Source organism: Pteronotus mesoamericanus, unplaced genomic scaffold, assembly GCF_021234165.1.
Source record: "Pteronotus mesoamericanus isolate MK-2021 breed Mesoamerican mustached bat unplaced genomic scaffold, CSHL_Meso_final contig_134, whole genome shotgun sequence".
In the NCBI taxonomy this organism is placed as follows: domain Eukaryota; kingdom Metazoa; phylum Chordata; class Mammalia; order Chiroptera; family Mormoopidae; genus Pteronotus; species Pteronotus mesoamericanus.
In genome coordinates this window covers 197,522-475,276 of record NW_026555061.1, presented here as the reverse complement: position 1 = coordinate 475,276, position 277,755 = coordinate 197,522, and the positions used below count along the sequence as shown (strand labels likewise).

At 61.2% G+C, this 277,755-nt stretch overlaps 6 protein-coding genes across 7 annotated transcripts; 2 read left to right on the top strand and 4 right to left on the bottom strand.

Annotated features, from left to right (window-relative positions):
- Nucleotides 1-11,458: 11,458 nt before the first annotated feature.
- On the bottom strand, nucleotides 11,459-29,279 carry THBS2 (thrombospondin 2). Its single transcript, XM_054594990.1, has 19 exons — nucleotides 28,723-29,279; nucleotides 27,488-27,572; nucleotides 25,341-25,537; nucleotides 24,139-24,279; nucleotides 23,414-23,510; nucleotides 22,054-22,224; nucleotides 21,693-21,869; nucleotides 20,963-21,136; nucleotides 20,351-20,478; nucleotides 20,120-20,275; nucleotides 19,486-19,704; nucleotides 17,559-17,666; nucleotides 16,645-16,804; nucleotides 15,251-15,369; nucleotides 14,315-14,549; nucleotides 13,788-14,015; nucleotides 13,136-13,407; nucleotides 12,609-12,706; nucleotides 11,459-11,606 (listed from the first exon to the last, which is right to left on the bottom strand). Exons 1-19 carry the CDS (start codon nucleotides 29,257-29,259, stop codon nucleotides 11,459-11,461), a joined length of 3,450 nt encoding a protein of 1,149 aa, XP_054450965.1. The 5' UTR covers nucleotides 29,260-29,279.
- A 55,623-nt stretch (nucleotides 29,280-84,902) lies between these two features.
- Nucleotides 84,903-146,317, bottom strand: WDR27 (WD repeat domain 27). Its single transcript, XM_054595192.1, has 27 exons — nucleotides 145,882-146,317; nucleotides 145,474-145,611; nucleotides 144,287-144,453; nucleotides 143,914-144,108; nucleotides 140,147-140,288; nucleotides 138,645-138,769; nucleotides 137,904-138,017; nucleotides 136,802-136,853; nucleotides 135,453-135,523; nucleotides 134,070-134,190; nucleotides 133,147-133,519; nucleotides 131,938-132,041; nucleotides 130,892-130,953; nucleotides 130,486-130,607; nucleotides 129,998-130,080; nucleotides 127,849-127,927; nucleotides 126,911-126,988; nucleotides 125,452-125,549; nucleotides 124,337-124,426; nucleotides 121,468-121,589; nucleotides 120,291-120,424; nucleotides 119,268-119,365; nucleotides 117,936-118,057; nucleotides 113,904-114,001; nucleotides 112,811-112,913; nucleotides 107,979-108,077; nucleotides 84,903-84,953 (listed from the first exon to the last, which is right to left on the bottom strand). Exons 1-27 carry the CDS (start codon nucleotides 146,315-146,317, stop codon nucleotides 84,903-84,905), a joined length of 3,477 nt encoding a protein of 1,158 aa, XP_054451167.1.
- On the top strand, nucleotides 146,225-147,598 carry CUNH6orf120 (chromosome unknown C6orf120 homolog). The gene has a single exon (XM_054595273.1). It carries the CDS (start codon nucleotides 146,316-146,318, stop codon nucleotides 146,865-146,867), a length of 552 nt encoding a protein of 183 aa, XP_054451248.1. The 5' UTR covers nucleotides 146,225-146,315; the 3' UTR covers nucleotides 146,868-147,598.
- A 94-nt stretch (nucleotides 147,599-147,692) lies between these two features.
- Nucleotides 147,693-163,675, bottom strand: PHF10 (PHD finger protein 10). 2 transcript variants are annotated; one of them, XM_054595265.1, is made up of 12 exons: nucleotides 163,543-163,675; nucleotides 160,952-161,058; nucleotides 158,129-158,259; nucleotides 157,513-157,596; nucleotides 156,521-156,654; nucleotides 156,275-156,424; nucleotides 155,658-155,767; nucleotides 154,242-154,395; nucleotides 153,439-153,594; nucleotides 149,271-149,379; nucleotides 148,836-149,024; nucleotides 147,693-147,864 (listed from the first exon to the last, which is right to left on the bottom strand). In XM_054595265.1, the coding sequence occupies exons 1-12, from the start codon at nucleotides 163,627-163,629 to the stop codon at nucleotides 147,779-147,781; spliced, it is 1,497 nt and encodes a 498-aa protein (XP_054451240.1). In that variant the 5' UTR covers nucleotides 163,630-163,675; the 3' UTR covers nucleotides 147,693-147,778. The 2 variants fall into 2 exon arrangements, with proteins under 2 accessions (XP_054451240.1, XP_054451243.1); XM_054595268.1 differs by having other exon boundaries at nucleotides 157,513-157,590.
- Nucleotides 163,676-167,142: 3,467 nt separating this feature from the next.
- On the bottom strand, nucleotides 167,143-177,938 carry DYNLT2 (dynein light chain Tctex-type 2). Its single transcript, XM_054594981.1, has 4 exons — nucleotides 177,831-177,938; nucleotides 171,617-171,823; nucleotides 168,901-169,059; nucleotides 167,143-167,253 (listed from the first exon to the last, which is right to left on the bottom strand). The coding sequence occupies exons 1-4, from the start codon at nucleotides 177,936-177,938 to the stop codon at nucleotides 167,143-167,145; spliced, it is 585 nt and encodes a 194-aa protein (XP_054450956.1).
- A 158-nt stretch (nucleotides 177,939-178,096) lies between these two features.
- ERMARD (ER membrane associated RNA degradation) lies at nucleotides 178,097-208,674 on the top strand. Its single transcript, XM_054595256.1, has 19 exons — nucleotides 178,097-178,123; nucleotides 180,628-180,796; nucleotides 182,082-182,221; nucleotides 183,017-183,118; nucleotides 183,398-183,487; nucleotides 185,249-185,346; nucleotides 185,729-185,865; nucleotides 187,128-187,242; nucleotides 187,926-188,028; nucleotides 190,803-190,832; nucleotides 192,055-192,123; nucleotides 193,349-193,522; nucleotides 194,982-195,065; nucleotides 196,629-196,705; nucleotides 197,347-197,472; nucleotides 197,694-197,912; nucleotides 198,734-198,847; nucleotides 200,412-200,898; nucleotides 208,614-208,674. The coding sequence occupies exons 1-18, from the start codon at nucleotides 178,118-178,120 to the stop codon at nucleotides 200,578-200,580; spliced, it is 2,022 nt and encodes a 673-aa protein (XP_054451231.1). The 5' UTR covers nucleotides 178,097-178,117; the 3' UTR covers nucleotides 200,581-200,898; nucleotides 208,614-208,674.
- The last annotated feature ends 69,081 nt before the right edge of the window (nucleotides 208,675-277,755 follow it).

The following is a 277,755-nucleotide window of genomic DNA, read 5'->3' as shown; positions in this document are numbered from 1 at the left end:
CAAGTTATGCATCGCAGGCCAGCTCACGGCAGGGACGGGGGTCCTGGGTCCCGCAATGGCAACCAGGCGGTGTCCTTGCAGGTGTGACTCCAGGTGCCTCACCTGGGGCCGCTGCTGCTTCGCGGTAACCCCTGCGGCAGTGAATGCTGCGCGTGCCCTCAAGCTCGCTCGCTCGCGACTTGCAAGTCGCCCCTGTGCGCCGGCTCTTTGCGGGACACGGAGGGTGCAGCACCGCAGCTCACGTCCGCCAGCCCAGGTCTCCGAGCAGCCGGGCACCTTAGGAATCGGGGACGGCGGCTGAGTTGGGCCCCTGGGCAGGGGGTCAGTGCACAGGACCCTTCTCTACATGGGGGCGGAGGTCAGGCCAGGGGCTCGCGCGCTGGTGGCCCTTCTGTAACTCAGACCCGGGCACCTCCCCCGAACGGGAGGCCTTGTGCTTGTTTCCGTTGCAGCCCCCAGTGGCGATAAGGTTGGGGCGCACGGCCTCACACGGCCTCACACGGCAGGTCAGTGCCACGCGCACACGGGCGGGCGTGGTCGGTGCCGAGGACGAAGGCACGGGTGCTACGGCGTGGGTCCGTGTCCCGGTGAGACCTCGCCTGTTGTACGTGCGCACATTTCAGCCTGACGTCCCTGACACGCAGCCGAAGCCGGGGGCGGGGGGGGACGGGGGGCGGGGAGACCCGGCGTTTGTTCAGCCCGAAGCCAGGAGCTGAGCCGCCCGCCGAGGCTCCCGTGAGCCCAAGACGGGGGACTAGGCTCCCGTCATGGCAGGGAGCAGTGGCTGTGGGGGCTTCGGGGCGAAAGAGGGAGGGTCTTTCCCAGTGTCCGTCTGACACGGGTGTTATGAGCAACACCTGCGTCTTGCCCTGGTACTTACGTCCTTGTCCCTTGAAATGATCCCAGACCCTCTTCGGTCGCCAGCTGGACGAACAAGCACAGATTCTGTGCAGCTGGCTCAACAGTTGAGCGAATGGATTGCTGGTTTCTGTTACCACTTGGGATGAGAAGGTTTCCTGAGACAGCGATGTCTCCCTCCCTGTGGGATGCTGTGTCCCCCCCACCGCCCCCCGCCCATCTTTGCTCACGCACACCAAGGCCCGCTTTCCCGGACAAGTCAGATCTTTGGCCGCCCCGTCCCCGGTCCACGGGCCCTGGAGCGCAGCCCTGTGTGCGTCGGGGTCCTGCTGGCCTCGTCGGCCCGTGCTGGGCTGGCAGCGACCCCCGTGGGGGGTGTCCCCCGGCCGCCCCGACGGGCCAGCGCTCTGCCACGCCGCCAGACTCAGGAGGGACTCGGGGGGCTTGTGGGGGCCGGTGAGCAGCCCAGACGACCGGCCCCAGGCCCCCGGGCCCCTCGGGCTGATCATTGCGACCGCACGTCCCTGGGAACCTTGGGATGTGGTGTCTGACGAAGCTACTGGGAGTGATTTAAGGTAAATGTTGAAACTTTTCATTGCATAATAAAGTAAAAGCTAGATGTTTTCTCACTAGCCATTAAGAGACCACAAACGATTTGCTGACTTGTTCTGGCAAGACGCGGCACAGCTATTTCTGTCTCGAGCGGCTCCTGAACAATAATCCGGGCCGAGTGCTGTGGCTGCTTCCACTTGAAACCCAAGGAGCACGCAAAACGCCATGAAGAGGCGAGCGCCGCATCGTTACCATTAAAATGTGCAGAACTTGCAGTGCGTTAAGCTACAAAGGAAGCCCAAACTCAAGACACGCTCGAAGTTGTGGCAGCCATAACAGAAGTGGGTCTCGATGAGGAAAAAACAGCAAAACTGAACACTTTCAAATCCTGGCTGCAGAAAAAGCGGGCGGGGCCTCGGAAGACCCCCCCTGTCCACCCCCGCCACCCCCCGCCCAGCAATAGCCAATTCAGCAGGGAGGTGGCGCGGTGCCGGCTGGGGCCGCGGGGATGGCCAGGAGCCTCCCGCCGCAGATGAGAAAGCAGAGTCTCTGGCGTGCAGAGCGACTTAGCTGTGGTCACGCGGGGCCAGGTGGCCGATTTAGAACTCGTGTCTCAAACCTGTGCTGCTTGTTACGAAACGGTGCTTGCCTTTCGCAGAAGTGAACCTTTGTTCATTAAAACAACAGCCCAAGGGTCACAGGATCAGCGTGAGAAACCCTGGCCCCTCGCATGTTTGCTCCACAGTTTCCCAGCGGCTGCCCTTCGCCTTCTCGGGCCTTCACTTGCAGAGCCGGGCGACCCCACCTCCCCGGACCAGCACCCACTTCCCATTACGGCTCAGTGGGAACAAGAGTCCTGGGTCTTCCTTTTGGAATCGAATCATGTCTGAGGTGCGATCACAGTCCGCCTGGAATGGGTTCGAGAGCGACTCCCTTCTCACCGTTTCACTGAAAACTACAGAAGCAGCGGGGGGAGGGGCGTCCAGACCAGGGGCAGGGGCGCCGGCTCTCGCCTCTTGTCGGTTCTGAAACCCCAGGGGCACCTGCTCCGCCCCCCGGCTTCACAGCAAGGTCGGGCCTCCCTGCCCCCAGCCCAGCCCGTAACCCCGGGGCCGCGGGAGGCGGCCTGATGCCCCCACGGGAGGCAGGATGGGCTGGGGGTGACGCCCTGGGTGACGCCGAGGTTGGGAATGTCCTCGGTTGCCCTCCTGAGGCCCCTCAGGCTTTCTCCGCCCGGGACCCAGCCGCCTTCCGCCTCCGGGCGTGGGACGCCCGCTGCCCCCAGCACAGCCCACGGCCGCTCCCTCTGCTTGTCCGCCCGTCTCCTGCCCTCAGAGGCCCCCAGCCCTCCCTTCACGTCGCCCCATTCTCCTGTGTCCTGGGCTTCTTACATTTGCCTCCGGAGGAACCACCCTGCTTCCTCCTTCCTTCTGTGACCGACCCTCCCGAGGACGGGGCCGCCCCCTCCCGGGCCCCTCGGCTCTCGGCCACGGGCTCCGCCCCCGCAGCTCCGAGGGCCCCTCTGCCCCCCTCGCCTTCGCTGGCAAGGCCAAGCCCGGGGCTGGCGCTGCCCCTGCTCCTGCCTCGTCGCAGCCAGAGGCTGGAGGCCTTCGGGACGGTCCCGGGGGGCGCCTGGGAAGGAGGCCGGCGCCGAGGAGAAGACGCGGCACGTGGGGACGTCCTGCGGCAGCAGGAGGGGCCGCGGGGCCCTGGCTCCGATCGCTGGGCCAGCCCCGCTCAGCTCGGCAAAATGCCCCCCGCTGCTTGGCTCCTCAGAACGAGTCAAATCCGCGTGAACCAAACCCTCATCTCTCCCTAAACGCGGGCCACCCAGGCTGCCCGGGCTCAGTGGGGGCGCACGCGCACTGTGACGTCCCCCCTGCCCCGATCCTGGCTGTCGCCTCCCGCAAGCGGCAAGGCCGGGCCTGCTCCGGGAGCCCGAGACCTTCTGCGGACACAGGCTCCGTGCGCCTCGGGTGCCCCGGTGCGCCCTCTGCGCTCCCGGACTGCGAAGCCCTTCGGCCTCAGGAGAAGCAGCAGGCTCGCCGGCGGAGGGACGGCCCGGTGCTCGGGGCGCCTGTGCGGGCAGACGCAGGGCGTCCGGACAGCAGCCCCCGGGTTTCCCCAGGACCGCGGCGGGCGGCACATCGGGTCACGCAGGGCGGGCTCCAGGGCCTGTGGAGGGCTGGCCACGCGGCGGAGGCTGGGCAGCCAGGAAAATCGCACAGATCTGACCCGGGGCCCCGCCTGTCCCCGCAGGCCCTCCAGAAAGGGGGGCGCCAGCAGACCCCCTTGCTCCCCTCCCCCCGAGGGCGCGGCAGGCACTGCGCCTGCGTCCCGCCCCCCGCCATCGTCCAGCCAGAGCCGGGGAGGCACCCGCGTCCCATCTGACAGGCGAGGCAGGCGAGGCCTCGGAGCGGAACCCCTCACGTCCAGCACAGCCGCCTGACGGGTTCAGCGCCGTGTCCGGGCTTGTCCCTTCCCGTGTGAGGACCACCGGGACCGGCAGGAAAGGGACAGAAATAAAGACAAACCAGAGATGGACGAGAGCGACTCGGTCTCCGCGGCCTGTTTTGTCACGTCCGACTCTCAGCCTTGCGGCTTTGCCGACTCGAGACCCACCGTCCTGGGGCCGAGTCCGCGTGTGCGTCTGACCTGCGCATTCACAGGTGTGCAGTTATGGCTGCGTGTTCCCGGGCGTTCCTGGTTCTTGAATTCAGATGAAATTCATGCAGCATAAAATCAACTGTTTCACAGCGCACAACTCAGAGGCGTTTCGTTCACTCACACTGTTGTAAAACCATCGCGCCTCGATCCAGGTTCAAATGTTCTTATCGCCCCAAAGAAAACCCCGCAGCATCGAACGGCCGTCCGCCCCGCAGGCCTGGCCCTGGGCCACCGCCCGCTCGGTGACGGTGACGCTGCAGGTGCGCCGAGGCGGCGACGCCGCTCAGGCCAGTCACTGTTGCCCGCGCGGGGCTTTCATCCCGTGGTGGCTCAATAGCCCCTGACGAGGGGGAGGCCGCGTCTGTTCACCTGCCCGCCTGCAGGGGGCGCCCCCTCGCTTCCGCCGTGACGGGTCAGGTGCTGTGGCTAGGAACGCGTTCTGGCCTGAGCTGCCCTTTCTGCTTCTCTCTGGGGTCACGGGGCGGGGGATTGCTGCGCATACCGCGTCCCCACGGTTAACTTTCCACGTCGGGTGGGACCATCGCATTGTTTCCCCAACAGCTGATCGACCTCGTGTCCCCACCAGCGACGGGTTCCAGTTTCTCCACATTCTTGCTCACACATGTTTGTTCGGTTTTAATTGTAACCATCTGAGTGGCTGCGAAGTGATTCTTCACTGTGGTTTTGACTTGCGTTTCCCTGACGACCAACGACGTTGAGCACATTTTCATGTGCTTATCATCTGTTCGTATGACGTGTCTTTCTGGGAACAATGTCTGTTTAAATCCATTTAAGTCCATTACCCGTTTTTGAAATGGAGTTTTTTGCCTTTTTGTTGTTGGGTTGTCAGAATTCTTTATATATTCTGGACACCAGATCCTTATCAGATACGTGATTTGTAAATATTTCCTCCCATTCAGTAACCTGTCTTTTTGCTGACACATGCACAAATTATTCTTTTATTTTGAGGGAGGCCCACTTATCTAATGTTTCTATTGTTGCTTGTGCTTTTTGGTCATAATTAAGAATCCATTGAAGTGCCATGGCCGGTGTGGCTCAGTGGACTGAGCACCAGCTCGTGAACCAAAGGGCCGCTGGTTTGATTCCCAGTCAGGGCACAGGCCTGGGTTGCAGGCCAGGTCCCCAGTAGCAGGCGCACAAGAGGCAACCACACATGGATGCTTCCCTCCTTCTCTTTCTCCCTCCTTTTGCCTCTCTCTAAAAAAAATAAAGTCTAAAAAAGAAAAAAAATAGGATCCATTTCAAATCCAAGGTCATGAAGATTTGCGCATGTTTTTAGCTGAGTTTCATAGTTTTACTCTCCCATTTAGGTTGCTTATTTTACGTTGATTTGAGTGTAGAGTGCAGTGGGGGTCGACTTTATTCTTGCGCAAGTGGAACCGTTGCTGTAGGTGGTTAACTGGTTATTGGTAAGAGAAGAAGCAAAGGGAGTTGGACACTGAGCTCAGCGGCCCGGGGACCGTGAGCCTGCGTGCTTAGCCGGGAGGCTGCAGCAACCCCAGGCTCAGGCCCCCCCGCAGGGGACCGCGGCCGAGGGGCCGGGATCCCGGGAGCACAGGAACCCCCCCGGGGCCCGGCTGCACAGGTGGCGGAGCTTGCCCGCAGGGGCCAGGCAGTCCTCCTGGAGGGCATGGGGGACCGAAGCCTGAATTTTGTTACTTTGTTGTCCTGGATGCTGTTGAAAATGGAATGGCTTTCTTAATTTCACTCTCCATTCTTCATTGGAGAACAAACACAACGGCTTGTTCTCACACTGATCTGGCCGTCCTCAGCTTTGCTGAATCCCCGTTCTTTTCTGCTCCATTGCGACAAGACTGACGTGTAACATTGCGTAAATTTAAGGGTTACACCCATTTTTTTAATCCCAGAAAGATGGCATTAGAAAAGAGCTTGGCAATCAAAAAGCCCTTGAATGGGCTTTACAATAGTCAGATGTTACAGTCTTTATCAAACCACATGCAACAGCCCCGAAAGATCGCTTGCCACCCGACTGTGGCTCAGGGGCGGCCAGCAGAGCACCCAGCAGGCCCCCCGTCCGTGGACCTGGGACCCGAGCCTCGGCCAGGGCCGCCAGCCCTGTTCGGGGGCTCTCCCGGGCTCCCCGGGGCTGGTGCAGCGGAAACTCCAGAGCCCGGCAGAGCCCAAGGCCGGCCCCCTTCCCGCGGCCAGAGCGGCGGACGCTCCGCCCAAAGTGCGGTCATTCCGACCTGAGGAAAGGCTCTCCGTGGAGCTTGCTCCTTACTCACGGGCTTCGTCTGCGGCTGGCCTGTGTGGGCGTGTGTGTGATGCTAAGTACCATATTGAATGCAAACCATTAAACAGTCCACGGGAAATAGACACAAATAGAGCTACTACCTTTCTTTTTATTATTGAATTTATTGGGGTCACATTGGCTGACTACGCAAGTCTCAAGTACACAGCTGCCTCCTGTCGTCTGTGCCCCCGCCGCGTGCCCGCCGCCCCGGGCCGAGTCTCCTCCGCCTCCGCGGATCCGAGCCCTTCCCTCTGGGCACCGCCACGCCGCCGTCTGTGCCTGTGGGTTTTCACTTGTTTGCTCGTCCTGTTCGTTTGTTTCAGTTTTATATCCCACACACGAGTGAAATCATAATGGTTCTTGACTCTTCTGGCTCATTTCGCTTTAGCAGGAGAGGCCCCCGACCCCTCCCAGTTGTCGCAAATGTCAGTATTTCCCCACTTTTTAGGGCTCAGGCACAGTTGCCTGTGTCTATGCACCGCACATTCTTGTTTAAAATATAATGTGTTCCTGAAACTGTATAAAAAAGAAAAATAATTCCATTTTTTAAGTAGGAAAAATCATGTGTGTTCTGTCCCAAACAAGGCTAACTAAATAATTTTCACGAGTAGGAATGTAGATTCACTGAACAGCCAAACGAACTCACGTGTATGGTAAATAACAGCTTGGAAGTAAAGAAATCGTACATAAAATTAAGGGTCATCAATGTCCATTGTACCAACATTTTCCCTTTTCCTAGAGATTTTTGTTTTTGTTTTTCAAAACCCACCCTTTGGATGCCCAGCTCTCCCCCACTCAGGCGGCCCCTCAGCAAGAAGTGACCGCCCAGAAAACCCCATGGGCATGTGGCAGGCAGAGGGCGCAGCGCCGCGGCCTGGGGACCACGAGGGCGGCGCGTCCCGCCCCGCGCACGGCCTCGCTCCGCGGGGGCCCCGCGTGCCGTCCTCTCAGGGAAGTCACCAGAGGTCGGCGGCCGGGGCGGCGCCAGGGAGCTGGCCCACAGAGACCCTGAGTGTCCCTCCAGGCCACGCTGCTCCGCGGCCCAAAAGCCCCCAGTGACACCCAGACTGACGGGGCGAGACCTGTGTGCGACGCCGAAGCGCAGAGGCCCCGGGAGGGGCCCGCCCACCTGCGGGGGCGGCACCGGCCACACGCAGACCCTGCCGCCGCCCCTGCGCTCCGGCCCCCGGAGGCCTCGGGCTCCGCGGGTGAGAGCCTCCCGCGACTCGCCGCCAGCTCTGGGCCTGACGGCGTGAGAGCCCCGAGGACCAGCTGTCCTGTCGCTTCCGCCGTCGCTGCCCCCGCGTCCCCGCCGCCCCAGCCTGTCCTGGCTCCCGGCCCGTGCGCCGCACGGAAGGTTTTAGCCGCGGGAGCACCGCGCCCAGAGGATGCGGAGAACCCAGCGCATTCCCTGTCCCTGATACCACCACGCGCGGGGCCTCGTTCCGTGTCTGGCCAGACTCAGGGACAGCGAGTCCTGGAAGGCGGTCGCCCTGACACAGCCGCCCGGGGCCCAGGGGCCCAGGGGTCGGAAAATGAGTGTATTTCAACGAATGACCCCCAAAACGCCGAATGTATGGAAAAATGCATCCCGTTTTCATGCCTGACATCTAAGCATCGCTAAGTTACACGTATTTGTTTCATGAGTGAAATGGGCATCAAGCACCGCCCCGCCTCGCCCAGCAGCTGCCCCATCCCCCCAAATCACTCCCCCTACTCCCGTTTCTGACTTTTCAGAGGCTCCTGGCTTGACAGGGGAGCGGGGAGGTCCAGCCCCAGCCGCTCCCCACGCCGGGGCGGAGGGCCCTTCCGCTCCTGTTGCTTCGCTGTCTGACTCGCTCTCTGGTCTCGGCCGCACATGCGCGTTTGTCCCGGACCCCTCTGCCCCGCGCTGCTCTCTCGTTCTCTCAGGTGCCTCCAGAGCCGTCGGGGCTGCGGGGAGACCCCTCGGTCGCCGGTGCCCCCGCGGGCCCCTCCCGGGGATGGAGCGGGTTCCACGCCACGTCACAGCCTGACGTGCGTGCCCCTGCGGCCCCGGTGGGAAGGCGGGCCCCGCGGTGCAGCGGCGGCTGATGAGGGTCCCGCCTGCGGCTACGTTTCTCGGAACCTTTCCCGTGACACTTGCTAACCCTCACGGCTTCGCTCTGGTGCCCTTCGACAGTGGGAGGCGGCGGGAGGGCCCAAAACAGGGGTCGCCCTGAGAGTGGCCGCCGGCGCGCTCACCTCCCGGGACAGGACACGGCCCATCCCCCGCTGGGCTTTCTCCCCCCGCCCTGCGTAGAAATCCTCCTTTTTTTAAAAAAGGGAGAGAGATTCATTTATAGAAAACCTTTTTACAATTTATTCTCTGTTATTAATCTTTAAAGTATAAACACGAAACTCTAGCTAAATGTAGGGTGTCTGTGCCGAAATGTTGACCATGTGAACAAATAAATAAATATTTACAGTCTTTGGCAAAACAGATGGTGTTTCATCACTCTGTACGAGAGATCTGTTTAAAGAAACATAAATAATTTACAGAAACTATGGTACATTCTAAACATTCACATCACCCCGCACCGTGTCCTTCGGCCCAGGTGGCCAACACAGAGCACGCGCACCCACTGGCCTCGCGTGGAACGGCGTCTCCAGCCCTGTTGGCTCGGGGAGATGGGCCCCCACAAAAAGCAAGAAGTGCAGCAGAACAAAAGACATCGACCTCAAAAAAGCAACGAACGTAACTTTATCTAATGAAATGTGAGAGCTCAGACAAAAATTATGGGTTCTCTCTATTTGACACCAAAACAAGATCTCTAATCATCGAATGGAAAGATTTGCCCCCAGACAAGGCTGGCTTCTCTGATGAAACCCCCGCAGAGAGATCACGTGGCAGAAAGCAGAATGCACCACGCCCAGCGACGGGGCGGATGGTGCGCGGGGCCCTAGGGTCAGTGCGGCCGGCCGCCTCGGCCGACAGCAACAGAGCGCCCTCCCTATGGCGGATCGGCCACAGGAAGGAGCGCAGGAGAGAAGTCATCGGCAGGAGCATGTGCATTAAGGTTCCATTGTAAACTCTCGTCGCCATTTATTTCTCCACCTCACTTGGCAGTGTGCTCTATTCCGACAGCATAGATTATACAGCCTGGTGCTTCTGACAGGAAGACCTCTTGCTGGAACCGTCTCTGTATTATTCTACACCTGCTACGTGTCTATTTCTAGAAATCACACTGCATGTGTGGTCCTAGGCAGAGCTAAAATAAGTTATTGTGGAAAGGAACTGTGTTCTCTGTTCTTTCAATAAATATCAGCACAGCACCTATAACTGGAACCTTAATGACACGTGTTACCAAGCTGGGTCAAGGCCGCGTCTCCAGGTTTCAGCGCCCAGACGGGAGCCCGGCACCCACGCACCTGGCCGATGGGCCCCTCCTCTGCACATCTGGTCCCTCGGAAACTTCCGAGAGAGCTGGGGGGTGGGCGCCACTCTCCGTGGGACGGGTGCCCAGAGGTGGCCTCGCCAGGTCCCCGTCTGACCCACGTCCCAGCCGTTTAGCGGGACGTCCCTTCTTGGAGGAAGCCCGTCTCTGCCGAGTGGGGGGCTCTCATGGCATGGGGGATAGGGGCTTCCGCCTGTCCTCGGGGCCACTTTTGAGGCCCCACTGAGCTCACTGGCCTCTCGTGCCTGTGCCCGCACTTGCCCGGCCTCGCCCCTGCAAGCATCGCTTGAGACTCGGGTGGAGCCGTGTTCCCAAGGGACCTCACGAGACGCGTCCCCGCGGAGCTGCTCCAACCCGGGAGCAGGCGGTGGAAGTCGTGGTGACATCGTCCGTTTAAGGCCTGGTGACGCCTCACGCACGACACCCCCTCAGCGCCACATACACGTAAGTACAGAAAGGAACTGCGTTTTATACGTAAACATCATCATTCTTTTGAGACAAACAAGAAGAAACAACGCCGTGTCGTGTCGGCGGTCACTCCACGCACAGTCTCCTGCATCATCGCCGCTCCCATCGCTGGCCGGGCATTCGCCAGGGGTCCCGCTGGAGTGCGTCCTCTGAGGGCCGGGGCCGACGGCAGCAGGGGAAGGGCCGCCCGCGGTGCAGGGCGAGGACGGATGGCGCTGCTAAAGCGAGAGAAGCCAGCGGGCGAGGACGGACGGCGTCGGGGGCCAGCGCCTGCAGCGCACGCGGGAGGCGCAGACGGTCGGGGGTCACACGTCTGCAAGAGACAGCGAGCAGTCTGGGGAGGGGCCGCAGCCTCGCGCAGTTACTTTACCTGCGCCCAAAATCTCATTTTGATTAAAAAAAGACATCATAGCCCCAGCTGCCGTGGCTCAGAGGATCAAGCGCTGGCCTGCGAGCCAAAGGGTCGCTGGTTCGATTCCCGGTCAGGGCACAGGCCTGGGTTGCGCCAGGTCCCCAGCAGGGGGCACACGAGAGGCAACCACACAGGGATGTGTCTCTTCCTCTCTCCCTCCCTCCCTTCCTCTCTGCCTAAATCAATACAGAAAGTCTGTTTTAGAGAAATAACATCACAGTGTGGTTGGATGGGTGCGTGGATGCACACGTACATGCGTGGAAGGAGGGAGGGAGGGACCAACATCCAGAAAGCCCGCCCAGCAGGAGGGAAAGGTGACCACCAGGTGCAGGAGGTGCCTCGAGATCGTGGCGCTCCCTGTACACCTGCACTGGAGCCCGGCTCTCGTGGGCAGGGGTGGCGGAAGGCGCCGCCTCATCTGCACAGGGGGCGGGGCCCAGTCCGCACGCAGGCGGGCTCAGGCCGGAGGGAGCGGGTGCCCTCGGGTGTGCAAGCATTTGACTCCGACGCCCCCGTGAGAGCTGAGTGAGCCCCTCCTTTCTCCCTTCCTGTCACGGGCTGACCATCAGAAGCTCCGTGAGGGGCTGAAGGCGTGGAAGGCCCAGGAAGCCACGGAACAGCGCACCGTGCAGAGGCGCGGCTCCCGAGAGAGACCGCAAAGCGTCTGTCCAACCAAAGGCACCCGCACTCAACCTAAGACAAATGAAACGGAAACAAACCCCCCCAGGACGCGCCGCCGGCTCGCTGTCCGGCTGCGGCGCCCCCCAGGAATGGACGGCAGGGCCCCCGACGCTGCGCTGGACGCGCCTCTCACCCACCTCTGCATTCGTACTTGAGGTCGGAGAAGTAGACCATTTCTTGGGAGAAGACAAACAGGCCCAGCCGCCCACCGGCGTAGGTGTGGTCGTAGATGGGCCCTGAGTCCGCCATGACCTGCTTCCCTTCGTGCACCAAGACCCTGCAGGTGGGAAAAGGAGAAGGAAGAGACCATGGACCCTGGGGAGCACGTTCAGGGGAGGAGGAATCTCGCTGGCCCGCAGGGCCCCCCGTTGCCCCGGCCCCCTCCCCCGAACTCCCGACCCCACAGCCCCCGGGCCGGCGGCTTCGGTGGCCTCTGCCCTTCGGAGCCCAGCAGCCGGGGGGCCAGCAGCCTCCCCCCAGGCCCCTCCCTGTGACAGCGACTCCCCCTCTCCCAGGCCTGCCTGTCAGCCGCGCGCTCTCTGCTATATCCCCTCTAACTGCGAACCCCAGGAAAGCCAGGAGAGGCTCCACCAATGCGCAGGGGTGGGGCGGGCGCCCCACAGCCTCCCTCCTGGGCGGAGGGAGGGAGGGGGCAGTGAGCGGGGAGGCGCCGCGGGAACAGGGCCCCGGCAGCGGGTCACAGGCCCCGCCTGTCCCTGGTTACGGCAAGGCTCCCGCGCGGGGCGTCTGCCGAGACGCCCACTGCACCGTGTGCTTGTCAGCGAGGCCTGGCTTTGCGAGGACGCTCCAGTCCACATCGCCATGTTTTGTGTCACTCAAAACCCGTCACAAGTGCCATCACGTGAGGGGACGGGGTCCTGCGGGACCGACGTCTGTGCACATCACGTGCACACGTGCTTTTTAAACGGAGCCGTTCGTTCACGTGTCAGAGACACACGCGGCTGCTCCCTGAGCGGCGCGCAGGCCAACTCAGCGCCCGCTGGGCACTTAACCGCCCGCCGTCCGTCCCCCATGTCATTCTAGGAGGACAAGTCGATTTTCTCTGTTTTCTTTTCTGTTTTAAATCAAGGACCAGCAGTAGGGGATTCGGGACAGAAAAGAGAAAGGATTTGAAGTGGGAAAAGCCCAGAGCAACCGCAGGATGGAACTCGCGTGGGCTCGTCCTCGCTCCTGTCCGGCCCGGCCGGCCGATGGAAGCGCCGTCTCCGGCGTGAGCACCGCTGGGCAATCGCTGGGGGCCCAGGGGACGTGCGCTCACCGTATGTAGCCCGTCTTCGGCCTGTGGGTCAGGTGCCACCTGTAGGCAGTGTAGTCTTTCCAGCCGATGTGTTTGGGGTCGTGCCACAGGGTCCGAACCTGAGGGGAGAACGCCCGCGTGACGCCGTCGGCGCTGAGTCCTCAGCGCAGGTCCGGACACCGGGCTGACTCCAGCGGTTTGCTCTGCCGACTGACGCCTACGGCTCACGCCCACATGCGAACGGCGAGTGCGGGTAAAGCCCCGACGGGAAGGGGCGCGCGGCGCCAGGGGCAGTCGCCGAGCGGACGCTGGACCCCCTGCTTCCCGAGCTGGGGCCCTGGAGCGATCCCTGTGCTTCCTAAGCCCGATCCCTCGTCTCTAGCAGAGGACAGAGGTATGTGTGATCTGCGCCAGGACCGCCAATCGCGTTCATAGAAGGGCCAGTCCGGCGCATTCAGTCGGGGGAGACCCAACGGCTGTCCCCCGAGCGACAAGGGACAAAACCCTGGGGGAGGATGGGCCGCGCCCGAGCCGCGCCCGAGCCGCACCTGGCCGGCCGTGTTCCCGGTGTGCCACAGCGCGTTCCGCAGGTGCTCGCCGGTGCCCGTGGTGGAGTTGACCACCTTGAGGGACACGCCTGAGTAGCCATAGGCATGTGTGGGCTGGTTCTCCCAGTACGTCTGGGTCACCTGCTTCCACATGACCACGTAGAAGCGGCTGCTGGACTGGTAGCCGAAGACAAAGCCAGCGTAGTCGTCGTCCCGGTCGGTGTTAACGTAGAATGTGCCGCTGAAGTCCACCGACACAAACTCGTCGAAACCTGGGCGCCAGGGCAGCAGCGGCCGTGAGACGCGGACAGCCCAGACCACCCCCGGGGGCCCCGCGGGGCCATGCTCCCCGCCCAGCTTGGGGTCTGTCACTGGGACGCTAACAAAAGGAACGGACTTCGCGTCCAGCCCAGGGAGCTGGGGCACAGGGCCGCTGCCCCGTGCGAGAGTTTGCAACCCAAGTTCATAAAATAACGCAGCAGGTGGCTTCCTGACAGTGACGCTTCCAAGGCTCAGGAGAGGCCGACGAGGCAGGAGGCTTACAGGCCGTGGATGGGCGGGGCCCCCAGGAGGGCCCACGCACCCTCCCCGGGACGCAAAGGGCAGCCGGCCCGGGCCCAGCGGCGGGGGGCATGCGGTTCGGGGGGCTCACCCACAGCGATGCCGGGGTCGGAGTTCGCCGTCTGCACCAGCTCCTTGCCCTGGTGGCGGATGACCCAGGTGGGGTCGATCTGAGTGGTGCCCTTGGGGTCCAAGTGGACCATCTGGAAGTTCCTGAAGTCGGTCTCGCTGATGGCGTGGTTCTCGGGACACACGTCGTCGATGTCCGGGACGCTGTCGTTGTCGAAGTCGTCCTTGCACGCGTCTCCCCGCCCGTCACCTGTCAGCGCGGACAAGCAGGGACACCGGAAAGCGGGGCACGGCTTGCCCCCCGCCCCGTGTCTGAGGACACTGAGCTCGCGATCCCCCGGAAACCCCGGGAGGCGGCGTGTGCTTCGCAGTGAGTGCCTGTCGCCCTGCAGCGCGGAGCCCGCGGCTGCGGTGACGCCCGCCCGTGTTGCCGACCCCCGGGGCCTCGCCGGGCTCTGCGCGAGGCCTGAGGCGGCCGCCCGAACACCGTGTCTGCATTGGAGTGCTTCCCGGAACCGCCCTCGCCCCCCGGCCGGCCCCCCGACCCACCGTCCGCGTCCTCCTGGCCGGCGTTGGGGACGAGCCGGCAGTTGTCCCTGTCGTCCGGCACCCCGTCGCTGTCGTCGTCCGCGTCGCAGGCGTCGCCCTGGCCGTCGCGGTCGTGGTCGGCCTGGTTGGCGTTGGCGATGTAGGGGCAGTTGTCCTGGCTGTTCTGGTGGCCGTCGTCGTCGATGTCCTCGTTGTTGTCACACTGGTCCCCCACGAGGTCGTTGTCCACGTCGGTCTGGGGGGCAGAGCGTGGGGACAGCGGGGCTGAGCCTCGTCCAGGGAGTGGGTGCCGGGCCGGGCCGCCTGGCGGGTCCGGGACACTGTGTGGCCCCCTGTGGGTCCGTGTCTTTCCCGTGGACGCGGGCGGCTCCCCGGGGCCTGCACACAGCGGGGGGCGGGGGCAGGCCTCCCACTCCTGCTCCCTCCCTGCGGGTTCCTGCCCTGAGGGGGGAGGGAGCCGACGACCCGGAATCCCGTCCCTGCGTGACATCATCCCGCGCAAGGCACAGGGCCAAGGCAGGTCACCACTGCGCGTATGGGAAACAACACAACAGCCGACAAATCGCCACACGAGAAGAAACCACCGCACGTACGCGCAACGGCAAACCCACCCTTGCCCACCCGGCGCTGGGTGACCCGCAGCCCCATCCCGTGTCTTCCAAAGGCAGCGCTGGACCGAGTCAGGGACACGCAGAGGTGACTCAGTGGAGACAGTGTCCCCTCGGGCCGGGCGGCAGAGCCTCTGTGCGTCTGGACAGTGGCCCCCGAGATGAAAGGGTCATGTTTGCAGTTTGGCTCAGGAAATGCTTCCAATTAAAATGGCTGAGGAGCCCGTGCCGTCACGTGTGGGCAGCGCCGTGGAAACCCGCGAGGCCGTGTCGGCCGGTGGCTGGCCAGGCCCCGCCCCTCCCACGCGCAGGCCCGCAGCCCGGGTACCTGGTCGGGGTTGTGCACCAGGGGGCAGTTGTCGCAGTGGTCGCCCACGCCGTCGCCGTCTGTGTCTCTCTGGTCGGTGTTGTAGACGTAGGGACAGTTGTCTCGCTCATTGAAGACGTCTGCGGGATTCGAGGGGGAAGGGAAGGCCGCGAGCTTGGCAAAGGCACACCGCGTCCCCGACACGTTAAACAAGTAACCGACAGCGGAGCATCAGCTTAACCGAAATGACCTGGAAACGTGGCACGATGCGAACAGAACCAGATTCATGGAGGAACACGTGTGGGCTTCCCTGTTAACATTCAAATTGCCTCCGTTTTAAATAGAACCAGCTCTCGGCATTTTCTGGACAAGGCCACCGAGCGGGTTGCCGAGTGTCAGCAGGCGGGTCTGAGCCGCTGTGAGGCTCTGGGAAGGTCCCCTCAGAGAGCGTGGCCGGGGCTGGGGCGTGGTCGGCGCACGGCCCTGCGGCCGGCACCCACCGCACATGGGCGGGAAAAGAGCGGCGGTGGGCTCGCGGGGCGTTTGGGGGCACTTACCGTCTCGTTTCAAGAAACCTGGGGCAGGTCACGAACTCCCCTGGGACTCGAGTCATGGAAAGACACGGACCCACAGGGGGCCACACAGCAAACCCCCCAAGCCATGGGTCAGAGGAAAAGGGCAAGGCGGGCGGGGGCTTGGGAAGGAGCAGGGTCAGCCGGGCCCAGGGCTGGCACGGCAGGACCCTGAGGCCGCCGGGCCTGGGGGAGGTGCCCAGAGAGAGGCAGGCCAGACGCTGTCCCGGAGCCAGGACGCCGGTCTGCCACACAAGTTGTCCCAGGGAGCAGGCTGGCAGGGGTAGGCCGCGTGGTGTGCCCGAGGCTGTGGCCCGGCTGTGCGCCTAGGTCGGGGGCTGGTCCCCAGGCACCGGGGCCTCAGGTGCAAGGCCAGCCTAGTGGCATCCAAGGTTCCCATCCCGGGACACCTGGAAGCTGGGGACCTCGCAATGAACGATCAAAGAATGGAAAGAAAAAGGTCCCAGATGCATATGCCCCAAAGAGGCAAAGGCTGGCACCGGACCTGCCTCTGCGCAGTGTAGCAAAGGGAAAGCTGGGCCCTCAGAGCTCTGGACGGCCATGCGTGAGAGCGGACGCCGGGATGGACACCAGGCCAGCACCCAAGGGTCACCGGCTGTCGCGGTCTGCGGGCGGCCCTGCGGTAGGCACCCCTTCACCGCCTGCTCGCCGCTGCACAGGAAAAGGCGGGCCAGCCGCTGGGCTCCGCGACGACGGCCTGGGGAACCGTCTGACCTCGTGCTACTGTGCAGGTGGCGCCAGGCGTACCCAACAAGCACCGGACAACAGTGCCCCTGTGCTTCTCACTGGACCGTAACCGTCTGCCGAAGGAGCCACACTGACCGTCCCCGTCGATGTCCACGGAGCACGCGTCTCCCTCGCCGTTGTGGTCCGTGTCGATCTGGGCAGGGTTGTGCACGTAGGGGCAGTTGTCGCAGCGGTCCCCAACCTCGTCCTTGTCGTGGTCGAACTGGCGCGGGTTGAAGAGGAGCCGGCAATTGTCCTGTCAAAAGAGCAGGGGAGGGCGTGGGACACGGCGCGGGAACACCAGCCACGCTGCTCATCTGCGGATGCCACACGCTCCACACAGACGAGAGTCGCTGACACTGGGCCCAGGGAAGCAGGCCCGGAAGTCCAGCCCAGCGCGCTCCCCATGCCAGGTCACTTTCCAATGACACATGTGCCTGCCCATCAGGGATGTTGGGATTTTCTGCAGCAGCATCAACGCACCACACGCTCCATGGTGAAGACAGGTATGTGCGTGCCCAGCGCGAGCGAGTGAACGAAGGGGTCGATGGCCCAGGGCTTGCCAGGCGCAGGCAAAGCCGGCTGGCCCTGGGCTGGGCACTGATGTCGACTCACTCACCTTTCTAACAGTTTTCTCAGGAAACGGCACTACCTTGATATTGCCATGAAGGCACTTGGGCCACTGTTTCAGGGACAGCCCTACCCGCTGGTAGAAGGGCCAGCACATCCCTTTTGTGCCATGAAGAGCAAACTGATAAAGGGCTCCTCGTAGAGCAGCCACTGCTCCGGCCAGTCCCTTCCACCTGCGAAGGACCAGCGTCCTTCCCGGGCGACTTCAGAGCGACTCAGGCAGGGCACCCAGCACAGCTAGTCATAGTGACTGTTTAGTCCGAGCGCCCATTGCTGACCCCTCTGCTCCTGAACCCCAGACCTGGGGCTCAGATGGCCCTGCCCCCTGCCCTCTGCCCCCTGCCCTCTGCCCCCCTGCCCTCCAACTCCCGCCCTCCGACCTTCTCGTCGCTGACACCGTCATTGTCGTCATCATCATCGCAGGCGTCACCAATGCCGTCCTTGTCAAAATCTTCCTGCCCCGAGTTGGGCAGCAGAGGGCAGTTGTCCTGCGATCAGAGGACGCGTGGTTAGGGATGTGTCCCTGGGAGCCCTGTGCTCAGGAGGGTGGCAGCTACAGCTGTGGGGACGGCGGGGAGGTTGGCGTCGCACGCCCGGCCCCATGGAGTGCGGAGCGAGAAGGCACAAGAGTCCCCTCTCCGGGGCTGCCCAGGAAGCCGTGTCACGGCCCCCGTGGGGACGAGGCAAAGGCGCTGGGCCGGGAGCCCAGGGCCCGGGGAGGCAGCCAAACGCCTGGTGCGAGACCATCGTCTCAGACATGCAGACAAGGACGGAGCCTTTGAAGTCCCCTCTCCTCTCCGTGGCCTTCACCTCGCCCACTAGAAGCCCCAGCTCCCACCGCATCAACCCCCATGAGCCAGGGGCCAGAGCGGGGCCGTGCCCGGCTGCTTGGAGCTCCAGGCTCCAACTCTGAGGCGCTGCCCCAGCTCATCCCGTCCAGGGAGCAGGTCGCTCACAAAACAACGCCACAAACTGTGGTGTAAGTCAGACGATGCCCAGACGCCAGCCTCGCGAAGGACTGGAGACGCCCAGAGCAGATGGCGGGCGGCGAAGCCAGCGTTTCCATTACAGCGACATAAGCCGGCAGTCGCCGAGGGGCCCAGCATGGACCACACGGGCCTGCGTCTCCATGGAGGCCGGGCCCTGGGGCCACCGAGAACCCCAGGTGGTGAGTGTTGAGGGCGAGGGGGCTGCCCGTGGCACCTGTGTGGCTGATGCACGAGGAACCTCGCAGGTCGGGGGCGCGGCTTCCGTTCGCAGCCTTGCTTTGGCACCGATTTACCCTCATAAGATACCCTTATAAAGATATTGTGATGTGCCATTTTTTAAGTGACTAAATTCATGTCTGAAATTCCACAAAAGTGAAAAAAAGTACAGTGTCCTGTGGCATCTCAGTGTCACGGGTCCGTCTATTACTTGTGCCGTGACGCCCAGGCCGCGGCCGACCCTTAACAGAAACATCGCCAACGGTCACTTGCGCAAGTGTCCCCTCCGGGCAGGCCTGCCAGGTTGCACAGCCGAGCTCGCAGGGCGCGGAGGCAGGGTGCGGGGCTGGGGAGAGGGGCACGCCCGGGCACCTCAGAGCCGGCCGCCTGGGCCTCCGTCCACACCTGCTGCTTTTCACCAAGACGGACCAAAGGAGAAAACAGCCATGAAAACGTGACTCACGCTGTGAGAATGAACCAGCATAAATACTATGTAGACGGAGCTACTTAATATTTGCAAGTGATACTTCTTGCACGCTTGTATCGCTCACATTTCTGACACAAATGAACACATATGTGGTCTTAATTTGTTCACTGTTCGTTCACTCTTAAGACACAAGCAGCAGCGCAGGCAGGGCGCTGGGCTGGGGAGGGGACACCTTGCACAGCAGACCCGGCAGCGGTTCCCAAACACGTGCCGCGTCCCGACCCCTGGGGCCTGTAAATGGCCCTCTGTCTGGCACACAAGCGAGCGTCCTCTCGGGGCTGAAGGCGCGCGGGGCCGGGCGCCGGGAGACGGGGAGTCTCTCTGGAGCGTCCAGGCTGACCCTCCCCAGAGCGAGGCCAGGGCATGACAGACACCCTGAGTCCAGGGCAGAGGGGGGCAGCCCGCGCCGCCCTGGGACCACCCGCGGCTGGAAGCCGCTCTGGAGCAAGCGAGTGCCCGCTGACACGGTGACCTCAGACCCCCAGCCCTGGGCTGTGTGAGGCCAAGTCCCTGCGGTGTCCGGCCCCCGCCCACAGTCACTCGCTCCAGCCGCCCCCAGACAGCAAGCGGTCACGTGTCAGAGACGGCACGGACGCCCCGCCCCGGCAGCCTCACCTTGACGCAGTGGTAGGTGGCATTGGTGGCGCAAACCAGGTTCTTGTTGGGCCACCCGTCCAGGTCCGAGTCCTCCCCGCAGATGAGCCCGTCGCCTGCGTAGCCCGTCTGGCACTCGCACTTGTACATGGGGTCGCTGAAGTGGCCCAGGTAGATGCACTCCGCGTGCCGGTGGCAGCTGTGGGTCTTGTCCTTGCAGGGGTTCTCGGGCTCACACACCTAGAAGGGCCACACCCGACGCAGGGCCTGAGGCCACGTGCTCAGGGCTGCGGCACCGCCGGGGGCCCTTCCCAGGAGGGGGCCCTCCCCGGGGCTGCACCCAGGGACTCGGTGCCTGCGGGAGCCTCCTGCCCGCAGCTCAGTGGCTCCACGTGTGCGGCCAGCACGCGTCTGAGCCCCCGCTGACCACATGGAGCTGCAGACTCGCGAGAACCTGAGGCCGGGCCCTCGGGGATCCTGAGCCTGGCGCCTGAGCGTAGCTCCCTGACCAGGTTGGGCGTGACGGCAGACGGACGGTCCCCTCCTGTCTCTGCCCCCAGAACGTTGCCCTGTCCCTCCTGTCTCCCACCTGCCCTTCCCCCAGATGCCAGCGGATGGTTGGAAGCCGGAAGCCCTGCAAAGGGCCGCCGCTCACCTGCTTTCCCGTCTGAGCCGCCTCGAGGCCGACCCCAAAGGGCTGGGTCCCCCTGTAGCGTGGGGGGCAGGGCAGGCAGTGGAACCCGGGATCCGTGTTGACGCAGCGGCTGGCCTTGCTGGCCGTGGAGAAGCAGGCGTCGGCGACCAGCGCGCACTGTGGGGACGGCAGATGTGAGTCCGCCATGCCCGCCAGCCCCGCCGCCGCGACCCCCGCCGGGCGGCCACCCACCTCGTCCAGGTCCTCGCAGTGGGTCCCGTTGCCCAGGAAGCCCACTGGGCAGGCACCGCAGGACCAGGAGCCGTCGGGGAAGCTGCTGCACTCGGTGCCCGGGAAGCAGGGGTTGGACAAGCAGCCATCTGCACGGGGGGGGGGGGCGGAGAGGTCAAGGCCGCGGCCGCCGGGCAGCCGCCCCGAGCTGGGCGCCATGGCGACACAGGAAGGCCCTAGCCGCGCCCCAAGGTCCCACGGTGCCATCAGACTCCACAGGCAGTTGCAGGCAAACCCAGTGGATGGGGAACGTGAGGTACAGAGGGTCTCGGCACACGGGCACCAGAGGCCCCCACCCCCTGCAGAGCTGCCAGCCGCGGGCTGGGCTCGCCGTGGGTCACCGGCCCCGTGCGCACAGCGCTCCACCTGCTGCTCGGGAAAGTGCAGGGGCCGGCATGGTTCATTCCATGAGCCGACAGTGGATCTTTCCTTCTCTGTGGGCTTAGCAGTTTCCACCATTAACGAGGAGGAAAGCCCAAAGGCCACTTCCCAGATGCCCGTGGCTGCAGGGACAGAGCACGGGGTCGGCGCGGCGCCTCGTGGCCCGAGGGCCCGCACCCCGCGGACACGCACCTATGGGGCAACTCCTCTTCTTGCACATCTGCAGCTCCTTGACGTCTCCCACGCAGGCCTTCCCTCCGTGCTGGGGCTCGGGGCTGTTGCAGACGCGCGTCCGCTCCCGGATGCCCCCAGCGCAGCTGACCGAGCAGGCGGACCATGGGGACCAGGGGCTCCAGCGGCCGTCGACTGTGGGGAGAGGGCGGGACAGCATCAGGCGGGGTCCCCATCGTGGCGAGAAAAACTAGCAAGCGGCCCTTTCGTGACCCCAGACTGGCAGGGGTGGGGGGCAGTGTTGGCGGAATCGGCCAAATCTGTGGTTTGCTTCTATGTCTGGGAAGAAAAGTCACCCTGCTTTGGTGTCTAGAGGCTGAGGACTGGCAGCCAGGGGCTGCAGGTGGCATCTGTCACTCACACAAGAGGGTGTGTGACGGCGACATTCACTGTGAATGGTCCCCCTCCCCCATCGGGACAAACGGGTAACAAGTAGTGGAGGCGTCCACCCCGCACGCGCCTGGACGTGGGGACGGCCGTGCCCTGACCCGCTTTATTCAGGGCCACCTGCGGCTCCCCGTTCTGGTCACCCCGCGACGGCCGACTGATGGCAGCTCACACGCACGCGCAGGGCGGGACGCCCTCCACCGCCCAGGCCTGGGGCCCCGGCGGACTGGACGGGGGCGCAGCCCCGCCGGGCCCTGGTCCCCGCTGCCCCACAGCCGCCCGCCCGCCCGCCCGCCCCACTCACTCGGGCAGGGGACGCCCTGGCAGCCTTTCGTCTCGCGGCCACTGCCTTTGCAGCCCTTGCCCCCCATCTGGGGCACCGGCGAGTTGCAGAGGCGAATCCGGGTGATGTTGCCGGGCCCGCAGGTCACGGAGCAGGAGGACCACGGCGACCAGTGGCTCCAGCCGCCGTCCTGCCGGACTAGCGCGGGGGAGACGCAGGGCGTCAGGGTGGCCCGCCGGCTTGGGGCGCGCGCGTCCCCCGGGCCGGCGGGGGGCGGGGACGCGCCGGTGCTGCTGGGCAGAGCTGGCCGCCCCCCGAAAGGGCAGCGGGCAGCCGGCCCCCCCAACCCGAAGGCCCAGGGCAGGGGCGGCCGGACACTCACTGCGGCTGTCGCACCGGCCCAGGCTGCAGGCCCGCGTCTGGATGGACGGCCCTGGGCAGGCGTTGCTGGTGACGTCGCAGGACCGCCCCCTCTGCTGGGTGCCGGGCCCGCAGGTGGCCGAGCACTGGGTCCACTCTGCCCACGGGGACCAGCCCTCCTCGCCGTCCGCTGCTGGGCGGGAAGCACAGGCCCATCAGGCCTCCGCCCGGTGACGAGCCCCGGGGGCACAGGCGCGTGCCCTGGGGCAGGGGTGGCCTCTGACAGAGGACAACGCCCTGGTGGGGGCGCCGGCCCTGCAGGCAAACACCGGGCCCGGCCCGTCCTGGGCCTGACTCGGAGCAGCGGCCGGGGAAGGGGCGTGTGCGGGGCCGGCCTCCGTAGGGACGCGAGGCGACCAGACCCCGCGGACCCTTGGCCTGAGCGCCGGGCTCAGGGCGCCGCGTCACGTCCACACCAGGCTCTGTCGCAGGCGCTAAATTTTTAAAAACTTTTCTGTTGGCTGGCGGATACGTGGTAGTGAAAACTGTCACCTTTTAGTTGGAATTGCAGGACACTAATTTAGGTCCAAATAGTTTACACTGGGACAAGTTAAATGAAAAGGGAATATCCAGCAAAGAAACTTTTCAGGTAAAAATTTAGTCCCTACATAAGAGAAAAGAAGGTGACTTAATGGGAAGCTCGTTCTGGTAAACACGACATACCCGTCCTGACCAGAAATGTGAGGATGGAAAACAGTGACCAACAGGCCAGGACGTTTTGGAGCTGACGGAGCAACAGGACCTGCGGTGTCCACGGCGTGGGGCGGGGCCGGGGGCGGGGCCGGGGGTGGGGCCGGAGGTGCCGGCACCAGGAGGCGGGCTTGGCGGCGGGGGGGCGCCCCCTGGGGAGGTCGGGGCCTCCCGCTGCAGGGACCGGGAACTGAGGGAGCCCGCTCCTCTTGTCCCCACCTAAGGGTCCCTTCCTCAGAGCACGTGTCTATCACTAGGATACAGGTCTTCGGCTTTTCCTTGTTTTATTTTGAATTATCTCTTCTCCAAAAGGCGGCTGCAAGGATTGCCTGTCGCCCCGGCAACACACCCAGAGCTGCCAGCTCACAGGCGCTGCACTCGCGGAGTGAACATCGGGGCTCTGTGCCCGGTGGGTCTGGGGCTCTAGCTCCCAGCAAGAGAGGACCAGCCCTCGCCCCAAACTGGAGGGCTCGCAGACGCTCGCTGGCTCCTGACCAGGGAGCGTGTGGCCAGGCGTGGGACCCCGCGCAGGCGCGGCCTGGCCTCGCCCTCCCTGAGGACACCACCAGGGCCGGGCAGGCGAGAGGGACACCAGCGGGACTCCGCGGCCGCGCCGGCGCGGCGGCACTTACGGGGGAAGCAGGACGGGCAGCAGTCCCCCTCCAGCAGGGAGGGGCTGGCGCAGGTGGCTGGCGGGCAGGAGATCTGGTGGCAGACGGTCTTAAACTTCTGTAAGGAAAGGCACTCATGTGACACTTGCGTGAATACCAGCCTCCGCACCAGGCGGCACTGAAAGCGTCCCCGGCAACCTGTGCCCGCAGACCTGACGGCCGCGAGGGCCCGAGTCGATCCAGTCCTGGGTGCGCAGAGCCGGCCCCCTGCGCCTGTCCCCCGCCCCCCACCTACTCCCCCGCCCCCGGCCTTCCCTGCGGCGGGTGGGCTGAAGGGATGGCAGTGTCTGAGGCCACCAGGACAGCAGTGTCCAAACGATGGGAACTGTGGCGGAGAAGCTGAGTGAGCCTCTGGCCGGGCTGTGGGCAGGGACGGGCCATCCCCAGGTGCCTCTGCGGAGCCCCGCGGCCCCCACAGAGCTGCGTGGACCTAAGCACAGGCCACAGGGACACCTGGCGGCCCCGTCCCCGCTGCCTGTGGCCACCTGCTGACATCGGCCTGACCACTTTCCCCCCCGGGACCTCGGTTTCATTACGCACAAAGCAGCGCGGCCGGCCACAGCCTTATTTGCAGCCGACTCTCCGGGGCGCTGGCTCTCGCCGCCCGCATGCCCCGGTCAGCCGAGGACTGCAGGCCCGGCCGTGCCCCGTGCCAGGAGCGCGTGGGGCTGGGGAAGGCGGCCCACCTTGCAGGTGCACTTGGTGCAGCTGTCGACCACCCAGGTCTCGTTTTCCGCGAAGAAGCGGCCGTCCTGCCAGCAGGCAGACATGTTCCTGGTCTTCGGGGGTCCGCCAATGAGCTCCCAGAGAACCTGGTTGTCGCTGGACTGGAAGACGCGGGCGGAGTCTGAGGGCAGGCGGGGGTGCCCGGCGCTCGGCGCTCAGCCCTTGAGCTCGCACAATGCGGGCGGCGCCCGCCCACAGCTCCGACCACGCAGGCGGGCCCGGCCTGGGGAACAACGGGGTGGACATGCAGCCCGCAAGGGGGCAGGGTGCGAAGTCCCCTCCGCAGGCCGGCTCACAGCCGGGGCCGAGCCAGACGGCGGGCCCCACAGACATCCCTGCCCCACGGCCGCTGCGCTCGCCCGTGGGCTCTGTCTGGCACGCGCGCCCCGCGGGCAGCCTGTGCGTGTCCCGGCCCCCACCTCACCCATGCTCATGGTGGAAGATTCCAGAAGGGGCCTTGGGTGCTCCCCCGTCACTGCCCTGGCCGTGGCCCCTCGCGCCCCTCGCTGCGCTCACTCCCTTGACCTCCCACGGCCCATCCCTCCCGGGCCGTCAGAGCAGGCCCAGGACCCTTTGCTGTGGGCCACTTTGCTGTCTCCGCACAGGACGGGAAGGGCCACACGTTGCTCCCCGCCTCTTCCCTCACGTCCCCTGGGCCCCCCGCTGCCCTCGCGTCCTTGGGCCTGAGCTCGGCGGGCATGTGGACGGCCGCGTGAGACACTGCGTTGCTGCCGGCCACCTGTCTCCACCTGGAGCCTCAAATTCTCAAGCCCTCGGGACGCTTTCCTCTTCCCTGATGCGCAGGGTGCACACCTGGGGGACCCACGCCCTCCGTGCAGGGACGGGCCTGCTTGTCAAGCCTCTGTGGCCCTTCCTCCCCACACGTCAGCCTCTAAGTGAAACTGTCAACCTCTGAACAAATCCAAGTCCTTTGTATTTATTGGGGAGACGAATGTCCCAGGTTGAAAGCCCATTTTGGAGAATATGTGGCCCAGGACTCTGTTTTTTATCCTGACCCCGAGGTGTGTCTGTCCGGCGTCCTGAACTATACTGTGTTCTAGCCGAACGTCCCCGAGGGGCCCGGCCCGGCCCAGGCCCGCGGAGCCTGGCGGTGGACACAGGGGCGGGGGGGACGCCCCGGGCCCGCGCGCCTGACACCCACCACTTTCCTCAGGTTCTCGTGCAGCTGGTTGACGACGACCCGCAGCCCCGACAGCTCGCTGGCCATGCTGCCCAGCTCCTCGCAGGAGCGCTCACACACCCCCGGCCGCGGCTCTGCGCTCCGGCCCGCGAATTCGGTGGTGACCACGGGGCTCAGGTGCAGTGTGTCCGTGTCCTCGCTGATGGCGTTGGCTTCGGCTGAGGGGACACACACAGAGCCGGGTTGGACAGGCCTAGGCCGCACGACGGTGCTCAGGGTCCTCACGCCGCCACCCCCCCCCCCGGGCACCGGGAGCGCCAGGCGGACGTTCGGTCTGCGGGTTTCGCTGGGGGCCGCCCCTCCTGGGACCCTGCTCGGGCTCAGCGCTGCGCCCCCCGCCCGCCTGCTGCACAGCCACGTGCTGGCGGCCTCCGGGCCTGCACAGGCGCCCGGGCCGAGCTCAGCCAGGGCGGCCCGGCCCCCGTGTCCCCTCGCACGGCAGCTTCCTGGTCTCCCACCGCGCACTCTCCACACATCTGAGGGCCCCCGACTCCTCGTCCACCCGCTTGTCCGTCTGACACATGGTTTCCTCTGCCTGCCTTTCTGCATTAAGCGGCTTCTGCGGCCCTTGTGCTGAGTAAGCGGCATCCTCGGGACGTCGCCCCTTGCCCGGGACACGCACATGGTTTCTCTGCTGTGACCCTGCACAGGGCTGGGCAGACCCCGCAGGATCCAGCCCAGGGGACGGTCCTCTCTGCCCAGGAGTCCTCGTCCTGGGCTCCTGTGGCCGGGACCCAAAGGCGGCCCCCGTGGGGCAGAAGCAGGAGCCATCCCTGGGCTCAGCAGGCGAGGCTGCGCCCGGGGTGGGGGTTGGTCGGCCCCTTGGCCGCTGCCCTGTCTTCAGCGCCCGTCCCTCGCACCTCCCATCACGGAGCCACGACTGGCAGACGCTGCAGGGCCGTGGGGACGGCTGTGGCGCGGGGCCCTCCCGCGGCCGCCACCCCGCCGTGCAGCGCACGCCCTGTCCCACGCCCTCCTGGCACCGCCGGCCCCGTTGGTGGCAGCTGCGATATCAGACAGACACTAACGCGCCGTCGGCAGGCGGCCTCTGAGGCCTCGCGCAGGGCTGTGCCTGCCTCAGCACCACCCGCGCCGGAGCGGGGCACAGCGGGCCGCCTCCACCCTCCCTCCCCCGAGGGTCACGGTCTCCCTGTCCCTTTCTGCCACAGCGCGGTGCCTGCTGGGCAGAGCGGGCCGCTTCCAAGCCTGATCAGCTTCATTCAACACCAGCGGCCCCGGCCCAGAGGGATGGGTGCTGCTTGTCACTTTGCTGTCTTAGCTTTTCAGAGTTTTTGCCTTTCTAATGCCTGCGCCCCTAAAAAGACAATGGCTTAATTCACGTTCAGGGGCTCACGGCAGGCGGGGGGGAACCTCATGCACCTCAGCGGCCTATGTGTGGGGTGAGCAGCCGGCACACTCCCGGCTCACACCGGTGTCCACAGGATGCGCTGCAGGGAGAGGCTGGGGGAGCCGCCCTCACAGAGTAAAAGCTCGGGAAGCGCCGGCAGCGGGGGCTGGACAGAAACTCAGTGCGTGGGCCACGGGGCTGGGGCACCGGCGGCAGGGGCCCCGGGGGCGGGCCCTGCGATCTGCGACCGTCGCCCGTCAGAGGGGTCCTCCCGTTAACAGGCCGGGAGCTTCACAGACGTTTTATGTTGCGTTAAGTGCCAGCGACCCATTTTGGGGGGCTTGTAAAGGGACTACTTTGGATTATTAACACTTACTCAAAATTAGTCCTGTCAACGTATGATGTTAGGATGGCGACCTAAGATGACCCGCTAACGTTATTCAAATGCAGGGTCAGGCACAAATAACGCCCCTCCTTTATTACACAGAAATCTTTTATTACAAAATCATAAGCCTGGAATCCCATAACGTAACACCGTCGCGCTCGGGCGCGCCATGGGGCCTCCGAGGCGGGACGTTCCCACGGCCGTCCCTGTCGTGCGGGACGTCCCGTGCCCTCCCAACCACGCTCGACGGCGCTACTTCTGCCGGAAGCTGTTTTTATTTAAATTCTCATCAGCCCCCGTTCACTCGCAGTCACATGCACACGCGCAGCAGAAATCCATCCAAAGCAGCAAACACACTCTTCAAAACACACCTACCTCCCAGGTCTTGCTGACAACCTTTCCTGCTAAGAACGTCTTCCACAGAATTTTCAAACACCAAGTAGATGTTCTGCAGCAGGCCCTGCAGGGGAACCGGGAGAGAGGCGGGGCCGTGAGCAAACCCCGCACGTCCGAGGCTGGGCTCAGAGAGCCAAGCAAGACACATGATGCGAACTGGAGGCAGGAGCGCGTTCTCTGCCGCCACGCGCGGCAGGCGCCTCCCCGCCCGTGCCGCCTGCGGGGCGGCCTGAGGCCGGGCCAGACCATGGCATTGACCTACGGAGCAGGCGCCCCGCGGGGACCGGCGGGGCCTGGGCGGACAGGTAACCGTGCCTCCCGAAACCTTCCGGGCTACTCGTCCCGCACAGGGACCCGATGGTGTTGCGCCTGGCAAAGGTCTCAGAAGCCGAAACCACGGCTGGTACAACCGCGGGTACAACCACGGGCGCGGCGATGGGAGGGGAGTGTCTCCCGCCCCCCGGATGCTCAGCGACCCGTCCCAGTGGGGGCCACGGGGGCTCCCTCAGCCTTCACCCTAACCCTGGCCACCGGAGAGCAGCTCTGGCACGAGTCACGCGTCTGCACGCCTTTCACTGCAATAACTGAGCCTGAACCCACACTCGTTCCCAAAGACGATGCGGGTACCTGGACGGAACAATGCGCTGACCCCAGCCTGGGCCGTACACGCCTGCGGCTTTAAAAAGATTCTCATCCAGAGGATGTTTTAACGAAGATGCACGTGAAACTATCAGCAGCCTTTCCTCAGAAACACAGGGCTGTCCCGGTGTTGCCGCACCCTTTCAGTGACAGGACAGGATTTGGGAGGGAGCGGGGCCAGCCGCCCCGGCGTTGGCAGCAGGCAAACAGACAAGCTCCCCGGTCACCAAGGCCACCTTCCTCCCAAAAAGTCAGGGCCGCCCTGGGAGCCTGCAACAACATGCTCTGCCTACTCCTGGTGCTGCATGTGCTGTGCGCGCGCATGCGTGTATGCATGCGTGTGCCTGAAGAATGCCGGTGTGTGAGTACGCGTGCGTGTGGCGTTTGTGCACGTGCCTGACCGGGCAGCACCGTGCAGTGTGAGTGTGCATGCATGGGTGTGGTGTCCGTGTGTGCACATGGGGCACGCACAGCACACACGTGGCATTTGTGGGTGCAGGCATGTCCGTGCATGTTCTGGACCCCCTGCCGCCGCCTCGCTCAGCCCCGCAGCGCCCCCCCCACCCCGTACGCACCCTGAAATGACTCTCGCGGGCGGAGCCCTTGGCCACGTACATCTTGCTCTTCTCTGTCTTCAGCTGCTCATAGAACGGCTCGTCCAGCATGAAGCTGTCCACCAGGTCGCAGCCCACGTACAGGCTGAAGGTCTCACCGGCTACCTGCACGGTGATGTTCTTCCACTGGGCATCGGCCAGGCCCACATCCTCCAGGGACAGGACGTGCTGGGCGCCGTCCACCCAGTAGGTGAGGTCCAGTGTGTCGGCCGGCCCGTTGGAGACGATCTCGAACTGCCGGTGGGCGGCGCCGGGGCCCTCCAGGGCGAGCAGCGTGCCGCGGGACTTGCGGTCCTGCTTCAGGGCGGCCGACAGGAAGAAGCCCTCCTTCTCCCGCATGAGCTGGGCGATCTGGCCCAGCGACTCCGCGCTCACCGGGGGGATGTAGTCGAACCGCACGAAGCGGTACGCCGGCCTGTGGGGGTCGGGCCCCCGGAACTGCTTGGCCCCGATGGTCTTCCGGTTGATGTTGCTGACGCTGAAAAGGTCGAAGGCCATGTCCTCGTCCTGACCGCCAGCTGCCCAGGGGTGCAGAGGAGGGGTTACGGCAGGCAGGCGCGGGGCCCGCGGGGACGCTCTCACCGAGGGCGGCCGGCACGCCTTCACGTGCCAGACAGTGGACGAGGCCGCTGGGCGTCCTTCCCTTCCCGCCGGCACAGAGCCAGAGCCCTTGCTGCAAATCCACTCTGCCCTCCCCCGACTGCAGCTTGGGGGCGGGGGTGGTGCCCGAAGCAGAGCCAGTGGTCTCCTGCCACTCTGCTCAGCTCAGCTGACCCCTTCCCTGTGAGGCTTCCCCAGGAAGGAGGTGGGCCCCCGTTCCCCCCGGACACTCGCGCCGGCCCTTGGCCGCAGCCAGACCCTGCGCACCCCTTGCAACTCCCAGTCTTGCCCCCCAGACCTGGGCGTCCGTGCACCCCTCGCCCCTGAGTGACCGCCCAGAAAAAATCTGAGAAGAGAAACGCGCCCTCGCCTGTGCCCCTGAAGGGAGCAGCCGGATCTCTCGGGGCGGAAATCAGCGGTAAAGGGCATCGGCCCCGCTTCACTCTGTAGAAAAGCGTCCCCGCGCCTGCCGCACACCCTCCGGGCAAGCACCGGAGACGGCGGCGGGCCTCCACGCCTGCAACGCGGAGTTTCCGGTCGCCATTTGGAAAGAAAAGCTATCAGACCTACCAACATTGTGACAGTTCCAATAATTCAAGATAATTTACAGACCAGCTAGTTTAAACGAAGTCTAACCTGGCTCCTGAGACTCGGTAAACCAAAATGTCGCCATAGCCAGGGCTGCCGAGAGAAGCGTGAGCTGTACTACCTTCAACAGAGCATTCTGGTGATAGGTCCAAAATCCTTTAAGTAATTAAAACCTTTGGCTCAATTTTACTCCTGGAATTTGTGCTCAGGTATAATCGGAAATGCCAGTGAAGATTTAATTTATGAAGGTGTTCCTTGTGGCATCGTTTAGACTAGTAAAAATAAAGTAATAATGTAGGTGGGAATTGGCCAGAAAAATAGAGTTATCTTCTGATAGAGCATTATGCAGTCATTAAAAAGTATGCCCTAAAAGAAGAGAGACAAAGAAAAATATCTATGACGCATTTTTGAGTAGGAAATAAGGTGGAATGAAAAGAAGTTACAGAACACCCGACACTCCGAACGTCGCAAACGCAGGACGTGGAGCAACAGGGCGGGAATGTGCCCACCAAAAAATGTATCTCCAGGTGGAATGGAAAGGTGTTTTTCCTCTAATGCCTGAATGTTCCCCAAACAAATCATTTCTTTTTCTACGGACTCAAGAGTAAACAGGTATTGATCAAAATGAAGTTAACAGGGCTCTGAGAGGCCAGCCCCCAGCCATAAACTGCACGATGTCCACCCCTCGTCCCCGTCGCGACCCTGCCCGCGCCCGCCGGCCCCCACTCACCCTGCGCGCGGCAGGAGGCCCAGAGGGCCGGCAGGACCAGTGTCCAGAGCATACTGCCTTGGCCCGGCCGCGGGCGGGCGGTCAGAGCCTGTCCGTGCCGAGCACACGCAGCCTTCAGGGCAGACAGGAATTCCCGCTGCGTTGTGGCCACTGAAAAGAAGTTTATATTTAAAAGCCAGAAGAAACAGATCCGTGGCAATGAAAAGCTTGACAAGAAATGTGCTCCTCAGTTGCCATTCTTCCAGCGTAGCTAGTGCTGCCGACCAGCTCCGCACGAGTCCCCTGCAAGCGTCCGAGGACCCTGGAGGGTGATACTGTCACCACAGCCAGCATCTCCTGTTTACAGGGTGAGGGGGGACGGGGAGCAGGGAGCAGGGCGGTGGCAGAGGGAAGTGCCCCGCGGGGACTGGGACCGGAGCCCTTGGGGAAGGGCAGCGGGGATGGGGGCGCTGATCCAGGAGGCTGCGGTGTGTAGACGGCCCAGGAAAAAAAAGAGTTGCCCATAAATGAAATAGAGTAAACGTTAACTGCATATTTAGTTAGAAATGAACTTAATTTGGAGAATCCTAATTACAAAAAATAACGCATCCTACTTAGCCTGCTTAGGCTTTCGCTTGCCTGGCGCCTTTCCAACAGGCCTGTTTTTCTGTTCCTGGGGATTTTCAGTTGGCTCAGCAGAGCCCCGGCCAGAAGTCTGGGGACCTGGCCGGCTTGGCGTTAACCCCTGCGGGGCCTCCTTGCGGGTCGGGCTCCCTGGGCCCAGCTCCTCCCTGCTCAGGATCTGAAAGCGCGTCCGAGGCTGGGGCAAGAAAGTCCAGGGAGCCCGCCTCTCCAGGGGCGTCTGCTAAAGCAGCAGAGTGCCCACCGTAGCACGGAGCAGCGCCCCAGGGGGCCAGGAGCCCCCCCAGGGCCCCGGGTCCCTCTGGAGCCCAGGTGCCTGCTTCACGCCACCTGCCCCCAGAGGGGTCTGAGAACTGACCCTTGGCAGCCGCCTGGGGGGCGGGGAGGGGTGCGTCCAGGTGAGCCCAGACCTGAGACCGCAGCGCCCACCCCCTGGCTCTGTGCGGCCTCCCGGCTGTGGCAGGCGCCAAGCCCTTCGCTGCGCCCACCTCAGGGGGCAGCGAGGACCAGATGGAGCCGGTCAGTGCTTAGAGGGCTCGTCCAGTGCAGCATCACACGGGCTCGGTCACGCGCGCTGGGCAGGGCCCCCGTCCAGAAGGCTCCCAGCTGGCTCCCCGTGGGGTGGCCGTGACAGATGATGTCAGCAGGGTTCTTAGGAGGACGGGGTTGGGGGGGGGCGGGGGGCAAGGAAACACTTGGGTCCCGGCTCCCTCGGCGAGCTCCGCAGCTGTGGTCCCCGCAGCCCGGGCCCCCCTGCGCCTGGCACGCCCGCCGGACAGGCTCCTCTGCGCCCTGTGGGCAGCAGGCGAGGCTCAGTCTGGCAAAGACAGCCTCCGCCCAAAACGTGAATTTTCAGTCCCCGCTAGGCTTCAGCTGGGTGAGCGGACTCTGTTCTGGCCACGTCACACCCTTGTGCTTCCTGAGAGAGAAGTGTCTGGCGCCCCTCGCTGCCACGCGCCAAGTGAGCAGGAGGGTCCCGTCCAACTCGGGATCGGCCGCACAGCCTCGCCGCGTCCCGTGTTGTCTGGCTGCAGGGCCCGTCACACGTGTGACCTAATGAATGCCACACGCACACGCCACACCACTCACTCACAGTGCTCAGGGTGCGGGTGTTGCCAAAGGAGATTTTTCCAAAGACTTTTCTGCCACTGAATGTCATTAGAGCGTCTAGAGGTCTTTTAAAATTCTTTTTGTATCAGGCATCACAGCAAAAATAACTTTCTGACAGAGAACTGCCTCCTCCACTGAGCCCCTGGCCAGGAGGGGAGGGAGCCGGCAGTGGTCCTTGCAAATCCTTGCATATGCTAATCCCCCCAGCCCAGCCCTAGCCCAGCCTTCCACATGCTAATCGCCCTCCCTGGGCACTTCCCCTGGACTCACTACTGACGACTGTTATTCCTTTATTATTATTTATTATCATTTATTATTTATTTCCAGCTATCTGTAATGTTTAGCGTCGGAGTCTCTAACCTCTCCGACTAGTTTCTCAAATTCTCAGGAATTTCTTTTCCTAATTCCTTCATCAGGGCTCCCCTGAATAACAAACTTTAATGTGCAAACCTCAGTGGCTGAACTCGTAAGCATCTGCCAGGGTCCCCAGGCAGGGACCTTCGCGGCAGGACACTCCGTGAGTGGGACGCAGGAGCCCGGGGTGGGCTGGCATCCCCTCCGCTCCGGGCACACACGCCCGGCAGGGAGCAGAGCCCTGTGTGGCTGTCACAGGCCCGGGGCGGCCTTCCGTCATAAAGCCACATCCACGTTTCCCTTCTCCCTTCTTAGAAATCAGAAGAGACTGACTTGTCCGAAAATTAAACTACAATGGAACGATTTGGTAGAGTTTAAAAGGAAAATAAAAGTCTTACCAGTCAGCGAGAAAGCTGCGGTGCTGGGCTGGAGTCGGGGGCGGTGAGCCCGGCGTGGGGTGGGCCGGGGGTGCTGAGGGTCCCCTGCAGGCGGGCGGGCGGGCGGGCGGCTGGCGGGCGCACTGGCTGCAGGCAGCGGCCGCAGCTTTATATGCTCCTGTCTCCAGCGCTTAATTCATTCCCTCGAAGGAATGACATAATCCCTCCTCCTCGCTGGAGGACCACAGAGGAGGAGCCAGACGGAGGAAAATCGCTTTTCTTCTCTCAGGAAATAAATGCTATAAATAAAACCGGCAAGAGAAAGAATGCAAGTTCTCCACGGAAACCGTGCCTCTGCTGCCTGAGACGAGGTGGCCGTTCCAACCGGAGCAACAGGCCCAGGGGATACAAGGGGGCAAAGGGTGCACACAGCCGGCCTGCAGCCGACGACGTGACTACGCGGATGAGTTTATTTATCCCGTGCAAAAAACAGTATTTAATCCAAGAACAAGTGGACACGTTTCCGTCCCTGCGGCTGAACGACTGAGGAGCAGGCTGGGGGCACCCACTAGCGTCCAACCCACCCTCCTTTACTCAGTCCGGCCTCTCCCTCTGGGCGCCCTGACCAGACAGGTCCGTGGGCCCCACTGTGAGGGGCACCAGCAGCCGGTAGGCACTTGGCTCCACGGGCAGAGCGGGCAGCCTGGTGTGGCCGCGCAGAAAAATGCTGGGCCCTCAGCAAGGGGCCAGCGGCCAGGCTCCGGCCCTGCCCAGGCCCCCGCGGAGCAGGACCGGGCGGACAGAGGGCGGGCACGCAGGTCAGGGCGCCGGTCAGGGCTGTGTCCGGCGTGTGTGTGGCGCGCCCTCAGCCGGCCTGGGACCGGGCCCTGCGGCCACGCGAGGCCCTGGGCGCCTGTCACTCCCCGCCTCTGGCCCGGGCCCGGCGGCTGCCTGGGCTGGAGGCGCTGCCCCTGCCGGGGAGCGGGGGAGGGCCCTCGTTTCCTGTTCCCCGTCGAAAGCCTTTTTCTACGGGAACCGTCAATGGATGACCTCGTAGAAGGTACCAGGTTCTGGTGACAGAGAAGCTTGACTCAGAGGAAGCGCGTCTTCCCTTCAGTCAGCCAGTCGGTGGTAAAGTCGTCGTTGGAACAAAAAATCTAGACTCTACGTAACTAAGGTGATGTTTCCTCACACTCCAAAGAAGAATGTAAAACCCAGTTTCCCTCCAAGGCTTTGTAGCGGATAACGGTCAGTTTACCGGGTCACCTTAACTTGCTCACAGGTTGGCTGACCCTGTGCCCAGAGGTCTGCCCCCTCTGGGGGCCAGCGAAGGGGCTTGGGCACATTGCCACCTGCCTGTCCTCGGAGCTGCACACGCCGGGCAGAGCTGTGGGTGTTTCAGGAGGACCCAGGCAAGGACAGCAGGGCCATCACCTTCCGCCGAGGAGGCGGAGAAACGGGCGGGAGGGAGCGAGGTGCATGCTCGGAGGAGCGTCTGGCCTCAGGGCTGCCTGGCCAGGCTCCCCAAGAGCCAGGTCTGCCCTGACCTCTTCCAAAGGGGACTGTCGGAAAGGGCTGCTTGAGGCAGCGGAACATGAGCCACCGGGTGGCACCGCATGGGAGGGAGAGTGTCCTGGGCAGAGCAGACACCCCAGAACAGACGCCAGGGATACGGGGTGGGTGCTCGAGGGCAGGGCTGCTTGCTGAGGGGGCTGGAGTCCAGGCCGATGCAGGTCCGTAGGTGAGGGACTCGGAGACGCCCAGGTGAATGGGGCCGGTCCCCCAGCCCTGCTGGGCAGAGCGCAGCTGGCCAGGGAAGACAAGGAAGGGGGATCCTGGCCAACATCCAGGGGTTCAGAGGACGTGTGACAGAAACCACGAAGCAAACCTGGAGGCACGATGGGCCAGACCAGGGATTCCTGTGAAGTCCAGAGGTGTGGGGGACACGTCGGTGTGCGGGGACGGGAAAGTGCGTGTCTAAGGAAGCGGGGAGACAGCCACAGTGCGGCCGCGTGAGGCCGGTGCTATGGGTTCAGTCACCCCCCCAAATCCGTGTCCCCCTGGAACCTGCGAGATGGGAGGGAGTTGACCACGAGCCAAAGCTGCAGCCACCCCGGGAGCCAGAAGAGGCAGGGGCGCCGGTGCCGCTGGCCCCGAGCCCTGGCTGCCCCAGCAACGAGGCGCCTTTCTGCCCGTCCACGCGCCCCTCGTGCCGGCCTCCGCCATGGCAGCTCAGGGGCTCCTGCCGAGGCACCGGCCAGTTCTGGAACTTCCAGCCTCACGGGCACTGTTGCCGAAGTGCTCAGTGCAGTGCCGTGACCCATCCAGCAAGAGATGACGCCGTGCCCTCCGCACCCCCCCACCCCAGTCGTGGAGACGAGCTGGTGCCAGGGAACGGACTGATGTCGAGGACGCAGCGAGGAGGGACGCTGAGACTCTCCCCCCAAGGCTGGTGCGGGACGCCGCCAGCCTGACCACAAGCACGTCCGTCCATGACCAGAGGGGAGGCGCGCAGGCCCGGGCTGTGCCCAGGCTGGGACAGTTACCGCGGGAAAGGGCGACAGCCTGTCAGGTGGCCTCACGACCCGGACACGAGTCTCCGTCAGAGCCAGCAGTCAGCCTGCTGCCCCCCGGCCCCAGCCTGGGCCGGGCCAACCTTTCCAGAGCCTGAAACTGGGCGGGAAACAGAGAGGGAGGAGGAGGAGACACGGCCCGCCCGGCCCGCCCCTGGGGCAGAGGACTGGCTGTGGCCAGCAGGGGACAGAGCCAGAGCCAGGCCGGCCCCCAGCGGGGAGCAGCAGGTCGGGGGCGAGGAGCCAACGCAGGCGGGCGCAAGGGAAGGGGCCGGCTACTGCCAGCGAGTGCGCGTGTTGCTCCTGAGTGACACGGGTGGGCAGTGCGTCGCTGAGGCGTTTGGCGGACGTGGGGGGCCTTCACGACACGCCCCCCATGTGACCCCTGTGCGTCCCACAGGTGCCATTGGGCTGCTGCACCTGTGTCCTGGGACCAGGAGCTGCGGGGCCCGCAGAGCAGCGAGCACCTTCCTGGTCTGGCTCGGACCGTGTGACATGGCGGGGGGGTGGGGGGCGGGGGGGCGTCATCAGGTGTGGGGTGGAGGGCGCCCACGCCGAGACTGGGCGAGACACAGGAGGGGGACAGGACTCACCGTGCAGGAGGCCCCCCACGGAGCGGGGCCAGGGGCCGAGGGCTGCAGGAAGCCAGGCTTCCCAGACGGCTTCCTCCTCCTCTCCCGGGAGGTGAGTAAGCCCAGGGCTTGCGGGCCCCTCCCCTGGGCGGGGGTTTCGGGAACTCGTGGGGCCATAACTAAAAACAGAGGGAAGCAACAGCCTGTGGTCCCTGGGCCAGCGCGTCGGGCTGGTAGGAGCAGGAGAGACATTCCTGAGCAGAGGGGCGCACGAGGACAGAGGCCAGTGGCTGAGGTCAAGGCACGTCCACGCTCGGCGGCGGCTCAGCGCATGCGTGCGCCTGCTCTCTCCACACACACACACACACACACACACAGAGTGGGGCTGGGGAGGGGGGAGGCACCGGCCCCCAGGGCCCCCTAGCGGCAGGTGGGGGCGGGGCAGCCCTCCCCGGGGCCAGGCACGGACACACGGGTGCAGGCACCGGAAGCCTAGGTGCAGCACTGCCTGTGCGCCTCTGGGCTGGCACGCATCCTCGCCTGTGAAATGGGCACGATTATTGGCACAAATCCCTCTTCGGAGCCGGGCCCAGGCGTGTGCCTGCGACACCGGGGGCCCTGCCCCTTCGGCGGGTCCCTCCACGCCTCTGACCACGGCCCCAACCTCTCAGAATCCCCCAGAAATTGTCTCCCCGGAACCCTGGTCCCCGCCACCACCGCAAGGCTGCAGGGCAAGCTCCCTGCCCCGGCTTAACGTCTGTTCCCGACTCTACCGAGCATGGCCAGTGGGCTGTGGTGGGACAGCCCCCAGGACGGCAGGTTCCAGGCCCAAGACTCTTGTCCTACTCAGACCCCAGGAGCTGACCGAGCCTCCTGCCCAGGAAGACCAGGGACTCAGTGTCTCCTCACTGGCAAGTGCCAGCCCCAGCCACCGGGGGGCTCTGCAGGGCCCACGCGCAGCAAGCACTCAGGAGCCCACAGCAGGGAGCGCCCAGCCGCAGCCGGTTTCCCGTCCCTCCCCACGGTGCCTGGAGGTCACTGCACAGGGGTCACCATGGGACAGCCCTGCCGACAGCCCCGGAGACTGACCCCCACTGTCCTGAGTGCGCCCACCCCAGAGCCCCCCATGGCCGGTCCCTGCCCGTCCCCCACCCCCCGCTTCTGCTCCCTCGACCCGTCCACGCGGTGCCTCCGACACCCTCTCAGGGACCTTGATTGCTATCCCTTCTGCCTCAAACACTCGCCCACCAGCTGCTCAGGCGGCTGGTTCCTGAGGACGGGTTTCTCAGGTCTCAGCCCCCAAGTCCCTCCAGATGAGCCACCCCCAGGCCCCTCCCACCCGTCCGTCCCCCACCGTCCCCCACCGTCACCCATCCCTGAGCAGCTGCCTCTCTGGAGTCACCGTGCCTCTGGCCTTCACCTTGCGTTCCCTCCCCTCCCCCTGGACCGTGGTCTCCAGTGAAACAGAAGGTCCGGACACCCAGCACCTGTCGTCCTCACGGCACGGAGCCGAGCGTGGGGGCTGAGCGCCTGAAACTGGCGGGTATCACGAGGGAGCCAGCGTCTGTGTGGACACCCACTCGGGCTGGGAGCCAGGACACGGTCCCCGTGCACTCTCGCAAGGCGCCTGCTGACTGCCAGCAGAAACCCACAAATTAAAGTCTCTGTGGATCCGCTTGGTCAGTCGGGGTCAAGTCAGCGAGCACCAGCAGCCTGGGGCCACGCAGGTCCCTGAGCACGTTCGTTCTGGCTTGAGGCTCAGAATTGGAGGAGTGACAGCTCCGCAGGGTCACCTTGGGGCCCAGTGAAGTCAGACAGCTTGAGAACTAGCTGACACAGTGACAGTCTACTGTGTGCAGGAGCAGAGGGGCAGCTGGGCCTCTTAGAAAACCAGGCGCTGTGGACGCAGGAGAGACTGACCAGCACTTGAGGGTGGGGCCAGACACTCTCAGGGAGGGCGAGGACCAAGCTTGGTTGGGACAGCGCCTCCTGGTGGTCGCTGACAGAAAGCAGGGACGTGGGCTTGGGGCCCGAGTGCAGGTCACACGGACAGGACAGCAGGAAAGCAGAAGACCCCGGGGCGGGGCCCGGGGCGGGACCGGAGCCGCCGCAGCAAAACGGCAGGGTGTTGCCATCTGCCGCATCGGGAACCCAGGATCGCAAAGCTCCGCAGTCCACAGTGACAGCAGAAGTTCCCTCTGGCTCGGACACAGCCCCGCCCCGCCCCTGCTGTGTCCCCAAGTGTCACCCACTAACGGGGACGCATGGGTTCCTGGGAACACTGGGGAATGTGCTGTGTGCCACAGACGACTCAATCAAGAAGCTATAAAAAATTATGGTTTGATTTTTTTTAATCCAAGTTTATGAATTTTGCAACTTCTCGTGACCCCAACACTGACGCTAAATCAAAACACAGCGGGATGGCCCGCACACTCTGCCCGATCTCACAGCCTCAGGGCCCAGACGCCAGCTCACATCAAAGTCTAAGCTCCCACCAGGCCATCACTTGGCATGGCTTACGCTGCTCGTGCTCAAAATAAATTGTTCATGCCGGGTACACAGGGCAAGTCCGAACAACTTCTGCCCCTCTGGTTCTTCATTTCCTGGCCAATAAGCCTCGGGTTCATGGGCTGGAGACGGACTCGGCCAGGCTCAGGACCGGCTGCGACACACAGCCCGCCGGGTGTTCACTAACACGATACATGCAAATCCCCCCATCTAACAGAGATCGTCTGAGGACTGTGTGAAATGATTTATGAGAAACAAGCCACCAGGCTCAACAAGGCTGCAGCGAACGGTGCCAACGGTCCTGGCAGCCCGCGCAGCAACGATGGAGGGACCCGGGATCTCAGGCGAGCGCCGCTGTGCCCGACCGGCACGCGCAGACAGGTGCAGGTGGATGAGGCAGGCCCGCTGCACAGAGCCCCCGACACGCACCTGCAGGGCCCCAGCGGTGTTCTCACAAGACTCGTGATGGCAAAGTGCATGGTGCAGGCCATGAGGAGCGGCTCGCCATCAGATCCGGCCTGGGGCGCATCCTGGCTTGGGGGTGGGGTGAGCGGGGGCCACAGCACAGGAAGCAGAGAAAGAGAGCGGGGAGTTCGGGACGTCTGAGTTAGGAATCGGTTTTCTTCTCCAAATTAGCATTGAAGACCCCTGTCTAGTGCCAGACCCCAGCAAGCCCCTCACCCGGGGCTGGAGGACTCGGTTTGCGCCACCGCTTCCGGGAGGCTTGGGGGGCCCCTCTCGCCAGCGTCACTGAGGTACGCAGGGTGCTAGTATCAGGTGGACGTCCCGAATTCGAACCACCCTGGAGGGTGGAATTTTCAACGATAGGAAAAAACTGCTCCCCTAAAGGTCGCAGTGAATGCTGGTCTCTGGAATCAATACTTTATTTTGTCACTGACTCTTGACGTATGGATCACGGCAGGATGGCCAACATCACTTTTGATCTTGGTAGACCCAAAAAAGTCTAGGACGAAGCAGGTCTGAGCCAGGAGACAGGGAAGCAAAAAGCGTCCCCATGGTTAGAACTCAGACCATCAGCCCCCACCCGCATCCGATGGGGAAGACGGGGTCCTTGCCCGGGCCCCCCATGGCCTCCCACTCTGAGACGCGGCCCTCAACCACCAGGCAGCCAGTCAGGGCTCACGTCCAGCCACTGGCTGAGCTGGGGGTCCCTTCATGCGGAGAAGCCCCCGCCTGGAGTGGGGTTTTCTCTTTCATTCCACGGAATATTTTGGGGGCATTCATTCCACTCTCAACAGCCTCTGACCTCGTTTTCTCTCCTCCCCCAGGAAGATCCAGGTGTGTTCATCGCATGTGCGTGTCCTGTAATAGGGAGCCAGCAGGAGGCGGCGGAGCCCCAGTCTGGGGCACAGAGCACAGGATCCGCAGAGAGGCCGGGAAGGACACACATGTTTCATGGGCCTCAAGCTAGACATTCCATGTCCTTTGTAAACTACGTGTCCTCTGAAACGACAGGGTGCCACAGGGTCTGGGCCTCATGGTGGCCCGACAACGCCGCGGAACCTCCCCGTGTGCTCTCCCGTGTGCTCTCAGGCCCACCGCCCAGCCCGGTGTAGAAGACACGCCACCAGCGTGCGGCTGCCATCTCAGTCCCGGACACCCCCCCCCCCCGCACAGCAGGAGTGGTCTAATATCTGCACAAGCCCTCGGCCCCCCGAGCCACAATGCTGCCGCTGCTACAGGGCTGTGGCTGCAGCAGGGGAGAACAGCCCTGTCCTTCCACGATGCCTCCACGCCACGCACCTGCTTGTCACACAACCTGCACTGGCAACAACAAGCTCTCTCGCTGGCCCAGAAACTTCCCAAGGGCCCTCACAACGTGGTCACCCCATAAAGCGGCGCGGGGAGGCTAAGGGGCAGGAGGCAGGTGTGGCCGTAGGGAGGGGCCCCCGCTGGAGCCACGCCTCCTGCCTCCGCCGCCGTGGGTACACGCAGACTCCACATTGGTCTCCACTGCATGCCAACACGTGTACTAAGTGCCACGAGGGTTATAAACTTGTACCACACGTGTCTTAGCCTTTTGAAATGTGTGACGCGACATGACTTCCGAAACGCCAATCCCTTCTACTGAAAATATCCAGCTTCCCAAGCACCTCTGGATTCCACTTCATAAAACACCCTCCTGACAGTAAACCTCACAGGCTATTTAAAGATATATTTAGAACTCCTTTCAAAGAAAATAGATCTCACAGTAATAGTGTATATTTTTTAAAAATCTAAAAAGTAATGTTTACTCCATTGAAAATGCAACTATCAAACTTGACTAGGAAACCTGGGCCCTGTTCAGCACATGGCTAAAGGGCCACACTCAGCCCGCCAGCCCTGGGGGCCGCATCCCAGACGCTGCCCTGCGGGCACTCTACCTTCATGCCTGTAATTTATAGGAAACCTATGTAGTTTGCATTTGAATGACTTCAATAAAGTTCCTTTTTTATTTCACCCAATTAAGCACTAATAGGTCTGTGTTACCATTGTGTTTTAGAAGCCTTAAGTTGGTAAGATGAAACCCAACATCCAGGATTTGAAGCAAATAACTTGTGCAGAAGAAATGTACAAGAAAAAAACGTTGAATGGTTTGGCTCAAGGGTGTATTAATTAGAATCTCTGGTTTTCAAAAATTTGGATTGTAACAAATGTCTTCATGTGCTATTTCAATTTTTAGTAGCAAATAAATATGTACACAGGGCATCTTACTAAAATTAGAGGTGCAGTTGGGACCTTTTAAAAGCAGACCTTTATTCTTGTTCTTAGTCCTTATTTAATACTTGTTTTTGCTAGCAATGAATAATAATTCTTATTCTCATCACACTCCTGTGGTATAAATCTCTGGAACTCTAAAATTTTGTGATATTTTCCTACTAGGAAGGAACTTGACACATTTCGGTAAGGTTAGAAAACAAGGGCACAGATACTTGCATGTCAGTTTCCTGGAAAAGATATAAAAATGGGGAAGTAGAAGTTTTTGTTGAAGAAAAATGAGTATGATAGTGGTATGTAATACTAAGGGAAGGGGTCAGGTTATTTTCTTTTTTTCATGACCCATCATCCATGCAGATCTGCATTTGTTTGGGATATGAAAGATACACAATTGTACCTCGGTACTCGTTGGCTTCAGAGTTTGTCAAACCCTGTACTTGTTGCATTTTGACAAGAAAAAACTGTTTCAGCACTCGGCACTTGCCAGAGCCTGTGTGAGTCACGATGCTGCCCTGCAAGAGAACGTTTCACCACTTGCTCAGTACTGGCCAGCTTTGGCGCTCATCATGCGTTCCAGAACGAATTAACAAGGGGTACTGACGTACCACTGTCGTGTTTGAAGTGTTTAGTTCATCTAGAAACCCAATTCTTAGATTTTTTTTTTTTTATCCTAAGAGAAAAGCAGCCGGAGACCTGAGGTGAAGAAATGAATACCATATTGATAATGTAGATAGGTAAGAACAATAACCTGTTGGTATTCAGAATGGAACAGAATCAGAAACTGAACAAATCTGGAAGCTTGGTTGCAACAGAACAAGAAGTTGCAAAGAAGTTGGAGTGATGTGTTATAAAGGGATTTTATATATTAACATGTACTGCCAAGTTAGGTCTTCAGTAGTTATTCTACTTAAAAACTACTCAAACCATGATCTACCAGCATGGATAAATGTGGGATAGTTTTGATGTTTTGTTAAACTTGTAAGTTTCCAGTAGCACAGCTATCTTGACTACTTGTTTGTATAAATTAAAATCAACTAGTTTTTGTAAAAAGCCAACTTAAATTTATTGCAATCATGTTAAATTCATAAACTCATGGGATTTAATAATCTTAGAACATGGATGAACAAAGTGCATTGTATATGTCCTTCAGGTGTATTTAAATTTTCTTCATAGAGTGCTAGGCATCTAAGTATTTTATATGCATTACCTCATTAAATCCTCAAAACAAATTTATAACAGCTATTTGAGAGTAAATTTCAAATATAACCTTTATCCCCAAATGCTTGTTTATCTCAGAACATTCTCTTATATAATGAAAGAAGAATCAATTTCAGGAAATTTATAAAGAAATTTTTTTTTGGTTTTGCAAAGAAAAACCCCAAAAATTAAGATTAAAGGCCTTGAGATGAGATGATTTTCCCCGTCATCTCTACAGGATGGCCAACAAGCCTGCTGGTACCATTCTGATAAACAGCTCTGAGATTATTTCCTTCCAAGTTCAAGCTGGCCCATGTGCAGGGTCCGCCATCTCAGCCTTCTAGTTTTGCGAACCTTCCCAGTTCCTGTTCTGCACGTCCGGAATTTGGCTGGAGCTGAAAGCGATGCTGGCAAGAAGCTGAGAAAAGGAATGAGACCTGACTTCTGCTCATGAAAGACAGGAAGGCACAGGACCAGGCCGCAGAGCCTGTCTGCACAAGCTCCTCGGTGCGCTGCTCGACACATGGAGAAGCTGCACATGATCGCACTCTGATTTCGCCATCAGTACGTTTCTCAAGAGCTTTTCCTGGCACCAGCAGGCGGCATCTCAACCCCCCAGGCCCCTGGGCTCCAGCCTGTCCTCTGGCCCCTAACCCAGAAGCACGGGTCATGCTTTGGGGGACATGTTCCTTCCTCTTCTGTCAGGCGTCTCTCTGCCTCCCTCTGGAAGGCCCTGGGATGGCATGGAGGGCCCACAGGGACGCTCCAGGATTGTCTCATCTCAGGACCTTTAATTCCACGTCACCTGCTGCGTAAGGTAACGGTTCCGGGTTCCAGGTGTTAGGACTGGCCTGTCTCTGGGGCTGCCATGTGTCCTACAATGCCTGCTGAAATCATCTGGGAACTGGATTCCTGGGGAGGAAGGACAGGACCTTGGAGGAGCAGGGTCTCCTGGGAGGACAGAGGCCCAGCTGCACTGAGTGGGAGGCACACCTGAGGCACACCCCCCCACCCCCCGCCCTCTGCAAAGTGAGTGTTGACTCTTCCAGGGGCAGAGGCGAGGTGGTGGCCCTGGGGGTGGGCAAGGGGCGGGAATAAGTTCCTGGAGTCTTCTCCAGGGCCACCCCCTCCCCAGCCTCAGCTTTAAGAGAAAGCAGTTTCACGGGAGCCTGAGAAGCAGCTGGAGTTCAAAGTCAGCCCCCTCAGCCTGGGCCTCCCTCCGGCTTCCCAGTGTGTTGCCTGGGACGTTCCCGGCATGGAGAGGGGCCTCTGGCAGGCGGGCCTTCCCTTTCATCCCCTTCCAGGACAGTGACGGCAGTGTCTCTGCATGGCCCCTGCACTGCAGAGGGACACTGCAGCCCTGCCAGCGACCCTGTGCCCCACCTCCCTTTCTCCTAAGGATGCGGGGGCCACTGCTGAACCTGTCTACAACCTGGAGTCAAGTTCAGGAAGCAAATGGTTGGGACACTTCTAAGAAAAAAAGAGTTCTGAGCACTTCGCACTCTCGGGGCCAAAACCTAACCCAGCTCATTAGTATATTTAGGGCGGATCTGAAGGTCACACTCCATGTCTGACCCCCCTAGAGGCAAAGAGCCAGGGCTCTTCTTGTTCCTGAGAGAAAAGCAGAGTAGCAAGTGGGCTGGACCCTCAAGCGCAGATGCCGAAGTGAGACACACCTCCTGGGGACCACCTTCGCATCCCTCTGTTGCCTGCTTTCTGAGGAGAGGACCCATGCAGTGTGGTCCCATGTGCGCCTCAGTCCCAAGATGGGGCCTCTGGAAGTTTCATCACAAGGAAAGTCTGCTTTCTCCAGTGGCACGGTTAGTTTGGACGTTTTGGGGCCAAACGAGGATGTTTTCAGCAAGCAGTCCAGTGGACACTGCTGAATTCTAAAACCACAAGGAGAGTGGACTCGCCACCACGGACCCCACCACGTTGAAGGTGGAGGAGAGGGACCCCTGGGACAGCCACGCCCACACCCGGCACCCCAACGGAGACGGGGTCCCAGGTGTGCTCTCCGCCTCTGGGTCTGGTGGCATCTCCAGCCACTCAGTGTCTCACATGTGGGCTCCTGTCCCCCCTGCAAGCCCCCCGTGCGGACCCTGCACATCCGTCCTCGCCTCTCATTCCTGTCACCTCTGCCACCCCGAACCCTGCTCTCACTGTGGGCTTCCAGATCTACGTTCCCAGCCCTAACACTCTTCTGTGCCTGTGTTCCTGGTCACAAACAAAATGATCCCAACCAGGCATTTCCCGGTGCCTGACTCACCACAGAGGAAAACAAGGAGCCCTACCTGGGATGTCCTGGGGCAGGTGATGGCGGCAGGAACGCCATTTCTCCCCTTGATGGACCTCACGCTGAAGCAAGTTCCAGCCCCGACCCCGCGGCCTGGGTCCCTGGTCCTGCGACCCTGAGAGAACACCTCCTGCCTCACAGAGACGGCGCAGGCGAGCGTGAGGCAAGAGCCCGCCGCCATCTCTAAGCTCTTCCGTGTACGCACACTTAACCCTCACCTACCATGCGAAGCTTGTCATTCAGGTAGAACATCTAAGAAAACTCAAAGTCTGTACTGACTGGTGTGGCTCAGGGGTCAGTAGTTGTCCCGCAAAGCGAAGGTGGCCTGTTCAATTCCCAGTCCGGGCACAAGCTGGGGGGCACTCTTGACCCCGAATCGGGGTGCACACAAGAGGCTGCCAATCTGTTTCCCTCTCTTTCTCCCTCCCTTCTCTTCTCTAAAAAAGTAAATAACATCTTTAAAAATAAAACAAATTCTGAGAGATTAACCCAATTGACCAAATCACACAGCCGGAGAGACAACACTGCGCTGAACCGCAGCCTCTCCGGCTGCAAAGCCCGGACCCCCGACCCGGAAGCGTCACAGCCCCGGGAGGGAGCGAGGCGCCGTGGCGCTGAGGGCCGGGCGGGGGGGGGGGGGGGCAGGCGCCCAGGGTGGGGCTGCCGTGCCCAGCGGTGCTCTGCCCGCCCTGGCGACAGGCGTGCCGTCCTAGAAAAGCGCATCTCATTTAAAACAGCCCGGCTGCCCCCACTCCAGTGGGCCTTCCATGGTTCTTCGCAGGCCAACAGGGGAGCCTCGGCGTGCCGCTCGGGGGCACACCCCCCGCTTTCCTCCGAACCCTGTTCTCCTCCCCGGAGCCCCCTCCCCAGCCGCACCTGTGCGCCTGGCCCCTCCCAGGGAGGAGGCTGTGCCCCCCCCGCGAGGCAGCGCGGGCCCCAGGCCCGGCAGGACCCAAGCGCAGCGAGGGAGGGCGGGGCCCGCAGCCCATTACTGCCCTCGTCTCCGCAGGTCCGCATCTCACATACGCCTCACACCCCACACTCGACCTCTCGACTCCGCGTTCACCTGAAACTCTCAGGCGGGGCCCACAGGACACCGTCTCGCCTCCTCTTTCCCTTCTCAATAAAAAACTACTGGTTTTTCTGGAGACCTGTCAGGTCACTTTATCCATAACATGGCCGCCCTCAGACTGTGTCCGCCACCAGTTGTGACCAAGCCACAGCCGGTGATTTCCGGCACCAGCAGCACAGACGTCCTAGAACTCGCTGCCCTCTGCGTGTTGGGTGACGAGTCCGGGTGGAGTGCAGTTAAGGGGTGCTGAGCCGTTCAGTTAAACCTTCTCGGGGTGTTTAAAAGCGACAGTGGAGTGTCAGCTGGTGGTTGCTGGCACCAACTCACCACCAAGAACCCCAACCTGGCCTGTGGTGACGAACAGGACTTCACTCAATACGCACAGCTCAACCACGATTCAGAGCCGCTGTGGCAACGGCAGGGCTGCGGGGCCACGCTGGGTGCCAGTACTGCACCTCAGCCGCCCTCTGGTTACTCAGCCTCGCTTCTCCCCTTTCGGCAGACAGCGCCACTCACGTCCAGCAGCTCGGCTCGGCCACGAAGACACCGCCCCAACTTTCAAGTTAGAAAGGGAAGTGGCTGAGGGAGCCCGCGCGGAGGTACTTATAGTGCCAGGAGTCCCCGCCCCTGGCGCCTGATTGGCCCATCCTCATGCAAATAAGAACTCCAAATCCTCCAAGCCCGATTGGTCCAAGAGGCACTCTCCTGATTGGTCAGAATGGAGCTGCTTTGATTGGTCAGTGATGATGCTCATGGAGGGAGATATAGTTGCGCATATATTTGGATGAGAAAAGCCCCAATCCTAGCAGCTGAAACAGAACCCCAGGTTCCTGTTTGCGCGCTCAGCCGGCAGGACCCGGCGTAGGCCGGCAGCACCCCGAGTGCATGTTGGGGGGGGGTCCCAGGCGGAAACGACCGCGAGACTCTGCTTTTTCACACTTGAGCCCAGGGAGCCTCCCGAGCCCCCCTTAACCGGCGTCTTTCTCCTCAAAGGTCCCAGGAAAAATACAATGCAGTAAAGAAGATTCCCAGTCGTCAGGAAATCGGGGTAATGCCCGTCTCCCGAGCTCGCGATCCGCCCGCTGGCCCTGCAGCGCCCTCACGCTGGAGGCCGGGCACGCGGAGCAGCGGCCCCAGGTTCTCCCGTCACCACCTCTCCCCCAGCGGCGGGGCCTCTCCCGGGGCCGGTGTTGCTCTGAGGGCTCCCGGCCTGGCTCTCCGGCTTCCTTCGGCCGCTTTACTCCACGGCAATGCCACGGGGTCCGTTGGGGCATCCGTGTCCGGGAGGCGTGTGAAGTGGGGCGGGTGTTGAAAGCAGGAACTCACGGGCTCATCTTGATCGAAAGCCTCCTTGACTTTCTAACCTGTCACCTCCTCGTTTAAAACTGTATTCCCCAAAGCCTGACTACAAGCATCCCATTCTCGGGGCAGGTCGTCTCCGAGGTCCCCCAGCACCGGAGAAACCACGTCGGCCAGGACCGGGAAGCGTGCGGCCGGGGTGCCCGGGGCTGTCAGACTTGAGACTCTTCCGCGGACTGAGCCTGTTCCCAGCGGGGCACCGGGTGCGCTCTGCCCACGGTTGTGACCCCGCACTCACCCAGGGCCGCTCGGGGCCTGTGACCAGCGGTTGCCGGGGAGCCCCAATGCCCACGCGGGGGAAACACGGTCAGATGGCTCTGCTGGTGACTCACTGCCGCCTTTCATCTCGACAGGCAGGGCTTTGTCTGCAGCTGCCGCAAGATGTTCTTCCCATTTCATCAGAGGCTGATAGTTTATAGTCTGAGCTCTTCAACGATAATTGAGACCATCCGGGGCCTCTTGGGACAGCGCCCACGGAGGCCTGGCCGCAGGGTGTTCAGAGGTCCCACACAGCGGCTCCTCCGTATCACTCATCCGGCATCCGAGTTAGACACTTAAACTTTAAAAGGGAAGTTTATTGCCAAACGATTATTAAAAGACGATTAAAGCATTTAAAGTAGTTACTAATAAGGGCGTTTTACAAACATGACTGAATCAGATGGTTTCAATCATTCACTGCAGGACCATAATTAGAGTTAGGTGGACTGGATCCGAATCTCAGAACAGAGTTCACTCTTTGTTCCCATTAATTTTTCACAGTTTAAATCATTTCTTCCTGCATATCAACACCATTTCTATAGCAGGGCTTCCTTCATGAAAACAACAAAAGAGAGAGACTTCCACAATTTCAAAAATGACACAGATAACGATCTGACACAGGTCTGTCTCAGAATCACCTGGGTGAAGAAGTAGCAGGGACTCGGTGAGCTAACTGTTTGTTCCCTTCACTAAGGTTCCCAACACGGCGCTCTGCGTGGCTGTTTAAACCCCGTCTTTCCTAAGCTCAACCCTTTGGCGCCCCTCATAGGAACGGAGCTGGCTGTTTTTAATAAAAGGCGCTGAGGGATCTTCTACGCACTGCAAAACGCTAACGCTTGGAGTTCAGTTGGACAAGTCTGGACAGGCGGGCATGCAGCAATTGTCACGGCAGCCGAGGTCCGGCCCCGCTGGCCCCGCGGGTCGCAGCATGCACCCCCGGCAGCCTTGGTCCCGGGCCAACATTGATGTGCCACTGTTGCTATGGATGGGTGTGTCTTCCCTAGATGTGACCAGAAGCCTAAGGTTTTCCTTGGGCCCATCCGCACTGGCGCAAAGAGATGCACACACGGGAGTTGGCAAACGGGAAGAAAGAGGAGAATTAACATTGAATTGGCTAATCCAGAGACTCCCTGATGGCATGTCAGTGACAGATTCAGTTGGGCAGAATCACAGATGCCAGGGCCAGGGCTTCCCGGGCGGTGCTGGGAGCTGGCCGGTCAGAGGTGACGGGAGGGGGACGGACCATTTCTCCAGCCCTCGCAGCAGCTCGCAGGAGGTCTGACCCCGAGTCCCTCTTTCCTGTCTCGCAGGAAAGTAGCTTGCGGCCATTTCACCTTGGGGCTCAGCAGCTGACACGTAACTTAGGTCCAGATGTTCTCGTCAGCCTGCCGAGGGCTGGACCCTGGGACCATTGGGCAGGTCCTGGCTTCGGTCCCCTGCGGCCTCAGGGCTGCTGATCACCCGGGAAGCCTGGGCCTCCGAGGGGCAGGCACAGGGAGAGGGACATGATTTCTGGAGCCAGGACTTAAAAATAAATTCACTCCAAGTCACCAGGACCCTCGGTTTCAAAGACTCTCCATCGACTGAATTACACAAGTCACCTTTGTTGGTTTTTAATTTTACAACCTCTCCTGATGTAGCATTGGAGTAAAGAGCGAAGAGCCCTGGGCAACTGAGTGAAGGGCGGCATCCGATGGGTTTCAGCATCTTTCCTGTGAAGCCCTCGCAGGGTCCGGACAGTGAGCGTGTGCCTCACCTGCCACCTCCCCCAGGCCCCTGGCCGCTGGCTGCGTCCTCGGGGGCCCGGGGGGGGGGGGGGGGGGGGGGGGCGCTCATCAGCTGTCACTGCGGGTGGCCTGTGTCCCTGAAGCCCAAATGCGCGAAGTCGCCCCCTGTGCACTGTCACGCTTCCCTCACTGGGAGTGGCTGTCCTGAGGGCGACAGGTGGCCGTGTGTCCACCGAGTGGTCCCCTCTGCAAGGACGCTCCACGGCGGGCTTACCCGCCCCCCCCCACCCCGCCGCCCCTGGTAAACTCTGAGCTGCCTCCCGTGTTCGGCTCTTACAGCGGGAGCGGCGGGGAGCCTTTCTGCGCGCGTCTCCGTGAAGGCCCCGGCTGGCCGCCCCGAGCTGCCTGTCCTCTGGCGCGCGGAGCGCCCACTCTCCGTCGAGCTTCTTAAGAAGCTGCGCACTGATTTCCAAACAGGCTGCGCCGCGTCGCATTCCCAGCGTTCGTGGGAGGGTTTGCGCGTGGTGCTCGGCACTCGCCTCGGACGGCCTTTAACGTGACCACGCCACAGGGCGCGGCTGTCTCAGGTGGCTTTCCTTGGCACGTTCCTGGCGTCCAGAGATGCGGGCACTTTTCCATGTGCTCATACATCCTCCGAATATCTTGTGGGGGACAGCGCCAGGCTAGTATTTTGCCCATTTTTAAATGAGCTGTTTGTTTTCTCACTCTGATAGTACTTCGTATGTGTGGATGCGAACCTTTGATCAGATACCTGGTTCTCAGATACAGTGATACCCCATGCGATGCAGGGGTCACGGTCGCCAGCGCCCCATGCCGTGGGAAATCTGAGCGTGACCTTTGAGTCCCCCGGAACTGAACCACTACCAGCCTGCTGCTGTGTGGAAGCCTTACCGATAACATGAACAGTCACTACACACTTTGCGGCTATCGGTATTATATGCTGTGTCCTGACAATAAAGCTGGAGAAAAGGAAAGGGTAAGGAAGAGAAGAGACGTGGACAGCACTCGTTGAAGAGAACCCCCACGGAAGCGGACCCACGCGGCTCAGCCTCTGCCCTTCAGGGGTCGTCTGTGATCCCCCAGGGGCGCCTTGCCATTTCATTCTGTTAACAGTATCCTTGGAAAAGTAGATGGTTTTACACTAATTAGAAATGATAATATTGCCAGATACTGCTTCAATTAAACAAGAGGAGGACTTTGGTAAAAAAGGAAAAACCAGAAAACTGTGAGGAGCTCTCAGAATAAAATATATAATAACGGGAATTCCAGCTTCAGACTGACATACACTTGGAAGTCACTCTCATCAATACAACAAAAATCACAACGAAGTGAAATTTCACCCTTTTTCCTGACCATCGGAGACCCAGGCTCACTGGGAAGAGCCCCCCCGTGACTCAGCAGATGCGGGCGCCCCCGGGATCTCAGGGAGCCTGCGCCGCCCCCGGACGCCCTAGAGCGAGGGTCAGCAGGGGTCCGGGCACGGGCGCCAGAGGGCCCCGTGACTGCGGGTCTTACCTGCAAGAAGTGTCCCATTTCTCATGGCGAAGACCCAGGAAATGGCCCTCGAGTCCCCACCCAGAATGTCCTTCCTTGTTCGATCTCACCAGCCAGGACCCCAGCGCAGCCCGAAAGGAACCCTGTTGGGTGCTTTCAAGATATAACTCACACCCGGTAAAATGCACGAATCCAAAGCACACTTTGCCAGTTGTGAAAAATACACACACGTGTACACACCACAGTGCTATTCAGATACATACACAGTCACGACCCCAGGAAGGGCCCCGTGCCCCCTCCACTCAGCTTCCCCCCAAGAGGAGGCCGCCATCCGCGTTTGTCCCCAGCAGATGACATGTTTGTCCCCACAGCTAACGTGGCCAGAACAGCAGGACGCACGCTCCTCGGTGCCCGGCTTCCTTCTCTCAGCGCGATGCCTTGGAGGCTTGGTGGCCCGCTGCTTTCTGCTGCGAAGCAGCACATTCATTAAATCGATCTCCTGCCTTTTGTGGATTCTCTCAAAATGGCTGCCAGCCTTAGGTCCGTGTCTTTGTCGTCATGAACGACACCACTGGGGATGTTCCTGTGCTTGTCATCTTGTGGGCACGTGTTGTCAGCTGCACTGAGTGTACGTGTGTGAGTTAGTTTAATGTTTTAAGAGCCAGAGAACACTTTTTCAGAGACGTCATGGGTCTTTTTCAGAGACGTCACCCATTTTGCTCTCACAAGCAGCAAGAACTGTGAGCGCGCGTCCCCACATCAGTCCTTGCAGTGGGTGCGCCGCGCGGCGAGGGGACGGGCACGCGCGCCTGTCAGGTGGCAGGTTTCCATATAGTATCTGGTAGGCGCTTCTGTCCATTTTGTTGAGTATTTTGTCTTTTTATCATTGAATTGTGGGAGCTCTTTGTATAGTCTTGACTTACAGATTTCGTCCCAGCTAAATGCATTGTAGGCATTTCGTCCTGTCTAGTCTGGGGCTCTTTCTTGATGGGGTGATTTATGACCAGGAATGTTCAACTTTTGATTTTGATTGAATCCAGTTTATCATTTTCCTGGCTAGTGTTTTCTGTGACCCTCTATGAAATCTTCACTTATGATAAAATTATGGAAACATTTTCTGGAAATTTTATAACTTGAGTTTTCTATTTAGGTCAATGTTCCATTTTCAGTTTATTTTGTGGCATGATACCAAAAAAAAAAAAAAAGGTCCAATTTCATGTTTTTAAATAGATATCAGTTACTTTACTCTCACTTATTGAATAGACCTTTTTTATCCCAGTTAAATTAAGCTGCCTTGGCACCTTTATCAAAGGTAAACTGTATGAGGCTTTACCGGTTTAGGCCATGGTGACAACCATCCTGTAGTCCGAGTGGCTAAGTCACTGTCATTTCTCAATTCTAGATTTTGGGGGGTCCGCGACAGAGCATGTGGGGACCCGGCGCCTGCCCGGGGCCCACCGTGAGCTTCGCAGGTGTCCTCACAGCGCCGTCACCTGGCGGGGTGTCCCTCCTTACAAGGACACTAACCGCATCGGGAGCTCTGTCTTCATGACATATTCGCCCCCAGAGGCCCTGCCTCCAAGTACCATCATGTTGCAGATGGGCCTTAAATATATGAATTGAAGGGAAGAAAAACATTCAACTAATGTCACGTTTATGGACGTCTTTGTCCAGCTTCGGTGTGGGGGTCGTGGTGACATTGCAAAATGAGTGAGGTGATATTTCTTCACTATTTCCTTTAAAAAACCTGAGTACGACTGATGCTATTTCTTTCTCAAATGTTCAGTCACGTTTTCAATAAAACAGTCTTGACCTAGAGTCCTCTTGCCAGGATGATTTTAAATGACACCTTCAATTTATTTAACGGATAAAGAACTATTTAGAATTTTTGTTTATTTTGTGTAATTTTGGCATTATTTTTCAAGAAATTTATCCAGATGATGTTTTCCACTTTTTTAGAATGAAGTTGTTTAAAATATAATTGTATTATACTTTAAAGTCTGTGAGATCTTCAGCAATAACCTCATTTTCATTCCCAATATCCCTGATATTTAAACTTTTTAATTGTCAGGCTAGCGAGGTGTTTGTCAACATCGTGGTTGATTCCAAGGAACCATCTTGTGTCTCTGCTAATTTACTCTCTAGTCGATTTCTGCTCTATGATATTTTTGTATCATTCAGTTAAAAACAGTACAATTCCCCTTGTAATTTTATTTTGACCCATGCGTGACGTGGACATGTGTTGTTTGACCTCAAACAGGACAAGAAAGGGATGGTAACTGCCACATTATTTATGGGTTTGTTTTTATTTTTTTACCGCTGGGAACAATTAGCTGTTTTTTAAACGATTATGGTGAACAAAGGTAGCTAAGCACTTCCCGAGGCCCAGCTGGGGGAGGCGGCGCCCTCGCGGTCCCGCCTCCCACGCCAGGCCAGCCCTGACCTGGCCCCAGCGCTCCAGCGGGGCCCACGCGGGCCAGGCTCCCCGAGCCCATTTCAACTCCCCCACATCCAGATGCAGCCGTTCCTTCAAGAGGCCAACAGTCCTAGTGAGAAGTAATGAGCCAGGACCTCCGTCTGGGCGTTCATGACCACTGACCGCTATTTTTAGGCCATTTAAGTGGAAAAATGACAGGGCTCTTTTTTTAATATAAGATACATCGTGAGTTCACTCCAATGCAGCCAGTCCCATTTATAATTTGGGTTTGTACTAAACCTCTTGCATCGCACATCTGCATTTTCTTTACCCCAGGCCAAGATACTCGGTTCTAAATAATATTGAAAATGACAGAATAAAATGTCATCGCTAAGCTCCCTTACCCCACAGTACCACACCCAAAAGCCTTAGAATAGCAAAGTTAACATGCCTGCCCAACAATATCACTACAACTAAAAGTATTAGCTTTTTAACGCTTTATCAACCTTAAATTGTACTTTGCAGAGGGTGCATGGTAGACTGTTTCAGTCATTTTCATTTGTATAGTTATTTCATGAACTCTGAATAGACATTAAGATTTGTTTCTTTATATATTAGGATTTTTAGACATTAAACTGCAACATTTACTTTCATTTTATGTTTAGTAAATAATTCACGACTCCGAAGTCCGACGCACAAAGTGAGCTACACCAGAAGCGCGGCCCCTGGTTGCAGAAAAAGGACATCGTGACATGCGCGTCACTGTTACATCTCCTTGTGCGGGATGACACTTTGAGAGCTCTCTAGTTCCCTAGAGATACATACGTTTTTGTATTCTTTTTTAAGAAAAAGCGGTATATTATGCACTTCCATGTTGACCCTCGATTTTAACGCGGAAAAGCGAGGCAGTGCAGAATCATAACCCACAGTGCATCGACGCGGGCTCACATCTGCGGGCGGCTCGCTGTGCAGGGGCGGGGGGGCGGTGAGGACAAAGCGCCAAGTCCCTCAGTGACGCTCTGTATCGTCTTGAGTCCGCCCTGTGCCAGCTTTTTTAGACCCTTCATCCCAGTCACGCCTCAGGATGGTCTTCTCCTTGGAACTGTTGTCTCCAATTTAGAAACAACAGCCTGGCTCTTGAGGTGACTTTCTGAAAGTCACGCCCCAGAAGGCGCGTGTCAGTGAGCAAGCCTGGGGGTCTCGCAGCAGCTCACCTTTGCGCCGGGGCCGTGGGACCGCGTGGCGAGCGGCCAGGCCCACCCCCCATGTTGTGGGGTCAGGGCTGAAGGCGACCAGGCTTCCTTCCGGGCCCAGCATTGGCCGCTTGCTGCTGTCATAGCCGATTCGTGATTTTAACCATTTTCCTTACCTTAACCAAAAACGCTGTTTCTCATCTCTTAAAGGAACGCATCACATGTGGCCAATCTCCGAGAAGGAAAATCCCGTTTGAGGTGAGTGCGTATCTGTCCTGTGAGAGCCAGACGCTCAGGCGGGGATCGCAGGACACAAGCCACACCCTGGGGCCGTCTGGGCCCTGTGGGTGCCACCTTGGCACACGGGCCCCTAAATGACCTGTTTCTGGGGGTCATGGGTGGTACTTGGGAAGTATTAGCCAGGACGCTCTGTACAACCTCACTCCCACTGGGGGACCCACCCCTCCGAGCGGGGAGTGGCCCTGAAGGTCAGGGGTCAGAGCCTCATCAAAGAAGCCACCCCCAGGGGACCCTCTGTGTTTACCTGGTGTTGCCATAAATGTCTTCAGATGTTTCAGACTCTTCATCAAGAAAGAAAATATTGAAAGTAGAACTAAAAGCGCTTGCTGCGGCTTCTGTGTGAAGAGTCCCCGTCCAGCAGACCGTGAGGCAGACGCGGGAAGTCGTGGGTCCCCACGAGCACCCCTGAGCATCAGGGAGAACCACGGCCGAGGCCAGAGCAGCAGACAGACCCGCACCACCTGCGGCCCGAGTGACACCGCCCCGTCCTCAAACTAGACTCTCCCTGTGCAAATCCGATCCCCAGTGACAGGTCTCCTTAAAGCCTCAGGCAGAGTTCCCCAACTGTGACCTCAGGACAAAGGGCGCTGTCAGCTTGGAAAGCAACGGCAGGGGTAGGGGGTCCCCCGTGTCTGTGGCACATTCTCGGCATCACGTAGATGCCTTTTATTCAAGCAACGGAGCTCCCGGCGCGGAGCGCACACAGATAATGCTCCCGGCCGCGGCGTCCAGCCCGTGGCCCATGGGCCGCGTGTGGCCCAGGATGGCGGTGAATGTGGCCCAACAGAGAATCATGAATTTACTTAAAACCTTTATTTTTGCCTATCAGTTTTTGTTAGTGTTTGCATGTTTAATGTGGCCCAAGACAACTCTTCTTCCCGAGTGCCCCAGAGACGCCACAAGGTTGGACACCCCTGCTCTAAATGCTAAAGTTCGGAAGACGAATCCATGCCACTCCAGGCAGGGCGCGTGCCAGGTGGCGGGAAAGACACATGGCTGCCTGGGGGACGTTCGCGGGTCAGAGGGGACGCAGGAAGGAGGTCTTGGGGGAGGGGGGCCGGGATGCCAGGGGGCGTGCTCCCTCCCCGAGGCCAGGGGGGTCTCAGGCAGTGAAGCGTTTCACGCTGGACCTGTGCTCCGCTGCAGGTGGTACAGAACTTGTTTCTCTTTAAAAAAAAAAAAAATTGTCCTGTAAAATACTTCAAAAAGCTACATGAATTACAACCAAATTTTTTTTTAAATGCTCCATTAAGCTCAAAGGTATTATACAGGAAATCCCCAGTGTCTGTGGAACCGAATCTCCAGCTTCGCAAGAACAGTTTCACTCACTGGAAACTTTAGGGTCGGTTTCTGCCGACCACTCGGCTGGACGTGGACCCCTCTCGGCCCAGGACGGGGGGTGGGGACACAGCCCTTTGTACAAATGAGAGATGCTGGAAGGCTGAACCTCTCCACTTCCGTGTGGAGAGCACACCATCCCCCCGGGGACACGCCATCCCAGGGCCTCCTGCGCGCCCGGGGCCCCCACCCCAGAGCCCGTCTCCCAGGCTGCCCCCTTCGACGCCGTGCCCCTGGGCGCCGGAGGCGTGCCTGTGCGAACCAGGGACTGGCTTCACTTTCCTTTGCTTACTTTTAATTAATTTTGACTTAAGCGGCCACATTTGGCCATGGCCACCTCCTCGGACAGCAGAGGCGTGGCCCCGGAGAACGACTCTCTCCGAAGGAGCAGGCACGCGGCGTGGGCCCCTTGGATTTCCACTCAGATCAGCTCGCTGTGAACTCGGGACCTAGAATCACAAAGCGTGAGGGAAGCTGCCACCAGCAAGAGCCTGTGGGAAGACACAGCAGTCTGGCCCCTGAGGACTGCAAACGTTGGGATTTTCAGTGAAGAACACAGAAGTGTGTGCAAAAGGATAAAAAGATAAATTAAAAATATAAGGAAGAAACTTGAGACCGTCAAATATTTAATACATCAAACAACAGATTTGGAAAACAACACAGGGGGTCTAAAACACACACATATGCATGTATACCCACAAAAACATACAAGGGGGATTTACAAAAAATTGTGAATTTACTCTTACATGTTTAAACGTCCGTCACTTCAAGGCACTCTCCAACCAATGCAATGTAACTACCCAGCTGTTTTTTCCACTGCTCAGAACAGTGTTTGAACTCATCAATTTTGATGCCTTTTAGGGCTTCTGCTGTTTTTTGTTTCACCTCTTCCCTATCAGCAAAATCTTTCCCTTTGAGGACTTTTTTCATCCAGGGAAACAAGGAAAAAAAAATCACTCAGGGTGAGATTGGGTGAATATGGAGGGTGGGGCCTGGGGGTCATGCCATTTTGGGTCAGAAACTGCTGAGCACTCAGTGTGGTGTGTGGGCAGATGCACTCGTAAATCACCCATCGTGAAATGGGCAGAAGTGTTAAAAGAATCTTCAAAAGAAAAAAATTCAGTGAAGCTGAACCCAGCCTCTCACCACACGACCAGCTGGTGCCCTGGTCCAGATGGGCTCCTAGAGCACCCACCCAGCGGGGAAGCCTGTCCTGCAAAATACTTCAAGAAGCTGGATGAATTACAACCAAACTTTTTTTGTTTGTAATTCAAGGGGCCGCCCTATGGAAGATACTTCCGGGTTTTGGGGGTATCTCCTTGCATGTTTAAATAAAAAATCCTACGGGTTATTTTGAACCACTCTATAAACATTCTTCAAAAACGATTCAGTGGGCAAGAGGATACTTCTGTATTTCCCAGAAGAAAACGGATGGGGCATCTCCAACACTCGTGGGAGCTCAGGATCACAGGTCAGAGAGAAGCTGTGTGGGGCGGCCGCCCTGTGGAGAGTCTCTAAGTTCCAGAGGACAAGCTCAGGCAGCCTCTGCCTCTCTGACAGCATTGCCCTTATTTGCCAAATTTTATGGAGCTTTATTTAAGTCACCAGCCTGTAATCTCCTCAGAGGCTGGGTTAAAAAGGTGTAGTTCTACTACCGTGCTCAGAGCACATGCACCCTCACACACATACATGCAGGCACACACATGTGCAGGCACACATGCAAACATACACACACAACACACACAAGCACACGTGCAACACGAGCAGCACACACATGCACACAATCAGGCAGACATGTACACACAACACACAAGCAGCATACGCGTGCACACACTCACACACCGCAGCGCCGTCCGTCCGCCTAGCACGCCCTGGAGGGGACGGCCAGCCCAAGGCCCGCGCTCCAGCCTAGGCCCGCGGGCGCAGAGCCCAAGCTCACTCGACAAGTGGAGAGCCTGCCGCTGCCGCCACCTGTGGGCTGGGTATGGGCTGGGTTTGGGCTGGAAGTTGTACAAGGCACGAAAGCGCCAGGCCTTTTCCACCCGCACGTTGCATTTTATTCCATTTCAGTTTTACCCAAGAGTGGCTCAGGGATAAAGTATTCAGCATCTCGGTCTAAGCTGGAAACTGGATCCTTGTGGAAATTCTTTTGGGTCGGTTGGCTTTGGCTGACAGCCAGCCTGCACTCTGGTATTTTCCGCCGCTCCGAATTCCATCCGGCGCTGGAGGCCTCGCCAAGCGGTGCGGAGGAGCGGGACCCGGGGCATTTCTGAGTCAAGACGAAAAGAGGGACGAAAGGCTTGCGGTGGACTTTCCGGAGACGGGAAGGGCTCACATGAGAGCCAGCACAGACAACGTGGCCACTCGCATCAGAGCAGTTCTCAACATCAGGGCAGCTGGTTCACCCAGCCCCAAACCCTAAACCCTAAACCCTTCAAGGGGAAACAATAACTGGCAGCTGCTTGCTGCTGTCCTGTTCGTACTTCATTGAGTGAGCAGGTCTCGGGAGGACAGCCGCACGGGTAACTACGTTGTCACCCCTCTGCCCTCTGCCCCTGCCCCTGCCCCGGGGCAGGTCCTGGGACGGTCGCCGAGAACGCAAGGATCTGGCCGGGCTGCTGTTGGGCGTCCGGGCTCCCATCCGGGTGATGCTCCTCCCAGCCCCTGCCCCGGCGCCACTGTGAGGGAACATCAGTTTTCCGGGCTCCTGTGGCGCGGCTGTGCACAGGCGGCCAAGGGGGCGCCTTTGCGCTTCGACTGCCCCCGGAGAAACGCCGCCTGCCCCTCGCTCGGAGCTCCTGCACTGGCAGCAGCTGGAGGTCGCCCGCGCCGGAGGCGCCCATGATCTGGTTTCACCGTCTTCTTTAATGGTCTCCTTTCTGGTGGTTTGTTACTGCCCAGGAGCTCCGAGAATACATTTCTCCATGTTGATAGTGCAGGTTGGCAGTGATTTCTAAATGCCCGAACAGCGTCCGTGGCCAAAGCCCTTCCTGCCCCCGACCTGGGGGTACACTGGGGTCCTGACTTTGATCTCGCAGTTAAAGCCTGGAAGGTGGGAGGAGCCAGGAGGTCAAAGCAGGTCAAGGACAGACCCCTGGCATTTCTTGATGCACACGAGTATTTCCTCAATGAAACCAATTTTCAGAGTGATTTCCAGAAAACACCTTGCTAACACCCCAAACGGCTGCCAGCAGCGTGAAAGGACGGCTGCCGCTGGGGTCCGTGCGGCGGGGCGCCATCCTTGGCGGGCGGCAGGGATGGGGGCCATCCTGGCTGCGGCCCCCGTCCTGCCGGCGGAAGACCAGGACGGTGGCCGCGGGTCCCAGCTGTGCCATCTGTCCGTCGCCTGTGCCCTACGACCCAAGGGCCCCACATCTCGGAGGTGCCGTGGGGGGAGCACGTGGGGCATCACCGCTTCCCAAGGGAAGTCACAGTGCCGGCCCCGAAGTGCTGGGCCCCTCGGTCCCCCTGAGGCACGGACGGATCTGCCACTGAACACGCAGGGCCCGGTGAGCAGCCGCTCCTGGAGGTGAAGGGCCTCAGGGGACATCAGTCGCCCGTGGGGAGGCGGCCGGACAGACAGATGTGCTCGCGTGCGCCGACACCGGCAGCCTTGGGAACCCGGACGCACACACGCGGGCTGCGCCCCATCCCTGGTCCCCCACTCTCCTCCCACCTGGGGGCCCCTGTGGGCCCTGAACAGCAGAGGAGGGGCCAGGCCTGGTCAGAGAGCGGCCGCCACCCCAGGACAGTGGGGATGGCGTCTCGGGCCCCTGGTACGGCCGCTGTGTGCAGTGTGGGACAAGGTTAGGACACGTGGGTGAGAGCGGCCAGAGACCTGGGGGGAGGGGGGTGACGACCGTCACGGAGGGAGGCGAGTCCTGTGTGGGGCCCAGTGCGTGTGGGCCCTGCGGCCTGCGGTGAGGGTGCCATGGAGATCACAAACGTTTGTCGTCTCCGCTAGGGAACAGAGATTAAGGAAATCGTCCCTAATGTCCCCTGTAAACAGCAGAGCTCACGGCTATGGCTCTTCAGCAGGGTTATCCCTCCTGCCATCTTCAAAACCAGCCTTTGGTAGCCCAGATAAGCCATTTCCATATTTGCTAACTCCGGTCCTCCACCCTCTCAACCTCAGGCTATGACCATAAAAGCAGGACATTTTAACGTCCGGGTTTCTGAGCAGTTTGAACCCTGACCCCATGCAGACAGCGAGGACCCAGAACGATGTCTCTGGCATGAGATGAAATGTTCATAATGCAGTGTTTATATGTCTAATTCTTGTAAAACATTCAACCACAGCATTGCTCCCCCCAGCAATGGGCTTAGGAAACCCACGGCGCTTAGGAAACCAGAGCAGTTGAAAGGCCCTGAGAGAGTTACAAATAACCGATTATGCTTAATCTCAAACATCAAAGCCCCGGCTGTGATTCGGCTGATTATCTCCCGTCTGTCGAATTACATGCTGACTGGTGCCTCAGTGTTGGTCCCAAAGACGAGGTTTCCACTGGTAAACCCTCAGGCTGCCTGAGCCCCGCAGCAGGGCTCGCCAGGCCACACCCGGCGCAGCCGGGGCTCGGCGGGAGTTCGGTGGCCGCAGAAAGGGCCGAGCGCGGCTCCTGCTGTGTGCCGAGGGGCGAGTGAGTTTTGAAAACATTTATGATTAATGAGAGAAGCTAGAAACAAAAGGCCACATATAGTATGTTCCCATTTCTGAAATGTCCAAAAGAGGCAAAGTCATAGAGACAGACGACAGGTGGGTGGCCGTCCGGCTGGCGCAGGAAGAGGGAGCCGGTGCTCACCCGGTCCCTTCCAGGCTGATGGAAGTGGAATTGTGAGGCGGTGACGCTGCACAACACTGCGGATGTACTAAAAGCCACTGTTTTGTTCATTTCAAAATGCTTAATGTTATATATTTTGTAAACTTCAGCTCAACAAAATAGGGAAATAAGGACTTGAATTGGAAAGGTCACAAAGCATTGTAAAACATTCAGGAATGGAGGTAAGGGAGCAGGGCGGGGAGCAGAGGAGGAGGCTGTGTCCGGGGCGGGGGCCCCACCCTGGCCGCGGGGCCCTAGGAACCCCGCGGGGCCCTTTTGCTGTGCCTTGTATCATGAGGTCGGCCTGCACACCCGGAGCACAGGGCCAAGGGTCATGTGACAGAGACACACGCACTTTTAAATTGTGTAAACATAAAGACTGAGGTATGGAATCCTCCAAACACAGCACACGGGCCCCCACTTCAGAGGAAACTGTACGAACATGATCCAGAATAATCTCCTCTCCATGTGCATGGGTAATATTTCCAGTGAGAAAAGCAGGTATTTGGTGGAACTGTAATTTATAGAAAATATCACAACAGCTTCTCCACCCAGAGCTCTCCTAGGAGGACAAAATGCTCTCCACGTCTGCGGCTGGCCAGCGACTCGCCCTGATCGCTTGAGGATAAAGCGATTGACTCATTGTGGGTCATCTTCCAATACTTGAGTTGTTCCATGATCGTCACATGGAATAAATTCAAAATTTTAGGATTGAAGAACATTTGAAACTTGTTTGCTGTCCCTAATTATTTGCACGTGTCATACCCGCGATTCGCAGCCACAAGCTGACCGGCTCACAGGGTTTTCTTCTCCACTGAGAACGGGGCACAGGGATGCCAGGCTGGGGCGAGGAGTCAGCCCCAAGTCCTGGGAGCCTGTGAAGTGGGCGCAGGAAATACTGTTTGAAGAACCAGGTCCCAGACCCAAGGAGGACGTGGCTGAAAGGTAAGAAAACCACCACGCCTGCCACGGTCTCCACGAAGGTGCCTCTATTCATGCTTAATAGACGAAGTGGTGAGGAGAGGAAACTGCCTCAAATTCGTGTTGGAAATTCCAGAAGCCTGATGCAGACAGCAAAGCCATCAGCACGCTCATCCGATGACAATGACGACGGCGACGATGGGGATGGTTGGAAGAATCGAGAATGTGCTTCTTCACAAAACGCCTCCATTTGAATAAGCAGGAAAGCGTTCAGAGTGGAGAGAAGAAGTCGTTTTGTAGCTTGGGGAAAGCCCCTTCGCTTCCCAGGGTCCAGCGTCCTGGTTTTCCACGAAAGGGGACAGCAACGCGCCTCGCAACGCTGCGGTGAGAACGAAGGGAGACGGAGCATGTGCGTAACCCCACGTCGGCTCCACGCCGGAGACGCACGGACAGTGTGTGATTCGTGTAAACCTCCCGACAACATGGCGGGCAGCCCCTGGTGCGGGTCGGGTTCCGCAGGCGAGGAAAGCAAGGAAGGGAAGGGACCCGAGCTGCCCACAGTCAGCCCGAGGGCACACGGCAGGCGGGTGGGAGGCTGGGCGTGGGCCTGACCGTTGCGTTCCAGACTCTGTGCCGTCAGCCGCCCCAGGAGCCCCCAGAGAAAACACACATTACATGTGCATATCATGTTAAAGTACACATAAAATGCATGTGTACCTATGAAATTCACTTTCTAATTATAGCGTCCCCAAATGACGGCTTTTATTGTCATTGAGTGAGACCCTCCTTGGAACAAGAGAGGAAGAATGTCAGATTCGGGAGGTCTCATAATTTTTGTCATTGGCGAGCACGCAGTCACAACAACTCATCTGCTATAAACTGGAAAACAAGAGAAAGGTTTGGATTTTATCCTGGGATTAGTGGAGAATTAATCACATAGAGATTTAGGATATGAGAAAAGCAGAGGTTAAAGATGATTTAATCCAGAAGCTGTTTGCATGAGTAAAACCACAGCTGGAAAAAGCACCCTCTGTTTTTTGTTTTTTGGGGTTTTTTTTAAGATTTCATTTATTTATTTTTAGAGAGTGGGAAAGGAGGGCGAAAGAGAGGGAAACATCGATGTGCAGGAGAAGTGTCAATCGGTTGCCTCTCGCACACGCCCCGTGGAGGACCCAGGCCCTGTGCCCTGACCAGGAACCGACCCAGCAACCTTGTTTTGCAGGACGACACCCAACCCACTGAGCCACGCCAGCCAGGGCTCGCCACTGGGCCTTATACACCAGAATCAATCCCAGATGTTTCTCAAGGTGTTTGGAAATCATACCTGGCAACTCTAAAAATTGAAACCTTTGACTACTCAGAAAACTTCGACTTCACATGATGGTGTCGTCACAGAGGCTTCGAAGGCTCCAGCCAAGGACACGGCTCACGAGACCCGCCACGTCCCAGTGGCAGGACGATGACATGCCTGGGACCACTGCCTCCCGCTGCCCCGCCTCAGAAATGGGAGGGGAAAACCTCCCTCCTCACTTACAAGGACATCGTGGACGACGGTACGTGAAGGGCCCTGAGGGAGGGTCTCCAGCGGTCACACTGGAAGTCGCCGGCATCCGTCCCTCAGAAATGGCGATCACTCTCCAGGTCTCGGCCGTCCACACGCACAGCTGCTCCGTCTCATTTGCTTCCTCGGGTGGGTGGGGATCCTCTCCTGAGCATCACGGTAAAAACACCACCTAGGCAACACTTCCAAAGAGCTGACTCCTGTTGGAAACTGGACACGAGGGACCCAGCAAATTAAAAAACGCTGAGGCACAATGGAAAGTGTCCTCTCACCAGCGACCCCAGGATCCTCCCCACACCCTTCGTTCCTCTATAATTAAAGGGCCACATGCTGTTGGCTACGCAGACATTGTAAGGACGGAGTCACACCCGTGTGGGAATCCAGTGCCAAGTCTTCACCGGGCGGCGGCCTGTCCGTCTGCCGCCCAGGGGTGGGCAGGGCAGAGCGGGCGGCCGTGCGGGGCCACCCGATGGCCGCAGAGGCCAAGCGCAGCCCACGTGGGAAAACACCTCTGGGCGAAGTATGGGTTGCTTTTCGCTTTGATTGTGTTATTTTCAGGTGGAACTTCTTCCTCAGGCGAGGAGGGACGGCCACTGGGGGACATTGGCTGGGCTGTTCTGCTTCCCGCTGACACTCGTGTTGAGGGATACCCTGGCTTACAGCCCTGAGCGCCGACCAGTGTCGCTTTCTGCTCCGCTGGTCCCTGGAGGCGACGATCGATCGTGTGCACCGCACTCTCCCTGTGGAGCTCCCTCGCTGCCATTGTCTGTCGCGAACTCACCTCAGCACAACGCGGTCACCTCGGGCGACAGCGAGCGTTCCGAGGCGCAGCCTGTGCCCCGGCCCAGACCCGCCAGCAGACTGGCCGGCCAGGTATCGCTGTGGCCCAGAGGCCCCCCAAGGGGCGGTGGCCTGCTCCCCCGCCTGGCCCCGTGCTGCCGGCTGGCTGCGGGGGTCGCCTCGTGGGCACGGCCAGCTCGCCCTCGGCCCAGGCCCTGAGCTCTGGCACAGACTTGGGTGCTGTCGCCCTTTTCTAGGAGGTGGTCAGGAGACTGGGAAGAAGGGACATGCTTTCCACGTCCTCGCAGCTCCATGACCTGATCGCTCGGAGATGCACAGAACTTGAACCGCCCACAGAGTGATGTGACTTTAGAGTTAATCGGCAACTCTGAGGGATGCTACCTGCTCTTCTGACTAGTTTTCCTGGTGCGGAAGGAAGACAAGGGAGGTGGCCCACAATGAGTCCACGGCGTTGCAGGGCAGGCGGGGTGGCGTCTGCAGCATCCCACTGGTCCGGGGTGGGGGGTTGGGGATCAGGCCACGTCGTCCTCCGGTTTGAAAACACCGAGCAGTGAAAACAAAGGGCCGGGCTTCAGCCCTTGGCAGGACAGGGGGCACTCAGCGGTGCGGGCCTGTGTCCCAGTGCCCCGCAAGCAGAGGGCACTCTGACTGCGGCAGACTCTTCTACACCCTTCTGGAAGCCTCTGGCTGCTGCCTCCCCCTCCACACTCACGTCAGCCTGGAAGCTATGGTCATGGAATGCCCCACCTCGTCAGCCACTGCCGTGGGTCACTCACAGTTAAAAATGACATTTTCAACATCGCTGTTCTCAACTGTGTGCATACACCACACAGCAGCTGCCGCTCCCCCGCCCCATCCCCGGCAGGAGCGAGCCTCAGGCAGCGGGAGCCAGGCCTCCAGATCCGCGGCCGAGTTGCCTCCCACACAGGCCCTGTGGCTGCAGCGGGGGCCTTCGGCATGGCGTAGAGCCGCTGGTCACGCTTTGCCTCCGCCGGGTTTTGTTACCAACTTAATGATTCACTGTTCCGTCGGTGGCTGAGAGGAGTGGTAAAGTCTTCCATTCTGGTCCTTTCTGCTTTGCGCTCCGTCGGCGCTGCTTCACCTCTTGGAGGCCCTGTCAGGGAGCGCCTGCACCTTCGTGGCCGTTTCAACGTCCTGGTGGAGAGAAGGGCATCCTCCATGTGCACGGAAAGGAGACTGCTTCCGCCCACAAAGCCTTCTGGAAAACTCACAGAACAGACCTGACGGCGAGGGCATCAGAATGGGACCCAGCAGGTAATGGGTGAGTTTGGGGGACGATCAGAGAGCAGGTGCCTGTGACACACTCATGGTTTCAGACTGTCACACACGTGCTCAAACCTCCATCACGGGGTCCCTGATCTGTTAGGTGAGATGAGCCAATCACAGCAGCCGACGTCAGGTGGCTGGACCTCTCAGGTGAGAGCAGCCAATCACAGCAGCCCATGTCAGGCGCCTGCTGGGAGTCATTACTTCACTGTCATTTAAACAGCTTATCCCACTGGTAGGAGTTATTTTAGAAGGTGTTATTATTAAAATATGGATCTAAAATTAGCTGAAAAGGCTAATGGTTCATTTCGAAGAGAAACACTTAAAACAAAGCAATTCATAAAGGTCAAGGAAAGAGGCCCCCTCTTTAACGCCTGTGAAGAGTAGTTCACAGCGCAAGGATCAAACATGCCAGATGAAATCGTTTTTAACACAAATGAGAGCAGCTCTGGCAGATGCAAGTCTGCATGGCAGAGGCACGGACCTTCCTTTCCAATTGGCACTGAAAAACTCTTCCTCTCGCACCAACGGCTGGAAAAACTTTCCAGTCCAGGGACCAGAGGCTGTTTAGTGTGTGTCTGCCAGACTGAGGCAGGATCCTTATCATTTTCTGTGTCCAACTTTCAAACTCAAAGCAAAAAAAAGCTTCAAATATCAGAAGCCGTAGGGAGTCGTGGCTTTAAATGCATGAGCAGAGCAGCCTGTCAGCATCGGGGCTTGTCAGTCTCCCGCTCGGCAGGCGCGTACAGACGTGGCCAGCTGTGCCTGCACACACCGTGCCCACGGGGCCGGCCTCCTGATGCGCTCAAAGCGGGGTGCCTGGTGGGGCGGCATGCTGGGACAAGGGCCCAGGCCTCGCGGCTGGGGGACTGCCCTTCAGGCGGCGCTGCCCTTTTTGCAGAGGCTGGAGAAGAGGGAAGTTAGGATTTTTAAAACCTTGAGTCCAAACTCTGCCCCATTATTGTGGGAAATTGGCCCCAGGCTCTTATGAAATTGCAATGGCTGTTTTGTTTATAGCATATTTTTGAGTTTTTGTTTTCTTTTGTTTCCTTGGATGTTTTAACAGGAATCTGGAAGTCAGCCAATCAGGAAACGAATGTCAGCCAGATGCAGTCTTCCACTAGAAGTACTAACTAGTACTCTAAGAGCACTTAAGGGTTTTACCCATTAAAATAACTCTGTGACAAACTGCTTAGTAAAGCACACACTCAGGCCTTCCTCCAGCAAGTCCACAGACGTTCCTTTTACATTTCTGAGAAGCCCTTGACCTCCAGGACCCGGATTCAGGCATCACGCGATTTAAAACAGCTGAGGTTTATTTGGCCGACGTGGCCGCGTCTGTGGGGTGTGGCTGCCCCCGTGTGGGCTGTCTGGGTGGCAGGGCGGCCTGGTGGTGCGGGCGGAGGGGCTCCTCATGCCCGCCCCCCGCGGGACCAGGCTCCGAGGACAACGAGCAAGGCAAACGTCCCTCCTACGTGGGGAACCTCGCCATTAGCACTTCCTCGGCGACGATGGCCACCTGCAGGGCTGCCCTCATGGGAGTGTGGCCGAGTCCCCGCCAGGAAAGGGACAATAGGCCAGAAAGGCTGCTCCAGAGGCTGCAGCCCCCATGGCTGAGGGGAGAGCGAGGGAGCCCAGTGCCGGCAGCTGAGCCTGCAGGGGTGGAGCTGGAGGGTCTCAGCACAGACCAGGTAGACAGAGATGTGGCTGGACACACAGGACCGCAGGACCCCTCAGTCTGCAGCTGCCTTCCTGCCGAACGCCAAGGCCAGGTCTAAAAAATCCCGTTTCAAGAGCAGTCCTTGCAGGAGCGCCAGGGCCAGGAGCTGCGGCTGTTACCCAGGATCCAAGTCACAGCTGCCCCAGGGCTGCAGATTGGCTGCGCTCAGGTGACCATCACGAGACCAGAAGCCCTTGCTCATTCGGATCCCTCCAGCCAACAAGCAAACCCACCCCGCGGCTGAGGATGGCCGGTGCCCTGCTGCTCCAGGCCGTGTCAACGGGGCCTCCCCCAGGCCCCGAGCCCGCCTGGCCCTCCGGTCTAGGCTTGGGCCTCACCTCTCCCAGTGGCCACTGCTGCCCCGAAGGCAGGTCCCGGCGGCTCTGTGTGGCGGCCTCCTGGGCATGTAAAGCCCAAACGGGATGCACAGGAAGCGAGTGTGTGTCCCCGGAGAGACACGAGCGCCTCACGGAGGCCCCCCTCTGCCAGGTGTTCCTGAAGGGCCAGTGGGGCCACTCCTGTGTAGACAACGTTGCGGACACTTGACGGAGAGCCGCCGCTGGCACTTCTACCTACCAGCACGCGCTACAAAGCAGTCCCGACGGTGCTGCCCGGTGCCGGTTTCATCGCTGTTGGCAGAGGAACAGTCATGTGGCTCCGGCATCTTCGCATCTTGTTTATAAGGGAGCACACGGCTCGTGCCGGGTGCTGTGGGGCCAGGCCCCTGCGCCGGCACTGGCCATCTGGCCACGTCTGGAACCTGACGCCAGTTATGCTTGTGGTAGACAGGCACCGACTGCTCAGCGGTAGAGCTCTGAGTTTTCCATTTTGGACATACCCGGTCCCGCAAAATGGTTTAGTGTCTGAGGACCTCAGCCAATTCTCCCAAGAGCAGTTTCTGTTCCAACACATTGAAAACTGCCCAACAAGTTCACCGGGGCTGGGCAATGGGTGTTTTCCATGGCTGTAAAATTCCACATCAGCCCTTCCTTGTTTGTTCACATTATAAGCCCAGGAAGGGGAAATAAATGCCCACGGGTACCCCTCAGTGTGCCCCCAGCACCTGGCATGGTGCCTGAAAAATGTAGGTGCTCAACAGTGTTTAAAAACTACGTGAATATATGAATAACCATTCACAGCTCTGAATTACCTCGTCTATTTGATGAAAATAAGGTCAGTAAACAAATACAACCTTCTGGAAAACACATGCACATACACAGAGCAACTGAGAGCCCAGGTGACAACGGAACATCTGGAGGCCGGCCTGCCTGCCTCTTCGATGTCCTCGAGCCCTATGTGGACGTGAGGTGACCTCAGTCCCCTGCTTTGAGCAGCTGCACCACCAGCCACAGTGGGTTTGCTCAGAGGTGCACTCCTGGCCCAGGCTGAGCAAACCTGGTCACTGTGATGTAAAAAAAAAGTAACAGAGAAGCCACGGTCACATGTCCCCCGTCCCTTGACAGTAAAAATGCAATTCTTATAGGAAGGCAGTCTTTCCAAACTCCAGGCCTTCCGTGGCTGGGACAGAGATCGGAGCTGGAGATGAGGCAGAGGCATCTGCGGAGGCCACTCTGCTTCCCTGGCATCTGCCGTGAGCCTCTGGGTGAGGGGAAGGCATGTTGCAGGGTTTGTTGGCCATTTTTATCTAAAAGATGGGAACGGAACAGTTGGGGGAGGGGTAGACAGGTCGGGGTACCAGCACCAGCAAAGTCAGGGTGGGTTTCGCTGTGGCCAAGGCGCCTGGACCTCTCGCCAGCTCCCGGATGCCAGGGCCCAGGCGCCTGCCAGCCGGGCTCCTGCTGCCCCTGCTCCAAGCACGGAAGCCCGCGGGCAGGTGGGACACGCCGTGCACGCCCTCTGCCCCGAGCCTATCGCCTGGGTCATGCTGCGCGTTGCCGCGGCAGCCCCGCCTGCGCCAGGCCCAGCTCCGCCGCGCGCAAGTCCACTGTGAGCCGTGGGTCCTCCCCTCAGAGCGTGCTGGGCGCTGGCCACAGGTGGCTCCAGCCCCAGGGGCAGCTCCCACATCCTGCACTCAGCAGCCAGCGCCTCTAGGAAGCGGTCTGGACATGGAAGCTCAATGCTAGCTCAATGGGGTTTCTCTTCTAGAAAAGTCATTCTTGGAAAAAAACAGTATTTCTCCGAACTGGCATTTTCCCGTCCCTTTCGTCGTGGACTTAATGTGGAGCTCCCGAACCTCGCCTCCTCGCGGGATCTGCCCCCGTCCCTGCCACAGCCAAGGGGCTGGGCCGCCTCCTCATGCTCGCCAGCCCTGGACATCCCACCGCGACGCCCCTGCACCATCGCCGGTCGGCACTTTAATCAGGTCGATGATCCTTTTCTAATTTGTAGGGTCTTCGTCATGGACACAAGTGCCTGTCCTGCCTGTTTACTTACTTTACATCGTTGTTCGATGAATGGAAGTTCTTAATTTTATGAATCCTATTTTGCTTTTTTATTATTGTAGTGTTATCTGTGTTCCCTGAGATATTTTGGGTTCCTGGAGATCATGAAAATGGTTCCATTTCTAGAAGGTAGTTAGATTTGACTTAACAAAGGCGTGGAACCCGTAGGAGGCAAATGGAGGGAGACATGCTTTTCATGTTAGTTTCATTCTTCCAACTAATTAATCCCCGGGGACAATATTGGTCTGAGAATCATAAACTGAGAGCGCCGAAGTACTGGCACAGAGGACCGGCCGGGGACTCAAAGCCGAGCCCTGGGCACCTGAGAGAGAGCCGGACCGGGCACATGGAGGTCCCCGTGGATGGAAAGTCTCTCCGTGCCTGGTGACTTTTGGAAGAAGGGTTTGTGCAGCTCTTATTTAAAAAAACACATAACCGCAGGACAAAAGTTCAAGTAGTTCCCGCCGCCTGGCAGCAACAGCCGCACCGTGACATTCCAGCACGACAGGTCATTGCCGTCATCCAGCTTCAGAATCCGAACCAAACTTTGCCTGTGACCTTTTTTCCTCTCCAGACCCTGGAGAATGTGCTCTACTAGGATGGCTTTGCTGCAGGAGGAATGCTTTCGATTTCTGCCAAGGGAAATGTGAACAGACAGCTCCTGTCACCGGGAAGCCCCGCGCGGCCACACCCACACCCCAGGGCAGCTCATGCGTGTCCTGCACTGCGTCGAGGCTCTGCCGTGGCAGCTGCCAGGCCCTCTGCCCACAGAACGTGGGGCAGGGGTGGACGGGGCGCCTGACGCTGCTTTGATATCATCTTTTGGGAATTGGGAAGGCGCTTAAAGCCAAAATGGCTTTTTTTTCATTTTTCTTATTTCTCACTAGTAACATTTATCAGAAAAATACTTCAGACAAAGAACCCACCATGACATGAAAGCATCTCTTCAAATATTAAAAACATACATGGTTAATTCATCGCCACATTTTTATATTCCCCAGAAGATTATTTTTTCCCATCGTGTTAAAATTACCACAAAGATGTAATTATGTTTTTCATCTGTCTCTTCCCTGGCGTTGCTTCTCACTGATGTCATCATTTCTAAGGATTAGAATTTTTGTCCCATTCTTTTTTTTCCATTGAACAACCCTGGCTTTAATTCTGACGGTTCTGTCAGTGTTGCCGGTCTGTTTCGAAAGCACTCGCTCTGGAGCTCGACCTAACGGCCTGCAGCGCTGCAGCTCCACGCCCTCCAGTGTCCCCATGCGAGGTCACTCTCAGGCGGCTGCCTGGGAGGGCCCTTGCCCTTCACACACCTGTCGGCTGGGGCCTGGAGTCGGACACGAGGCGGCCCGAGCCTGGAGCCAAGGCCCAGTCGGGAGCTGTTGCCCCACTGGCCGTGTGGAGGGGCGGCCGGCCTCATGGCCCTGCTGAGAGCGAAGGCCCACCTTCCACGCAGTCTGAGACCCACCGGCCTCTGCCACTGGGAGGCAGACACCGATGACGCGTTCACAGACACTTTGGATCCTGAATCTTACAAGACACGCATCAAACCTCCTGGAGAGAAAATGCGCAGATCGCTGGGGAGAGCACTGCAGGGGTCCCCAGTGGGGCCTGCAGGGACCCCAAGCCCAGCCCACAGAACTGGCTGTGGCTGTGTAAGGGCCAACAGTGTGCCAGGGAGGGCCATTTGACCATCACAAATCACACTCACTTGGACTGGTATAAAAAGATGAGACGTTTAAGAATAAAAGGTGACTCATAGCACCGAGGAGCGTGGAGGCCTTCCTGCACGCCACAGCTCCACCCTCCCTCCAGGGCAAGGCCCTGACTGCCAGGACAGACGCCCAACAGGCCCCCCGCGGTCAGAGGCCCACGGCTCACCCTGCCAGCAGCACCCCGTGTGGGGAGGAGGCTGAGCTTCGTCAGCCAGGCCCGTCCGTGACTCAGCTAGGAGCTCCCCGGACGCCTCCGGTCCAACGGCCCAGAGGTCCTCCCCAAAACTCCAGCGCATGGAGGGAGGGGACGGGGTTTCCTGCTGCAGGGGTGCGGGGAGTGTAGAATTGTCTTTTACATTTTTTCTAATCCTTTACAGTTTTCTTTCCCCCAGGCAGTTGGTGTGATTGGTAGGAGAAACATCTAACAACAAACCTATAGGTAAATCATCTAAGACATTAAAAGCAGCCATTCCAGAAACATATCCTCTGTCCTGGACACACGTTTCCACTTCTGCGCTTCACTGTGGCCTGCTCCAACTGACTGGCCGCCAAGCAGCCACGAGAGCCTGGACGCCGCTGGGGAGGGGCAACAGAAGGCCGGCTGACCCGGCTTCCACATTCCAGCCCACGCCACGGCGGCCACGACCCACAGCAGCCAGATCCCAGAGCGTGCCACCAGAGTCTGCAGTCGGAGCAGGAGCAGACGTGTGTCCCCGGATGCGGGGGCAGCCTGGGCTGCACACATGAGAGGCTCCGCCAGCAGCCCCAGTCCCACCTCTGGTGGCCTCGAGTCGGTTCGCAGAAGTGGGAGAGGAGGCGGGAGGCCTAACCATCGGGCCAGGAATGCGGGGGAAAGCCTGTGTCCATCCACGGAGCCCCAGGAGCAGGGCCGGAGCGTCATCTTCTAGCACACGCAGCTTAGAGGCCCGGTCACCTGCCTGGGCACATCCAAGGTGGCCTCTGGCTTCTGCACCTGCCGCTGCCCCCACCTCACCCTGTTTTCCCCCAGGTCTGTGTCTTCTCGCATCTCTGCCCTCCGTGCATTGGCACTTCAATCTGCAAAGTTCTGCAGCCGTGGTGCCTTTGCTGCTGTTTCTGTTGTTTTATTGTGAAGTCATTTCCAATTTACAGAGAACACCATTTCTAAACTTAAACCAAGTACTAACAAGTCGGTCCTAGACACAACAGTTGCCTGTGAGGCGTGGTGGTTACACCAGGCCGGTGGCCGCCACGTAGGGTGGTGCGGACGCAGGACCCTGCCAAGAAGGCTCTGGTGGGCAGCTCGGCTGGGCCTGTCCCTGCTTCCCCGGCCCATCCCCAGGCGGAGAGGCCGTTGCCAGGTAAATATTCACTAGTCAAAGGGATGGCCCTGTGGACTCAGGAGATTCTGTCCAAGGGACCAAGTCAAATGCCTTCACTTTCTGCTCTGTCACCAAAAACCACCTCTTCCTGGGGTGTTTACCCAAGACTTCTTGGCAATTCATTTTCTGAGTCAATCTTCCCACTGTCTTCGCACTGGAGCAGCTTGGCTGGGCAGGCCACAGGCAGGCAGGCCCCTCTCGTTATCTGGTCGCTGTTCTTCTAGCTCCTGGAATTCTCTGTCACAGAGGCCAGGGAGACCTCTGCAACTGCTTTTAGTTAGTTTTCTGTCAGGATGTTATAAAATTTTGGTCTCCTTAAGATTTTTTACTGCAGTATGTTTTGCTGTAAGTATTCTTGTATTAATTTTGGGGAATTTCTCCACTCACACATGGACACAGGCACACGTGGCCCCACACATGCTCACAAGCGTGCGCACCCATGTACACACACAGGCACAGACATACCCTCTGACACGCACCCCACGCCTGTCTGACCGTCTGTCTGCCTGCCTCTCTCGTTCTCCCCGCGAAGCCCCCGCCCCGCCCGCCGCCCTGCCCGCCAGCAGCATGAGCCTGGGGCCACGTCAGCCCCGGGCTTCGCCAGGTTCGCACAGCCTCCCATCAGTCTTGAAAAATAGGGCAATATTAGTTTTAGTTCAAGCTTTTTTTATTTAGCTCCATTTACATTTTGGTATGTTTCTTTGTTTTTAGCAGATATATTTTCTTAAGAATTTAAAGAAGCTTCTGAAAATAATTTTCAACATTTTGGAGAACACTGGGATCACGCTCTCCCTCTGACCTTAAATATATCAGGTGTAAAGGCATTTTACAGTTTTATTTATTATTTTATAATAGGCTCCAAGTAAGTTTTCCTTCCCTCTTTGTTTGTAAACATCTTAAAAAACTCACATCAGCACAGAGCACGTGCGTTTCTGTCTGCTGTGACGATGACTGAGGTCCTTGCTCAAATGTGGCAGGAGGCGGGAGTGCGCTCAGTGACCAGGCCTCTTCGCTGCACATGGCTCCCGGCTCCACTCACGGGACACGCCTGCCATCTTCCCCCAGTTCCCGCCTGAATGTCCCCCCTCAGGACCCAGTGCTTCCCTGTAATTTTTATCAACTATTTCCTTCTTATTTCCTTTAGAAGGACACAAGCAGGTACATGAGCAGTATTTGCTGACTCAAGTAACAAACTTGTGGATGTTTGAGAGAATGGATGGGCCTAGATTTTTAAAAATCTGAATTAAATTGTGAGGCGCTATTGTTTTCCTTTAAAAGGTTCTTAGCCAAATAAGTGGCAGCTACAGAACAAGGCTGCTTTAGGTTATTTTTCTCAGTCAACACAAAATCACATTAGTGCTGTTTCCAGGGGCAAAGGAGCAGGAGGCGGTGCAGCCACTGAGCGCGCACATGCTGGTGAGCGTGGGGCGGCCCTTGTCCCCTCAGCCTGGCCAGCAGCTGCTGTGGCTGTGCGTGAGGCCTCCGTCACCTCCCCAGGCTTCTGGGCTGGATGCAAGGCCAGCGCCTGCTGAATCGTGGCCTGGAAAAATCTGGTCTTGTACTTTTTCCACATGGGCAGCCAAAGGGCTCTCGGCTCCAGCCTCAGGGAGGCCAGCACCTCAACCCTGGCGGTTATAAAATTTGTATCAACTGGAAAATATTCTGCTTCCTTGGACAGTCAAAGTGCAGAGAATGAAGGACGATGCTCTTGTGCTGGGATCTGCACCTGCTAAGTAATCTCTCACAGCAGCGTGAACTTGAGCAGCAAGGTCTACAATTTGACCACATAAAAATACAAATGTGTGTACATTTATTCATATTTTGAGCAAAATATCACCTCATCATTACTGTAATCATAGCGACATCTCTGCATTTCAAGAAGTACAGAAGAAAATAAGTATTTCCCCGACTGAGAAACAGAGGCGGACTGGGCATAGTGAAGAGACTGGGACCGCACGTCACAGCCGCTGCCACCAGCTAGCGGAGAATAGGGCTACCTCCTCCTGGCTCATAGCCCAGAAGCAAAGCCCCAGTGGCCGGTGCTCGGCTAACACAGTCCTTCCGCGGGCAGCTCAGCAGCTCAGTAACCCATCTGAGAGCTGCTAATAAGGTTGGATGATCCTGGCAGGTGATCTGTGAAATCTTGGGCTGAAATACAATTCACATTCTTTTCCATGGCTTTACAACCACACACAGATGTGGCAGGATGGCTAAAAACTGCCCCTAACGTCGTTGCCTCAGCATGCTGTTTTGTGTCACCTCTTGGCCACTGAAAGTACAACTTCACTTCCCAAGAGGCCACACCCATGTGCGCAGAGCCCACGTGGCCTAAGAGTTTGCAACGATGCAACTAGAAACCACAGCCAAAGGGGAGAAGGCCCCGGACGCGGGCTCTGCAGCTGTATCACCGACAGTGCCTCGCAGAGTTGCACACGTTCTCCCCGAACTTCCATGCAGCGCCCAGCTCCCCGCGATCGTTACGCCCGACACAGGACTGACGGAGAACCCGCGCTGGGTGACGGTGGGAGGAGAACGCTACCCCATGCATGCGCTTCTGTGAGAGACGCTTCAAATCCAGGGCTTCTTGTCTAGGGAACTTCCAAGCTAGGTCAGATAGTGAGCAACAGAGCGCTTCGGCATTTACGTTGCCTTCCGCCAATCTCATGGGACTCTTTTCAAGCAATATTTACCTCTATGTCGCAGGTATTTTCGGGACGCAGGCACTGTGGTCCAAGGAGGGTGAGCATGCCACACCAAAGATAACCGGACCCACGAAGTCAGCACTTTGACCTGAACTGAGTTGCAGGCACTCACCAGCTGCTCCAGCTCCACGGGACCCTGGCTTCCGAAGGAGCAGACATTCTGTTCCGGGACCGTGGGCAAGGACTGTGTGCCCACAGAGGAGGACGTTGACTTTCAACATTATTCAACCCTAAGCACGAAGTCTGGTGTCAACATTTTCAAAGATATCCTTCAGGAAGCTTCCTTCCTTTCTTACTCTGTCAAGCAGCTGCACTGTGGTGGGTACAGTTCACTGGGTATCAATGAACCTAAATACGATGTTGAAAACGCAACTGTTGTAGCCAAAACGTTAAGAAAAGAGACATTGGTATCTATAAATCTTCCGTGTCAAAAAACTGGAAAAGAAACCACCCAACCGAAGAAGAGAGAGGGGAAACTGCGGGATGAAGAGCGGAAGTCAAGGCCCAGGACATGTGCCTCGTGTAGCAAGGTGCCGTGTCTGCGGGTTACCCGGGGCCCAGCTGGGGACCGTCCTCACACCCCTCATGCAGGGCACTGGTGAGGTCCTCCTGTCAAACGGCTGACGTGTGAATGGCTTGGCTGTGGACGTGGCGGCTAATCCCGGGATATCTGGTCAAGTCTATTAAGAAAAAGATGAAGGGTTCTGGGTATTGGAAAAATCTGCAATTAAGCACATTTTAGTGGCATTATAAATTATGGCACATTGAAGTTAGGAAACAGAAGCGGTGACGGAAGAACCAAGGAGGAGAGAAGCTGGACAAATCAACAAGGGGAAGCAGTAAAGGCAGAACGTGAGCTGCAAGTGCTGACGGTGCGAGAATTTTGACAAAAGGGCGTTGTCTGCTTCGGTGTGAACGTAGCTGTGAGCGTCTCTCTTGCTGTGTCTGCCCCACTGAGGCCACTTGCTCCTCGTGCGGAACCTGGCATTTCATTTTACTCTTAAACTCTCCATAGGGCCTCTTGAGGGGTACCCACCTGTTCAACAAATCTTGCTGTAGTTAAATTTTCAAAAAGGAGGGAAAATGAACATTGTTACCAATCCTAAGAAACATTCCTCTCTTTCAGCAATTTTGAACTCTCCCAGTGTATGCTAGGCTGATGTAATTTTAGAGTTTTTCAAAATTATGAGTGTTACCTGGCAAGGTCAAACCTTGAAGTCAAAAACAGACCAAGTAACATCACCCACTGGAGTTCCATGTTTCCAAAGGGCTTTGGCTTTGATGATCGATTCCCAAACCCAGTTTGAATACACAAGAATATCAGGGTTTACCAAGCACTTTCACATGCTTATTTAAAGCTATTCAACTATGCAGAGGATAATAAAATATCCTGTGTCACAGGAGAGCCATCCAGCTCCAAGAACGTAGGATGCACCCAAGTCGCTATTAAAACTGAGCACCGCCCACTGCCCTCGCTTCTGGCCCAGAGAGTCTGCCTCAGGGATGTGTGCGAAGGGTTCACATTTAAGGAGATGTAGTATAGATACTGTTTATCAACAAAGATATGAAACATTCTTGGTGCTGGTTCATTCCATTAGCTTATCTACATCTTTCACTTAACATGGCTCTTCTATGTAAATTGAGATGGTTTTTTCTCTTTAATTGTATTGTACAAATAACATCTGGAAAGTAAAATAAAATGGATGAAATTCGGGTATCAGCACTTGAATCGTCCCACACTAACATGGCAATTTTCTTCATGAAGCATTTTAGATTTTGTTCATGAGAAATACTCTGAGAACTCATAGTTTTCTAAAAAACTTAACACCTAAACTTATTGCAGCATTTGGCAAGAAGGGGGACTTCCGGTCAAGATGGAGGCATAGGTAGATACATTTTGCCTCCTCACACAACCAAAAGAACAAATTTAAAAACAAAAAACAACCAGAACTGCCAGAAAATCAAACTGAATTGAAATCTAACAGCCAAGGAGTTGATAGGAGGGGCGGAGACAGACAGCCAGGGCAAAGAGGATGCATGGTGAGGTGGTGGCTGGCAGATGGGCGGTCCCAAATTTGTGTGCGGATAAACAGGAGTAACAGCTGGGGAGCGAGACAGGCCACACAACCCAGGGTTGCAGCCTGGGAAAAGCAAGCCCCAAAACCTCTGGCTTGGAGGGGCCCACGGGGTCATAGAATATACACAAACCCACCCACCTGGGAATTGGCACCAGAAGGGCCCAATTTACTTGTGGGTAGTGGGGGAAGTGACTAAAAGCCAGCCAAGAGCCAAGCAAACAAGCGGCCTTGTTCCCTCTCAGACACCTCCCCCACACACAGCAACACAATGCAGCGACCTGGGTAGTCCTGCCCTGGTGAATACCTAAGGCCCTGCCCCTTCCTACGTAACAGGTGTGCCAAGACAGAGAAATATGGCCCAAATGAAAGAACAGATCAAAACTCCAAACATAGAACTAAGCAATGGAGAGACAGCCGACCTGTCAGATGCACAGTTCAAAACACTGGTAATCAGAATGCTCTTAGAAATGGTTGCGTATGGTCGCAAAATGGAGGAAAAAGTGAAGGCTATGCAAAGTGAGATAAAGAAAAATACACAGGGAACCAACAGTGAAGGGAAGGAAACCAGGACTCAGATCAGCAATTGGCAGCAGAAGAAATAAACATTCAACCAGAACAGAATGAAGAAACAAGAATACAAAAAACTGAGGAGAAGCCTAGGAACCTCTGGAACAACTTTAAACCATCCAACATCCAAATTATAGGAGTGCCAGAAGGAGAAGAGGAAGAGCAAGGAATCAAAAACTTATTTGAAAAAAAATAAAAGCAAACTTCCCCAATTTGGTGTAGGAAATAAGACATACAACTCTAGGAAGCCCAGAATCCCCCAAACAAGTTGGACCCGAGGAGGACAACACCAAGACACATCATAATTAAAATGCCAAAGGTTAAACATAAAGAGAGCATCTTAAAAGCAGCAAGAGAAAAGTGGAGAGTCACCTACAAAGAAGTTCCCATAAGACTATCAGCTGATTTCTCAAAAGAAACCTTGCAGGCAAGAAGGGGCTGGAAAGAAGTGTTCAAAGTCATGGAAGGCAAGAACCTACATCTAAGATGACTCTATCCAGCAAAGCTCTCACTTAGAATGAAAGGGCTGATAGAGTGCTTCCCAGACAAGGTCAAGTTAAGGGAGTTCATCACCACCAAGCCATTATGACATGAAATTATAAAGGGACTTATCTAAAAGGAGATCAAAACTATGAACAGTAAAATGACAACAAATTCACAACTATCAACTGAACCTAAAAACAAAAAACAAAAACTAAGCAAACTACTAGAACAGGAACAGAATCACAGAAACAGAGATCACATGGAAGGTTATGAGAGGGGATGGGGAAGGGGTGAATGGGGGAAAAGGTACAGGGAATAAGCAGCATAAATGATAGGCACAAAATAGATGGGGAAGCTATGAATATTATAGGAAATGGAGAAGCCGAAAAACTTAGATGGATGACCCATCAACGTGACCTCAGGGGTGGGGAATGCTGGGGGGAGAAGGGTGCAGGGCAGAGGGGAATAAAGGGGAGAAAAAAATGGGGCAACTGTAACAGCAACATCAATATACTTAAAAAATAAAAAAACTGAATATTAAAAAAAAAACCACCATAGCAAACTTCATGGATTTATTCCATATCTTTGAAAGAGAAATACTGTTTTATTTATTTCACGGCAGAAAGGAAAGCAATATGGTTTCACTTAGGACGGTCTTTGTTTCCGCGCGCCTCATCCATCTGCCACGTGCACCGGGGCTGACGCTGCGCACAGGGAATGCAGCCCGACGTGCCTGGGCTCGTCCCTCACAGTGCCACGCATGTGGCTCGCCTAGTCTGAGAGCAAAGTGTCCACGTTTTAACAGAAAGTTTAGTGTTCTCTTGTTAAGTTACAGAAAAGGTGCTTTCTGGAAGCAGAAGGTAAAGGGAAGGCAGCAGCAGGAGAGCAGCGCGGCACAGCTCACGAGGGCGGCTCCGTGACAGCTTGGCAGGGTCCTGCTGGAGAGCACGTGGCAAGAGGTCCCAGCCAGACAGTCAAGGACTGAGTCAGCCGAGGGGGCAGCAACCCCTGCGGAGGGTTCGAGTGGGGCCGTTCTCTTTCCTGTGCCTCACACTTCAGAGAGAAAAGGCAATGTGGCTCCATGCTCCCCTGTTAAATGCTTGAGATTGTCCCATTTATCCTGCCTGTGGCCTGTTTTGTTAACCAGATGAGCAATGACTACGTTAGTACCAAGTGACGTGACTTGGGGCTTCTCTCCACAAGCAGCTGCTACTGCACGGTGAGTGGCAGTGGCCCTGCCAGGCCCCCAGTGGTCCCAGCACCGTCCCAGGCTGGTCTCTGACTCCGACCGACTCGCCTCGTTGAGAGGCGACAGCTGTTTGGCGACAGGGGCGGAGCGCGTGGTCTTCCGCGGTGTCCGCGTGCCGCAGGCGGGCTGACGGGCTGGGCGGGAGTGGCCTGCGGGCCTGGTTCCAGGGGCCGGGGCCCGCAGAGCCCATGAAGACCACGTGATGAGACCGTTTCTAAGACGCAGCAGGGATGAGCATTCGCCCAAAGGATGCAGATTTGCTGTTAATGCAATGTCAGCAAATAAACCCCCAAATCCTTTCGGCCATAACAAGAGGTCTCCCCCATCCCTGGGGCATGTTTGTCCCCAGTGCCCCAGATTGGGGACACATCTCTGCTCCCCTTGCCAAGGGTCCCTCTGCCCCTTGGCCCATCCCCACTCTTCTCTTTGAAGCCTTCAATTTTCTTGCCATTAACTTCAAAACCACAGTCAGTCACCTGATTTCTGGTCAGACTCACATGGTTTCTCCTTGATACGAGTTACTTCTTTTCATTCAGTCCTCGTTCCTTGGGGATCCCTGTCTTCTCACCTCACCTGCTGGGAAAAGGTGGGCCTTCGACGGCATCAGCTCACTTGCTGAGCCCCTGTGGAAAATCTCCACCGAATCACACACACGAGACACAGAATCAGAGCTTGGGGTCAGTCAGTGGGAAATACTTTCACAACCGGAGGCCTCGCACCCCAAGGGCCTCATAACCTCCTTGCAGAGGGCCCCATCATCTGCTGGATGTCCCCTGGAGACGCCCCCAGCAGAGCCTGTACTTTGCATCCGCTCTCTGGGACCCCCGGCACGTTCACGGGCCGCCCGGCTCTGCGTCCACAGCCACAGTGCTGGGGTCGGCAGGGGGCGGGGGTGCCTGGCCTCACCTCGGGGGACACACTCGAGACACCTGGAACCGCGGCCCCGACGTGTATCATTTTCCCACGTGCCCATGTCTGTGATGAAAGTCCAGTTCACAGATGAGGCACCATGAGACAAACAGTAACTAATAATGAAATAAAATAATTCTAACAACATACTGTAATAAAAGTTATGTGAATGTGGCCTCTCCCCCTACCCACCAGTAACTTTATATTTTTCAGCCCCAAGCTATTCCTGAACCTGTGTCACCCATTTATTTCAGGGGACCCTCTGGCAGAAGTCGCCACCCAGGCTCCCTGGCACGAGGTGCAGCTGTCGACCGGAGCAGGCTCTCTCCGCGCTGCCCGCCTGCAGCCGCGGCTCTTCTCTCCTGGCTCCGCACGGCCCCTCACAGCGGCCGGACCTCTGCAGCTTGAGATGCGACAGCAGAATTGGCAACACAGGTTTTTCCTTTCTCAAACTGCGTGGACAGAAAATTCGTTCTCACCACAGATCTTGGCGACCTCAGTGTGAGAGCCTTTGTGTCTTTGTTAAATCAAGAGCCTTCACCTTGTCTTTGAAGGATGCACTTCCCAGCCCCTCGGTCCCACCTGCACAGCCACATCACCGCCCTCGAGCCACAGGGCTGCTCAGGGGGAGCAGGAGGGGGACGGGGGCGCAAGCGCCGAGGCCACACAACGGGCCGTCCAACCACCCAGGCGCCTGCTGAGCGCCAGACGGGCTGGGAAGGCCTGCAGCAGGGACGCTGGACAAAGGGACCAGTCATGTCCCAGCGGGATGCCATGAGATTTCATCACACTGTCGAGAATGCCATGCAATTTAAAACATATGAATTGTCTATTTCTGGAATTTTCCATTTAATCCTTTTGGAGCAGCGCTGACCTAGAGTGACTGAAGCCACAGGACGTGAAACTGCAGATGAGGGACAACTGCCACACCACGAAGCTACTCACAGCAGTGAGGTTACAAGTCCCACTGGGGACACGCAGAGGAAACCACCGGGATAAGTCATTTTTAGGGCATGAAACAAAGTTGGCACCAGAGAGGAGACACCAAAGAGGAAAGAAAGGAGGAAAGAGAGACAGGATTTTATATATATCCCTCTCTGGAAATATTTTCCCATTTTAGCAAATCAAAAACAGTGGAATATCAGTAATTTCACATGGTTCAGTCTAATATCAATACCAAGATGCCTGCTAGACACCTAATAAAAAGAACGGGTCACACCAACTGAACTGCCTGCCCCCGCCGGGCCCTGCCCCCGACCCTGGGCTGGCAGAGCTGCAGCAGCTGCTCTTTGGGAGCACCTTTCTGAGGAGAAAAGCCGGAGGCATGAAGCCAGCGCTACTCGTGCCAGCCAGCAGGAATGTGCTCCGCACACTGGTGGGACAGCCGTGCGCAGCGAGCCCAGCCGCACCCGCGCACTCTGACCCGGGGGCTGTTCAGACCACCCCCGAGCAGCAAGGCCTGGGTGGGCCACAGCGACATTCCTGCTCTGTTGTCCGCAAGCACGGGTGTGCCTGGTTTGTGCGAACCCATGACAGATGCCGCACAGAATGAGGCACTGTGATTCCCATTCCCACACCAGGGGAGACCCTGGTCGCCATCTCGTCACCCAGCCTTGGCCGGCTACACGGAGCGGGGTCTCTCCTCGTTCCCGTCCAAGCCGGACCCGAGGAGCACGCTCCATCCCCAGTTGTCCGGCCGCTGCAGGTGGCCGGCGCGATGCAGGGCTGCCAGGGAAACAGTGATGAGCCTCGGGCCCGCGGCCTGGGAACTGGACTCCATCCGCCTCGCACAACCCTCACGGGGCACCAGGAAGATGCCTGGTCAACCTGCTGGTACCGACTCTAAAGTCGTTTGGAAGTCCCTGGTTATGGTTGCACAGTGTCTTCCCACAACCCCCCAGGCCCACCCGGCCTATTTCCCCCAACACCCCCAGCTGCCCTGCCCCCCCAGCCTCTTCAGATGCACCCTGGAGCTTCTTACAGTCACCATGGGCGCCCTCTGTCACTCTGGCCCCCCCTGGGGACCGGGGCGTGCCATCTCCCATGGTCACCCCTGCTTCCTGACCATCGCCTGTCCCGCCCAATTCCCCCGCACCCGGAGGACCACCAGCTTGTGGCCACGCGCACGTCCCAGCTCAGCGCCTCTGCCTGGGTGGACGACGGTCCCGGAACCCCGTGCAGCAGCTCCCTCGCACGCAGACCCAGCGCCAGCAACACCTCGGCCTCCGCTTCCTCCACCCTCAGGGTATGCCTGTCCTCCTCACCCCGCAGCAGGCGTGCCCTGTGCCCCATCGGCCGCGGCCCGTGCCTCCTCCCCCCCCCCCCCCACTTTCCCACCCACTCCTCGGGGGCAGACTTGACAGGCTTTCCTGCACCTCAGCAGCTTCTCCAAATTCGTTTGTCCTGCCTTTCCCCCGATAAAGCTCCGCAGAACTCATGCATGCGGGGCTTTTAAAGACACTGCTTAGCTAACATCGTTTTCATGAAGTGTGTGTTTCTATGATACTATTATTTACATTAACTAAATTTTTTTTTCTTAAAATCATAATTAACATAATTGTGATTTACTTTGGAGAAAATGTATATAAAAATAAAAGCAACATAAAAGTAAAATACACTTTTAAAAATAAATTTTTAGAAAAATAAAAACATAAAGACAATACAGACAGGCACTGACAAGTAACAAGAGAGCGGCCACGAAGCCGGCGTAGTATAAACAGTAGACGTGTGCACTGCTGGCGACGTGTGAACAGTGTGGCCGCAGTGGATGGGGCACGCTGTGGAGGCTCCTCGGAAGTTAGGAGGAGCGCCGGCAGGGTGCGTGGCGATGCCTCACAGGGCCCGCGCACGACAAGGGGGACACAGGCTGACGCAGAGGCTGCTGGGCCTGGCTCGTGGCAGCAGCGTCCCCGAGTGGCCACAGCGAGCAGCACGCGGAGGCCGGTGCGGCAGGTCCGTGTGAGGGAGTGCGGGCTGGCCGTGGAGAGGAAGCCCTGCTCCTGCCCCGACACGACGAGCCCTGCGGATGCCGTGCCGTCGCGGACGAACAGCGCCCGTGCAGTCACGTGCAGTCCCGGGACAGAGCAGGGGAGCCTCTGGGGGGTCAGGACTGTGGGCGGGGGGGCGGGAGAGTGTTGGGGGACAGTGTCGGTGCTGGAGGATGAGGATGCCCTGGGCTGACAGTGGCAACTGTACGAGGCGCGGACAGAGTCACGGGCACCGAACCGCACACTTGAAAATGACTGAGATGGTGGTCACGTGACATGTATTTTACCACAATTAAGAGATCCATTTCAAAGTAAAAATTAAATGATGTGACTGAAGTTAAGGATACTAAGTAAGAGTCTATGGGCTTGTTGGCCCTAAAACTTGTTTTATTTACCTATTTTTAACTTGTTTTAAATAAATTTAACAAAATTACCATGAAATAAATGGGTAAAAACATTTGGATAACTGTAAATCTTAAGAGAAATGAAAATGAGTGAGAATTTCTAAGTTTTGTTTCTGAAACACTTTGCGAGAAAACACGTACAATTCAGGTCAATGTGTGAAGACGCCAATGAGAAACCCAGGAACCCGAGCCTCAGCGGGGAGAGTCTGCTGGCTGCCTCCCGGGACTCGGGGCAGCAGAAGCCCCACCCCCCGGTTTCCCAGGTGGAATGGGTGGCACCAGGTCTCCCCTCAGAAGCCCTAACACAGCAGCTCCCAGGTTGGACACGGGACCTGGAATGGCTGTGGAAGCCTCTGGGCTCTTTGGGGACCCTGGAAAGACTTGGTTTGGGACCTTCAGAGGCAGAGATGTGCAGAGCAGGTTCCTGAGGCAGCTGGGCGTCTGAGGCGCCACCAGCCCTGCCTCGCTGGTCTGGCCGGCACTGCACCAGGGTTTGCCTGCAGGCAGAGGCCGGCTCACCGAGCGAAGCCCCACGTCAGCCGGGCCCATCCCCACCCCAGGGAGAGGCCTCACTGCCACATCCAGGCTGTGCGGTGAGCACCAGTCACTTCTATTGACGAGCACCCTCAGTTCACCGCCTCCCACGCAGAAGGGCTGTGGCAGGGGCCTCGCAGGCCCCAGGCGGGCCCCCGAGTGCTGTCCGAGGCCTGGCCTCCTTGCGTCAGTGGGCCTGGCTGCAGCTGGGCCGGCAGTCACTCGGCTGCGAACAGCTGGAGCTTGCCATCCAGGGTGGCCGTGGCGAGCTGTGGCAGAGACAAATGCGGGGTGAGCCCTTGGCCGCCCTCCGCCTCTGGGGGACTGGTCGGCAGAGCAGCTATCTGTCAGACCCCTGTCAGCTGCTCCTGGGCACCGAGCCGAGCGCCGAGGCACAGCCTCACCTGCCCCAAACTGCACCCCGCCCCTGGGAGCTCCAGCACCAGTCCCGGCAGAGGGCTCCTGGCCAGCTCCAGGGCCCCTGGGGCCCGAGGCCCGCCCCCGGCAGGCCCATCTCTCACCAGCTGCAGGCGGCCTTCCACCCTCCCAGCCCCTCCTGGGCCTGCAGGGCAGGGCAGGCTTCCAGTCCCCTGCCAGCGCTCCAGCTCCAGGAGGAGAGGACCAAGCTCGGGACCAGCGAACTCTGCCAGGGCCCTAGTGCGCATGGAGCTGCAATACCGGGGTTAGGGCCCGATGGAGGATGGGGCGGAGACGCTGCCTGGCCTCCCCGGCCTGCATTTCCTTGGAGCTGTGGGCATCCAACTCCAGGGAGCCTCTGACCTCAGCCAAGACACAGTGCTCAGCGCTGACAGAATCCAGCGCACAAGAAGCAACATGCTCGAGGTGTGACTGTGCCCGGGGCCGAGGGGCCCAGAGCCAGGGTTGTTCCCGGGAGGTGGCCCACGCAGGACGCTAGCCATGCCAGGCGTGGCGGTTACAGAGCTCTGTCCTTGACAAGGCTGAACAGATGGGTCCCAGCCCGCCACCAAGTCTAACAGGGGTTCTGGCTGCCTAGCTCCTATGCTAGCAGTGATACAGCGGCATCAGAGCCGATACAGACACAAAGACAGATGAACCCAGAGACGAGACACAGGCAGACACACGTGGATGCAGAAAGGCAGATGCAGACATGGACCTAGGCATCCCACACTAGAAGCAGCTGCAGAGAATCATCTAGAACTTTTATCGCTCGGTCGTGTTTAAACCCCTCCGCGTTTCCGAAGGGGCGCCATGCACGCAGGTGCCGAGGCCCAGCTCGGCTCCACCCTGGGCTTGGTGTGCGACGCTGGGAGTCAGGGGACGCCTGGCCCCCCCACCTCCGTGTGGGTGAGTCCTGCCAACAAAGGGGCGGCAGTACCCACGGGGGGGGGGCTGGCACATGCCCTGGCGGAGCCAGGCGGCCAGGAAGCGCTCCGCCAGCCGGGAGCCGTGATGGAACCAAGTGCGACAAGCGTGTGCAGATGAACTGGACGTGTGCGGTTTCAGAGAAAGTCACAGCCCCACCGCCTGAGGGCAGCGTGACAGCCACTGCACGCTGCAGAATGGACACTGTTGGGGGAGGAGGGCTGAGTTCTGCTCTCAAAGAAAAGGCTGAAAGAAACAAAGCCAGGTTTCACGCTGGAGCCAGGCAGCGCCCGTCGGCGGCGCGTCCCCGGGTGATGTGATGCCTGCTGGCCTATCACGTTCACACTGAGGAGCCTTTGCTTGGATTCCCCCCGAGGTGGTACCGATGCCTGGCGGTGGGGAGCCAGGTCCTCCCGAGCCGCGTCTCCTGGCCTGCGAAACCCGCCACAGACCTGCTGCCTGCAGCGCCAGGAACCAGTCAGCGCCCTCCTCAGAGCGGGTCTTAACACAAGACAAGCAGTCGGGTGCCGGGGACTGTTTCCAAACTTGGGTACCGTGAAGAAATGGGAAAATCAACTAAGTCGAGGGTAAACGCATTGGCCCCCGTGCACACGATCCCCGTGAGAGTCTGCCCAGGACCCCGACAGCCAACATCAGTGCTTCAGCAACCACGGAGCACACGCCGCTCGTCCCCAGGTGCCTGAGACCACGGACAAAGCCGAGGTGGGGGATGGGCGACCGCAGTGGCATGGGCAGCGGGCCACAGGAAGTCGGGGCAGAGGTTTGAGAGAGGCTTTTCAGAAAAACAGGCGTGTGAAACAAGGCCTTTGGGGCCAGGGGACCAGTGAGGCTGGCACGGGGGAAGGGGACGCTCGGGGACGCTCTGCAGGGAGAGCAGAGGCGGCGCCGCAAGACCCACAGGACCCACGCTCCGGGGAGGGCTGAGCAGACTGGCACTTTGTCGCACGGTCACCAGCACGTACGAGGGGCTGAAGAGCAAACATGGGCCTGGGGGCCCAGCAACGTGGCTCGGTGCCCGGGACGCCCGTACCCTTTCTCTTTAGAAACCACGTGGTGCTAATTCTCCAGTCCACAGTCAGGAAAAACAAAAGCAGCAAAAAATAAATAAATAAAATAGAAGAAAACCACCTGTAGAGCACTCGGGCCGCACTGTTTCCACACTGGCCACGGATCCCTCCGTTTCAGTTCAGACTCTGGTCCAGGTGGGCAAAGAGCTCAGGCGCCTGACATATGGCCGTATGGGCGGCTGCTCCCCAGGAGGGCGTGTGACTGACAGATCAGCTGTGGGGACAGAGGTGACCACTTTCCTAAAATAAAGCAAGGCTGCCCATCACAGTGACTGTTCCATTCCCCCTGAAGCAGGGATGCTCGAGGCCACGGCGGCCAAAGGTGAGCTCCTGGCAGTCACACGCGGAGACTGATGGCCCACTGGTGGCTGCAAGGCTTGTCAGTGCAGATGGTCACGCAGGCGGGAAAACACGGGAGAGGAGCCGGGAGCTGAGGCCGGGCCACTGGGCTGCCGGTTCCCGTTCTTACAGAGGGCAGGGCACACGACGACACCCAGTCCGCGGCTTGTGAGGAGAGCCGTGGGCCCGAGGGCCCTGCAGAGAAGCGGGGACTCCTGCGCTTGATGCCGGTGCCTGAGAAGACACGGGCATCTCAGCCCAAGGTCCGGAGATGACCCCGAAGTCCCACAGGAGAGTCTGCGTCTTAAATCAAGCCAGGCGAATACAAGGGGGTGCAAGTCCAGTAACGAAGGACGAGAAACGTGGGCTCAGCTGGCGCTGCCCCCAGAGCCCCTGGCGGGATGAGGCTCAGGTCACAGGGCCATCGCACACCGCCTGCAAAGAGGTGCTGCAACGGTTAAAAATGGAACACAGAATGAGGCATTGCACTGAGGAGCCAGAAGAATGAGAAGAAAGTGAAACTAGAGGAGGAGTCATCACACAGACGAATTCAGTCGTTAGGTCAAGAGCTGCTGAGCAGCAGCTGAAGAGCCTGGGTGCCCTGGGGGCAGGTGTGAACGTCACCAGGGCCCCGCAAGCTGAAAGGGTAGAAACGTGAGGGGGAGGTTGGATGACCGAGTCCAGCATTGACGTGGTGGTTCCAGGAGAAGAGAACCACCACTTGTGGACTGCGTGGCTTCCATTTCTACGGGTAGTGAGGCTCCAGAGAACATCGGCCTCCTGTTTACCCTGGGCCAGAAACCCCAGAGTGCGCCTGCAGCCCCCAACCCCCTCGCCTGCAAGCTGACGGCTCAGCGGCCAGGAGGCCAAACGTTCCCAGAGACTTGCCCAGGGCTTCTCCCACGGGGTGGGCCTTCCGAGCGGCAGGTCTCAGCAGTTCCACAGCCGTTTTCTCCCCGTTGATGACTGTCCAGAACCCGTCACGCACCCCGTGGCCCCAGCGTGGGGGCGGCAGGAGGCTGCGCAGCACGGGGCCCCGGTACCGCCCCGCTGCATTGGCTCCGCGCCGTCCCCGGCCTCACCTGCCTTGACGTGCACACCCGTAAAGCGGGGAGAGACGCGGCACTGCATCCGAGCACAGGTCTGAGGGCAAAGGCTGCTGACCGGCCACCCCGGAGAGCAGGGTCCGGCGCACCCCGACAGCCACCTCTCTCAAGAAATAACTGTCACCCTCCGTCAGAGAGAGCCAGACGGGCACCTCTGGTCCCGTGAGGTGAACAAGGAAAGCCGCCGCCGGGCTGGGCAGGCGCGCACAGCACAGGACGGGAGCGTTCCAGCACGGGCCAGGCGGCCGAGGGCGGGCACTGTCCAGCTCCCCGGGGCCTGGGCACCACGTGCCTCCAGATCTGACCTCACGCCCCCCACCTGCCATGGTGGCCATGGCCCTGGGGACAGGTTCCCGCATGGGGCGCCTGGCGGAGGGCAGAGCCCCGTGAGCGTGAAGCCCTAGGGGTCGGGAGGTCGCCAGCAAAGCGGCGCCACAGCTGGCGCTGGAACGAGGCCCCCACCCCGGCCCAGAGGCGGCCCGAGGCGCGGCGCCTGTGGTCGGTCCGGTCTGGAAGCCAAGGGGACACCGCTGAATAGGAGGCATCTCAAGGCCCATGTTACTGCTGCGTTTCCCTTCATCGACTCCTCCACAGCTTCCCATAGGCCATGTGGCTTCAGAGGCAGCAGCAACTCAGAGGGGCCTGGGGAGGCTGCAACTTTTGTGCACGGCAGGCCTGAGCCACGCACACCCATCACGCCCACAGAGAAGCCCTGCTTGGAGCACGCGCAGGGGAAACATGGCTCGGGGGTGACACGACCTGGAACGCCCGAGGGCCAGCCCTCCTGCCCGCCCCCCCCAAGCATGCGTGGTGGGGCTGCAAAATCCACAAGGGCTCACTGCAGTGGCACAGAACATACATGTCAACCGGGGGCTGACAGATACCTCATCTCCCAGAGCGCGACATCCGAACCTGTGAGCAGACAGCAGAGGCAGCGGCACACGCCTGCAGCTCCACGGACCCACGCCAGCTGACCCGAAGCTGCTGCAGGCGGTGCCTGGCTAGACGCTGACTGTCTACCTCCCAGGACCCTTGGGGCCCAGGTCTGTCGCTTGCCAGCTCTTTCCTGTGACGTTACTGCTGACCTTTAGCGATTTGACTGAGCCACAGAAGAAGCAGCCGACTGAGGAGCGAGCCCGTACTGGCCCCCGGCTACGCCTTGTGCCAGTGACCCCGCAGCGCTGCTGACCACACAGGCAGCGGCCCCTGTGCTGCAGGCCGGACACTGGCTCACGGGAGCGGCTGCAGCCTGAGGCCCGCAGGGCGAGAGCTGTCCCCTGCAGCCCCGACGCCCATGGGCAGGCAGAGGCTCCGGGCCGCGCCCCCCTCCGGTGTGGGTGTCCGAGCTGGACCCAGGGCTGGGCTGCGTGGAGCCCCTGCTGCAGCCCAGACCCTCTGTGGGTGACACGCTGACAAAGGCAGAGAATCAAAGGTTTACTTTGGAGTAAAAGCCTGAAACTGGTTCCTATTAGAAAATATTCATTTTGTGGCCAAGGAGGCCAAGAGGCAGCACACGCTGCCATGTCCCGCATCAGCTGGACAACCCCCTGGGCCCCAGGTTTCAGGAGAGCAAGGTCCTGACAACAGCTACACGCCTTGTCGGAGCTCAGTGCCCCCCCCCAAGCCACGGCCCCCCTCAAAGGCAGGCCCAGGACGGCCCCCCACCGCACAGCTGGCCCAGAGCCCCTGAGCCAACCAAGCAGGGGGCTGGAGCTCCCTCCAGACGCCCCGGTGAGCAGCCAAGGCTGAGTGCTCCGAACACTTACATTCTGTAATTTCATTACTCCTCAAAGCTCCCTAATCCAGGATAAATATTTCCACTTCATTTAAAGTTGCTGATCCAACATGTGGAAACGTTTTGTGGTTGTTCTCTGGCTTCTCCCCACCAGGCTTCCAGTAACTCAGCGTCACACGCTCCGTCCCCGCGGCCTTGCTGTTGGGGTGGACGTCCCGCGTGACTCAGGCTGACCGACCCAGGATGTGTCCCCCTGGAACGTTCCGTGGGGGGGGGGGGCAGAGGAGGGATGCGGAGCACGGGACTCCGCCAGAATCCGGTGACTGTGTCCTCCCTGTGTCCTCAGTCGTGACTGGAGCCGGCAACCCCTGAATGGGCCGCTCTGCACTCCCGACGCCGTGGGGTGTGGGACAAACGCACAGCAGCAGTGAGGCGCGCTGCGACGCGTGGTGCTCGCTGTTGGGAAGTGTGGCAGGTGAGCGGGGTCGCCAGGCCAAGTAGGCTCAGGCTCCGGGCTCCCGCAGTGGCGTCCGCCTGAAATGGAAGGACCCGCCTGCCCAGTGGTTCCCCCACCGCACCTGCGGCCGCCCTCATCCCGCTGTGCCCGGAGAGCTCGGGGGTGGGCGCCCAAGGAGGCAGGCTGCTGCTGGGTGTGCCCGCCTAGAGCTACGCAACCTCCCTGCAGCAGTGGTTGCCCCCAGAGGTCCTGGCTGTGCAAGGCGAGGAGACAGACAGTGGACAAGAACCCGCACGCCTCCGGTGGCATCTGTCTCTGTGACAGCCCTGCCGGAGAAGGGCGCGTGCCGCATCCTGGAGGGGAGCCGGTCTATTATGCAGCTCTCCTGGGCGCAGGCTCTGCGCCTGCTTCCTCCTGCCACCACGGCAGGTGGTCACAGACTGAATGGCTCAAAACGCCGATTTCTCGCTTCCCAACCCTGCCGGTGAGCGCCCCGAGCAGGTCTCGCCGCACTGCGGCCATGGGGCCGGCGAGGCTGCCACCACGTTGGACTGGCCTCCGTCCTGGGCCCGAGGCCCCTCCTCCAGCTCCAAGACGACGGACAGCACGCCTCCCCCTTGACGCCCCAAACTCCCTCCTGAGGACCTTGCGTCCCTGGGCCACTTGGACGCAGCAAAGCCGTCTGTCCTAAGTCAGGTGATGGGGACCGTCACCCCATCTACCTCAACTGCCCACCACCATGCAGGGGTCACATATTTACAAACATCTGTGGGGTCCTCACCCTGCTCATCCCTGGAGAGGCAGTAGAATGACATGATGCAGGTAAAACCTTCAGTTATTTCTTCTGTAAGTAACACAGAAAGCCCCCTTTGGGCATGTGCTCCCCAAACACCATCTCACCCAGCGCGGCCTCATCAGTGACCCCGGCGCATTGTCGCCGCACGTCCCAGCTCCCTCGGAACGCGGGGCTGAGCCTGGGCTGCCCCACTGGTCTGAAGTCTGCAGCCCCCACCACGTGCCCCCGCGCAGTGCAGGCGCAGCAGGGCAGACGGCTGAGCACGGGCCACACACAGTGGCTTTGAAGGGGGCTCCTGTCTGTCCAGCCAGCTGTCACCTCATCGTGGAAAAACATAAATTCAGACCAAAGCTGTGAAGCCATCTGAGAGTGGACTGACTCCCACGGGTCGCAGGGTCTCATGGGTGACAGAGGGCCAGCCCTCCCCCACGCGGCACACACAGTGCTGGGGAGGAATGCGAATGGGCTGGCTCAGGACGGGGCCTCCCTCGGGGCTCCCGAGACACACCCTCCTGCCTTGCCCATCACCCACTGCTTTGCTACTTGCTCCTTTTCTTGGGCAGATGAGAGGGTTTGACAGGGAGAAGACAGGCTCAGATGTGTTCCCTTCACACTTTGAGGACTTCTCAGCACATGTGGCTTGTTCACATTTTTAATGTCTGCTGTAATTTCCTGGGCCTGCCCACTGTTCCCAGAGCCACATTATATGAAACACCAATTCTCAATTACACTCCAGCCATAACACACTCGATCCCTATCATCTTAAACTTGTGTCCATCCAGTGGATGGGCGGTTCCAGCCACAAGCCATGAGGTGGAAAGCCAGGCTGCCCGCTCCGCGTCCCCGCTGGTGTGGCAAGCAGAGCCTGTGCCACTGCGAAGAAAGGCTCCCTGATACACGGGATGGATGCTGGTTCCCAACGCCAGTGACAGATCACCACATGCCAGGTAGAGAGCAACGGGGTAAAACTTTACAACGTGTCCGAAACCCAACAGATGGCGGAGGACAGAGGGAAAGGACAGGTGGGCGCTGTGACTCAGCACGCGTGCAAAGCGGCAGCATGTAAATGGCGGCCATCGACGCTTTCCACTCTGTTGCTAGGACACCGAGCAGGCGGCATGACGCTCCTTGCTGTTCAGTCTTCCCAGGCCTTTGTGAAAATCGTTTTTGTTTTTTTTGGGGGGGAGCGGGGGCTGCTTTGGCTTCTCTGCAACTCACATCATGGGTCACAGACCTGTCAGAAAAGACAGGGTCAGTGGTGGCACATTGTGTACCCACGGGGCAGCAGCTGTCCCCCAGGTGAGCAGACTTTTCTCTGGAGGCTCATCGGCCTGTGTTGCTCACTGAGTAATTGCAGAGTGTTCTAAAGATGCCGGGAGTTCCAACCAGCTGAAAATCGCGTCCTGCCTGTTGGGTCTTGTTCTTTCCATGAGCTCTCTCTGGAGCGCAAGAGAGGAGCACCAGGACATCCCGTAGGCCCCGCCTGCTGCCACCCGCTTCAGTTTGCGGGGGTGACGGCAGCCCCAGGCGAGCGTGCCCACGGGCACTGACGAGGACCCCCTTCAGAGCGTGAGGTCTCTGGCTCACTTGCCAAGCCTGTGTGTGCACAGGGTCTCGGGGCTTGGCCGGCCTCGCCCCAGCACCGCCCGCAGGGGCTCCGGACCCTCGGCGCGGAGTGCTCTGCGGGCAGCTGCAGTTCAGACCACAGCCCCCTCCTCAGGTTCAAAGGGACTGGACGGGCTATGGAACCTGCGTTCCTCACGGGTCCCCGGGCCCTGCCTCGAGCTGCACTGTTCCACACAGTGCCAGTGCGTCACAACACAGGTGCCTGGGGCCCTGAGCTGTGGGGCTGAGGAATCTCACCCGCCTGCTCTGCCAAGGCTACAGCCAGTGTAGGTAAAACAGGTAGAAATACAGCCTGTGTAGGTCGGCCGGGCGCCTGCAGCCCCCGTTCAGAGTGCGAGTCTCACACAGGTCCCCGCACCTGCGCTGGCAGAGGGGCTGCTCCACGGCCTGCGAGTGGCGGCAGCTCCCCAGACCCCAGCCAGGCAGGCCCGAGGTCGCCCTGGCTGTGCCCTGAGCAGGGTCCGCCCACTAACTGGGCGTTAGGGAAGCTGTGTCTTTCTCACAAAGGCACAAGGACTTGAACGTGCTGTTGTGTGGCACGTCAACACCGCACTTCGGTGCATCCACACACACGGACCAAGTTACTGAATCAGGGCTGACATTCTCATGACACAAAGTAACAGCTGGCTGAACGTTATGTTAAGACATCTAGGATTTTTAGGAGTTAAAACATTATGAGCTCCGAAGATACTATTCTTTCCATTTCAGAGTTGATTTTCCAAATTCTCTTAAGTCTTTGGTTAATTAAGAGTAAGACAAGCACAACACAGACATGTGGCTTCCAAAGCAGCCTTTTCTGTTCATTCCTATCCTTTTTGACCGGATTACTGAAAGGGGGGAGGCGGCAAGGTGGGCGGAGGTGGAGGGTGTGCCCGACAGGGGAAGCACCCCCTCCTCGCGACACCAGCAGGGTCGTGGCCCTGGGCGGTGAGGGGCCAGCCCCTATGCAGCCCACCCCGCTGGTGGCCCCCACTCCCAACGTCCAAGAGTTGAGGGTCTGGAGAAGTGCGGGCGACGTGTGGAAGCTCCCAGACCCCTTTCCTGAGACAGGAATCCCATCCCCATCGTGGGCCGACCAAGCCCATCCGCAGTCTCTGTCCCTTCCCCAGAGCCCGCGCACAACAGCTGCAAGCCACACCTGCTTGGGCCTCTCCTGTTAGCAGGAGCTCCTGGTGCTGCCCGAGTTCCCTGCCACTGGAAAAGCAGGAAGGAGCACGTGACCCGCAAAACTGACACGAAGTTCCACCCCAGTGTCCAGAGGACAGTAATAAGGCACAACTGGTCCTGATCCACGTGCTCCCACGGCGAGGGGGGTGGGGCTGTGACCAGCACAGGGGTGGCACCCTCAGGGTCCCGCTGTGCCTGCCAGCGGCACCTCGGCCACTCTCACCGCATGCACACCCGTTGGGGGGGGGGGGAGGCTCACGTCCTAGCCACAGGCGCGGTGCGCAGCAACCCACAGAGAACCCTGCATGTGACCCTGGGCTCTGCTCAGAGGAGCTCGCAGGACACGCCGCCTTGCCACGCTGCTGCCCCTCACGGCTCAGGGACCACACATACCTGCAGGAGCACGGAACTTAGAGCAGCCCCCCCCCCCCCCAGGGCAGGGTCCCTTCACAGCTCTAGCCTGAGCCCACACAGGCGCTGCAGCCCTTGCCCAACGCCGCCCTGGTGCCTGAGTCATGCCCATCCCAGGCCACGATCAAGTGTCCACGTCTGCCACCGTCAACCTCCTGCCAGCCTCCAGTGGCAGGGAGCCATGTGGACGACTGCGGCAAGGGGACAGGTAGCCCTGCCCATGATGGGCGACGCACACGACAAGGTTGTGGGTTTACCCCGCGTTCCAGGCAGTGGAGCCACTGGCAAGCAGGATGGGGAGCTAGGCAGGGAGGCCGGCCTGCAGCAGCGGCTGTGCGATCCTGCGCCCCAGGGCCGCTTACACGTTCTCTGCCGATGTGCAGTTCCAACCCCTGTGCCAGCAGAAGCGGCTCTGCCCATTCCACACACACGAGATCGTCGGTCAGTTCCCCCTAAACTGAAGGGAGGTGCACAGCTGACGCAACAGGCACCTTTGACTTGCCCCCCGCAAGGGGGCGGCTCAGTGACAGTAGGTTCAATCGAGTCAGTCTTGTACCCAGAGATCCTGTAACTGCTGTTCATTCACTGAAAAACTGTTTTATCTCTTCGATGACCCAGTACTTTGATTTTTGTAACAAAACCCAATTTTAAGTGTAACTGAAATAAATCCATAAATAAGATTTAGCTCCTGTGCTCTGCACAGCACCCTTCGCCGTGGCCCCACGACGGCCGGAGGCAGCGGGCGCTCAATGGCCCCCCCGGGCCCTGGCCTCCGTTTTCTCTGACTAAACTGGCACCACAAAGGCACGGACTGGATCCCGTGACAACTGTCTTCAAGGCTCCGCTGGCGAGGCCTGAAACGACGCTAAGCAGGCCATCACCGCTGTCGGATGTTATTGTTGAATTAACAAAGCAAGTCATTCCATCGCTTTAGTCTTTAAAAATTATGGAATTATTCAGCACTAAATCTTTCCTCCTGTTGGCTGCTGCTTTCCCCTGAGAGAAGAAAAATGCCAAATATCAGGTTCTTCACACCCAATTTTCCACTCTGCATAAAAAACCAATGCAAAACACACAAACACATGGAACTTCCAGGAAGCTTTCCCTGTGAACCACGTGCACTGTCTTCCTGAGCCTAACACACCCATAAGTCACTACTGTCAATGACCACGATCCAATTAATGAGCATGACTAACAACAATGACCACGTGAGGGTGAAGCAAGAGGTGGTCACTCCGGTTACTCTGCCCCAAAAGGCTAAGCGCAGGCGTCACCTGAGGCGTGAGCATCCATTCTCCAATAGGTGAGCATAGGAAAGACAGGAGGTATTTCAAAGCCTACTCACAATTTGACTCCTAGATGACTAAAAACTAAATTTCAATATCTAACAAGTCTCCAAAATAGGGCAATTGTGGAGCCAGAAGGAGCTCCTGATTGTCCTCCATTTGGCCAGTTCATCCTAGAAGAAGCACAGGCCGGTAAAGCAGGAGCCGTGTGGCAACAGCCAGGGGGACCCTCCACAGCCCCCGCTCCGGCTCCATGGGCTGCGCACCCGCCGGATGCAGACAACATGATTTAAAACGTGTTTAAGGGCTGCAAACATGAGCATTTCAACACTGCCAGGCTGCAGGCGCATCTGTTTACTTTCGCCTCCTTAGATGTTACAAGATGAGGGCTGGCGTGGCCCCTAGTTTCACACTGGGAAGAGCACGCTCAGTATTTTGACAAAGAACGCGGACACGTTGTGCCTGGCCGGCGGGCCTGACGCAGTCTTCCCATCTGAAAACAAAATCTGTGAAGAGCAGGACGAAGACACGTAGAAAACAGGGACTCATGGATGCCAAGCTGGGGGGAACCGCCCCAGCTCCAAAAGGCACGGGACTCGGCTGAAAAAGCAAACTCCCCAGAAATCAAGAGCACGTGAAAAACATATGAAGGGTGTGGACTTTCCGCTGCTGCACTGAAGCTACCCCAAACCCTAACAGTTCAGCAAAGCCATCCTCTTGCCTTTTGTGATTTGTGGCTCAGGAGTTGGGTGGACGCTGCTGGTGACTCACTCCTGCCACTGAAAGCTCCACAGGGCCTGTCCAGGGGGCACCTCCACCGCCTTCCAGCAGGGATCGTGGAGGCTCAGGGTCCAGGAGGGAACATTCTTGCCAACTAAGGAAGAGCTGCTGGGACTTTGATGGCTTGGCCTTGGAAATTACACGGTGTCCTTCCTGTCACAGGTCATTGTCAGAAGAGCCCCATGAACACCCAGCTCACAAGGGACAGACACAAGCTCTCATCTCTGGATGAAAAGAGCATCAAAGGGTCTGCAGCCATGCTTAGAAATCCTGGATTCAGAACCCCCTGTGCACCCCCAGAGTCAGGATGTATGCACTCCAGCAGATTCATGTTTGCTCAGAGAAATTCCAGACAACATTCAGGGGTCCAACAGGGCGCCGTTGGCAGCGTGTCACCCTTAGCTAGGTCCTCAGGGGCATCCTGTAGACTGAGGGGCGCGAACGTGCCATCGCCACGCTCTGGGGACCACGTGCTCCGCATCGGGCATCCCGCCGAGCTGCAGAGACCAGTGCCGAGGACGTTCTCACCGCGCTGAGCGCTCCAGGGCAGGAGGGGGCTGGCGGGGCACCGCCAGGACCCCCTCCCAGCGGCTCCTTGCTGCCAGAGCCGTGGGATGTGTGATGGGTGCAGAGGGACAGCTGAAGCCAGGCCACGTAATTAGACTTTTGACAAATCCCAGGTCTAGATTAGACCCATTTCCATTTCAAGACAAATGAAAAAAATCCAAAAGCAACACCTTCACAACAAAAACTCAGCGGGACTCTATCTGTGTGTGTGCACGTATCACACCCACCCAATCAGTCATGAACATAAATTTCTAAAATGCAAAATAAAATATCATACAAAGCCCCTCAAAAGTGATACATTAATGCCAAGTTGGATTTATTCTAAGAATAAAGGCAGGTTTAACATTTTAAAAACATTCTAACCTGCCAAGCTGACAGGAAAATAAAAGAAAAACGTAAGTAATTGCAATAGGTAAGACAGAGAGCATGTGTTAAAGGGAAATTTTCATTTTACAAACAGTGAATTTTAAAAAGTAGTAACTTAAATCTACAGCGAGCACCAACTTCAAGCGGAAACGCTGAGAGCTTCCGGGCGCTGCACTAGGTGGTGTCCAGCCTCCTCCTGGAGGGTGCAGCCCGAGCAGGAAAAGCAGAAGAAAAATGAAGAGTGACAAATTGTGAAGCAAGAAACGGCACTGTCATCATTCACAGATTATGTGTAAAAATAAGTAAAACACTCATTAGTCACAGATTATATGGTTGCATAGAAAAGAATCTAATATAGTCTTTAAATAAGAGTGTAGCAAGATTACCGAGTATGAAACTGATATAGAAACAATTATATTGCTATATGTGAACAAAATACAGAAAATGAAAATTGTAAAAGACACCATTTAGAATAGCACCTGAAATACCAGGTACCTTCAAGAAATTTAACGAGAGACGTGCAAGACATCATACGCAGAAAATTGTAAAAACTGAAACACTGACAGAAAACCTGAATAGACAAAAATGTCAGAGTCATGGATTCCATAAGTCAATACCGTCAAGATGTCTTCCTAAACTACGTATGTAATTTAGTTCCAGCCAAATGTCCCACAGATATTGAAAATTATTTAAAATTCATATAAAAATGAAAATGGCCAGGAATATTCAAGGCAGAACTAGAAACACACACGTCTGTTTAAGGGAGAGAGGAAATGCGTCACAATGGATAACATGTAATCTCAACAAAGCATCTGAGGTTCAGTAAAAACTTGACACATACTCGACCCCACTCCCCAAGTAACTTCCAGGGGGACTCACGAGTCCTGACGTGAATGACACGGCAACGAAGCTCCTACAGACAGAGACGCTGCTGGCGCCATTAATCTGGAACGAGGGGCGACTTTTTAAATGGGACCACTGTGTACAAGAGATCATCGATAGCTTTGTATTTCTCCTGGTGGATTCTACTAGAAACAAAAAACTAATGCACATCATTCTCAGATTTTTCCAGACAACCCAAGAGGAGGAACACATCATAGCTTCTCCTACGAGGCCAGTATCTCCTGAAACAAAAGCCAGACGACGACACCACAGGGAGGGAGATGAGAGACCCACAGCCCGGTAAACACAGACGCGAAGTCCTCAACAAGACGTGGGAGGGTGGGCTGCGGCAACAGGCACGAGCACTATTGCTGGGACCAAGCAGAGTTTGTCCCGCAAGAGCCTTGCTAGTAGCACACACGAAAATCGATTCACGAGCACCCCGATCAGAATAAAAAACACGACTGCCTCCACATATGCAGGGAAAGAAGTGAAAAAGCAGCACACTTTCAAGAGGAAAACGCCCAACAGACCAGGAGCCACGGAGGCCCGACAGTGGCCACTTTTTAAGACCCACGACCAGCACCACACTCAGGGGCAAAGGCCCGGAAGTCCCCCCATGAGCTGGGGTCTGAGACAGGCTCTGAACTGGGAGTTTCTCCGCGACGTTGTCCTGGCCGTTCCCGCCAGAGCAGTTAGACAAGTAAAGGAATAAATACCGTCTAGAATGAAAAAGAAGGAATCAAACTCTATCTATTGGCTTATGATGTGGTTTTAATATTTAAAGTTCCAAGAAGTCCATTAGAAATGATGATTAAAGCTAATAAAATAGTTCATCTGGGTGGCAGGATACCAGATCAGTATATGAAAGTTAGCTTAGCTGCATGTTTACATATTAGCAGTGAATGTCTCAAAATTAAATTGAAAAAAAAAAACCACAATTCAACTTACAGTATCTAAAAAAATAAAATACCCAAAATTTTTACAAAGGTATGACTTTTACAATAAGAAGTACGAACTACTGTTGTAAAAAATAAGATCTAAATAAATAGAAAAACATCCCATATTTATGGAACAGAAACAATACCATTTATAATAGTAACGTTCCCCAAATTGAATTAGATTCAATCCAATCTCTATCAAAACCCCAACTTCTTTTTCAAGCACAAAAACATAATCTCACAGAAATGCAAGAGGCCCTGAAGGGCCTCAACGATCCTGAAGGACATCGGGAGACGCTTCCCAGCTTCAGCACCTACGGCAAAGATGCTGAGCAGGGCAGGAGCCCGGGGGCAGACAGGTGGGCCATGGACGGGAACTGAGGGCCCAGACGCTAAAACTCAAACAAATGGCCACCAGTTTTTCCTAAGGGGACCAATGCTGTTCAATGGAGACAACGAACTGTCCACGGAACATATGGGATGGAACTGCATGTGCACCAGAGAAAATGGACGTGAGCCCCTTAATCAACCATACGGGCTGGACAGAAAGTGTGTTTGGTTTCTTCCATACAATACCTCTAATAGTGCTTAGTTGTCTTTAACTTCCTTCAGAACAATTTTCTTTGATTGTACTGTGACAGCTGTCATATCAGCATGCATTTAAAAAAACATCAAAATTGGTGATTTTTGTGCAGCCATTTTTATATTGTAGAAGAAAATACACAATATTTTTGGCATATTATGCTTTATTATTTCAATAAAGGTAAAAATCCAACTGAAACACACAAAAAAGATTTGTGTCGTGTATGGAGAAGGGGCTGTGACAGATTGAATGTGTCAAAAGTAGTTTGCAAAGTTTTGTGCTGGAGGTTTCTCACTGGGTGACGCTCTACAACCAGGCAGACCAGCTGAAGTCGACAGCAATCAAGTCGAGTCATTAATTGAGAACAATCAACATTATGCCATGTGGGAAATAGCCAATATACTCAAAATTAATGAAGTTACTGGTAAAAATTGTTTAAAATAAAGGTCTTTTATTTTATGGAAAAAACCATATGCACTTTTAGGTCAACATAACATTAATGCAAAATGAATCAAAGACCTAAATATGTAAGCTAAGACTACAAAGTTCTTGTAGGGGTAAATTTTCTTAACTTTGGCTTTAGTAAATGCATCTTTGAATGACTCCCAAACCACAAGCATCCAAAAAAACAGATAAATTGAACTTGATCAAAAGTAAAACTTTTGTGTGTTAAAAAATACCATAAAGTGAAGACAGCCCTCAGAAGGGGGGAAACAGACATCAGTGTATGTCTGGTAAGTGTCTAGTGCTCAGAACATATAAAGATCTATTGAAGTTGAACGAAGTGTCAAAGAGCCCAACTTAAAAATGGACAAAGTATTTGAATAGAATATCTCCCAAAAAAGGGACTTCTCCAAAGAAGACAGGGATATACAGATGGCCAACCAACACATGAAAGTATGTTCAACATCATTAATCGTCGGGGAACTGCTAATCATAACCATGAGATACTTCACAGCCCCGAGAACGGCTATAGTAAAAAACAGAAAATAACAAGTGTTGGCAAATACTGACTATGCAGAGATACTGCAATGGGCCCTTACACATTGCGCATGGAATTTAGGATAATGCAGCCACATATAAAAGTTCGGCAGTTCCTCAGTTAAAAAGAGAATAACCGTATGACTCAGAAATCCACTCCTAGGTATGTATACACACAAGAGATCTGAAGATGTTTTAGACAGAAACTCGTCCACGAATGATTACAGCAGCACCATTCAGCGTAGCCAAGACATGGAAACCACCCCAAAAATTCATCAACAGATGGGTGAAGTGAGTGTGGTCTATCCCGAGGGGCAGCTCTGAGCCGTCAACGGAGGAAGGTACTGACATGAGCTGCAGCACTGACGAACCCCGAGGCCACCGTTGTCAGCGGCAGGCGCCAGGCGCCCTTGGACGCAGATGGACAGGTTCCGCTCACACAGAAGGGTCAGACAGCCAAGGCTGCGGGACGGGGCTTGATTAGAGTCCGCCTGCCGGGGCTGGGGCACGGGGTCTGACTGCCGGGAGGCGGGGGCCTTTCCCGGGGGGTTACGTTTCAGAACAGACAGGGCTCAAGGTTGCACAGTATATGAATACACTCAAGCCACCAGCATTGCTGTTAAAAACGCTGAATTTTAAGTCATGTAAATTATGTGTCAGTGAAAACGTCTACTAGAAATGCATTTCAAAACATTTGCAGAGGAAACCCCAGCTGGGATTTCCTTCCGCAGAATCTCAAGGTAGGTGAGGGCTGGGTGGCAGCATGCTGGCTGCGGACGGGGACCACACATCTCCGGGGGCTTCCCCCTCCTCTTAAGTACACTTGAAAGTTTGCATGATGACTATTTTTGAAAGGATAACTAAGTAAACCTTTATTAAAAGGGCTGCTAAGATGCAGTTATTATAGAGCTACATAATCAAACTGGTGGACTCCAAAGACATGGAAAATGTTAAGAAGCAAAACCCAAGAATGTTACATGAAGGGCCTGGCATATCAAATTATTGAGAGAAAAAAATGGTCCCTAACTGGGGTGTTTGCTCATTCTTCGAGAGAAAAATAAGTGGGTAAAAACCTTATCCAGTACCTCACATACAAACAGAATGCACAAAGATTACATTTCAATAAAATTTAAAATACATTAAAACACATTATGTAAATACAAAACTAGGAAACTATCAATGAATATATAATCTCAGGGGAAGTTCTAATTAATAAAACCTAATAATACAAACAGATCTTAGATTTTTTTAAGTATCAGAAACAAAAATTATTGCTAACATATGGAAAGGGTTGACGCCTTAACTGAAAAGTGTCTCCATGGAAAAAACTTGTGTGTGAATAAATAACACAAAAAAATGAAATACCACTGCTGAAGATAAAAGCCCAGCTCCTCCTCCTGAGGCCCAGCATCTGAAACACTGCGCCCTGGAACCCCACCTCACCCCCTGGTCAGCCACAGAGGCAAACAGGGCGACGCCCCAGGTCCCCCCCGCCCCCCCCCCAGCTCCCGCGCAGCCTGTGATCTGGGTAACAGATGTTGTGACATCAGAATTGTTACTGTTTGATGTAGAGTTTTCTCACACTGTTGGAAGATACACTGATATAAGTTGACCCAATTTTTTTAGAAAAAATTTGGCAGCATTTATCAAAAGCTGTTAAAAAGTGAGGACGTTAACTCAGTACTTACACTTCTAAAAACTATTAGAGGAAATAATCACAGAGGCACAAAAAATGTTCGTACAAGGATGCTCACTGCAGCCTCACGGGACCGGCCTGTGAAGCTCCCTGCACACGACGATGAAATAGCAGAGAAATCATGGTACGCAGCATCAAACCCCATGACATGAGCATTCGGGCTAAAAACAGCGCCCGCAGCAGAATGCTGTTTCCCTGCACACGGTTACACGCCCACATACAGGGACACTCCTGTGCATGGGTCCATGCCTCCAGGAAGACCTGCGAGTCTGTACACATGCTGTGTGCGCACCACAGTGGCCTCTGCGTGTGGAAAGCTAAGGATCAAGAACTAGTGTTTTTCTCCTTTCGCTTACTTGCTTCATGTATGTTCGTATATATTTTCCACTTTTCAAAATGGTGTTTTTTTTCTTTAGACAGTGGGAAAGCATCCAGAAAGAATATCATCTCTGAACTTAAAACATAATCCCACCCGTGTGTTCTCTGTGCATCACCCCCTAAACTCCCCATTCACTGACTGCGTGTTCTACAGCTTGTACTGAGATAGAGACTTTTTTCTGAGAGCCAAGCTGGACTCATTATATCTGAATATGGTCCATTTTTAAGTTCAGCTCCAGCTTTTCTCTGGGGAACCAATGAGAAAAGCAAGCTTTGGACCAGGGTCACTGAAGTGAGTCACCGTTTTTAAGATTCCACTCAGTGACCACAGGCGAAAATGCAGCAGGAGCCGTGTGGCTCCCATGGGGACCATGCCACTGTGGCTGTTCCCTTGTATTACACGGCCGCCCTCTGAACACCGCTCCGCCTTGAACGAAGAGCCAGCTGCCGTGTCTGCAACGCACCGCCCTGCCAGTATCGCGCAATAACTGGGATGATGGCATCCGTGTGAGAACTAACATGCTGCAACTTATTTAAACACAAATTGTTCAAGTTGGGCTTATAAATCACTTACAAAGAAACTGAGCAGAACAAAATTGCAGCAGAACATAATTGCAGCCAACTGCCACATTCCTCCGCCGTGACCACAGTGTGCGGGGCTGGAGGCCCTGCCAGACCATCAGGAACAAATACCTTCCACTTGCCAGAAATTAGGTCAACGGCCATTAAACAGAACACGAACCATCTTCCATGGCCACGACCCCAACGCTGCAGCCCAAACAGCTGCACACGTGCCACTGGCAGCGCAGTGCCTGTCATGGCAATGGGTCCACGTGCTGCCGGGGCCCCCCGGCCTCTCAGCTGGAGCACAGCTGCTGCCCAAGGGGCCCAGGTTCCTGCCTCTCCCTGTCCTCCCTCCCTACCCGTCACTCCCACGTGCTTTGCCACACACATGGCCGGTGGCCTGTGCAGGAAAGGAATGGCCTGGCACAGCCCAGCCCTGAGTCTGGGGCTTCCCTGGCCTGTCCACACGGTGGAGCCGGCTGGGGGGCCAGCATACCTGCCGCCTGCAAACCAAAGCAGAATGGCACGCCCGCTGCCGAAGGCTGGGTTCTGAAAGTGTGCTGAGCCAGAGATCTTTGCTCCTCAGAGAATACATTCACCTTTCTGAGAAATGTTGCAAACCTTTAACTCTTACACACACGACTTCTGAACAAAGGAGCAACGTCCACTTGCACTTTGAAAAGTTGATACTGTGCTCTGACCTCGTGGCCTTACACTCATGACGCTACTTCCTCCAAACCTAACCCTAACGTTCTGGTCTGCGCCTAACATGGCCTGTCATTATTTTGTTCCTTTTTCAGCGCTGGTGGTCCATGTTCTTCACTATGTTCAGTTCCATGGAAACATTTTAATACAGATGAGCCGCTAAAAGTCGCCCAAGGCCGGCTTCCACGCCTGCAGGGCAGCGATGTGTCCCCTGGACAGGCTGGGAGGCCAGGGTGAGCCAGCGAAGAATTCTCCCCCAAGGTGACCGTTACACCGCCGACCGGCCTGGCCTGGCCTGGCCTTGACTCCCCCGGCATCCTCTCCATAGAGTCTCTGCCCAACACTGACGTGAACAGAGAACCGTGCTGTCAGATGGCGAGGCAGGCTCAGCGAGGCGCTTTTGAGTTGCGCTCTGTGTCTCTCTTGCGGTCCTGCTCGGGTTCATCCACGTGGCAAACGTTCCTGTGGACGTTCACATGTTTTCTCCCGATCAAGTGCCTTTTGGAAAATTTCCACACGTTTCAAAACCAGCAGAGAAAGCAGCATTTCCTCCCAAAGGCTGGGACCTGAAAGCTGATTCTTAAAAGCAAAATGTAATTTTTTTTTTGTAAGCTTTATACCAAGGTGAAACTTTACCCTCAATCTATTAGAAAACTGAACTTTAACATTTTAAAGTTCTATATAATATTCTAAATTAGAAACACCAACGTTAATTGATGCCCTTTTCCCAAGAAAACAGAGCGCTGCTCGCCGTGGTATGCTGTCTAACGTTTCAAGGGGGTCGTACGTCTCATCCACTCTAAACCCCCTGCTGGACACTGGCCATCAGCCACACACCCTCTGCCAATCAGACAGGCCATGGGCAGCGGGAAGTTCCCACAGCGAGCAGACGCCACAGGATGGGGGCGGGGTCCCTGGCAGCTGGCTGGGCGCATGTCCCACACAGTGGGGGTTTCCTCTCAGTGAGGAAGGGACTCTTTTTACTCAGAGACTTCACACCCTCCCTGTGAGCAACACAGCGCACAGTGAGCAGCAATTCCACAAAGACCAGAACCCAGCCAGGAAGGCCAGCAACGCAGCCCCGCTGAGAGCACAGGGCAGCGCTGCAACGCAGGGGCCCCGCACGTGGGGAGGCACGGCCGACTTGCTGCAGAAAAATCATCAAATTGTTGAAGACTCAAAATTTCAAGAACCTAGTTCCTTATGCTTTTAACTTAGTATCCTATATTTAGAAATCTAGTAAATTTCAACAATCACATGCAGAGTGGCCTTTGATTTATATTAAACCCATTCATAATGAATTAAAAATCCCTTAGGCAATGAGTTAAATCTGCTAAGTTATTTTAAAATTGTCAAGATTCATTTCAAAATTTATATATTACACTTTCTTGAACACCTTAAATGATAAAGAGCAAAATGCTCCCAAATTTTTAAGTCTCAAAAATTTAGTAAACTTACAAATATGGTGACTCTCAAGTTTTCTTAAAAATTGAAATGCCACTCACAAACTTGGTAAAAGGTTATTTTCCTCGATACATCCCAAGTCTAGTCAATTCATGTGCCAAATAAGAATGAAATATTATAACACAATATACCAAAATCCTTAAAACACTACACCACCTAAATATCAGATTATTCCTAAATTCATGGAAACATACTGATACAGTTGGATTAACGTACTTCCTTTCTCTATTCAAGAATGACCCCTAGGGAACCTTCGTCAGGTCTAAAGTGAGGGGCACTGCGCTAGGGAAGCTAGAACGGGCTCAGAGACAGGTGGGCGGAGCCCAAAATCTCCACAGCAGCAAGACCACTGTTGTGGACTAGACACTTCACGGTCCAGAAATACTTCAGTGAATCACAGCGCGCACACTGAGATGCAAGCTTGCGTATTCTCAATTAATCCTTCTGCCTGACCAGATCGGGAGGTCGCTCTTCCCGGGACAGGCGCTGGCCCTGGAACAGTGACTTCACAGCGGACAGGCTTGGACGGGCACAGCCCGGCAGGGTGGTCTGAGCCGGAGCAACCCTGCTCCGCGCTCCCCATTACACGAGGCCATCACAGGGCCACTTATTTGCATCATGGGTGTTAAGTAGTGTAATCTTGCTCTGGAATTTAGGAATCTACACTGGGTAAATGCTCATAAGTGTCACAAACTTTTATTCAATTTAAAACCCTGGCAAGATAACACTTTTTAGTGTTATTTTAGACTTAGATTATTTTTCCTTGCCAGAGCTTGGCAGCGCCCAACATAATATGGCCAAATTAAAACAGACAGGTTTGAATTTCATCCTCACATGCTTTAGCAAGGTTTTTTTGTAAAAAGTTTGATGAAGGAGGACTTGGGAAAGAATATTGGCTATTTTAAAGTTCCTGGGACGCAACGATACTGCCTTTGTCCTCCTCTTTGTGCAACGGCCTTCCGCAATCAGAGTTTTAATGATGAGAGTGGCCGGCACGCGGCTCACCGCTTGACTCTGCTGAACGGAGCCACCAAACCGACAGCCTAGCAGAAGATAAGATGGGCTCCTGTCCCTTCCACGCTCATTCAAATGTTATCGAACATACTAAAAAGGGGAGCCAATCCTCAAGAGACAAAGCATTCAACAGGACCAGAATCCGAAATGTCAAATATAATGTGTTAATAATCTAACCTGAAGAAAATAGTAGAAAACACTTTAAAAAGTATTTGTATTTATAAGAACCCCCCAACCCCCCCCACCCCCGTTTTTAGTGGCTTCATTGGAGACATCATCCTGCGCAGCACCGTGAGATCAATCCCCACACTGATCCTGTGTCAGATGAATTGCCGGCAAAGCCCAGCTCACATTGCCGCCAGGGTAATTCCAGCCGTATAAGTGGGACCTTCTGAACGGCTCACAGCTCCAAGCCGGCAGCTGAGCGCACACAGAAATGGAAGCAGCGTCTGCTCACCACCTCCACCAGCATCCTAAGGGCTCAGAGCTCAATTCTTCAAGGGGATCTCCCACAATTATTTTCAAACTAGAACTAGTCATGGCCTGTGTTCCCCTGCCTCTGCAGTCCCACCAGGTCCTGGAATAGGGTCAGCGGTCACCCCCGGACCCCCAGCCCCCTGGGGCGAGCTCTGGCACGCCCTCTGCAGAGGCTGACGCCATGGCCCACGCTGCTGGGTTTTTGAAAGCACCATCCTAAGTCAGGCCCTTTCCTTACTTTGTACTTGTCTCCTTGCTTTCGTCCCTCAGTGTCAACTAGCGTTGGTGTTAGTGCTACCTATTCGTCCACAGGTAGTTCCAGTTTCCTGTAGGTTAGCTGAGCAAGTGTTACACCAACACTGGGTGACAAACACGTTCTCTGTAAGAGAAGACACTCAAGGCCTAGCCTAGGTTTGTGTCCCCGCACGCGATGAAGACCTGCACGAACCCTCCCTTTCATACGGCTTCACCCAAAGCCCGACAGACACGACGTCTGACTTGCGGGAACAGAGGGGCCCCTGCCGCCGCTAGAAGGCTGTACCTGAGGGGCGGAGGGACTGAAGGCCACCGCGGTGACAGTGTCCGTGTGTCCTGACAGCCTATGGGAGAAGGTGCTGGAGCCCATCTCGTAGACGTACGCCTGGAAAACACGAGCGGGCGGCGGTCCGCACTTGGGGAGGCAGCAGCCCACCCGCCCAACGCTCGCTCAGTGCCCGTCAAGGGTCCTCGCAGGACAAACAGAACACGTAAGGCACAGAGACAAACTTAAGAATAATACATTTCTCCTCCTTTCCCTCTTAGAATTTTCACATTAAGGAATTTCTACTGCACTCATCGCCCTAAGACTCCCCTACACCGTGAACAAGTATAAACATTCGCTCATGTCTGACCACTGGTTTCAGAAAAAGAACACAGATCTTGTATTCCAGCCTCTCCATTGCTGGTCGCTGGCGCCGACTCACCGCCAGCAGGAGCCCGCGGCTTGGAGAGCGGCCAAGGAGCAGCTTTATCCCGGGCGCAGCAGCCGCTGCGGTGACGACTGCGCCGCCCTCGACCAGCACAACAGCTCCACTCAACAAAGACACCGCCAGCTCCAAAGCGGGATGGAAAAAACCGCGCCGAAGCACGGCTTTTATACATAGGAGCCCCGCCCCTGGTCCCTGATTGGCCCACCCTCATGCAAATGAGGGTTCCAAATCCTCGCAGTTTGATTGGTCCAAATGGCAACCCTGATTGGTCAAAAGAGAGCCACTGGGCTTGGTCAGAACTGCACAGCTCGGATTAGATGGGGAAAGCCTCAGTCCTACCGGCTGAAGCAGGACCCAGGGCTCCTCTCTACGGGCTGCAGGCGCGCAGCTCGGCGCCGCCTGTGCCGAGTGCGGGTCCAGCGCAGCAACAGCTGCCAGGCTTTGCGTTTCGTTCTTTAACTTTTTATCTCAATCCGCCACCAGGAGCCCTTATTAATACGGATTTTCTTTCTTGGGGGTGACAGACCTTACCTGGAAGCCCCAGAGTGAGTGAAGACGTGATAGTGTATGGTCCTTTCCACGAACTGAGAGGACTCCCCATGACCAGCCTTCAATGTGAGCGACCCAGATGTTTTAAGTTTTTAATGTAACTGCAAATAAAACTTCACAGACGCTGGTCCCTAACGGAAGTATTCTATGAAGAGACACACACGCACGCACGCAGCTCCCGCCAGGGCGGCGCGGGCCTGGAGCAGCTGCAAACCCCTCCCCGGCCTGGCCCGCCGCGGGGCCTGCCGGGGGCTCCAGGCCGCTTCCCAGAGCCCGAGCCAGCGCTCGGTTGGGCGTGGCTTGGGGGGGGTCTTCCTCCCGCGCCCACCGACGGCGCTGGGGTGCGGGCCTCGGCTCTGCCCGCGGCTCCCTCTCTGGTCTCACGGAATGTAAACCGAGAGCCGCTTTCGTTGTATGGTCTATTTCATTTCCTCTTCCTTATGTATTTCTTCGGCACTTAAAATGGATTGCATTCTTGTTTCCGCAATTACCTTTTATTAAAATACTTACGTGAAACTCTTCGCGTCAGACCCTGTATGTCTGCTCCCTACTGCACCCAATGCTGAAATTTCCTCATCTATTTCCTTTCCAATTTCCTATCCGGTTTGTCCTAGCATTTATATTCTTACAGAAATCTGGGTTCACAGTTTGTCGTCAGCTCCAAGCAACAGTTTCCATTATTCTCTAAGAGAAAATCAAGGGGTTCGCACTACTTTCTAGGACACGCCCACGGCTCCCGTTTTTGTACCGTTTTGAGACATGACATTTACAGCCTTTCGCTGCCATCGCGGTGCCTTTCCGTTTCGCCTCGGTAGTCGAACTCATCCGCGTGCCCTGGAAGCTTTGGTAAAACTTCTTCAACCGTGCCTTGCTTTTCTAGAGCTTTCTTCATCCAGAATTGAATCAGAGCAATGCTATTCATTCAGTTTGGGCATGTTCAACACAGTGTGTCTGGTTTTATACTTAAAGGGCAACATCTGGATGTAAAAAATTCTTGACAAAGATGCTCTCTTTAGAGTACGTTAGATACGCTCCTCCCAACATTTTCTAACATGAAATAATGGTTTAGAGAAATCGAATGCTTAACTGGTAGCCTTTCCTTTATAAGTGCTTGAAGATTTGAACAAAAAGGTGTTGTGTTTGTGTCGGTGTTATTTTTAATGATTATAGTCAAATAGATTTACTATGTTTTGGTGCTGACCAGTGTGTGTCAATTTTCCCAGGTGACTTTTCAACATTAAGACTGAAGTAACTTCTGAAAAACTATTTTTGAATTACAATTTTAAATGTCACTTCTGCTCTTGCCTCCGGGACTCCACACACGCAGCGCGGACTCCTCCGCCCGCTGCCCTCGTCTCCTTTCTGGCGGGATGGGCTTATCTTCCCTCCACTGCCCTTCCCCCATGTGGGCTCTGTGGGCTCTGCTTTCGACTGTCCTTATTCAAATTTGGCCCTTAGTTTTGAAAACTCTTCTAACGCCTTCCTAATTCATCCGTTTTCATCTCACATATGCCCGTTGTCTAGCAATTTCACTTCTGAGCTCCTGCTTTTCTGCTTCCGCCACTCTGTTAAAGTCTGCGTTTTCTTCAATTAGTTCAGCTCGTTTGCAGCTGTATTGCGAGTCTTCACCCGCCTAGAAAACACATCTTTCTGGCCTGGGCTCATCGCCTGTGAGGCCGTTTTTGGTTCATCCTCACTTTCCTGTGTGATACAAAGGACTGTCACACACAGAGTTCATGTGACTCCGTGGACGAGAAATAGGACATAGATGAGAAAAGGGATGGAGACAGGCAGGCAGGTTGGGGACACACTGGGGAGGGTCTCACACACCACACAGAACTGGCCTGGCTCCTGTCCCACCTCCTGCTGCCGAACCAGCAGGGCGTCTTAAGCAGCAGCAGCGCGATCGCTTCCCAGCCAGCGGTAAAATCTCCCCTGGGGCTGAGGGTGTTTTCCTCGTCTTAGACTTACATCACGATACTTGTGCTCTACGTACGTTGAAACTGTTATTCGGGCGGCGGATCTGGGAGCGGGATGATCTCTGCACGGACGCCGCTGTGGTGGCCGAACGCCCCGGCTGTCGCTGGAGACGCTCCGGGCCCTCAGGTCCGCTGCGCACCCGGGCCTTCCTGCATCAGCTTCACCCCACCTTCCTGCTTCCAATGTCGGGGTGTCTTTATCCTCTTACTTTCAGTTATTACATTTTCCAGACACACTCGGATGTGTTGAGTTAAAAAACAGGGATCAAAAATTTCAAGGAAATGCACAGCTCACCGCTGGCTTACATTTGGCGTCCGAGAGACCAGGCACACACAGGCATCACGCGGTGTCTCGGGCAACACACAGGTGAGTTCAGGCCTTGGAAGCAAATGAAGGTTTTAGATTCTGCCCGGAAACCAGGAAGTTACAATACATAAGAAGATGCTACAAAAGACAGTTTAATTGAATACGTGGGTGATTTAACTTGGCAAGACAGCTTGGGGTACACGGCTGGATACAGAGAAACAATTTAGAGGAAAAACCAAAAATTCCACAACTTTGCTCTTGTTCCTGGTGGTGCTGCTGGCACAGTTTTTGTTCGAAATTCAAAAAGCATAGCAATAATAATAATTTTTAAAAGTGTATCTAAAATGGTGGCAAATAGCTCGTATTGTCAGATAAATGTTATTGTAATGTTTTAGGGCGCTTTAATAAATATGCAAAGTGTGAATGAGCTGCATGGCAACCAAGTTTAGAGGGCACTGTTTTCTTTGAAAACTCCTGCGCTGCCCCCTTCAAGGTGAGCTCAGCTGTCGTCCTAGCAGACGACAGAGATGCCAAAGGGGCACAGCTGGTTATGAACTAGTAAAATTCCAAATAACTTTTCCTACTTAAGAATTCCATGAAATAGTTTTCAATATTCTTAAATTTGATTCTCGCCAGTTAAACCGAGTAAGAAAGATGTTTTTGAAAGTAAATCTAACTCTCAATTAAATTGTAAAGTGGTTATTTCCAAATAAACTTTATGATTTCCTTGAGTTCTTGGAAATCTCTCAATGTCTCTGTTGTTTCTAGAACCCTTGTAGACTCACAGCAAGTTGCATGGGGTCCCCCAAAATGCCCTGTCCAAGTCCCAGGCCCAGTGCCTGCCAGCAGAGCCCAGTTGGAAACGGGGTCTCCCGCAGGCGTTGTGAAGTTGAGGACCCAGGGTGTCCAGGGACCAGGGTCCTTGTAGCAGAAAGGGGAGTGAGACTGGGGACCCACCGGGAGGGCGGCCGTGGGGGGACAGGGCGGAGGCTGCAGGGAGAGCCCCGAGGACGCCAGGACGGACTGCCGGCAGCAGGAGTGGAAGCCAAGGCTGGTCCCCTCAGAGCCCGGGGGGCCCACCCCCGCCCCCCACACCCCAGCCTCGGACCCCGCGCAGGCGGTAGGAGAACGCATCCCTGTCGTAGAAGCTGCCGAGCTCGTGGCCACATGTTACAGCGGCCCTGGGAACAAGCCCCAGGCCTGTTCACGTATGCGAAGGACCAATGGGTACGTAATCAGCGCCTGTTCCAAATCGACCATGATATACGTGTTCTTTCATCTATTCGTGTTACAATCGGTCGTTCAAAGAAAACGCCGCGCGCGTCTGACACTCGGTAGGCAGTCTGTGCAGCGGGAAGCGATGGGCGAGGGCGGAGGGGCAGGTGGCGGTGTTGGAAGTTCCGTGCTTCGCTACTCACGCCCCCAGGGCCTCCCATCCCTCCACGTCATGGCTGCGAAAGCACCACTTGCATGTGAGCGGCTCACCCCGGAGTCTTATCTAACGTGCGCCCACCCCGGCTGTCCCCCCAAGAGTGGTCGGGGGCCCCTGGACCCAGGGACGAGCACCTACGTGTCTGTCCTCAGCACCGCTGGCCACAAACCGCCCGCATGGGCTGAAGGCCACGCCGCACGGGTAGCTGCGGCTCGGGTGGCCTTCAAACCGGCGTTCGCACCTAAGGGGACGGAAAAAAAACACCAGAAGAAACGATGTTTTCATTTTTAACACAAATTGGGATAAAGATACTGACCTGTTGCTTTTCTTCACAAAAACGAACAAACCACTAGGAACAGCTTTAGGTGAGGATATGGAACCCTCGGCAGGAACCCTCAAAAGTGATTAGAGGACTTTCCAGAGTCATTTCCCAGAGGTGACCGCGCTAACGTCCATGGAACATTTTATACACGAAAACCGTGAAGTCATAAACGTATTCTGGAGAGCATTAGAAACATGAAAACTAACCTGTTAAAATCATAAATTATTTAAGTCGATGATTCAAAACCTTTGAGAGGTGCAACTGTCTCAAGACAGGTCAGGCCTGACAGCCAGCTGCTTGCAGAGCGCTAGGTAAGATTCGTTCACTGCGAAAACAGGGAGGCTGCAGGGAACCGCTGCCGACTTTATTGGGAACAATCACCGTCCCCTTTGGGGGCAGCCGGAGCTGTCAGAGGGGCACCTCTGCCAGCACCGGCCAGGATCCTGGGCCCACGGTTGCCGCGGTGCCCTCGGCGGCTCCTCCCGCCACGCGGCCCGGCCCGCAGGCCGGCCACGGAGCGGAGCCTGTTTAGGACCAAACAGCGGACACTCCGCTGGCTGTGCCCTTGTGGGTGCGCGTGCCCCCCCCACACACACACAGAGCAGGGGTGGGGGGACAGCAGGTTTGCAGTTGTCCGTAGGGAACAAGACAAATAATACAATAACTCATAAATAATAATACAAGAATAAGCTGTAAGCCCACTTTTGTCCCCTCGTATGTGCATAGGTAAAAACCCCCGTTCTTGTCATACACAGGGTAGGCTGGGCTGTCGGGCGGGATGGAGTTGCCAGAACAGGGCAGCACCTGACCAGGTGTCCCTGCGGCCTGACAGCGTCCCCGGCCCCGGGCCCCGGCCCCGGCCCCCACGCCGCCCGCCGCCCGCCGCCCGCCCAGCAGGATGGGCCTCACCGCAGGGTCCTCAGGTCCCACAGTCGGATCCCATCACCAATGGCTGTTGTCACAAAAAGATTATGAGCCTGAGGTTGTTGGGTCGCAAATGACGATCCCTATAATATAAGGGACAAAGTCCAGGTGAGTGTTCTAAAGGCCGAATTAGTGGTCCTTACACTACTGCTGTCTAACAACATTGAGTCTAAAATAAGAAATCAGCAGAAACTTTCATTTATAACAATTTCACAATTGGACTCCAAAGACTTCTTTCGCATGGATAATTACTATGGGTACACTCCGACCTTCAGATTCACCGAGGTATTCTTCTCTCTGTGCGAAGCCACAGAACGTTATAAAAATACACATGATGAAAGACCACAAGACTACGATGCTAGTACTCCATCCATAGAGTATTTTCAAAGCACAGGTCACACCAGCGTCACCCAGCTGCTGGCGACCAGGCCTGAGACACCTGTGGCGACGCAGGTGAAAGGCGGCCTGCGTCCCCCGAGCGCCGACCCCGAGAGCTCGCGCCTCTGGCCGGGCCCCCCGCTGGGCCGGCTCCTGGGCTCCAGGCTGCTGTCCCAGGCTGGGCATGGGACTTAACATCCTCACGGGGGAGGACTGAACTGCAATCCCTACAGAGCCATTTGGCTGAGAACTTAACTCTTTCACGGTTGATGACGATTCCTCCTTCCTTCTATGTGGAGACCACCCAAACGGAGGGCGAACGCAATGAAGCCCCTTCACGGGCATTTATGCTTAAAACGCATCCAGGCCCAGAAGCGACTCTCCTTCACAAACCGGAAATAAACGCTTACATGAATTCGACAACACAAACACACTAATGCATATGTCGAGTCCCAGCTCTCGCCAGACAACACCCTACGCACTTTCCTCCTCATCCTCCATCAGGCCTGGGAAGCACCATCTACTTCACGCCCCTTTCCCGGTGAGACGCCGCACACACTCCTGGGATCAGCAGGCCCACCTGTGCCACAGCTGGGACCAGCTGGGATAGCCGGGGACCCCGGAGGTCACACACAAGCAAGCCCACAGAGTCAGCACACGTCCGGAGACCACCTACGAAACGCTGGGCATTGGCAAGCCTCTAAGGGTCAAAGGATGAAACACGGATCTCGTCCAGCTGAGGACAGGCAGGTCGGCGGCGGCCACGCCTCGCACAGGGCGCGTCGCGGAAGGCGGGCAGCGGACGGCTGACGCGGACACACGGGGTCGCAGCCTCCTCGGGGCCCGGTCAGTTCCGATCTCGGCCAGGTTTTTAGGGCTTTGGGATAAACCCCACAAGGATGTAAAGAACAAAACAAGCCAAAGAAAAGCACAATAGGTTTTATATGGAGATGCCGACAGACCCGTTTCCATGAAGAAACATGGTGATGAAAAAAGGTGACGGGATTAACCAAAAACAAACAAATGTACACAAAACACACAGACACAGACCCGCGTGGGGACTGCCGGGCTGTTGGAGGGGGTGGGGGCGGGGCCGGGGGCAGAGGGGAGGATGGGGAGGGACAGAGGCGCGGCCTGGGGGCAGGTGACGTGCGAGCTGGGCACCTGGGACCCGTGCGGTTTGGTGAAGCCACGTCCCCCGTAAGTTCAACTGAAAACACCAGCCCGGGGGTGGTGAGGGAGATCAGGGCCCTGAGGAAGAGCCTCAGCCCGAAACCAAGGGAACAAAGGAGCGCCTTCCGAACCGCTCACAGCACGTTAGAGCCGGCAGCGCGCGCACCAGCGGCCGGCGAGACGCGCGTCCTCGTGCCGCGGCCCCCGTGCGCCCTCTGGCGGGACTGCTCTCACGTGAGAGCGAGGACGCGGAGCGTTTTCAACTAACCCTCATGAGCTGTGTCGCCAAAGACTCCAGGGGACCCTAGGAAAGCTGACGGAACCCTCGGCCACCCCGCATTTCACAGCCGGTGACCGGCAGGCAGCTCGGGCTTTGGGGGAATGACGGGGCCGTTGGAGAACGCACCACACGCTTCCAAACGCCGCTGGTCAGACTCTAACCCTGGAGCCGCCGTGCTGACGAGTCTGCCCAGGACGGGAGCTTCCACCCGACTTCCTGCCCAACACCCGTCTTCCTGTGGCGACAGGCGGCTGTGACGCGCACCCACAAACACCAGCTGAGCGGGTTCCCAGTGCGGACGGCGGCTCTGGGGCCGCAAAGGCGCCGGGCACCCGATGCAGCCGGGTCTGCCAAGCCGACAGGCCCTGCAAGGTCCCCCGTCGAAACATGGCCTGCAGCGGAGAGGGGGGCCAGCCAGGCACAGGGAGACGGGGGGACTGGGCTTCAGGTAGAGAGCGCACAACGCAACAGAGTTGTACCCCTGAAACCTACCCAGTGTCATCAACCAACGTCACCCCAATACATTTACTGAAAAAAGATTGTCCATCGACATCTGATTGAGTTACACTTGAATTTAAAAGAAATCAGAATACCTAACAATAATTTTAAGTCTTTGACTCAATTTTCAAATTCACTTAAAAACACAGAAATATGCAAGGTCTAATAACCAATCTGAACCCCAATCCTGACAGATCTTGCTGAACCGCGGCTCTCAGACTTGGAGCTGAGGACCGGCTCCGGCCACAAGCTGCTGGCGGAGTCCGCACCGTACCACCCGGGACACGGCGTGAAGACGCGGGGTGTCTCCCCCACGGGGCTGAGCTGCCCACCCTGCGCCGCGCCCCTGGAGTCTGCTGTGTCCGCAGCCTCGTAAAGAAGTCACAACATGCTTCAAAGAGATTCCCTCGTTCATGTGAGGACCTACTGCACAGTGTTTAAAATAGTTGTGTTCTGTTTTTATGCAAGATGGTTCTGCACAAATAAAGAAAACAACATAATCTTCTCCTCAGCAACTCTCTCCAAGCTGACATTTTCCATATATAAACCAGAGAACCCTTCCTGTACCATAATGTGGACTGTCCTAATTAATCAGCCTCGGAGGGTCTAACAATGGGGAAAAAGGAGTCAAGGCAGATGCCATCGAAGGCCACCATCTGCGAGGAGGTGACCCCGCCCTGCAGGTGCCGGGTCACCGCAGCCGCCATCCCAGAGCCCCCCCAGCCGGGGCGGTGCCCACGCCCACCCCCGCCCCCACCTGCCTGCTCAGCTGCCTGGGCTGACAGCTCACCGGGGCCTGGACCTGGACCGCCAGGCCTGTGCCAGCTGGGGATCCCACCCTGCCCGCCGTACCGGAGGAGGCCCCCGCGGGCCCAGCCCCCAGCGCCCGCTCATGGCGGGGAGTGGGCAGTGCGGACGCAGCACCCAGAACCGGCTCTGTCTTTCCCTCTCTCCCTGATCTCCAGCAGGAGCATAGAGCAGGCCGGCAATGGTGCCCTCAAGCCTGGCTAACTGTCTCTTCACCAATAAGCAAGACTTCACTTTAAAACCAACGCCCTGGAATGGTAACATGCTCTCAGAAGGCATCACAAAGCAAATCCTTAACCTGGAACGCCATTCCAAATACATCAAAACTCAACAGCAGCTGTAGTCCAAAGACAAATTTGTTCCCAAGTTTCTGGAACACTCTTTTAAGTAACAAAACACCTTTGAACTAAACTGTGAGACAGTGAGTTCACCTAAACATGCATCTCTATCAATCCTGAGCCGTGACCCTCTGCCGTGGGTGTTTTTAAACCATCTCTCTGCCAACACGGAGGAGCTGCGCCCCACACGTGGACGCTGGTGCAGGGCGGAGGCCGCTCCGCGGCCCGAGACCCCACGTGGCCGTAACCCAGGCCATGGCGCTGGGACAGCCAGGCTCTCGGTGAGATTTCAGTGAGAACCTGCTGCCGGAGAAGCCGAAGAGCGGCCCTTAATGTAACCCAAGGCCAATTACGTTAAAGACCCAAATTAACGTCCAACGGGAAAATTCTGATGTCAAACAGCAAGACTAGGAATAACGTAATTATCAATAAAAATTCGCATTCAGTTCAGTGGCAAACTTACAAAATTGCATCACACACCTGTATCGGTTAAACACTATATACGTAACATTGCACAAAAGTCGCACGGCATGAAAAACTCACCTTATTTTGACAGATCTGGTGGGCGGGCCGCGCATGGGCCCCCGTGACCACGGCCGCGCTGCGGCCCGCGCTGAGGTCGAACACTTCCAGTGTCCTGTCCCGGCCGGCAGCCAGCACGAGGTCTGTGGGGCGCGTCAGGGAAAGCTCTCCGGCCGCTCGCTCGGTGAGAAAGCCCCACCCTGGGGACCGTGGGTGGCAATTATGGCCTTTGAGGTTCCACAGACGCTGCTCCCCCCACCCCCTCACCGCCGGCCCCGTGTTCCCAGGCACGGATGGAGGTTGGGGGCTGCTGAGGACAATGGGAGACCCCGGGGTGAGCATCTCGCAGTGAAGTCCAAGAAGCTGAGCGAGGCTCAAGGTGAGCAGGGGACAGCACAGCAGGCGGACGCGCGGCGCAGGAGACGGGTCTGAGGCGAACCCAGGCAGCAGAGTCTGTGGGCGCCGGGGTCGCAGGGCCCAGGCTGCGTGAGCGAAGAGGGGACACGTCCCCAAAGGGTGCAGCAAACTGCAGGGATCTGGGGTACGAGGGCAGCTTACGGACTCCGGGTCAGGTCACCCCAGAACTACCCAACTGCTCGTGTTCAGCCCCGAAGGCTGAAAAGTACACATGATAAAAAAATATACATATATGAAAACACTAAGCAGCACGCATTGCAGAGCAAGCCCTGGGCCTGAGAAGAAGCCACCGCTGCACCGAACAGGCCGCCCTGCACGGCCTCGAGGACTGGGGGGCACACTCCGGCCGGGCGGCCGTTCCGTTTTGTGTTTAGCAAAGGTTCTGGAATAAAATCAACACACACCTGACAGAATATACTAGAACCTTCTAACGCCTTACGCCAGTCCTTATGAAATTTCAATTACAGAACTCTTCAGAAGAACGTAGATCGGGCCTTTGAATAAATTGAAACGTTATAAAATAAAGTCCTGAAGGTTATGACTTTTGCCTCAGTAAATTTAAATCAAGGCTTTTTAATTAAAAGGGATGCTGTTAGCCGTAAAAACTGAACACATTACAGTTTTGGGCTCTGTTTGATTTTCTGTTGAACGGCCACCGCTCTGCGCCCCGCCAGCCTCCACAGGGGGCGGCGGAGGTGCCGGCCTGGCCCAAAGGCGGGGTCCCGAGAGCAGCAGGCCCCGTAGCACGCGCTGGGTTACCACGGGCGCTTCCCGATGCCGCAGGGCGGAGAGAGCAGGGTGGGTGCTCTGCTGCCTCGGTTTCTTTTCTCTGGGGCACTCCCCATTGCTGAGACAAAGGTGGGGCGCTCTTCGGCACTGATGAATGGAGCCCGCGCAGCCCCAGAGCGGAGCCCGGGGCTCAGGGAGAAAGGATACGGGAGTAAAACTCGTTGACGGCGCACAGGCTAGTGATCTCCGAAGCGCCGGCCGTGGAGAGCCTGCAGGCGGTGCTGCACCAGCTGCTCTGCTTGTACCTGGGAAGAAGGCGAGGGCAGTCAGCGTCTGTCCGCTGCACCTGCAGAACATTCGCGTCAGAAACGGTTTCCCCCAGGCCGCCTACTAATCACGTTTTGTAATCCTGAGCCAAGGCCTTGCTTCCACCTTGCTTTACAAAGCGTCACGAAAAAACTCCCCTATATGCAGCCAAAAACAACTCGCTGCTGTCTCTGAGAAAGCACGCTTTTCTCCTAATTCCAAAGTCATCATGTATACGTAAGGAGACATGCAATCGGTAACAAAGGGGTTTTTTAATAGGAAAACCTTGTTTGGCCTGAAGGGTTTGCAGGTAGGAGCTCCGCTGCGGTGCAGGGGGCGAAGGTGCGGAGGGGGCGGGGAGGGGACGGGACACCAGTTTCCGTCGCTTTTCCGTCGGTCGCAGCTACATCCATGTCAACCCCAGCACAAGCGTGGACCAGGGCGGGGTGGCCGGCAGCGCTGGTCCTGGCGGGGGGGGGCCGTGGGCCCCGCATGGAGGGTCGGCCACAGCCAGCGGAAGAGCTGGCGGCAGGGCCCCTGCGGCAAAACGCCACAGAAAGGGCAGGCGCAGACCGAGGCCGCCCGCCCGCCGCCGCCTGGGGGGCGCCTGCATGGGCGTCCATCCTGCACCCGGAGCCTGAGGGTTTCAGACGTTTGTGGCCGTGTCCAGCCGAGGCCGGAACCATAGGGTGAAGGTCCAAGTGACCCCCAGGCCTGGGGACGCCGCGCCCAGCACTGCCCAGGGAGCGCGTCCGGGACGCGGGCACGGCTAAGGGCAGGCGTGGGCGGGCACGACCCCTGCCGGCCCAGCTCTCTCCACCCCTCGGCCTCATGGGGCTTTGCTACGCTGCCACGTGCAACTCACGGAGGAAGCACAGGTCCCTCAACCACAGACGACAAGGCTCGGGAGGACAGGCCACGGACCTTTTGATCTCGTCCTTGCGCGTGTCCACGTGGTACTTGAGCAGCAGCAGCTCGGGGCCCGACGAGAGCAGCAGGAAGGAGTCGAGGTAGTAGAACTGGGCGGCGCGCACGGGCCCGGCGACCACGTCCTTGCCCTGCAGGGCACACGGCACCGTCCCCGTCACGCGGCCCCCGCCGGCGCCGCGGACACACGCCCGCTCCAGACGGGGAGCACCACCCGAGCAGCGAGCCCCCGTTCCCCCCAGGGGTGCTGGTGGCCGCTGCTCCCCCGAGTCTTCCACATGAGGTCACGGGGCCACCCTTCTGTCACGAGCGTGCGGAGGTCTGGCCATGGCAAACTTTAAAAGGGAAGACACTTACAACTTGGCAGCGGAGATACTCACTCTGCAGGATTTTGTTAAAGCCAAAATCCTGAATGGGCTTTAAGCAGCGGGCGCAATGCGTTGGTGCTCACCCCGCCCAGCCCGCGCGGGGCTTGAATGCCCTGCACCAGCGTCCCCTCCAAAGTGGCTGCCCCCGGCCCCAGCCCCCACCCGGCCCCTCCTGTGTTAGCTCCCCTGGCCTCCGACCCTTTGTACGGCCAGGCGCGCGCGCGCGCGCTCTCTCTCTCTCTCTCTCTCTCACACACACGCGCGCGCGCGCACACACACACACACACACACACACACACACACGAGGCCTCTGAGAGCTGGGGGCTCGCGGGCTCGCGAGGTGACAGGTCAGGGCTCAGGCCCGTTACCCGCTCCGCCCCCAACCTCCCCCCTCTCCCGCCCCATCTGCTCCCCAACAGCCTCCTCTAACGCCCTGGAACAAGTAGTTTTCTTCCCAAGGGGCGTGTGCTCTGCGTGCTATGCCCTGGGCCGCCATCACCAGCGCTAATATGTAGCTTTGTCCCAGCATTTTCATGTTAGGTTTTGCCATTTTGAGACCATAGCAAACGTGAGGCACATCGAACTGTGTACGTGTGTGTGTGTTACGCATGTGGGCCCATCACACGTGTGTGCACATCCACATGTGCACTGGGGAACGCTCCCGTCGCTGGGCTCCAGTGCGTCGAAGCGCAGGCCGGCCTGTCCCTGCCCCTGGCCTCCCGCCAAGGAGCGCGCTCAGCCCGCGCGGCGGGGACCACCCGACAGCTGCCCGGGCACCGGCGGGTCGGCGGGTCGGTGGGAATTACCAGACACAAGGCGGGCTCCCTCCTGCGCACGGACCACAGCCTCAGCGTCCCGTCCTGGGAGGCAGACAGCAGCCGCCGGCCATCGAGGCTCCAGCCCAGGGCGCTCACGGCCCCGTCGTGACCTGGCGGAGGACAGGAGGGAGGGAGGGCCCTGGGTCGCGGCCATCGCGGTGCCCGCGGAGCCAAACCCACGTTGGCGATAACTTCACTGTAAGTCTTCATGTGGTTTCTGAAGAATATGTTTCCAAAATTCATGTTTTTAAAAATACGAAATTCAAAATTGTGTGTGTATCTGAAAGCATGTCTTAAGAGAATCGTGCAAAAAGCAGAAGCCTGTAAAACGCGTAGGAGGCCGGGGCTCCCGAGCGCACGCTTTCAAGGGCTGTTCTGGCGGTGACGGGCCTGCCAAGGGGCTTCGCTGAGCGTGTGCGCGCGTGGCCGGGCTGCCGCGAAGGGGCCGACGGGCTCCCCCCGTGCCGGCCAGCCTCGCGGCGCCCGGACCCGCAAGCTCACGGCATTGCCCCGTGGGACTCGCTTGCCCGCCCGGCTTGTCTCACAGGCCCTGGGCCGCCCCACACACACAGGGACGCGGGGGGCGGGGCCCCGAGGGGCGGAGGGGAGCCAGGCTTCACCGCCACTGCCGGCCTCTTCCCGCCCATCGGCCGGGAGGGCTCCAGGGCCAGCAGCCTGTCCCTCGGACACAGGGCCCTGACTTCACGGCCACCGCGGCAGCCCGTGCTGTCTGAGGACACCAGGCGACCGGAAGGTCGTGACAAGCAAACACGCGGACACGGGCCTGGCTGCCGTGCCTGCAGCCTCCCCGCCTGTCACACGGGAACATGCTGCGGCCTGACGCGGGGAAACGCGCCGCCTCCCGACCACGCGTGTCAGGGAGCCAGGCCCTCGGTGGGATCTCAGTGAGAACCTGCTGCCGCGGAAGCCGAAGAGCGGCCCTTGAAGCACCCCAAGGCCGGTTACTCCGGGAGGAGGGCGGCAGCCCCGGAGCTGCCCTGCGAGGCCCGGCTGCCATCCGACAGGCTTTGCTGCCCTCTGGTGGGCACCTCTGGGAGTGTCGCCACCGCCGCTGCTTAGCTGGCAAGGGGGGCGTGGCCTTGCACCGGACAGTGCGTCTGAGGCTCTGCGACCACTGCGGGGGCCTGGGGGCCCCGGGGGCCCCGGCGCTGCTGCCCGCGGGGCCCAGGGAAGCGATGCCCCCGCCGGGACCCACACGCACTGACATGCCAGCGGAGCGCGCGGTGGTTTCCTGGCTCGCTGGTCGGGCCTCTCTGACCCGCTCCCCGCCGGGCAAAGAGCTGGCGAGGCCGCGGGCCCTGGGGACGCAGACGGGAGGCCGCCCCGCGGACGGCTCCATTCCTCCAGGTCCGCTGTGGCCCAGGCGGCCCTCCCTCGTCTTCCCCGACCTCTGCCTGCTGACAAGCGATCAGCCCCAGAAACTGGGTGCAGGGGACCCCATGCCCGGCCCTGAGTGCCCTCTGCCCCGGGCCAGCGTCCGGGGCGATGGCCCAGGGACAAGTGCGGGAGGGGACGGGCTGAGCCTCACGGTCAGGAAGTGACACGCCCCGAGCCGAATGTCCTCTTCTCATGAGAATTCGTTTTCCTGTAATTCCATGATCTTTCATGAAATTTTAATAGACGTGCCCCGGCCTTTGTCCCCATGGGGGCCCGGCCCTGCTGCAGACAGGTGGGGGCTGTTGCCAGCCGCCCAGCCTCGGGGGGCTGGGCACTCCGGGGGGGGACTCGATTCTGCGTCTAGTTTTCACCACAGTCGAAACGCCCAGAAGGCGCTTCTCGCCGACTGTGACAGGCAGCAGCGGCGGCCTCCGGCGTCTGGGGACCGAGACGCCAGCCCAGCCTGTCTCCAAGGCTGAGGCTCCTGCGTGCCACTCGCCGCAGCAGAGGGGCGCGAGGGCGCTCCCCGAAACAGAGGCCGAGCCCTTGCTCTAATGAGGGGTGTAGACATCTCCGCGCTCCCCGGATCCAGCAGAAGCCCTTTCCCGACTACGAGACACCCCAGGAAACGCCCCGAGAATGCAGTTGCCGCCCATACCAGCTGCCAGGCGAGGGAAGGACGCGCACGCGGGGTCCCCCGGGTGCCCACAGCACCGGCTCTGAGCGGGGGTACTGGGCGCTGTCTGCGGACACCTGGCAAGGGCGGCACCGGGCCGCCCTTCCGGGGACGTCCCCCTGGATGGGGTGCCGCAGGCCGGGGACACCTGTCCCACACGGGCGCCTGGGGACACGCCAGGGGCGCCTGTCCCCGCAGGGGCAGCCCCGCGCCGACCTGGCCCACGGCCCTCCGCCCCTCGCCCGCCGCCACCTCTCCAGGCCACGCACGTGGACGAGCCCGAGGCCCTGGGGGTTCCCGTGGGCTGCTGCTGGTGTCACAGCGCCCACCACGCAGGACCAGGGCGGCAGCACCGGGGGCCGAAGGCGGGGGGCCGGCGCGGGCCGGACGGTGCCCCGCGAGCATCAGAGGTCGTCACGGCAGCAGCCTGGACAGGGCTGCCCCATCTCCAACCTACCAACTAAATGGCGAGGTGCCCTGCTGCGCTTACAGAAGTGGCTCGGGCAAGCCCCACCGCCCCCGCAGCCCGGCGGCTGCGTGTCTCCGGTCCAACCGTGGCCCCGGCCCGCAGCTCTGGGCTCCGCGGGCGCCCCGCCCGGGCGGCAGGGCTCCGTGGAGCTCCAGTTGTTAAATCTCCCCGTTTTGTCCCCCAGCTCAAGCCTTGGTTCCGCTCTGTGCTTGTCTCAGAGGAAGCAAACTGGTCTTCAGCCATTAACAACCGGGGCCAGGATGGGACCCACCCGCAAGTTCACAGTCGCTAAAACGGAGGCGCGTGTGCTTTACCTGAGAAAACGGCAGGGGTCCCAGCAAGGTCGGCATCGAAGGCCAGCAACAAGTGGTCGGCCAGGCCGCAGGCCAGGCGCCGTCCGTCCCCTGCCCGAGGGAAGCGAGAGCCGCCCTTGCAGAACCGCCACTCACAGGAGGCAGGCCTGCAGGGCCGCGGAACCCGGGGCGCGGCCTGACGCCCCCCAGGGAGCGACAAGAAGGCCACGAGAAGTGGCCCCAGTGCCCCCGGCCGCCCCGCCCCGCCCCGCCCCGCACCCAGGGCCCCGCACCCAGGGCCCCGCGCCTTCCTCCCGGAGCCTGCAGCCCGGCTCCCGCCAGCAGGCTTTTCAGTGGCGCGTTTGGCTGAGCGGTTCTGTCTAAATGTCATCCTGAGACAAGGCAGAAGCGGACCTTCAAACTTGAGGACCTGCCATGGGTAACCACACGCTGAGTAGCAAGCGTATCAAACATCACAGAGACACTTAGTTTACTGATAAGGCTACTGATCTAATTTCCAAAAATTATTTTAAAACACCTTTGGTTGGAATTATGTGAAAAGCAAAGGGCGTTCAGCACAGCTCTACGTGTCAACCTCCGGGAATCCACCCCGAATCCTTGGGTCCCGGCGGCCACGCCCTCAGGGGCCGTGCCCCAGGCCTTCTGTCCACCCGGCCGGCGAGGGCAGGAGCCTGGGCCACAGCGTTCGCTCCAAACAGAGCTCAGGCTGTAGAGCTGCCCCTGCACTTCCCCCCCCTTCACGGGGACAAGCGTGGGCGGCCCGCAGCGTAGCCTGTGTGCTGTCCTTCCCCCGCCCCGGGACAGGTGCCCGGTGTCCAGGGGAGGGTGGCGTCTGCCCAGCCGGCTCTTGCTCCTGAGTGCCCTCCTGCCAGGCCGCCCGCACGTGTGAGGAGGAGGAGGTGGGGCAGTGGACGCAGGGACAGGGACCTGGGAGGCTGCGCCCTGAGCCCAGGTGGCGTGGCCCGGGCCCACCCCCGCCCCGCCCCCCACCCCCTGTGGCCCGCAAGGGCAGTGGCTCCTGCTCTCCATCCACGCAGGCCCTGCCCCGCAGCCCCCCGGACCGAGGGCTGGTACAGTCTAGCGACCGCGCGCCCCCTCAGCCCCGGACACCGTACCTGAGAACTGGACGCAGAGCACAGCCGCTGGGCCCTGGGCTGCCGCGAGCTGCCGGCGCAGGGCGGTGGGCGCGGGAGTCTCCCAGGGGCGCCCCTCGCTTGGAGGGAGGCAGCAAAAAACAGAGACCAAGAGAGGGTCCCGGTCAGGCTGCCCACGCACGTCGACGCTGCGGGGCTCCCCCGCCCACGTGTGCGGTTTCAGCCGCCAGCCTTGGAAATAGGCTTGGAGTCCTTGGGGCCCAAAATGCAGGCATTTCCCGTGGAAAATATCAAGAACGTATCGCATTTACTGTAAACTGATGAACGCCTGATGGCTCGGGGAGGGGCCCCAGGGAAGCCGCGTTTTACTTCCCGGTCAGGCTCTTTGGGGGCGGCGACTCAACACTAATCACTGACAGGAGGGGCAAGCGGCTTCCTTTCACCATGGAAACGGCCCCATTCCCGGGGGGTGAGGGTGGGGGAGGGCGCGAGGGCAGCACGGCTGGCGACGTCCCCCCCCGAGTCTCCCCGCGCGCTCGGTGGGGACGCAGCCTGTGGCGCAGCCTCACGCCGGTGGCCAGGCCGCACCCCGGGGCCAGCCCGGCTGGGGCCCCCGGCGCCCTCCCCTGCTCAGGGTCCCAGACCCGCACAGAGCCGCAGCCCGACACCCGCCTCACACAGTGTCATCACGGGTCCCAGAAACAAGCGACGGCCAGAGCGTGGCAGGAGGCCCAAAAGGGACGGCAGCCGCGGTCGGGAACTGCCCGTGCTTATCTACACGTGTGCACACACCCACCCACCCACCTGTGTACATGCTTATCACATGGACTCTTACCACGTGTCCATAAACATCGGCACATGTGTGCAAACGTATCTACACGCATATCTGCACTTATCCAACCATGCCTACACACATATCTACACACGTGCCACGTGCCGGCATCCTTAGCCACGCACACATCCACACTTATGCTCGCACGTGTCCACACACGTGTCCACACAGCCACACGCGCGCCTGTGTGCTCATCCAGGAACATAGCCCCACGGGCCTCCCCACGCGGGGCCGCCCCTCCAGCCTCAGGCTCCGGCGTCCGCGGGCGGAAAGGGGGCTCAGGGGCCGACGCGATGCACCCGTGACCTCCATCCACAAGGTGTGGGACGAGCCGCCCCACGCGGCCCTGCTGTGGGTCGACGGCCGGCACGGCAGGGCCGGCCCCCTCAGCACGGGTGTGGAGGGGCTGGTACCCTGCAGACCAGGGCCGGGTCTCCCCAGGGCCGGCGCCCCGTTCAGGGACTCGGACGCGAAGTGACAGAGTTAAGTGCAGCTGAAGGATGTTCACACGTGTGTGTGCGCACGCACATCCCTGTACACAGACACATGCGGGGCCTTAGGCCCGTCTGAAACAAGTCAGTGGCCGATTCACAGGGTTTCTCTGGGTCGTTCCGCGCTCGCTCTGGAAGCGCACGTGCGGCTCCGTACCATGGGCGCCTGTTCCCGCATTTGGAAGGTCTTTTCCAGTCGCTCTTGACCGTGGTCTTCGGTGAAAACATGGTGGTGCTGTGGAAAAACCGCCACGTCGCTCAGACACTGCGAGCCCTGAGCTCCCTCGGGGCACAGTGAACAAGCACATGAAGCACCTAGGCCACCAGCACCCCCAGCTGGTGACAGGCCGGGCCTCCCGGCCATCTGTCTACACCGGCCGCGCCCGGCACTGGGGGGGAGCAGCGTCTGGGTGTTGAAGTCCCGGGAATAATCCCCTGCCGCTTATTCACAGGTGACGCGCCGGCGCTGCGGCCAGCGGTCCAGCCAAAGCGCAGGAGCGAGGCCGGAGGGGCTGGTACCCTGTGCAAGCCCCACCCGTGGCCCCTGGTGGCGCCTGGGGCAGGAGGGGGGGCAGGAGGCCAGGGGACACTCGGGGGGCCCAGGGGGCCCACCCCCTGGCACGGGGCCCCACAGGGCTTCCTGGCCACAGCCGACTGGGGCTGTGGGAAGAGCAGGCGAGGCATCAGGGCTTGGGGCAGCGGGGCAGCGGGGCAGCGTGTTGCTTCTGGGGACCGCGGGGCCGCTGAAGAGCCGGGGACCCGCCAGCGGCCGTGCCCGCAGGTCTCCGGTAGTGCACTGCGCCCGGCCCCCGCCGCAGCCCGTGCTGCGCCCCCCGCGCTGGTCTGGGGTGACGTGCACCTCGCACGGTCCCTGCCGGAGGGCGGACCGCAGGCCAGGACCCAGGACGCTCTCAGCAAACACTGGCAGCCGCCGCCGCTCTGGGACGGGAACCCTCTGGGGCCAGACCCCCCCTCCTACCTGCCGGCCCCGTCTGCCTCCTGCCCCTTCGGGGGCCCGCAGGGCACACTCCGGGCACTTGACCCCTGCCACCAGGCGTCCCTGCTGCCACGGGAGCGCCGAGCCCGAGTACTCACTGTGGGGCGGCCGCGTACCCCGACGACCTGACGGAGCTGTGGAAAACCAGGGGCTGGTCCCTCACGACGCGTCGGGTGGCTGCAGGGACACGGGCGTGGGGGAGGAGCAGGCCTGTCACAGCGACGCCCTCCGCACCCGAGGCAGGACTGAGCCCCTCACACACAGGAAATGGGCCACAGAGGGTTCGGCCCGGCGCCCGGCCAGCCGCCCCCAGCACACAAGGGCCGGCCGGGGCCGTGGAAGCGTGAGGGGACAGCATCGAACGCTCTCCCTTGCCTCTTAAATCACACGGAAGCACGACGTGTTCACTGCGGTCCGCGGTGCCCGCCGTGGGGGCCCGGGCGGCAACGGCGCGGCCACGCACAATGCCGGTTCACGCGACAGCCTGTCCCGGGACCCTCGCAGCGGCCCGCGCAGGGACATGCGCCTGGGGAAGCGACAGGCGACCCTCCACCAGGGGGACAGCAGGTGACTTCGCCGGCCCAAGCCGCCTTTGGCGCTTTCCTCACGTGACAGAGAGACCTGTGAGCTGAGCCGCCAGGACGCCACGCCCACGCCACCAGCGGCGAGACTCCCGGCCCGGCCCCTGGCTCAGCGCGGGCCCGTCCCGCCCCGCCGGCCGACGGTCTCTCGCCAGCCTCAGACGCGCTTTCAGGCAAAGCACGATCTGCCGGAAGTATTTATTCTACGTACTTGCCATTCAATATGGACGTTCTGTGCAACGTCCTAAAACAACTGCAGGAGAGCAGATGATTGCATCCTACAGAGTAACCCTGAAAAAGCTCTGTTTTAAAAACTAAAGCGAAGGAACGTGGTTGTTCCAAATTGCATTCTCAGCAAATGCCACATGGATGTCGACGTGGCCCAGACCCCCGGGCAGGGCACCCCCAACAAGCACCACGGGGTCGGGCGAAGGGCATCCCTTCCCCGAGAAACACCCGGAAAGCCCCGGAACAAGGGCCAGGGACAGCGACGGCTGCGCTGCACCAGCTTGGCCACGGGGCGGGGGGGGCGGGGGCGTCTCCAAACAAAGGTTCGTGGGCACGAGGCTGCACAGATGCTCACAAAGCTCCGCGCACGAAGCCGAGTCCTCCCCACACGGGTTCCCGTGGCGTCTGCGACCCTGTGTGGCGGGGGGCTCAGCACGCCTGCCACTCAGCCGTCTACTCTCGTTTCCCACACAAAGGTTTGCCAAGCACCCCAACCGTTACGAGGTCAGAGCTTCAGAAGGCTGGCATCTGGCCGCAGAGAGGGCGGGGACACGGATACATGCGATGCGTGACACGACAGCATGCGTGCTGTGACATGACAGGTGTGATGTGGGACGTGACAGGGTGCGGCATGGCCTCCGGAGGGACGTGGCGTGACAAGGCGTGGTGTGATGTGAGGTGCTGGCACAGATGGCGTGGCGTGGCGTGACGTGGCGTGACGTGGCGTGGCGTGATGTGGCGTGACGTGAGAGGGGGCGGGGAACAAAGGCCAGGAGCACCGTTGCTGTTTCCCCGCCAGGTCAGCACGAGGCTTCACAAGACGGACCGGTACTTCAGGGCGGTCACCGGAGGGAATAAAGACGTGACTGTCAATGAGCCCGACACCGAAGCCGAGACCATCTTAAAACACAAATTGATCTTTGAAAGCATTTCTTTGTAAAAAGCAACATGCAGATCCGTGTGCATGTTCCCTAGACCAAACAGTGAGAAGACATGTTTGAGAACAACGTCTCTGCGTCCCAGCTCGTCCCAGACACCAAGGGCGGCCGTCAGTCCGGACGCAGGGTGCCGTGACTGGGGAGGGTCGTTCGTGTGCCGAGAAGCGCGTCGGCACATGTGCTGTGATGGGACGGGACGCCATTGGGATTCGCTTTGAATCCTTCAGCCAAGAGAAGGAGAAAACGCATCCCCGTGATAAAGCGCCGCCGAGCGCCCCCCACGGGCCTCCCCTGTGCCGGCCGCTGGAGAGGCCGCCCTGGGCGCCCTTGAACGTCGCCGAGTTCCTGCGAGTCACACCCAGTCCAGGAGAAGAAACATCGCGCACTGGACAAGGGCCCTGGACGAAGGCGGACCCAAAAGCAACAGGGTGACGCTAAGGCCGCTGGGGGCTGGGCTGAGCTACCCCTGCGTTTCTGTCCCTCAGGGAACATGCACTGACCGGCGTGCACGTGGCTGGCCGGCTTCGGCGGTTTTGCCTCGATGGTTCCGCAATACAGAGGAGAGGCCGGTGAGACGCCGGAGCTAAAATACAAACGGGGAGCTGAACCAGGGCGCCCACTTACCTGTCAGAGCTGTTCCAGCAAAACACACACCGCTACGTAGATGTGAACACACAGTATTTAGAGAACGACTACCCAGCCTACTCTTACCTTTCCCGGAAATAAATCTGCATTTCAATAAAAGCGCTGTTTTATAATCTACATTCTATCCTGAAACAGCAGTGTTTCACATTAAAATAAACTGAGCCACCAGTTTTAAACAAGGTGGACACCAGCAGAAAGTGCTTCCAAACAAGGTGGGTATAGTTGCGAGCTCACGAAACTTTAAATCCTGCCGACTGATACAGGGACACAGGCAGCCCCGCCCCCCCGGGCGGACCCCTCCGTTACCCCCCCCCCCCGGCGGAACCCCCGGGGGTGCACCCACCTGGGCAGCACTGAGAGATGCGTCCCCAGGCGGGGGCGTGGCTGAGACCTCAGGAGAGCGTCCAGGTCGACCTGCAGCAGCGTGATCTCACTCCCAAACAAAGAGGCGAGCACACAGAAGGCCTGCGGAGGCCGGAGGGGCCAGGCAACTGAGACAGGACGGCGGCCGCGCGGGGCCGACTGCCGCGTGCACGAGCTGCGCAGCGCGAGCCTGCGCCCGTCAGGCCGGAGCCGGGCCCGAAGCGAGGGCTGCGTGCGCCGCACGGGGGTCTTCACGCCCGCCTCGCAAAGGCCTCGCCTGCCCAGCCCGCCCCCGCTCGGGCGGGAGAAACGAGCACAGTTCACACAGACAGACGGACGGACAGATGCACCCACAGACTCCACGGTGGTGAGTGGGGAGGATTGACCTTATCATCGCTGCTCATCACAGCACACGATCCAGCCACTTTAATGGTGAGGTTCCGAAAGTCTTAATTTTCAGGAAAAAGAAATGAAGAACCAAAGTTTGGGGGTCAGGGAGGGAGCTGACCACTCGGTGACACGTTTCTCCACTGTGATCCTGATGCTGCGGGGCAGGGCGGGGCGGGCCGCCAGCGCAGCTCCACACGCACATGCACACACATGCACACGCAAACGCACACAGCGCCCAGAGAACGCAGACCTGCACCTAAGTGGCACCAGCACCGCGGGGGAGGGGTGGCTGAAGGGGGCAGGAGGAGGGGCAGAGTTCAAGGGCGGTGCCTGAAGGAGGACACCAAGGGAGGAGGGGCCTCCCGTGAGGGGTTGTGGGCCTGGCCCACAGTAACCAACCGCCTCGTCCCCAGCCCCAAGTCCCCAAGGCAACAGAGGCCGGTCTTTGGGGAGCTGGAAGGGGCCGGCCCGGAATCCCTGCGTGGGGCGGGCACTGTGCTGGGCAGGGCGGGGATGGGGGAAGCCCTAGGAGGCCACTGGAGGTCGGACTGCCGGGTGGGGGGTGTGTCCTGATCCCTCCCTTGCTTCTGGCAGGAACAGCTGGGCCGAAGGTGGGGGCAGATCGGGGCGGGGCGGGAGGGGGTGTCCACCCAGCTGGCGCAGGCCCAGCCTGACCCGCCTGTGAGGCTGTGCGAGCACAGGATGCGCTGACCTCCTGGGGAGGAGCCTCGGGACAGGCAGGCAGGCAGGCAGGTGGGAGCCTGAGGGCAGGGCGCCCCCGGCAGGCCTGGCCCCAGGGAGAGGGCACTGCGGGCCTGGGGAGCCGGGGGCAGCAGCCAGCGGCCCCGGCGGCGCCCTCTGTGTGTCCCTGGGCCCCCAGGACCGCGGCCCCGCCCGAGGGAAGCCGCCCCGCGCCGCCCGTCCGGCCCTCAAGCCTGAGCGACAGCCTCCCTACCCTGAAGCCGCCCCCACCCCGCAGCAGTCAACAAAATGCCAACGTCACGCAACCGCATCCCGAAGGCTGCCTGACGCTGGGCCTCACCCTTGAAGTGCAAGGCAGCCTCCAGCTCAAAGCTGGCCAAGTTCAGCACGAATAAGCCAGCAGAGCTTCCAACCCACAAGCAGCTGGTGCTCTCAGGAGACAGGCTGTTTGTAAAAGAGAGAAACATCACGCTCGCCTCATTTGAAGCTTCAGTTCCTCAGGGTCCCTGAGCCTCACCTTAACTCTCCGTGCGTGCGGAGCGTAACAACGGAGACCCAAGGAGGGTCTGTGCGCAGAGGCAGGTGGCTGGCTCCTGTCACCCGCGACCTATACTCCCCCCACTAGGCTGCTTCAAAGTGGCCTGGGCTCTCCCAGGAGTCCACTCTCTAGCAACCAACAAGTAACTAACTCAACAGGCCACAACCTGGTCCCAACTCAACTTGGATCTGCGTCACTTCTATTTCTTCTGAGGTCACCAGAGGCTGGTGCCGCGTCCTCTGCGGGACCACGTGCGGCCGGGGTCCCTGGGCGGGGCTCTGTGTCACCGCGGCCACTGGCGGGCGGCCCCACATGTGGCAGACCAGCTCGCCCAGCGCGGCAGGGCGTGGGGGCCACACATGCCGCTCGGCCGCCGCCGCCGCTTCTCTTCCCGCTCACGAACCAGCGCCGCGCCCTGGGCCTGGGCCGGGGCCCTGCCCGCCGCCCTCCTGCCCCTCAGGACCCGGACGAGGCGTGGGAGCCCTGCCTCTCCGCCGCTCCTGCTCGTGTCCTCGCCCCTTCACCGGACCACAGGCCACCGGGTGAGTCGGACGGACGGACGTCGGACCCACGAGGCCGTGCGCGCCCTCCCGGCCACCCCCATTCTGCTCTGAGAGGCGGGCGCGCACGGGCCCAGATCCTGCCGTTGGTCGGCTCAGCCACGGCCACGCGACTGCCCCGCCCCAGCCTCTGCCCACGACGCAGACCAGGCCGGCGCCCCTGCAGGGACGGGGCCACGTGCTCAACGTGTAACCCGGGGCGGGAGGGTGCAGGCGGGGGAGGTTCCCCCTTCACCCTACGCTCCGCCTAGATTGCATGAGCAAAATTATAATACTCCCATTTCTCTTATTAAGTGAATTTAAAATAATCGATCAAGTTTACCAACTTTAAGACTTAAAACACGCCATCCTAAGAACACTTCAGGTTATTATTACTCTTCATCATTCCAAGAAATGAACCTCACTTCAGAGGCTTCCTTCCCGCAGCCCTGGTGGAGCGCGGCCTACTTACAGCCCTCGGTCAGGCCCGCGGGCGCGTGCCCGGTCGCAGCGGGCCAGGCCCAGCACGGGGAGCGTCACGTCGACCTCGTCCCCTCTCCCCGGCGCATCTGCGGAGGGAAGCTCACTGTCCTCAGGAACAGAGTCGCCGGCGACCCGGCAGGCGACACGACACCCGCCAGGTGCCGCGCGAAACGTGTGTCCCTGTGTCCGAGCAGGCCCACGAGGGACACGCAGCTTCCTCGCCACGAGGAGCGAGGTGGGGGAGGCGTGGCCCTGGAAGGCCACGAGGGCGGACGGGGCCACGTGCAGGCCCCAGAGGGGCGGGCGGGACACGGCCCCCGTGGGTGTCCCCGGTGGGCGCGGATGCGAGAAACAACGGACGCCTGAGGGCCCAGGCCCAACGCTCGGGGGGGATGGGCACGCTGGGCGAAGGCGGTTTCTGACCTGCTTTAAAAAGAAACGGCTGAAAGCCATCGGCAAACACCACACACACACACACACACACACACACACACACACACAGATGAACTAAAAGAAGAACAGTGATGATAGACTTGAAGGTCAGCAAAGACACATTTTCCGTACAACGAAAACTGACGGACTGCAGTCGCCTGTCAGAGGTTCATCAGCTGGGTTAGAAGGTGAGTTGGGAGCAGCTGCCCCCCACCCATGACAGCAGGGCGGACACTGGGGCGAGCACCCGGAGGGCGGGGGCAGGGCCGCGGGGGCGCGGGGGCAGGGAGCGCCGCAGCCTGCTCAGCACGGAGAAGCCGCAGGAGGCCGGCTGGCGGCGCCCCGGACCCCCAGCGCCGTGGCAGCCACCCCCGCACACAGGAGGGGCGCTGCCCCCCACCCTCCCTGCCTCCTGCCCCGCACCCCAGGCGGGGCCCTGGGCCGGCTGCGCCGAGGGCCTGCGGGTCGTGGCCACGTTACCTGGCCGGCCGCTCGGCCGGGGCCCAACCGTCCTGGCGCAGAAACTCTCGGCCTCCTTCCTCAGGTCGATGCGCGTCACACACCGATAATGGTGGCTTTCCACCAAACTGAAGACACAGAGCTGGACCAAAGGTGGGGACAAAAGGCAGAAAAAGCCGATGAGCAAGGGAGCTGGGAGCAGGCAGGCCAGGAGGCCGGTCCCGCGGGGCCTGCGGAGTCCCCGAGCCTCTGCCCTGGGGCCGGGCCCCAGACGGCGAGCGTCCTCTGCGGACAGGACGGGGGCCCTCAGGGGGGGACCACCCCGTTCCCAGGTCCCGCCTCCGAGAGCCTGGAGCTCGGCGCGCGGCCCGAGGGCCTGCCCCACCCCCGACACACCACACCAGCACAGCCCACCGCCCACATCATCCAAGAGGAAGACACATCTCCCTCATGAAAGCCTCGCTGTGACGCTGCCGTCCACGCAAGGCAACAGGTGTGGCTTCTCGTCTGGCCCCGGCACAGAGCCCGCAACCCCTTGCGGCCTCTTGTGAGGTTCACGTGACCTGAGGGGGGCTGGCTCTCCGGGGCACGTCCGGCCCACCCCCAACCTCCTGGGCGGGCGAGGGGCCAGAGCCAGTGCTCAGTCACCAAAGCTAATGATTTAGTTAATCAATGGCACGCACGTGGTGAAGCCTCCAGGAAATCCCGAAACTGCGGGGTCCCCACAGCTCCCCGGCGGGCGAGCACCCCTTACTGGAGGCCGACGTGCCCACCTGCACGGGACAGTGGCGTCCGCGTGGGGGACCCCAGCTCTGCCCCGTGCACCTCCGCGCTGGCAGTTGTTCTAGAGCAAATGGCAGCTGCGAGGGCGTGTTTCTGTGTCCCGTGAGCGCTCCAGCAGGTCAGCCAAAGCCGAGGAGGCCTGGGGACCCTCTGGGCCACACCCGTGCGGGCAAAAGTGGGGGGAACCTGGGGACCAGGGACCTGTGACGGGCCCTGGAGTGGGGGACGGCCGTGGGGGACGGGCCCCCCACCCACGGGGCCTGACCTTGCCCAGTCTGAGCTAAACCGTGAGGCGCCCAGCTGGTGTCGCTGGGACCTCTTGGTGTGGAACCGGCCGCCTGCCGTCCGGCGACCGGCGTGCCGGGAGTAAGTGTCGCCAGGGGAGGCCTGGGCCCCTCCTGACGGGACACTGTCCCCAAATGCTACCGACGCCGGCAGGGAGAATGGGACCGTGCTTGGGGAAGCAACCCTGAACTGCTCTCCCAAAAACCTAAGTTTGAAAAAGACCACCTGTCCCCAAATCTCTCTGAACGGACGAGGCCGACAGCAGGGCGGCGTGAGAGGCTCTGGGCCGGCGGTGGACGCGGGGTCGCCCGGGCTGGGGCGGGGGGTGGCGCTCACCTGGCCCTCGGCGCACCCGGCAACCAGCAGCCGGCTCCCTGGGTCCACAGCGAGGCTCAGGAGCGGGGAGGCTGCGGAGGGGACAGGCCCACGCTCGGCCTCCAAGGCGCTGGCAGAGCGTGAGCGGGGGCTCCGTTCCGCTGACCCCTCTCGGTCACGTTCCCACTGCCCTCGGGTAAGGTCTTCCCAGGAAGCGGAAGCCGAGCGAGTACAGCCGGGGGGTCTCTGCGAGCGCGTGGCGGGCGGGGCCCCGGTGGCCGGGGCCCCGGTGGCCGGGGTCCTGGTGAATCCCGCCCGTCTGCCCGGCACCCCTCAAACCGCCCCCACCCCGACTCCCGGCAGCGCCATAACCCAGGGCGAGAGCGGCGCGTCTGGGGGCACCGCGCCCCCGACACAGCGGCCCTGGGGGGCCCGGAGGGCAAAGCCGTGTGTCAGGGGCGAGAAGGGCCGCTGGATGGGTGGCTTTTTTAACCTGCTGCCTCCAATGCTTAAGACATATTCTGAATCTAAACTGTCAGGAATTTAGAAGGAGAGTTAAGATAAATGGATACTCAAAAACACTCCCTGTTCTAAAAATCTATAAATGACAAAATCGTTTGTAATTGTTTTCTCAACAATCAAATAATTCCACATTGTTCCAGAAAGATAATTGCAACATTGTTCCAAGAAACGTCCTTTGTCCCTGAGACTGGTAACACTCAAGACATTGTGGTATCGGACGCTTCAGGCAGCTCAGTAGCCTCAGGAAGGACTCTCGCTCCACCCCGTGACAGGCACCTGGACGTTCCCAAAGCTGTTTCCAGGGTTCGCCCCCCAAGGCGGCGGCCACCTTGTCCTAAGCCAGAGCATGAGCCCACTGGGAGCGGGGGCTGCGGAACACCAGTCGCCGAAGGTGCCTAGGGCCCTGCCGGGAGGTCCCGCTGGCCCCGGGCAGACCCTCGCGCACACCCCTGCACAGCCTCCCGGCCCCGCATGGGACCGTGCACAGAGGTCCGTCGTGACAAGGGGCACACTGTGAGGAGAGCAGGCAGCGACCCAGGAGCAATGCCGGGCCGGACAAACGCCTCGTGCCCGAGCAGCGGAGGCACGGTCAGCCTGCCCCCACCCCCGGCCGCGCCCTGGCCCACGGGCGGGCCGGGCGGCCCTGCCAGCACAGCGCTGGGCTGCACCACGGGGCCGCAAGGGGGGTGGTGCTGCCCCTGCGCCTCCGGTCTCGCATGCCCACGCTTCCAGGTGAAAACCGCGGGAGTCAGCTGGGCGTGAGGCAGCTGTTTCTATGAGCCACTCGTGCGCCCAGGGGCCCTGGGGGCTCGGAAGTGCACCGAGGGGACGTGACGGGGGTCACTCACCCGTGAGCACTGGCGAGCTGTGCACCGGGCATCCCGCGCGGCAGTCCCAGACCTTTGGACAGACACAGGCTCCTTTAGCAGGGGCCACGCCTCCCCCGTTACTGTTTGCTACAGCTTGAGCTCACACTTCTAACCAATTACCAATCATTCTAGGTAAACGGTTTTCCAAAAGAAAAACAGGTATTAAAATAAGTATATATAATAAAATCGTGCAAACACAATAAAAGGTGTCAGGAAAAAACCACATTTCCAGAAATAAGCACCTGTGGGTGCGGAGGACCCGCGACGAGGCACGGGAGCCCCCAGCCCTCCGTCTGTGTGAGGCGGGGGGCGAAGCCGGCCGCCTGCTCGCGACCTCACGCCACCTGCACGCGGCACGCCCGGCCGCCCTCCTGCGAGGGCGCGCTCCGCGCCTTCCGACACCCGCTCCTCCCTCTCCTGTGGCGGCCGCCTGTGGTGAGGGGCATCACCCACCTACTTCCATCATTTCCAGGCGGGAAAGTGAGGCGCCGGGGGCAGTGGGCCCGCGGGCGGACCCGGCCGCGGCCCAGACCTGCCCCAGCCAGCGGCGCCGGCACAGCCTGCAGGCGACCGCGGGGGCCCGGGCCCTGCCCTCCCCGCCCTGAGCAGCCCGGTGCTAAGTCCCCTCCAATTTCCTCCCCGCACACCGCACAGCGTCCCCCTTCCTGGCAGGGGCGCCGGCCGAGCTTGCACTTGAGCCTTCTCTGCCCCCAAGCCCCGCTGGTCCCGGAAGGGGGCTCTTCCAGTCGGGCCCCTCAGAACTGTGCCGGTACGTGGGCGTTTCCCTCTCCACGGCCCTGGGATCGGGGAGAGGGCCCCAGCGGCCCGAGCCCCCGTGGGGCTGTGGGGCTGTGGGGCTGTGGGGCTGAGGGGCAGGGCCGTCTGCGAGGTGCTGCGAGCCCCGCCCCAGCTTCCCACGCCTGAGCCCCAGCGAAAGCACCAGGCCAACGGTCGGGACGGCCCCGCCTCCAGGATGCGGCAGAGAGGAAGTCACAGACTCGGCGGCGACCAAACACGGGAGGCCCGCACGGCTGTGTCACAAGCCCGATTAAGCCCGTCCTGTCCGCAGGCTGCCCCTCACCTTAAAGCACCTGTCCTCCGACACAGAGACGAGGACGTGCGGCTGCCAGGCACAGAACTCAGCGGCGGTCACGGGGCCCAGGTGTCCCCGCAGCTGGGCCCGCACGGACTGGGTCTGGGGTGGGGAGGCCGGCGGGCCGACAGCCGCTGTTACTGGGAGGCGCCACGCATCTCGTGGAAAGCGGCTTCCCCTCAGACACACTGCACACAGCTCCCTCCTCCCACCTCGACACCCTCCGCAGGTGAACCCGGGGGTTTACACCCAGCAGAGCAGCCAGGAAACTCTCCGCAGGCAGATTCACGCCCCCGGGCCACCTGTCCCCACAGGACGCCCCGAGCCGGCCCCGAGTCCACGGGGCGGGGGGCCGCGTCCCGCTGCCTGACGCCCGCGGTGCTCTCGCGGGGCCCGGAAGGCCGCTTCACGGTCCAACACGCGACGTCGTCGCAGGACGTTACGGGGGCAGCAGCCTCTGATAATGGAGCTGACCGACGAGACCCCACGCGGAGGGTCTCGGCGCGGCCACTGACGTGGAGGCCGGCAGGGGATGAGTGGTCTCACGTCCGCCCTGACACGGGGTTTCACGGCCAGGCTCCCGGTTCACACACGGGCGGCTCCCGTTGCGGAGAGAGACGTGCGTTCACTCACCCCCGCAGCACGTTCCCAGGAACCCGCCCGATCGGGAACGGGCCGCCGGCGAGGCCCCAGCAGCCTCGCGCCGGCCCTCGCCCAGGGGACTCTCACCTCGACGTCCAGCAGGAGAACGTGGCTGCCCGCGCAGACCGCAGCCACCCCGTCGTCCGGTCGGTAGCGCACACACAGCACCTTTCCCGGGGGGGTGCCCAGCACGACACCGCGTGGCTCCATCCCTGGGGGGTGCGGGCGGCGGGTCGGTTATGGGGGGCGTGGGCACCTCGGAGGGACAGCGGGCCTCCCTAGGGCTCCAGCTCTTTGAGGGCAGTAGAAACACTGGACACAACGTCCTTCTGGGAAGGCGGGGAACTGCTCACAACAGCCGGGACAGGCCCGTTGCATGCGGGCCCCCCGCCCCGTCAGCCCCAGTGTGGGGGTGAGGGGACCAGCCAGCGCTAACGCGCCGTCAGCAGGGACCCCGGTGCCCCGGAGCCCCGGCCAGGCCTAGGGCTCGCTGCCTCTGCCGCCTGCCGACCCCGGGGCAGGTCCCCCACGGCAAAGTCCACACAGAGCTCCCCAGGCGGACGTGGGGATGGACAGCAGGCGCACGGCCCCTGCCCGAGGGGGCTGCCCGCTCCCAAAGGCCGTGGCAGGGGCGGCCGCAGGCACGCGGGCACTGGGCGCATGTGTTCCCACATGCGCACCACACGAATGCGCACCGTGTAGGGCGTGTGCTGCCTACACGCGCCCCACGTGCACATCTCTGCATGTACACCCATGTGAGCACACATAGCATGTCACTATGTGTGTGCTGTGTGTGTATCATGTGAACATGCATGGATGTGCTACATGTGTGTGCACTGTGTGCCCATGTGCATGGTTCTGTATCGATGCACTAAATGTACACTCCATGTGTTGTGTCATGTGCACGTGTATAGCGTGTGTGCGCAGTGCGGGTGCTGTGTGTTCACGTGTGTTGTATGAGTGCATGCGTGTACGTGTGTTCACACACGACCTGTGCAGTGTGCATGTGTGTTCACACGTGCCGGCGCTGTGCGGACACAGAGTGGAGCGACCACACTATGAATGACACAGGGTGGGTTAGACGGGCCATCGCCTAAAATCACATGAAAGTCGTGCTGTGAACTGTCACCCTGTAGCGTGGCCCCCTCTGCGGGTGACGGCCCCCGGACGAAACCCTGGCGCCACCGCCCTCCCGCCACACGGCTCGCTCCCGGCTCCTCAGACCCCGCCAGGCTCGCGGCGCCCGGCCCGGCCCCGCCCCGCGCCACGCCCCCTCTGCCTCCCACAGCCCCCCCCCTTCCCCTCGCGCCCAGCCCCCCACCCCCCGCGGGCCCGCATGTGCCACCCCAGGCTGAACCCCTCCGCCCGTCTCTGTGAGGACAGAGTATTTCAGCTGCCGGCCTGTGTTCGGAGTCCCACAGACGTCACGGGTTTCACAGGAAGGGAACGCGGGAGAATGAGCCCAGGGAGCGCGGGCCCCGCGGCCCGCGGGCGTGGCTCCCCCACGGGCTCCCCTACGGCACCGAGTCCGTCTCAGGGTAGGCGGCTCCCTTCGCGCGGCTTTCCAATGCGCTTCCACCGGCCTTTACCCTGGAGCACTTGCTCGCGGCACTTGTCCAGGCTCCAGGTCACCACGCGGTCCTGTGAGGCCGAGCAGACCTGCAGGGGGCGCCCCACGTTCCCAAACGCCGCGGCAGTGACCGGCTCACGGTGTCCTCCCAGCGTCAGAAGCTAAAAACCCACACAAATACCGCAGATCAGCGGTCACAGACAAAATAAAAGAATGTAACAACACAACCGAGAGCCTAAGAAATTAAATGGGTTGAGCTCTCCCACTGTATCGATTTCACTTACCCACTTACTAAAATTCCTGTGCTCCACTAAATGGGCCTCTCAGGTCAAGCATTTCACTGTCATTCAGCATCACGAACGACAGCAGCAAAGGGGTCAGCGCCCGCAGCCCCCGCGCACCCCGTGTGGTAACCAGGCGGCGCCCGCGGCACCCACTGCGGCCGCGCGGGCCTGTGGCTAAGGCAGGCCAGGGGGACCCGGCGGAGGAGGGGGTGCTCGGGGCGGGCCCGGCGGCGGGACAAGGTGAGCCAGGTCACCCGGCCAGCCTGCGGGAGTCCGCACGGCGCCCTAGGGAGCCCTAGGGAGCGGAGGGCAGCGGAAAGAGGGAAGGGAGCGGGGGCCAGGCTTCTGCTCCAGAGACGGAGCATTGCCGCAGGCGTGGGAGGGAGACCGCGCGGGGCACAGGGGAGACCCAACACTCCTGGCGGGCGCAGCGCAGGCCGGAACTGAGCCGCGGAGACTCGGACAGTGGACACGGCGGGGGTGGGGGAGAGGGCGACAGCGAGACACTCGGTGTCATGGCTGAGAGGCTGGCGGCGGCAGCGGCACCGGGAAGGAAGGAGGCCCAGCAGGAGGACAGGACAGAGCCAGGCAGACGGGCCTGCCCCGGGGTCGCCGTGGACACCCCGAGACAGCAGGCGGGCTGAGTCAAGGGCCGGCGCCCAGCGCAGCCCCGGGGAGCACCCCTGCGCCCGCGGGAGGCCGGTTCTGGGCAGCGAGCTCCGGCTGAGAGTCACAGGAGAAACGACACAGGATGGGCGTGGACATACTCGGGGGCCCAGCAAGTGACCAAGGCCATGGAGAAGAGAGACTACAGAGAGGAGGCGGACGGAGCGCGGGGGCTTGCCTCCGCACCCATCCAAGGCCCTGGATCTGGAACCCCGACTCCTCCAAAGGCTGGCAAGGACGGACCCCCCTCCCCCGCCCATGGCCACTGGGAGCGCAGCCTGCGCGGCCGCGTGGGAAGGCCGCTGGCCGGTTTCCGATGCAGCCACACACACACTCACCGCAGGACCCAGCAGGCACACTCCTCAGGGTCTACCCGAAGGAGCTGAACATCTATGTCCACACAAACGCTTGCACACCGACGTGTAAAGCCGCTGGGTTCAGAAATGCCAAACCCTGAAAGCAACGAGGTTTTCCCCACCGGACAAACGGACACGCTGTGTGCGTCGGAACAAGGAACGTTAGTCAGCACAGCAAAGAAACGAACTATCAAGCCACAGAAAGACATAAAGGAACCTCCCGTGCATACAGCTGAGAGAGAGAAGCCACTCTGGAAAGAGGCCGTGTTGCAAGGCTCTAAGCACGCAGCATCCTGGAAAAGGCAGGACCGCGGAGACAGCGGAGATCGGCGGCTGCCGGGCCGTCGGGCGCGCACGGGCGGCCGCGCAGAGCACAGGGGAGTTTTATGGCAGTGGAAACGCTCTGCGTGGTGCTGTGGCAGGGGACACAGGACAGCACGCCATCATCCCAGCCACCACGAGGGGACGAAGGCAGCCGTGAACACTGGGGGTGACGACGCGTCGGCGGGGGTCCCGTTCTGCGCCCGACGGCCCCTCGGGTGGGGGATGTGCAGAAGGGGGGCTGACTGAGTCCGTGTGCGGCGAGGGGCGCGTGGGAATCTCGGTGCCTTGTTCTCGGGTTTGCCGTGAACCTAACGCTGCTCTCAGAAAATAGAATCCAAAAATATGGTAAAAACTGGGCAAAAAGAAGAGCAGAGCCACAATTTCAAAGCCGGGTATAAAGAATGTCACTTCACAATATCAACGAGTCCATTTCATCAAGAGGACACAAAAACACTGAACGCTTGCACGCTTAGTGATAGAGCTTCAAAACACACGGAATAACGCCAGGGCAAGAGGGAAAGACAAAGTCGCGCGTAGTCCTCGATTCAGTCGCACTTGTATTTCCATATGCGTCTCTCAGTCACGGACAGAACAAGAGGGCGTAAAACCAGCCAGACGCCCAGGGTTTGGAGAGCCGCATAAACCCATCCAACCTGATGTTAATGAAACCAAAGACGTCTGGAGCACCTGTACTCACAATGGAGTAGGAAGAGCCTACGTGTCCTCCGGCAGAGAAATCAACAAGCAAACCGTAGCACACCCGTGCAGTGGCGTTTCACTCAGTGACGGAGAGAAGAGACTATCGACACACGCAGCAATATAAACGTCTCAGAATAATTATTCTGTGTGAAAGAAGCCAGACAAAAAGAGTAAATACTGTCTGACTCCACTCATGTAAACTCTAGAAAATGCTAACTAATCCAAAAGCTTTTATTTAGAATACATTTTAAAAAGTCCTTCAAATTAATACGAAAAATAGACTCTAATAGAAAATGGCCAATAAATGCACACAAAGGTGTGAAATGCCAGGAGTCAGCAGGAAACTAAACCGCGACTCAGTAGCACTACACCCACCGGAAGGGCTGTAACTAAAAGGCCGGAGCGTGGGTCTGGCTGTGGATAGGCTGGGACTCCAAGACGCTCTCGGCGCGCAGACCGGCGCCCCCTTTGGAAGCCCCTCAGCATCAGCTACCAGGCTGAACACAGGATTCCCGACGGCTCCGCAGGCACACACACAGCACACGGGAGAGCACGTGTGTAGCCACCAAACCTGGGATCAAAGCCAACGCCCAGCCGCAGCCGGTGGGTCAGCGCAGCCACCGCCTGCGACAGAACATAACGCGGAGGAGTCTGGGCAGCACAGCGGCGCCCGTCCGGGAGGAGAGGCGCGGACACCGGCTGACAGGTAGCGGCCGCCCGGCGGCGCCCGCTCTGCTAGCACCGCCACAGAGCACACGGAGGCCCTGGGGCACGGTGTCCTGCGTGTTTAACAGCTCACTGCAAACGTGAGGCAGGTCAGGCCGAAGACCTGAACGTACATCTCTTAACTCGGGAGAAACATCAAAATACATGTTTCCCTTTATCAGTGAAGAAGGGAAACAGCTGCTACTTTTAGCAACGTGACTGCCAGGGGGACTGGGAGCGAAAGGAAAAGGCCCAAGCACAGCAGCGGGGGCCCCACGGAGCTCGCTCCCTCGCCACCGCCAAGCCCCCGGGGCCCGCCGCGAAGGCGAGGGTGAGTCAAATGCCAAAACATGGGGCTAGAATTTACTTGTTCATTTTGTGAAATGAAACCTGTTTTTATTAAGAGTAGTCCAATAGTTGGTCACGACCATTCTAAAACGTTAATGTCTTTAAAACGGCATTTAATGGAAAAGATTCTGCAATAAACATGGGAAACTTCCTTAAATGTGTTAATATTAAAAACCTACAAAATTTCAACGTGTCCTGACTGGGTTAGGATGAAACTATTCTCGCTCACGTCCTTCCTGAAGCACTTCTTCAGTGAAGTGGTCCAGGACCGTCCGTTTCACAGAAACACTTAACAGAAAGCTTTCCTTGTGGGCGTATTTTCCCCTCGGCTGTCAGCCCACTCCACAGAGGGCGGCGCCCCACACGGCGGCGCGGGGGCTCTCGGGGTCCCTGGGGCTGCGCACCTGGCCCGCAGGGTCAGCGCTGCTCCACACGCAGAGGCCGCAGCGGCCGGGCGCGGGGAAGGCGCAGAGGGGCGCGCGGCAGGCCAGCGGCACGGGCGCGGTGTGGGGCCAGGACTCGGCCAGGCGCTCCTCGGTGACGACGCCGGCCTCGCAGCCGTGCCTCGCAGGGAAGGTCTGTGGTCCTTCCATCTCCACCTGGAAGCACAGCCCACGACGACGGCCATGAGGCTGCGCCAAGCCAACCCGCGTGAGTCACGCAAGTGGGGCTGCTAATGGGGGCTCACACGCAGGGCACTGTCCCCTCCCCTCCCCGCTCCAGGGGAAGGAAAGGCCCCTCCAGGACTGTGCCAGGAGCAGCTCAACCTGCCCGCACTTGCGGAGTCGCCATCCCCACGGGGAATCGGGGCGCCTGGAGCCGAAGTGGGGGGTCTGTGCTGCCTGGGGCCACCCCAGCTGCGAGCCCTCCCAAGGCCACATCGCCTGGGCGGCGACGGTCAGGCCCTCGCCCGGGCTCACGGCTCACTCCAGGTGCCGCGGGCCCTGGGCACGACACAGGAATCTGGGTGGTCGAGGTGGGCGGGGCGGCGCTCGCCCAGCGGTCAGTGAAGTAGGAAACCGAGGCTGGGGGCCCAGGCTGGAGAAACAAAAACAAAACACACAGTGTTGAGCATGTGACAGCACATTCTTCTCCAGGTTGCCAACTTGGTCTTACTCTTTTTTTTTCACAGCTACCAAGATGCAGCTGTGAGCTTCATGTTAAAAATTTTTTAAAAAGGGGTTAGGGCAGCAAAGCTCCCAAGATTTGCTTTACAGACTCTGCGATTTAAAGTGGGCGGGTCTGTCATGGGCTGGGCGACCAGCCCCAGGGCGGACCTGCAGTCACGCGGCCCCGCCCTGAGCATCTGGAGACCGGACAATACACACGTGAAATTGTGCTTAACTATTGTCTTGTTTCTTTACCATAAACTGCCTCTATCACTTCTATAATGCCTATAGAGTTTAGCACAATAACTTAAAAACAATAGTACATTTCTGTCCCGATTTACAGTTTGCAGACCACCTCCGTAGATACGAACATGCAGAATTGTCAGCATCAATAAACATGGTACAGCCTTTCACTCTTACAATACGTCTTCAAAGTTGCTTCTTTTCCCGCTTTACGGGCCCTGAGGCGGCGCCCACCCACGGGGTTCGGCGGCGAGTTCTGGGCGGGCCGCAGGCACGGAGCTGCCGGCGCCCCGGCTCCGCCACCCGGCACCCCCGGCGGGAGCGCTACGGCAAGACTCGAAAGGGCGGCGGGCGACCCCAGCGTGAGCTCCCGGCGCCGCCGGAGGAGGAAGGTGCTCCCACCGCCCGGTCCGTTCCCCTGTGTCACCTTCTCCCGACGGCAGGCAAGTAAGACCGAGGCAAATACCAGCCGCAGGCTGTCACGCCACCGTCACACGCCCCACAAGAGGCCGCGAGCTTGCCAAGTCCGCGCTCAGCCCCGCGCGCGTCCCCTCCCCGCAGATATTGGGGTTTGCGCTCCGCCGGGGCACTCCCACGCGATCCCGTCGGTACCAACGCCGACTGAGGCGATGAACCTGCGCCGAACCCGGCAGCACATCGCCTCCAGCAGGGGCCCCGGACGTCGGTTCCGTGTGGACGCAATAGACGTAGATACAACCCCGCTGCAGGACGCTTTTGGACCACTGGACACTGTTCGCGAGAGGAACAGAGACCGGTAACGGGCCCAGAGAACGGCCCGTCGGCGCGCCCGTCGCTCGCTCACTCGGAGGCCCATCCGGCCCTGCGCAGAGCTCGCGGCGGCGGCGCTCAGTCGAGGGAGGCGAGCGCAGCACGGGGTCCTTCGCCCCACCTGTCTCTCACTTGGAGAGCCCGAGACCGAAGCTGAGTTCAGGTGAGCCCGCCGAGAGCGTCTGGCTTGCGCCCCGCCCCTCTCCGTCGTCTTGGTTACAACCCACGCACCGCTGGCGCCACGCCCCTCTTTGTTCACGCGAGAGAGGGGCTCGTCACTTCCGGGGATTCCTCCCTTCTGATCCCTCCCCTTCTTTCCGGTCCGTCTCATTTCCTGGCGCCGCCGCACTTCCGGCTCCTCCGGAGCTGCGTCGGGCCGCGGGTCCCGTGGGAAGTGGTGCTGCGTCCCGCGCAGGAGGCCGGCGCTGCCGTCCAGCTGCCGCGCGCTCGCGCCGCCCTCCCCGAGCCCGTCCCGGGCCAAGCCGCCGCCTGAGCTCGGCCGGCTCCTCCGGCCGCCCGCGACCGCCCGCGACCGCCCGCTGCCGAGGCTCCGACGGGCGGCCGGACGCCCCCGATGTGGCCGCGCTGCCCCGAGCGCGCTCAGCGCGTCTGGTGGCTTCTCTGCGGAGCGAGCGGGTGAGGCCTCCGCGCCGGCGCCGCCGGCCATGGCCGCCGCCTGGAAGGGCGCCCTCCTGCTGCTCCTGGCGGCGCGGGCGGCGTCCTGGGGCGGTGCCTCGGAGGACGAGGACGAGGACGTCCCGGCGGAGTGGGTCTTGCTGCACGTCGTCCCGGGCCAGGTGGGCGCTGGCAACTACAGCTACCTGCGTCTCAACCACGAGGGCAGGATCGTGCTGGCGATGCGCAGCGTGCGGGGCGACGCCGACCTTTACGTGTCCGACCGCACGCTGCACCCGAGCTTCGACGACTACGAGCTGCAGGCCGCCACCTGCGGTCGCGACGTAGTGGCGGTGCCCGCGCACTTCCAGCGCCCGGTGGGCATCGGCGTGTACGGGCACCCGTCGCACCGCGACAGCGAGTTCGAGATGAAGGTGTACCTGGACACCACGGCGCCTCTCGGCGACGGCGCCACCCCCGGCGGCGCGGGGGCCGGCGCCCCGCACGCGTACGACCCCGAGGGCGCGCCCCAGGAGGAGGAGTCCCTGCTCTGGACGGTTCTCATCGGCCTTTTGAAACTGGTCCTTGAAATCCTTTTCTGACGGTCGGAGCGCGCCTGGATGCTGACCGTGGACCTGTGTGGGTGGCGGCCGTGCGCCGTGAACCGGCTCCTCGCACCTGGCGGGAAGCGCGCGCTTTTTCTAGTTGGGATGGGAAACAAAGCCATACAGTCGTTACCTCAGTGACCCCGGAGGAGGAGCAGCAGCAGCAGCCGGTTCGAGATCCGTTTTCCTTCAAAGATTAAAATTCCTGTAAAAGGAGTCCGCACAATAAAGTGTTCGAACTCCGTTCTGATTAGCTTGTCAGGTGCCGAGAAAGGACGACTGCGGTGACTTAGGTTTGTAGGAAAGGAATCAGAATTGAGCACCCTCGCTGCAGGTGCACAGATCGGACTGAAAGGTGGACGACGCTGTGTTACTCGTTAGCGATGCTGAAGGCAGCGACCGCAAGCCTGGGGAGCGGTGCTGGTTCCGCACCCGCGGGACCGGACCTCGGCCCCGCGCACCCGTCCACGGGTTGGGGGGGGGGCCGCTCCCGGGCGCCTGTGCCCGCTGAGGACGGCTGTCAACCTGGCCGCTCCGCGTCGTCACGCGTATTTTATCACCTCGAGCTGCCTAGGAAGAGCCTTCCGTTACTAAATTAGTGATGGCCCCCGGGGTGGGCCAGAAACAATCGAAATTAGGAAAATAATGGGATAATTACTTCAAATGAAGTTGTCTAATAGAAGCCAAAGTACAGAGAAATAAAAACCTTTTGGAAGATGAACTATTTTCTCTATCTGAAATTGGTTCCAAGAGTAAGAGTAACTTGTAACAAAAATCAACTTGCAGATGCTAAGCACATAGTTAATTTCAAAAAATCGTTTATTGGCATAAAAATGAGAATTGTAAATAAATTGGCACCAGGTAATTCACTTAAATGCGTATTACAATATTGGGGTCATGAAACTATTTTATCCCTCTTTGCTGGTTTTCCCCCTTCTGCCCACTTTCCTGGGCGTGGGGGGGGCTCGCTGACAACAGTCACAAATCCAGCGACCTAGGAGAAAAATTGTTAGTTAATACACGGTGAAACTCACTCAGGACTGAATTTCAAGCCCACTTAGCTCTCCTTCCTCAGCTGTCACTAGTGAAACCCTGCGGATTAGTGGTGGGAGGGGCAATACCAAGACCCTGGACGGACCGAGAGAACGGTAACCAGGAGGTCATCCGAGTGATTGACGCCACGTGGCACCCGGGTGGGGGCGGGGCGGAGCCGCTGTGCGGGGACCCGGCCCTTCCGAACATCAGAGTCCTTCCTGAAACCCAGACACTGCCGCGCTCACAAGGTTCAGTGACACAAATCGTCATAAAACCTGTTCCGAGTTGGGCCTGTTCGCAGCCCTTCCCTCCGCCGCCCCCAGGCAGCTGGGCCCCGGCACCCGGCTGTCCCCAGGGGCCCTCGCCCGGCGGGGCAGGGGCCGTCCCGCGCCCGCGCGCGGTCTGGGTTCCTGCGGAGCTTCAGGTAACGGGTTCCGCTGCTGACTTGTTAAGTGATTCCCAGGAAACTTAAGTTCTAGACATTATTTGATGAAGTGTCACACAGTGTTAACTGTGCAGGTAAGTGCCGAAATTAACACAATTCGTGTGTAACTTTTCGGTCCAGCCACTGGTTGGTTCTTCCAAGCTGTGTTCACTCTAAAGCCCCCTGGAGCTGTCAGGCTGCCTCAGTGGACGGAAGTCTGGTTTAGTACGTACAAAGGCACAGCACTCGTTTTGTTAAGCTTCTGTGTTGATGGCATAAAAGCAAGACCAGGTTGATGCTACACTTTAGCTACTTTAGTAGAAACACAGGCTCATTGTATACGTTGAGCTCCATTTCCGCTCAGGCTCGGCCCTGGCCTGGCCCTCGTCCTGCAGTTGGGGGTGCAGGCAACGGCGGACGGGCGGTCGCCGTGCCGGGGCCCTGCGGTACCTACGCGGCCTCCAGGGCATCGGGAGGCGGCCCCCCCTCCCCTCGGCGGTGTTTACCTGACGGGATAGCACTGAGGCCCACACAGAACGTGTGGTAGCCCCTGTCACACACATCACAGAACATCATCTCCTCTTCGTGGTGGGGCTGTCCACAGACAATGCACGTCTTACACTCCATGCATTGCCAGGGGTAGGTCTTAATCATAGAAACAAGCTCCATGGTCATGTCCAGGCAAGAAGGGTGGCCTAAACCAAAACCAGCGTTAGTAGGATTCACCATTTCACACGGGAACTTTCAACTTAACACGGCCTAAGGACACCTGGTGACTTCTCAGGAATGGCTACAATGCTGAACTGCCCCGGAGAAGAAGAGCTGAAGGCAGTGCCTAGCCCTGAGCCACACCTTTCTGCCTGCCCTGTGGTGACCGGGGAGTCCCGGCGCCGGCCGGCCGGCCGCCAGGCCGCGAGCCCGCGAGCCCGCCCGGTACTTACCGCTGTTGCCGCACTGGGAGCAGTGTATGAGCGCCTCCGCCTTGCCTCGCCTGTTGGACTCCTTACCCTTCAGACAGATTCCACAGAGGGCACTGGGAGGGGCCCTGGGCTGGAAGGGTAGAAGAGGGCTGTGAATTCGTGCCAGGGGCCCTCGCTGCGGGCGCCTAAGGAGCTCTGTCACTGTTCTGCCCCATCTTTGCGCTCGGGAACCGGCTAACGAGGACCTCTTTGGAAGATGTAATTCGGTTCTGCTTCCTACATACGATGGCCAACCACACCTCAGATTTCATTTTAAAATCCTGTCCGCGGGGACCCCATGTCCCGAGCGGGGTGCGCATCCTGCACACGGCTCGTGCGTGACAGCCGTGTGGCGGGGGCGGGGCCCAGCGGGTGCCAGAGCGCCCGGCGTGGTGAGCAGACTCCGACGAGGCGCATCGTAAAGGACGCCCGTTTTAAGCAGCTTATATACTGGTTTGGCTTCAACGCCGGTATTTTCCGGAGCCGCGAAACTAGCTCTACAAGATCTAAGTCACAAGATCACGGTTTCAACGTGTTTAATGGAAAGACGGCTCGTGCGGACGCTGCGATGTGCGTGAGTGTGTGCGGGAAACCGAGTCGGGAGGCCACTCGCTCCGTGCCCCTTCGGGGAGGAGCCTGTGCGGGAAGAAGGCGTTCAGTACGAGATGCTAAACAAAGGTTTCAGACCAAAAAACCTGTCACTTAAAAAAGATATGGACACCCTCGTACTTTGAGTACCATTCCTTTTTCATACTAAAAACAGCCCAATCACATGAGACTATTTGGGCTTTAAAAAAAATTGGGAACACGTGGGCGAGAAAAAGCAGACGAGGCCGCTGCGCCTGCCCTCGCCAGGGGGTGGCCAGGGGGTGACGGGGGGGAGGGGCGGGCAGCGCGGCCGCCTCCGAGCCCGTGGGCGCTCCACGCACAGGGCGGCGCCGCCGAGCACCACGGAAGCGCGGGCCCGCGTGAGGCGGGGCCGGGGCCCGCACGAGTCGACGAGAGGAAAACCCCTCGCGCAGAGCCGCCCGGCGCCCCCTCAGCCCAGCCTCGCCAGGGACGCCCTCTGCCCCCTTCCTGAGTCCCTGAACCACCGCCGGCGTCAACCTGGCCCACTGCTGCCTCCACGACCTGTCGGCCTCAACAATTTGTTCTTAATTCCTTGAGCACTTTTACTTCTTAAATTGTCTTTCTTTGCAAAAGATGACAGAGGCATTCAAAAATAATTTTTGGCTCATTTATTTTAAAAAGTCAACCTTATACATAAATATAATAAAAACAGTAACTCTAAACAATCACAAATATCTCTACAAAATAATAAATATCATGGAAGTCGAGCATACATAGAAAGCGTCACGTGAACTAACCTACAGCTCCTGCGTGTGCATCTGTACACCCTGCTCCCCCGCAACAGGCCCGCGCCCCGCGCTCCAGCCTTCCGGCCCCGAGCGCCGTCACCGCCACGCGCAGGCAGGAGGTCCTCGCGGCCTCCTCCGCCTCAGCAACCATCGCTAGAAGTGCACTTCTGGGGTCTGAGCTCTCGTTCGGTTACACTAGGTCTGCAGCTGCCGTGATTCGCAGCAAAAAGCTACCCTTCCGTCCACCAAAATGAGAAGCATCTTTTGGTTACGTTACCTGTGCCACTTGTAAAAGGTATTTATTTAATACTTGTCGTTTAAAAGCTAGATACTGGCACGCTACGTGCTCTTACATCTCCCACTAACATCAAGGTAACCACACGAGATTACATGCTAAGAAGAGCCCCTCACAAGAGAGCCTGTACAAAAGTCAAAGGAATAAAACACAACCCTGGTCATTCACATTCTAGATCAATTCAAGGTCCACAGTCATTGAAATACACGCGGACACCTGTGATGAAAGGGACAGAGGGATTCTAGGGTTGACGTCTAAGCTTGGAAGCCTGTGTTGTTAAACCACTAACAACTTTCCTTACCCAACACTCTTCATCTTGACGAACGTGGAGAGGGCGGAAGGGCGGGGAGGCGGAGCGAGTGCGCACGCACGTCCGGCACCTGCCAGGGCTCCGGATAGAAACGCTTCGCTCCTTCACGCGCCCCGCGCTCCGAAAGGAGCTGCGCGGTCCACCCCCCACACCAGGGCCTGGTGCTGTGGGCAGCGGCCGCAGGCTGGGCTGCAAGCCTCGGTGTGTTGGGGACTTGGGGGAGGGGGACGGGAAATGCGTGCGGAGCCCCTGGAGACCCAGGGACAGAGCCCTGGGCGCGCCTGACGGAGACAGTCAAGTCCCCTCCGACCACGACCACGTCACAGTCTCGCTGCCGCTGGGAGCGTAAAACGCTCACCCCCACCGTTCTCAGCATCTCAGGTCAAAGCTTCACGACACTCACTGTCCTGCTTAAAAACCAGCCACAGGTCAGCGGCTCGCACGGTAGCATGAAACACAGCACAGATCTTAGAAGGCCTGAAAACTGACAGTCACACGCTCACTTCAGGTTAATGTAACCTAAATGCTGTCCTGCATGTCAAGGGCAAGCAGAGGGAGTCTTATGAAGCAAGACATCAGATACCTCACCACCTCTCTGACCTCCCGTATGTTAAAACGTCTGTACCTACGACCTTTCAGCTTGAAGCTTGCTGACATTGAGGCACATCATGGCTTATTAATACTTTTCAGAGGTTAGCTTGTAATAAGCACATTCACATCCGTGTGTTAAGTCTAAATACCGGCCGTCCCCAACTGTGGAAAACGGACCGTCCTCCGTGCAGGCGCTCCCGGCAGGGCCTGCGATCTCTTCCGCCGGCAGCAGGCCAGCGGCGGGGCAGCGCCCCCAACGCCGGCCCCCACCGGAACCCCGACCTCCACAGCCTCGCCTGCCCCCGGCAACAGCCTCGGCCTGTGCTCAGCCAGCGCACCGCCGTGCCACGTCGGGCGGCAGCCCACGGCACAACACACGCCCGGCGAGCTCTCCGAATGCAGTCTTTGGAGTTCATTTGCTTTTAATTATTAAGCGTGAACTTAAATCTTTAGTTTAAAAGTTAAGTAAGCTATATATGTGAAAACAGATACGAAAGTCACGAGCGCAGCCTGTGAACACCCCGGAAGCCAACCAACGCTGCTGAACGAAGCTTCGCTGTTCCCCAGAGGCGGAGGGGCGGCGAGTGCGCGGGCTGGCCACGTAAAGGCATTTCTACTTCAGTGTGCAGTGCGCCGCGCGGCCTTCTTGCTTCAGGGACATACGGGGACACAGGCTGTTAGAGGGACGCGGTGGCAGCCCCCGGCACCGGCCCTTCTCCACCCTCGTCCCAACTCCGTCACCTGCCAGGTGTCAGCTGTCCTGCTCAGCGAAACCTCCTCACCACCTCGCTCCTAGACATGCCTTCAGAACACTTGCGTCGCCACCATAAAAAGCACATTCCGACACGTTCCGGACCCAAACGCTGTCTATTTTACTATCACCACCCAAAACATAAAACTAGGCAGCCACCTGCACCTCGCGAGCGACACGTCCGAGCCTCCTAACCCGCGGGGCGGAGGGGCCGACCGGGAGGCCAGCACACGGCCTCGCTGTGGGAGTGGCCAGGACAGACCCCGCTCGGGTGTCGGCACCCCGTCGCCCGCGGGGCAGCGGGAGCCCGGCCGGGGGCTGAGCGTCGGCCGCACAGCCTGGCCGTGGGCCTCGGGGGTGCTGCTATCCCTATCAGACTTGGCTCGTTTGGCAAGCAGACCGCACCACCCGAGGGCAACCCCAGGTCTTCCTCAGCAAAGGCTCCGCAACCACACGGCCTGACCTGCGAGCACACCCAGCACACAGTTCGCACCGCGGCGCGTCCCAGGTGTCCGACACCCACGGCCCTCACTGCTCGGAGCCCGAGTATAAAGTTCTGCCTGCAAAGTAAGTTTTAAAACCCATACTTGCCTGATTATTATCTAAAAGGAAAAAAAAGCCCTCTTAAAAAATGTGCACATACAGGAAACAGAAACTGAACCACAGCCACAGTGAGAGAGCCACCAGGAGACAGGCCAGCGGGAGGAAGCTGACAGAGGGCAGAGGCCAGAGGGGCGGCAGAGGCGCGGCAGGCGGGGGCTCCGCGACTCGGAGCCTTGAAGGTAAACGTGTCAGGGAGAGAGCTGGTCAGGAAGGAAGCTGAGTCAGGGGCTTTTTTCTTCTACCTTGTACCCAGGAACTGACTTGGACAGTACAGAGCGTTTGGCAGCATCCTTCCTGGGAGTGGCGGCCTTGTCCTTGGGCCTCGGTCTCCCCTGGAGCGGCTCCTCCTGGCCGTCGGGAAGGCCTTCGCCCTCGGACACATTGCCCGAGGAGCTGTCCTGCAGTCAAAGGCACAAGCGTTTGCTGGAATTCACACAGGCTTGAGTCTCAGTGGTGAAAACTAGAGAAAATGCTCAGAGAATCATTCATGTTCCGTCAACTTAAAAACAGAAAGATAACACAGAACACGAGGAGCAGCTTCACGTGGAGACTGCAATAAGTGACGGCAGAGGCCGGCCCGAGCCGGACGGAACCAGGGCCTGGTGCTGCCAGGGGCCCGCCCGCGTCCCACCCCACCCACGCCGGGCCCCCTGCCGGGCCGCTGCCCGGTCACCCAGGAAAACCCAACAGCACCACATGTGGTCAGCAACTTCAACACTGTCCTGGGGAAGCCGAGAGCCACTGCTTCAGCAACGGGAACCCCCGCAACGCGGCCCCCAAACCGAGCGCGCCCAGCGTCAGGCCGTGTACTCGCGCCGGCTCCCCGGCCGAGGCTGCTTGTGAGGACGCCCAGGGCACCTTCCGGCACAGGCGCGCACAGCGCCTCTGTGGCACCACACAGAACGAGCAGCTTTTCTCAATGAAAGCTTTCGGGAAATCATCTGCGATTCTCCTTCTTCAGAAAGAGAATGGCGACACAGGTGGACCTTAACGTCCCGGGAAAGCAGGGAGCAAAGCGCCCGGGAAAGGAGGCGAGGGTTCCCACCGAGGTGCCTTTGTTCCTCCTCCTCTCCTCTCCTCGGCCGTCGTCAGCTTCCTCGGAGTCGCCGTCGCTGTCGAGGGCGGGCAGCTCGGGGTCCAGCGGGGGCTCGTAAAGCGCCGTGTTCAAGGGCAGGTAGCGCAGTTCGTCTGGCGAGTACCTGCAGTTCAGAGGAACGTTCAGCTTTCCCTTCTTACTGAATGCGAGTGACTCAGCTGTGAGCTACGCAAACAGCCTCAACCTTCTTGCTTCGCCCCGCGCACTCGTGGGACGTGACCAGAGGCAGTAAGTGCCCCTTCCTTCTGAAGATTGAGGAAGCACAAGCCTTCAGTACAAAGCCTCGACATCTGTTCACCAGACTGGAAGTGTACACTTTTGATTCTCAACTATCAAAAGATATTGTCTCTCTCCTTTACCCTCAACTGAAAAAAATAAACAAACTGAAACTGTCGAAAGATGAGGGTGGCAGCACAGCAGGAAGGCGCCCTGCAGACGCCGCCACGCCCACGCCCGGCCGCGCCCGGCGAGCCCTCACCGCTGCCCACACCACACGGGGACGGCGCGGGGGCGGGTCACCCGGCGGCACACGCGAGCCACGGCAGCGCCCAGCACTCGATGTCAGGTGAAAAAGAACCTTCCGGAGCAAGCTGCAGAAGCTGATCCGCGAAGCACAGTCGGGGTGCGCCGGCGTGCGTCCCCACCGACCTGCGGCTCCTGGGGCGACAACTCCGCACCCCAAACCACGGGCTCAGCACACTGGGCCCTCGCTTTTAATGATTTGCTGACCCCAAAATTTAAGCAATTAAAACCTGTTGGCCCATGACTTAAATTGGACTTTCCAACAGGTCACCCCACACCCCATTTCCCACGGTGGCCAGAAGGCAACTTCCTGGTCCCGCAGGATGTCAAGTTCACAGCTGCAGGGGAAGCCGAAGCTCCGGCCCCAGGGCCCTGCGAGGGCCAAGGGCAGAGCCGCCCAGGCTGGGGCGGGAGAGGCGGCGGCAGGCCTGGCCTTTCCGCAGGCCCCCCGGGGCGGACGCAGCCTCTGCTCCCCTGCTGGGTCAGCGTGGGGACAGAGCGGAGCCCACGGGTCCGGGGCTGCAGCCGCCACACCAGGCTGTGGCCGGGACCACACCCTGGGGCACGAGAGGCCGGAGGCGCTGGCACTTGCCCGCGGACACACAAAGGCTACGCAGGGAGGTGGGCGGCCGCGGCACGGCCAGCAGGGCTCCATCAGAGAACCCGAGATGTCCACGTCCCGGCTGAAGGGCGCCTTCACCGGACCCCCAGGGGCAGAGGGCCTGGTACACGCCGCAGGCCAGGGACGGGGCAACGGGCAGAACTGAGGCCGCTCAGGGGCCCCCACGCAGGGCGCTCCCTCGGCCACGGCCGACAGGAAGGGCCGATCAAACGGCCGCCTACCTCTTGTAATACTCCTGGAACTGCCCGGGGATGAGGGCCACGGGGTAGGAGCCGACCTTGGTCCGCTCCGTCGGCAGCGCCTTGTACTTCCCTCGAGGCACCTGGACGACCTGGGGTGCATGCAGAGAACACAGGCTGACCCCGTGCCAGGGGCCCCGGCTTCAGGGCAGTCAATCTCACTGCACGGCCCCCCGCCCCTGCTCAAAAGAACTAAAACCAGAAGAGACGGCAGGAGCTGCCACTTAAGGGAACAGCCGCGTCTCTCATCCCACAGGTGGGCTTTGCCCCGCTCTCTCGGCGCCGGCCGCCCTGAGAAGGCCTGTGCTCCCGCGCCCCGGCCACTGGGACCGCGGCCGGGGCCGAGCCCCTGCAGTCCAGCCTCCCCGTCTGCGACACGGGCGCGGCCAGTCTGAGCCGCACTCAGCCCCGGTCTCATCCCGCAGATCGGACAGCACGAGGCCGAGCGCCCACGCACACACCCACGCGCGCGCACGGGGGACCTGCGCGTCACCAGGCCGTCCTCAACGTGCTCTCTTAGGTGCTGGGGAGCAAAGGGCCCGTGGCCGGAACCCACAGGCCGCCGGCCGGTGCGGGGCGGAGGGAGGCGGCGCCCCTACGTGAGTCTGCAAGTCGAAGTACGCTCTCCTCTCCTCCATGCGTTCCCGGTTCAAGTTGCTGTTAAACTCGGCGGCTTTTTTGGCAGCTTTCTTGATGTACTCAGGCACTTTGCTGGCTTCAACTTTCTGCGTATTCTGCTGCTGCATTTGCTGAAATAAAAATGCCACAGTTGGAAGTCACAGACAGCTTTACAAATGTCATTCTCCCCAAACCAAATACAAGGCGCTGGTCGCCTCGACACCTACAGAATACTCCTTATAGTGATCCGTAATCCGCTGACGCTCTTTCTCTTGCAGAATAACCGAATATTCAGCATGTTTGGCCGGATATTCTTTAATCATTAAATCAATCACTTCATCACTGCGCAATGCTGTTAAACCTATTTTAGACCAAAAAAAAAAAAAAAAAGTAAAGAAAACCAACTAGGGCTAAATAATGAAAAATACTTTTTAAAATTTGCTTGTCCTTCAAACTACTCTGCCTATTTTCTATCAATAAAAACAAAATGCTTTTATACATTTGAAAGTCATTTTAAAAATTCATAATATAAAGTCAAACACTCAAAAAAATAAATGATCAAAGATGCAAAAGGCAAAAAAAATCAATCAAATGTTTCTAAGACTCTATGTACTGTAAGATTCTATGCACATAAGCGCACATTCTTTTATTAGAAACAATTGATAATGCATTCTAACTGGTGGCAACAACATAGAATAGCAGATTAAAAAACAAAGACGTTTCAATATATTACAGTTCTTCTCTTCAAATCTGATAAACTGAACTTCACCAAAAACGTCAGCACAGAAACCCAAGTCACATGGGCTATTTCTAAAACTCACAGCATCAGGGAGTAACGGCCACTGAGGTGCATGCCCGTGTTTCGTGTTAGAATGTGGCCAGGCTGCAATAAAATACTTGTGAAAGGAAAGCTAAAAATAAAACACGGAGGTAACTATTCAGAACTAAAAACTGAGCAAAACCTGCCTTTAAAGAGATAACGATCAGTACTTTTGAAAAGTACTATACAAATTCTGCACACGGACACGCACACTGACAGTTCCATGAACAAAATTATTAGAAAATGGCATTGTCATATAATGTATCATTCTGTTTTGTATGTGAACAGTAATTAAAAGTACAATAAGTCAATCCATTTCATTAGTTTTGCAGAAGATACTCATCCCCTAGCACCTCATAAAGACCCAGCTTCAAAGTCCCCGTGAAAAGCGCTCATTACCCAGAGTGCACTGAGTTTCTGTAATGACATTCAACTCCCTCAGGTAGAGCTTCTCCTTGTGAGACAAATCTCGTCGTTCTAAATCTCCAAAGAGAAAAACACAAAGGACTATTAAAAGGGGTCGTTTGCATGTTTAACATTATGCGTTTGTAAGACTTTTAAAAGCTCAAATAACTTAAAAAATGATTAAAAAGTTAACATCTTCAAGGATTCCAACAAGTACGTCATATTACATATTCCAAGTATTATGAAAGAGAACATACAAAAAACATTACAAATTCAAGGAACAAAGTTAAAATGAAACTGAAAATAGGGTAATTCCAAGCAAGACAGTAACAGCACAACAACGTGAGGGCAGCCCGTGGCTCGCGTTGCTGTGAGGCAGTTTTTCTACGCGTTTTCCCAGGAGATTTATCCGCCCCGTTTGGCTTTTAAATCAGTTTCTAAGGCCAAAGCCGCAGCGGACATGGACGGAGGCGACGGACGGCAGGAGCACAGGCCGGTCGGCACCAGGAGGGTCACCTGCCGACTGTCCGCACTCAGACGTTCACACGGCGACAGACGACTACTGGTTCGAAGTGAGATTTCATCTGTTCCATAAACTAAGACTCAGTACCTGGATACTTCCGTTTAAAGGAGGTCACCCCCAGATACTCGCTGACTTGTTCCTGGAGCATGTAGTATTCTCCGGTCTCATCGGGGGGCCATTTGTACTCTATCAAGTTTTCTGCCGGGTAGTAGCTGAAACTAGACACCGAAGCGTGTTAGGCCTCACATGTGGCTTCTCTTGAAGGGTAAGCATTTTTATTTTTAAGGATTCTGATAAACTGTTTTGCTTATTTAAATCCTCAGTCAGTCTCAAATGACTTTGCAACACAAAGAAGTTCCCAGTAACGGGGGGACAGTGGGGGACACCTGTAACTAAACAACAAAAACAGAAAAAGAGAGAAGTCGCCAGGATCTCACGGGCCATCGAGGGACAACGCGGGGCGGGCCCTAGGAAAGGGGACAGTCAGCTGGAAGCTCCAACACACAGGACGCGGGGACGCCACTCTCCACGCAGCGCAGAGGACCCGGGCTCACACGGGCACTGCTCAGAGCTCAAGGGGCCTGGACGGCCGGCCCCGAGCCGCGACACCGGCTCTGAGTCCCGTCTCGGGGGCCTGGCCCCGGCAGCTTTTCATCCACCCACCGTGTCAAGGGACGCGCGAGAGCCGAGGATGCAGAACCAAGACGCCCGTCTCTTGGCGGACTGCGCGTCCGCCGTGACCCCTCGTGCCCCCCGACTCCCCACACCCCGAAACGGGCCTGAGCCGGGCGGACGGCGGCAGAGCCCAGCCGCCCCGCGCCAGCCCTGCGCGCAGACCGCAGGTTTCTGGGCCAGGCCGATTCGACCTCTGAGTGTCAGCGACGGGAACAGAGGCAGGGCCGGGACACTGTCTTACGCGCCCGCCCGAGGAAAAGCAACGAGCAGAACAACCGGTTCCCTCAGAGACGGTGCTGGGAAAGGGATACTCAAATGCAAAACCATGAAACTGGGCCCTCACCTCATACCACAGACAAAAATTAATTAAAAAATACACCAAAAACCTCAGTAGAAGAACCAAAACTAGCAAACTCCTCGAAGTAAACACAGGACATAAATCTCATGACCTCAGATGTGGTCATGGATTTTAAATGACACCAAAAACACAAGCAACAAAAAGGAAGCAGAGAATGAGGAATTCAGCAAAACGTAAACACCTGTGCGAGGAAGGACGCAGTCAGGAGAACCAAGCGACAGCCCCCAGCAGGAGAGGAAAGGTTTGCAAAGCCCGTATCTCCTAAGAGATTACTATCCAGACTCTATTTTTTAGAAACTCCTACAACTCAAAAACAAACAAAAACCAAAAGAAAACAAGCAACCCAACTTAAACATGGGCCAAAATCTCGAAGAGCTGTTTCTTGGAAGGAGACACACGAACGGCCACGAAGCGCATGGAGAGACGCTCAGCGCTGTCGGCCCCTCGGGGGCTCAGGCCGAACCCGGCGAGTCGCCACCGCCCGTCTCTCAGAGCAGCTATTAGCAAACCAAAAACCGAAAGGCAGAACCCAACAGAACCAAACTCTGCCCTGGGAAAGACGCCGCCGAGGCGGGTTCCCGGTGGCTCCCTGGGCTCACAGTTTTAGCCCTTTCCGCCTGGGGGGCCGGGGGCATCCGGCGCGCGGGGCGCAGCCTGCACCGAGCCACCCGCCTGCGCGGGGTCCTGCTGGCTGAGCCCCGAGAGAGGAGCCTGGGGCCCCCCGATCCAGTCACAGCTGCCCAGCTGTGTCCCCGACCGATCAAGCCTCCGAACCAACCCAACTGGCAGGGCTTGGAGTCCTCGGTCACAGGAGGAGGACAGAGGAATCAGGGACCAGGAGCAGGGACTTCTGACTGTGCAAGCAGCGCCCTCTGGCTGGGGGAATGCGCTTTCCCTCTTCACCTAAGACTGGAGCCTGTTTCCCGGAGTGGAGCTGAAACAGGACGGCGTCTCCCCAGAGCCAAGTGCAGGGAAGCGAGAGGGGCCTGGCCCCGGGCCTCCGGGCAGCGGAGCCGCCTTCACAGCCAAGCTCGTTGCCCTGCCACGTGTCCTTCTTCACTGAACGCCAAACGGGGTTCCTGCTGGTCAACTGATACCAACGACCTTCAGCTGGCAAACTAAGAAGGGTGAGAAATGGAAAACTTTGTACACTCCTGGAGGGACTATAAAATGGTGCGTCTACCGTGGAAAAGATAAAATTACCACGCAGCCCGATGACCCCCCTCCTCAGTACGTCCCCGAAGGAACACGCCCAGGAGCTTCCAATAGACCTGCACGTGCCAACGTTCACGGCCGCCTCAGTCACAACACCCAGAGGGGGGAACAAGCCAGGTGGGCATCCGCAGATGAACAGATACGCCGAACGTGGCGTATCCACACAACAGGGTGTAACTCTGCGCTAAGGGAAAGTAAAATTACACTGCGTACTGCTACATGCGTGAGCTCTGAAGAAATAAACCAGGTGAGCTGTGAACAGGCTGAACAAATACTGCGACATTCTACTCATGTGCCTGAAGCGGGCACCTTGCTGATGACCGGGGCCGGGGCTCTGGTTCCGGAGGTGGAAGAGTTTGGGAAACGGACGGTGCTGCTGGGTACGCAACCCCACGGATGCAACGGACGCCTGTGAACGCCACACTCAAAATCAGATAAAATGGTGGATTTATGTGTACTCTACCAAAGTTAAAAACCAAACACTGAGTTGCACTGGGAGCACAAGTAACTTTGGTATCACACCGTAAAACATGACAAAGAACATGACAAAAAGGCAGTTGTTTCATAACTGCCTTTGCCTGGGTTGAGGGGGAGGGAGCAGAGCTACCGCAGAGGAGAGCAGCAGCCCACGGGGAACATCGGGAAGCAAAGGGCGCCGGTACCTGAGGTCCTGGCTCGACGTCTCGCAGCTCCGGGAGCTGTCCCCAGAGCCCATGCGCCTCCTTTTGGACGGCTGGGTCCCATCATTGGAATTATCTTCGTTATCATCCTATACGTTTAAAAAATTAAAGAATTAAGAGAATAATAAGGAAAGAAGGTATCTTCCCAGACTTGTTAAAAGGGTCAACATAAAGACTTCCTAAGGACAACTGATGATACAAATGGTCTTTTACTTTATTTTTAGAGAGAGGGAAAGAGACAGAGAGGGAAGCCTCCACGTGTGGTTGACTCGCGCCCCCTGCTGGGGACCTGGCTGCAGCCCAGGCCTGCGCCCTGGCTGGGAATCAAACCTGCGACTCTTTGCTTTACAGGCTGGTGTTCCATCCACTGAGCCATACCAGCCAGGGCTGGTTATACACATGTTAACTTCCTATTATAATTTTAAAAAAGGGCCAAGAATGAGACATGGGCAAAACCTGGAAAAAACTAAAAACTCATTTTCAATACAATTAAAATTTAAAAAAACCCTATCCATTAACCTATAAATCTAAATCTAATTTTACTTTCTTAACAACTAAGGTTACAACCGAGGTTAAATGCCTTCTAGTTTAAACAAACACATGAAATTCCTGTAACACTCTTAAAGCAAACCCTCCTACCTCAGCAAAAAATATATATATATATATAGATCATTTAACTTAAAGGAGAAGCTTATGAAAAATTTTAAGTGACATTATCCATTGTGACAATAATATCACGGATGTCAGTTGGACCGTTACACTAAGAAAATAAATGAAGGATCAATCCCAAATGAATGTTAGGAAATATATTTATTCACATACTAGCCGAGGCTTGATGAGTCGGCCTAAAAGATATTTCTTAAAAAAAGAAAAAATCAAGGTAATGCAACCTCCTAAGACTACTGTTTTGTTAAATACCGTCGTCCCCTTGCTACACGTTAGAAGAAAAAAATCCCGCAGGAGACCGGAGAGGCACCGCGCTGCTGCGGCGCCGCCCGAGGGCCACCGCCGGGCTGGCCGGCCAGGATCGCCCCGTTCACCCGCGGGAGTCCCTTAAAAACAAGGTCTAACAAATGCTCCGGGGCCCGTCGAAAGTCAGCTAATAGGGTCCAGCTAGAAACAGAGAGTCTCCAAGGCTCAGCCGCTAGGAATTCACTCAGATTCTTTCCCAAACAGTAAATGCACGGCCCGGCTCCTTTTCAGTTCCTATAAAGCAAGCATCCGGGGAAAGAGCCCCGAACACTCCCACCAGGTAGGTGACGGGGAGCGGCCTCACTGTTCTTCGAAAATTTACACTTAACAATGTCACAACTCAAACATTTCGTTTTCAATACTTTAGGCAGAACTTTTAAGCAATCAAGTACTTTTTTTCCCTATTTTACTTGTTTCTGAGACTTCAAGGATTTTTGCCAATTTTGTTTACATGTCCAGTGACTAAACAATGGAGACAAAGTGACACAAGTTAAAAATGCAACGTCTCCAAGACGCTGAAACCGCAGTGCCATGCGCCGCGCTCTGAATCCGCTATTACAGATCCGAGGCATCCGCGCTGGACGTCAGGGGGCATCGGCCGATACGTCAGCGGCTCCCCAACCTCCCCCGACGTACCGATGAAACACACTCAACTCAAACCGCTTGCCCACCACCGCGGCACCGACCCAGCGTCCGCGGCCTAAGGCCGCCACGTGTCTGCCGGACCCGGGTCCGCGGCCCCCACCTCCGGGGGCAGGGTCTGGGCGGCCGACGCGCCCTCTGCCTGCGCGTGCGCACCGCGCGCGGCCCGGGTCACGCCCCGCGGCCCCCGGCAGCGCGCCCAGCAGCCGGCCAGCAGCCGCTCGCGGGGCCGGGCGCCTTGGAGACCTTCAGAAACGGGTCCCACGCGCAGCTCGGGGCGCCCCCGCCCCCGGGGGCCTCCTGGTTCCACGGCAACAAGACCCGCCCCCACGGTCCCCGCCGGCACCCGACTTCCGGGGAGAGCGAAGCCGACGCGCGCCGGTGCCTGTCCCGCCGCCGGCCCGCGTCGGCAACGCTTCCTTGGGTTTGAGTCCCGACACGCCCACCGCCCGTCACGGCTGCTCACCCTCGTTTTCTCCACGCACCTCTGACCCCGAGAACACTGCCCCGTCTCCCTCCCGAACACCACACAGACTACAGCACTGAGCAGCGTCCCGAACTCGCCTGGCCGCTGCGTGCGAATTTAGGGACGCAGCTCCTCGGCCGACCCGGTCTCTCCGCGCCTGTGCACGAGGCTCGGGGAGAGCGCTGACCCCGGCACGCAAGACCTCCGAGCGGGCGCGACGGACCCGCGGGCTCGCCCGGCCGCCGGCGCGTTCCACAGCCGCTGCGTCCGCGGCCTCCGGAAGTGAGCTCCAGAGCCGCTCGGACGCACGCGGCGCCGGAAAGCGGGGGCCCGCGACGCGTCGGGTCTGCGGGTCGCACCCGGCGGCCGGCGGGCGGCAGGTGGCGGGGCCCAGGGTCCCCTCCGTCTACTCCCGCCCCCCGCACCGGCCGCTCGCCCCGAGCGCGGCCCCGCCCGGACTCCCGCCCGCCGCCGTTGGCCGTCTCCTCCTCACCTTCGGGGACTGAGCTCCAGGGGTGGCCGGGTCGCTGTCGCACGGCCGCGGGGACAGCGCCGTCCCGGGGCCGGCCGCCGCCGCCATCAGCCCGAGCGCCCCGCGCCGCCGCCTCCGCCGCCGCCGTCGCCTCGTCCCGGCCGCCGCCGCCGCCGCCGCCACCGCCGCGCGGGCCGCCCGCCGCCCCGGCCCCGCCCCCTCCGCCCGCCCGCCGCCCGGGGGCCGGCCCCTCCCGCCGCGCGCCCCGCGGGCCGCCAGCGCCGCCGCCGCCACCGCCATGGCCGCCGCCAGCGCCGCGCGCCGCCCGCCGGGCCGGCTCCGCTGCCGCTCGGCCCCGCTGGGCCCCCGCTCCCCGCGCCGCCGCTCCGGCCGCCCAGCAGCCGCTCCGCCCTCGGCTGCCGCCGCCCGCCGCTCCCGCAGCCCGCGCTCCTGCGCCGCGCACACCCCGCCGCCAGCCGCGCTCCCCGCGACGCGCCGCCCCACCTCCCGCCGCGCCCCCCGCCCGGCCCCGCCCCCGGCCCGCGCCCCCGGCCCGGCCCAGCCGCACGTCAGCCCCGGGGTCCCCTCCCCTCCCTCCCCCGCCCTCCCTCCCCTCCCCCGCGCTCCCCTCCCCTCCCCCGCCCTCCCCCTGGCGCGGGCCCAGGAGGCTCCCGCCGCGGTCTTCCTGGCCCCGGCCTCACGGCCGCCCCCTGCCCGCCTTTGTTCTCCGCTGGCGCGCCGGTCTGCAGCCCCCGAGCCACCTGCCCTGCGATGTGGACTCGCCACGTCCACCGCAGCGGGTGCGCAAATCGTAAAGCGTAAAGGCGCTGAAATTCCGCCTGCATCGGAGAGTATGTGCTGAGCTGCATGTAGTTCTTGCAGCAGCCGGGACGGAAGACAGCCTGCCCGCGGGGCTGGACGGAGAGACAGCAGCCGCGGGGCTGCCGGCGGCTCCCTAACGCGGCTCCGACGGGGGCACTGCAACAGCCGCAGGACTTTGGGGGCCACGGTGATGTTTGGGTTCTGGCTCCACGTTCACACCAGCCTTGACAATCACTTGACCTCTTTCCTCATCTGTAAAATGGGGAGAAATGCTGAATCTTCAGGATTCTTTTAGAGGGCACCGTGGGCCCATCAAATGCATCCAGAGAACGGGAGCTGTTTCCTGGGAACTGGGTTTATTACCAGTCTAACCTTTTAGGCCGCACTTAGTCACTTCTGGGACTTCATTTAAAAAAAAACAACCAAAACCCTCAGGCACTGAACCTTAAGCCGGGGACAGCAGTGACGAGGCGGAGTCAGGAGCTTCTTCAGGCTGACCCCACGGCACACACTTTACGATGTTAGAATGTAGGTGACTGGGGACAGGAGAGAATGTTCCTGCATTTAGAGGTCGGTATGGCTTCCCTTTCATTATTTTTGCTTACACTCTGTAGAAAAGGGGTTATTTCGGCCCGTGGCGTGATTGCGAACAGCGCCTCGGCCGCCGGCTGGCCCTCTCGCGACCTCCCACTCGTGTCAGGGCCAAAGCGGCATCACCAACGACTGAAGATTCAGGCAGACCAACCCCCACTTCCCTCCCAAGAACCTGTCAACTGAAGGTCATTGGTGTCCATTCAGCACCGCAGGACCCCAATTCGGAGCACAGTGCAAAGGGCCCAGTTACGAGGCCTGCTGCCTAGGGTGGCTCGGCAGCGCCACCTGCCGACGGTGCAGCGGCCCCACTGTGAAACGCGCGGCCTCGGGAAGCTCAGGCATCGACCCAGGGGTCCAGCCCTGGCCAGGAAAGCGCTGTCTCCCGTGGAAAGACGGTGCCCCGCACAAGAGGGGTGCGGGCTTATAAAAACAAGTCTCCCGGGAGCCCCGATTGGTCTGTCCTCATGCAAATAAGGACTCTGAGTCCTGGCTGCCGGATGGTTTGTAATTACTAATCTTTTCTACAGCAAGGTAGCCACTGCTAACTGTTTTGAAGATTCGTGAAGCTACAACTATCACATGTCTGCTGTGCTGGATGGAATTCTCAGTCCTGGATCATCCAGGCCACTGTCACACGGACGTGGAAGAAAACTCACCTCTACCTTCCCCTCGTCCTGTTTCTAGGTTATTCCGCCAATGGGTATTTTCGCTGTGCATTAGGTCTGACGTGGCGTCCCGAGTTCTGAGTGCACACATACCTCCCTTGTTGCGCTGGGTAGATCTATCGTGCTTTGTAGGTAGTGTTTTCATCAGCATCGAAGCCACACCCTCCACTGGCAAAAAGAAGGCTCCCATGATGGCCAGCAATTTTTAGCAATAAAGTATTTTTTAATTAAGGTAAGCACATTGTTTGTTTGTTTTGACAGCATGCTGTTGCACACTTGATAGACCACAGGGCAAGTGTGACTCTTGCATGCACTGGGAAACCAAAACCTCACGCGCCTGCCTCGTTGCGACTGACCCGGAGCCAGACCCGCCGCGTCTCCGGGTCTGCCTGCGCAGTGCGCGCGGCTGGGAGGCGGCCGGTTCCGACAAAGGCGTCCCTGGGCAATTGGGTTGCGCGCACATCTGCACGCCCACACCCACGGAAAGGCCGCCACCCCCTTGGCCACGTGCTGCAGCCGCTGCTCCCAGTCCAGAGCCTGCAGGGCGTGGCCGACCCAGCCTATGGGCCCCTGTCCTGCTGCGGGCCTGTGTCACGGGGTGACAGGGGCCTGGGCCCCCGGTACTCCTGTGGGACCCCCGTTGCAGCACTGCTTCGCCACGCACAGCTGTGACTGCGAAAGCCGCGTGGGTTGCAGAAGCCCCGTCGGGGGGCCCGCTCCCCTGCCGAGCCCAGCCCTGGCCTTGCTGCTGCAAGAACACCGGGCTCTCCACGTGGCCACGTGCTCAGGGAGGCTGGGCTCTGCCTCCGCCCCGGCACCTGGGGGGCCAGTCTCGCCACGGAACGGGACCGGATCCTGTCACATATGCAGACGGATGCGGGAGTCTGGGGGGTGAGCACGAAGGCAAGGGAACCCGGGTCCTGGTCCAGAGCCTGTGAAACATGGCCTCCTCTTCCTTAGAAAACAATCACAGGAGGTTACGGACCTGGCATCTAAGGAGAGCCTGGCAGACTCACCAACAGAAGGACCACACGTTTGTGAGCGTTTTGACTGGGGAGTGGGGCTTAGTTAGGGAAGGTTTACATATTTTTGCATTTCTCTTTAAAACTCTCTAAAGAATGCCTGCGAGGTATGACGGCACCACTCAAAAGACGTGTGCCCGCGGACACTGTCCAAAATCTACCCTAACGTTGACCTGGCGTGACACCGCAGGGCGGCCACGACGAGGCTGCGCCGTGGTTTCCTGCAGCCGGTTCTGATTTTCCTAAGTCTGACGACGGCAGCTCTCCCGTCCTCTACTCCACTCTAAGCGTTCATGTATCCATCTAGGGACATGCCTTTGCTATTTCCAGGTTATAGAGTATTAATAAATATGATAACTGAAGTACAAAGGTAAAAATGCAGCTTTTATTTGTTAAAAGAATACATTTAAGACACTTTAATTGGGGAGAAAAACATGACTCATCAAAACTGCTGAGACTCACAAATCTATAAATTCCACGTCTGTGAGAAGTGGGGACGTGAACGTTGTTCAAACGAGTCATTCACAATAAAGAGCAAACACCAAGGCCAAGGCCACGTAGGTCTCTGTCTCATGTTTCGCTGCCACCCAGCTGTCCCACGCGACATCCCAGATCCACTGGCTGGCGACCTGGAGACATTTTTAAACATTAACTTCAGATTAAAGGTGTTAAGATGTGATTTTTAAAGCCTACACATTTGATTTTTTTTTTTTTAAAGATGCATCAGCACATTGGAAAGTTACAGCTAGTGAGCACTGTGTCCTGAGGGGCTTCCCAGCGATGCCCCAGGCCGGCCTCTCTCTGGCCACCGCCGGCGGCCATCTGCGGGGAGAGCCGCCCCACCCCAAGCCGGCCACAGGCGCCGCCCGGCTCTGCTGCTGTCCGCCCCCCAGCGAGCGCCTCCCCCGCCCTTGAAGGAGTTTCAGCTGAGCCACTGGGACCTCCTCTGGGAGGAAACGCGCTGCCCGGCACCTTGGCACCGCAGCGCGAACATCCTGATCCCCGCACGAGGCCTGGCCACGCCACTGTCCTGCGGGGCACTGGACGCGGCCACAGCGCGCGCCTGGCCACCCGCCTGGGTGCCCGCTGCCACGGGACCCGCTCGTGCACAGGAACGCGGCGGCGGGCACCTTCCGGGCCGGTCCCGGGAGGCCCTCTGCCCGCGCCTTCCTGAGGCGCTGGGAGGAGGCCCCACGTGCAGGGGGCCCTTGCTCCCCGGGGGTGGCGGCCCCCCTGTGGGCCCAGGCCCTGCCAGCCACCAGCACCACCCGTCAGACGTGGGGCCCAGGCCCCAGGGCCTGCGGAACCTCCAGGCAGCTGCCAGCCCCCGGGCGAGTCCAACGGAAAGACCAGGCTTGTCCGCGGTGGGGGACGGCCTCCCGGCCAGCGTGTCTGTGCGCCCCGGTCCCGGGGCGCGGCCGGGCTCTCCTCCGCATCCGGTGCCCAGGTCCTCCCGGCCCCAGTCCCCAGGGGACCCCGTGAGCGTCTGGGCCTCTGCTCGCCGCCGACCTTGGCGGCCCCCGCTGCACACTGGCGGCCCCACAGGAGCCTCCTGGCCCCCGAGGCCCTCAGCCCCCTCACCCCCGCCCCCCCGCCCCCCCGGGCGCCGCCAGGGCCTGCAGGGCCGTGCGCCCCGGGGGCAGCCTCGGGGCCTGGGCGGGGCCGGGCCCAGCCGACAGCTCAGGGCCCTGCCGGCCCGCGGGGCTGCATCCGTGTCTGTCAGGAACGCCGGACTCTGCTAACGGTGGGAACACCGTCAGCCCCTCAGTCCCTCCGGCAGGCGGGCTTCACCGCCCGGCCCCTGCCCGCGCCCGGCTGTCCCACTGCCGCGCCCCTGGGTTCTCCCCAACTCCAGGCCGCGGCGCGCCCCCCTTGACGGGAGTGAAGACTCCGGGAGTCAGGCCGTGCCGCGGGATTCATGCCTTCATTCCTTCACCGATGGCTCACACCCCCTCATGCCTCAAATGCACTGACCGGGCAGTGAATCACTAAGTGGCATTAAGTGGTCAGATCAGGCGTGACTGAGAAACAGGCTATCTGTACAACTTAATAAGCTATTAGGACGAAATTGTCATTTCTAGGTATTTTTCCAGTGATTTACAGCAAAAGCCCATAAATGCAGCCCAGTGGCCGTGTCACTGCGGGGCCCCCAGGTGCTGCCACGTGGGGCCATCACCGCCGGCACCTCGAGGCTGAGAGACGCCCACGTCACCCGAGAGGACAGACCCTACGGCTCGAAGCAACGGCGGCGGGGGGGGGGGTTGGCGGGTACTTACATTTATTGCCTGACCAGTCTTTTGAATAAATAATACCTTTATAATGAACTTATAGCGCTGGTACCCAAACTCTTTGATCGCTAACAATATGCAGTCCGCTAACTGAAGCGACAGCCGAGAGAACACTTTATCGTCATATTTCACATCTTTAAGACATTCCTTTAAAAAATGTGAAAAGTTAAAAAAATTAATTCTAACCAAATATTTTCTGAAGATTCAAGTAAAAAACACATGTCTAAGTAATACATGTAACTTTTTAACCAAATAATATAAATGCACGTATGCTTTACAATTTCTTTCAGTAACAATTTTGACGAAAACTTAGTGTGGTTTTTAATTATGTCCAATTACTCTCCACTAAGCTGTGAGTTCCCCTCACGGGATCACGCTATCGAACGGCCAAGGGCTCCTCAGGCCCGAGCGGCACCAGCTTCTTGCGCCGTCCCGCCGGCCAGGCCCACCTCTGCCTAACCTCCCCCCACGGCCTCCAGAAGGCCCAGGAAATCAGTCTCTCATCACAGTTGCTGACGACCGACGTGCAGCCGGGAGGCCGGTGGGGGCCAAGGAGCACGCAGACCCGGACCACCCAGCGGGGTGGGGGGGGGGGGGCACATGCCGCTGAATGACTGACTGGTGCCCGAGATAAATTAGCCAGTGTTCCGGGTGCTGAGCGGTAACAGGTGGGCTCCTGGCCGATCCTATGGGCATGTAAAACCAAAGAGCGAGCCCCGCTGGTTGGGTGCCCTTCTGGAACACTTCCGGGTCTAAAGCTGGGTCTACAGGCATTTCTTTCCCTCAGGCACTTGGCTGTGCATCTCTTTTGGACAATTCCCAACAGCCCCTCTCTCTTCTGAATCTGCCTAACATGTTTTATCTACCTAAGGGCTCTGTAAAAGTTTTCTGAAATATTGATTTTAGAGAGGGCGGGAAACATCAATGTGAGAGAGGAATGTCAATTAATCGGTTGCTCCCCACCCGCCCGCCAACGGGGCACTGAGCCCGCAACCCGGGCGCACGCCCTGGCCGGGCGTCAGAGCCCCCCCTTCCGCACAGGGGCTGACGCGCCCACTGAGCCGCGCTGGCCAGGACCCTCAGGGCTCCTTTCCACGTAAATGACGGCACCGCCTGGGGGAAGACACCCACAATCTCCATCAAGATGATCTATTTCTGTGTCTAGAAGGGCGTTCGGGGACCCCGGCCTCACTGAGCCCCCGGCCACCCACCCGCACACCCCGCGAGCCGCCCCCAGCCCCGTCCTGGAAGCCTCTAGGTTGCCGTGTAACTACGACGTGAAACCCTGCTGCAGCCCGTGAGTCGGAACTCGGGCCGCATGGCGGGGCTGAGGGGCCACACCGAACTGCACCCTCTCACACCCCGCACGCTCGCAGTTAGTTTAGATCAGGGAAGAAGGTACGCGGTGAGTGTTTTGTTGGATTGCATTGAGTCGAATTTCTTCACTTCCTGACGCCGTGAGCTGTAACACCTTCACCAAACGTGGCCTGACAGCCACTCGTTCCGTGTAGACGCATCTGTGTGTGTGATCGTGAGGGGAACCTGGAGGGCGAGTCGCCTAACTGCTGTTCCGTGTTCGTAAAAGCCCATTCCCTTGAAGAATTAAAGGGGCAGGCACCACCGGTGCACGCTGAACTGAGGCCGGGCTTTCTTCCCAGCGGCCCGCCCGCACCAGCGGGTCCGGCAGGAGCGCACCCTGCCGCCCCGAGGGGGTCTTCACACAAGGGCCACTTGGCGGGGCGGCCAGGCTGGGGGCCTGCTGGCGGGCGTCTGGGTGCCAGAAGCCGCGCACACGGGGCCCCACCTGGAGACCAAAGAGGCAAAGGGCATTCAGAAAGCCGGTGCCTCAAGCAAACTTCCTGTTACAAAAAAATCTGTAGTTCGATCCTTTGTCAGGAAGACGGTGAAGAGAATCCTTTCCATCTGAACAATGTAGCCTCCAGGCCCCCAAACTAGTGCGACCAGCGCTGGGGCCAACATCAGGGTGACACCGAGACGCACTTTGAAGGAGCCTGGAATCCAGGTCTGAGGTCGGATGGGTGTCGTACGTGAGCCCCACCCCCCAGTCAGTGTGAGGGAGGAAACCCCCCCACGGCCAGGCTGCGGCCGGTTCAGCGCAGTCAGGGCCCGGTTCTCCCTCCCTCCCTCTCTCACACACACACACACACACACACAGACACACACACACGTTCAGTGTGTCCTTTGTTACTCATGTCTCCAGTTACAGGAGAAACATGGAACCAGGCGGGTAAATACTTTATGGGTAACTAGGAGCCAAATGAAATAATAAAAACCTACTGCATTTAATGTAGCTCATGGCCTCCATGTGGAAATTACTGGCTACGAAGTACTCTCATACTTTTGGAGAAGGGCTATAAAAAACCAACCAGGGCCCCGGCTGGGGGGCTCCGTGGACGGAGCGCCGCCTGCGAAGCAAAGGGTCGCCGGTTCCATTCCCGGTCGGGGCCCAGGCCTGGGCGCGGGCCAGGGCCTCCACGGAGGGCGTGGGAGAGGCCGCCACACCGGGGTGTTTCTCTCCCTCTCTTTCCCTCCCTTCCCCTCTCTCTAAAGATAAATAAAATCTTTTTTAAAGAAGTTATTAAAACAGGGAAATGGACAGGACAGCCACACTGCCGTCCACCCGAGGGCAGTTCACCCGCCCCCAAAGCGGAGACACTGCTTTCACACGGGCCTGGCCACCTGCCTTTAGTATCTGCTGGACTTTGGTTTCCACCGAGTGGGCCCGGAACTTCACCGGCGGCTCCATCCGGTAGGTGTTGGCGAACCTCAGCCGGGCCAGGGTGCTCTTCCACTCCTTCCCCAAGTCGGCCGCCGAGTCGTCCAGTGGGGGCTCCACGTACTGGACCTCGTGCAACGAATCTCGCAGTCTCTCCCTCAAAATCTGTGCATACTGGGAGACACAGGTGAGGCGGGTGATTTTTTTTAATTGTAAAATGAAATTTTAGACGTAAGAGCCTGGGTGGAACGGGACAGGCTGACATGACGCTTGGAAGTCCATTATTACACCGTGTGACGACGTGGTTGTTAAGTCCTAGACTGACTGACTCACCCCTTGCTGTCAACTTGGTAAAGAAAAAGGAATACCTCGCTATCATATGTTATCACACACAAATTAACACGCATATAACTGAGACTATCCACAGAAGATGCAAACGAGCTAGGAGACTGTCCCCCAGAGGGGGCACCCGGGCGGCTACGAGACACGCAAGGTGTGCAAGGACCACCTTCCGTGTTCTGTGCCCTGAGGTTACGAAAATATTTATTCTTCATCGTCTCATTTTACTTTTATCTTTGAATAAATAATACAATCATTTCAGCAACACTTTCATAAGCCTGAAGCTGAAAAGGTAAGCGTACTGTCTGGTAGGTACACGCTTCTCTGCCTTTTGGCACCCGCACGTCTTCTGGGACAGTCGGCACCCGCTGAGGAAGCATCTGCTCAGAGCCTGAGGCGGCCCAGACCGACACCCTGGGCACTGAAGCGCAGTGGAGCCTCGCCACAACGCCAGGCGTCCACCGTGGGCCTGGCCCCCGCCCCGATCCAGGACGCCCCGTTCCCGGAGTTGCGTGCGGGGGGAGGAGGGCTGCGGGCAGCAGAGGAGTGTTCGGGGGTGAATAACCTCATTGGAACAGTGGTGACAGCTAAAAAATAAAGGCGCGTGACTTGACAGACACCAGCCGAGGGGCAGGCTCAGAGCCCTCAGCGGAGCCCACCCTGATGTAGGACCCAGGGAAACTCGAAAAGGGACAGGGACTAGGAAGGGCAAGACCTCACAGCAAGAACTGACGAGCCCGAGAAGAGGTGAGGTCCCAGCGTCCGACGCGAGGCCAACCTGATGGGGCCGGAGAGGTCGGAGAGGTCACCAAGGAGCGGACCCGCAGGGCTGCTGTGGAGCACGGAACGGGGAGGAGCTTGGATTTTGTTCTCAGAACAATAGGAAGCCATGCGGAGGATTAAGCAAATGAATGCGGTTGTAAATTCCAGCTTCCAAAGATCATGCTGGCTGCTGTGTGGCGGAAAGACTGAAGGGCGATCTGGGCCAGAGGGTAGTAACTTTATACTACTTTCTGCAAATGATGTTAACTAGAAGTAACTTCATAACCTTGTAATAGTTCTTCTAACTAGGAATATGCTTTACCTCTGAACTTATATAATAATGCTTTATTTCCAAGTAATTATGTTAACACTACTCTCTTTCAACTTATTTTGATGCTCGCTTTAATTTAAATATACATTTTATGTTTTTAGGAGTTGTTTTGATGTAGAACCACTGTTGTACCAGCTGTTAAAACTTTATTAATTTTAATGTTTATTACCTCTTGATTTTTCTAAATAAATACTTCCACATTTTGGGTTAGCCAAGTCTGTTACGTTTTTCCCCGTAAAATAAAGACACATTTTTCATTTTCACCAATAACTTTATTGATTTGGGTATTTTGAGTATGTGGCTATCCCCTGCTATTGGTTTCCAGTGGGTAGAGGCCAGTGGTGCTGCTAACCATCTTCCAAGGAATAAGACATCCTCACAGCAAAGGATTTGGCCAAAATGTCAATAGTACCAAGACACTTCACAAACCACTTCGGACACATTCGATCAGTCACAGCACCTTCCCTGCGCACTGCACAAATCTTTTGTTGTGTTTGTTTTGTTTTCACCTTTCTTGAAATAATAAAGCATAATATGCCAAAAGCATTGCATATCTTCTTTCATCTTCAATATTAAAATAGCTACACAAAAATTCACCATTTTTGAGGGGTTTTTTAATGCACACTGATACAACAGCTGTCACAATACATCCTAATTGTTTCAAATGAAGTTGAAGACAACTAAGAGCCACTAGAGCCATTGTGGGGGGGGGGGGCCCAAACATATGGTCATCCTTAGTTGCAGTATTTCCTTCTCATCTTTTTAACATTTATTGGGTCTGTAGTGCCCCCTCCTTCCTGCTTCGTATTAATAAGCTATCTCTATTTTTCCCTGAGTAGCCCGGCTTGAGCAAGAGCTGACCAGCTTTTCGTTTTTCAGTATTTGAGGCATTGCTGGCTAGATACGGTCTTTGCCGATTCTCCTCTTGCCCCCTTTTCCCTCCCTTCCTCCCTCAACACCCTCCATTCTTTTAAAGTAACCTATGAAAATGCATACGCCACTCGTAGCTCGTGGCCCAGATGAGAACAGGCTGTGTCGGATCTGACCCACAAGTTATGTCTGTCAACATCTGGGCAGGAAGTCTATCAACTTCATTTTTTCCACAATATCGTGGGTTTCATTTGCTCTAATGTTTTTGTTTAGTATTAATTTCCACTTGTTTTCATTACCTCCCTTTTGCTTACTTTGTTTTCTCATTATCAGCTGATGGTTTAAATATTGATTTAAAATCTAATATAGGTATTTAAAGCAATAAATTTCCTCATGTATTGCTTTAGCTACACCCTACAATTTTTCATGTTTTTCATTTTCATTCAAACCTTTTTTTTTCCCTTCTTTTACCCATGGGTTAAGAGTGTATCATTTAGTTTTCAGATGATTTATGATTTTCCATATATCTTTCTGATACTGATTTCTAATTTATGTTGTAACGAGAATGTTCTTTATATTATCTGAATTCATTTAAAAGTCATTGGAACTTGTCTTATGTCCCAAGACATCTTAGTAATATTTCCTGTGTACTTTCAAAGAACATTTATTCAACTGCAGTTGCATGGAGTATTCTACAGCAGTCCCATAGTTGTAGTTGTGTTATAGTACTATCCGTCTTTTATATTCTTAGTTGTTTTTTTTTTTTGTTTGCTTGTTCTATTGATTGAGAAACATCTGTTGGAGTTTACAACTGTAATCATGGATGTCTGTGCAAGAAATACGTGAACTTTTGCTTTCTGTATTTCAAAGCTCTAATCTTAGGTGCATAAACATTTAAGATTATGTCCTTCTAATGAGCTGACCTTAGATAATAAAATGATCCTTTTCTCTCTCATATTCTTTATTTAGAAATGTACCTTCTCTGATATTAACTTAGGCATTCCAGCTTTCTTTTGATCAGTGTTCACATGGTATACCTTTCTTCATCCTTTTCATTCCTTAACCTATTTGTGCCTTTAAAGTGTTTCTTGCAGACAGTATAGTTTCATCTTGCTTTTATAACTAGCCCAACAACCTCCAAATTTTAATTTAGCTGTTTATATTTAATATGGTTAACATGATTTCTGTAATTCAGTATGTTTCCTATTTGTCCCATCTGCTTGTTTCCTGTACTTTCTATGCTTTCTTTTGAATTAAGTATTTTTAACAATTCTATTCTGTCACTTGCTAAACCACTAGCTTTATACTTTCCTGGTGGTGGTTTTAGGGCTAACTGTGTATTTTTAATTTATCACAGTCCACCTTCAAGTCACATTACACAACAATGTACTCCCTCCCTCTCCTCCCACCTCATAGGCCTATGTGCTATAAAACCATTATGTTATTACTTTGGATTTAATGTTATCTCTAATAAATTTAAAAATAAGGAAAATCTATACAGCTATGAACATTCCCCACTCCTAGTGCTCTCTGTCTACATTTACATCTCATATCAAATCCCTTTTGTTTAAAGCACTTCCTCTGACATTTCTGAGTATAGGTCTGTTGATGAATTATTTTTCATGTCTGAAAAACCTTATCATTTTGTCTGTTTTTGAAAGATATTCTCCATAAGCATGGAATTCTAGGTTGGTATACTTAAAAGATTTTATTTATTTTCAGAGAGAGGGGGAGGGAGAAAAAGAGAAACATTGAACAGTCACCTCTGATACACAGGGACCAAATCCAAAACCCAGGCCTGTGCCCTGACCAGGAAGTGGCAACCTTTCACTTAGCAGGATGACACCCAAACAATAGAGCCACATTGGTCAGATCTGGGGGCGTTTTTCACCTATAAATGTACTTTATGAAGCATCTTCAGAAATTCAAAGATAACTCAAGTGTCTTCTGCCTTGCATTTTCTTCTAATGGGAATTCTTGTCATTTCATCTTTGCTCTTCTGTACTTAAAATGTTTTCTATTTGCTTTTGAAGTTTTGAATCACTGATTTTAAGCAGATTGTTTTTCTTTTGCTAGTTCAATGAGCTTCTTGGATTTGTGGGGTTATAGTTTTCATCAAGTTTGGCAATTTCTCATCTGCTAATTCTTCAAATATTTTTTGTCTTTCTTCACTTGGGGACTCAAAATATTAAATAAAATTTGTGCCTGAAACTTTCCTTTATCTTATTGATATACCCTAATTTTTTTTCCAGTTTTATCATTGCTGTTTCTAGATTTGCTAATCTTTCGTCCATGTTGTCAAATCTGCCGTTAATTCCTTTGTTATGTTACATCTCTGACTTAATTTTTTATCCATAGCAGTTTGATTTGGATTTAACATGCTCAATCTTTTCTCTACCGGCTTGTACAGGTTATATAATGTTTTACAATTATGCACGTGCTTTAATTTAATAAAACTAAGTTAATACAGTAACTTTTATAATAACTACTTTAGTGTCCTTTTATAACAGTTCTCTCTTTTATCTTGTCTGGGTGCATTTACTGATTGCTTCTTGTCCTTATTTTGGATTGTATTTTCCTGCTTTTTGGTAGGTCTGCTAATACTTAGCTGTGACACCAGACACTGATTTTACCTTATTTGCTTCATATTTTGCTATTCCTCTAAGTATTCTTGAACTTTCATGTAGAATGTAGTAGCTTGCAAAGTCTCATCCTCTTGAGGCTTGTTTTTCAGCCTTGACAGGCCAGACCAGGAAAACCTAAGTTCCCTGCTCTTTCACCCCGACTCCCGAGACGACACACTCGTAGTAGTTAGTCGATCGCTTTTTTGCATCTACTAAAACCACCCAAGTTCAATCATTTAACCCATTGTATGGCACTTGCTTGCATTAAGCCTAATTATAATCCTAGAACAAAGCTGAGCTTGGTTCTGCCATTAATGTATTTTTAACTGCTACTCGCTAGTAAGTGAGGTTCTCAAACGTATGCACGAAAGTGAGACTAAGTTTTCAATTTCTGGCAATCTGTTTAAGGTTTTGGAATCTCTGGTTGCAAGCTGTAGGAACTGATTTCTTGTCAAGCAAAAACTTAAGTGGAAACACAGTCCACGGAACGAAAGGGGAGGCTGAAGGGCCAGACAGGCGCAGGAGGCACTTCAGTGTCGCCGTATTTTGAATTCTTCCCCATCACCCCCTGGAACCGCCCCGGGCCGGTCACCTCTGCAGCCTCGCTTTGGTCTCAGCGGCATGACATGAAGGCCAGTGGCAGGCCGTCCCGCTAGAACGCCATCCGGCGGGGGCCCAGCGACCTCCACAAACGGAAACTGAGGTGCTGCTACGGGGGAAAAGGTTGCAGGACGCATAACACCGAGATTCGTATACGGATGAAACTGCGTGGGCCACTCCTGCCCATGCTCGGGACGCGGGAATCGCCAGCTGCCCGCCGGTGAGAAACGACCCGTCGGTGCGCTCACTGTCCTGGAGTAAAACCAAGCGGCGTTTCCCATCCGTTTCGGACACGTTCTTCTACGGCGGCGTCTACCGTTGTCTTTCAAATGAGGGCATCTCCTTGTTCGCCCGGTGCCCCGAGCGGCTTCCTCCTTGGACGCAGCGCGCCTCGCGGCTGCCGCACAACGGCCTCCGGTCGGGGGGGCACGCCCGGTGCACCGACGGCGCGAGCTTCTGGGCACAACGCCGCCCTCTCCGGGATCGGGAAACGTGCGGGCTGGGGAGCCTGGGGCCCGGAGGGACGCTTTCGTTCGGTCCGGGAACTGCCCAGTCTGAGCTACGGAGCCGCAGCCCCGCCGCCCCGGCGCGGGCGTCCGCTCCCCACCGGGGACTCCTGCCTCCCGGCCGCGCAGCCCGCCGCCCGCGCACTCACGGACTCCTTCTCGAACATGCTAGGCCTTCTCTCTTTCCGAGGCGCCGTCGCGGGCTGCGGAGGAACCGGGTTGGAGGGAGCCCTCCCGCTTCGGCTGCGCTTCTCCATCCCGCCCTCCTCGGCGACACTCCCAGCAACTCGTCACCACCGCCCACAAACGACGCTGCCTCCTCCCGCGAGAGCGCAAGGCTCGCGCCTGCGCATCGCAAGCCGGAAGCGCGGTCCGGAGTGGGCGGGCGCGTGTGCGTGCGTCATCTCGCGGCGCCGGCGGTTCGGAGCCGGAAGTCATGGAGGTAGAGCGTGTGGGGGTTGTCCACCCGCGTCCCCTTTGCGCGCTTCTGGTGGGTGGGCCCCGGCGGGGCGCGCGGCAGGGACCGCCCAGATCCCAGACGTTGGCGACGCCCCCGGGGAGCCGCGACGGAGGCGGGTGGGTCACGCCCGCCCTTCATCGGCCACCGGCGCAACGGTGGGCGCGCGCCCTAACTCCAAAGGGCAGCCCCCGCCAACCTGTCGCGGCCCCGGGTCGACTCCCCCTCGGTTCCCCGATATAAGGGCCGCGCGGGGGCCCGGCGCGCGGACGCGGGCACACCTTGGTCTTTACTGGAGCCTGAAGCTGTTTGCCGGGAGCCGGGTCGGGCAGGCGGGCGATTCCGATCGCCTGGTGCTTAACTCCTACCGCGGCCATCTGCGTTGTACCCCAAGCAACGTGGGCAGCCCTGCGCCGTGGAAAGGCCTCTGCGGGTCACACTTGCACAATAAAGTCATCTTTCACCTTTTTAGGGCGTGTGGACACGAAGTAACTAAATCCTAAGTGCCTCGTTGAGTGGCTGTAGAAGGGGCTCTGGGTCGCCTCGCAATGAGGATGATACTCATTCCCTTCCTCACGCAGCAACACCTCAGATTCCGATCACTAGCCTCAGCTGTAGTTGCCATTGAGCCCTGCGTGCCCGAGGCTCTTCAAGTGTTGTCTGTACTGCTGGAAGGGAGAATAGTTTGCACCACTTTGCCGTTAAAACTGAGGCTGAGATACTTTAGGTAACTTTTTCAAGACAAGAGGTACAAAGATTCTGAGAACGAACTCAAATTTAAGCCCGTGTGATCCGAAATGGTTTGCAACGCCCCGTGCTGCCCTGGGCGAGACTCCGAGGTCCCGAAGGAGACCCGGGTGAAGCGCACCCGCGGACGTGCGGGGCAGGCGTGCTTGTAACGGGTGCCCAGGACGGGATTAGTCACGACGGGCAGTTTCCGTATTGCAGCCCCTAGTATATGTTGATTGGCGGTCGGATTCTGTTATTTGACAGCGAGGTCTTTACCAGTCCACGCCAGCGTGAGCAGAGGAGTTAGGCTAAAAGCCGATGTCTGGAACCGAGTGTCTGTTGGTGGGGGTCAGGGCGGAGGAGCTCCGAGCAGGACGGGCCGGTTGTTCCATCCCGTGCGAGGGGCCATGCTGCTGGGGAACAAAGTTGTGTAAGACCTGGTTTCTCTGCACTGAGACCTTGTGGTTTGGTTGAGGCGGAGGGCACCTGCGTTGATAGAGATTCAACAGCCAGAAAAAGAACGCTTCTTACAACTCGGGTGGCCGGGAGAGGCCCATGGGCTGTGCGTCGAAACGGGAAAGCTGCCTGCAGCCTGCGCTCCACAGCCGCAGCTCATTCCCTCAGAGTCCGGACGCCTTTTAAAAATGCAAGGGGTCCCTTTAATGTGAACTTGACCGTAGGGCATCGTGTTTCTGCATCTGCCCGGAGACGAGCCACACTCGTGTGCGGACCGGGAGAAGTTAAAAAGCTTCTGGGAGGATGAGAAGAGATCCCCCAAAGCGCCCTTCCCCCAGCACCGGGAGCCACGGGAAGGGGGTGGGGTTTCAACTTAGAGCTGAAACCCGGTCTCAGAGGAGGAGGTGGTGCTGCTCAGCCACCTGGAGGCAACTCTTGCGGGGGCGCTCGGGATTCACTGGTGGGGTGGGGGGCGACGTGGGCTCACAAGGGCTGGGAGCGTGCGGACCACTCAGCGGCTGACGAGGGGTGACACGCAGAGGCCAGAAAGCGGACCGGAAGCCCCCATCCCCCGGCCGCCTGCAGTGCTCTGCGGAGTCAGAGGGGACCCGAGCGATTCACACGGGTGTCCTAGGCAGCTCCGTAGCTGCTGGGCCTGCGGGCGCTGGCGGACGACCAGCCTGGAGGGCAGCGAAGCTTCCAGAGAATGGCGGGGTGGCGGGGGTACTGCGCAGGCGCAGGCGGGAGCTTTAGCAGGTCCCCGCCGGCCCAGGAGCCACCGCGAGAACCGACCAGTGTTGGGGCCAGCGCCGCTCCGCCTGACGCCGCAGAAGGAGGCCCGGGTGACCTGGTGTCCTGCGGGATGAGCGTGAGGGGCCTTCACGGAGGAGCGGTGTGGGTTGCTGCTTTCTCCAATTTGGTTCATTTTGCTTGATTTCCTGCTTTTCCATTCCCCATTTTTAAAAATTGCTCATTTCGATAACTTTGGGATGGAAAGGAATGCCGAAGGGAATGATGCACCATCCACAAAACAGAGCCTTTGTGAACTCATGCTGAACGGATGTTATGATTCATAACACTTAAATCTGTAAACGTTATTTGAAAATATTTACATAAATTACCTTTAATCACTATTTAATCAGAATGTTTTAACCACACAGCTCTCGTAACGTCCACAGAGTGGTAACAAGAGCTCTGCCTGATGACCTTCGGCTCTTACGATAGCATGTTCTCGTGTTAAGCGGGTAGTCAGCACTCTTCCGTGTTCAGTCCTGTGAAACAGTAACGCTTACCGTCTGTTTCAGGTCGTGCTGGAGGATTCTGTCACCACCTGTCTCTCCCCCTCCGTGTACGACCTAATCTGCAAGCTCGGGTTTGAATGCACGGAGAGCTGCGACGTCGAGAGCATTGTCACCGGGGACGGGGAGGTGCTCTGGGGGACAATCGCAGAGTGCGTGGTCCCCGCAGGGTCAGGTATGCCCCCTCCGCACCCCGGCCGCCGCCCGCGCTTGCCCTGTAAACGGCCTGACCTGCGGAACGTCCCTTGTGGCGGCTACACTCGTCTGGTTAGAGGATGTCGTTAAACTGGCGTAACTTGGGAGGGAAAAGGAAATGGGTGAAAAGAGAGGGAACGAGGCTGCAGGAGCCCAGAAGGCGCAGGGTCGCCGGGCTGAGGGGGCCACGCGTGGGAGTGAGAGGTCAGAGGGCGGCAGGGGGCAGGGACCACAATCCCAGCTCCAGGCCGGCCGGCCCGGGGGAAAGGGTAGAAAATACAAGCCATGAATAGGGTGCAAAATGACCAGTGACATACTACGCAGTCATTTTAAATGCCTTCCACTGGTTTTTGCACATTCTGTGGAGCAGGGAGTTCACCTGGAAGTTTAACAATAGATGTAAAAAATAGTTACAACAATAGTTTAGCAGTAGTCAGAAGTAGTTATAAACGCCTGTGCTCTGGCCGGCGGGCCTGCCGCGGGGGGGTTTACGGGGCGGGCACACTTACGGGCAGGACAGGTGTGCGCAGGGCTTCTGCTTGTCAAGGTGTCCGAAAGCGCCGGGGTGGGGGAGGGGAGGGAGGGCGGCGCGCGCCCGAGCCGGGCGGCAGGGACCCCTGGGGAGGCGTGGGACCGCGCAAGGGAGTGTGTGCGGCGCCGAAGAAGGGTGAGGGCCCCTCGCCAGTGCCAGCCTCCTGGGCCGCATCGCTAGGAGGGAAGATGGGGGCCGCGTGCCTGCGTTTGCTTTTGTGTGTGTAGCCGTTTCCAGATACACACAGGATCCCGTAACAGCAGCTGCTCCAGGAAGGGACTCACCCTCGTGTATTTTTTTATCGTGAACCATGTGAATATCCAGCCCCAAACTTATTAAAAATTCCTATGATAACTGTGTTCTAAAATAACTAAGGTCATTGGAAACCTCATAGTCTAATCATGTTAAGTGAAATTCAGGTTAAAATACTACATGTACAGTATGAACCTCATTTTGTATAAACATATACAGGCAAAGAAATTGAAGAAAATATTCTTTTTCTTGTTTGAACCTTTCTGTATTTCCCAAACTCTCTACTGATAGCGTATTTTTCTTTTGTAATCAGGTAAGCGCTTATTTCCAGCGTAAGTGTGTCTTTCCTGTAAGCCCAGCTGCAAACCGGTATCTTGGTCTCGTGGAGATCCTGCAGTCGGAGCGCTTTCTCTTGGACGGCTCGGACGTCTTCCTGCCCGTGCTGCGGGCTGGGGCGCTAACCTGCTGCCTTGTCCCCAAGCCCAGGGCCTGGATTTCCGGGAAAGCGTGCGGCTGCTGGGGCCCGTGTGCGAGGCCGCGCACTCACACCTGTCGTCCCTGACCGAGGCGCAGTTTGCAGCGCGGTTCGCGCCCTGGCTGCAGTGGACACGCTCCCCGGAGGTTCGCCTTCGCAGTTCCTCTTAGAAACCCTTGTCAGGTGCTCGTTTTAAAGGGGCTCCTTGGGGGGCTCCTCCGACCCTGCAGAAGCCCGAGGCCTGTGAGGGCAACACGGGGCTGTCCTGTGGGGTCCCCAGGCCGCAGCTGAGAGGCACGGCCTTGGGCCGCAGGCGCATTGGGGATGCAGCGTCGGGGTGGGGGGCTCGATCTGTGGGTGCCGGCTCCGGCACTGAGTGCTGTGGACAGAGAGACGGGGGGCCCGGAGCCTGGAGGGGAGGTGGCCCTGGTCACCGCGAAGGGGACGCGTGCAGGGCCCACACCCTGTTTGGGTGGGTGGGCAGGCGGGCGTTCCGCTGGGCACGTTAAATGCCACGGGAGAGCACAGAGCCTGACGAGCCCGCCCAAGGCGCTTCGCGCTGCTCCTTCAGCCCGGCAGGCCCGTGGCCCCGCGTGACCGCCCGTGTGCGCGGCAGGCCGCCCCGCCCTCTGTCTCTTCCTAAGAACGAATCAGAACGGGAAATGCAGTTTAGGGCAAGATATTTGACTCTTCAATTTACAGTTATGCCACTTAACTGTAAACACTTAAAAAAAAGAACTTCCAAAGAACTCCTTAGCCAGGAGATTTTCATTATGTAAGTGTTGTTATATTTACGTAGAAAATGTTTACCTTTAGCAAGAAAGTCATTAGAATATGACACACAAAATCTTTAGAGGATTGAATTTTATGGATAGCCTGTTACTTTGGGAAACGTTTCTCATTCAGCCAATGAAGTCTAACACGTATCTCATTCTACACAGTTGTTCCCAGAACTGCTGGGTGCCCTGCGGAGGCTGGAGGCTGCGGCCGCTTCTCTGAGCCTGATGAAGCTGACGTCCTGCCTGGAGCGGGCCCTGGGGGACGTAAGTGCGAGAGCTCTTCGCTGCCGGGCCATTCAAGCGCCTGGATGACAGTCAGACTGTTCCATAGGTGCCTCAGAGTCCCTGGTTTTAATTATCATTCTCCTGTAAAACGCAACTGCTTGGTACAGATACTTAGTATTTTTTGAATTGTTAGGAAGTCGGTGCCCTGGTGTCTCGTCTCCTCCCCCCGTTTGTGCGTGTGCCTTATGAGACGTTTCTCCTGGGCGTCGCTTGGCTTACTGTGATGAGACTGTTACGCGATTTTTGTTTGACTTCCAGGTGTTTTTGCTGGTCGGGAAAGAGTGCCCCTTCCTTTTAAGAGACCTGCTTGCGTCCGAGGAGCTTGCTGAGGTCTTTGGGACGCCCGTGGTAAGCCCGCTCGCCCGTGGCCCATAGGGTGGGCACAGCACGGGGCAGCCAAGGTAGCTGCCCTCCGTTCCTCAAAGGCGGATGCTGGTTAAAGGGGGAAGGAATTGTACAGGTGTCTTCAGCGTATTTTTCCCTCACCTCTCCTTTGACAATCGCTGCTCTCGAAGCCAGAAGACACGCTCTCTCCTATCCTGAGTCTTAGTGGTGTGATGGCCTTGGGGGCCAGTCATGTGAGCAACTTTAAGCCCCTTGCTTCCATGAATTACGTGTAATAATGATAACCCTGACTTATTCTAGAATAAAGTTTTAACTCTTCAAAGGAGACAGAACATTCTTGTTCTAAGTACCAGTACTTTTCACACAAGCTTCTGCCCTTTGCAGTTCTACAGACTGAGGGTGGGCAACGTGTAGCAGTCGGTCAGAAAAGCGAGGACCGTGCAGAGCCGTGTGCTGTGCCGGAGCCTCGTGGTGGCACGTGGTCCGCGCTGCGCGGGCGGAGGTCGGGCAGCAGGAAGGGGCAGGGCCGGGGCGGCGGAGAAGCCGCACCAGCGCCCGGGGAGGGGGCTGCTCAGCCAGAAAGAGGCTTGCGGCGACTCCATGTGGGCGCGGCCCACGTTGCCTGTGGCTTCAGTGACGCCTTCCTGGCCTTACGGCGGTCCCTCACCTGCTGCCGCCTTGCGGGCGGCGTTTCTGTGCCTTGGTTGGTTTCTCTGTGCGGAAGGTGCGCCGTGACTGCGGGTGAGGCAGAAATGCCTCGTTACACCGATTTCCCCGTTGTTCTGACCTGTCCTTTGTTCTCTGCCTGCGTGCTGAGCCTTCGGTCCACCTGCAGCGGCTTCTACCCGCAGGTGACATGTTTCTGCCTGCGCAGGTGGTATGAACAGTCAAATAAACTTAAAACCAGTGACGTTAAGTCACTTCTGTTACCATAGTCATTACCGATCAATACCACAGGGTTAAGGCTGCGCGTGCGAGGAGCCCTGGAGTGGCCCGGGCGCTGCTGCGAAGGCATCTGGCGGAGCCGCAGCCTCCTCGCCACCTGGCGCCCTCGCTGCGGCTGCGGCTGCGGCTGCTCCCCGGGCGGGTGGGGGGAGAGGGCCCCCGCCGCCCCGACCCCTCGCGGGTGTGTGCAGGTGGCCCGCCGCCCCCGCTGAATCTCTGCAGGCGTGGCCGCTCTCCCTGGCCTGGCCTGGCCTGTGTCCTCCGAGTCCGGGACCCCGTCCGCTTTCTGAGTCTCTTCTGAAGGACGTGCTGCACACCCGTCCCTTAAGCAGGGTCCTCGTCATGGTGTGTTGTCACTTGACAGGGCGACGTGACCCGGGAGCGTCGGGCGGGAAGGAGGGGCCCAGGCAGAGCCTCCGTGGCTGCGCCTCCCCGATGGGCCCTCCCTGCCCTGCCACACGGGTACCCGCGGCCCCCGGTGGGGCTGCTGTGCGGCCGGCGGCCGGTGCCCTTTCGTGGAGACGTGGGGCTCGCTGGGTGCCCGGCGCCACCTGGGACAGCCCTCGCCTGCCCTTGGGGTCGCCGCTCATGTCCTGCCGTGTGCCCAGCGGGAGTCGGGGCGCCTCTGAGGACGCAGGAGACGCGCCTCGGCTGCCCGGCCCAGGGAGGTGGTGCGTGGCCCCCACGATGACGGGGACAGTGGCGGCGGCGCCCCGGGCTGCTCCTGGTCCCGTCCCTCCTGAGGGAGAAGGGGGGCGTCTTGTTTGCTCAGTGGTGGAACAGGGGCACGGCTGACCGACCCCCCGCTGCCCCGCACAGATGAACGTGCTGAGGGTCTTCGTGGGCTCCCCGAGCGGCCTCAACCTGCGCAACGCCCTGTGGCACGGGTTCGCGTCGCCGCCGGAAGTGCCTCCGAAGTAGGTTGCCGGGGAGCCCTTCCCGCTCTGACGGCCTGTCTCTGCTTTCACGGCCAAGACGCGCACATCGTGGGGGGTGGGGGTTGGAGGGTTGGAGGCTGGACCCGGAGGACGGAACCGAGGGCTGACGTGGGCGTTTGGAGTGGAGCCGCCGCAGCCCCCTGAGGGCGCCCCGTGGCTGAGCCGGGGGCGTGGCCACGTGCCGGCCGCCCGGTTGGGGGCGACGCCAGGGTTTCGGCACCTGGGCGCCTAGAGGCTGTTTCTCCCACTACTGTGGCCCCACTTCCCTTGGCTTCCTTAGTTGTGAGCTTCTCTTAAACGTGAAGCTTTTTGTACATGTGACTGTCCATTTGCTTAGCAGAGCTCTGGCATTTTGCACCAGGTACTGTTCGATGATGGTGCTGCTGACCGCTGGGCTGGGTCAGCTACTGAAGACCTACCTTCAGCAGAGCGGACGCACGGTGGCCCCTCGGCCCCTCCTCACTCTTGCAGAGACAGAGGATTTGCTTGTCTTCCCTGGCAAGTACCGCAGTTGACACTGTCCCCCAAGTGCCTCTCCAGACACGTCGAGGAGCCGTGGGTGGCGCCCAGACCGGAACCCTTCGGGCGGGTGGCCCTTGCCCCCTTCCTGCCGTGGCCCGGGCTGTCGGGGGCGTCTCTGGATCGGTGTCCGTGATGGAGAAAGGTCGTCCCTCAGAGGATCGACACCTGTGGCTTCAGACCATTTCACCATGTACTTTCTCTTTGCCATTTACTCTTGTGCTTTGTTCTGGCAGTTTGTGCCAAACTGTCTCCTGCACGTTCTCTTCCTTTTCCACGAAAGGCGGCCCACCGAGCCGTGCGGGCGGGCGGCCCAGAGCTGGGACGGAGCGGGTCCACTCTGCGTTCGCCCCGAGCCCGCTTTCTCGCTCTGGCAGCCAAGGCGTAAGGGCTGCGTCTGCCAGCGAGACTGGGGCGGGGCAGCACGGCTCCTGCGCCCTCGCAGCCCAGCCTTTCGTGCCCCGGACCCTCGCGGTGGTCTGGACGGCCAGCGACATCTTCTTAAGGCTTCCTTATTCCTATTTATTCACTTTTTTAAGGTTGTATTATTTCTAGACAGAGAGGAAGCGAGGGAAAGGGAGAGACACATCCATCTGTGGCTGCCTCTCGTGCGCCCCATGCTGGGGACCTGGCCCGCAACCCAGGCCTGTGCCCTGACTGGGGATCGAACTGGTGACCCCTTTGGGTCACCGGCCAGCGCTCAGTCCACTGAGCCACACCAGCCAGGGCTATTTTTAAGACTTTTTAAAAGAGGGGTTTTAAGTATGTAACAAAATTGAGAGAGAGGTACAGAGATCTCCTGAAGGTACAGCCTCCCATTTTTAATATCCCCCGCAGATTGGGACATCTGTCGCCAAGGACAGACCTACTTCAACATGTCGTAAGCACCCAAAGTTTATCGCTCACCTTGGCATTCGCTCTTGGTTCCCGCACCTTCTGAAAATCTAGTTCCTTGGTCAGCATGGTCATCTGGTCAACCTCGAGCTCCTCTGCAGGATGTCCCAGCCGAGGCCACTGAGCAGGCGTGGCTGTCCACGCCTGCTGTCCACGCCTGCTGCCCTCAGAAGCAGCTGCGGCCCCTTGGCGGTGGCCGATCCCGGGCGGCCTTCCTCGCCCTTGGACGGCGCGGGCGGCCCGGGCTCCGGCTCACCTCCGTGGGGGGGCCCATCGACCCCACTCCCCAGGGGCATTCAGTCCTTTGGGGTGATTGAGGTTTGTGCTTAAAAACTGCTGTTTTGCAGATGTTACCGATGAGGTGCTTTCCATATTGGAAGACTTGATGAAGAAATCCACTTTCATATTAAGAATCCTGTTGCCGTACTGGGAAGTGGCATTAAGCAAGTTCAAGGCCCACAGGTACGGAAGGGCAGGGGCACGGGCGGGCGCCGAACGCTGGGGCCAGGCCCTCCTCAGACCCTCTGCCTCCGGGCCCCTGCGGCGAGAGAGTGCGATGTCGGCCTCTCTCTGGTCCAGGAGGGCGGGCGGGGAGCTGGGCTGCTCGTGAAAAAGACGCCTCCGTCTGACCAGTGAAAAGGCCTGGGGATTGTGTGTTGCGTGTCATGGCACAGGTCGTAGAGATTGTTACTTTTTAGAATCAACTTCTAAAACATTGCGAGTTTGTCTGTGTCCCGTGTTAGCGCATCGGAAACCAAGCGGAAGTCAGGCCTGCCTGCCTGGTCCCTGGAGAGCAAGCCGGCGCATCACTCGGGCGGCCGCGGCCTTTGACCATTGCGTTCCGTTTGCTGACGTGCCACGCACAGGCCCAGACGACCCACTGAAGTCCTGAGCGGGAGGGTTTTTTACATGAACTAAGTGGATTTCGATGATATTTTTCCCTACTGAGGCACTAAAAAAGGCCTGTCATACATTAAAATGCGGGGAAGTTTTACAGTTGCTAGTGTAGAGAGAGATTCTGACGCTCTTCCTGTCTTGTGGTAGCGAGGGCACCGCCCCTCCTTGCCCGGGACACGTGGCGGCCGTGTCTGCGGCGCGGCCAGCGCGCACAGCGGCCGTGACGCTGATGGCCTTCCCCTTCCCAGGTTTGCCGACTGTGCCATGTTGGTACTGACGCAGCTGGAGGCCAGCCTTCGGAACGTGTTTGTGACAGTTAACAAGTGTCCAGAAAGACTGCTGACGGCCGAGGTACGCGGGCTCTTCCGGCAGGTGTGCGGCGCTGTTTGCTGTGGCCGTCGTGGCGGTCTCTGGGCCTATGCAAACGCTCCTAATGTCCTAGGGGTGTGTGTGCATCAAATGCACTTTTTGGCTAAGAGCTCTCATGTTTTTTGGCTTCCTTTTGTAATGACTTTATAGGATTTATGTTTATTTTATTCATATTTCCAAGTCATCTTTTCCACTCAGCGATGTCATAAAACTAGTAACCTTGTGTTTTCTCTCTGTAGCTGTAATTCCTGGCATATCATTGTAACCCCACAAGGTGGTCCGTGGTCTGTTGCATGTCCCCTCTTTAAGGACACCACTTCCTTTTGGCCAAAACTTGGCCAAAACCCAGCAGCCGGTAGCTTGGAGATGTTCCTGGGTCCCTATCACAGAAACCGCTGCTGAGAAGAGGAGGACGGTGTATTATAGGATGAACAGTAGCATCTGCCATGGACGGGCCTTCTTTTCTCATTTCTTTCACTCGTTCATCTTCCTCTTCTTACCCATTTATTGTGCCATTCCTTGAAATCCTGTCCTGAGTCCCGTCCTCTCTCTGTGTTTGCTCCTTGGGAGACCTCACACAGTCCCATGCCTAATGCTGCCACCTCAGTGGGAACAGAAATTAGAAAACACCTGGACCCTGGTGAAAATTGAAGCCCCAAGTATCAAGGGTTGTTGGTGCAGCCAAAGCTGCTGAGAGGACAGTTCGTAGCCCGAAGTGCCGGTGCCTCCAGGCTGGACTCTCAGGGCTCTCCGCCCCCTGCTTTGCCGAGTATCTTCATGTGGGTTTTCCCCAGCACCTCAAACTTATTTTATTTCAAACAGGCATGTTTGTCCTCCCACAAATCCCCTGCTGTCCTTGTCTTCCCAGCCGCTCTGGCCCCAAACTTCGGTGCTTTCCTGTGCCTTTGCCTGCACGTCACTCTCCGTAGCCGGCCACTCAGTCTCCCGCGCTGCCGGTCTGCGCTGCCCACAAGGTGCTTTGTGCCTTTTCTCTTTGACACAGAAGCCTCACCTGGCTTCTCCTCAGCTCACCTGTAGGCAATTATTAGTTCATCCCCCATCCAGCCTTGACAGTGCCCTTCCTTCTCTAGCCTGTTCTCACACTGCCACCAATTGCCTTCCAAACTCACGAATATTCCTGTCTTCTGTAATGGCACCCCAGCGCCTGGTGCGCGAGGGTTACACCTTTTGCAGAGCATGTGAGGATTTCAGCATCCAGCGCAGCCTCCCCCCTTGTTTGCCCCTAACTCCGTCACTGTAATTCAGCTCCTCACTAGTTCTGGACGGGCGAGGCTCTCTCGTCGGTTACCCACCGTCCAGCTTGACCCTGCAGACCGTGGCTGGGACCTCCCAGGGCGTTGTCCGCGCACGTTAACCGCGGCGGTCTCTCTGTTCTCTTTCTGCATTATCCTGACGCAGCTCCGCAGGGCGTTTCGTGCAGGTCCCTGGTGCGGGTTCCTTGAGGGGGGGGGCGTGCACGCCTGTCCCCAGGTGCCAGCACCCAGTGCCTTTCATGTAGGCTTTTCCGAACAGTGTGGCGAAGCTCCTGGCAGAAAGAGCCAGCGCCCTGGTTGGCACAGCTCGCGCCGTAGTGCCCCCGGGTGTGACGTCAGGTGGGGGACCCGCCTCTGCACAGCTGCGTGGTGTAAATAAATTGGGTTATTTGTCATTCGCACAAATAATAGCATGACTGTTTCCACAGGCCATGTAACTTACCAAGGAATATCGTAATTTTACAGCCAGGCTTTTATCTATGATGAGCTTAGCATCAATTTATTTGTACAGCAACATGTGAAAATACTTCGTAAAACTTTAAAGTGCTATGCAAGCACTCTTGTTATTTACTGAGACCTCGCCATGGCAGGAGGTCTCTTTGAGATCAATGGGAGGCGTGAAGGTGGTAAGACTTCCTAACTTTTAAGGAGGTCATGTAGGGGGGTGAGAGAGAAGACATTCTTACCACTCATATAACAGAAGAGAGAAGTCAGTGCATGTGGCTTGTGCAGATAAATGAAAGGTCCAGCTTTTGCAAGGCTGTTCGAGGGATGTCTTGTGGGCAGTCGGACATTTAGAATAGGCCCCAGAAAAAATTTGGGGGCCAGCAACACAGGTTTGGGAGCTGAAGGTAGACTCCAGAGTCACCTGCACAGTAGTAAGTGTTGAACAGTTCATAACGTTTAGTTGAAAATACGGTAGTGAGGATTAATAAGTAAGAATACTTCTTGACAGCTGGTTCTCACAAAATGCGGATTTCATCATGCGACGTGTAAGATCTCCCCAGTCCCCGCAGCCTTTGGAGCTGGTCACGCTCAGGCCCTGTCGTGCAGAGAGGCCCGGGGTCTGGAGGGCGGAGCTGGGATTGGAGTTCCTTGCACCCAAGCCCGTGTGTAAACTCTTTACTGGTTATGCCACCAAGTGTGGAAAACAGGCTGTTTGTTGGAGACAACATTCCATTGTTCTTGCTTCATGCAAATAGCAGTGTCAGCAGGACACCCTGTCTGAGTGGGTGGCGGTCTGCGAAGTCACAGAACCGTGGCTGCGAGGGGCCCCCTGTGGGAGTTCTCACGGGGCAGTTCGCCGCGTTTTCACGTCTCTGTGCAGCCTGTGTCTGCTCCAGGCATCTTCCCAGCTACGTGAAGGTGTTTCCAAAAGAAGTTTTCCTATTTGTTGCTGTGTCGTAGAATTCTTCCTGCTTTAAACAGTGTCACTCTGCTTGTATTTTGCTTTAATTATTTTTTTTCTTTCCTTTCCTGAAGTCCACAGCTCTTTACACGACCTTTGATGACGTAAGTAAACTTCTAAGTTATAAAGTATCTTGAAACAAACACAAATACAAAGTTAAAGATTAGCCATAATTCACATGCTTGTAGGGAAATGTGGACAGTCATATAAACCAAAATAACTTCAGCGTCGAATATGGTTTCCAGGCTAATGGAGACCCAGTGGTAGTGGCCAAGTGTCTAAAGTTACAGAAAGTTACAGAGAGGCCGAAGCTGGAAGTGACCAGGAGACGCTAACAGCACGTGTTGTGACTATTTAGAGACTTGCACGTTGGATTGAGGGTTAACACGTACTCGCTTTGCACATGAAATACACATCAGCTCCGGTTGGGAGTATGCAGTCCACGCTGATGCGTTTCATCTGCGCGTTGCGGGGTGGGATTCTGACGGTGACGTTACCGTGGAAAGACCTGTCGCCGCTGGTAGAGCAGAAAGGCTCTTGTCTGCGGCATCCAGGACAGTGATTCTCAGGTGCGTCGGCGTGAGCCTGCACGAGGAAGCAAAGGGAAGCCCTCGTGTCGGGGTGCGGGCCTCCCGGTCCCTCTGCCTGTCGACAGCTGTTAGTTCCTCAGTACAGAGGTGGCAGGGGACTAAGGAATGTGCGTGTCGACCTGTGTGTGTCCTGTGGATCCGTGGTGCGCTGTTACTGCCTACATACCTGGGGCTCTGGGGACTGGGTTCGACGGTGCAGCCCGGCCTGTGTGGGGTCAGGGACAGAGGGCTGGATGGGCGCCTGGGTGCCACAGTCCAGGCGAGGGGTGTGGCCCAGAGTAACTGTGGTGGATACCAAGCACACGTACACACACAAACATACAGGCACACGCACTGATACACACATACACATATAAGCACAGGTGTGTGCATGCACATGCAAGCACACATAAATGCACGTATACATATAAACGTGTACAGATACGTGCGCCACCATTCACACATACAAGTACAGGCACAAGTGTGCACAAACATGCATGTGTACATATAAACACGTGTAATTTACATATACGCACACACACAAACACAAGCGTACCCATAACCACACATCAGTGCACAGAGACGCACCCTCACCATTAGGGACGTACGTGCTTCAGGCCACTGGACAGGTGAAGAGAGCGCCTGACCTGGGGCGGGGGAGGGGTGGGGCTGCCTGTCCGTCGGCCCTCATTTCCTGCGATTGGCATGGGGCTCACCTAACAGTTCCCAAGTCCGCAACGTCTTTTTGGTGCTTCAGATGTTGGCGAAGCACTTGAGCGACGGCACAGTCAATCGGCTTCCCCTGCTCCTTGGAGAGCCTGCGATGGTAAGTGCCAGGCGGGCTCGCTCTGCTCGCCCCGTCTCTGCGTGTGGTTGGCAGGCCCTGCGTGGCAGTGACTCCGGCCTGGGCTGGGTGCAGAGAGGGCTGTGGAGCCGTCCGCGCTGCCCGCGCCATGTCGGTGTGCGTGGCGCTCAGGCGGGTTGGGGGGCTCTACTGGCTCTGGGAGGTCAGCGATGGGCACATGAGACCCACAGCTTGCGTGTTAGGTGGAAAGGGAGTCAGTGAAGGGTTAGAGCCGCTTTCTCTTTACCGCTTCTTTACCGCTTCGTTTTATGGAGGTGTTGCGGCAACTGCTTTGGGCTGTAATTGGGAGTTCAGTCCTTCTAACCAGGACTTGGCGGCGGAGGTGCTGCTGTGCGGCGTAGACCCGCCGCTGGCTGGGCCCCGTTCCCGCCGCTGGGGATTAGGGGCGGAGCTCATCTGTCAGGGCTCTGCTCCCTCTTGGGTCTGGCACCTTCGTCCTCGGGACCTTGCCTGGGTCAGCGGCTCTCTGCCCCTTCCCCTCTGACCTGTGGGCAGGCCCGGGACATGGGCTGTTCAGAGAGAAGCAGCTGCCTTCATCCTGCCTTCATCGGGCCTCGGAGATGAAAGGAGGGCACGGGGGCGGGGGGGAGCGGGGTGTGAGGAGATGCCAGGCTGTGCCTGCGCAGGAGCCCGCGGGGCTCTTCCTGCTGCTGCCGCGAGACTGAGCGCCCCTCTGTGCAGGAAGTGCCGATAGGAGCAGGGCACCTCTGCTAGGCCTGTAGCTCAGGTGGCTGGAGCATCGTCCCCAAGTTGCAGTTCGGTCCTGGTGAGGGTCATGCAAGGGTCGACCAGCGAGTGCGCGGGCGGGTTCAGTGACAGATTGGTGCCCCTTCTCTCTTGCTCTCCTCTCTCCCCTCTCTCCCCTTCTTCCTCCTCACCCCCTTCCTCTCTCATATCAATCAGTAAAACTTTAAGAAAACAAAGGCTGCGTTTCACTCAGCCCTGGACCCACCCACGCAGCTGTGTGTTAGCGTTCAGACGGCCGGCCGCTCGGCCCCCCTTTCAGCCTGGCCCCAGGCCCCGGGGAGGGGGTGGGGCTCCCGGGTGGGGGCTCCCTGCGGCCCTGGGCCCCAACCCCCGCCCCCGCGGCCGGCCTCCTGGTCCAGGCCCTGCGCCGCGCGGGGCCGGCTCCTCCTCGCCCTCCGCGGAGGCCGCTCACGGAGGGCTCCCTGCCACCTTCCGGAAGGAGTTTCTCTGGGATTTCCTGAACCACCAGGAGGGCCCTCGCCTCCGAGACCGCCTGAGCCACGGGGAGGTGAGCCTGGCCGGCTTCCCGAGGGCCGTCGCGGGCCAGCTGCTGGCCTTCGCCCTGGTGCTGCTGCTGCGGTTCGCCGACGCAGAGGTCGTGGCCGAGTTGCAGGTAACGTGCGGGGGGGAGACAGCGCTGTCATTCCGCGAGGGAAGAGCGGGGTCCCCTGTGCAGTGTGGCCGACCTTCCGCGCCTCCCCGAGGACCGAGGGCCGCGCACACGCGGGCTCGTAACCGATCCCTGTGACGCAGTCCGCTCTAAAACAATGTGACCCGCTTCCTGAGAGCGCGTTTGCGTGGGGACTTGCAAACTGAAAGAACCAAAGAGTATAAAACAGGATCAACTAGATATAATGGAAATTTTTACAGCTGTTTTTATACTGGTAGGGTGCCGTACTTGTATCTATAAGTAAACTAATTTCTTAAGTAATTTAGATTACAATGCGTTACTGGTATTTTAATCTTTTTTCAGACTATACATGAAATAAGTATCGTTAAAGCTGTTTAGCAGCTCAAACAAGATAGAAAAAGTTAGTGTCCCGAGCGGACGTCACAGGGACTCAGTTTAAAGTCCAGAGGAGCGAGCGCCTGCCCGGCTCGTGCAGGAGAGCGGATGCTGTGCTCCCTGACCAGGACCCGCACCGGCCCCCCGCCCTGGTCCCCCACATCCCACCCCGCCCCCCGTCTGCGACTGGACGAAGGGGTCCCAGCCTGTGGCGCCCACCCCCGCCCCGCCGCTCCAAGCTGCCCGCCGCTCCGACCCGCCCTGGACACCTGCGCCGTCTGGGCCTGCCCGCCCGCTCGGTTCTCAGCGCAGCGGGCAGAGGGGCCTCGGTTTCCCCCCGGCTCGCAAGTCCCCGGGCATTGCCCGGAGCGGAGCCTGTGCCCCGCCCTCTCGGGCCATCGCCGCCCTCCCCCTGTGGGTCTAGGCCGCCCCCCGCAAATGGAGCCCCCCGCCCCGGGCGCCCTTCCGCGTCTCCAGTGCCCGCCTGGAGACGCCCATGCCGTGCGGTCTCAGGAGCTGGAGCGACCGGGCGTCTGGCCACTTTGGCCATCGGCTCTGCTGCGGGGCCGCTCCCTGGCTCCTGCATCTCTCCCAGCCATTTGGTCAGCTGACCTGGACTTTCCATTGCCGTGACGTCGGCTGCACAGAGTGACGTTTGTCCTCTTTTGTCAGTGTTTGTGCTTAGCAATTATGTGTTCAGAGCTACGTAATTCTTTTAGTTGCATTGATTTTTTAATATTTAACTGTTTTCAGGAGAATCTGTTAAATTTTCCAAATGTTCACAACCTTTTTTTCTTGCTTCCACTTGTGTCGTGTTGTGGACAAGAGGCGTGCTGGCATTTTCTTCATTTTTCTCCAGCTTCACTCACAATCGTGTGACTGGTTACAATGTTGCTGCTGCCTCCGGCCTTCTCTAAGCCACAGCTTCGCGTGGCTCCGCCAAGCGGAGTCCCGTGAAGGGAACGATGAGAAGTCAGACTCCTACGTGACTGAAAAAGCTCAGTGGAAGGAAAGTAGGAGCCTGACCAGAGGTCGCAGGCGTTTATGTCTGTCTCTTCCACACCAGGAGAAGGCAGCCGTGAAGGCGCTGGTCTGTCGCGCGGCGGGCTACAGCGCCCGCTTCCACCCCGCCGCCCTGCTCAGGAAACAGGTAAAACCCAGGCGCGCTGCGCGTGGCTACGCAGCAGCAGGGCGCGTGCACGTCCCCGTGCTGCAGGGCTGCAGGGCGGGGGCTGGGGGGGCCGCGCCAGGGCTCCAGCGGCTCGTCAGGGCGGGTCAGGGGTCTGCCGATCTGAGGTGTGTCCCTCGGGTGCGTGGTCTCCTGAGCTGGCCCAGGTGAACGGCCTCGCGTGCTGGCTCAGGTGTGTGGCGGTGGCCCCGTTGCCCCAGGCTCTGAGCCTCGGGCTCTGGCGCAGCAGGTAAAGTGTGATGGCTCGCGTTTCGTCAGGTGTCGCCTATACGGAGCGAGTGGCACTTGGAAACTGCCCTGCGGGCTGTTCTTGTTGTCCTTAACCCAGGACCCGTCAGTGTTTGCTTGTCAGTGATGGAAAATGTTGAATTTCTTTACCAGCCTTTGCTAACTTACAAGGGAAACAAGCCAACAGAAAACCATTATGCGCTCCTGCAGGTCGCTCAGCTTGGCAGCCAGCTCAGCGCTGTGTTGTGCGTGGCGCGGGCGCAGGCCGGGCAGGTGGCCCTGGGGAGGGGCCTGCGCAGCGCGCCGAGGGGTCAGCACGGAGCCCGGGCCTGCGGAGCCCGGCCTGGTGGCCACAGACACACGGAGACTCCAGGGAGAAGGGCCCCTCCCCGGCGGGGGCGGGGACGAGGGCGCCCGTGTTGCTCGCCGCCTGGGGGAGTCTGAGCCCCCGGGAGGGCAGTCGCCACCCGGGGAGACACCGGCGCCTGCTGAGGGCACCCAGGCCCAGAGAGGCCGCGGGGGAGAGGGCCCCGGCCCCAGGGAGGAGAGTTGGGGAGTGGGGGCCGGGGGCCCAGGAGGGAGGCTCTGCCCCTCCCCCGCCGGGCTCTGTGGCTGCGGCTGCTGCTTCCTCTCGCATGAGAGCATTTCAAACCGTCCTCTTCCTCCCGCTGTCCCTGCTGCTGCTGCTGCTGCCGCTGCCGCTGCCGCCTGGTACTTGTTCTTTATTTAGCAGATGCTCTTGCATCCTCTTCACTTTAAGGCGATGGCTCAGGTGCTTACGGTGCATCACAAGGTGCCCGCATTCAGTGGTGCCAGCAGCAGCCCCTTAACATGCCTGCCTGGGGCAGGTCCGCCATTGGGGACCGGCTGCGCGGCTGCCGCCCCATCTGATAGGAGGACCCGGTGCCGGGTGCGTGGCCTGGGCCGCCGGCCGCGGCCTCCGTGGCTTCACCTGGGAGAGGACCCCCACTCCATGGCTCGGCCTGGGGAGCCCCCGGCAGCCCGGCTGCCCCTGGAGGCTCCTGGTGGCTGGCCGCCCACTACGTCCAACCCTGACTGGGGGGCGGGACCCAGGCCGCAGAGGCGCAGGCAGAACTTCAGACGGGCTGCCCAGCCGCCCCATGTGACCGCCCGGCCCTTCGTGCCTGGTCATAGCAGGTGGTTCCCAACTGCAAGGCCTGGCACTGCTTTACCGACACGTTTCCAGGAAGAGAGCGCAACGCCTGTAATGATTTAAGTGCCTTTTCTAGCATTGTATCGCAAATCCTTTGAAAGCACATGGACCTTCCCCCTCAGGTGCTGAGCTGTGAGAAGTGTGTCCGGAGTTGGCCTCTGCTGCCTTTGCCCGAAGGAGCCGGAGGGGAGGCCACCAGGTGAGCCCCATCCAGCGGTGACCGCAGGCCCTGCGGCTGCCGGCGGGTGTCACGAGGCCCCTGGCGGGGAAACACCCGCAGGGACAGCGAGGCCGGGTGACAGAGGGGCGAGGGGGAGACCGGGAACGTCCGCAGGGGGCGTGTGGGGGGCCACATGGGGCGCCTGGCTCCCCGGAGAGGCGTGGGGACAGAGAGAGAGACTCAGGGTCGTGGGGGCGGCCGACAGCCACAGGTCCCCGCGGTCAGCAAAGCGCGTCGCTTTCAGCCACCACACGGGTTTTCACTGCTGCCTCCGCGGTGGCCTCTCGGTTCACGTTCGGGATCCTGCGTTGCAGATCGAGGGCTCTGCCCCCGAGCCCAGTCACACGGGTCCAGGCTCCGCAGAAGCGAGGCTGCCGGGGTGCGGTTGTAGGAGAATGATGTGGCTGTACTAGCTTATGGCTGTAACTTGAGCGTTCCTCCTAAGATGCCACATGGCGTGCTTGAGCGTGATAGTGTTGTTACAGAATCACATGCTTATGATTTTGGAATAAATTGAAATAAAAAAAGGAGCGTGATTTGTGGTGGACCCTGTGTTATTTTGCACGGGTGCTAATTGGGCATCTTTGTTATTGTGTATATTTAAATACTTTGTTTCTCAGATTGGAAGATAATTCTGAAATAGAGGCCTGCGACTCTTTAATTATGAAAATCACGCGTGAACTCTATCGCCATGTACCTGAGAATCATCGTGTTTTTGATGACTTGGACAACGTTCCTGTTGAGAAGTAAGTTCGATCCTGAGAACCGTTCAAACGTTGGCTCGGCCAGCCGGGGTCACACACGTGGCCACTCTCTCTGCCGTGTGCCCGGGGACATGCCCGTGTTTCCCGGTCAAACCAGTGATGGGGAACGGGCTGCAAGGGGGCCACGCTCCCCGGGACCCAGGCCCGCGGGGCTGGCGGGGGGTGGGGCTCGCGTGCCTCCAGGACTGTGCTCTGACCCGCAGGCGGCCCCGGCTGCTCCCCGAGCTCTGCAGCCTCCGCGTGCCCACCCTGTTCTGCCCGCGCGCCGTCCTGGAGGTGCTGTCCCTGCTCAGGAACGTCAGCGCCCGCTGCGCCCGCGTGGCCCTGCAGGTGGCCGCCACCCTGGAGCACAGGCAGCAGCAGTGGGCGGCGAGGACGCTGCGCTCCCGGCAGAGGGGGAACTTCCTGCGCATGCTGAGCAGGTGCGGGCGCGCTGCACTGGGGGTGGGGGCACCGGGCAGGGGCCGCGAGGGACGCAAGGCGGGTCCTTTCAGGGGAACACTTCTTCCTAGGGAAGGTTCCGGACACGTTTTAACAGAGCCGTCATTTCGGCGCGTGGGATGTGGGGCCTTCCGACCTGAACAGCTAAGCTGTCGTTGTCGGAGGTGCTGCCTCCGCAGGAGATCAGTTTGGGACAAATGCCTCTCGCTTGGAATTGAGTGGTCCCTGTAAAGTTGCCCATTCCTGGGCTGCGGCTGAGAACGTATACCAGGTTCACGTTCACACTCTGACCAGCCGTTTGCACGATGGCGCTCGCTTCCTTACATGTGGCCCCTACCCGCACGGTTTCTTACATCTCCATCCGTCTTAGGGGGCAACGGCGTCTCACTTTCGTTAGAATTTCTCTGAGCCCCAGGGCGTGGAACGCATTTCACGCTGCAGCCGTTTCTCTCCCTGTGAGTGTTTACCGACTGCCGGGTTGTAAGGAAGACACCGACACGCAGACAGGAAGGGGCCCACGGGAGGGTCCGTCCGGGCCCCGGAAGGCGGCGCCAGCCGCTGGGGGCAGGGCCCTGGCCCGGACTGGGACGAGGCGCGGCCACCCCGAGGGGGACGTGAGGGGCAGGGCCCGGCCGCAGCGGCTGGGCGTCCCGGTGCCGTTCCCGCCACGGCGCTCGGTGGACAGGGAGGGCTCTTTGGAAGAGTTTGGATTTCAGGACTCGTGAAAGGGGCTGAAACGTTGTTCTATGAAACTGGAAAATGCCTTATTTAACAAAGGGTGACGTACTCCGTCCACTTTCAGTGTCAAGCTTCTGTCCCCTGTGCTCTCCCTGCTCCTGCTGCTGATCACACTGGAGCTGCTGAACGTCCACGCGGTTCACGGGAAGACCGCGCACGGGTACCGGCAGTACCTGAAGTAAGTGGGTGTTAGTAAGAAGGAAAACTGTGTTGGTAACTGGAAGTCAGTTCTACTCCTGCTGGTCACTCTCTGGCGACTTTCCTGCCCCCGCCGCTGCGGCCCAGTGGGCAGAAGCAGCGCCGCGTAGCCGCGGGGCCCGGGCGCGGGCACGGGCAGGAGGCTGCCAGCCGGGGCTTCTCACGCCGCGGTGCCCCCCTGCCCCCTCCCTCTCTCTGAAGCCCTGAGAGTGTCCCGGGCGAGCATTAAAGGAGCAGCCCCCGGCCTGCTTGGCCTGCCCGTTTCCCCCGGGTCCCTAGGAGCCGGTGAACCGTTACGGGCCTCGCTCATGTCGTCTCGTCAGAAAATCACGGTGACCGGCCTCAGCTCGGCTGCGGGCAATCCCGGCAGCACCCAGAGACCTCCCCTGGGGGGCGGGGGCCGATGCTGCGGCCGCTGCAAGCACCGTGGAGCTCCGCTCTGGGGGCCTGAGAGCAGAGGGCGCTGCCGCCTGACGCGCTTCACAGGCGCAGCGGCGACCCCGCGCGACGTGGCCGCAGTGCCTGTCCTGGGCACTCGGCCGCGGCCGCGGGGCAGCTCGCTCCTTGCTCCCCGGAGGCCTCGTGCTCGCTGGCTTGAAGCTTTGCGGGGAGCAGGCCGCTCAGGACATGATTAACGTGAAGGTGGGCACGTGGCGCTGGCGCCTGCCGCGGGAAGGCGGACGCAGAGGAGGGCGCGGCGGCCGGGGCCAACCGCCGGCCGTGGTTTCCTGCCCGGCCAGGGGCTCCCCACCTCCACGTCGCCACGCTCTGAGCTGGGGGCCATCCTGTGCGCGGGAGGGTGGCGGACAGCACCCCAGCTGCTCCCCGCTCGGTGCCGGTGGTGCCCCGAGGGACAGGCAGAATGGCTTGGGTGACGCCCGCTGACGCCTGGGCTGAAAGCCACTCTCCGGCGGGAGCCGCTCCCTTGACCAAAATGGCCCGTGGGCCGTCGTTGCACTGTCCTTTTAACTCGTCAGTTAGAAAATGTTCAAAACGCTGAGAAGGTGGGGTAGTTTTAGACTGTTGGGGAAACTGAGGGCTCAGAACATGTAGGTTCCTGTCACTCAGAACCCGCCGGGAACCGTCAGTCCGTGTCTCTAAGTAAACAGCTCGTGAGACCGACAGCGGGCTCCACGTGCAGGGTCCCCAGGACGCGGGGACCCGCCTTCCCGGAGGGGGGCTGCCGCGAGGCGCACGCAGACGGCGGGGCACCCGCCAGCTCTCTCCGTGCGTGGGGGGCTCGCCTGCTCCCGTCCTGCAGGGAGCGTGTTCACCACATGTTTTCACCCAGGCAGCAGAAGACCCTTTCGGAAATTAAGGTCTAGCGTGACAGACGTCCTGTCCGGATTCGACGGCGCGTCTGCGACAGCGCTGAGCGTGTGAAACCCCTGGATTCCGCCGGCGTCTCCATGACGACGGCATCTCTGCGCTGTGCGCTTTCATGTGATCCGTGTCTGTTTCCAATTTGTGGATACACATAAAGAGGAAACATGAGAATCGTCATTACGTTGTCAGTGGAATAAAGAAATTACATTTTTGAACAGGTTCTTGAAGTCGGTCCTGCAGTACACGGAGAACCTGGAGGTGCACAGTAGCCACCGGAAGAACCAGTGGGACAAGGCGGTCACACTCACGCACGCGGCCCTGCAGAAGATCTGCAGCTTCAGCGAGAAGAAACAGATGTTGATTCATTTAGCCACGAAGTCCCAGTAAAGGGTCCCGGGAAAGCACCGGCCTGGGTCCCGTCCGGGCGGGGCCTCGGCGCTGCGCCCGCGGAGGTGCAGAGGCGGGCAGTTCCCGGGACACTCGGTCCCTGCGGGACGCCGCGTCCCCCTCGGTCCGCGCACCAGGCGACGCTTTTGAGCTCGTCGCCCCTGGACAACGTGAGGCCTGGCCTCTTTCACTGCCAAGGCACTGACCGGTCCCTCGCAGCCGCTGCGTGGGAAGTGACTGTGAGCGCCTCGCGCGCCTTTCTTCCCCCTTAGCTCCCGTCGACGGTCGCACCTGAACTGGGGTGGTGCGTGTAAGATGGTATTTTTGCTACGTCTTCTGTATCTATTGCCTTTTTTCTCAGAAGAGACTCTTTCTGGCTGCGCTGAGCGCATGGGGGTGTTTCAAGCCGACAGAAAGGCCTTGCTGTTCAGCTCGGGGGGGGGGGGCCGGGGGCAGGGGGTGTGAGGGGCTTCGCTGTGAGGGGCTTCCTGCTGGTCACTCCTGAAGGGCTGCTGCTGGGGGGCGTGTCCCAGTCCCTTTGAGCTCATTGACAGTGCGGAGCCCGCGTGGGCCACGGGCCTGCCGCCCCCGTGCGCACAAGGAGGCACCGCGCCCCACAGCCTGCAGGGCAGGCCCGCCGTGGCCTCTCTCGGGGGCCCTGTCTAGCCCGTCCTGCTGGAGACGCGGGAAGCGGGAGACCAGCCAGGGGGCTGAGCGCATGGGCCGGGCGCCTCCCTCAGCTCAGAAAGACGCGGGCAACACCCAGAGAGACGCCTTCCAGCGCGTGCATCGGCTGTGAACGCGGGCCGGCCGCCGGCTCACCCCCTGCCCATCGGCTCGCGCTGCCCCCAGAGGACGGGGAGCCGTGGGACCGGCAGGGGTGGACGCCTGCTGGGCAAGCCCACCCAGCCACTGGGAGGGGGGAGGTTCTAGAAACGGCGAGCCAGGCAACGGGGGTCTCTCCGGGCTTCAGCACAGATTGCAAAGGCAGGACGGCTGCAGCCGGAAGGGGAGGGCGACCTGGGGCAGCATGGGCCTTGTTGGGCTTTGCTGGGCGGAGCACGCAGTGGGGGGCGGGCGGGAGACGGAGCAGCCAGGCCCAGAGCGGTGCCCTTTTGCTCGGCTTGGAGCCCAGGTCCTCACGGCCTGAGTTCCGGTGAGTGTCCAGGTTGGCAGCGCCCTGACTGGGTGAAGGCCAGACGCCAGGAAGGGCCAGGCCCTGGCGCACGGTCCAGTCCCCACCCCGCCGCGCAGGGAGGACAGGCCCTTTGGGTTCGCGGCGTCCCCGGCTGGGCCCGCGTGCGCTTTGAGGCCGCGAGACCGGGCATCTGCGGCACCTCTGCCCCCGAGGCCTGGCCGCGGGGCGGGGGGAGGGCTGCTGAGGGCTAGGCAGAGAAGGTCGCGAGGTCCCCGCGGTGGCACTGAGAGGACCCGGGGCTCCGCCGGAGAAGCGCAGTCAGGGTTGTCCCTGCGCCCCCCCGCCACCCGCCCCCGCCCCCCGGCTGGGCGTTCGGGTGTCTTCCGGCGGCACCCAGGAGAGGGCGCGCGGCTGTGGCCGCCCGGGGCGCGGGCTCGAGGAGCTGCGGGCGAGGCCGGCCCCCGGGCGTGCGCTTCCTCCGGCCGGCCGCGCGGGGGCGCCCTCTGGCAAGGCACCGGCCGAACAGGCTCGACCAGGACACGCGCGGTTCGGGGACACAGGCTGTTCCCGCTCCGCTGCCAGTGGAGGGACCTCGCTGGAAGTGAAGGCTGGCCGATGACCAGTTCATTTACTGACTAGAGATGAGAACTGCCCGCAGCTTTGCGCGGCTGGGGGGAGGGCCGTCCGGGGAGCGCCCCGTGGAGGCCCCGCCCGCGGACCCCCACCCTGTGCTGCGAAGGCCGGCTCAGAGCGCGGGGCGCGGGGCGCCTGCCGCGGACAGAGTCGCAAGCGACGCGCGTGGCGGGGGTCGGCAGGGGCGCTTTGCTGTGGGAGGAGTCTTCGGCCACCTGCCCCCGCACCAACTGCAGCGGCGACGTCTGGCCGGTGCGACCGCGAACCCGCGCGCGGCGCTGGGGAGCCTGAGCTGGAGGAGCTGGTCCTCGGCCACCGCGAGAGATTCTTATTAAACGGAGTCGCTCTGTGCCGCTCAGGCCGCGCCCCTCGGCCGGTGCCACTGACCCAGCAGGGACCCGCAGGGAAAGTGGCATTCGCGCGAGCCAGTTTGGGGCTGTGGCGGCCGGCGCCACAAAATCTCACCTTCAGTAAGTTGAACCCGCGGGGTGAACCAGTGGCTCTGGATCCGCGGCCGCGGCCTCTCAGCCTCACAATTGTCCCACTGGCGTCTCACTTTGTAGGCCGGTCATTCCCACATCTATCGTCTCAAAAACTTGGCCAGCGCCAGCCCCTCAAGGAGGCGGCACTGCCCACCCGTTTGACGGGCCAAGAGGGCGGATTGGAGACAAGGCCCCTGCCGGCCCCAGCGTCACGCGGCGCGGGGTGCCCCTCAAGCACAGCCGGGCGCCTGCCGCGGTCCTGGGGGAGGGGGACCTGGGCCCAGAGGCGCCATTGTCGCCTCCGAGCGGCCGCTGGAGTCCGCCCTCTCGTGCTTGAGAGACACAGAGGGACTCGGGGCGCTCCCCCCGCCCGCCTGCCCACCCGCAGCGCGCGCTGGACCCAGCCGGCAAGCCCCTCCGTTCCTGAGACCCCCCCACCGAGAGAGGCTGCCGGCCACGCCCGCTCCTGGGGCTCTGACGGCCGGGCAGCGAGCGGGTGTGCGGCCCGGTCAGGCCCTGGCGGCCCGCGCCTTGCTGGGGTCGGCTCCTCACGTTTCCCGTCCCGCCTTTTCTTCCCAATACTAGGTAATAATTCTGTTTTCTCTGGCTCGGACGAAAGTTATACGATCAGTAGATGTGATTAATCAGGAAGTAAGTATTTCACTCTGGGGTGGAGGCTGAAGAATCCCAGATCCCGGGGAGTCTTCCGGGAGGACAGACACTGCAGAGTAGCCAGAGGGACAGAGGGCAGTGACGGTCAGTGAGCCGGATGGACAGAGGCCAGCGCGGGACTGGGCGGGGGGTCGCCCCGAGGTGCCCGGGAGCCACCACGGCGCCTCCTGGCTCCCTTTCCCTCGACCGGGACCGGGCACCCGGTGTCATCGCGGGTCAGGCCTTGAGGATCTGCTTCTGAGAAGAGGGAGGGGGGCAGAGCCCCAGAAGAACAAGCCGGAGGGAGGGAGGGGGTCCTGGGGGCGGGAGGAAGGCTGAGGCCTGGGGAGGCCTGTGGGCTCTGGCAATGGGAAGGGCACGCTGAGCGAGAGGGCACGGGGCCACGGACTGTCCTCCCACACCCCCGCCCCAGGGACCGAAGGGGAAGGCCAGAGGGCGGACGGCTGCGGAGGAGCAGCGAGTGCAGGCGGAGGTGGGGCCCGGGGCCCAGCCGGGAGAGACGGGTCTGTGAGCGTGGCGGCCGCTGAGCTGGGCGAGGGCCCCATCGGCAGGAAGGAGTGGGAAGACGGGCACGGGAAGCAGGCACACTGACAAAACTGGACAAGCGTCGATTTTCAGGGAGTAAAGGGACCAGAGTGGGGGGCGAGGGCGGGACCAGGCCGGGGTCAGCGGCAGGAGCGAGCTCAGCCAGGACGTGGGCCGTCCTGCGCCACGCAGGGAGCCCCCTGTCCCCGCTCACGAGGCGGGACCCGCCCTCTGGGGGTGACGGTCCCATCCTGTCTCTAAGGAGGATGGCGCTCAACCCCCCGCAGGCGGGCAGGTGCCGGCACTGCCTCCTCAGGGCTCTGCGGGCTCAGGAGCAGGGCAGCCCGTTTGCTCTGTCGAACTTGTCCGGGCGAACAGGAAGGTGTAAGTCGCCGACAGCAAGACAGGGACCTGCGGGGCGGAGGCAGATGGTGGCACCATCGCCGCCTTTAAACTTTGGCTGCATCCAGGTGGCCACAGGAGCACCCCGCCAGGCGCCTGCATCTCTGTTCCCACGTCTGGGGGCCCCACCACCTGCCCTCCCCCGCTCTGCTGCCCCGAGGGCCCCTATGCAGGCTCCGCCCCGCTTTTGGCCCCGTCTGAAGGGCGAGGGCGACCCCGCAGCCTCTGGGCCCCGGGGCCTGGTGTCTCCAGCTGACCCTGCTCTTGGGCATCGCCTGACAAGGCCACAGCCGTCAGCACCAAGCCCTCCCTCCCGAGACGAACTTCCGTTCTGATGGCCCTTGTGTTTCCACGTAGCAACGTCGTGGCTTCTGCTGCCACAAGGTTTTCTGAAGGTTCCCCCGCCCTGCCCGCCTCCAGGGGTTCCAGGTGGACGCTGTGCCGTCCAGAGCCCGGGCGGCAGCAGGGGACTCCTCCACCCCCTTCCCCCAGGTGCCTCCCATGCGGCCCTTGGAACTCGCCCCACCCCCACCTGTTCTAGAATGTACCTGAGGTCAGGCCCGGTCTCCTGACAGATGCGGCGGAAGTCGCCAGGGCCTGGCTGTGTCCGCTCAGACATAGGCCACATGCTTGTGGGGGTGGGGAGCACTCACCCTCAGGATCACCCGCCGTGCACCTGGCTGGGGTCCCCACTGTCCCCTGGGCCCAGGTGCCCCTGCAGCAGGCGAGAGGGACAGCACAGTCCCCTGTGTGCGTTGGGGGCGCTGGGACCACAGGGCCCCACTGAAGGCTGGGGGGACGAGAGGCGGAGCCTGGCGGGCAGCCCGGGGCCAGGCTGGCTTCCAGAGGAGGGGCCGCGGGCCCGACGCGGTCTCTGTCGGCACCGTGCCCGGTCCCCACAGTTTGGCTCCCTCTGCCCTGGTCCCCGCGCCAGCCCCCGGCCCCAGCCCCAGCCCCAGCCCCAGCCCCACGAGGCGGCTACCCTCCAGGGCGCCCGGCCCCCGTCTGAGGGCAGTGCTCACACAGGCTGTGCGGCCGCGAGGCCCCTGAGCCGGTGCTGAGGCGGGCGGGTCGGCGTGGGCACCGAGGATCCAAGGGGGGGATGTGGCAGCTCAGCCTTTGGGGGCGAACACATTTCCAAGCCCTCGGGCTTAGCCACTCTGTTCCTGGCTGGCCACACGCTGGTTCCAGCGAAGGACCGGGCGGGCTGCTCGCGTCCGGATCGAAGCGGCTCTGCTGAAGGGCCAGGCACCGACCGTGGGGGGCATAAACTCCCCCTGGGCAGGACTCTGCTGCCCCACCCCCCGGCCCTGGCAGGAAGCTGGTTGGTCAGAGTCCGCGTGCCCGGGGGCCTGTCCATCACCGCGCTCCCCGCCAGCCGGGCCTGGGCTGGCAGCTGGGAGGCCCGGCTCCCGCCACCGGCTGGCTCCAGCGTCGGTGCCCTGGGGACGGGTGGTTCAGTGGGTTTAAACTCTGCAACATGTATCCAGACGCTGGGCTGGGGAACCAGCTGGTGAGGTGCTTTTGCTGAGTCCACCGTCGGTCGGTAAGGCAACAGGAGAAGGAGTGAGCAGGGCACCCCGGCGGACGGATGGGCGCTTTGTGGGGCTGCAAAGGTAACCTCGCGTGGTGGCAACGAAGCAGGAACCTTTACATGGATTTTGTGTCCTGTCCTCGTGTTGCTGCTCTGAGCATGTGGCAGCGTCCTCCTCAGCCGGAAACGATTTCTCACTGATTCCTCCGTGCTCCTCACGCACTGAGACGGCGAGCGCTGGCAGGTTCCCTGTGAACCCTCCCCTTCCTGAGAGAACGAACAAAGGCGGGCGTGTACGCACCTCCGTCGCCCCTGGCTGTGGCGCAGCAGCGTGCCCACGGGTGCCCGGAGCGCTTTTCCGTCTCTTAAAGCTGCGCGTCGGCCCACCGTGCGGGGGTTTCAGACCCTCTTTAGGCGGTGCCGCGCTGAAAGCCCTGGTGTGTCGGTTTGCGCACGCCCTCAACCCAGCTCCCAGGACTGAAAGTGCTCAAGAGGCCTGTGCCTTTGTCATCTCATGGCTGTTTCCGAATTGTTCTCCCAATGGCTGTAAAATGATTCACCTGTTGTGCAAAAGTGCCTCTACCTCCATTCTCACCAACAGGCATAAAAACTCAGGCGTTTGCCTCTGTAGCGGGTTTTCTGTTACTCACAAGGTCGAGCATTTCTTTGCATTTTCTCTTCATTGGATTCTCTGGTTCAAGAGCCTGCCCACTTGTCCACTCAGTGGCTGCTCTAGGCCTTTTTGTTGATTTCCGGGGGCTCTGTACATTTTGAGGGTGCAGGTTACAATAGTGAAATGTGTATTTTCTTACTGTCTTGGTTTATAAATACACTGATGACTGGTGTTTTGCGCAGAAGTTTTGCTGTTACGTGGTTTAACCTCTAAATCCCTCCACGGCACTTGGGTCTTCAGTTTTGATTAGAAGAGTCTTCCCCTGACTACAAAGTTATAAAGGGATGCTTTCCGCCAGCCCCGTTAGGGTTTTATTTTAACGCTGAAATGACTGGCTGGCGCGTGTCCCGATGCGCAGGGCGGCTGAGGGTGCGGCTTCTCCCTTTCACTGCTTCTGCTGGTCTGAGATGCGCCTTGTTCTGCGCGGATCCCTTGCGACGCCTGTTTCTGCCTGTCCTTCAGAGCGTCCGTCCGGGAGCCGCCGCGACTGCACCGTGGTCACGACGGCCACACGGTTTGGGGCTGGGGGGCCGCCGCCCTCTGGCGGCTCCGTCGTCGCGGGGCGGTCTGTCTGTCCTTGTTGGCTGTCTTTTCTCTCTGAACCTCGGAGTCAGGCTGTTAGTCCTCGCCCCGTGATAAAAACTAAAACAAAGATGCAGAAGAACCCGGATTTTTATTATTTTTACTGAGATTGCGTTAACTCACGAGTTGGAGAAATTAGCATTCTAGATAGTGAATCTTCCTAATGAATGACAGAGTGCGCTTCCCCTTATACTGGTTTTGTGTACCAACTTTTGAGGGCATTTAAAAAGGCTCCTCCCACAGACCTTCACTTCAGTTCATCCCTAAATACTTCATCTTTGTTTTTGGCCCATTAAACGGGGGCAGTTTCTTCCATGATATTTTCTAAAGCTATTAGTTTCTCTATATTAATTTCATACCCTGATCTTACTCAATTCTTTATCGAAGGCTTTTTATTCAATTGTTTATAGGTTTTCACTTGTAACTGTCTATAGGGCTATATGTTACCATGTTAAGAAAATATTTCTCTAATCTTATTTTATTGACGTTTATGATGCTGAATTTTATCTTGCTCAGCTTCCATAAAAATGACTCTTTTATTAAACCCTTGGACCTGCTGAAAGATAGGACAAATCACAGGCACCCAAAGCAGCTTCAGACCAGTGATCTAAAGCCCCGCAGTGATCGGCCCCGTGGCCGTCGGTTCAGAGCCAGGGCTCCCGGGGCCCCGCCTCGGCAGCACCCCGAGCTCACTCAGCAACGTCGCCGCAGCAGGACGGAGAGCTCGCGCCGGCCCTTATTAAACGCCTCCGTTTCGCCCTCTGCATGTGGAGGATAACACATGTATTTCCAAGTGCAGAAAGCGGCGCACAGTATGCCGCGTTCCGTCCTTCCGGAACAAAGCCACCCCTATGGCCGCGGGCGGAGTCGGGTCGCAGGCTGGCGGACAGAAGAGGCAAAAATCGTCAGTAAATTTAAATGGGCGCAGCGCCCGCTTTTTAGAGCCTCCTGAAAATAAAATAAGAAATAAACAATTAGGCAAGTAGGTAGGCCGTCCACCTCCGCAGACGCCCGTGTCAGGGACGGCCGGCCGCCCGTTTCCATGGCGACGGCAGAGGGCGCGAGGCGGGCAGAGGAGCCGCCGAGCCCCTCTGGGTCTCTGAAGGCCGTCCCCGCAGCCGCCCTGTCGCCTCTCAGTCCCGCAGACTCACAGGGGGATTGGGTGGCAATGGGAGCTCTGCCTCCGAGGCAGAGGGGCGCGCGCCCCCGGGGGCCGCAGTCCGCGGGCTTTCCGCACTGCGCTTCTCTCCCGGGCCTCCGTGGGGCGCCCGGAGCCCACGCTGCGTCCCGGCCGGACTGGCACCCAGGGCCTCGCCGCGTGCGCCGTGGGTGGGGGTCCTTTGAACGGCCTGCAGGCACTGACACCTGGGTCCTCTGTTGTCTCCTCTGCAGAGAAGTGAGCGGCCATAAACGCCTCACCTTGAAGTGGGGGGGCGGGGGCGTCACCGCACCGAGGGCTGAGAACGGAAGGCTTTCCCTCCCCGCGAGCTGCCGAGCCCCAAGCAGCTGGACAGGGCGCCCCCACCGGTGGTTTGAAGGGGCGAAGTCTCGCAGGGCCCGGGGCTCGGCCCGAGGTCCGCAGCAGGCACGCGGTGCTCACGGGTCCCTTTAGTCCCCAGACACACGGCTGAGCCTGCGACAGACAGAAACGGTACGTCGCCGCCCGGACTGTCCTGGGACTCCGGCTCCCGTGACGACCAGGTCCGCTCGCAGGCCGGGGCTCAGGCGTCGTGCTTGGCCCGGCCGCTTCGAGGACGCTGGGACGAGAATGCACGCGGCCCAGGCCCGGCCCCAGCGGCTCGCCCGGGCGAGGTGACGGGCGTGCGGGGCAGACAGCCCCGTCTGTGCACGGGCACGGGCGGCGCCCCTGGCGGCACGTGGGAGTGGGGCTGTGGCCGCGTGTGAAGACGGGGTTTGGAAACATTCACGGCCAACAGAGACCCGTCGCCCCGGCAGACCCGGACCAGCGGGGTCTCTGTCCGCGGCCCAGGGCCCGCGCCGGCCTGTTCGCGCTGGGACGGAGACGTCCGGCTGAGGACCACGGTCCCCACCGCCCTGCCCCGCCCCGCCCCGCCCGGAAGCCCGCGACCACGGCCCCAGCAGCCCCAGCGGCGCTTCCCCCGGAGAACAGGTGGCCCCTTGGAAAGGTTAGCGCCTCCTGAAGCCACAAGACAAACGACCTGACTCTGGTGTGTGACGACAGCTTCTGCTTTGCTCGCTGTGCACAGCGTCCCCCGCCGCGGCCACGCCTCTCGCCCGGCGCCCCCGCTGCGTGGCCCGGAATCGGCGCACGGCGCACACCTGTCCGGCCCCCTATGGCCCGCCCCCCGCCTGCCGCGGCGCAGTCCGTCCTGGCTCCGCGTCCTCGGGCTCCGGCTCGCCTCGCGGGGGCCTGGGTTCCTGCCACGTCTTGCAACGGGTGCAGTGGGCAGCCCGAGAGCCAGCGCGTCTGCTTGTCCCTGCAGGGGGACGTCCTCGGCGTCCTGCTTCTGTCCTTCAGCCTCGGGGCCGGGCTCCGCTGCCCTGACCCTGGGGCCTGAGCCCCCGGAGACCCGGCCCCGAGCCTGCACTGCCGTCGCCCCGGCACCGTGGATGGGCCTCCACTCTAATCACCAGGCTCCTCCAGAGAGGGGCCCCCGGCGCACCCAGCGAGGACAAGTGGGCACAGATGGGGTCGCCGCCCCCCACTTCAGGGCTGTTTCTCGGTCATTTGGCATCGCTGTCTCAGCCGTGGGTAAGACAGAGACAAGCAGCCGCTCGCGGGCCCAGGACAGGCGGTGAGTATGTGCGGGGGGTGGGGTGGGGGGGCACTCACGAGGGTCTGCGGGTGGGCAGCGGCCGGAGGGGGTCACCCTGGGACCCCAGGACCGTCGCCCACAAGGGGCTGGGCCTCTCCATCCACAGGCTGGTTTGGGCGCAGCACACTGGCTGCCGCGGCTCTTCCCGCCTGCGTCCGGGGCAGAAGCCTCAGTGCAGGCCCGGATGGAGGGCCTGGGCGGCTCTGGGAGCCCCGGGGCGGCAGCCCTCTCACACTCAGACCCGCGGCGCCCGCCTGCGTCCGCTGCCGCTGGGACAGGGCGCGCCTGGCCGGTCGGAACATGGCTGCTGGCCCGAGATGTGCTTTGAGGCTGGCGCTTCCACGAGTAAAATTCTGAGCCCCGGGCGACCCTCGGTCACCTGTGGGCTACGCCCTCAGCGCTGCTCGTCCTTGGCTGAGCCCCTGCCAAGGCCACCGCCCGCCCGTGGGGCCCCCTCGGGGTGTGCTGTCCCCGAGAACGTGGCTGAGAGGACGTCCGTCCCTCCTGCAGCAGCTGGTCCCTCATCTTCCGCTGGCGACTGTCTCCTGGGCACATGCTGTCCGTGGGCACTGCCACTGGTCCCTGCGTCTGCATCTGTGTGACGTTTCCACGCCACCCGGTCCCCAGGGCCCAGCACCAGCCACCCATAGGACGTGACTGAGCGGTCGGCGGTCGTCTCGGGAGCGAACCCTGCGCCGAGCCTGGGGCAGGGAGGGGCTCGTTCTGTGCCGACCCCACGTCACACCGTGTACTGCGGGCACTGGTGTGACCAGGAGCAAGTCCACCGTGTCACAAAATGCATGCCCCGGTGGCCCTCACGCTGTGGTGACGTGGTCTCTGTGGTCAGGGAGCATCCGGGGACCCAGGCTTCCCTGTCTCCCGGCCCCACCAGCCTCCGGGTCAGGGGCCCGGTCGCCCATGGTGCCGCCTGTGTGGGCCACGCGGCCTCCATCCCGTCGTGGCCGGAGCAGGTGCCGACGGGAGCAGCCAACGGCACGTTGCTTTCAACAAAACCCTGTCCCGGGGTCAGGCGGCCACGCCGACCCCGCCCCGGCCTGGCGTCTCCCAGGTGGGCCCGTGCGTGGGCCCGGAGGGCACAGAGGGCGGCCCCTCCCCACCCTCAGGTCCAGGGTGAGGACGGCACGTGGAGGCCGGGGCGGCGGGGGCCGCCGGTTCCCCGCTCGACTGTGCCCTGTGGGACGGGGCCGCAGTGGCCCCCAGCCGTCTCTGCCACGGGGTCCTGGTGTTTATCTGACAGGAGGAGCCAGGCCCAGGGGCCCCTGAGGCTGTTCAGGCTCCGCGTCTCACACCCAGAACGGGCCACGTCGGCCCTGAGGTCCGCGGCCCAAGTCCACACTCTCTCCGTCGAATAGGGTTCGCGTCCTGCCCCCAACGAGCCGCAGGACCCTCCGCACGTCACGTCCTCTCTGCGGGCATAGTTTCTATGTCTAGAAACGCAGATTCTAACTTTTTTCTTCATCCTGAAAAATCAGGGAACGCCTGGCAGGAAGGCAGACGTGGGGTCAGTCACCCCCTGATCCCACTCCCGGTGACAGGCTGTGTCCCGGGACCTCCGCCCGCCCCCCGGGTCCTCACCCACAGAATGGGGTGCGAGGGCAGCGGCCCTTCACCTCACACCACGGCGATGACGTCATGTGGACGTGGCTGAGCCCTGACTGGGCTGGTGGGACCGGGGTGAGGACGAGGAAAGCAAAGTGATCGAGATGAAAGAGTGGGCGGATCTGGGTCCGTGTACACGACAGAAGGGCTTCAGGAGCCGACAGGACCCGAGGGCAGAGGCCAGGGACCTGCCCCTGAAAGTCCGCTCTTGGCCGGAAGGGCCGCGTTGCAGTGACCGCCGGCCTGGCCAGGTGAGGGCTGCGGACCCCCGAGTCCTGGCGGGCAGGGCCGGAGTGGACATCCCAGGACAGACACACGGCCTGGCCCAAGTGTAATTCAAGTGCAAACATCTTTTAGAACCAGATGAACTTTGTGCTGGAATAAAAAAATTCCCCTAGGTTTTTCAGCTGCGGTGTTCTTGGTAAGTCTGTCCTCCATCTTTGCTTGGTTTTGTTGTCTTTCTCGCGGGCCGGCCCCGCTGGCATTGGGGCCCGGTGGGCGCTCTCACTGGGGATGTGGAGCTGCCGGCCGGTCCCCTCAGCCGCATCGCAGCCGCCTGGGGGGCCGCCGGCAGCCCCTCCCCCAGGAGCGGAGCGCGCTCCTCGGCCGCAGCGGGGCCGTGTCTGCGGGGCCGTGGCCCGCACATGCCTCGCACTTCGCTCCGTCGCATGTGGACAAACCGGCGGCCGTGGGAGCGCGGGCCCATGTCCTGCAAGCCTGGCAGCACCGCTCCCAGCAGCCCGTGCGCCCTCGCGCCCCTGCCGGGCTTCGGGAATCCTCGCAACGTATTCAGACTCTAAAGGCCGTGTTTGTTACAACTGCCTGCGGTCAGTGATCCTCGACGCCACGGTGGTGACGGCTTTGGGGCGTCACCCGCCTTTCCCGTTCATTCATGTGAACCGGCGCAGGTCGAGCATGTGCCCCCTGCCCCGCCACCCGCCTCCCTCCCTCCCCTCGGGCCTCCCTGGCCCCCGAGACCCAGCGAGGTGACGTCAGGCCCGTTCACAGGAACCCGGCAACCGCCTCTGAGCGCTCAAGCGGGGAAAGAGTCGCAGGCCTCTCGCGGGGACCCACGCGCCGGAAGCCATGCGCCCGGCGACGCAGGCCGGCTGACAGCCGGGGCGCCTCGTCCGGGGAGCCCGCTGCGCACACAGAGGACGAGTCCTTGAGGGACGGCAGAAGCGCTTCCCCTGGGAGCACACGGGGGACGCGCGGGTGAAACGGCCGAGCGCTGATGTGCCGGAAGTTTCCGCGGCCGGGACGGAGGGTCACGCCGGCCGCCACGTCCCCGTACACCAGAGCCCGACCCAGGGCCACGCCCTCCTCCCCGCCGTCCCGAGGGGGCCGAGCGCAGCGAGGGGGCCGCAGGAGACGTGCGCGGGGCGGGCGGAGGCGGGGCGGCCGTGCGGCTCCGGGAGGGAAGCCGTGTGCGCGCGGCCAGTGCGAGGCGGGGAGCGCGTCGCCCAGGAGACCTAGACCCCCGATGGGGGCCCCTCCTGGGCACGCACCCTGGGTCATGCACAGCCCTGAACACGCACTCTGCGTGGACTCGGTCGCGTGTGCACCCCGATCGTGGACGTCCCTCCTCACAGACCCTCCTGAGTGTGCACCCCACTGAGAAGGGATGTCCTGCAGGGTGAACCCCGCTGACCAGGCCCTGCCCACGGACCCCTGAGCTCGGTGCCCACACAACAGTCACCCTAGTAAACACTCTTGGATGTAAAAAAACCTTCGTAAACTTAAAAACTAAAGTTGCAGAAAAGGGGCATGTTTTACTGTATACGAATTTTTATAAAGCACACACAAATTGGAGAAAATCTACTTTTCTAAGCTAAAAACATAGGCTCAGACTAACTCTCAGGCCTGTGCTAAGTGACCTGAGGCACGTCCCCCCCGTCCCCGCGCACCCCCCGCCCTGCACTGGGGACGCCTGCAGCCGCCCCGGCACCGGAAGCGTCACAGACGCCTGCCGGGCACCAGGTGCGGGGTCTCGGATTTTGGCCATTTCTGCCGGTCACTGACCAAGTGTTTCTTTTGTCATTTTAAGAGCTTTCCCCTTAAAGTTTCCCAGGGTATGTGGATGGAAGAACAGCAGCCCCGAAGAGGCCCCCTTCTGCCCCAGACCCTGCGGACGGGTCGGTTTACCTGCAAAGGGGGCGCAACGCAGACAGGGTTGACACCCACATCGGCTGGTCCTGGGCAGGGAGACGACCCTGGATTCCCCGGGTGGCCCCGTGTGATCTTGAGGGTCCTCACATGAGGGGGTGGCAGAAGTGGGGGTCAGAGCGATGCCACGTGACACAGAGCCACCGACCGGCCCCCGCTGGCTTTGGAGGCAGTGGGAGGGGCCCTGAGCCAAGGGCTGCAGGCGGGACGGACAGACAGACAGGACTTTGCCCCAAAGCTCCCGTGGACACGGCCCCGCTCACACGGAGATTTTCGCTCCGTGGCGCCATTGGGATTTCTGACACGAGGCAGCGACACGAACAGTGGCCGAGGGGTGAGCACCACACCCGCAGGCTCTGGGCCCAGCCTCTCCACCCGCGACCTCCGCCAGCAGCTCCGGAGCCCCTCCCGTGGGCGGGGACGCCAGGCCCCGGCCCGTCCAGAGACAGGGTGGTCGCGCCCCCGCCCGCACCCGGCAGCCCCGCCTCCCGCACACCTGGGCAGCCCCCGCGGGGAGCTGAAGCCAACGGCCCGGGGGCGGGGGCAGCCTCCTGGGTCCCGGGTCGTCCGCAGCCGGTTTGCTCGCGCACTGGCCGGGCCCACAGCGGAGGCAGCCGCGCCGTCCCCACGAGGCTGACCCACCCCAGAAAGACTCCCCGCTGCGCTGATGGCTGTGCCGGGCGGGCCCCCGAGGGCGGCTCCCCGACCCGTGCAGGTCACGGCCCTCACACTCCTGGGTCTCGCCTGAGACCCCGGCCCCTGCCGGCCCCTGTGTCTGTGCCTCTGGCCTGACACTGGCCGAGGAAGCAACCAGAGCCCCCCACCCCCCGGGGGCCGGTCCCATGCGGCCTGACTCCCGCAGCGGGGGGAGGGGGAACTGCCCCACCTGCGTGCAGCTTGCGCATGCGTCGCAGGCTGTGTGTGCTCGGCCCGCAGGAGCCCGCCCCGCGGGGCTGCCACAGGGCCCGTGGCCCCAGACATGGGAGCGGAAACGGTGGGGACCCTGTGGGCGGGGGCGGCGCACCCCACCCCAGGGGAGCAAGTGTCTGAGATCGCTGAGATTAAAAGGGGCACAGACAGACTCGTGCAGCGGCCAGACCCATCCGACGCGCCCCGCCTGGCCCCCCCCACCTCCAGGGCGACGGGCACCCCCGGGCCTGCATCCCCTCGCGCATGCTGTGCCTCGGGCCCGGGGAGGGGCCGCGGCCGGGACGTTGGAGGAGGCGGCCGGGCGGGGCGCGGGGCCCGCGAGTGAGGAGGCAGGACCGGAGAGCCCGGCCCAGGGTGCCGAGCCGCATGGGGGGCAGATGCGGCAGGGGCAGGGGGCCCCCTCCTCGGACCTTTGTCCGAAACTCCCCCAAGCACCGGGGGACACGCAGCGAGGTCAGCCACCCAGACCAGCCCCACCCCGCTCGCCTGGGTGGGGGGTGCACCTTAGAACTAATTCCAGAGGACGTGCGGGTACGTGTTCCATTCGCAGGTGGCTGCTGTTTTACATTGTGTCACCTGAACAGGCGGCCGATGGGCGGGTCCGCGTGTGCAGCCCCTGCGGCCCAGTAAGGCCTTTCCCGTGACCCGGGCCCTGATCACCTGCCACGAGCCTGGGCGCACAGCCGTGCGGAGAAGGGAAAGCAGACACCAAGACGAGGAAACTGGAGGGCGGAAGCGACGGCCGGCCACGCGGCACCAGCGGCAGCTCGGGGTGGTCCCGCAGCCACCGCGGCCCAGCCTGCTCCCCTGCTCAGCGCCCGCTCTGCGGAGGGGCCCCCTGGCTTTCCTAGAGGGCCACGTGGACCCTCCAGGTCCTTCACGGTTCGGGGGGTGGGGGGGAGGCGGCAGAGAGCCACGCAGCTCGGCACTGTCTCACCGGGGAACCGCACGCCCCACACGCCGCACCCCCCGGCAGGACACCGCACGGGACTGCACCGCCCCCTACAGCCCCGATCCCGGCCCCAGCCCCGCGGCGCCCGCCCAGCTGGAGGAGGAAACAAACGTTTGTTTGGACAGTTTACATCCGCTGCTCCATGCTGCTTCAGACCGGATAAAGGGGAGCTCTGCGTAATATACACAGGAACTCCTGTTACTGGCGCAATCTTAAAATATTTACACCACATGCAAACAATGCTGAGGAATCCCCGCAAGCCATATATTGACTTCATAAACACGGGGCCACTTTGCAGCGTTTGTCTCGGTCGCACATGACAAGTTCATGACCACGGCGGAGCAGAGCCCAGGCCGGGGCTGCAGGAGCGAGGCTGCTCTGTACACAACGCGCTGCTGGCCGGCTGTGCGCCGGCCGGGGTGGGCCGCCGTCTCGGACCCACCGAGGCGCAGACTTCGGGGGCCGAGGGCCCCCCGCAGCTGGACGCACCCTCCCCCCCCCCGCCCACCTCGCACGGGCACGAGCTCAGCCGGCTCTGCAACCCCAGCAGCCGGGGGGGAGGCCCCAGGGCCCCCAGGGGGCCACCATCTCCCGCTGCCCAGCAGGGCCCTCCTGGCTGTCCCGCTTCCCGCAGGCTCTGGCCCCTCCCCCGACGGCCCCCGGGGCCCCCAGAGCCGCTCTCCTCTCGGGTCCGGTCCCGGTGGTTAAGTGTGAAAAGAAGCAAACGAAGCTCAGCTTCTTCCCACAAAAGGGTCTGGGCATCCCTGAAGTCGCAGTTTGTTTTACTATCATTTACCTCTGGGAATGAGAAAACAGACCCCAGTAAGCCCAGGGGAAACAAACTCCCTCCAAGTCTCCATCACAACGTCCAGGGAGGGGGTCTGGTCTGCGCTGTGCGCCCCGGGGAGGGGATTCTGGGCAGCAGTGTCCGGCGACTTGGCCAGTCCTCAGGGCGGGCCGGCCCGCGCCGGCGCCAGCAGGCTCTGGAGGAAGGTGAGCCGCGTGGCGAACTGTCTCGGCGGGTGACCGAGGGTGGGAGGCGGCAGGCCCGTCTCTGGCCCTGCTCACTGAGCTCGGGGACCCTGGCCAGAGGGGCACCCAGCCCCCCGTCATTCCCTGAGGTCGCTGCAGCCGGGAACCGACGCCGGAGGAGCACACGCCTGACCACGTCTCCGGCCATGCCTCGCATGTCTGCCCCCCGCCACGCAGCGCGGAGGCCTCATGGAGGAGGCCAGCACTGGCCCGACGGGACCCTTTGCGCCGCGGAAATCGGCCGACACCGTAAATCAAGGCTCTCCCCTCATGTGAAGAGCAGGTTGTTGAACATTTACTGGTTCATCTCTGCACCCAGCCATCCATCTCACCGACCAGCGAGCCATTTCCCCGTCCGGCCATCCATTTAACCCGGCAGCAGGGCCCGGCACGTCCGTCGGAGGCCCCCGGGGGCCGGGCGCTGACCGGCAGGCACAGGCGCTGACAGCCGACCCCAGCTTGACTCTCTGGGTTTCTCCTCCTTTTACCTACAGCTGCCTCATTCGCACCAAAACTGACACACATTCTCAGCGATTTTTCTCTGTGGAATTGTTTCAAAGCCGTCAACTTACCTTTCGTGAACATGATTCCCGTTATTTTCTTTCACGTTTTCCATCAGACGGGGCCTCGCTAATTAGACTTTGCAGTCACATCCGCACGCGTCCCCCGCCTCGTGCCCCCGACTTTCCTCCAAGGCCTGAAAGCTGGCGGCGAGGGCGCGGGGGGCGGCAGCCGCTGCACTTCTGTCCCCAACTTCACAGAGTTTCCTGTCGTCCCGGGGGCCCCCCACACCGAGGGGACCGACCAGGGGACCCACGTGGGCCCGGGAGACGGGACGCGTCCCTGAGGGGGCTTGCCCGGCGTCCCGGCTGCCCGGCCCGCGGCCCCCGCGGCCCCCGCGGCCCCCGCGGCGCGGCTGAACGCTGCGGAAGGAGAGCGGCCAACACGCTGGGAAGTCAGACGCTCCCGCCCTCCCTCGCGTGTGCTGTGAATGCGCAGGGAGAAGGAAAACGTGTCAGGTCATGGCGATCACGCGATGACGGCTGAGAACACGCCCCAGACGACGCGAGGCCGTCGCTGCGCCGCACGTTTCGGGGACGGCTGAGGGGCTGTCAGTGTCCGCGTCACCCAAAGCTAAAGGCCCACGAGACTCACAAACCCTGACGTGTCCGCGAAGCTACGGGTCAAAAAGATCAAGACATTCATGTCACTTACGTTCTGCTGGCATCAATGATCTACTTAGGATCCAAACGTAACTGTATTTACAAAGTCCAAGTTTGAATAAACCTTAAAAAATAAACATAAAGAAATTTTACACACTTTGTTTCACAGTATGCACTTCTTCTAAATATTCAAAATGACATAGAAGAAATGCAATTCAGTTCATTATATTTAGTATCCAATTTTGATTCAACTTTAAATAAAGCTACATTTTAAAGTTAGTTTTTAATTTAACTAGATTACATACTTGATGAAAATAAAACTCCGTGGCCTCCGAGCCGTCCGTGCAGCAGCCAAGGCAGGCGGGGCGCCGCGCCCAGGACGACTCAGCCCCGTCCGCTGTCCCTTTGCCCCGAAGCAGCTCACTTTCCGCCCAAGTGAGCTGCGTGTCATGGACAACGCTCCCAGGCAGAGCTGGACAGAGGGCGTCCGGGGACGCCGGCCGGGCGGCGCCTGGCAACTGCCCTGCTGCCGGGACGGTCCCCTCCCCGGGCATCGCGGCCCGTGTCCCCGCCAGGCCCTGGGCCTGTTCCCTGCGCCCGAGGGTCTGCAGCGAGAGGCCGAGCGGCGCCTGGCGGCGTCGCGCCGGAGCCCCCGCGCTCCCTGTGTGGCAGGGAGGTGGCTCCGGAGTGTCGGGGGCCAGGGGGGCGGCTCTGGCCCGGGCTGTCGCCTCCACGCGGCCAGGGGGAGGCCAGCACCCAGCTCTCGCCTCCGGTTCACTGATGGGAGCGTCGTCCTCAGAAATAGTCTCCAATGATTGGTAACCTACGAATGCCGCTTGGTGCTTCCATCCCCAGATTGTGGGGACAGGTCTCATTAGTTCAACAACCACTTACCGCCTGCCTTGCGTGTGCCCGGCTCTGGGATGAGGAGACAAGTGAGAAAAGGCCCCCGAGCCCAGCACACGAGCACGTTGTGGGTCACCGGGCCGGAGAAAGGGCCAGGTCAGGGCTGGGGCGCCCCCTGGCAGGGGGGCGGCGGGACTGCCCCGCGGCCCCGGCCTGGCTCCGTGCGGGTGTGGAGCGCGGCCGCCTGCAGGAGGGACCCGCGAGCCCGCGGCCGCCACGCACCCCCGAGGCCGGGGGCAGGGGGTGTTCCTGGGGGCACAGGCGTCTGCGTGGAGGGACGGCTCAGCACAGCCCGGTGGCAGCCGCGGGGAGGCGCGGGGGCAGAGCCGGGAGGCCGCTCCGCCTGTGGGGTCCAGGTGCCGAAATGCGAGCACTTCTGGAAGCTCTGCGCTCGCTGATGTTGTTGCGGGCGTGTGAGGCGTAGGCCCCCGTTCCGAAAGGACATGCTTAGGAAGCCACACGGTTTGCTGGGTTCGGTGAGTGATCTATTTTACAGAGCTTACCAGTACGTCCGCCTGCCGGCAGTAAATCCTTCCCTGGCTGAGGCCGGGGAGGACGCCGCGCGGGGGCCGCCGCGCAGCCCCCGTGTGGCACGGGCCGTGTGAAACGCCTCCGTCCGGCTAAGCAGAAACAGATGTTTGAACAGCAGAGCGAGCAGCAGCCGTTCTTCAAACAGCAGATTAAAACATCTGTCAGGGCCGCCCGGAGGGAGGGCCGGGCCCGCAGCTGGGCCTGCCGGTCACAGGGCTTCCCGGGGCTGGAGGGCGGACGGGGGGCAGGGGCACGAGGTGCCCTACCCTCTCGGTTACTCGCGGCTTCTCGTCAGGATTCGCAGTGTCCTGTCCCGCGTCCGGCCGGCCTGTCCCGCGTCCCGCCGGCCTTCCTCGGGACTGCCTCGAGCAAGGTCTTTTCCTCTCCTCAGGGCCTGGACAGAGGGCCCCCCGTCTGGTCTCTGTGTCCCTGGCCTTGTGCGGGCCCTGGGCCCCTTCTCCTCCAGGACCTCTGCTCAGCACTGTGACCGGGCATGTCTGGGGGCCGCTTGGGCCGGTCCCCAGGCAGGTGACCTTGGCATCGCACAAGGCGCCGACCTGTCAGAGCCACAGGCTCCCTGCTGTGACCGGAGTGACGGACGGATCCGGGGGTTCGTGCGGGTCAGGGTGCCCGGGGGACACCCCGGTGTGGGCGCCACCGAGCAGCGGCGGGATCCGGAAGTTGTGGGCTCTGAAAATCATTTTCCACAGCTACACAGCCCCTGGCCCGGCTACATGGGCGGCCGAGAAAGGCGGTCACACCGAGCAGAGGCGCCCACTGGTGGCCTGGGGGCTCTGCCCGCATCCCCGGGGCCCCCCGGGGGACCCGCCCCAGGGCGTGTGAGCTCGTGGACGCTCCTGAACTGCCCGTGGGAGGCAGAACCCCGGGGGCCGGGGCCCGTCAGCGCGACAGCACAGCCGCTGCTGGAAGCGGTTCCGCGCGGCGTTCCCGTCTAAACCTGCCCCCCTCCAAAACGGGACGTGACCTGCGGGGCCTGACCCAACCCCTCCCACCCGCCAGAGCAGAGCCCCTCTGGCCAGGAGTGGCGGCCGTGCCGGGGCATGGCAGCGTGTGCTGGCGGCGGGAAGGAGAGCGAGACCCTCAGCCCCACCCAGGCGAGGACGTGAGTCCTGCCAGCGGCAGGGAGCCCTGTGGGCCTGGGCCCCCGCGGGCAGCAGGGGTCCCACCCGGCAGAGCCCGGCTGCCCCTGCCGCGCGGGGCCGCTGGTCCACGTTGCTGAGTGTGTGGTCATTTGAGTGCCCAGCAGCAGCTTGTGCCAGAAGGGCTGGGACCGGGCCCACCTGGGCCTCTGTCTTCGCTCGTTGGCGCCCCGCCCCCGGTGGGAGAGGAAGGCCTGCCCGGCACACGGGACCAGGGCTGTGGGGACCGGGGCTGTGGGGACCGGGGCTGTGGGGACCGGTGTTGAGTCCGGGGACCGCGCCCCTCGGCCGGAGGGCTCTCCGCCAGCGACCTGCTGAACGAGGACAGGGTGGGGCGGCGAGCCCTGGGCCCACACTCCATTCCTCAGCAGAAACACCCGAAAACGTATGTGTGTGTGTTCGCAGCCTGGGCCAGTTTGCAATTTATCTTGGTTTTCACCCAAACGGGCTGCGGACCAAGACAAACACGCTTTGATGTAATCAGCGAGTGACTCAGGCTGCGTGCGCGGTGGACCCCGTGCTGAGGAAGCAGGCGACTGGCCTTGACCGGGCGCTGACGCAACGCGGGAGCCTGCCCCGTGGGCGGCTGTGGGGGGCCGGCTCCGAGGGGAGCCGTGGGCTCGGCCAGGCCCAGGCCGGCCTCTGTCTGTGACTGCGTCGCCCTCGGCGATGCCTCTGTGGACCCGTTATTTGTCACACAGACGGGACTCTCCAACTCCCTCGCTCTCGCTTTCCGACACGTCCGTGCGGGGAGGAAGGGCTCCCAGGCCCGCGGCGGCACCGGGGCAGCCAGGACGGAGGCTGGTGGCGCGCGCGCTGCAGAGGCGACGGGGTCTGTGCCCGTCCACCTGGGGCCCAGGCTTAAGGGAGGGAAACGCACAGTGCACGTCACATAACATGATTCTGCCTTTCACCCCGGCATGCAGACACCCTGCATGTGCCATTGCATGCACACGCTGGCACGTCTACACGTGGAGTGGCGTGCGGTTCCTCGGAACAAAGGGAAGTCAGGGGTGGGGCGGGCGTCGGGGGAGGGCGCAGGGCGCGGCTGAGACGAGGCCGTGGCCCTGCTGCCCGACCCCGTGCGAGTGCGCGGAGGCGGTGTCACCGCCACCGGCACTGCCGCGGGCCCGGGGCCGGCGGGTTTCCTTTCTCTTCATACCTGAGAGATGGGTCAGACGTTCCGAGCAAACACCACAGCTCAGAATGCCTCCCGGCGATGAGAGCGAGGCCCGAGGGGGAGCGGCGGCCGCAGCTCGCGGGGTTTGCCGGCCGGTCCCGGCGGTGTCCCCACGGCCACCCAGGGGCCGCGGCGGAGCCCACGCAAGGGGGCAGCGTGACCCCCGCCGCGGGCTCAGCGTCACGGGCAGGCGGCGGGCGCGCCCGAGGCTGGTGCCGTTTGCCGTCAGCTGAAACATCTCCGGAAGTTCGGAGGGAACGTGCGACGGGGGCCGTCACGTCCCCTCTTTCCTCTGGGTGACGGGACGCCCTCCTTCCGCGGGCAGCGCACCCGCCGGCCTCCCGGCCTGGCCCTGGACCGGTGCTGCCGCCTCCGCCCGCCCGCGCACCGGGGAGGGCTTAGCTCGCTGCCTCGTGTCGGCCCGAAAGGCCGCGGTGACCGCCCCCTGTACCCAGCGCGAGGTTGCGGCTGTGCCTGTCGGGTCCCTGTGGACATCGCAAGTCCTTACAGTCTCGTTTCCTGTATGCCATGCCCTTGTCAGCACTGAAACGACCTCTGAGCCCCTGGCAACGGGAGCTGCAATTGGCCTCGATGGCAACCAGGAAGGGCACCGTCTGGTCCGGTCGGGCACCAGTGCCGCCGGCGTCTCCGGGGCCACAGACCCCACTCGGGCCATCTCCCCGGCGCTGGCTCAGGGCGCGGCCTCGCGGCTGCCCCTCGCGGGGTCCCCGCTCAGCAAGGAGGGGCACTGGGATGGAGGCGGTGCCCGGCGCTGTTCCTCGCCCCCCGGCCGAGGGCGGGCTCATCGAGCCAGGGCCGGGCCTCCCGCCCCCTCGCCCCGCAGCGCGGAGCTGCTGCTCGCTGTTCCGACCTGAATTGCATCATTTCCTGGTGGAAGAAGAGAATGGATTTGGAATTTTAAAGTGGCAAGTTTGGCTTTGGTAATTAAACACTGACTACAAGGTAAACATTGGTTGTTACGGCTGGAATTCCCCGATTACCAAGATGAGAGCCCTGCCAAGAAGATACATTTAAAGATCGTGCACATTGTCACGTGTCCGTAAGAGGCAGAAGAGGAAGGTTCTGAGAGAAAGACGTGCGAGTCGCTGGGGCGGGGGCGGGGGCGGGGGCGGGGGCGGCCCAGCGGAGTGGGGTCAGCGGTGTGGAGGCCGTGGAGGCCGTGCAGCCGCCGCCGTGCCTTGCCCGTCACTGTTTCCCGCCCGTCTTGTCCGAGCTGGCCTCTGTCATCATGACCTTTGTCCTGGCCGGCGGGCCCCACCTCGGGGACCGCTGGAGAGCCGCCCCCGCCACCCAAGCGCTCGAAAACCGTGAAGCCAAGGGTCATGTGCAGAGGCTGCTTTCGCGCGTCCAGGCCCTCGAATCAGCTGCCTGCCGCGCGGCCTGGGCGGGTCGTCCCCACGCCCGGTGGACGGTCACCTACTCGCCACAGTGAGCTGCCCTGTGCCCCAGGTGGCAGCCCGCGGCGTGGGGACGCGCCTCCCTCGTCTTCACGCCCATCGCCTGCCAGGGTGCCCGGCTGCGGTGCCGCCTGAGCGACTCGGCCGATCGCTCGGGTCTCCCTTGTCTCACTGGCGGGCGAGGAGGTCTCTCACCCGGGGCACGGGCATCGGCCCTGGGCTTCCGGGTCAGGGAGCACGCGCAGGGCGTGGGTGCGCGTGTGACCTGCGTGGCTGCCGCCCCCACACGTGCAGACGTGGCGACGCGGAACATGATTCCACCCCCCTCACTGTCCCAGCAGGAAGGTGCCAGGTGGGGACAGCGAAGGGAAAAGGCAGAGGGCCACAGCCGCCCCCACCCCCGCCCCCGGGGAGAGGGCCGCGCGAGGTCAGGGGCGGGCCTTTGGGCCAGAGCCTCGGACTTCCTGGGTCGCTCTCCAGCCGGCCCTCTCCGGGCGGCGTCGGATTTACACCCCGTGCAAGGCCCCCTCTTCTGGGACCCGTCTCTCAGTCTCCGAGGAAGTGGGACCGAGGGCCAGAAAGCACCGGAAGGACCCCGGACGTGGGGACGCACCAGCCACGGTCCACGGTGCCCCGCCGTCTGCTGAGCAGGCCCTGGAGGGGCCGTCAGCGTCCCCAGACGGAGCAGCCCCCTCGGAGGGCCGGCCCGCAGGGCCTTCCACGGTGCCCTCGTCACACCCTAAAGACAGGACGTCGCGTTAACCAGGCCCAGGCAGCGGCCCTTCCCAGCATTCGCAGGCGTCGGTTGCGCCGGGAACCGTGCGATCCAGTTCAGCGACACCCCAGTTAAAAATGACGAGTGAATGAGGACAAAAAGGCAGGCCATTTACCCCTCAGCACCTGCAGCCCTGGTGGTGGAGAGCGAAAGCAGCCTGCGCGTCCCTCAGCCACCGGCTCCGGCCCCGGGCGGGGAGGGATCGGGCTCCCGGGGCCCCGTGAGGGAGCAAGCTGGGCCTCCCCGAGGCGCCGGCAGAGCGCCTGGCGCGCCAGGCACCGTGGGGAGGCTGCGCCCGTGGGCCGCCGGCGGCGGGACTGGCAGGCAGGGGCGTGGCCCCGGGACCCGGTGCCGCTGCCGCGTCTGCGCCTGTTCCGCAGGGGCCGCCGAAACCCGCGGGTGCGGAGCTGTGTGTGCAGCGCACCCTCTCAGGGCGCGTGCCGGGCGCGGGCCACGGCCCCCGTCGCAGAGGGAAACCGAGGCTGAGAGCGCCCCGGCCCCAAGCCAGCGTCACACTCAGCAGGTGCAGAGGCAGGTCCGAGGGAGGCGGCCGGCCCCGGGGCTCCCGCCTGCAGGAGCTCTGGGGAGGAGGCAGCCGGCGGGGCCGCGGGGTGAGCGGGGGCTGCGGCAGGAAGGGGCGGGGAGGCCGCGGGTGGGAGGCTCACACCGGGCCCAGGAAGTTTATTTTACAGCTAATTTTTACACGTTTGTTTAATCTGTGACCAGGGGTCGTTGGTCAGGCCGCCGCTCCTGTCCTGCCGCCCCGTTCCCAGCCTCGGCCGCCGGGGACGGGGGAACAAAGCCCTTCCAGGGCTCAGCGAACAGGAAGCGCTCCCAGGACACAGGCGGCCGGTCACCCGGCGGAGTCAGGCCCAGGAAATTACTCTGGGCCTCGCGGTGGCCACCCTTGGTCCCGGCCCCGCGAGGGGCCACATGCCCCTGGGAGTCGATTCTGGTCAGTTACTGGGGGGCGGGGTGTCAAACGTTTCCATCACGTAACATCTTAATTCCTCTGAAAACACCCGTGCTTATCTTCCAGTCTCTCGAGAGGCGCGCGCACCCTCTGTGTCCTGCGGGGCCGCAGGGCGGGTCGCGCGCAGACCGCACGTCCCGCGGGGGGCCCTCCGGCTTCGCTGTCATCGGGGGGGGGGGGGCCACGCCTGGTTGACAATCTTTTTACACTTTTTAAAATTTAGGGGTTTTTTATTGTTCAAGTACAGCTGCCCCCATTGTCCTGCCACCGCCCCCCCCCCCCCCCCGGCGTCCTTGTCCTTGTCCTTTGACGCCCCCTCCCCCCCCCGGGCCCCCCGTCGCTGTCAGTTTGTTCCTCACGCCCGTGTCTCTGGTTCCTTTTTGATTGGTAGTGTGTTTTGCTGATTAGGTTCCGTTTATCGGTGAGGCCACAGGCATTTGTCGTCGGCCCCCTGGCGCAGTTCCCTCAGCACAATGCTCTCCGGCTCCGTCCACGCTGCCGCGAAGGGGAGCAGCTCCTTCTTTCTTTCTGCTGCGTAACCTTCCATCGTGTAAACGGAGCCGTTTTTGATCCGCTCATTGACGGATGGGCACTTAGGCTGCTTCCAGCCCTTGGCTATTGTAAATAGCGCCATGAGCATTGGGGTGCAGAGGTTCTTTTGAGTCGCTGTTTCAGGATTCTTAGGGTAGAATCCCCGCGGGCACACGTGGAGAGCGCAGGCCACCCGCCGCCAAAGTCAGGGGCGCCCACAAGGACGGACGGTCACGGGGGGATGGACGGTCCGCCTTGATGGCCGGCCCCGCACGCAGCCGGGCCGCGGCAACGCGCCGGAGGAGCCCTTGGCTGGAGACCAGGACTGGAGAGGAAGCCTCTGCCGCCTGCGTGCGCGGCCGGCGCTGAGCTGCGTGTCCCAAAGCCCGCGGGCCAACGCCCGGAGCCCCAGGGCAAGGGCGGCGGGAGACGGGGCCTCAGGGTGGGTGTGGGTTTGTGCCTCGGTCCCGTCAGGCAGAATCCCACGGGTGAGGTCTCAGGAACAGCCGGAATTACTATCTTGTCGCGGAGGCCACGCAGGCGGAGGCACAGTCGCCCTCCGCGTGGCGGAACGCGGGGCCTCCCGGGAGGCGGTCGGGACCGCGAAGAGCCACGCGACGCGCCTGCGGCTGTGCGCGCGCGCGCACGTGCATCCGTGTGCGCGCGCGGTCACGCGCGTGCGCGGCCGCGGCTCCCAGACCTGCGGCCTCCGTTCTTCGCTTCCGCGAAGCTGGGAGCGCGCCCCGCGGTCCTCGTCGCGACAAACAGCCCCGCGGCTTCGGGAGGTGCGGGCAGTGCGCTCGGGTGCGGCGGGTGCGGGCGGGGTCGGCCGCGGGAGCACAGCAGGGCGGCCGCTTCCTCGCGGCCCCACCGGGTAATCGGGCGGTGCCCTGCAGCCACCAGCCGGGCGATCCCAGGTGTTTGTCTTGGCCGCCGCTGTCGTAGCTGCCGCTGCGCCTCTGGCCCGGCCAGTCCCGGCCGCGGAAGGCGCTGGAAGGCGCGGTCGCCTGGCAACCGGCACCGCTGCGCTACACAGACGCGGGGCGGCTCGGGCGGGAAGGGAAGCTCATTTCCTGCTGAAGGGAAGTCCGCTGGGCACGGCGACCCAGCGGCGACCTCAGAAAGGGCTGTTGTCATCATCCCGAATCCTGACGGGTGTGGCCCCGTGTTAGGTCGGCGATTCTGTCCGAGCCTCAGCGCGTGGATTATTAAGTGCATCCGGTCACACGGAGTCTGGCACGGTGACCCCTAGACACAGGGTCCGTATCGTAAACATCTGATAGTCTGAACTCCAGAAGGGACGTTTCAAAGGCGACGTGTCCTTGGTCCTGAAGCGCAGTGACACAGAGGGGCTTCTGTGAGGCCGCGGTTTTGTGGGTGACACCTGGAGGGGCTGCCGAGCTCCCGGGCGTGTGGGGCGGAGGCGCAGTCCCCGGCTCCAGCCGCGCGGCGTCCGGGCTCCCCTCCGCTGAGCTGCTGCTCTGTTGGTGGGGACAGAGCCCATCGGCACCCGCGAGGCGGAGGGGCCGGGCTCGGGGGCCCCGCAGGCCTGGGCTCCGAGCAGAGGGGCGGAGCAGGGGTGCGTCCATGGCCTTGCTGGGCCGACGGGTCTCCGGCCTGCGCCTTGTGCCTCTGGGGCCGCCACCACCTTCCGGGCAGTGGGCGGCAGGTGCCCCGGCTGCTCCGCGGGCACCTCCCTGGCCAGCCCCTCCCGCGGGCGGTGGGTCTGCTGGAGGACGCAGGCAGGGAGTTTATGGGGCGGGAAGGGAGGACAGGATGTGAGGCTTCCTGAGCCACCGGCCAGGTGGTCCCCTTCCTGGACCCCGGCCCTCCCAGACCAGCGTCTGTGCGCCCGAGCCCGGGGAAGGGCCCGGCACCGCTGCTTTCCGGATCCGCGCGGCTCAGCCGCCGAGGAAGGGGCAGCCTGGGCACGCGGACAGCGTGCACCCGGAGCCAGAAGCTGTCCGGCCCTTGGGCTCGGCCGCACCTCCTGTGGATCGAGCCCACTGCGCCCCCCTTCCCCTCGAAGGGAGCCCCGCACGGTGGGCAGCCCGGGGCCTCCTGCCGCCCCCTCGGCCACACTGATCGCCCCACGGAGGGCCCTGCAAGTCTGCCTTGCCCTTGCCTGTCCTCAGGGATGGAGCAGCTCCCGGGCCTGGGCACGGGTGACGGCCCCCCAGAGACGGGGACAGAGGGGAGGGAAGGGCTGAGCAGGAGGTAGCAGCCTCTTTATAGCCCCAGGCGGACACGCTGACCAGCTCGGGCGTCGGTCACTCAGGAGGGGCAAGCTTCCTGGGGGCCCTTGTGGGAACGGGGCGCCTGCCTCATGTGCGCTGGGCGGAACGCAGGCGGGATGCGGGAGCGGGCGGGGGGGCGGCTGCAGCCTGCTGGCCGCCAGCCGGGCTGAGCAGAGGCGAACGAGGGGGTGCCGCCCGCCCCGTCGCGTCCTGCAGGTTTGTCCTCGTTGGTCCGGCACCCGCGGCCCCTGACACTCGGCCCTGAGAACACGCCCGGCTCCCCTCGCGGCCCTGGCCCGTGTGGCAGCCACAGGCCTTGGGCCATAGGACGCATCCTAGACGAGTGTCCCCTGCGGGGGGGGGGGCCTGCGCCCAGGCTCTGTCTTCATTCATTCTCCACGTTATACAGATGGGGAAACCGAGGCAGGAGTAAGCTGTCTCCAGGCCACACCTCCCTCCCAGCCGTGCTTGGTGGGAAGGGGCCCCCGTCACCCAGCAGCCGGTGCGGAGCGGGGACCGCCCTTCCGGGGGCCCCCATGCCCCAAGCCGCATCAGCTCCTTCTAGTGACCCCGCTCCCCACTCACAGGAATGAGGGACCCGCCCAGACGTGCCTCCCAGGACCAGGAAGCGCGGCCCGAGGCTGGGGCTCTGCAGACCCTGAGGCAGGCCCTACGGGCGCCTCTGCTCTAGGCAGGCACTTGAGGCTCAGGGACGCCCGCGGCGCCCACGCGGGGCAGGCAGGGGTGGAGGCAGGGCGGTGGGCCCCCAGGCCCAGGGAAGGCCAGGGCTGGGCCCCGACCGACCGCCGGGGCGCCCGCGGGCTCTCCCCAGGGAGCCTCCTCCAGAAGGGGCGCCCATGACAAGCAGGGAGCTCTCCAGGGACGTGCAAAGCGCTGGGCGGCCAGCGGGCAGCTCTGGGCGCCCCCGGCCGGGGAGCCGGTGGGTGAGCGGCCGCGCACCAGCCACCAGGAGGCACGGTCCCTGCCGCGGGTTTGACCCTCCGAGGTGGCGGTGATTTTTCTAGAATAGGTCGCAGGGGAAGTGAGAACCGTGCAAGTCCACACGGCGGGCCTGGGAAGTCCCTGGCGTGGCACGCAGTAGGTCTGCGCGTGCCTCCGGTGTCCACGAGGCAGCGCGATGCTCTCACGTCACATCCTCTCTGCGCCCTGGTGAGGTCGCACGTGGGTCACACGGGGGCAGGCGGGTGACGCCGGGGCTGCAGCCACGCGCAGTCCACTCGGTGCCGCCTGCCCCACGGGCGCAGCCAGTGCGCAGCCCCGGCGTCACCCGCCTGGCCCCCGCCTCTCAGGGCTTGCAGGGCTGTGGCCGCAGCGCCCCAAAAGGTCGGCTCCCCGCTCGGCGGGTCTGATGCTCCTGTGGGAGGAACAGAAGATGGAGGCGGGCGCCCCGGGCCCGCACGGCCACCCCGCCGCTCCCCGGGGACAGCCGGGCGGCCGCCTGCGCCGACCCGGGGCCGGTCGCCAGCTCTGGTCCGCGGCTGTGTGGGCGGCCGGGGGCGAGCCCGCGGCCCTTCGCAGCGTCAGGCCCAGCAGGGCCCGGACATCGTGTCCCCCCTTGAAAGGCACCGGGTGGGCCGGGCTGGGAGACAGGTGCCCCGGCCGGCCCAGCGCTGGGGTCTCTCCCGAGCCAACGCGGCGGGGGGGTGGGGGGGCTCTGAGCGCCCTCCTGGGAAGGCCCGGGGAGCAGGGCGCGGCCTCAGGGACAACAGAAAACAGGCGTGCGGTGAGCCCAGGGGCGGCCTCTCCCCGTGCCGGCCGCCGCCCAAGAGAATGGCTGCCCCTTCCTGAGCGTCAGCAGCGGCCAGGCCAGCGTCCTGCGGTGCATTGCTCTGATCTCAGAACAAAGGTTCTTCCGAGGAGGCCCCTGCCCCCCCAGCCCAGAGCCCCGCCCGGGTCTTCAGGGTGGTCTGGGGTCCCGGGGCAGCTGCTCTGACCCGACCTGGACCCCCTTACAACTGTGTCCTCTGCCCAGAGACTCGCGTGTCCCTGAGACCGGGCTCCGGCTCCCGGGACGTGGACGCCTTCCTCGTGTTCCTTTTGCGGGGGGCCTGCCCAGCGCCCACATTTCTGTGCAGGCCCAGGGCCCCTGTACGCTGCCCATCTCAGCTGGTGCCCCAGCCACAGGCCTGCTCAGCGGTCACAGCCCCGAGGGTTTTGCCGGACGGTCCGAGGAGGCCGCTTCCATCTGGAGCGGAGCGAGGGGCCCCGGGCGGCCACACCGCCTCGTCACTGCCGCCCTCACACCTGGGCCCGTATCGGACCCCGGGGCCCCCGCTGCCGACTCAGGACGCATGTGCGCGGGGGACGGGATGACCTGGCCCGGGAGTGTGGGCTGGACGAGGGGAGTCTCCAGACCAGTGCCCACGGGGTCCAGTTCCAAACCCGTCGCTGTGACGCGGACTTTCCCAGTCCAGGAGAGTGACGCCCATCCCAGCGAAGAAGGGAAGCCGGCGGCCCCGCGGGACCCCAGGCCCCCTCCCGAGCTTCACGGGTGGGACCCCCGTAACTGGGGCACCTTCATGCTGCACCTTCAGGCACGGACACTGTAACCGCGCCGCGGCTCGGGCGGCTCCCAGGGGCCGTGAGCTCCTCTGCCTCCCCCCAGGAGGATGCACACGGGTGTCCCGCCGTTGCTGGGAGACAGGTGCCCGCCCGTCCCACGCGCCCCAGGGTCCCGGCGCTCTGGCCTGCGCTGCAGGGCCCCCACGGAGTGCGCACACGGAGCGGTCAGGGGCGGCGGAGGCTGGAGCCCAGGGCCTCAGAGGCTCCAGGGAGGCGGCTGGGCCTCCGTCGTTCCCCGGCAGTGGCTGGGCCGACTCGGCATGACACCAGGGTCCTCAGGGTGTCGCCCGCGCGTCTGTGTCCACAGTTGTGACGGACGAGGCCCGCCCCGCCGAGGGTCACCCCTGCTAATCACTTCTGCAATGACCCCGCCTCCCAATAGGGCCACAGGTGGAGGGACTGGCAGCTGGGGCTTCAGCACTGAACTTGGGAGGACGCCGTGGGGCCCAACACCGGGCCGGAGCGGACCAGCGGCTGAGCCCCGGCCGCCGGCCCATCCCGGCTGCGCTGGGCTGGCTGCCCCCCGTCCTGGGGCTGCCGTCTGGAGAGCCGGCCGCTGTCCCGGGCCGGTCCTCGGAGCAGGGCCTTGGTGGGAGGTTGGCTGCAGATGGCTTTTCCAGACCCGTCACCTGAGCTGTTTTTCCAGAGGAAACCCGAGGAAAGGCGAGGGGGCGGGGTCAGGGCCCGGGAGGAAGCGGGAGGAAGGTGGGGCCGTGGGGCGTGACCTGCCACCGCCCTGAGAGGCAGGGGCCCAGCCGGGAGAAGCAGGGAGTCTGCAAATCACAGCTTGCGATGACAAGGAGGGCCTCGCAGATGTCAGCACCCGAGCCCCGAGAGGAAGCGGGGAGGCCGGCCGCAGGGCGGAGGCCCGTTTACAGCCCAGCGCCGTCCCGGCCGGCTTGGCACAGAGCGGCCGCGGCGTCCAGGGCTCTGGGCAGTGTGCCGGGGGGGCAGGGGGTGCACCTCGGGGCGAGATGCGAAGAACAGCACCCAGAGTGTCTGCCAGCCGCCTTCCCACGCGGGGGTCACTGCCCGGAGTCGGGGAGCACGAGAGAGGCGGACGGGGTCCGGGGTCGGAGAGGAGGGTGCCGGGCCGTGGGGGACGCTCGTGGGCTTCCTAGCAGCTGAGGTGAAATCGCCTTGATCTATCTTCCTTTCAGGAGACCACGCACGCGCTTGGGGATCGGCGGCACCCTCCGGTCCTGGGGGGGCGGGGCGCCCGCTGGGCAGGCTCCCCACGGCGGCCGCCCACGCGCCCTCTGTGGGTCGGACACTGGCCCACCCTGCGCTTTTCCTGTTGCGCCCAGGAGGCAGGGAGCGGCACAGAGAAGGAACAAAGTCCCTCGAAACTTCCAGGCCTCGTGGGCGGAGCCAGACGCTGTGCCGGGCCGGAGCGCACCTTGGGCCCAGGTGTGGACTGGTCCTCTGCTGGGAGGCAGGCTGTCTCCCATGGCAGCGGCTCTGGCCGGGTCGGGGCGTTGCTGCGATTTCACAGCCACAGCCTCCAGAAGAGCCCCCGGTGCTTGTCACGGACTGCGCTCACGGGAGGCTGGTGGCCCTGCAGTCGTCACCGCGCGTCCGCAGGAAAAGGTGTCAGCCCGGCCGGGAGGCGCTGCGGGTCCCGCGCCCGTCATGAGGGTCCAGGGCGTCTGCACGTGAGGCCGGGACAGGAGGCGGTGGGAGGTCCTGGCACGTTGCTGTCCGGTTGCCCCGCTCTGTGGTCTGGTCTCCCCGTCGCTGTGACTGTGAAATCTCTCCGCCCTCCGCTGCCCCCAACGGCGTGTGGTGGGTGACCCCCCAGGACCACCTGCTGCAGCCGAGAGGGCTCAGCTGCTCCTTAAAGGGACAGTGAGCCACGTCCTGGTCCGGCTGTTTCCAGCTTCAAAGCCAACGTGAAAAAAGATCTTAATTTACATTTTTAATTGAGATCTGACATATAAAATAATGTTAGTTCCAGACGTACAACCTAGTTTAATTTGCATTTTAAATTACATTTACATTTTACATTTTAAAGTACTCACCCTTCCCGACTTCAGCTCCCTACAGAGCTGCAGCCCCAAGCACCAGCGTGAGGCGCCACAGCTAAAACTGTAAAACCCACCGGAGGAAACATGGGGGTACGTCTTCATGACCCTGGATTAAGAAATAAAGTATTCGAAGAGACACCCAAGGAATGAGCAGCAAAAGGAAAAAATGCATAAATGATGCTTCACTCAAATGAAAAACCTCTTTATTCCTAAGGATGCTGTCCAGATAGTGAAAAGTAAACCTAGAAAACGGGGAAAACATTTGCATATTTGTCTCATATGGAACTTATATGGAGAATATATGAATTCTTGTAATTATCTCATAAAAGACAAAAACCCTAATTACAAAATGGGTAAGGAAGGTAAATGATTCTCTCTCCGAAGAAGGCATGCAGATGGCCGTCCGCACAGGGGGAGAGAGCCGCTCCCCGTCCTGGGCCGGGCCCGCGGGGACGTGCGACCGGACCGAACGCGGTCCCCGCCCACAAGCCGGGGGCAAGCGCTGGCAGCAGGCGGAGCGGCCGGACCCTCGGGCACTGCCGGTGGGGACACAAACGGGGCGGCCACCTTGGAAAACAGGCCGCGCCTTAGACGTTGGCCGAGCAGCCACCCCGGAGCCAGCCTTCTGCTCCGGGGCGGCCGCCCAGGGAAAGAGAGGTGTCCTTGGACACAGAGACGCGCACGGGGAGCCTGGCCGCGCGGCCTTCACAGCGGCCCCGGGCCGGCACCGCCCAGACAACCCCGGACAGAGGTGCTCCCTCTGACCGGCTTCCGCTCGAGCTGCCCCCGGGCCTGCGCGGCCGTTCACACCGTCCGCTTTCAGCAACGGCCCTGCTCAGGCCGTCCCGCCCGCACCCCCCACCCCACTGATCGCCGGGAGGGTCCCACCAAGGTCCGCGTCCCCCAGCTCCCCGGGACGCCGATCGCCCGGCGGCGAGAGTCCCACGAGCCCAGGTCAGCCCGGCCCCCTCGCCCGTGCGTCCTTGGGCGCTTTCCGTCCGCGGTCCCCACCGGCCCCTGAGCTGTGATCTCCACCGTCGCTGTCGTCCCTGTGGCCCGGCCTTGCGGTGCCCCGAGTCGCAGGGGGCTGGTCCTTGAACGCCGCCAGCCGTCGGTCGGCTGGAAACGGAGCGGGTGTCATAGCGGCCGCGCGCTCGGTGGCATTCTGCGAGAAGGCCCGAGGCGCCGACGCCCGCCACCGCCGCGGTGGACCTCGACTACGCTGAGAGCCAGGTCAGAAAGGGCGTGTCCCCCTGGGAGGCGGCGTTCAGAAGGGGCGGACGTGTGGGGACAGTGGGCGGCGGGCGGGCAGTGGGCGCTCGTGGGAGCAGGGCTTCTTTCCAGAGGCGATGAAAATGCTCAATTAGGTTCTGGCAGCTGCACGCTTTTTATGCAAAAGCCACCAAACAGTGCATTTTAAGTGGGTGAATTTTATGGCATGTAAATTATATCTCCATAAAGCTGTTAAAAAGCTCACTGCGTAGTACTTGTTAAATTCAAAAATGTTTATAGACAGGAATTTTTACAACTGTTTTTAAGAGAACCCAAGTGTTTCACCAAATGTTGACATGTGTTTTTTGAAGCAGGAGGCGCTGGAGGCAGGCAGTGCTGGCTGGAGGTGTCAGACAGGGGCGGGGGGCGGGGCCACGCGACCTGCTCACAGTGGGGACCGGAGCCCCCAGGGACCAGGCTTGGGGGTCCCCCGGGACCCCAGCAGTGGCGAAGGGCAGCCCGGCCCCCAGAGGAGCTGCTCCCGCTGCACGGGCTCGCGCACAGCTGTGGGGCGGCCGAGGGCTCCCCGCGGCGCTCTCCGGGGCGAGGTGGGCTGCAGTGGGCTCCGGACAAGGGCGGGTTCGAGGGGCGCAAGCGGGGCCGGGCGGGGCTGGGCTCTGCTGCCCTGAGGGCCCCCGGGGGCCGGGGCCACGTTTCGCGGTGGCTGGGGCTCCGAGAAGCGCCAGGGGCCGCTCCCAGGGCTCGGGGCGCACGGCTTGGGGCCCGCGTTTCGGAGAGATTTTTCCCGAAACCCAGGGACGGTGGACCGGCTCCTGCCCCGCTCACCCGCCCGCCAACTTTGCAGCTTCTCGCCAAGTCCGCGCCGCCTGGTCCAGGGGCAGGGCCGACGCTGCGGCCGCTCTTGCGGGCGGTGCTGCTGAACCCCAGCTCGGCGTCGGATGGGCACTGGGAGCCGGCCCGGCCGGTTTCCTGCTCTGAGACCCGGGGCAGAGAAGCGCGTGTGTCCCAACTGGAGAAAATCCAACCACCTGCGCGGGCACCCGGGCTCCCCTGGGCCGCGGCCTGGGAGGTCACACCCACCGGGCTGCGTGACGCTTCCCGCCGGCCCCTTCGCCGACAGGCTCCTGAGACCACGGTGGGCCGTCTCCTTCCGCTCCCGGGGGCAGCGGGAGGAATTGCCAGTCCCGGGGGGCGTCTCCCGGCAGGTCCTGCGCCGGCCCGGCCTGGGTGCCTTCCCCCCACAGGGCGTCCTAAGTGCGGGGTCCAGCCCCAGGTCGCCCCCTGCGCCCCGGAGGAACATCCCTCCGCTGAAGGGGGCCCGGAAGACTCAGCCCCTCTGGGTGGACGGTCCTCAGAAATAGCCCTTCCGGTCTCCAGCTCACCCGGGACGGGCGCTTCCCACTGAAGGGGAGGCTCCGGCGCGGGGTCTCTAAGGATGAACAGACGGGCGCCTGTGAAGGCAGGCGGGGGCCCCCCGCCCGGGAGAGCGGTGCCGTTGCGGACAGTTCAGCAGCTCGCCTTCCAGTCCTGGGCCTCTGTCTGGCCACAACTTCATGGGGGATGGTGACCCTTCCCACCCGCCCTGCCCCCACCCCCACCCCAGCTCTGCAGGGATTCAGAGCCCGCCCCCCACCGCCCCTCCTGCCTCCTCCCCTCACAGCGCCCGGGCGGCGCTGGTCACACACGAGCCAGCGGGGCTGGACCCCTCCGTCCCTCGCCGTCCCTCGCTGTCCCCTGGCAGCGGGAGGCATAGGCCCCTCGGCAGCCTCAGCGGCAAAGCCCGTTAGGCCCGCCCGCCGGGGCGAGGAGGCGGCCCAGCACCTCGGGAAAGGCCGTTCTGTGAGCGCTGGGGACGCGGAGCAGCAGCTGGGCCAGCCTGGCCGCGCGCCGCCGAGAAAGGGAAGCTGGGCCGGCTGGGTGTCCCCGAGTGCCACCGGCCAGGGCCACGCGCCCCTCTCCCGGCGACCGGTGACACACGCCAGGACTTGCAGGGAGTGACACGTGACTGGCCCGGACGCCCCGTCGCTGACCAGCCTCTGCCTTGAGGGAGAATCCCAGGCCCCCAGCCGCCCCTCAGCCAGTCGCCTGAGGCTGGTGGTGGGCTCTGCGCGGGGCGCCCACAAAGCACAGCTGAAACAGGGGCTGCGGACAAAGGGGCCCACGCGCAGCGGCCCCACGGGGCGAGGCTGCGAGCCCTGGGGCTCCCGGCGCCGGGAACATCTGCCAAGTGGGGGGAGTGTCCAAGCAGCTTAATTGGACGCGTCTTGTGTGTGTCCTGAAGACTATTAATGGAGTTCAATTAAAAGGAATTCAATTTAAATCAATTTGGCAAAAATTTATTGAGTGCCCACTCCAAATCCGATTCTGAAAGGCCTGAGACAAACGGCTCTTTGAGGGAGGGTTGCGCTTCTGCATCCCAGGCGGTCGGTGTGGTGGGAAGAGTCATAGGACCCTGTTATCATTCACCCAAATAATCAGAATTAATTTAGGATCTGATGGCAAAGAGAGCAGGCTGGTGGGCAGGAGACACGGAGGAATAATTAGCCATGACGAGAATCGCAGATACAGTCCATTTGTGCTGGGTTTTTAAAAAAGAAGAAGGGGTAACAGCTTTCTCTAGGGGCTTGGGAACCGCGAACTGTCGGCTAGACGCTGCCTGCTCCCCGAGTCCCCGCGGCGGCACCCGTGTGCCGGGCGCTTTCTCCCGAGGGGACGCGGCTTTCGGTGACCGGGGAGCAGGGCCGAGGGGCCGGTGACGGCGGGGCCTCGACCTCCCTTAGGGGAAGGGCTGGGGGAGCGATGGGGGCCCCTCACGTGTGACCTTGTGGATGTGCGTGCCCCCCGCTTTTCTGACATTTGTGTTAAAAAATAAGTTTGAATAAAAAGTGTCCCCGTTGTCCAGGTTGTTAAATCCTCGTGTCCCCCTGCAACTTGGAACCCCAGGCAGTGGGGGGCGGGCACTCAGGGTGTCTCCCGTCCGGCAGGTGAAGGGGCGGCTGGGTGTCCACAAGGGCGACCGACTTGGGGGAGCCGGGGGCCTTGCGCGCTCGCTCACGCCGCAGGGCCACCGTGCGGCCTCGGGGCGTCCTCGGTGTTGGTTCCGGACTGGGCGTCCGCTGCGGGGCCGGCGTAGCCCTGCTGGGCGTGCACGGGCCGGTCCTCGCTGAGGGTGCAGGCCCTGGGCCCCGGGCCCCGGCCAGGTTTTGCTCCCTGTTGTGTGGCAGCGACTCCCACGGGGCTGGACCGCCCTGCTCGGTCTCCGCCGACCACGGGCAGGACGGTGGCTCTGCCCGGCGGTGACTCCCGGCCAGGCCTGCCACCCCGCTCAGCCCTGGGCCCCGCCCCCGCCCGTCAGCCGATCGCCCCCCGCCCCGCCCCCCGAGAGCGGACATTGGCGCAGGAGCGGAGTCCGGCGGCCGGCTTGCCGGAGGGCACGGCGCCGTGGCCCCTCTGAGGCCTGGGTGCAGCCACGGCGGCTCTGCCGGGCCCTGCCCCTGTCCCGTCTGCCCCTGTCCCGTCTGCCCCTGGTCCCCAGATGCACATGGGTCTAAAGAGGCAAATTCGATGGCTTTGTAGGTGCCGGATGAGGCAACAGTAGGTCACAGGGGGGAGCGAGCGGAACACAGAGTTTATTCTGTTGTTATTTACTCCTTGCTGTGTCATGGTCCACGAAGACGGTTGGAAACCCCCTTCTGCCCGCCTGTGGGAACAGGAGTTGGTCCCCCAGTATCTTGTTGGAAAGACGGACGACCGGGGCGGGGGCCGTGCGCACGGGGAGGTGAGGTGGCACGAGGGACGGCCCGGCCGCGGACCTGCCCGTGGGCAGAGCCCTGCCGACGGACGGGGCAGCGCTGCCCCGGAACCGAGTCGCCGCCTGCCTGCCTCTCTGCCTGCCGCCGTCGCTGCTTCTTCGCGGGGCCCCTTTGCGTCCCCCGGGATTCCCTGCCCTCTTGCTGCTGGGCTGCCGTGGGTGGAGGGGCCGCGAGGTCGCGTGCCGCGCCCCTCAGAAGCCGCGAGCGCCGCAGAGGCTCGGTCCCGCAGCCCCGCGCGCAGCCGTGGCCCTCGGGGGCCCGTAGGAGGCTGTCCCCCGCGCCACCCACGAGCAGCGTCCAGTCTGTCGCCACCGCAGGATCCCGTCGCCTGTCCATCCTGCGACCTCCGCCAGCCCGACACCTCCCCTTTCCCTTGGGCGACTCCAGCTGTTTCTGCTGCCGGTAAAAGCCGGTAGGAGAGGCGGACGAGGAGCCCAGGGTGCGGGGAGGCCCGGGCAGGGTCGGGAGGGCGGGCGCGGGGGCGGGGGACTTGGCCGGCCTCGGAGCTGGGCGGCACCGCGGGGCCCGAGCGGGCGCGGGGCCGTGCGGTCCACGGGGAGAGGCCCGCAGAGCCCGGAAAACAGCAGATGGCGCTGGGATTGCTTGACCGGGTCCCGGCCAGGGCTTGCGCGTTTCCTGTGTCCGTTCCAGGTCCGCCTCTGCTCCCCTGCCCACACGGACCGACCCTGGCCCTCGGGAAGCTCTCTTCACAAACTCCGCTCCCCTCGGCCGGGGGCGCCCGCTGCCCATGTGGCGGGGCCTCCCCGCCCAGGACCTGCTCTCCCCTCGTCCGCCTTTGTCCGCTCAGCCTCTTGGCCCTCTCAGCCCCCTCCGCTGTCTCTGTGCCCGCGTCACCGTCCTTCCTGAGCCTCCTCGGGCAGGGCTGTGGGCACAGGGCTGCTCCCACCGCGGGCACAGGCTGAGGACCCGAGGCGGGGGCACCAGGTGGGACCCGTGGGAACGGACGGGGGGATCCCAGGCCGCACACCTCAGCGGGGAGCCTGAGACCGGCCTTCCCTGCACGTCCAGAGAGTGCGGGGGAGGGAGTCCCCCTTACCCCCCTCCACGGTGTCCCTGGCAGAGGTGTTGCCCCGGAGGTGGAGCCAGAGCTCCTGTTTCTCAGCCTGGTGGGGGCAGGGGACGGGGGCCCGGTGTCTGCTGTTTCGGGACGCCCGGGGCGGCGGCTGCGGTTTTGCAGGAACCAGGCCCTGGGCTGGCGTCGGTCAGGGCGGGAGGGCGCCTTCGGGGCGGGCGATGAAGGGCGGCTGGTGGGAATGGGCTCCCGGGACCTGCACCCACCTGCCCTGATTCCAGCTGCGTTGCTGGGGGTTTGTGTTTGGCTCCCTGGGAGCTGTGCGTCTGCACCCGCGGGACCTGCTACCCGGCCGTCGGACGGCGGGCTCGGGGCCCCAGCTCCCCGCTGCCCAGACACGGCGGCCAGGCCCTTGGAGGGCCGCTGGAGGCCACCTTCCCCAGGAAGGGGACCCAGGTCGCTGGACCCTCGGCCTCGAGGGCAGCCCCGCTTGGCTGTTCTTGATGTTTTTGCCCTTTGTCCGATGTGACAACAGATCCTGCGATTCCCGGACACTCCGCTGGGCTTTGTCTCGCTGCCTTCGCCCCCCCCGCCCGCCGCCCCGTGCAAGCGTGAACAGCGTCTCGTGCTGAGGGCCCGTCCAGCACGGCCCCTCCTCCGTGGGAACCTGCCTTCTCTCCAATTAGGGAGGTTTTGTTGTTCGAGGCCATCTGCCTGCTCCTGGGGGCGGCAGCGTGTGATTAATGGGCCGCTCACTCTGGGCCCTCACGCCCCTCGTCCCCAGGGTCCCGGGGGCTCCCAGGGGCTGCGGGGACATGTGGCCTGGCAGCCCCGGGGCCCCTCCGCCTGGGGCCCTGCTGCCCCCCTCCTGTCCGGGGGCTCCCCGTCGGCGCCCCCAGCATGATGCCAGGCCGCCAGCGCGTGCCCGCCCTGAGAGTCCGGCGCTGGCACCGTCAGGAGGCCCCTTGCCTGGCTCGGTCGGGACCACTGCGGCGCCAGCCCCTCGCGCCGACCCGGGGCAGCCTCGGCGGGGGGGCCGGCACGCGCCTCGGCTGGTGAGCGGCTTCCACTCTGCTGGGGGGGGGCCTTCGGCAGGGTCGCCCCTCCAGCTCCCGGCACCTGGCGGCGCTGCACTGGGAGCTGCCACCTCGCTCGGCCGCCGGGCGGGACCGTGGGGCCAGGCACGGGGAGGGCGGTGGCTGCCGACAGGGAGGCGCCTCCTCAGAGGCGTGGCCTGGTTTTCCCTGGACGGCCGAGTCCTGGACGAGGGCTGGAAGGCGGCCCAGGAGACCGCGCACGGCAGCAGCGCCTCTCGAGCCGGGGCCGGCGCCCCGGACACCCTGAGGCCGGGCCGGTGCACAGGGGGCTGCCCCGAGGACACCGCCGGTGAGCGTGCCCAGCCGGCCGCGCCCCGGAGACTGGCCCCCGAGGGCGGTGCCCAGCCGCTGTGGGCGTCCCCGACTTGGACTGTCGTGCGGGGTCCCCGTCGGGACACAGGGCGCGGGGAAGGGGCGTGGCCTCTGGCGGCGGGTCTGAGCCCTGCTCCCGGCCGCTGCCCCCGGGAGGGCCCTCCGGTTCCCCGGCTGCCTGGGGCTGGTCACCTGCGAGGGCGGCCCGGCCAGGAGCCAAGGCCCCAGCGAAGTGCTCGTCACCGCCCGATCCCCCAGCGCGCGGGGCAACGCCCGCCCAGGGCTGCTTGGACAGGACACACGCGGGACGGGTGGGCGGGGGCCGTGTCCGCAGGGCGGGCCCTGTGACGCCTCCCGGCCATGTGGGCCCCCCACGGAGGCCCAGGCAGCTGCTGGGGACGGTGCCACAGCCCGGGGCCGCCCCCTTTGTCTCAGCCTGGGTGGCCAGCGCGCTGCAGGGCCTGCCGGCGAGCGGCCGGGACGAGCCGAGGGCGGAGCCCTCGTCTGCAGAGCCCGGGGCAGCTCCCAGCTCCACCCGGGGCCCGGGCGCCGTGTGCCGGCCGCTGCCTGCCGCGGGCCCTGCGAGCGGAGGGGGTGCCCACGGCATCACGGGATCCCTCACGCCAGCGCCGTGTTTCCCGCGCCAGGACGCCGGCTGTGACCGGGGGGCCGGGGAGGTCTCGGGCGTGGCGAGGTCAGGACAGGCCGCTGCGGCCCCTCCAGACGTCACCGGGGTCACCACACACGTCACCACGGGCCGGTGTCCTTAGGAGTGTGCTCAGGACAGAAAGCGGGGAGCTGAGGCGCAGGCAGCCCAGGGGCTGGGGCTCCGGACTGGCTGCTGAGCCTGGGGTCGCCGAGCTGCCCCCGCGGGAACCCGATGCCCAACAGGCTGTCCTTGTCTGTAGGGGCCCAGCCACCGCCCCACCCCCGGGTCCCCGGGCCAGGGAGGAGCCGCCACCCTGGCCGGCGCCCTCCCCGCACGAAGGTTTGTGCCCTTCCTCCCAGAGGGGCCCTGGCTCCCCCCGGCCCCAGGCCGACTCCAGGGCCGTGGGGCTGGCCACTCCCGCACCGGGCTCCTTGCCCCTGCTGCGCCTGGGCCCCTCCTGCCCACAAACTGCCCTGCGAGGCTGCTCGGCGGGGGCCTGGGCTCTCCCCCGGGGTCCCCCAGCTCCCGGCCGACCCTCAGGCTCTGACCCACCTCCGCACGACCGGAAGCCGTTGCTGTGCCGCAAAGCTGCCCAGGGCCCCGACCCACGGCCACAGGGCCACAGCTTCCGCTCCGTCCAGGAGCTTCCGGCCCCGGGCGGAGTCACCCCCTCCCGCCACCCTGCCCCATCCCCAGAGGGGACCTGGTCTCACTGTCCTGGGGTTGTGATCAGTGTGTCCCCGGGGACAGATGTAGAAGACCCTGTGCCGACGTTTCAGGCGCTGGTCCCCAACGTGCCGCCCCGGCAATGACGTGGCCGGGGCGGGCAGGCGGGGAGCTGGCTGCCCCTCTTGCCGAGGTCCAGGACCCTCCCTGCTCCTTCCGGCAATTTCTCTCTGCAGGGCAGCCTCCCTCTGTCGTCGAGAAGCTCCCGCCGTCCCCTCACTGACCCGGGATCTCCCCTCCCGCTCCTGGGCGCCCAGAGCCGGGAGCCGGGTCCTGAGCCCCGTCTGCCTCCCGGGCTGCGATCGGAGCCGGGACAATGGGACGATGGCAGGGGACAGAGCCCTCCTTCCCGCCGCCTGCGCGCCTCGCGTGCCAGGTGCTACGCTCCCTCCATGTCCCTGTAAAGGGGCAGCACCCGTGACACTGAGACACAGGACACTGTCCCCTCCTGTCCCCTCTGCCCCCTCTGGCTGAGGCCTGGGGGTGTCCACCAGTCGCAGGACGGGGCTGCGGCGGCGCGGCCTCTCCCCCGAGCGGCTGGGCCGTCCGCGGTCCCGCGCCGCTCCCCGTGCCCCGGCCTGGCCTCCGCGCCCGCCCGCCCTCCACCTGCCCGGAGCTACTGTCTCTCTGATTAGCAGCTGCGGAGACATGGTTGGCGACGCCCAGAGCAACTCGGGGGCCAGCGTGACCCTCAGGCCGCCCGCGCCCTCCTTCCTGTCCCTGCGGCGCAGGCCCCGCCCGGGGGCGCGGCCCGGAGCCGGGTTTCTGAGAGGCAGGGTTCGGGGACGGGCGCCCCCGTGTGGGACCAGCGGGCTCCCTGGCGGGCAGGGCTCAGGGCCGCGCGGGGCCGCGTGGAGAAAGGGCGCGCACCCGCGGGGTGGGGCGGGGCGGGGCGGGGCGTCCGTCCGTCGGCCGCGGAGTTGCCGACCAGTCCCCTGTGGGGCCTCGTCCCCGCGTCCCTCCCGAGACAGGTCCGCAGCAGCCTGGGCGCTTCCGGTGGCTGTTCGTGCCTGTTATTGTCAGTGCGCTTTTCATTCGCCTTAGTTTTGCCTCCTTGACTGGGTCATAATTTCATCTACTTTAACTTCGATTTTAATCTCATTTAAATTTTATTTTTATTTCGGCCTAATTTAATTGCAATCTACTGTAATGTTTCACCGTAACCTAACGTAGCCCGGCGATGCCCGGGTACAGGATGAGGCAGTGAAGCCACGGGGAGCGTCACGTCGTGCCTGAGGAAGGCCCGCGCTTGGCGCTCGCCCCGCCTCACCCAGGGCGGCCCCGCCTGGGCCCCGCGGCCGCGTCCCCGGCTGTGCCTCCCATGCGTTGGCCGTCCCTTCGCTCTGTCCCCCTCCCTGCGCCCACCGCTACCGCCCGGGGGCCGCGCCCTCTGTCGCAAGCGCCCTCCGCGCAGGGGCCGGCGTGGCCGCGGCATCGCACAGGCTCGCCCGGCCGTTGGGCCCAACGCCCCGTCCTGACAGGGTGGCGATGCAGAGAGGCCACGGCAGCGCGGGGCCCAGACGCCCTCCCTGCATCCGCCCCGAGGACAGGCTGCGGGGCCACGTCCCCCAGTTTCTGTCCTGGGATCTGCTTCCCGGTGAAGGGCGACGTGGCCCCAGGTGCCAGGAGGCCGCCCTGCAGGGAGGTCGCCCGGCCGTCCAGCCTGCAGCCCGCGGAGGGGGCTGCCCCCCACCTTGAAAGGGTGTTTTAAGAAGAAAAATAAAAACCTGGGTGTCTTTGCCTTCTGGAAAGAAATCGATGTTTTTAATTAGGAGACAATAAGAGAACACACTTTGGAGAAGAAATAGAAACACTCGCGCCTCCTGCGGGCGATGGAGGTTGGGCAACCGCAGACAGGCCCGCCTGAGGCCCTGTGCGAGGGGGCCCCGCCGTCTGGACGCCGCCCTCGGGCCGGAGAGGGGCCCTGCTCCGTGGCCGGGACTGCTCCGGGCCGCTGAGGCCGTCTCAGGCGGGCGAAGGGCAGGGAGCCCAGCGAGACGTCGTGACCAGGCCGTGCGTGTCCGGGAAGGCGGCCTCGCCAGGGACTTGGGTGGCCCTGGGCCGGGGCGGCCCGGTGTCCAGCCCAGTGGACACAGGCCCAGCAGCACAGGGGCAGGAGAGTGTCCCGCCGGCTTGTCCCTCCAGCCAACGTCCCTGGGCCATCGGCACCGGGCCGATCGGTCCTGCTCGCCCCCTCAACACGCAGCAGGAACGCGCTCCTGGGGACGACAGTGGGCGGCTCGTGTGACTGTCACCCACAGCTGACGTGTGGGGCTGGGGCAAGGAAGGAGCAGAGAGGGGCTCCGGGGCGGGGGGCAGCGAGAACGTGGCCGGAGCAGGCAGGGGCGGCCTCCCCACGGCCATGCCTGCCCCCAGGCCCCCGGCCGTGGCTGCTCCACAAAAGTCAGGCCGGGCTGGCTCCCCGGCCTGGCCCCCCACTTGGGGACGTTCTGTGTTTGGTCCGAGCAGAATCGACCGGCGTCGCGTGGGCAGACCTGAGACTTGAGGGAGGAAGGGAGGCAGGCGGATGGACAGACGGACAGACGTCCGGACCTCCTCTGGGGCCCGTCCTGCTGACACTGCTGGGCCTGCTGTTTCCAGGTGGCGTTCGCGGCTGCCTTTGCTTTCATCGCCTGTGTGGTTTCCAGGGCAATAGGCCTGACCGAGTGCTGAGTGGGGCGACAGAATGTTCCGGAGCGAAGCACGGAGGCCGCGCCTGGGCCAGGCCCCCGGCCCCGGCTCCCCCGCCTCCCCCCTCAGGCCGCACCCCCTGGGGCCGGGCGGCCAGGGGCCCCGCTCTGCCCGGGAGGCGGGGAGGGGCCGGCTGCCAGCGGCGAGCGGTGGCCGCCGCTGTGGAAGCCGTCAGCACTGAGCGCAGGGGGAGGGGCTGGGGCAGGACCCCCCCCCCCCGGGAAGACAAACGAACACCCATGTGTTGTCATCACTCAAAGGGCCCCCGGCGCCCTGGCGGGAGCGAGGACACGGTGCCTGACCGCCAGGGAACACGACACCCGTAAGAGGCTGTCGCAAGCGGTGGCTGCGTCCAGGAGGGATTTAGATCAAAGGCCTGCAGCTGTGAGGGGCGGAGGGCGAGCCCTGGGAGCCGCGGGCTGGGCCGCGGCAGCTGAGCTGGGGTCCGGCCCCCGGGCCCCGCCCGCCGGACGGCGTCGAGCAAACCCTGGGCGTCCCCACAGCTGGCGAGGTCTCCCCCTCCCGTGGGGGACGGAGCCTGCGCGCTCACGGGGGCGGAGGGGGGCCCGCCTGGGGTCGGGCAGAGCCCTGTCCAGGGAGCGTCCGGGCCGGAGGGCATAAGTCACCTCCTTCACGGCTCGGTTCCGGCCTCTGTGAAATCGGCTAATGGAGGAGTATCGAGTGACCGCCTCTGTCCCCAGCGGGCCGGGCCCGGGGCAGCGGGGGCCACCCAGGGCGGGACCCGGGGCAGCGGGGGCCCCGGCTGAAGCCGTCGCAGCACCGCAGGTCCAAGCGCGACCCCGGCCCCTCCGGCTCTGACTCCGCGGCGAGGCCCGCGTCTCACCACCTCCCCGTGCCCGTCCGCAGCGGGTCGTAAGGGTCACGTGAGAGCGCGTGTCCAGGTGAAGCGCGGACAGGCACCCGGCCGCGGGGGCCTGGCGGAGGGGCAGCCGAGGTGCCCGTCCCGGCAGGGCCGGCGGCGGCTGGGGGCTCGCGTGGGCCGGGGCGGGCCACTGGGCGGGGGCCTCATGTGCCCCAGTGTGGGGGCGCTTGCGGCCATCAGACACCAGCCCCGGGTGGGAAGGAGCCCTCGGGGGCCAGGCTTGGGAAGAACGTGGGGTCTGTCGGCTGGAGGGCGTGGGCGGGGCTCCAGGCAGGGTTCCCTCTGCGTCTGGGTTCAGGGGTCCCCAGGCCGGAGGGGGAGCCCGCCTTGGCCTGGGGTCTCCTGCAGGCCCACGGGGCCGGCCAGGGCCATAGGGAGACCTGGGCCTGGTGGTGCCAGGGCAAGGCCACAGGACCCCAGGGCCTGGGAGACCGGAGGCTGCACGAAGGCCCTGCCGGGCGGGTCTCAGCCCCATCGCGGACACGGAGCCGGGGGCCTGGGGGGGGTCAGCCTCGCTGGGCAGGGTCCGCTGGCCTCCTCCCTGGGACCCCTTCCGGGCGAGGGCTGCTGCCAGGGGAGGCGGCCCCCGCCCCGTCTCGGGCAGCCTGGCAGGGGACACGGCCAGGAGTTGGGGCTTTGGGTCTGGTTCGGACGTTAAAATTGAAAAACAAAGGGCGGCCGGCCAGTCGCGCACCTGCGGGGGCCGGCAGAGGGGAGCTCGCAGGAGACCCGGGGACTCCAGGGCAGCTCTGGGCGCACAGAGGGGCCGGCCTGGCCGCGTCCGTCCCCACGGAGACTGCAGGTTCTCTCGTTTGACTTCTTTGAAATAAAGTATCGGATTCCTCCCGCCCGTGCCTCCGTTTCTCAGACCCGGGCGCCTGGCGTCACACTCAGGCCACCTGGGAATCACCGTCCGTGGGAGTGACTTCTGAGCAGACCCCAAGGAAAGTCCCCACGGCAAGCGCCCCTCCCGGCCCCTGCAGCAGGGAGTGCAGGGCACCAGACACAGACGCCCCGAGGCCGAAACCGAAGGGCCGAGGGCGCGGTGCCGGCGACCGCGGCAGGTGCGGAGCACCCCGTCCGGAGGCTCGGAGGCGCCGTCCTCCCCCAGGGCCTCCCGCGCGGCCTGGCCCCACTGTGTCCTGGCAGCCCCGCCCCTGGTGCGGTCCGAGCCCCGTCTGCCCGCGCTGACCCGCCGCCCGGCCCTGCGCCCTTCACAGGAAGCCCGCGGTCCTGGCCTCTCCTTCCCGCACATCTCAGCCGTTGCTGCCTCTTCAGAGCCCACCTTCGCCTGCGTCTGGAGGGCCCGGCAGGGTAGGGGGAGCTCGGGGACCCCCACCTGGCGGCTGGAGTCCTCGTCCCCTGGGCGCTACAGGACCTCAGGGAGCGACCCCGCGCTGTCACGGCCACGTGGGCAGAGGACTCGAGCCTGCGGTCACTGCGAGGCCGCGATGAGCCTGTGCGTCTTCCTGAAGCAGGTCCTGACCTTCGCCCTGCCTGGGCCCCGGCAGAGGGGGGCGCCCTTAGGTGACTCTTATCCAAGGAATCGCCCTGCCCTGCTCTGGCCGGCCAGGGCGGGAGGGGTGGGTGCCGGCGCGGGGCTGCGCACCGGGCCCCGCTGAGGGGAGGCAGGTCTGCTGCGGAAGCTGAGGCCCGGCCGGCCTGCTCCCCGGTGGCCCCGGGGCCAACAGGCCCTGCCGACCGGGGAGGGAGGGTGGAAGCCCCCGGCTGGGAGGCGGATCCCTGCCGCACCCGCGTGTGACACGGGCGACGCCCCCCTCCACCCCCGCCCGCCCCAGCGCCTCCCGGCAGCCGGACGATCCATTCAGAGCCGTCCCCGCCTCTGCCCCGATTCCGAGCCAGCGCCAGGTGGCTGCGCTGCACAGGGCCGCTCACACGCGTGTGCGGAGGGCTGCCCGTGACGGCCACACCGGGCTCCCGCGGGCCCAGCGGAAACCCCGGGACACTCAGGGCAGGCGTCCGGCTACATGGCCCGGTCGGCTTCGGGGAGCGCGGCGCACGCGGGGCGCCCGGCGGCCGCGGCTCTGGCTCAGCTCCGCCCCCGCTGCCGGAGCCCCGCCCCTAACCCCGCGTGACGTCAGCCCCGCCCCGCTGCTCAGGCTCTGGCTCCGTCTTCCCACGGCCCCGCGGCCGCCGGGCCGCCCCTGGTGTGGGTCCTGCCGGGTGCCGCGGCTCCCGCTGGCTGACACCGCCTGCAAGTAATTTCCCTCGAGGGGTGTGCTAGGGGCTGTTAACCTCTATTTGTGTTGTAGGATTAAAAGCAGATGAAACATCATTGATCCATCGGGATGCTCTTTGGGGGTTACAGACAACAGGATTTGAAAGACCCTTTTAAACGTTTTTCCACTGAAGCTCCAGATGGGAGTTGAAGACGTGTTGACGGGACCCTGTGTAAATCAAAAGGAGCAACAACAAAAACAAAGCGACGACAACACAGAAACACACGAGGGGTGTGGGTCCCGCTGTGCGTCCGGCGAGCTCCGACGGGGGGGACCCGGGCCCCCCACCGGCGGGGGCCGGCGCAGCCTCCCTCGGGCGCCGCTCCGTGGACGCCCTGCGCACGAGGCAGCCATCACAACCCCAGGGGCGGCCTTTCTAAAAGTAGAAAAATCCACCCTAAAACTCGTGGGGAGCCCGGGGACCCCAAAGAGCCTAAGAGTGAAGAACAAGCGGAGGCCGCGCTCTGAGGGGCTTTGCTGCCAATGGCAAAGCCATGCGATCTGAACCGTGCGGTGTGGCCGGAACGACAGACGTGCAGACTCGGGGGCGGGAACAGAGGACCCCAGAGCGCACCCCGAGCCCGGGGTCGAGCGGCCCGACAGGGCGCCAAGGCCGTGCGGCGGGGCAGGGCGGCTGCTGTGCCAGCAGGTGCTGTGCCCCAAACGGTTGACGTCTAGAATACACAAAGGACTTGTATCGCCCACCAATAACAAAAAAAAACCTTGATTCTTAAAAGAACAAAAAATCCTGAATACAAATTTCTCCAAAAGCACGATACACATCTCCCACAAGCTCTTGAAGAGGCGCTCCACCTCCCGAACGCCCAGAACTGCAAGTCAAGAGCCCAGGGAGGCCCCGCCTCCCACCGGGCCGGGGGCGCGACACCGGACAACAGGCGTGGGCAGGCGCGGGCAGCAGGGGTGCGGGCAGGGGAGGCGCAGGCGGGAGCCAGGTCCTGCAGGACACCCCTCGTCACTGTGGATGAACTCGGGGGGAAACGGTCTGTCTTATTTGTATAAAATTCTTTTTACAATATTCACTTGGTGATGCGTTCACTTGTTGATCGAATGCTTTCTTGGGGCTCATTTCTGGCTGGACGCTTGTCCCGGGTTGGGTGCACAGGACGCGGCCGGCGGCGTTGTTCCTTCCTCGGCAGGAGGACGGACGGCTGGCACCCGGCGGAAGAAACAGGCCGCGGACTCGCCCAGCAGGAAGCGCACGGGTGGGGGACCCGGCTGGAACCGCAGACGCGGATCCCTGGCCTAAGGGCAAGGTGTAGAGGGGAGACGGGGCTCGATGCCACGCCCGTTTCCACGGCCGCTGGGCGTGTTTCCAAAGCCCTAGAAACAGCCCATTCTCAGGCTCCCGACGGGGTCGCGTCCCCGAGACCTGGCTCAGCTGCTGAGCCCGCCTCCAGGCCGCCACCTGCCCGCCGGGCCGGGGCGTTCTGATGTGCACCTATGAGCTGACGGGTCGGTGCTGTATTTTCTTTATTTATTAAACTGAGATTAAAATGGGGACGTGGGACACAAGGCTGAGGCTGTCCCCTGGGTAAGCCCGGGGGGCCCAGCAGGAAAACCGCCGCCCTGTTCTCCCGGCCTCTGGGCGGGGGTTTAGGAACCAGTTTTACACGTGGGACCCGCAGGTGGTCACGACCAAGCCCGTGCGCTGGGTGCTTTAATGAGCTGGGGCCCCGTCGGGACGGCCTCCCGGGACCCTCCAGGTTGACGTCTCTAACAGCCCCGCCCCCGCTCCGCCCCCATGGGGAGGGCCTCCGTGGAACCCTTGGAAACCGCCCGGACACCAGCAGGACAGAGGGCCGCCGCCTCGGGCTGCCCCGCATCCGCATCCGCATCCGGGTCCGGCGGGCGGTGCGTCTCTCCGTTTTGTTCGGGGCAGATGCTGCAGGGCTTTGCTCTCACCGGTAACTAAGCCGCAAGAGTTTACGCTCAGACTAGATGTGGTTTGTGACTGTTCTCCCCGGTCGCCGCGGACTTGTCCCCAAAGGTGGCTGGATCCCAGCAGACGCCGGACTCCCTCGGGCCCCAGGGACTCTGCCCCCTGAATGAGCCTGTGTCACCCCGTCCTGCTCACTGGGTTCAGCCTGTTAGGCTTCTGCACACAATGGAGTCTGTTTTCCCTCACTCAGCCTTTTTTTAAAGGCTTTATTTACTTTTAGAGAGGGGAAGAGAGGGAGAAAGAGAGGGAGAGAAACACCAATATGTGTGGTTGACTTGCAAGTGCCCCCCACTGGGGACCTGGCCCCAACCCAGGCCTGCACCCTGACTAGGAATCAAACCCGCAACCCTTGGGTTCACAGGCCCGCGCTCAGCCCACTGAGCCACATCAGCTGGGGCTGTTTTCCCTCAGCCTTTTATCTCCTCGTGTGTGTGCGAGCCGCGCACCTGAGCCTGCTGATAGGAAAATGCTGACTCGCGCGCACGGTGGAGCTGCCCGAGACAGGGACCTGCGCAGAGAGGACCGGCGTCCGGTGAACACGAGAGCACGGCAGGTCACGGAGACCCCGGGGACCCTGGAACCCCGGGCAGCAGGAGGGCGTCAGGCGGGCGGCGGGCTGGGCAGCAGGGCAACTGTGCGCCCGATCTCGGGCGAGAAGGCCCGGCAGCGAGGTGAGCCTCGGGGAAGGCTCCTGTCTAGAGAGGAGCGCGGCCGGCGTGTGTAAGGCACAGCGAGCGGCTCACAGCCTTCCGTCTGCTCCAAGCAAAGCACGTGCCACTCTGTCCTCAGCCCGGGTTCAGGCCCGTCGGACCACACGGAAAGCAGGCCAGCCATCCTTGGACGTCCGTGTCCAGAGGCCTCGCGGCGGAGTGTGCCCAGGTCGCCCTCGTGGGGCCCCGAGGGAGCTGAGGGGTGTGAGGGCTGAGCCCTGCGCGCGCCGTGGCGGAGGGTGCCCCCCGGGAGGATGGCTGGTCCGCACTCCCAGGTCGTGGGAAGGCCAAGGGCTCCGTGAGCTGAGTCGGGAAGGCTTTCCAGAGAAGAGCCACAGCTGGCCTGTCAGCAGGGAGACGGCATCTGACCTCCCGAGGCTGCATATAATGGACGTTCCTGCATTTACTGGGTTTCTGGTAAAATGAAACAGAATTCTGGAATCCTGCGCGTCAGCCTGGGCCGCGGCCGCCACCCTCCCGGGGGCGGGGCCTCCTCAGAGAGCCCGCGGGGCCACCGGCGTTTGGGTTTAAACCGGCCTCAGCTCAGCCTCTGTGGTTGCCGCTTGATCTCTGAACTTTGTACTAGATACCGAATTAAAGTTTTAAAAATTAAACCTGTTCATGCGCTGAATTCAGGCTATAAGAAAAAATTCTTTTACCCCAGATTCATGGGCCACTTTCTTTGAGATGAAAATGGAGCAAATTAAGGAAATCTTGAATGACTTGAATCTTGAATATTTAAAGAACAGGTAAAAATCAGAGTGTAACACTGTTTGAGGCTTGCAAACACTCAGTTACAATAGAAGGTGCCCATTTTTTTCAGTGACATTTCAAAAGTCTATAAGCAAAAATACTTCTGCACCACATATATTTATTTTCCTTGTAATCTGCATCCTATGTCCACAAAATGGGCAAGCGAATACTCAGGAGGATGTAAACATCCTCAGACCGGGAGTGTTGTTCTTATTCAGACGGACCCTCAGCTCCCAGAAGGAGCCCGGGCACCCACCATCGCTCAGCACGTGCCAGCGTGGAACACGCCCAGCCCCGCGCGGCCAGGCCCGCGCCCGCATGCGCCGGACGCCCGGCTTCCCCTTCACGTCTCCGTGGCTGAGGAATCCGACCTGCTCGGCTCACCCTGGGTAGGTTTTTATGAAAGGTAAGCGGCTCTTTCTAAAGCCCGCTCTCACCCAGCAGTGGCTGGGACGCCGTCTGGGACGCCTTCCGCGTGGGAATGTCCCCCCGCGCAGCGGGATGGGGCGGCCCCGCCCACCGGCGCCGGCAGGAGCGTGGCGCGTGGCGGCGCTGGTCGAGCAGCTTCCTCCGTGGGCCTGCGTCCGTTCGCTGCCTAGCGTTTCAGCGCTCGCACGTGCAGCCTTCGCATCAAGAGGCTGTTCGATCGAAAGGGAGCAAAAGGCAGGAACTGGCGAGCAGGCCCCTGGCGCCTGAGGCCCCTGTGCTGCCCGGGCCGGTTTCCCACGTTTTCTCTTTGGGAACTTAGATCCCGCCCCCGACACGCGCGCGCACGCCTGTGCCCCAGCCTGGCCGTCAGTGCCCACCCAGGCGGCACCTCCGCGGACGCCTGGAGGCCTTCCTGCCGGGCCGGGCGGAGGCTGGGCCCCGCCCCTCCGAAGGCCAGTTCCCTGGGGGGGTCCAGGCCACCTCCTCTGTCCCTGCGCCCCATCGAGCCGCCTGAACGCCCCACCGTGGCCCCTTGGAGCCCCTTGTCCACTGTTCTGTGACGCGGCTGGGCCCTGGAGGGCGGGGCGGCCGGAGGGGCAGCGGGCGGAAGGAATGAGGGGGGAGAAGAGGGGGCGGGAGCCCTCGGGCAGCTCAGCACCGAGGGGGACAGACAGACGCCCGACTTGGGGTGAGCAGGTCCCAGCCGACCCGTCACGGACCGAGGACGCGTGACGGAAGCGATGGCGGCAGCCGAGGGCAGGCAGGGCCTCTCGGGGAAGGACGGGACCCCTGGCTGGTTCGTGACGGCTCCCAGGTGCCCGCTGAGGACGGCGGGCCACCGGCCCGGCCTGCCCACGTCCCGGGAGGGGGCGTCCTGCCCGCCCGCTCCAGGGCCCCTCCGGACCTGCTCCCGCCAGGAAGGCCCGGCCAGCGGCGGGGGTCACGGGGCCGCGGCAAGGGCCGCGGGCTGCGCCGGAGGCTGCCGTGCAGAGGAAGCTGCTCCCTGCCCCACGAGTTCCTCCCTGAAGAGCCGTCCTGATTTGCTGCTGGCAGGGAGACAAGCAACACACAGGCACTGCCAACCGGGAAGAGTGCAGGGCGAGTCGCGGTGCCCGGGCGCGACCTCGAGGTGGAGAGGAAGGAGGTGAGGGTTTGCGTGTCCTTGACGGCGAACGCCGCGGCGGAAGCTCTGTCCGCCTGACCGGGAGCGGGAAGGCCGAGCCCGGCGGCCCTCGCCACGGAGGGTGCCAGCAGGGGAGGGCCTGAAGGGCCCGCCCCGCCCGAGGTTGAGCCCGCAGCGGCCCGGGCCACCCCTGCTGGGACGTCAGCCGTGTGCACGGGGACAGGGCTGGCGTGTCCGATGGCCCGCGCAGGTCGGGGAGCACTTCCTGGAGCACAGCCTGCCTGGGCCCCAGATGACGCTGTGACAGCCGACGGGGCCACGTGGCGAGCCCTCCCCGGGCCAGGAAGGACATTGTGCTTCTCAGCCACCGGGTGTGAAGGGGGTGCAGGGGGGCAGAGTCCCCTCCGGGGTCAGCAGGAGGCAGCAGGGCTCCCCCCTCAGGCAACGTGGAAATGGGCAGCCCCCACCCCCCGCCTCAGGGCCGAGCGCAAGGGTCCGGGGAGGCCAGCGGCAGGGAGGGTCCGGCAGGCGTCGGGGGCTTGAGCCTGTCCCCAGGCTCCCATCACAGGCTCCCCGTGGGTCAGGTGTGGCCGGGGCCTCGCGATTGTGCCCCGGAACCACAGGGGCAAGGGTGGGGGTGCAGAGGAGGGACACGGGCCCGTGGGAGCCCCCCCCACAGCGACAGGCTTTCAGATCCAGCGGCCGGCAGAAGCAGCGCCATCGAGCGTGGCTGTGGGGTATGTGAATGCCTCACACGAGACCGACAGCAACTTGAGCAGGCCACCCAGTATGTCCTACGGCGTCCCTGAGCGCGAGAGCGTCACGTTCCAGAACGACGCGCTTATGATTTTGTAATAAGAGTTTGTCATAAACAAGGGCGTCGTCTGTGCTGGGCCCTGTCTCAGGGTGACCGTCACATTGGAGAGCTGCAGGCAAAGCCCCACGAGGGGCCGGGCACCGGCAGGGGGAGAGGCCCCGTCCCCCCCCCGCCCCGAAGCGCGGGTGGCGTCCGGACATACGGAGAGGACCTGCAGGCCCTGCTTTCAGACACACAGGACGCCGGTTAAAAGCCACCCCAATGCAGGCTGACAGGAAGCGCAGCGAGCGGGCTGCGGCGAGCCGCCCCCGAGGCCCTGGCGCGTGCCCTCCCCAGGGGCTCTGCTGTGGGCCGGCTTCTCGTCTGTGAAACGGGACGCTGGCAGGGCCGGGGGCCGCAGGCTTGCCGCACCCGCAAGAGCGGCAGTGAGGACGCTGCGCGGCGCACGGCGAACGCGCACTGCGAGCTGGTGACAGGAAAATGCTTGTCCTGTAAAGACAGCGGTGGGCGCGCGGCGCCCCAGGAAGGAGGCCTTTCCGTCACCGTGAGGTCGCAGCCAGCCGCTGGGCAAGCTGCCCGAGGCCGCTGTGCCGTGGGCGGGCAGCGAAGCCTGCTGCCAAGCGTGGCCGCTGGAGAGCCCAGAGCTGCCGAGAGCAGAGGCCCTCATTCCGTGAAATGGCATGAGGCCCCTGGCTCTGCGCCTTCCGGAAACCCCCTCGGAGACCCAGCGCCCTCACTGCCCCCCTCCCCGCCCCGTCGCTTGGCTCTCGAGCGGCACAGCATGGGTGTCGCTGGCCCGCAACACGCGACTCACCGGCAGGCCTCTCGGTTCCCTGGAAGACCAGGCAGCCGCAGAGAGACATCACCACCCCCACCCTCCCGCTGCCCCGAGCCCTCCCGGTGGCTCAGGTGTTGCTTTGGGCGCAGGGAACCCAGACCCGGGCGAGCGTCGCTTCCCCAAGGGCCTCGCGGGCCTGCGTGCAGCAGGGCCTGGAAAATGCCCCGCCCTGACCCGTTCACAGGTCCTGGGCGCGGCGCCGCGGACACGGGTCCCGCCGGAGACGCCGGGGCGTCGTGCGAGCACGGTGAGAGGAGGGCACGGGCCCACGGAGCCCCTGCCCTCGGCCCGGGAACGCTTGTCACAGGGCGGGCGGCACGGGCCCCGGCCGCTGGCGGGCCACCCCACGCGGGAAGGAGGTCCGTCTGCCGGGAGCTCAGCCTTCAAACAGCAAACAGCGGCACGGCCAGGTGTCACGGGTGCAGACTCGGGGACGGCGAACCCGGGACAGGCCGCCTGCGGGCCACAGGGCCGGGGCTTCGACGCGCCGCCCGGATGCTGCGGTTCCTCGCAGCAACGCGGGCGAGGGGGCAGCACCGCCCGCGAGGGTGTTCACCAAGCTCCTGGTGGGGCCCCTCTGAGCCAGCGCCGACCCACCCGCCCCTGTGCCCGCGAATCTGTCCGTATAGCCACCCGTCCGTCCCCTCATCCACCCGTCCGTCCCTGTGTCTGCCCGTCCATCTTTGTGTCCATCTGTCCAGCCAGCACACAGCAGGGAGCGCTTCCCTGAGCCACCGCGCCCGCGTCGGCCGGCTCTGACAGGGGTGTCCAGGCCCCACGGTGCCCGGAGGAGTTTTTCTGGATCAGATGCAGCTCGGATGCCCCCGGAGGGGCATCGGGAAGGACCTTCGGGGGACCCCTGCAGGTGGCTCCGAGGCTCAGAAGTGAGAGTTGGCCGCGGCTTGGCTGCCGTCTGGGAGCTGAGCCCCGCCCGCCGCCCCCCTCCCGCTCGGCCGGGTCCCTGCACCCCTCTACTGCGTCCGAGGGTAGAGGCGAATGTCACGGTGGTCACGGGGCGGCTGCCAGGGACTTGTCCAGAGGCCTCACATCCAGCCCCCGTGCAAACGGCAGCCACCTGCACACAACGCAGAGGTTGGGCCCGGAAACCTTCCGGAACATCCGGCGGCAGCCGCTCTGGTCACCAGGCGCCAGGAACAGCGCAGCACACAGTGTGGAGCAGACACCGCGTGCACGCTGGCCGCTGCGGACGGACCAGGCAGGCCGATGCCCCACAGGGTCCTCGCCTGGCTGAGCGGCCACGCGGAGGGCAGACCCCAGCGGCTCCTCCCTCTGGGGCCCCTTCCCGTTGCATTTCACCAAATGGCATCAGCTCAGTCCATCAGGAAGCCTGGCGTGAGGTGGGGACGCACAGCAGGACACGCAGGGGTGGGCGCGCTCCGCCAGCTTCGCCCGCGTGGGGAAGCTCCCGGGGACAGCGGCCTTCGCTGCAGAGGCTCGGCCCTCGAGCCCAGCATGGGTCTCATCCGGGCGGGCGTTTCTCCTGCTACGTCAGAGCCACGCGGCCGCGTGGCGAGGAGACCACACCCGGAGCTCCCGTTCTTACCTTGACGGGGTGCAGCCTCCGGGCGGCCCGGGCTCCCCGGGCTCCCGGGTCAGCCCAGCCAGCGGGGCTCCTGGGACCTGGGTCGGCTCTGCCCGGACCTGCGAAGCCAGCTGGGCACCGGCCGCAGGCTCATGGCCGGACTCCACCCAGGGGCTCGCTGGCACAGCCCGGGGCTGTCCACTTGAGGGGCAGGGGGTCCCTGGGCAGGGCCAGCCCCTCCCAGACGCCGCCCTCGCCCCACCCTCCCCCCGCCCCTCCCCAGGCTCTGCAGCGGCTGCGGGCGACGCAGCTGCCACCTCCACCTCCCCTGAGGCTGAGCATTTAACTCAAAGTCAACAATTCACCGACGCGTCCCGACTTGAGGTCCGCAGGCTCAGCGGGCAGAGCTCGCAGCCGCTCCTGCGCCACGTGGGCCAGGCACGAGCCAGAGGCGGGCGTGTGGGGCCGGCGGGTGTTTAGAAACACAGGGCGGGTTCCCTTGCGGCACGCAGGCCTGTTGGGAACCAGAGCGTGGCTTGCGTTCCTGAGGCCCAGCAGACGGACGGCGCATGCAGGCCGCGAGGGGGGCAACCTTGTGGGGGAGGGCATGGCGGGGGGCTCCGTCCACACGGTCGGCCCCCAGCTCACCTACCAATGGGACGTGGCAGGCCTGGCCCCCGCAGATGGCGCTGGGGGCTGGGGGCCGCGTCCAATGTTCCTGTGGTTTGGCTTTGCCGCCTGCTGGGCGGACTCTCCAGGGCGGGGCGTGGGTGGGGGCAGCCGGGAGGCCCCACTGAGGGCCCAGCCAGGATGGCAGACCCGGGTGGCGGCCCCGCCCCACCCCAGCGCTGTCAAGAATGGTCAGGGCCCGGGTCCTCCCCTAACCTGCCCGGGCTCCAGGCCCCGCTCCCCCTGGCGCACAGGCCGCCTCTCCCGGGGTCACCTCGGCCTCTGGTGGGAGCAGGGATGAGGGGCATGTCCTCCCCAGGTGAGGCGGACCACGGCGCCGAGGGCCGTGCACCGGCGACACCCGGGCGGCACGCCTCATGCTGTCTTTCACGACTTACCCACTGCGGGGGCAGGAAGAGTTGGCCTGCTGTGCGCCCGGCTCACCCTGCGGCGGCGTCGCGGAGTCGTGATCAGGAGAGGCGGCTGTCCGTCGCCCGTGTGGTGTTGGATAAGCTCTGAGCCCCGTCCCTTCCGCTGTCTGATGGGGACAAAAACAACTCGGTTCCCTAGGACGTGGGCACAAATGGCCAGGGGCTGGGCATGGAGCTGCCTGCGGCCCGTGAGCAGGGTTGTAGGCAGGACGTCCCTGCTCAGTTAGCCCAGAGCCGCCTGCTGCGTGGTGACCCCACCGCCCACCTTGGAGAAGCTCAGGCGCAGCGGCAGCGGCACCGAGCCCTGGCCCAGGTTCAGCCCCTGACCAGCAGCTCTTTCTTGGGCAGAGCACGAGTCACATGTGGGGCCATGGGTCATGTGTGGAACACAGTTCATATGTGGGAGCATGGTTCATGTGTGGGACCACAGGCCACGTGAGTGCCGGTGCAGGAGGGTGAGCCCAGGGTCTGCAACGTTTTAAACTAAGCACAGTTTCAGTCCCTGCTTGACCTCAGTTGTCTGTGCAGAGTCCCGTGTGCACAGCCGAATGTCAAGGACCCCAGGCTCCCCATAGGACCCGGGCCGACATGGAGTCCCGGGTCCTATGTCTGAACCAGGGCTCCCGGACCAGTGGGTGGGAGGCGCGCAGAGTTTCTGCAGGGGCGGGAGCTCCTGGCACCGCGGCAGCGCCGCCCACCGCCTTGCGAGGCCGCCCGCCTGGAGCCCTGGTCCGAGGGGCGGAGACCGGCCCAGGCAGAGAGCCGGCCGCCGGGCCTGCAGGGCGGCGGGTCTGGGACCCTCCCAGAGGCTCAGGGAGCTGAAAGCCCAGGGCAGGGACCAGGCTCCGAGAGCCTTGACGTCCTCCAAACGGAGGACAGTGGCCGCTGTGCACCTGTGCCCTCATGGGAGGGTGCACGCATGTGCAGACAGGGCAACTGCCCGGGTCAGCAGGTCCATCGGTGACTATGCCGCCCCCACGAAGAGGGTGTGCGTGTGGCGCACGCTGGAGGCAGGGGCTGCTCTGCGAGGAGGGCGCCACGCCCACGGGGCCTCCCGGCCCCCACAAGGCTGCGCGCGGCCCGCGGCCCCCGCTGCCGTTCCTCCCGGCAACACCAGGCTTCACGGCCCCTCCCGGGGCTGCCCTGCACGAGGCCGCGTGGACCAGCTCCCTCCAGCTCTGTGCGTTCGGCAGTGGTAGGACTGGGCTTCAGCTGCTCTGACTTTCGTCCTTTCAGGCGGCACCCAGCCCCGGCAGGGGGGCAGGGAGGCGGGGACGCCGCCCACACCCAGCGGCTGGGCTTCCCGGAGGGTCTGCGTCCCAGCGAGAGGCCGGTCCCCCGTCTGGCACCCTCTAGGAGCTGCTGCAGCACCCTGGGCGACAGGCTCGGGACAGCCGGCTGCTGGGGGCCTCGGCTGGGGCCCGCACGCCGAGTCACCCCCGCGGCCGCTCGCCAGGCCCCGCCGCCTGTTCGGGCGCTGAGCATGGGCGGGAGGCGGCGCCTGCCTCGCAGCTGCAGGCACGTGTGCGCCTTTACACGTCAGCGCACGGGATTGTGCACAGCAGAAACGTGTGCACCGGGACTTACAGACTCGCCCCCGAGCCCCCGTGCCTCGGAGCGCTCTCCTGGCCCATGTCCCGCGTCCCTCCGCGCCCCTCCCCCTGCCGCAGCGCCTGTGCCGCATGCCACGCCGGGCCCTGGCGTTAGGGACGACCCTCAAGGTGGACGCCCGCGGCAGACACAGCGGTGTGTCTTACCTCTCGACACTCGAGGAAACTGAGGCTCAGAGACAGCGCGGCCCAGGCCCCGAGACCGGAGCCGGGGTGGCGCCCGGCTGCCCCGTGAACTGGGGCCCTTGCTGCCTGAGCCTGTCCTTCCACTGTGCTCTGGGGACACAGAGGGACACAGAGACGGCGACCGAGGGGCGGCCCCCCGCCCCCCTTGCCTGCCCTCGGCGCCCCGGCTCCCTCCCGCACAGGCACCAGAAGCCGCCCCATCTCTGCCCGCCAGCCGCCCACACAGGCAGCGGCTCCTCCTCAGGGAACCCGGGCCTCGCGCGTGCGGCCCTGACAGGGGCTGGGCTGCAGACCTGCCCCTGTGCGTCCCCAGGGCCCCTCCCAGAGGCTCTGGCCTGGCTGTGTGTGTGCCACGCGGCGCCACGAGCCTGGCCCCTCACGGCCGCAACCTGCCCGCCCGCGGCCTTGCCCTCCGCCCTGAGCCGCGTGCGCCACGCTGCTGGGGCTGCCGCCGCGCCCGCCCACACCCGCCCGGGCCCCCACAGCCGGCCCCGCTCTCCGAGCCCCGGGTCTGGGGCCGCCCCCGACACACACGGGCACGCGCCACACATGCCCACACACCGCTGTCTGCACCCGCGTTGCCGTGTGTGCGTGCATGTTCGCACAGGCATGTGCTGTGCGTCGTGTGTGCGCACACTCCCACACTCACGGGTGCACACATGTGCACACCCACGCCGCCACGCCGCCTGGAGGGGCAGGAGGCTGAGGGCGAGGGTCTCCTGCAGCGGACGTGGGACCTGCGGCCGAGGGCCGTGTGCGGCGACACCTGCCCCGGCCCCCGGTCTGAGCACCGACCCCGCTCAGTGCCGCCTGCGCTGGCGCTCAGCTCGCCGCCTGCATCTCCGTTTGCAGGGAGGACCCTAGGGCCGCCCTCTGTATCCCGGGACGCGAGCCCCCCGGCCCTCCCAGAGGCCTAGCCCGCCTTCTCCTTCCCCCAGCACGGCCCCCCCACCGCGGCCGGGGGGCCGGGGGGCCGGGGCTGGAGCCGGAGCGAGGCCCCCTCTGAGCTCCTGGCACCTCTGACAGACGATTGCCGGGAACTTACCAGCCCGTTTTCTAGCTCATTTTGTGATGTGGCAACAGCCCCACATCAGGCAGCCTGGCCATCCCAGTAAATATTTACAGAGCGCGGCTGCTGGGTGCGGTCTCTGTGCAGCTGGTCCTGGGGGGCCGTGGGAGCCGGGGCCCGGCCTCATGCTCGCTGCCGAGGCACCAGGACGCCCCTCCCCCAGCCCAGCCGCGGCTCCAGGCTCAGAGGCTCGGCCTCAGGGGGGTGTGCCGGGACCCCCCATCCGCTCTCTCTAAACAACCAAGGCCTTGCCGCCGAGCAGCAAGCAACCCCTTTCTTTCCGAGCCCCGATGGTAAACTGAGGTGTGCCCCCACCACCGGGCCTCCTGCCACACAGACCACCAGCCTCAGCTCCCGGGTTCTGAACCCAGTTTGCTTTCCCATCGCTAAGGAAGCTCCCACCGCGGGCGCCCGAGACACGCCCAGAGGTCCTGCGGCCCGCGTGCCCGCGTGGCCTCCCTGAGCCCATGTCGGAGTCGGGAGCCCAGGGCACGAGGTCCTGGGGCTCCTGGGGAGGTGTAGGACAGACGCAGCCGTAAGCAGGGTCACCCGTGAGGGCGACGGCCTCTGTGTCACCAAGGGAGAGGCCACCCGTTGCCCCGGGCGCCGGGCGTGGGGGCGGCCGAGGCCCGTGTGTCGGTCCTGCCACACCCGCCGCCGAGGCCCGAGGGTCACGGCCCCTGCGTCCGGGGCTGGAGGGAGACCAGACGCGTGAGGACGCTGAGGGAGCCCGCCGGGGTGGGCCCTCGGACGGGCCTGCTCCCTCCGCCTCCCGTCTGGGGGCGGTCGGCGTTGGACAAACACGCCCAGGGGCAGCCGACGACCCGGAAGCGCCTGCCCCGGGGGCGTCCTGGGCTCCCTGGGCCACGGGCCTTGCTGCTCGCTGCTGCCGGTGTCCGCGCCCAAACCTCGCGGCCCTCCTCCCATTCGAATACGGTTCCCTGGGATTTATTACAAAATTCCATCGGCTGCGAGTGGTAGCTCAAAACAAGTCATGGGTAACAAATGATCTCTTTAAATTTATCTATCGTTAAAGAATGCAGCATAAAGTTCATTTAAACATGACCTTTACTCAGATTCACAGAGTCCCTCATTCAGCAAAGCCGTGTAAAGCTCGCTCTGCTTTTCAGTAATAATGTGGGAAAAACCCGCGACGGGTCACCGACCCTGATCGCGGGCTGTGTCTCCCGTGGGGCTGGGCGAGCGCTCAGCACAGAGCGAGGCAGGTGCCCCGGGCGCCAACTTCCACCAGCGGCCTCGGCCGGGCGCCTGGGGCACTCGGTCAACGGCGGGAGTTCTTGCTGGACCTCGAGCTCCTTCCGCCCGCCCCCGTGACAGGGCCTGACCAGGACACCTGCCCGGGGCGGAGGGCGGAGGGCGGAGGGCGGAGGGCGGAGGGCGGAGGGCGGGCTGGCGCTGGGGCTGCGCACTGGTCTCCGGACGCCCTGGCCCCGTGGGAGGACCTCGGCCTGGGGCTCACGGCTTTCGCTCTGGCCCCCCCTCGGCCCGTCCCCCGCTGAGAATCGTTGCAGTTTGAGAATCCCCTTGTTGCCGGACTGTGTGAAGGTTTCCAGGAACATAGCTTTCCAGCAAATAAGACGTTTTGGAAAGTCTTGTTTATTTTCGCTAAATATCTCAAATAAAACATTCCATTCCAAAAACATGACCCAGAGTTTGGCACCTTCGGGCCTGCATGAAACAGCTGGTGCTCTGCCGTGGCCACCGAGATGCTGCTTCCTGCCCGTCGGTCCCTGCCAGGGGCCGTGGGGGCGGCGGCGTCCCTGTGTGAACTGAGGGGCGCGGACAGCGTCTGACCTGGCATCTGACGGACGACCCCCAGGCCGCCCCCGTCCTGCGGCGGCCGCACTGCTGGGGACGGCCCTGGGCAGCCAGCCACGCGGCCTGTCTGTGACGGAGCGCCGGCCACAGGGAGGCACCGTCGCCGACCCCCGGCCCCGTCCCATCAGCCCCGGCAGGCACACGAGCCAGCCAGACAGGCTTGCCCCAGCGCCACAGTCTGGGGGTCCCCGTGCAGAGGGAGCCCCGGTGGCAGGTTCTGGGGGGCACAGAGCAGGTCTGAGAAGGGTCTGGAAGCCGGACGGAAGGCGGGCTTCGTGCTGGGTGCAGGAGGAGGCTGCGGTCGCTCTGGCCGCGGCCCGGGGGCGGTTGGACAAGGCGGGAGAGGTGCCTCGCTCGGCACACGTGGCGGGGGTCGCATGGCGGGGCGCGGCCGTGCACGCTCGCCAAGCACAGAGGACAAAGCGTGGTCCCTGCACTGGGCCAAGGCCGGGGCTGAGGACGCAGCAGACTGGGCAGTCGCCGCTTCGGGAACGGGCCACCAAGGACCCTTGTTCGCGGTTGTCCCCGCACAGGGCGAGAGCCGAAGGAGTGCCATTCGGCCTGGGTGGCCCTGTCTGAGCACCTGGGCGCCCGGTGCCGCCCGACCTGTGAGGGACAGTGCCCGCCTGCCCCTCTGCTCGCTCCGCTGCCCGCGGGGTGGCCTCCCACGCGCCTCCACGCTCCCGCTCACCGCGCGCAGGTCACCGCCTTGACGTCGGCCACGTTTCAGTTCCTCAGGGAATTGAAGACCTGGCCGCTGACGCGGCACTCGCCGCCTTGGGAGTTCGTCCCCGGAGCCCAGCGCCGCCACCGCTGCCTTGGCGCCGTCCTGACCCCTGACCCCCGGACACATGAGGACAAAAATCTTCCCTTTTCAGAGTCTGTGAGTTTTAGGCTTTACCACTTGGTAGAAATAAAATATTAGCAATTTCTTCCAAAGAAGAAAACTTACTGGAAATTCATAAAAAGACTCTGTCCCATCGAGCAAAGAGGAAAAAGGACTCGTGGACGTGGACACAGTGTGGTCATCGCAGGGGGCGGGGGAACAAGGAGGATAAATGGTTGTGGAAAAAAGACAATAACAATTTTATAAAAGATTGGGTTTGGCGCAATCTAATTCACTGTGTGCAGGACAGTATCTCAGCATCTTAGTGAGAAACAGCTATGAACTGGGCCGCCCGGCCTCCCTCAAAGGCTCCTGTGGGCTCCCTGGCGTGCGTCCCCCAGAGCGTGTGCGATGAAGTTCTGACGCCCCAAGGCGACGTAGCCGGCGGAGTGTCTGGAAGGGGACGAGGTCGTGAGGTGGAGCCCCCGTGAACGGGTCAGCGCTCCTGTAGAAAAGACCCCGTGGAGCCCCCCCGGTCCCGCCAACACAGAGGCCACGTCGGCCGGCACCTTGCCCTTGCCCTTCTGGCCTCCGGGCGGTGAGGTGTGAGTCCCCGCGTTCGCGAAGCCCCGGCGGGCGGCGTGTGGCTGCGGCGGCCCCAGTGGGCTGGGGCGCAGGGGCCGGCCCGACGGTCGCTCTGTCCCCGCTGCGGGGTAGGGGGGCAGTGCTGCCACCTCCCTCGTGAGGCGCGCGCCGTGTCCTCTGCGGGCATCCGCCAGGTCAGCCGGCTCTTCGGAAGGCACCGCGGAACAGACACGCCCAGGCGCCCACGGCGGAGCGGGCCCGCAGCGTCCCTCGGCCCGCGGCCGCCACGCTGAGGCGGCCAGAGCCCCCGGGCTCCCCCGGGGCGACACTCCGGCCCGCTGGCCCGGCGTGGCAGACCTCCAGGGCCGCCCAGGCCCCGCCCCCTGCACTGTTCACCTCCCGGCCACACCTGCCACCCGCGCGTGTCTCAACAGCCCTGCCTCTGAGGAGCGTCTCTGGCTTGTGCAACCGCACACGCTCGGCCCCAGGCGGACTTGTCAGACCGTGGGCGCTGTTGGCAGCGGCGCAGAAACGGGCGGGGGTGGGGGGGTGGCCCTGCCGGAGGGGCCGCTGCGGGCGGAGGTCCCGCAGCGTCCGGCTCTGGAGCCCCTGGTCTCGGCCCCTGCGGACCTGGCCGCGCCAGCCTGCTTTGTGCCTGAAGGCTCCGCTCGGGCCCGACGGGCCCCCTTCCCGGGTGCCAAGAACACGCTGGATGGGAGGGAAGGGAGCCGGCCCAGACTTGCCGCGAAGGGGCAGGAGCGTGGGCTCCCGGGGACCAACTCCAGGGCCTGCGTCTCCCCTGCGGAGGCGCACGCGACGGGCCGCTGTCAGAGCCCGCACGGTGGTGCGCAGCCTGCGAGCTGCTGAGCGCTGTCCCTGGAGTCCAAGGCGCTCGAGAAACGCGGGCGGTTCTTTCGGCAGAAGACGGCAATGCATCCCAGCGCTGCCCTCCTCGGGGGACGGGGGCGCTTCTCCCTCCGGCCCCAGGCCCAGGGCCCAGGTCTCACCCCGCCCGTGAGGCCGTCCGTGCCGGAGCCCCGTGAGCTGGGGCGGCACCGCGTGGCCAGGGCTTGAGGTGAAGCTGAGGGAAGGTCCTAGGAGCCTCTTGCCAGGGGAATTCAGGTACGAGAGCTCGTTGCACAACAGGTTAGAAAATACCTCTGACACCCCCAGGCATGCGTCCCTGCCTGGCAGGCAGACAAGGCACCAAGCGAAAACCCGGGCACTGAACCACGCCCCAGGGAGCCCACGTCCCAGGGACCCCACAGCTGCCTCTCCTCTCTCTCCCTGAACAGTAAGGAGAGTGAGAGGGAGAGCAAGTTAACAGGCATTTCGAAGGATCAAAACCTTGAAAGACGAGGACTCTGTTCCCGTGTCCCCCAGCCCCCCTCCCAAGGTCAGTTCGGGTCGCCGGAGCGAACGCTGCTGGCCGTGGGGCCGCAGCAGCAGGAACGTACTGCCTTCCAGTCCCGGGGGCTGGCCTCTGAGGTCCAGGTGTCATCGGGGCCGGTCAGTCCCAAGGCCACGCCCCTCGGCCAGCAGAGCCCCCCCGCCCCCCCCCCCGCCGTCCCGCGCCTCCCCGCGGCCGTCCCTCTGGTGTGTCTGTGTCCTGAGCCGCCACGGTGCAGGGCCGCCCCAGGAACCACACGTGACCACGCCGGCGCTCTGAGACCCGTCGGCGGACGCAGCCCCTCCCAAGCCCCTGGGCATCGGGACGCGGGTGGGCCCCTGGGGGGCGCAGTCAGCCCGGAGCTTCCTTCTCCGGCCCCTGAGGGGGCGCCGTCCAGGGACAGGGACCCGGGGGCAAGACGTCGCGCAGGCGGGACCCGAGTCGCACAGAACAAATGCACACGGTGGCCTCCCGAGGGTGGCCCGTGGCCGACGCCGTGGCCGACGCCGTGGCAGGAGCAGGGTCCACGAGGGCCCGGGGCTGTGTCCTTCCCATGGCACCTGCAGGGTCCGGGCCGAGCCTCGGGGCAGCACCTGCAGGACAAGGGACCGCCCGGACCACTCCCGCCCAGCTGGTCGTTTCCCTCGGGGCCACCTGGGGAGGCTGTGGAGGCGGTGGCTGGATGGGAGATGGAACTCGGGCCTCGGGGGACCCCAGAGTCAGAGGGTGAGGGAGACGGGGAGGGCGCCTGACCAGTCGGGCGGCCTGGACCACGGGCGGGGGTGGGGGGCCGAGCAGCGAGCCCGCAGGCGCCGGTCGAATGTGCTTGGGGATCGATGGCGACACAGGTGCCCGGACCCGAGGGGACGCCGCCCTGCGTGGGAGGACCGAGGCGCTGCCTGCCGGGGCCGCGTCCCCTCCGGGGGCCCAGGACACCAGGACAGAGGCTGCCGTCCCCGGAGCGGGCGGGGCCGTGCAGGGGACTCTGGGAAGGGCCGGGAAACACTCTGCGGGGACAGTCGAGGGCGGGAGGCCCACACGCACGGGCACAGACAGCCCTGAACGACGGGAAGCCGTGGCCGGTTCCCGCTCGGGATCTTGCAAAAGTTTCTGTTTATGTGTCTGACTCGGTGTGAGGTGGAAATGCAGCCTGCGTGTGTCCCTCCGCGTCCCCGCCCCTCGCGGCTCCCATCCCGGTTTCCTGACAAAGTCGTTGCTGAGTTGAAAGGAAGGGGGTGGGGGGAGGAAAAAAAACAGAAAAGGAGGAAGCAGCAGTTCTGCTGAGTTTGCTTAAAACTATGTGACATGACTCAGGGGGAAAACCCGAGGCGGAAGATGCTGACGAACGTCAGGCCAGTCACGGCGGCCGCCGGCAGCGCCCCGGGGCCGGGGAGGGGGCCGCGCGGGGCCGGGCGCTCAGGCCTCCCGGCCTCCCGGCTGCGGCTGTCGCTCTCACAAACGCACGCACGCGTCTGCTGGGGGGGAGCCGAGACGCGGATCAGCGGGAGGGGGGCTGCGGGCGCTGCCTGGCCCTCCCCTGCCGCATCCGCGGGGGCCTCCCCGCACTCCAGGCGCCGGCCCGTCTCCCTGTCCTCTGTCCGTCTGCCTCCGACGCAGGCACCGTCTCGCCCCTGCCGGCCAACAGAGGCGGGACTTCAAAGCCTGAAACGCGACATCGGGGGCGGGTTCTCGGCCACAGCGGCAGCCCGGCGCGGGCCAGGGCTCCCCGCTCAAGGGCCACGCACGGCCCGCTGGGCACCGTCGCGGCCCCACCGGCGGGAGGGGCTGCAACGCCGAGAGGGGGCGTGGCTGCCGGGGACCCCCAGGTTAGGCGGAGGGGCTGGCCCTGGGACCCTGCCTCCGGGGTCCCGCAATCTGCTCAGCTGCCTTCACAACGTCACTGATTCTAGTATTTCAGAGCAGCGTGCTTGGTGTATTTAAACATTTTTTCCTCGTTTCACAATTTTCCCTATTATACAGTACATTGCAATGAACATCTTATAGCCAAACTTTTGTTTATAAACGTAACCATTTCCTCACACCCCGTGCGACCCCCAGTCCTGGCAGCAAACCCGCCAGACGCAAGGGTTGTGCACCTCCGAGGGCTGGGGCAGGCGCCGGGGCAGGTGCCGGGGCAGGGGCAGGCGCTGGCGCGACGCTTCCCAGGGGCCCCTCTGCTGCCGAGCTGGGGCTGCCGCCCTTAGTGGGAAAGTGGCTGAGCGCTGTGCCCTCTGCGGCAGACGCCCGTCCACCCTGCGGGCGGCCCCCGCGCGGCCTGCCCGGAGACAGCCCGACGGCCTCAGCGTGTCTGCCAGGGGCCGCCCCTGCGACTCCACACCTTCTCGTCACCGCGGCGGCAGCGGGACCTCCTGTCTCTTGGTCCCAGCCGTGGAGGCCTCGTGCAGCTGGTGGCGGCTGGGAGGCAGCCTGGCAGTGGCTTCGCGGGACTCTGATGGGCTCTGCCTCGGGGGTGGGTGCGCGCGTGGCCCCCGGGCGCCGCGGGCTGGGTGCATGGCCAGCCGGGCCGGTGCCTGCCGGGCCGCGCACTGCGGGGGGCCAGCTGCCGGGTGAGCTGCGGGACTCCGGCGCCGGCGTCTTCACACGCGGAGCCCCTCACCTGGCGCGAGGCCAGCGCGCAGGGTGGGCACCTCTGCAACGCGGGGAGGCTGCCTCAGCCCGGCCAAGGCGGCGTGGCAACCCCCTTAGAACACGGGGAGCTAAGCAAAGGCCAGCGGGGCTGTGGGCCCCACGAGGCAGGGCCTGGGGGGAGGCAAGGGGCTCCCCCTCCCACTCGCCCCACCCCGCCACGGAGACCGCCCACCGCCCGCTCCCGCCCTGAAGACGGAACAGTGAGGCCTTCCGCCCGGGGGTGGCAGCCGGGGCCGCACGGCCCACGGAAACGTCGGGAGCCGTTGTGTCTCTCTCCGGGAGCCCCACGCGGGCCCGGGGGCTGCTCAGCTCTGCTCGGGCTCTGGGCCCCGGCAGCCAGGACAGCGGAAACCAGGGGCCCCGACCGAGCGGCAGGGTCACAGGGCTGCGCAGGTGGCAGCGTCCGACGCGGGGAACCGCATGTCTGTGGGGCTCGGCTCCCCTCCCCGCGGAGGGGGCTGCGCTGTGCACGGGGTGGGGGGGGCGCCAGGAGAGCGACCCAGGACCTGGTGCCCCAAAGTGCCTCCTCCGAGACACCGGCGACGTGTTTCCTCACGACAGGAGCGCACAGAGCCTGGCAGGTGGCTCTGGGAGGGCCGCCCGGCGACCCTCGGGCAGGCCCATCCCCGCGGCCCTGGGCGCTGACTCACGGGTCTCTCATTTCCAAGCCCAAAGGCGGCAGCGGCGGGCGGGGCCGCAGGCACATCGCTGGCTGTCACCTGCCGCGGGCGCCTTCCAGGGCCTCTGCGGACGCGTCGGGGCGTCAGTTCGCTGGGGGCATCGCTTGTCCCTGAGACCACACGGGGCGCACCAGGGAGGGCCCGGGGTCTCGGAAGGGAAGCGACGTGCGGGCCTCAGATGCTGAGGGCGCGGTGGTACGGGCTGGGGGCGCTTTCCCGGGCCCCGGGGAGCAGGCTGGCCCTGGGGAACCCCCACGGCCCCCGCCCTCCCACCCCATGGAGAAGGGAAGCCGGGAGTCCCGCGGCTGCGGACCCTGGGTGGGGACCGGGCTCTGGATGGTGGATGTCAGCGTTGGCTTTGTGCATCTGGAAGGATTTAGGGTTGCAGCTGGCTGGCCGGGCTGCGTGTCTGTTCACAGACCTCATTTCATCTGAGCGCATGACTCCAGCCAGCGTCCGGGAGGGCGGAGCTGGGCTCCCCGCCGGCCTTGCTTAACCGAACCAAGGTGCTCCTGACGTCGACCAGGGTTTCCCAAGCCCGCCCGATTCCTGGAACTGTCCGGCTGAAACAAAGGCATCCGGCCACCCTGCAGGCTCCGCGTGGGCCTGCCACGCGGACCTGCCAGCCCCGAGGGGCCAGCGGGGACGGCCCCCAGCACCACACCCCGCAGGCCCCATCCGCGCCCACCATGAGCCCCTGGGACCCACTCACCAAACCAAACCTGCGCTGCCCCGGGCCCGAGCTGCCTGGGCACCTCCCCCCAACGGGCTCGCGGGCTCGCGGTGCCCACGCCGCTCGGAGCAGCCCCATCCCCGAGGTCTGGGTGTGGCTTCTCCGGCAGCGGCCCCCTCGCCAGAAGCCCCCGTGCATGTGGATTTGGGCACACGGTGAGCTCAGGCCTTAACTCCTCTCTGCCCCACCCGGGAACGTACACGTCTGGGAGGCCAGACCCGCCGCGCGGCCCCATCCGCTCTGCGCTGGGCTCGCAACCCTCAGAGGGAAGCCGCCCCCCCGGGCCCTCGGTGGGCAGCTGGCCGCGCTCAGACAGGGCTGCCCGCCCATCGGCCTCTGCACGAGCTGGGCTGCAAACAGGAGGACGGGGGAGCAGCAAGGCGAAGGACCTCCTGTCTGCTGCCCGCGGCCTCTTCCTTCGAGAACAGCCCGTTCTTAAAAAGCTACCGAGGCCTGGTCGGTGCCCCTGGGGGCCCCTGGGTGAACGCAGGACCGTCCTTCTGGGTCAGGGCCACCGCCCTGCGGGGCGCACGGCCGTGGGACAGGCTCCGGGGGTGCCGAGGTGCCCCTCCTGCCGTCAGAGCTGCGCACCGGGACGCCCGCCCTCTGTGGGGACCCTCGGGGCCCTCCCTGGGCGGCCGGTGGATGAGCAGGCGTGGCCCACACCCCGGGGGGCGAGGCGGCCGCACGCTTACTCGGGGTGTGTTCCGGCCCTGAAAGCAGGCCACCTGGGGGGAAGGCGGAAGGTCTTCCCACGGCTTCCGTCACAGGCCACAGGCGGCCCCACGAGAGCGCGTGGGCCGGCGGCGCAGGCGCTGTGTTCTGAGAAGCAGCCAGAACCAAGGGAATGGAGCCCCAGGCAGCCTGTGGTCCGTCCGATCGGGGAGCGGGGAGCAGGCGTGCCTGCGGGAGGGAGCCCCGCGGGCCGGCTGCACCCACCCTCCACCGTCGTGCCCCCTGGGACCCCGCCCACCCCGGGGTGCAGGGCCGCTACCCAGAGGCTGGGCGCCTGGGGGCGGTTCCTGTTTCTACTTCCCTCACCCTGCACCCGCACGGAGCCGTCGGGACGCCCGGTGCTCGGCACACGCTGCTCCTTCACAGCCCTGTTGTTGGGGGCGGGACGCGGGGTCAGACGCCGGCGGGTCACAGTCACAGAGCCCCTGACGGCGGCCCGGGCCGAGCGCCGTCCCGTGCCGATCGCGGGGGACCGGCCCGCAGCTTTTCCTCTGTGCCGCCCGGGACGGGGTCCGTGCCCAGGACGTGTCCCGGGGAGACGCTGGTGGTGTTTGTGCTGCGGCCCCAGGAGCGGGGCGGCGGGAGGCGCCGTGAGCTGGGGGCGGGGGGCTGCAGCCGTGGCCCCGCTCATCCAACCGGGGCGTCTGCCCTGAAAGGCCACCCGGCAACGGGGCGCCCGCGGAGGCAGCCGCCGTGCAGGACGTGTTTGGACTGGGAGGGGCTGACCCACCGGGCGCCTCTGGTGTCTGGGCGGGAACCTCCTGGGTCTGGGGGCGGCCGGCGCCCTCCGGGGCCCCCCGAGCCTGCCTGTGTCTCCGGGCTCTGCCTCCTGGGGGCGGCGGGGAGTCCGGCCAGCGCCGTGGGGGCAGGAGCACAGGCCCCCAACGCTGCCCCTTTGTATGGGGGCCGCTGGAAAACCAGTTTTTCTTTACCAGAAACAATGGGCTTGCAAATCAATCAGTCTCTGTAATTGCTCCCAGGAGTTTCTATTTTTCAAGGACTAGAAACAAAAGTAGCACTTATTTCTCGTCTACCCTGGTCCCCTTTGGGTCTTTGTTGCCCAGCGTCTTTCCTTTCTTGTCTTGTTTCTTCTCTACCCTGATGCAGGCGCCCTCTAACCGCCTGCCTGCACCCCCACGGTCTCCGACCGTGTGCCCCTCTCTGGCGGTGGAGGCCCAGCACCGACTCAGAGGTCCCCTCGCGGTCAGCGGCCTGTCCTGCTCTCCGCAAGGGTTGGCCACTGCAGGGCAGGAGGGGAGGTCGGGGCGCAAAGGCTTGTCCTGCACCGGCCACCCCACCAGGGCCGCCTGCTGAAGCCCCCAGAGGGTGGAGCCACAGCCGCAACCTTCGCGGGCCCACTGCTGACCGTTAGCAGGGGAAAGGCATCGCAAGGGGAGCCCCGCCGCCCTCTCTGCTGGCTCCTGGAGTGGGGGCCCCCGCCAGGCGAGTGGCGCCCCGGCCGGCGGCCGCCTCTGGCGCTGCAGCTCACCCGCAGGGCCGTTTCCTCTCCGCGGGACCCTCACAGGGGCGCTCAGCTGCGCCGGCAACTCCGGTCCGAAGTGGATGAAGCCGGGAACCCGGGTCCCGGGCCTTTCGCTGCCGGTTCACTCGGAAGGAGCCGGAACCCTGCCCCGCGACAGCAGCCGGGCCGGGGGCTGGAGACCCACCTCGGGAGCAGCGCGCTGGCTGCGTGGGAGATCCAAGTCGCACACGAGCACCCAGCCTGGCTGGTGTGAAAAGCCCCACTTCCGCCCCTCGGCTCCCTCGCGAGGCTGCTTTCTCCAGGAGGGCGACTCTTATTAGAGCAAAACCCAGAAGCCACCGGCGGTGCTCAGCCCTGCCAGACGGGGGGCTCGCGTCGCGGAAAACGCCGACCTTGAACGCTACGTCCGCACGGCTGCCGGGCTGGCACTTTCGCCGGAACCGCGATGCTTTGTCTGGGTTGGTTATGAGGCTGGCGGGACCCACGTCCCGTGTGAGGCAAACGCTCTCCAAATGTCACATGTTCCATGAACGTGTCCAGTTCACGGACTTTCTACTTTCCTTTTTTTAACCTCTGTTCTGATTTCACTCTTTGAAATAATTTCACGTCTGTTAAATATGGTAACATTGGGGGCTTGTTTTTTATGCCTTTGTATTTATTTATTTCTGTAGTAACTCATTTTTGTCGTGGGTTACGGGCGCGTCAGCCGACAGGAGACCGAAACGTTCGGTCACAGGCCAGTGTCTCGGGACGCGGGGCTGCGGGCTGGGGACTGGGGGCTGGAGGAGGCCCGGGGGGCCTGGGGCGCTTCAGAGGTGTGGGGACGTGCAGTGGGTGGGCGCCAGTTGGGGCCTGGGGGAGCAGCGCCAGGTCGCTGTGCTGTCTGTGGGGCAGGGTGCGCCCTCCTCGCCCTCCTTCATGAGCCCGAGCGGGGACGGACCCTCTGGCCAAGGAGAGGCTGGGGGCCGCTGTCCCTATTCTGTGGAGGGGCCCAGCAGCCACACCGCAGGTGGCAGGTCCCACCACGTAGAACATCCAAGGTGCTGCTGCCCAGTCCCCTGGGGCTCCCTGGAGGGCGGCCTGGTCCTGGACACGGCCCGCCCCTGGGGGAAGGGCCCCCCCCCCGAGGCTCTGCTCCAGGAGCCGCCCCGCAGCTGGGCGCGCGAGGGCCAGGGCGGCGGGGGCCCCGTGGCTGAGGCCGCCTTCCCCGCACAGCGGTCGGCGCCCAGGGCGGGGGCGACGGGCACACTCACGGAGAGGAGAGGGCGGGGACCCTCGGGGGACGGATTCCAGCACCTGCTCATCCGCGGCCCCAGCTCGGCCGCGCTGCCTGCACCGGGGCCCCGCTGGGGCCGAGCTGGCCTGGCCCTGCGGCCTCGAGGCAGGACGCGCACCGCAGCCGTCGCCCGCGGAAGCCGGGGAAGGCTGTTGGCCGAGCGCAGCGCGGTCCCGGGCGGGCGTGTCTTCTGGGGAGTCGCCTGTGCGAGAATGAGGGGCGGCCTCACTGCACAGATGGCCCTTTGTCCCGCTGACACCTGCCATCTGCTTGTTTGTCTACGTGACGCTGGAGGGGCGGGGGGCTCCCAATCTGCTGCTGGGCCCCCACCCACAGCAACCTCCTGACCCCGGGCCAGGCAGGGCCACAGCGTGTGCTCGTCCAACACAGGGGACTGTCCCGTCCCCACGTCCCAGCCTCTCCCCTGGGCTGGGGCCCGGAGCTCCATACGCTCACTGCCACACGCCTCGCTCGGCGCCCGCGCAGTAGGTCCCTCCAATAACTGTCAAACAGAAGAATCGAGGAACAACGCAATAGCGTCTCCTGTCTTTTGACGAAGCCACTTTTTACCCCAGAATAGAGACACTGGGACGAAGGCGTCGCTTGGATCTTCCGTCCCGGCGCCTCTCGAGGCTGCTGTGCGCAGCCTGGGTGACCCACCTTCCTCCCCCGGCCGAGGCTCCAGGCCAGGCCATTGTGGCAGCACAGCCGCAAATTAATCTTCCCAGTGGCTGGAAATAGAGTTACTTCAATAAAATGTTTACGAGGCCACTGGTGGGTACGACTATGTCATTAATCTCATTTGTATTTTTCAATTGTTTCCAACTGTCTTTATACTAATTCCTTGTATTGATCAAAGACCTAGAGGGTGCATTTCACCAGAAAGAGAGAAAAAGCACAGTCTCCGCCCCACCCACGGGCGATGGCAGAAAGGCGGCTTGTTCTCCGGGGCAGAGGCGGCCCGTCTGCTCACAGGGGCCGGGGGGAACCAGGCTTCAGCCCGCGGCCCAGGGGACAGACGCGGCACGGGGCGCACCAGGTGGTGTGGGCGGCTCCGCCGCCCTGGCCACAAAGACGCGCTGGCGCAGCGTCTCCTACGCCGCCGGCTTGGTCCACGCAAATTCGGAGCGTCTGGCGCAGACACGAGGCCTCTGACGCAAGACGTGGCGTGAGACGCAGAGACGTAGCGTCTGGAAGGCCGGAAGGAGCTCCGCGGCCTCGAGCCGCCCCGTGAGCCACCGCGCAGGCGGGGCTCTGCCGGCGCCGCCGGGAAAACTCCGCCGCGGAGCCAGCCCCTGGCTGGGAAGACAGGACAGGAATGCGGGGAAATTAGGGGCCCCACTGGGGACTCAGACCAGTGCCCGCGGGGCGGGGACTGCACCCCAAGCGCGACGGGTGAGCGGCCCCGGCTCCGGCTTGGTCTCCCCGGTCACTGCCTGCGCGCCCTTCGTGTGTGACCCCGGCCTGGAAAGTATGTCTCAGGACCCCGTGTTCCACCCCGTAGACGTCATCTGAGCACAGTCTTCTGTGAAAGCCACAGACGCAGCAGGTGAGCCCCCAGGACACCGCTGGGCACGCCGTCCCCCCGCTTCTGTCGCGGAAGGGGCGCTGTGCGCTCTGGTTCCCTGGCCCCGTGGTGTCTCCCGAGCGCCTGTGTCCGCACGCGCCGCGCCTTCGTCTTCCCGAGGGCTGTGCCCGCGGGGCTGAGAGGCCCGCGACTGCGGGCCCCTTCTCCCCCAGGCCGACCCCGCGGTCACCGACCAGGAGTGGCCCACAGGCGGTCACGCGCTGACCGGGCCGGATCGCCTGCCGCGTGGACCCGTCTTCTCTTGGGCGGGCCAACAGTTCTTTGGTGTTTTTCCGGAGAATGGCTCTAGTAGCGCTTAGTTGTCTTTAACTTAATTGAAAACAAGTTTGTGAGATTGTATTGTGACAGCTGTCATCTCAGCTACATTAAAAAAAATTACATCAGCCCCGGCTGGTGTGGCTCAGTGGACTGAGCACTGGCCTGCAAAGCAAAGCCTCCCCCGTAGGATTCCCAGCGTAGGACGCAGGCCTGGGTTGCATCCGGGTCCCCAGTGGGGGGCGCGCCAGGGCCCAACCGCATGTGATGTTTCTCTCCGTCTTCATTCTCTCCCCTCCCCCTTTCTAAAAATAAAAACCTTAAAAAAGATCATTTTAATACTGAAGGTGGAAGGAAATACACAACATTTTAGGTGTGTTATGTTTTATTATTTCAAGGAAGGTAAAAATGCAGCTGGAATACAAAAAGTTTTGTGCAGAGCACAGAGAAGGTGTAGTGACGATGGAACTTGTCAGAAGCAGTTTGCGAAGTTTGGTGCTAGAGCTTTCTCGCCCGACGAAGCTCCACGGTCGGTCGGGGAGACCAGCTGAAGTTGGCAGCGATCCAATCAAGACATTAATTGAGAACAATCAAAGTTCCACCCATGTGGGAGAGTGCCAACATACTCAGAATACCCAAATCAATAAAGCTATTGATGAAAATGAAAAACGTGATTTTTATTTTACAGAAAGAACCCTACGGACTTTTTGGTGGAGCCAATGGAAGGACTGAACGTGCACGTTGGTGGCTGGCTCCCAGTGCTGCGTAGTGAGCGGGTCATGTCTTTTAACCTGCGGAGGAACGTGTCCCCAGCTGCCCTGAGCTCCATGACCCGGGGCAACATTTGGACGTTAACCGGCCGCTTGCATTTCTGCATTGTTAAACTGTTCCCATTTCTGGGCATTCCCTCCCGTCTGCTTTGTGAGCGGTAGGCTGGCTCTCTCGCTGCGAGCAGGGCCGCGCCGCGGGTCCTCGGTGCTGCCCCGTGTTTGCGGTCCGCCTTGGCGCGCTCCTGAGGTCACGTGGCTTTTACTGCTGACAGAGCCAGTTGACATCTCTCCCTCACACCCTTCAGTTTTTCTGTGCTCCCTGAAGAGGATGGGATCCCCTGCCCCCAGAGTATAAAAATACTCTTGTTTTATATCACTCTTGATTCATGCTCTCTGCCTGAGCCCTTCTCCTCCCTCCCTCCCTCCCTCTCCCACACTGCCCGGCTCCGGTCTGATCCAGCCAACCCCCCTCCACCCCCACCAAAGCAAAAACTACTAAAACTGCGCTGTTTTCCTGAATTACGACGACTGTTGCACGTCGTTTACAGAATCTCGCCTCTGGGTGCAGACGGCCTGTTTGGTAGGCCGTGCGCACGGGAGAACCGAATTCCATCCAGAGTGAAACGGGCAGGTGGGAGGCCTGAAATAAACCACAAACAAACTTGGTGCCACGGGGCTCCACGTCCGACAGTCTGCAGACCCGCTCCCACTGCCCTCCTCCCCCGAGGCGGGTCGTGGGCCGCGGTCCCGGAGGGCCTGCCCCCAGCGCCCCGGCTGAGGCGCGGCTTCCTGCGCCCCGCACGCCCCCTCCCCCTCCCGGTTCTCCTCCGGACTCTGTTCCTGTGAGCCGAGCGCTCTTCCCAGGCGCCGTGGGAGGCCTGAGCGCGGGCTTCTTGAGTCACCCAGGTCCCCCTTGAGCATCAGCCCAGGGCCGCCACCTGGGGTTCAGCACACAGTTCTGCCCCAGTTGGCAGGGTCACGCTCAGGGGACCCTGTGCCTGTGTCCCATTAGAGCCACCAGGACGCGGCTCCTTCAGAGCAGAAAGGCAGCCGCCCACGCACGGTTCCCAGCGACACCTGCGACCACCGCGGGACCAGGCGGGGGTGGGGGGTCTGGAGCGGCACGCAGGCCCCGCCCTCCCTGCGAAGGGCCAGTCCGTCTCGCGCCCCCGCCCTGCGCAGCCGGAGCCGGAGCCGGCGCGGCTCATCACAGGCCCCTCGCCGCTGCGCGCTCACAGCTGAGGAGCGGTAACTGCGCTCGGAGGAACCCTATCATCAGCGCGAGGAAAACGCTGTTTTTCTGCAGCATGTGAATTCAGCTTTTATGACTAAATGACTACTTAAATTTTAAAACCCTAATCATTACCATTTGTGTCCTAAAAATAGCCGTCTCCCAGTCCGCATTTAGAACAGCAAGCTCTGTGCCTGGAATGCCCGTGCAGAGGGGGGACGGGGGCTCGCTTCCCAGAGGCCTGTGTCCCCTTAACTCCCGCCTGGCCGGGGCCCAGCCTCCCTCTCCCTCCACCAGCGTCTCGGCGAAGGGAGAAACCGGGACGACAGCCGCCTCGGATGAGGGCTCAGGGCCAGCTCCTTCACGCCAGCAGCCTGCCCACCTGGGCAGGTCGCCGGGCTTTTCTGGGCCTCGGTTTCCCCCGTGCCGCACGAGGCTCGCTTGGCCCTTGGGCAGGGCCGAGGCCTGTGGCCCTGCCATGCGGGTGGGGACCCAACAAGGGGGAGACATCCCACACAAAGCCCCCCCACCCCCGGTGGGGGCGGTGAGGCTGGGCAGTTGCCCTGGGAAGCTTGAGAGGAGGGGACCCGTGTGCCGTAGGTTGCCTTCCTCCTCTTGTCATTGTAGGGGGGCCAAGCAGCTTCTTTTCCAAAGAACAGCAGATGCTGACTCAGAGCGAGTGACTCAGCCTGCTCTGCACCTTCCTGCCTCGGAGGAAGCCCAGGCACTGGCAGGGCAGGGGGGCGGTGGGGCAGGAAAGGGCGGGGAGGCGGCCTGGGCGCTGATGCGTTTCCTCCCCTGCAGCGGGCTTCCCGGGCGTCTCTGGGAGGCAGCCCCCCCCCCCAGCTCACCCCGTGACTAAGCAGGGACACCTGACCGGGAGGGCAGAGAACCAGGGCGTGGACCACACCGTGAACTAGGCCACTGCCAGGGCCCGGCCAGAGTTAGAGCCTCCTCCTGCGTGAGCGGCAGGCCGTGCACGGATCCCTCTCTTCCCTGGACCCCCGGACAGCGGTGTGCGGGGCTGCGGGGGCGCTGAGGTCGCTCCCCATGCGCAGCTGACCAGAGCGGCCGCGCGGGCTCAGGGACACCGTCCGGAGACACGAGACTCCTGGGTCAGAGTCGAGGAATCCCAGCGACAGCGAGAGCCCCTCACCCTGAGGCTGTCGGCACTTTGTGTGCCAGGCCCCCCGCCGCTCCCCGCGGGCCACACAGAGCGCCCGGCGCTGCCAGCACACGCGTGCAGGGAATGAGCCTCACAGCGGCGGGCCCTGGGCCAGCGCCCAGGCCCTTCAGACAACCCGCCCTCGGCTCCCCAGGACGCGCGCCCCGGGCCTGCCAGCTCCACCACCTCCTGGGACCGAAGGGCAGCCGGCGCATCTGCTTGGGAGACGAGCAGAAACAGGGACGCACGAGGAACCGCCTGGGGCACCCGGAGGCCCTCCAGACCCTCGTGCCAGTACCGAGCTGAAGCGTGGAAAAGACCTGGGCGTTCCCCAGAGCCCCGGTCAAACGGGGGACGTCGCGCACACACGATGGACCACGACACATGCGTGGCCATCAAAAGCTGTGTTGTAAGTACGATTAATAGCCTGGGAAAGTAATCAGATTATACTCTGAAATGAAAAAAAAATAGGCTAAAGTGGATACAACAGATTTCCACTTTGGAGGGAGAACAGGCAGGAAACAGAAGGATGAATCAGTCTGGGTGAGGGATTCCTGAGCGGTTGCTCTTGTCCGTCTTTGCTTATCACCGAGTAGTCACATATAATGAAACCCATCACTTTTGGAAAAACTAGGTGAATAAACGAACGTCTGTAAGACGGGACACTGGTTCTCGCTCGCACAGGACAGAGTGATTCCTGGGGACACCGGGACGCCAGGCGCGGCGCCACCCACGTTGCACCCGCTGTGCGGCCGGCAGGCACGTCCCGACCGGGGCCAGGAATGAAGAGCTAGCTCCCCGAGACGGCTGCAGCTACGACACGCTGTTGGCACCCAGGAAATCCCGGGGCTCCCGCCTTTCCCGTGGTCGTGGGGACGGCCCACGCAGGTGCCCCGCCCAGACCCCGTCAGGGACACGGTGGTGCCCCGCCCCTGGCTGCTGGGAGGGGAGGCACTGCCGGTGTCGGGGACTTTCCCTCCATCCCCCGCTGCTGACGGACCGACTAGCAACGGCCACTTTCACTGGTCACAACTTCCTAGGCCTGGAATTTGGAAGAAATTGCCCTCAAAACACAAGGGTAATCCTAGGAATCTTCACAAGGGGTAGAAATACCAGCCAGAATCACTGCCATGTTATTTCTGTGAAATGTTTGATAAAAGAGAGGAAAGAAAGGGGGAAGGAGGGAGGAAGGGTCGAGAAAAGGGGCCACGTACCCCTCAAAACTCCAAACTCCGCTCCCCACCCTTTGGTTCAACAGCACCCTCCCCAGCCCACCCCCCAGGCCGTCGGCTTTACCAGTCTTCCCTTCCCCCGCTCCCGTCTGGTCTGGCTGCCACCGGCAGAACTGAGACCACTTCTGACCGCATGGGGGTGCAGGCACCTGCCTGGCGCAACGCCTGACAGCGTGGCTCCCCTTCACCCACCCCGGCCAGGCCGCGCTCCCTGCCCACATCGCACTTCCGTACAGTTGACATCGTTGCATCCTGCTGCTTGTCTCCTCAGAAACCTCGGAGCCTCCCCAGGTCCTGCTGT

Excerpts from the sequence above, each read along its gene's own strand:
- THBS2 (XM_054594990.1), bottom strand. The coding sequence starts at position 29,259 with ATGGCCTTCGACCTTTTCAGCGTCAGCAACATCAACCGGAAGACCATC. Across the intron at positions 24,280-25,340 it reads ACGAGAACCTGAGGAAAGTG|TCCAGCGACAACCAGGTTCT; the intron begins GTGGGTGTCAGG and ends CGCGTCTTCCAG. Across the intron at positions 15,370-16,644 it reads CGTGGACATCGACGGGGACG|ACGTCTTCAATGAGCGAGAC; the intron begins GTCAGTGTGGCT and ends CGAATCCCGCAG.
- CUNH6orf120 (XM_054595273.1), top strand. The coding sequence starts at position 146,316 with ATGGCCGCCGCCTGGAAGGGCGCCCTCCTGCTGCTCCTGGCGGCGCGG.
- WDR27 (XM_054595192.1), bottom strand. The coding sequence starts at position 146,317 with ATGGCCGGCGGCGCCGGCGCGGAGGCCTCACCCGCTCGCTCCGCAGAG. Across the intron at positions 138,770-140,146 it reads CCGCGAGCAAGTGCTCCAGG|GGATGGAGCCACGCGGTGTC; the intron begins GTAAAGGCCGGT and ends CGCACCCCCCAG. Across the intron at positions 136,854-137,903 it reads CGGAGGACAGGTGCTTTAAG|GTCTGGGACTGCCGCGCGGG; the intron begins GTGAGGGGCAGC and ends GTCTGTCCAAAG.
- PHF10 (XM_054595265.1), bottom strand. The coding sequence starts at position 163,629 with ATGGCGGCGGCGGCCGGCCCCGGGACGGCGCTGTCCCCGCGGCCGTGC. Across the intron at positions 156,655-157,512 it reads AGAAACTCAGTGCACTCTGG|GTTTAACAGCATTGCGCAGT; the intron begins GTAATGAGCGCT and ends GGTCTAAAATAG. Across the intron at positions 153,595-154,241 it reads GGAGGAACAAAGGCACCTCG|GACAGCTCCTCGGGCAATGT; the intron begins GTGGGAACCCTC and ends CTTTGACTGCAG.
- DYNLT2 (XM_054594981.1), bottom strand. The coding sequence starts at position 177,938 with ATGGAGAAGCGCAGCCGAAGCGGGAGGGCTCCCTCCAACCCGGTTCCT. Across the intron at positions 171,824-177,830 it reads GCATGTTCGAGAAGGAGTCC|TATGCACAGATTTTGAGGGA; the intron begins GTGAGTGCGCGG and ends TGTGTCTCCCAG. Across the intron at positions 167,254-168,900 it reads AGACTGGTCAGGCAATAAAT|GTCGCCAGCCAGTGGATCTG; the intron begins GTAAGTACCCGC and ends AAATGTCTCCAG.
- ERMARD (XM_054595256.1), top strand. Across the intron at positions 185,347-185,728 it reads CCGCCGGAAGTGCCTCCGAA|GTACTGTTCGATGATGGTGC; the intron begins GTAGGTTGCCGG and ends ATTTTGCACCAG. Across the intron at positions 197,473-197,693 it reads GACAACGTTCCTGTTGAGAA|GCGGCCCCGGCTGCTCCCCG; the intron begins GTAAGTTCGATC and ends TCTGACCCGCAG.